The 242385-nt window shown below is 40.8% G+C and overlaps 1 protein-coding gene, 1 non-coding gene and 2 pseudogenes across 3 annotated transcripts; 3 read left to right on the top strand and 1 right to left on the bottom strand.

Moving 5' to 3' along the window:
• The first annotated feature begins 13421 nt into the window (after positions 1–13421).
• NEDD9 (neural precursor cell expressed, developmentally down-regulated 9) lies at positions 13422–193814 on the top strand. 2 transcript variants are annotated; one of them, XM_037152909.2, is made up of 8 exons: positions 13422–13594; positions 78007–78191; positions 167627–168073; positions 184609–184710; positions 185172–185273; positions 186694–187932; positions 189202–189291; positions 191497–193814. In XM_037152909.2, the coding sequence occupies exons 2-8, from the start codon at positions 78180–78182 to the stop codon at positions 192004–192006; spliced, it is 2502 nt and encodes an 833-aa protein (XP_037008804.2). In that variant the 5' UTR covers positions 13422–13594; positions 78007–78179; the 3' UTR covers positions 192007–193814. The 2 variants fall into 2 exon arrangements, with proteins under 2 accessions (XP_037008804.2, XP_037008803.2); XM_037152908.2 differs by lacking the exons at positions 13422–13594; positions 78007–78191 and adding an exon at positions 149202–149382.
• Positions 85592–93324, top strand: LOC119054864 (survival of motor neuron protein-like; annotated as a pseudogene).
• Positions 87945–88061, top strand: LOC119054879 (U5 spliceosomal RNA). Its single transcript, XR_005083590.2, has one exon. It is a non-coding gene; the product is annotated as a U5 spliceosomal RNA (small nuclear RNA).
• Positions 193815–226375: 32561 nt separating the features above from the next.
• On the bottom strand, positions 226376–227374 carry LOC119054848 (annexin A2-like; annotated as a pseudogene).
• Positions 227375–242385: the final 15011 nt, after the last annotated feature.

Raw genomic sequence — 242385 nt, 5'->3', positions numbered from 1 at the left:
GTGGAGGTGGAGAACACAGCTCTGGGGCTGGCCAAAAGGAGGGCCCTATATGGAAGCATAGAAAAAAGTAGCTAGAGAGGCAGGAGGGAAACCAAGAGAATGTAGTCATAGAACACAAGAGAAGATAAAGTTCCAAAAGAAAGGGAGTTGACAAGAGTAGAAGAAAGATAAAGAAAAAAAGGAAAGCACCAACTGTAGCAAAAGCATTTTGTAGACCTTCATGGTTCCTGGCAATATGATATTATCACCTGCCCCATGAAGTCTCTGCACATGCTCACCATGTGCCTATCAATCAGAATAAAAGCTGGTGACATGTCAGTTACACAGCTATTTAGACTGCAAGCAACCTGAGGGATTTGAGGAAGGGAGTGGGATTTATTCGGCAATTCTTATGGGCCAGACACAGTGGTAGGCATTGTGCATACACTAATATATTTGATGCTTATAACACCTCCAAGGAGATACAAATGATTTCCCATTTTACATATGCAGAAATTTGAAGAGTTAAATGACTAACCCAAGATCTTAAAACTACCACTAGCAAAGAGGATACTGGAATATTAGTCTTTCAGATGGTGTGAACAACATGTGTGAAGGAGTTTTCTCCTTCCCTCCTATGTTGTCTGCAAGTCCACACTGAGGCAGACCCGACTGATCTCTTACCCAAAAGCTAAAACCCCTTCTTCCTGACAAAAGAGCTGAATTTTGTTTGTGTATGGGGCAAGCTCGTTCTTTAGGAAAGACTGAGCCCTTTCCTAACCTCAGAAGGCAAAATTCGACTGGTTTATTATGACTATTTTATTTGTTTTGTATTGATTGGCTTAGGAACAAGCCTCTGATAGATTTCCTAAGACTTGAGGGCATTTCTGCTGGGAAGAGGGGAGGGGAGAATAGGGGATGGGAGAGTAAGGGAGGGAGACCATCCTTCTAAGAAATGAATCTTCTCTCAGAAGAAGGTACAGGGACCCCGAAAGGGGAGTGCCTTCCTTTCGGCTTTGTTTATTTATGTGTTCATTTTCACTTGCACGGGGTTGAGAATGCACTATATAGAGCTATAGCAGCCACTCTGCAATCATGAAAGAACTAACCACCTGAGAATAAAGCTGACATGAAGACATTTATTGATCCACTGAATAAACCAACCCCAGGATAACCTAACCTCAGACTTCTTGCTTGATTAGGCAACAAAAAATCTATCGTTCGAGCCACTATAAGTTCTATTTTTATATTCTTGTAGCTAAAATGCCTGATATACACAGTATACTGTGTATATTTTTACTCATTAGTTTATTCTGAGCTCCTAACAGAATGGTCATTGCTCCAAAAAATCTTTTGCTTGCCTATATGAAGTATGTCATGTATTTCCAAGTGAAAAATGAAGAAATCCCATAAATTATTATAGGGTATAAAAAGTTCAGGAGACAATATGCCATTGGCATTCTCTCTAAAAACACAACAAGAGAAAAAAAGCATACCACATAGAAAAAGTCCTGGTTGTGTGTGATATGGCAGCATCCCAACTCTCAGCCACCAGGGAGAAAACATTCATGCTAAGAGCACCCTGTCTCCCTGTCTACTGGACATCCATTTCTTCCCACATAATTAATTGAAATTTGAAATCAACTGTTGTCACTGGTTACTAAGGTCCAGACTAAAAACAGCCCGGACTGTGCTCTCTGTCGGGAGGTGGCTGTGCTTGAGATTTGTGTTGGCATCTTTGAGCTGTGACCACAGCACACATTTCTGTGGGAAATATCAGATGTAACATTTACTGCAGCATTTTTCCATTCAGAAGGGGAAGGGGGGGGTGGCAGGGTTCAGCATGCCCAAGAGAGTTTTTCTCCTGAAACTTGTTTAGATTCATTCTTTCCAAGTTAATGAGGCCACTTTCCCCTTTGCAGAGCAAATGTAGTTGGAGAAGCAAATGGGTGCACCATTTAGAGACATTTGAGTCCTCTTTCCAATGCCTATTTCACAAGGTCCTGAGAGGTTTGTGGGAGCAAATTGAGGTCCTGGTTACTGATAAAACTGATATAATTTTAGAATTTTCAGAAGTCTGTGTGGCCTCTTTTGTTAAAGACCCGCAATTAGCCCTCAAGTACTGAAAGCAATTACCTACCCTGTTTTCAAAATACCCATATTCAGTATTAGTTCTGGGCACCATTCCTTTTCTCTCATTCAGCCCCTGCTTGAACTCTTTTGTTCAGCTCCATTATTCTAGTTGTAGTTCCCAGATACAGTTTTACTGCAGTACATGCAGGGGCACTTTAGGAAGACATTCATTCTGCCCTAGGATTTAAAGATTCTTTCTGTGCTCACTTGCTTGTGGCTCTATTGTGAGGGAAATAACCCTAAGTGATTCCTCACATTCAGATGGTTACATTTGACCCTGTGACCCTGATGATGGAACCAAGCAGTGGCATTTGTTTTTGAAGACAGCCATCCTTAAACTGGTGGCAGCAGATGAGATAACCCAGGGGAACCCTCTCTCAGACAGGCATGTCCTGTGCCCTGTGGTGACCAGCAGACTTTACTAGAGCATTTTTCTTAGGGAGCCTGAAGTTGGCATACACAAAGAAATAAAAGTGACAGAAAAGTCCAGAAACCAAGAGACTCGTGGAGAGAAGACAGTGAGCAGAAGCCATGAGTCAATAGAAACTAAGAAGCTAAGCAGTAAAAGAAGGACATTGGAGGAAGCTAGAAAGGTTTGAGAAGAGTCAAGATTGCAGCAGAAATAGCCAGTGACCTCATATGGTGGCAGGGATGCCTGATGTTAAGACAGCAAAAAGTCATGGTATCTATAGGCTAAGAATAAAATGACAGTTCCTAGGAGGCTCAGTCCTCTGTGTATTCAAACTCTTTGCAGTTCTTCCTTATACCTATTTATCATAAATCTCCATTAGCAGAGAACTGGATTGTATCCGATTCTTGCTATCCAAAAGAGTTTAACTAATAGATCCAAATATCCACCAGCTCTGTAATATCTATATGCTATAGGCAGAATAATGGTCCCCCAAACATGTCCATGTCTTAATTCTGTGGATATGTCACTTTACATGGTAAAAGGGACTTTTCAGATGTTCAGTTAGGGACCTTAAGATGGGCTCTTGTATTATCTATGTGAGTCTGTTCCAATCACATGGGTCCGTAAAGCAGAGAGGAGAACTTTTCCCCAGCTGTGGTTGGGGGAAGATGTGATTCCAGATGAATGGTCATCGAGATTTAACACTGTTAACTCTGCAGACAGAGGAAGGGGCCAGGAGCCCAGGACTGGGGAAGCCTTTAGAAGCTGGCAAGGGCAAGGCACTGGGATCTCCCCTAGACCTCCCAGAAGAATGCTGCTAACTCTAGCCCAGTTAGACCTGTGTTGAATTCTAACCTACAGAACTGTAAAATAATAAATATGTTCTGTTTTAAGCCATATGTATAGAAAAACATTTTAAAAGTACACATTCCGCCCTGGCTGGTGTAGCTCAGTGGACTGAGCGCGGGCCTGTGAACCAAACTGCTGCAGTTCGATTCCCAGTCAGGGCACATGCCTGGGTTGCGGGCCAGTTCCCAACAGGGGATGCATGAGAGGCAACCATAGATTGATGTTTCTCTCCCTCTCTACTTCCCTTTCCCTCTAAAGATAAATAAATAAAATCTTTAAAAAAAAAAGTACACATTCCAATGTAACATTATGTGATCTTTTAAAATTACTTATTTTTCTCTTTCAACAATGAGTATATGCTACTTGTATAATTGAAGGAGAAGCCTCAGGAGACTTTGGCTCTCCTAGGACCCCAGGCGCAATAGGAGAGTGATGGGGCTGTCTGGAGAGCGGATAGTCAGTAGGACTGGAACTAGCACCCCCGCTGGGAAAGCAAATAGTCGGACAGTCAGTAGGACTGGAACTGGCACCCCCACTAATAGAACGATTATCACATTCTGTTTCTGTACCCCATGTTTGTCATGTACACAGGAAGACCCCTAATCTATATATTCCCCAAGAATCCTTCCTTTGTTCGGGGCTCAGAATTTGGAGACTGACTCCTCTGGGCCCGTGCACGTAAAGGAATAAACCTCGTACTCCAGAATCCCTCTGTGTCTGGTCGCTTCATTTCCCTGCAACATAATAAATATTGGAAATGCTAAAGAATAAGTAACATAAGCTAAAATAAATTAGACGACCTTCAAAGCTTGGCCTAGCTGTGACATTATAATGACAATCTAAGAGATGGCTTAATTGTCACCCCATATCTTGCCTCTTTTTGGAGCCATGCCCAATCTCAATTCTTCCACAAAGTACCACCAATCTCAAATCACTCTTGATGCCTTTGTTTTTTTCCCATCACTCAGGTATATATATTTGTATTTAACTACCCAATCATGTCAGTGTATTCCTACACTTTCATTCTATGTACTTTTGGAAAGATTTAGTCATTTACCAAATAATACATCCAAGAAATATTTGTTGAGGATACTTTGTATAGTCATGAGGTCATTTAGATGATGCATATTTTTGTAGTCTTCATTAAGCCTGGTGTGGTACAATGTGACAGATCTCAAGATTGTGTTAATGGAATACAAAATCAGAAGAAATTTTAAGAAGATATTTTAGAGACTTTGTGGCTTAAACAAGACATGCCTATCTTCACAAGCCCATTAGCCTCACCTAAAGTCTGAAACCCTTTAAGCCCATTCATAATCCACCCAATGTCAACAGGGGAGAGCTATTAACTGATACCAGAGTTACCAAGACTGGCAAGAAACACAGCAAATGAGACGGTCCAACTCCTTAGAAGGTACTTGTGGACTACTTCAGCTCAAGAATTTGGCTTTGGTGAATTATAAATGCATAACATGCCAGCAATACCAGTTCTCACTTGAGCAAGAATGTGTCAGTTTGTATCACAGCCAACCATCTTCAGGGCTCTGAATGACCCTAAACTTAATTTGGCATTTGGACAGGACAATAGGTACTTTTCATGACTTGATTAGAGAATAATGCAAAGCTGTTTTCCATTAGGCCCCTTTGATCCATGACTGAGCCAAATTCCCTAGGTCTGTCTCCAGCAAAAATATACCCCGAAGGAGTGAAGGGAATAGAACAGATTTTTAGGAGTAGGGATCTCAGTACTTTTCATCATGTTTTTATTCATCAAATATTTGTTGGCTACTGTAGCTGTGCTCTCAGATGTTCATGCACATAAGAATTACCTGGGAGGGTTTGACTCCCCAGAGAATCTGATTCAGCAGTTCAAGGGTGGGGCCTCAGAATCTATATTTAACCAGCCTTTTAGGTGATTCTGGAGCAAGACCTTTGCAGGCCATTTTGTAAAACGTTTCATTTGGCCCCCCAAATGAATAATGAGTAGTTAGTTCCCTGTCATCAGGAGCCTTGAAGTCCAGGGGAGGGAGACACACTATTGTGATGTTATGTGATTAATGAAGTAATTAAATTCCTTGTGACAGTAAAAGGAGGAAAGAATCCTTTGTCTAGGGGAGTACAGTATTGAAGGACATTGCTAAAAAGAGAAGAAGGAAGTGTAGTCTAGGAAATGGACTTTACAAGGCCGCAATTATGAAAAGATAGAAAATATTAGGGACCAAGTGAGCAGTTCAGCTTGATGGGTGGAGGGCACTTTAAAGATGGGCAAGCAGAAGAGAATCTAAGAAGATAGCACGGATCTCACCCATGAAGTCAGTTCAACTCTATTTTTTAGGCAAATGTTCTAGTGGAAAATTTTAAGTAGACAGTGACATGAAGAGATTTGAAATTTGACTTTGAGAATATCTAGTATTGTTCAGATGTTCATTCAACTCTTATTTCCCAAGAACCTGCTGTGTGCCCAGCAGTGTGTTAAGTATTAGAGGTAGAGGAGGGCTGTCACAGTTAGGAATTAAGATAACCTAAGCAAGGAAAGTCAAAATGAAGGTAGTGGCAATGGGTATGTATAGAGGAAATTGAATGGGTCAACAACAACATTTGAGATTTAGTTTAAAGAAAAAAAAACCACAGGATTTGGTGAAAGATTAAATTTAAGAAGCAAGAGAAAGTTTTGCAATGTTTGGGGGAGAGAGACTACTATGGACTGACTGTTTGTGTCCCTACCTCACTTTATATTGAAGACTAACCCCCGATTTGATGGTATTAGGAGATGGGACTTTGGGAAGTAATTAGGTTGTGAGAATGGAGCTTTCACGAATGGGATTAGAGCCTGAATAACAACATAGACTCTTTCTGTCTCCCCACGTAAGGACACAGCAATTCGGTGGCCATCTGCAAACCAGGAAGAGGGTTCTCACTGGAAGGTGGCCATGCCAACTTCCTGTTCTGAGTCCTGTTCTGAACTTCCTGTTCAGACTCCCAACCTCCAGAACTGTAAGAAATAAATGTTTGTTGTTTATGCTGCCAACTTCATGTTATTTTGTTAAAGCAGCCAGAACTGAACAGAGACTAGGAGTATGGTAATTATGTTAATGGAGAGTTCAAGAGGCAAAGGTTTAACCCAGACTTAAATGGAAGTAGATGATTCCAACCAGAGAGTTATAGAGTAAAAATGTTACCAGACAGGAACCTGGCCCTGAGCAGATCTGCCTAGAGCCAGCTGGTACATGTGGGTTTTTGTCTTTGTATGGAAAAGATTTCACAACATGAGTCCAGGTGACCATGAGGGCACATCTATTAAAGCTGGGGGCAGTAAGACAAGGAAGGGCTTAGCATAGAAGAAGCAAGAGAAGAGCCTAGGCAGGGCTTCCTTAGCCCACTGGGAAGTCAGTGAAAAGAGGGCTTTGGGACAGATTCAGAGGATTAGTCTGGGACAAGCTGCCAGCTGCCTGTTGTCTTGGAGTTTAGGAGACAACTGCCTGTGAAGAAAGAAGTGTGGGAAGAAGAAGGGAAAGGAAATGGCAGGGACTGTTCCCTAGAAAAAGAGTGCAGAAGCTGGGTCTCTTTTCTCTTTCTTGCAGGTGGGAATTTTATGGTAGGTCTCAGAGGAGGGATTCAGTAAAATATTCATCAGTTCTCCAGGTGTGCCCTTTCAGGGTCATGATCTCCACTGATTAATTGGTCAGTGGCAGGGCAGGGTTTTTTTAATTCATTGCAGTTGATTCTAGCATTGCCTACCTGGTTTTGCTGCTTTTTTAGTCCTGGAGCTGAAATACATCTGAGGCCTAGATATTATCTCCTAGATGTTACTTTCATGGAGGTAAAGCCAGTGAAGGAGAGGTTACCCTGGGGGCAAGGTCCTTGTTTTCCCAGTTTTGCCCCTTGACAGGCACTGGGGTCCTTCTGTGACCATCTGTACCTGGCTGTAAATTGCTTAGCAAGTTTGTTCTGCTGTCTGTTTCATTTTCCCTACTCCACATGCCAAGGAATTTTTCTAACCTCTTACTATCCTGTCCCAAATGTGTGAGGTCCAATGGGGAAACACGGGTAGCAGTAAGTGGAGAAGGTGTAGTGAACCATGAAGGAGGTGAACCAAGGCTGAGTAGGGTTCACCAAAGAAAGCCAGAAGGGGTCTGAGAGGAAGGAAGGGATCAGTCATTTTAAATGAACAGAGGGAGAGACTGTAATGTCTAATGGTTTCATCACCTAGGCTGCCATGGTGATATCCACAGGGACAACTTCAGTGCAGAGCAGGACCAGGAGCCAGACAGAAGAATGAAAGACCCACACGCAGTAAAGAAGGAGGGAATGGAAAGGGTGGGAGTGGAGTCATAGAACATGAACTACTCTTTCGGGAAAGCTGAGCATGAGACAAAGAAGAGAAAAGGAGGCAAAGTAAGACTGTAGATAGAGCCAAGGAACTGGAATTTAGGGCTTCTCTGAACATGTGGACACAAGGCTTTTGCTTATATAATGGGAAGAGATGTGGTAAAAACTGAGGAGGGTTAAGTTGTATTTCCTCTATTGTCTTAGAGTAAAATTATTACATATGGACTAAGGAAAAAAACAAACGGTTCTGAGGTTTAAAGTACTGGGAATCACTTAAAAACATTTATTTTTAAAGCAGTAATCTCTTAATATGGAATTGTAAAACAGAAGCTGTTCTGAGAATGGGAAGGAGGAAATGTTCAAGGAAAAGGAAAGATAAAGACTCAGCCATTGTTGAAAGAAAATGACTGTCAGTGATCCCAGGTCTTGGCTGTCCCCACCTGGAACTGGAGTCATTGTCAGGAGCAGCAGACACATCTAGAGAGAGGCATGATTTGACTTGGTTTTTGGTTAAGTAATTGTGTAGGCCAAAAGGAAAATCCATAAAATTGCTTTATCACATAATAATGGACCTTTGGTATCTGACTGGGAGTCTTGACTCAGAGGCAAATCAGTTGGGTGTAAGTCCACATTTCTGTATATTTAGAAAAGTCAGACAAAAACACGGAATCTAATTTCTTCAACCAACAAAAGCAGCCATGTAGTTTTATTTTCAATATTCTCACGAATAAGATGTTGTTTTCAAATTGCTATTTTGTGTGAAACCAGAACAGCAGTTTATATAGTTCCCTCAGAAACCGTTGTACTATGATGGTTTCAGTCTCATGTTCCATGAGCACAAACACGCTCATGGGTGAGACTGCACGTGTGCACAGTTGCAAATGGACAGTAGTTACATACATTTATAAAATTGCCTAGAAAATATCTTGGAAAAATACATTCCGAATTGATGGCAAGGTTTCACTGTGGAAAAAGCAGGGGCTAAAACTAACATTAGGGTTGATGGTCAAAATGCCCTTTAGTTTTACCTGCAATGTTACTTGTTTACAATATGAATTTATTCCTTGTAGATTTTTTTAATTAATTGAAAAATTACGAAAAACCACCAAGAAGATTTTTCCAATCAATTTTTTGGGAAGTCAAAGATGGTTTCCACCTAGTAGAAGGATAGGTAAACAGTATGTAAGTAACAGAGAAATCAGTGCTTGGTGATAGCCGAATGCCCATATTCATTCAATGAATGCTTTCAATAAATCAGAATCTTTCGAATTTTCCATTAGTTTTCTCTTAAAAATAATTCAGCCTTTTTTCTTTTTGCTCTTCTAGGTGCTCATGTTTCTTCAAACAGCTATTCCATGAGCTAAAAGAAAGGTTTCATCTTTGCAAATGCCATTTACCTTCTCATGATAAGCATAAAAAATGATAGCTATTACTATTGTTATTAATGAAGTGGTAATGCTTGAAGCTATCTATCATTCAAAGGATGAAAGATGAGCCAAGAATGAAGAACAGGATGGATGGAAGGGTGGAATTCTCAGAGACCATCAGAGATGCTAATAGAGCCCACATTAGTAGCTCTTACCCTTGGCATGGCATGAGGTGAGTGTTAGGCTCAGAGTTTCTGCAGAGTGAGAAATCTTTGGAAAGAAGACTTGACAGATAGTCGGTGGGAAGTGACAGATTCCTGAGCAGTAAAAGTGTCTCAGTTGAGGTTGTTTGGGGAGAATTTGCAAGGAAAGAGATTGGCTTTTGTTGACATTTCCCAGTGAATCTGAGCAGCTCTGGAGCATGAGGGAAAGTAGACTGAGCTTCCTCCTGGGGCTGTGAATGGGTGAGTACTCAGAAGAACAAGAAAATGGAAATCAATATTAACGCATTGCTAAAATAACTGGTCATGAGGTGTTGACAATGTAAGAGCACTAGATTCCAAGACTTGCCTGCTGGACTGGGAGAACAGAAGAAGCAGAAGACAAAAAATGTCCTGTATTAGAGAGAGAAAATGAGGGTTGTGAGTCACTAGAGAGCAGAAGAAAAAGATAGAGAGTTCGGTTTGCCATGTCTACTAGATTGTAATTTCTCTTAGGGAAGGAGCTGATTTTCATTCATTTCTTATTTATCATAGCACTTATTCAATAGCTGCTTTTATTATCATGAGTAAACCAATTCATCACAATAGTTATCTCACTAGATAATTTCTTCACTAAGTTATGAATTTATTGAGGGCAGGCCCTGTGTCTTGTGGACCAATCTATCAAAAATGCACAGGGAAGCTCAGGGGAGTTTTTAGGTACAGAGTAGTATTGAATGGACAAAAGGACTGGATCTTTTTGAACTCTGATTTCTTCAACTAAAAATGAAAACCACAAGACTAACTCCTATTCTTGAGTGGGAATAAGGCATATATTATAATACTAGACAATATTGCTCTTAAAACTTGCCAAACCAACTCTTGAGCATATTTATTTAAATTCCTCAGTGGGCAGCTGATTCTCTGTAGCTAATACTGTCTTCAATCATGGATGGAAATGAGTCAAGCAAATGGAATGAAACACACACACACAAATGCACACACAACTTGGCCATAGATTTCTAATTTTTTAGCTCCTCATTTCTCTCTTCCCTACCCTTCAACCTCCACTCCATACAACAGCTCACTTCCTGGACGAAATATTCATGGCAAATTCAAAACAGTTCCCTGAGGTTTGGCTATTGCTTAACAGGTAGTTATAAACCATTTTGCGGTGCTAACTGATATCCCATCTAACTGAGATGGCATGAAGAAGCTAATCAAAGCATTCAAAAAGACTGTTTGAATAAAGCTGAAAATGTAAACATGGCCTTTATTGGATAGAGTGATTAAAAATTACAGCTGCTTGGTTTTTGTCAGAACCATCTGTGGTTTATCAAAATTTTGACACATGGCATAACCTACTACTAATCAAAAAGAAGAAAACAAACCAGAAGAAGCGGAAGGAAAAGAAGAAGGAGAAGAAGAAGGAGAAAATAATCTAAGATGCAAGTAGGAAAACAGACATAGAAAACCTTCATCTTTCCAAGTAAGAAAAATATTTAACTTGTTTTTCTGATCTGTTTTTGGACAAAGATTGGTCTTCTTAGTTTGCTTTGACAAAAATGCCTTCTCCCCATTCTCAAAGTGGGAAAAGAAGCCATGAGGATGTAGATAAAAGAACAGAGCTAAGTATAATCAAGTTGCTAAACTCAAGTACTTTATTTAAATTATGGCCAAGCCAAGCTTTAGTTAGTATATCTAGAATGTCATTGACTTGTGGAGACAACTCAACGCCATTCATCTTCTCATTATACTCTATAAATTATTTTTTCTATAATTGACACATTTAAATTTATACTGCTTAAATATCTAATGAAGAACATAATATTTTAGCTGGGTAGTATAATAGAAAATGAATAGAGGGACATTTTGAAAAAATATATGTTTATATTGCTCCTCTACTTCTATCAATTTTTTATGAATATTCTGTACTATAAAATAAAACTTGGGCCCTGGCTTGGTGGCTCCATTGATTGGAGCATTGCCTTGTACACCAAAAGGTTGTGGGGGTTCACTTCCTGATCAGGGCACGCACCTAGGTTACAGGTTCAATCCTTAGCTGGGGCATGTACAGCAGGCAACTGATTGACTTTTCTTTCTCACATCAGTGTTTTTCTCTTTCTCTCTCTCCCTTCTCTCTAAAATCAATAAACACATCCTCAGGTGAGGATTTAAAAAATAATGATAAAATAAAACTTGGGAAAGTTTTTATTTATTAAAGTTTTAATTCTACCCCAAATCTGTAACAGTTTTTGATACATAACATGTATTTTAGAGTGTTTTTTTAAAGGGGGAGAGAGATATATAACAATAGAATAAGTTGATATTTTTATCATGGATTTTGCTAATTTCACTTAAGGATGCAATATATGTATAATGATTAATATGTGTTCTTATTATTAATTTATTTGCACAAGGTATTGGCCTGAGTGTGTGTTTCTTTGTTCAAATGTGGTATCTGCTTATGGGCAGAATATTCCCTAGCGTGATGTAAGCTAGCTCAACATTTTTTATAGAATGATGCAGAAATAATGAAGTATAACTTCTGAGGTTATGTCTTTAGAAATTTTCTTTTTTATCCTCACCTGAGAACATGCCTGTTAATTTTAGAGAGAGAATAAGGGAGAGGAAGAGAGGGAGAGGGAGAGAAACATCGACTGGTTGACTCTCATATGTGCTGTGACTGGAGACCAAATGCATAACCCAGACATGTACCCTGAAGCAAACCTATGAACTTTCAGTTTACAAAACAATGCTCCAACCAACAGAGCCACACCAGCCAGGGCTAGCTCAGCATTTTAAAATAAATGGCATGAATCTGAAATTAAAGCAAAACAAAAGAACAGAAGTCACAAGAGTGCAACATACAACATTTAGTATAAGGATGAGGGGAGGACCAAAAACAACCCTTTCCTTGTCTTGGTGTCAGAGGAGGAAGAAGCAAGAGCATCAGGTACCAATGAATCATTTTGGGAGCATCAATTGTTCCAGTCATCTCTCTCTTTTCTCAACCCTCTATGTCTCCAAATCATTTTCTAGGTACCAACAAGAGGTAGAAAGTAGGGGAGAGATGGAAAAAAGCAAAGGACTGAGCTTATAATAACATTACATGTCATTAATAATAATAGCAAATACTTATATACTTCTTATTTATTTATGTGTGCCAGGCACTCTTTGAGTGCTTTATATATGCTAAGTTACCTAATTCTTACAACAACCCTATGATTACACCCATTTTGCAGATGAGAAAGCTAAGGCACAGAAATGTCAGAAGTCTTTAAAGGGTAGAGATAGTTCAAACCTGAGCACTTAGCCTCAGGGTACATTTGCTTGATTGCTTCTTAAAAGGACAAGCCAGAAAACACAAAGGGTTTGGGACTAAGTGACTTTCCAATTCCCTTTCACATACTCAAATCTAGGCTTCCATACCACTTTTTTTTTTTAAGATTTTATTTATTTATATTTAGACGGGGGAAGGGAGTTAGGGAGAGAGAGAAACATCAATGTGAGGAAGAACATCAATAACAGTTGCCTCTCATATGTGCCCCAAATGGGACCAAAGCTGAAATCCAGGCATGTGCCTGGACTGGAAAAAGTGACCTTTTGCTTTGCAGGATGACACCCAGCGAACTGAGCCACACTGGTCAAGACCCCATAACACATCTTAAATAGAAGAGTCTCCATTTATGTACCTAGCCCCTAGTAGGGTGACTAACAGAGGGTACAGGCTCAGTGAATATTTGCTCAGTGGAAGGGTAGAAGGATGGCTTATGACAACTTATAGTGGAACTCTGGAGCATATTGAGGCCATAAAATCACAAAAATCTCAATTTCATTCGCCTTAAAAATAGATTAATTGTTGCCTCATTGCAGCCTAGAAAGGAGCTTAAGCCACTTTGAAAGTAGATTCCACAGAGCTCTGTTGCAATAATAATTTAAAGATCTCCTATCTTTCTCAAAATAGCAAATGGTACAGATTCTAACTAGACCTCTCACTTGTCACTAAACTACAAACCATCCACAGTGTATCAGAAGTTCTAACTGAGAAAAAAAGAGGCTCAGAGAGGAAATGAACTGAGACAACATCGCTTCACAGAAACCGGAAGGAAAAACATACACACGCTTACACCACTCACATTCTACGTGTGTGGTTGCTCAGTAGGGAAATGCTCACAGCTGCCTTTAGAAGCAAGTCTGGTGGGTGCAACGAGAGAGAAGCATGATCATGAGACAGGATTGAGCTGTCACCTCCCGCCTGCCTGCCCAGAGAAGGGCAAGAACAATCAGGAAGACCAGATGATCCACCAATGGTTCTGCCCTGGGTGAGTTCTCAAGCACTTGCTGTGACCTGAAGGGAGAAGTGGGGGAGACTTGCTCAGACTCTGACTTCCGGAGTTGGTGTCAGACTTCTAGCTGGTGGTGTTCCCCACTGTTAATGTGCCTTAAATAAATGGAGGTGGGAGGGACTCAGCATGCCCCAAAGGAGAAATAGTGGTTCCGAGTCTCCTTCAAGTTGACCTGGAGGCACTAGCTTTAATGCAACTTAAAATCTATATGCTTCTATTTGTTGAAATCATCCTGGGTAGGCGTGTCCTGGTGTGTAAAGCAGATGGTTTTTCCTTCCTACCGTCCTCAGAGCACTTACCTGTGTTAACCTTAATAACTTTTCCTAAATTATTTCAGTACTTCAGACTGTGAGCTGTCACTTCTACTTTATGATGGATTGGAGTCATCTATAATGCCATATTCAGCCTCTCTGGGAATGACTCCTGGGGAGCGAGAATCGTGATTGCGAATTGAACTCAATGTGTGTCTCAGCTCTGTAGAGAACTGATCGTCAGCATCCTCTCTAAGGGGCTGGAAACAAATAATACTTTTCTACCTGTCCAAACATGACCACAACAAATACATACTTTTGTCTATATTTATTAATTCATTTAACTCATTCATTCTTGCAATTGCCTTTCTTTCACAAAAGATTTGAGGTCACCTTTTTATCTTGCTGAAATTGCTTCAAAATGAAGAACACATATAACTTTAAATGGGGAAGCTATTCTAAAGGGGTTGTATAGCAGTTCCCTTTATCCGCGGTTTCAGTTACTTGCCATCAACCATGGTTGGCAAATATCAAATGAAAAATTCCAGAATTAAAAATTCCTAATTTTTTGATTAGGTAACCTTTCTGAGTCACATGAAGGCATCTTGCAATATACTGCTCTATCCTGCACGAGATGCAAATCATCTCTTTGTCTAGCATCTCCAGACTGTATATACTCCCCGCCTATTACCCACTTAGTACCTTCTCGGTTATCAGATCAACTGCCTTGGTCTCACAATGCTTGTGTTTATCTTACTTAATAGTGGTCCCAAAGCATCAAGTAATGATGTTGGCAATTCAGATATGCCAAAGAGATGCCATAAAGTGCTTCCTTTGAGTGAAAAAGTGAGTTCAGTACAATAAAGCTATTTTGAAAGACCACATTCACATTTCTCTTTTATTATCAGTTATTGTTAACCTTTTACTGTGCCTAACTTATAAATTAAACTTTATTGCGGGTGTGTACATATAGGAAAATAATAATTTATATAGGGTTCGGTACTGTCTGAGGTTTCATGGGGTTTAGGAACATTATCTCCCTCGGGTTAAGGGGCAACTGACTGTTGTATGTTGCTTAAGGCTGAGTGTGTGGAAGTAAGCGAGCAGTGTTTTCTCTGCACTGGTGAGGTAAAATGGGTACTCCATGTTTTTAACTCCTGCTTGAGTAGGCCCTTTCCTCCCCTATAAGCTGGTTTCCCACCAGCAGTGGGTGTGAAGAGCAATGTCCTTGACCGAATCCTGGAAACCAGCCAAGCAATTTTCCTCCTTGTTCCTGTTTCCTCCCAAGTGTGGATATTTTCAAGGACATTCCTCTTCTAAGGATGGCGTGGAATGGCATGGTGGAAGGGGAAGGATGTGAAATCAGTTCTGAGTGAGAGCTCCATCATTTCTCATTAATTAATTTAACAACCATCTAGTGTGTATCCACTCCGTGGAGGGCACTTTTAAGTCAAAACTTATATAAGTTGAAGCAAAACTGATGATGTTTCATCCTCCAAAAAAGACCAGTCTAGAGGAGGACTGGCCTTTATAAATGAATACATACACACCTGTGGTGAGGACCAGAACATACTGTGGGGAAAACGATTTCATCTGGGAGTTGGGGAGGTTTCCATAAGGAGGATGGGTATGAGGACTGAAAAACCGCGCGAGTGCACAAGGCAAAGGACTGTCTAATGCCCAGACCCTGGGAACAGTCTTACCATGCCCTGAGGTGGGAGAACACGAAATTGTCCAGAACAGTTAAGGCCCGTGTGACCAGAGGGACAAGGGCTGTAGCTTAAGGTGAGTCTAAAGGAGCAAAATTAAAAATGCTGCCATTTCTAAAAGGGTGAAGGAGCTAGAGGTGCTGAGCTGCATTTTTAAGGACTCCCTCTTGATACAGTATGATGAATGGATGGAGGGGCCATGCTCTGGACAGGGAGCCCAGTTAGATCAATCAAGTCAGCTAAGCCAGTGCTGACTATACTTAAGAGCATCAAATGAGGAAAAAGAAGGGTAGCTTAAGATTTTTTAAGAACTTCAAGAAATTCTAACATTTAAACAGAAGCACAGAAGAATGCATTCTCCAAGAAGACTACAATGGTTTCTTGAAAAGTTAAACACAAAATTACCAAATGACTGAGCAATTCCACTTCTAGTTATATACACAGACAAGACAAGAGTGGTGACAGTGGAAACAGAGTTATACAACTAGAACTAGTCATCTCAGAAAGGAAAATCCACAGGACTTGGGGTGATGGACAGGAAAGAAGAGCAAGGTGGAAGTGCCGGAAATGATCCTCAGTTTCGTGGTTTAGGTATTCAATTGATGCTGATGCTGCTTCCCAGTCACAGGACTGTAAAAGCTGGTGGAGACCCAGTCCTGGATTGGTTCAGATTTTGGTCATCCATGTAAATAATTTCACTGGCCATGTGGGCTCTGAATATCCAGGCAGTACTAGTATAGACTACTCATAATCAATACCACAAAGCTTCATTATATGGTAGCTCTAGCCACAAGGAAAAATACTGAGTATTTAGAAGTAACTCAGCAATGGTGAAATGAAGTGACAGGCTGAGGTGTCAATGCATCCACCCCTCTTTTCACATTCACTTCGAATAGATGCTTTGGTTAACAGAGGTCTATAACTCATTTAAATTTCTTTTTAATCTCTGTAACCACCTGTTCTCCAAGCCCCTCCCCCTTCCACTTTCCAATAAATGTGATAATGAGGGGTTAATAGTCCAGGTAAATTTCAATTCAGAAAAGGTGTAATTATTGTAAAACATTTCATACTACAAAGAGGTGTGTATAATGTACATGTGTATTCTAAATAATCATAGAAACAATAAAATTTGTACACATTCACTTACTGACCTTCTTACCAACAACCCTTGAAGTCAGCTATATGCCCCTAAACAATTATGTCTGACTCCACCCACACCCTCCACAAAGGGAGCTGCAGTCTTAAATTTTGTGTTAAATACATTCCCTTATTTCTTTTTTCAGATTGGCATTATATGTCTATATGCACATATAGATGCATATAAGTATGTGCAATTTTTATGTATTTACATATAAATTAACTTATATGTGATTGGTGTGTCTATGCAGTTTATTTTTGCCTGGTTGGAAAATTTTAACAAATGTAATCATAACATATTTACTTTTCTATAACTGTCTCTCAGGCTCAGGATGATTCTGGAATGTTATCCATGTCAGTGCAAGTAGGTACTGATGACTCATTTTCACAGCATTTTATTGTGTAGACACATGACCATCTATCATTTCTATTAATTGGCAGTGCTCAGTAATTGCTAAAGATCAAAGATGAAGGCTCAGAACATAATTTCAGGAAAGCCCAATGCCCCCTAAATTTCTCCTTGTCTGATGTACAAAATATTACCAGCACAGGCATGAGGCTTTGCCTTATGTTAGAAACAAGTTTTAAATGGGGATAAAAGATGAATGAATTAGGGACCTGAGGGTCAGGAAAAAAAATAAAAAATATCAAAGGAAAGAAGGGGCCTTAAATAGAGACAAGGAAGATATTTAACTGATGTTTAACTAGAGATAAAACATACTCTAGAATGAAAAACTGCTGATTGAGGGCACATTGAGGAAGGCTTTTGCCCTCACTGTCCACTTCTCCTACCTCACAAAGTGTTGGTAGAAGGATCTCTACAAAAACTCACTGCACAAAAGCATCCTCCCCCAGATGAGCAAATGGGTGCTGTCAGGGCTGATCACTTTCCTAGGCCCTGAACCAAATTTCATACCATGCTTCCCACAAAGCCTTCCCACTGATGTATTTTTAGATTCATTTTTCCTTACAGTATATGGGACTAATTAGCTCTCACACAGTCATTAAATGGGAAAGTGTTTGTGAACCTTTTATAACCTTTTGACTAGTTTCCATGACTAAAATTCCCCACCCACAGCTTCACTTGTAAAGAGTGGAAATATTTAGAGGAAGTGATACCATCAGCCACTCAGCTTCACCATGGGAAGTATTTTCCCCTAAGAGTCCAGTGGTAAGTCAGTGCCTCACCTAACACCATCACAGCATGGCTTCATTCTGCACCAGGTTCTTTTAGCACCTGCTTCTCTAAAGAGAAAACGTGCAGGTGCTTTGTGTCACTAGAGAAATGAAACAGTGAGGAGGTCATGTTCTCTGCCTCCCTCACTGGAGTGGAAAAGTTGAGGTTAGTAAGTGTCAGAGATTGTGTCCTTACTCTGGTGTTGGTGACTGTGGGACGTTGGTTCTTGAGTGTTGGTTGATTTTTAGAATAAGATGTATTGACTGATTCATTGAAAGAGTAAATGACTAAAGGATGCTGTAATTGTTTGAGGTTCTTTAGAGAAACTGAACCACTAGGACATGCGTATATACGGAAATGTATACGCAGAGATTTGTTTTAGGAAACTGGCTTGTGCATTTATGGACACTAGTATGTTAAAAATCTGCAGGGCAGGCTGGCAGGCTGGAGACCCAGGGGACAGCTGATTTTGCAGTTGAGTGCAAAGTCAGTCTGCTGGCAGAATTCTAGCTCAGGTAAAGTCACCCTTTTTTCTCCTGAGACCTTCTTCTGATCAGATGAGCCCTACTGACATTATGGAGGGTTATGTACTTTACACAGAATCTACTGATTTCAATGTTAATTTTACCTAAAATAGAGGGCCTGGCACAAACAATGACCCTTTTATTACAAAATCACAAGCATGTGAGGCACACCATATGACATTTTAGGTGAAAGGTTCACATTGCTGTCCATCTCATGAGGGACATTCACGTGCCCTGCCAACCACATTCATGCAGGCAATGCTTCTGCTGGAACCTGTGTAACTTCACAGCAACATCTAAAACCATGTTGGACCAAATATTCAGGTATCTTGGCCTAACCAAGTTGACACAAAATTAACAACTACAGGTACTATACCTCATTTCATAAAATAAGTTAGTAGTTATTTATTCAACATTTGTTAAGAGCCCACTACAGGCCAGACCACTGTGCTAGATGTTGAGGATGCAGTAGCAAAGCCAAGCAAAGTCCCCACCCTTGTATGGGGAGATAGCCAGGTAATTAAAAGCACTTATAGTAGGTTTCATAACTTCAAGAAGCACTAGAGCTAATCAAATCCAATTTTGCCTTAAAATATGGTATTACAATATAGTGAGGTTGTGTCTTCACAGATTTTATGGTCAATCGGGACCTCAGATATAAATTATAAAATGACCATAACCACATTCCAACAATTACACACATCATATTATCCATTACACAGCTTTCAGAAGCACATATAATTCAATTATAAATGACAGTGAGGATTAACAAATTGTATAAAATTATATTTAAAATAATATGAGCAGCGTATTTTATACATAGTTATTTTATTTTTTCATAATTTCTTAATTTTTTTGTCAAGATGAATAAAAGAACTACTTAAGCTATGGCCAGGTGCCTCAGCTGGTTGGAGCATTGTCCAATACACCAAAAGGTTGTGGTTTCAATCCTCACTCAGGGCACATAGCTAGGTTGTGGGTTCGATCCCTGGTTGGAGCATGTACAGGAGGTAACTCCTGTACATGCTTATTTGTCTCTCACATCAGGGTTTCTCTCTCTCTCTCTTTTTCTTTCCTCTTTCTCTAAAAATCAATAATCACATTGTTGGGTGAGGATTTTTTTAAAAAACCACTTAATTAAGGTGTTACGCTTTTGGAAGTATTGATTCGGTAGAATTTAGAACCATGAAACAGTGTCCATTCCTTTGGTTGTTTTAAATTATTTGTTTTATTGGTCTCTGTTTTTAATGTGTGTGTTTGCCTGAAGCAAGGCAAGCACTGGAAATAAAGGCATTAGTTCATGTTGTTTAGAACCTCAAATCCATTTTCTTAAAATGATGGGATTGTGTCACTTCTTGTTACCTGCAGTGCGTGGCCGTGGGCACAGAAGTGTCAAGAGCATAACTTACACTCTAAGAACTCAGCATTTTATTGGCATACTTGAGTGCCACAGCTTTGGGTAGTAATCCAATGAAAGTTTTAGGTTAAGAGCTAGAGAGGGCACAAGGCCGTATACTACAAGTATTGCTTGTAGTATGCTTCAAAGAAGGCATCATCACAGTTTATCACCTGTAATCTCTAATATACAGCCCCCACTCTTAAGAAGCTGACGTTCAAGGTGAAGAGAGAGCATACATTTAAAATCACATTTAAAGGTAGCTAAATGGCCTCCTTGATATATTCCCAAAAGGCCAAGCTTGTGTTCAATTCAGGAATTTAGCACTGGAAGGAACTTCCAACCTGCAAGTCTCCTCCCTTTCCTTATTCCTGTGACTCTTGGGTCACAGGACACCTTATCATGTAGCCTTCCCTTGCCATTCTATATAGAAGAGCCATGTTCCACCTCACACATGCACTTGGATCTCTATACTTATCACCACCCAACACAGTAAATACTTGTAATTTGGTTATCGTCTGTTTCTTTCTCTGGAATGCCAGTTCTGTGGGTGCAAGACTTTGTTTTGTTCACTGTTGTATCTCTGGCATTTGGTAAGTGCTTAAATAAATATCTTTTGAATTCTGAATGAATGAATGAATCACCTACTGAGTGGTAAGAGACAAGCGCTACTGTATTGGAGAAAAAGAGCAAGTTAAGCTAAGAAACTTATTCAGGAGAGTGAGGCTTGGGATGGTCTCTGTAGAGTAGAAAAGATATAAAAAGTATGAGATTGTGAAGGGAGGAAAACATGGCCTGAGCAGAGAGAAGCAGGGCAGCCTTGTACCTGCTATGCACTTCTGGGGACCTGTGAACTGACCCCTTTGCCTGGAGGGCAGAAATGGAAGCCATTTTTCTTGCACATTGGAAAAGTGGGGAGCAGGCCTGGCAACCCATTGTGAAAGTAAGAAGTCCGATTTATCGTGCTGCACAATCTACAGCAAAGACAGACTTTTCCTCAGGAAAGCAATTTTGGATCAGCTCCAGAATTTGAATAACAGCCTGATTGAAAACAGAGTTCAACTTAATATAGCAGAGCAAAGACTATTTTTGGCCTAAGCACTTTTTCAGAGAAAATGTTGCTGGCTGCTTGCTTCAGCCATAGGAAAACTCCAGTAATACTTCCATATTCTCTCTTACTCTAAGCAAGCCTGTGATTGGCTCTCCTGGGTTCCTGCCAGGATAATTTAACAGCAAAATGTGTCTACTCTGTAGTTAAACAAAGTGTTGCAGAGGGAATGGATTTTTCAAATATATCATTTAACATCCCAGTGACAATATCTCCAACAATACCCAGGTAGACAATTTTGGTCACTTCTTTGACATGTTTCTCTCTGTTATGTAATTTAGCTTTTTTTTTTTTTTAGGATTTTATTTATTTACTTTTAGAGAGAGAGGAAAGGAGGAAGAAAGAGAAGGAGAAAAATATCGATGTGTGAGATATACACTGATTGGTTGCCTCTCACATGCCCCCAACAGAGGACCTAGCCTGCAACCCAGGCCTGTGCCCTGACTAGCGACTGAACTGGCAACATTCTGGTTTGTAGGTCCGCACTCAGTCCACTGAGCCACACCAGCCAGGGCTAATTTAGCATGTCTTAATAGTATAGAAGAGCCCCTTGGCCCAACACTCTCTATTTGAGTTCAACCCAGCATGAGTTTCTTTCTTTTAAGGGAAGTTAAAATGCAGTTGTACATATCATTGCAAACATGAACACAATCCAAATGTCCATCAGTAGGGTCCTTATTACAATTTGGCAATTCACACTTTGGAAGACTGTGCTACTGTTAAAAAGGAAGAAGGCTGATTTATGCACAAAGACATGAAAAGATGTGAGCCAAAACTCAAAGCAACAAATGCAATAGAACATACTATATAAACTTATTTTCCAATAAAATAGCCATTATTATCTTTCTCCTTGTTAAAGAAAAAAAATGATCATTGGAGTTCAGGAAATGAGCAGATCCAAGAGTAACTGCTGGAGTGCTTCAGAGGATGGCTCTAGAGGCAGCTGTGCGGATTTTAATCCCACCTGCCCCACCCACCAGCTGTGTGCTCTTGAATAGGTTACTGTATATTTCTATTTCTCAGTCTCCCGTTAGCAGAAGGGTAGAGTCTCCCTACCTCATTGGGTGGTTTTGAAGGTTTTATGAGTCAATATATGGTTTTGAGTGTTCAATATATGCAAGGTATCTAAAGTAGTAGCTGACAGAATAAATGCTAGACACACATTAACTAGAAGGAGGAAGAGGAAAAGAGAGAATAAGTTTTAATAAAAGAGGACTGAAGAATAAGTAGGGTTTGACAAGAAAAGAGAATTTAAAAAATTAAGGAAAAATGAAAAAACAATCAAAGGGTATGAATCAAACAATCCAATTAAGTTCAGCTCAACATCTGTGAAGAAAGTAAAAGTGACATTTCATGACCGAGGTGCTAAGCAGGAGCACGTAGTACAAGTATTAAAATGAAATATATTGATATGAGGAGAATTTTTTAAAGTTTGCTTTTCTTTGCTATCATGTAGACCAACCTGAGTATTAGTCATCAGTCAACACATATTTATGGAGTGTGTACACTGTGCCGGGCCCTACTGGTGATAAGACCAACAGTCCCTGCCAGCACAGAATTTTTTTCAAGTTCTTTTAAAGTAGGAGAACTATTGGGATTATTTCTTTCATTGTATGTTGATTTGTAATGTACCCAAGTGTTACAGTAGTTAGCTCAGTGTGACTCATTAATAAATAGAAAAGAAAATTATAGCCAATTCTTGATTTTCTGTGCTAATGAGGAATCACAGAAATAAATATAATTGATAAATTACGTTTATTTTATTTGTAAGTGAAATAAATCATCATTGTTTTGCTTTTTAAGTTGGAAGCCTTTCTCCATCTGTTTGGATTTCTGGTCATCCTCCACACCCATCTCTCCTTTACAATTTGCAAATGGCCTTGGGGACCCAAGGGAGAGGGGTGTGGCAACTGTCAGGTTACCACAGGAAGTTCTAAGCTGCCCCTTGCAACTGATCTGGGTGACCTTGGCAAATACCTCATCACCTTCACCCAGTAAAATAAATGCAAGCGGATCCCTGAAACAATGAAGCTTTTGCTTACTACTCCTGACTACACTGACATGTCCTTGTGAGAACCCAGATGCAGTCTTGTAATCTCTTAGAGTTCAGACAGGCCAGGCATTTCATAGCTCAGCAGAATTTATTTATTTGCAATGGGCGCTATGTGGAAGATGCCAAGACAGCTAGTAGCTAAATTTAAGAAATTATAGTAATTAGTTGATCCAAAGGGGTATCGTTCGTTCTTAGAGTTCCATTGCCAAGGATTGAGCTGGGGAGTGTGGTCTCCAGGAAGAGTTGAAAATCAGACAGAAACCATTATGAAAATTCCCACTGAAAAATTAAGTTCCTTGTAAGAGAAGCTGAGAGACTTGCTAATTGAAACCTATGCTAAGCCTAATGACAGTCTGCAGCATTTGCAAAGTGAACACAGAAGGTTTGAATGATGACAAAGGGAGAAGGGACTCCAAGCAGAGAGATCAATCCAACAGGCACCATGAGTACTTTAGAGCAATGATCCATTTTACAGAGAGCCGCAGTGGGAGATGAGTTGAATTTGCCTTCTGCAAGATTCTTACGAAAAGTACAGATTGATAAAACACATTTGTGCTGCTGTGTTTTTCAAAAGTTCAACCACATAATACCTTTAGCAGGCACCTCATACTATGCTGCCGAAATTTCAAATATTTCCTTGATGTGGATGATCACAACAGAAAGGAATGTTATTCTTATCTAGCCATCAGTAAGATTTTTGTCTTCCTTAGTCCTAGAAACTAAATCACTGGCTACTTTGGAGGCTCTGAGTTGAATTTTAATTGATGCCCATTGCCTTTTGAGACCATTGTGTGTGATTTTAACCAGACTTACCCAGGAGGAGGGACTAAGGCTTCTGCAATGAAGAAAGGCTAATGTTTGACCAGTTTATTGCAACACCCTTTTCATTTGTAATTTAGCTCTATAAGGCCTGCCTCTGGAGGTGATCCTCCTTTCTTAGTGTTCAATATGGTGAAAACTAGCTTTTTATTTTATGTTTGAATTTTATTTCCAATCTCAGTGCTATTTAACATTATTGGATCAAAATATTAACTGCTAACATTTAGAGACCAATTTATAATTCAGTCGGCACATTGACTCGCATCATCTTATTTAATGTTCACAATGGTCCTGGGAAGTATTTATGTCCCCCTCGGTACAGAAATGAAATTGAGGACACTGAGGTGGAATGGATGAGGTGACTCATGTAAGACCAAACAACTGATCAAACGACACAGCTAGAACTATACTCAATGCTTTTGTCTAAGTCATTTGCTAAAAACATTCATGCAATGACTAGGCAACTGCAGTAGATCCTTACCAACATATATTCCTTTGGTATGAGGACATTGATTCTTCTTAGGTAAAAATGAATATTTTTAAACTTTTTATTTGTTGATTTTAGAGAGAGAGAAGAAGGGAGAGAAAGAGAGAGAAACATCAATTTGTCGTTCCACTTATTTGTGCATTCATTGGTTGATTCTTGTATGTGTCCTGACCGAGGTTCAAACCTGCAACCTTGACGTATCAAGACAATTCTAACCAACTGATCTATCCAGCCAGGGTCAATAAAAATGCATTTTATTTCAGATAGGAAATTGTTGTTGCTGTTTTTTATTTCTACCTCTCCCATTTTGCTCTTGAATTGCTGATTGTCAAGGGTCAAGTTTGCCCATAGAAAAATCTACTGTGTGCATAAAGTAACTCTTCAATACCATCAGTTTTTCTTCCTATAACACATTTCCTTTCCGTGGCATTTGTTATGACTAAGTCTTTTTTTTTAAGCACCTAATACCCATGGGTTCCTCCCAACTTTATTTTAACAAAATGTGTTTGTAGAGACACAAACACAAACCCTGTAGCCAGGGCAGGATTTGGTCTTGATTTCAAATGATACAATATCAAGGTACTACTCACCTGCTGGTTACATTTTAAGCCTTATTTATTACTATGAAATAAGAAGTTTGTTTCTCAAGTAAAATAGGGGAATTAGATGGAGAAGATAACATTTTAAATCAGACACATGATCCTTTACCGCCCAAATGCTTCCATGTAGATGTAATGTGCTTTAGCCAACTCGGTTCTAACTAGGTCATTTTGATCTACCAAGTAAGGCAACATAGCAACTTGCCGTACGTTTGCTATGAAGAACAGCAAACAGGCATTTAGCAGGAGAGTTGTTTTTCTTCAAAGGCAGTGAAAGAATGGATCTGTGGAATGCTGGGGTCATTTTGTTTCCTCATTGGAAAGAAACAGGATGTTTCTACATTAACCTGAAGGCTTGAAATGTAAGAAGGGGTGAAGGTGATTGAGAAACAACTTCAGCAGACAGAATGTTAAATATTCTATTGTAAAGTAATGTGTTTTCATCTGTAGGGTGGGTGGTAGGAGATACGAGTAATATAATGAAAGAGGCTCAGCCAGACTGCCCACCCTCTCCTCCTTTTGCCCAGTGCTTCTGAAACCCAGCCTGCTTTATGACTTCACCACTGGCACCACAGTTCCAGCTGTACACAAGGGGACCACAGAAGAGGTACAGAAATAGGAGAGGAAGTAGAGAGGTTCCATTTGTGAAGAAAAATTATTGTAATGCATTCTATTGTTAAAAATATATAATAGGATGAGTTTGTACAATTTCTCTCTGTCCTCACTCTTCATAGATGTTTCAGCTTCTTGGACACATTCTGCTTATTATTGGGACTATGGGAAATACATGGTAGATTTCCTGGTTAGCAGGTGGAAGAGATAATGATACAGTACTAATAAAGTTTTATTGAGCATTTAATACATCCTGAGAAAACACAACTCTTTTGACTCATCACCTGATGAGGTAGGTGTTACTACTAATATAATTTCAGAGCCTCCATAAGGATTAGAAGTAAGGGCTCTGGAGCCAGGATGCCTGGGTTCAAATCCTGGTTGTGTCATGGGCCTGCTGTGTGACTTAAAGATAGTTACTTAACCTCTTCATGAATCACCTTTTAAACTGAGATGATAATAAGATTACACACCTGAGTCAGAGGTACCCCCAGTTCACCCCCAAGTTCAGTGAGTCACTAAAAGGACTCACAGGATTCAACATATAGTCAGACTCTATTACAACGAATGGATATAAATTGAAATCAGCAAAAGGAAAAGTACATGGGGCAAAGTCCAGAGGAAACCAAACACAAGCTACCAAGAGTCGTTTTCCAACAGAGTCACACAAGATACACTTAATTCCTCCAGCAAAGAGTTATGACAGGTATGAAATGGTGTCTACCAGGAAAGCTCACTAGAAACTCAGTGCTAGAGTTTTGACTGAGAGCTGGTCACTTAGGCACCCTCTCTCAAGCACGTACCAAAATTCCAGATTCCCAGAAAGGGAGCAGGCGTTCAGCAAAAACCACATTGTTTGTACAAACAGTTGGGTGTAGTGAATGACTCTTATCAGGGAATGAAGGAAATCCCCCAAAATCCAGGTTTCCTGATGCCAGCCAAGAGCCAATCTTGCCAGCAAGGCTTTCAAAGGATAGCAGCCTTGGCCTTACTATGTTAAAGATTTTCTGTACATCACCTCATTGGATTGTTGTCAAATTAGATGAAGTAATACACATACACTGCTTATAGCAATGCCTTATACTTGAGAAGCCCCAGAGCTTTATTAGCCATTACTATCAAATGGAAAACAATGACTGAAGATTGGAATAAATACAGAGGCAAGATTGGCCTAACTGGAATCTGAATTCACATCTGACTAACTAAAAAGCATCCATGCATTCATTCACTTCAGTCTAGCATCAGCAAAATAGTATCCTTCTCCAAACCTCATCAGAAAACAGAGGTGGCGGATTCTTTCCTTCTCAGGCTCACAGTGGACGGAGCCTTTCAGGGTAGCTGACATTTTTCAGACATGGCTTCCTCAAGCTACAAGCAGTATCACACTTTGGTGCAGACCCCTTATTGATTAGACCTACACCTAAGTGTAGACATGGTCTAGTACTTTAATGCCCCAAAGGAGCATATTTTGAACTTACCACAGTCTTCCCCTTCTACTGAATTAGGCATGCTTTGTGAAATCCCTCACTCTTCAGGATACATATCCATAACACCCTAAGAATTTTCCTTTATAAGATTTAGATAGTGAGTCTTCACATAGTTGAAATCATCTAACTGTAAATAATTTTTGGCTTAAAAAATCTGACACTTTCTCTGCTCACCCTCTCCTAATACAAAGCAGTTGATCAAGCTCTTTAAATCACAGAATTCCCTCTACTTCACCTGTCATGAGGTTTGCACGTCTTCGGCTTTGTCAGTGGGAGGGGCAGCAGATGTATCCAACAGTTAGTTGTGAGTGCATGGTAGACAGTTGTAGAAATTAATTTGGCTGAACCACAGAAATCTCTGTGTTGAGATGGAGTGCTTGACTTTAGAGGTGAGAGGTGTCTTTTAGTTTAAAAGAAAAGAGATTTAGAAATGGGGCATGGCTAGCAGAATTTTGAATTTTGTCTCAATATTTAGATTTTATGAAAGAAACTTTGCAAGGAAAAATTTTAAGTTAAAAAATATGCATTATCAATGGAGACTTTCATATTGTCATAGAGTATGATGAAATAAAGTCTTAGGGCAATAGTTTGTTTCAACATTAGCACAGTCAGTTGTTATGCATTTGTCTCTTCCAATAAATGAAGATTTGTAAGTTCTTAGTCATTTCTGTCCCCCATAGTGCCTCACATGGAAGTTGCAAATGGTGAAAGGTGAATAAAAGTCTGTTCCTTTAATGTTCAATCCCTAATGTGTTGTCATTTAATCAAAGAGATTCACCTTTGGATTAGATGGTTTGTGACATCCCAAATGTATAGATGGATATTGGATGAGTATAGTCAATCTACACTTTTCCCTGCAGTGACAAAAGTGAGCAAGAAAAGAATAATATGAGGTTAATATTCATAATTTGAAGAATAAATAATGGGACCAAAAAGATAAGAAGTGAAGTTCATAGAATATGGAGGTCAAAATATTTACTGAAGCTCTGGTTGCCAGTAGCTGGGCCCAAGGGTGCTGCTGAAAGGCTTAAAAGATGCAGAAGAGAAGCAAGAGATAGAACACATAAAGCAGGGCAAGAGAGAGAGAGAGAGAGAGACTGAGAAAGAGAGAGAAAGACGAAAATGGAGTGACAGCATACCATGATTCGTTAAGACCATTTTTTCTATGCAATCTACCAAATATTTCTTGAATTTCTCTGCCATTGTCCAGACTAATTTCTTCTTCCTGCCTAGCTACCAGGCTTAGCTCACATATTCCATTCTTCTTGACATCTTTTCTTGAATACCCAGACCACCCCAGCCACCATGGTTTATCTCTCCTGCAAACTCATGTAGCTTCTGTTTTAATGTTACATAATGTTCCTTAGAATCACAGTGAGATGTGTACACACATACACACATACATATATACATGCATATGCATATATGTGTATGTATATTAGATATATAAAATATATACTGGTAATACACACTTAACTAAATATAAATGCATATACATATTTATATATTTATTATACTATACATATTTACCCCTGAGTGTTTAAACAAAAGTGACAGGGTTTTTTTTTCCCTCATCAGCAACAAGCACTTCTTAGCCATTTACTGTGACTCAGGAAAAAGATGGTGCCATCTAGGGTTTAGTCCAACTTTAACCAGGGCTACCTTTCCTTCAGTTCTGGCCTCATGGCATTGCTAAGTATTAAGCACAAACAATTCCTTTAGCAAAACCCAAAACCAGGTTTGCCAAAGGCTAAAATAAAGCTGATTTATTTTCAAATCAGCTTTTTAATTTTGGCGACAATTTCTTCACAACATCATTGTTTGAATCAAGCTGGAGGATTTCAAAAGTAAATGGCGATAAGAACAAGCACTACATGCACTTGCATACACACAAGCTTCCATACGTGCACTGCTCCTGTTCTTTCTGCTACACTGGGCTGCCTGGGAAGGTCTGCTAGCTTCCCTCACAAAGGTGCCTGGGGCGCTCCTCCCTGGCTGGGCAATGTGACCACACAATTCTTCCCTGTGAGTATTATTTACTTCTCTTCCCTAGAACTTCTTTTAAAGCATTAGCAGACTCTTGATCATGTTCTCCTCTGGATATTATTTTGCCAATATTGAATGTACAATATTTTGTATTTTAACCCTTCCTTCTAGGTCACAGATCTTCACCCTGAGGTGTGGGTTTCTTTTGCTTGGTCTCTCTTGAATCTATCCACATTTTCCCTTTTGGGTGGCACTAGAGACTGAGTCTTCTTCCAACAGCAGTTTCCTGATACCATAGAACTTGGAGTTGGAAAGGACTATTGTCTCTCCACCCTGTGACACACTGACAGCAGAAGGCTGTGGAATTCTACCACGCAGTGAATAGATTAGTTATAAATTCCACACTGACTTCTGCTGATAGAATAGCATCCTCCTTCTCTCATGATACAGGCAGAAATTTCAGAAAATTATTTGATAAGGCCTTGCTTTTCAAGACACAACTGTCAATTACACGGCTTAAAGACGTGGTCTGTCCCTCAATGGCATGAACCAAGACTTAAACCAAGTCTCAAGGGAATAGCCATTTGGCCATAAAATGATGCACCAACATGTTAAACTCTGCCAACTAGAGAATATCTTAATGACAAAGACTGTTTAATGGATTGAATGCCAACCTTAAATGGTGAATCTCCCTCAAGTCTCAAGTTAGAAACCTGTGGCAGTTTTTTGGGGGAAGTTATGAAAGGAAAATGTTTGGCTCTACCAGCCACTGAAGGAGCTCCGGAGAAACTGCCGTGATGACATCTAAACATCAGCATGAAGGAAGGTGTCCAGAAGGACATGGGGCGAAAGTTAACTGTGTACAGAGAGTGAGGAGAACTTACAGATAGCTAAACTAGGAAAACGTAGTTCTTTCTTTAATGTAAATATACCAAAAATTAACTAGCCACTGTAGACTATTGTGAAATATAGACAGGAGGGCTTCTCTAAAGCCAGATGGGCATGTCTTCCTGACGCCAGACCATTAGGCAGGAGCTTTCTCCATCTTCTTGGTCAGAGGGATCTGAACACAGAAGAGACCCCTGCAGACCCCCCCACAAAGGTCCATTTACTCTGGATTCCTTCAGGTGTTAACACAATGGTCTACAGAAAGTTTCAGTCTGCTTCTTCAACAATTTCCCTGCACAGAGATAAACATGGATGCTCCTCTCTGTGCCCCTTCCACCCCTGTCTCAAATGAAATCCTTGCTGGCTTTCCCTGTAAGTCCCCTGAGTTAGACTGTTGGGGACTTGCCCTCCACACAGCGAGAACTTTTCATTCTCTCTCAGTTACATACAAAAGCCTTTTCAAGTCTTTTTAAGCTTTTTAACTTAAGAAACCTCTTACAAAATATTAGTTCCTGACCCACCTTTACAAAGAAGAACTTTGAGGATTTCCTAGTTTCCCTTTCAGTAGTAGGAACATGCATAATTAAGCCATGATTGCCTCCAATGGTGTGAACTTGGCCTCGGTATGGGAATCTCCTCAGCCTCTATGCACAGTTAGAGTTGTTTTACATCTCTGCTTGCAGCACCCTTCCCTCGCCCTCCCACATTTTGTGAAGCAGAAAGAAAAATAAATGTCCTGATTCTAAATCAAGAGGCAATTATTAAGAGTGACATGCAGGCCATGGTTCTTCTCTCCTCCCACCTCCCCTGCCCACCACCACCCTCCACGCTTCTGAAAGTCCACAGGAAACCTACAAGAAAAACACCCAGTCTCCCTCTAGAGTGACTTGACTCTGGAGTGTCAAAACTTATTAAACCCTCATCTTTATTTATTACTTAACACAATATTTTTTCTGTCAGCCAGTCTTACAGGTATTTCCTGAAACATGGATGTTTGTAACACAACATGAAAAGGGTTCCAGAACTTTCCAGGGTACACATGGCCAAGCCTACCAGACCGGTTTGCACTAGAGAACACTTCTGCAGTAGCAGGCATTTCTGCCACTTACAGCATCAAGGAGAAAGACTTTGATTCTGTTCCACTGTTAATGTTAGAGAATAGCAGAGTGATTGCTCCCTTAGTTGTTGACTAGTCACCCCTGGAGGCAAGACTCACAGTGACTGCATCGGCTGCTTTTGCTCATTGCCACAAACTTGGCCATTCAGCAAGGCTGATGTAGAACTGATGTAGAAAATATTTTTTCTCCCTATGTGTAGGCTATGATGAGAACTAGATCTTTTTTCCAGGGAGAAGTTGGTAGGGCCTCTGTTTTCTGCCAGCTTCTACCCACATTCTTGTTTTCTCATGGGTAACAGGACCATATACCAACTAATCGTTTGAGGTATTATCGTAGTAGCAGGAATCTAAAATAAAGAGAAGGAATTTGTAAATTATTATTGCTATTGTTATTTGTGTTTTTCTGGGTGCTGTATCTTATTTCAAGTAGTTACATAAAAGTTGCAAAGCCACTTAAACACCATCTGAATGTTCCTGTAGAACTTGGACAAGGCACTCCCTGTTTAATGGCCAATAATGGTCAGTGGCTTTCTTGTCGTTTCTAACTCTGTTTGGGGTGTGTCTGGGTAGAGGTCTGGGTTGCAGCCATGTATAGGTCTCTGTAGTCCAAGACACATTGCTTGTACTAATGAAGATGGGTAGGAAGACGGTGCCAAGGTGCCCACAGCTGTTCCAGCACCAACAGAGATCAAACACGAGCCAAAGAACACAGGGTGATTAAGGGGCCCTGCACAGCCTGCTCAGAGATTGGATAGTCATGCTTGGGCCTCCAGAGGGATAATGACTAGTTTACCCACAGGAGTAGAGTTAATATGCTTGAGTAATCCTCCGGCAAATCAGTTTAAAACTTAAGTATGACGACAAACTGAAGAAAGCCAAAAAGGAATTGGTGGATGAAAAGTGACAAACACGCAGAATGGAGTCTTTGAGAGAGTCTGGTGGGCTTGGCTGGAGGCCCCAGGACAGAGCGCAGCAATTGCTTTATTGTATTCAACACAAAGCCCCTAAAGCTGAGAGCAGGAAATCCTGTTGTTCCCACCCTGTCCTCAGCTGAGGTCTCATGAGACAATACTCCTTAGATAACTAAAGGAAACCTTTTTCACATGCTAAGGGTGTGGGTCACAATATTCTTTAGAAAGTTGGTGTAAAGGTCACTGTCATTGAAGCCAATAAAACATTTATCCATCAATAATTTATTGAGTTCTATACTGGGGGTGGTGACAGGGAATGTTACAATGATTACAAAGATTAGAGAGACCAAACAGGACACTCAACTGAGCTTGTGGTCTACAATCATGATACTAAAGGCCCCTGGATGCCTCTTGGAAACTCTCCGGAAGGCAAATGCCGTGCACCGCAGCCCCACAGCCCTACTGAAACAGAAGCCCTGGGGGGGGTGGGGCCCAGCTGTTTTAACAAGTCCTCCTGGTTCACGGAAAGTTTAAGATGTTCTGGAACACAGTCTCTCAAACAATGGTGTCGTGGCCATTTGTGAGGTGTGTGGAAAGTGGTTTATTATTAATGACAGATAACATACCAACATTTATGAATAATTTATATGTGTGTCACCTACCAAGATTTTTCAAAAGACGGATCTCTGGCTCCACCCAATTCTGTCTGAGTCGTAATCTCCAGGTGTGGTAGCCAGAATGTATATCATTTTAAAGTCCCCTAGGTGACTCTTATGATCAGCCAGGTGTGAGAACAACTGGTCTAAAAGAGCCATTCGCCCTGTAACAACAGAAAAAAAAAAGACATGAAATTCCAGAGACAGGTTCCTCAGAGGGCAGGTTTCCCTACCCCCAACATGTCTTTGATAGACTCTGACATTTTAAACATCTAGAAGAGAAACTCCAATGACTGAAGTAGAAGAGGTAATACAGCACCCTCCCCGCTTCAGCAATGGCTGCTGCAGCCCTCTGTGAAAACCTGGAGCCCCCCCAGAATGTGGCATGGCTGATCATCCAGGCTTGCTCAGGACTAACTGGGCTCTGAAAACGTGGGACTTTCCATTTTATTTTTTTTAAGATTTCATTTATTTATCTTTAGAGGGGAAGGGAGGAGAGAGGGAGAGAAAAATCAATGTATGGTTGCCTCTCAGGGGACCCCCGCTGGGAACCAGCCCACAACCCAGGCATGGGCTTGGACTGGGACCCGAACTGCGATCCTCTGGTCCGCAGGCCTGAGCTCAATCCACCGAGCTACACCAGCCAGGGTGGGACTTTCCATTTTAAAACAGAGACAGACCACTGTACAAACCTGGTAGAGTTGGTAGCCCTAGGGTTGGCAGACCCTAGGTGGCTTCTTGCCTTTGGGACAGTTCTCTTTATTGTTATTGTTATTATTATTATGCCATATTATTGCAAATAGAATTCAGATTACTGTTTTTTACTTTGTTTTTATTCTTTAATTTGAGAAGAATTTAAAGGAGCAACACCATTATTTTATGTTTTAAAGCAATCTAAATATTCTAAAATGCCCTTGTAACCATGACTGTGTTTATGTCTCTTCCATTTTATAAGCCCCGAGGTCCAATATGCCATGTGCATACAGACTGGTTTTTCTCTCTGGCTTCTGTATATTTCTGTGGTGTTTGCTGTGGTCTTATTGTGCCTTGCTGAGGTCTGTGTATTAGTCAGAACTCTTTAGATTGCCAATAAAAGAAACCTAACCACTAATGGCTTAGGAAAACAAAAGCATGGGACATTCTGGCTTATGAAACAGAAAAAAGCTTTAGGCACAGCTGGACAGAGGGGCTCAGTCTCATCAGGACTTGCTGTCTCCATCCCTGAGCCCACTCAGGCTGGCTGTTCCAACGTGGTACAAGAAGGCCCCCAGCAGCCCCAGGTGCATGCCCTCTCCTTCCAGCAACCCAGCTGACTGCAGCTCGTTTCCAATAGTTTTGTGAAAGTCCCTACCTAGGATTGACTTTCTTTGGGCTGACATGGACCATGTGCCCATTCCTAAACCCATTACTGTGGCCAGGGCAATGGAGTGTCCTGATTAACAGGGCCATGGGCACACGCCACCCCTAGCACCAGGTGCTGAGAAAAGAAAGGTGGAGGCTTCAAAGAAACATCAGAATCTGGTTTCCAGAAAAGAGAAGAACAAATGCTGGACAACTGAAAGTCCATCTACCACAGTTTTAACTGAGGCATGAACTACCCCAACCCCATTAAACCTGATTATTCACTCCATCAACAGCTTGTACTCCAGTTTCTTCCTCTACCCCCACCTAACTGATTTTGCCCTGAAACACCATGCTGTGTGAGTCCAAGGCCATCACCAGCAGTCTTAATTTTTAAGACCCACAGAACATTTGGCTGAAGCTCACAGCAGCCCCAGAAACCAGGGGACTCCATTAGAATAATAGAGAGCCTTTTGCTGGGCTTCCAAATATGGAGCTCCTGCAAGTTGGGAGCTGGTGACTCATGCCTTTTGTGTCCTGTCTGGCCCCACATTTTACAGCTGGGTCTGTGACATATGACTCGGTCTTTTCTTCAACGTGTCCCATAGAAAAGGAATAAATAGTCTCAGAGCTCTTTCTTTTTCTTCCTTCCTTTCTTCCTGTAATTCATACTCTGGCCAACTCAGCTTTGTTCAAACCACAGCCTCTCACGCCACCCTGCAAGTTCTGACACAGCTACTTGCTTTCCTCTTTAGACTTCTGTTAAGCCAGGAGTAAATTTGTACCTTGTGGCTAATTTTTAGTCTATAAACCTTATCCCTGGCTAGGCTGAAATCTTAGATTGATCAGCGTGAAAATGCCAGCTCCCCTGAGATCTCTGAGTTGTGGCCTCATGTTATTATAATTCTCACCCTAACACTCATTTAAGGCCCTTCCGACTTTTACAACTTGCTTTCTCTTATCCATCAGTAAAGTGGTGTTTTGAGTTTTAAGCAGGTTTTTTCCCTTCTTCATCACCCTGCCCCTACTCCATTTGATTCATGTTACTTTGTACATAATTGCATAATATATCCCTAATTTGAGTAAACAATTTGTCAATTCTAAAGATGTGCTTTAAGAATGTTTATTTTACATATTAATTATCCTCTCAATCATGTGGGCTTTGTCTAGCAATGTGGCCAGTGTGTTAGTTTCCCAGTTATGATGTAACAAAGTACCAAAACCTGGGTGACTTGAAATGACATAAATGTATTTTCTCACTCACAGTTCCAGGGACCAGAGAGGGAACATCTCTCTCTCTCTCTCTCTCTCTCTCTCTCTCTCTCTCTCAAAGTTCTAGGGGAGGATCCTTGCTTGCCCCTCCCAGCTTCTGGAAGGTATTCCTTGGCTTGCGGGGGCACAACTCCAATCTCTCTTCATGTTCTCATTTCCATCTTCTCCCATGTGTCTCTGTCTTCACAGGACTTCTCTCCTCTTACCAGGACAAGTCATATTGGATCAGATCCCACCCTAATGTTCTCATCTTAAATTGATTAAATCTGCAAGACCCCTATTTTCAAATAAGGCCACATTTACAGGTACTTGGAGGTAAGACTACAATAGGTCTTTTTGAGGGGAAGTGCAGGGGACGTAATTCGACCCATAGCAGGCAGGAAAGAGAACAAAAAAACCCCAAGGGACAGAAAAAATGCCTCTTTGATCTTGGGCAACCAAAACCTCATCTCCAAGACTGTTTTCCTAGAAAGATTTTGAGACCCCCTACCATTAATACCTCGAGATAGGGGAAAGAGTCTAATGATGGAGGTGAGAGTTACAAGGGGAAGGGGCTTCCCTGGAGGGCAAAGGGGTAGAGACATATCCATGCTCCAAGGACCATGTGCTTTACACATTTTATCACACTGGATCCCCAAATAAAGGCTATCTGCCAAATAAAGGCTATTAGTCTCATTTAATAGATGGGAAAACTGAGGCTCCAGGTAAGTGAGTAGACCCAGGACATAAAGCTGTAAAAAAAAAAAGGGCCAAATCATTCTTATTATTACCATTTTCATTTTCAGTATTAATACCTATCAGTTCTCACATGCCTACTATGTACCCAGGAAATTACCTAAATCATCTCAGGTCTTCACAAGCTCTGAAGAATGGATGTTATTAGCAATATACAGAGGAAGAAACTGAAGCTGAACCAGGCGAAGTCATTTTGCCTAGGTCTTTCTGACTCTGAAGACTGTTTTTACCACTATGCCATGCAGCTGGGGGGACATTAAGGCATCCAAATTAAGACTGACTTAGCCTCAGAAAAGGGAGATACAAGGAGAAAGTGAATAGTTGAATTGGAGGCTTAACAATGTCAAGAAACACAAAAAGAGTATATTTCTGGGGGAATAGGCTAGAGTGAAGAGTAAATGGTTAGCCAGCTAATCAGTGGCAGGAAAGTTAGTTGATCAAAGAAACAAATGACAGATGCTGATTGTTAATATGGCCAAGCAATATGGGCTCAGTAGCTGTATAAGTATCTGTACTGCCCACTCAAAAAGGATTCATCGAATATTGACAACTCACTTCTCTAGAGCAGAGGTAAGAGGGGAAAAGGTAGGTTTCCAACATCCATGCTTCCCAGGAGAAACTCTCTTGTGTCTCATGAGAAGTGATGGAAGGAACGGGCTTATTAACCCTGAAGAAGAGGACACTTGGGATGCAGGTGGGATAAGAAAAAGTCTTTGAATATTGAGGATACTAGATGTGGAAGAGCAAGCCACTAGAGACAGCAGGGCCCAGCCCCTCTTCTTGTGATGGCAGCTTTGGACTCCATTTCAACCCACAGTTTGCTAACAAGTTCATTTGCTTCACCATGAAATGAACTATCTGCCAGGGGACCACTGAAGAAACCTTAGAATTCGTCCAGTATTCTCAAACTTCTGTGTTGTTTAAAACCTTCAGAGTCTCCTTTGGGATGAAGTTGTAACTCCTTAACAAGGCCCAGGAACCCCACCCCAATCTGGCCCAAGCTTATTACTCCATCCTTATCTTCTACCACTTCTCCCTTTGAAATTAACAGTCTAGTTGTGGGTCTCCTGGCAGCTCCCTAAATGTGTGAAAAGCTCAGTCACAGCCCCTTCCTGGTTTGCTTTAATGGCCATACCTTACCCTCTCAGTCTCTTCTTTCCTTCTTCCCACCTGTTTTCTGCTCTTTGTGCCCTGCACATGCTGTAAACTCTCCCTGGAACATCTTCTTCCATCCTTTGATCTTATTCAGGTTTAATCCTTTGACTCCTTCCAGATTCCACCTCTCCCAAAAAGCCTTTTCTGATTTCCCCGACCCCGCAGGACATTCCTTCCAGAGCTCTCCAAATGTACAATGTACAACTACACTATATTTAACCATGCACCTCAACTACCTATCTACTTGCCTGCCTCTTTCCCAGGGGTCTAACCATAGTGTCTTGCTCAGCATCTTGGTCATATCCCTTTAGTATCTGGCGCAAAGTAGGTGCTCAATAAGCATGTTGACTGACTGACAATATTGAAGGAGTCCAAGCGTGTTGACATCCAAGTTCCCATATTCTGCAAGAGTCTGTGAATCTCAATTTCTCTTCCCACAGTTAGTCACAGAGAACAGGAAGTTGCCAAAGCCAGATGATTAGACTTCTTTCTGCTTGGGGTTGCCCAGGTTTGCCCGATCTTTGCAATTTGTAATCAGGGTAGTTGAAAGGGAAACTGAACCAAGAGAAAAACATAGTTTTGCTGAGGCAAGAGTTGCAAAATAACTAATTGCATAACAGTGACTGTAGCCTCTTAGACCATCTTTGGTCCTGTTCAGATTATAGGAGATGCTATATAGGTCAGCTTTGTGGAAGGGCCAGAGGACATTTATCACAACTGACTTCAGTGTTTAAACAGCCTTCCCCCTCAAGGTATTTATTGCTTCTAGAGGTCAGCGTGATAACTGAAATCCCCACCCTAAATGATTCCTCCTTGAGGTGGAATATACATGAAAAGATTGAATATAAATGAAAATATGTTACCCAAGTCGTGTAACCCTTGAAATCACTTTCGGCCAGTAAGAGCCAATTGAAAATTAGTTTATTGTTTACTAGATAAAACTGTATTACCCAGACTAATCCCTAAAGAACCATGAACTGTGAATTTTTTAGTTTTGATGGTTTGAAAAGACTTTAAGTTTGTACTTCATCCATTATCTCTTCTGAACCCAGAGGTACTCTGAACTAGATAGATGGGGGAATTGTATTCACCCATCTGGTTTGCAAAGGAAGAAACTTGCAGGTCACAAAGATGAAAAGAAGTGGCTCAGGATCCCAGTCTTTGTCCTCACAGTGCCCCTCTTCACCCCACATCTGCTAGCTCTGCTCTTGTGGAGAGGTGGACATGCCAAATTGAGGCTAAGAGGTGGAAGAGGGACAAGTGGGGCAGGGCTGGGCAGAGCAGGCTGGATAAGCTGTGCCCCAGATACTCCTTAGTCCAAATGGGGACCCATAGGGGTGAGGGGAAGGAATTGGGGCACAGAAATGCAATTGCGAGGAGAGGAAACAGGGAAGTGGCTGACCCTTTACAACTCAGTGTTTAGCTGGCCCTGACTCTGTAGCTTTGGGCTATAGCTATCAAATATGGGCTCCCACAGAGAACAGAAGTTTTCACACCCTCTCTACGTGGAGTCAAGAGCTGGGACCTTACTAAGCACAACATCAAGGCTGCTGCCTGCAGCAGTTACTGGTTGAGTGATCAGAGTTAATAAGGAACCTTGAAAAGCTGAGGGAGAAGCTGCTCCATCACCAGCTAGCCCAGACTCTCTCTCTGTGCAACACCAGCGCTGCCCAGCCCCAACTTCTGCCCCCAAGGAGAGTCCAGTCTGGCCTCAAATAGAAACTGTGGAAATAAGCCAAAGAGAGCCAAGCCCTTTCTGCCTGCAAATTCTATTGTGTCCATCATAATGAGATTGATTCTACCCAGTAAACAAGAGGGACATTGAACTTACCTGGGGGCCTCTGAGCCTTCTGATGACCACACTACACAAATGAACTACAGACATTTACTTCCTTAATACAGAACAGTGCTCTTCTGAGTAGGCGTTTAACAGGTAATACTGGTTCCCCTCATTCTTTTGTCTTTTAAGGACTGTCCCCATCATAAGAAATAGTAGGACTGGGAGATTCTGCTGAATCGGTACCTAGTACAGAAAAATCTCTTCTATGTAATATAAAAGATTTGAATAGTACATTAATGATCATGCTTATTCATTCAATGAGCATTTATTGAGCACTTTACATGTGCCAGACACTGTCCCCAGTGCTAGAGAAGGTGGACAAGGTCCCTGTTCTCACAGAGATTGTATTCTAATAATGGAGACACAAATAAGCCAAATAAATAGGTACACTAGATCATGCCAGAAGAGGAAAGTGTCATATAGAAGCTAGAAGTGGGTGATGGGGTGTAGGAGGTGCTTTAGATAGAGAGGTCTCAGGAGTCATACTCTCAGGCAAAGAAAGTAGGGACACAAGTTGTATTTGAGGAAACAAGAAAAGGCTAGTGAGGTCGGAGGGCATGAGCCAGGGAAAGTGGTAAGAGATGAGCTTGGAAATTGTTCCCACCCTCATCTATCACCCTGACTCAGCCTTTTGATGTTAGCTGAAAATACTTCTCCCTAATGCTGCTTTGCTTAGTACTGTATTGCTATTTACAACCCGTGCATGATGTGTTGCATACTTTCTACTCGAAGATAAATCCTCTGCCAGAGTTTGTGAGGTTGAAAAGATAATCTCTCCTCCAGAAAATTCACTTGCAAACTTGGGGGCAGGGGACAGGGGGCTAAGAGAAGATTCAACATTGGACAAACTGATTGTGATAATTGTGACTTGCAAGATATTTGGTCTTCATACACAGTTCCTGGCTCACAGTTCCCCAAACACTTGGGATTTCCTATGTGTTGAGAGTGAGGAAGGTGTCCTTGTTATGTTCGTGGAGGTGAATTTGGATCCCACTGAAAAGTGGTGGCTGATTGCCAAGAAAATTTACCATGTGATTAGAGGTTTGGAACTTTCAGTCTCACCAACCCCCTCTCCGGGGAGGGGAGAGGGACTGGAGGTTGAATCAATTGCCAATGGCTAATAACTCAGTCAATCTTCATTGCATAGTGAAGTCTTCATGAAAATCCAGGAGGAGAACTTGTTGGTCTTTTTGGGGGGAGAGCCTCTGGACTACTGAACATGTGAGGGTGCAGGGAGAGGGGAGTGCCTGGTCAGGGCATAGAGCCCTTTCTCCATGTCTTGCTGTTCCATATTGCTGTTCCTGAGTTACATTTTTTTACAATGTTTCTCTGGGTCCTGTGACCCACTCTAGAAAATCAGTCAAATCCGAGGAGGGTCGTGGGAGCCTGATTTATAGCCAGGCAATCAGAAGTATAGGTGACACCTTAGGCTTACAATTTGCATTCTGAGGTGGAGGGGGTCGTTAGAATCTCCAATCTGTGGACATTTGATCAGAAGCCCAGCTAACAACCTGGGATTACAGCTAGCATCTGAAGTGTGTGTGGGTAGGAGAGTAGTCTTGTAGGACTGAACCCTTAATCTGTGGGATCTGATGCTATCTCTGGGTAGATAGTGTAAGAATTGAGTTAAATTTCTGGACACCTTGCTGGAATCTAAGAATTGCTCGTTGGTGTAACGGAACTCTCCACATCGGACTTGGGTCTAGAACCTCACTTTTACTGAGGTTCACCTGGCAACAAAGCCATAACTGATGGTGGCTGTGACAGCAGGGGAAGAGACACACAGAGCTAGAGCTGGCAGGAGGAAAGTCTTTTTCTAAGGTCTTCAAACACAGCACACACATTCAATCACATACTCACACGCACACAGGCTCACATTTGCAATTTTGGTTCTTGCTTCTTAGTCTTGTCCACTGCTGTCCTGAACTAAGATAACCAAGATAATATACACAGGTAACTTGAAACCCTGAAACTCCTTCACATTGTCCCAAAAGACCTACTGTTGAAACAATCATATCACTAATGTCATAGTCTCTTGTTACTCAGTTTTCTTGGCTTAGGGTCAAAGTACTAACCAGTTCATCTTTTTCTCTCACCTGTACCCCTCTCTGTTAAATCTTGAGTATTCCCACAGAATCTTTTATTTAAGGATTTGATTTATTTATTTCTAGAGAGAGGGGAAGGGAAGGAGAAAGAGAGAGAGAAACATTGATGTGTGAGAGATACATTGACCAGTTGCCTCTTATACTCCCCCAACTGGGGACCTGGCCCACAACCCAGGCATGTGCCCTGCCTGGGAATCAAACCAATGACCTTTTGGTTCACAGGCCAGCACTTAATCCACTGAGCCACAGCAGCCAGGGTTCTTCTCTCAGAATATTCAAGGCTATTTTTGCTCTCACCCCTTCCCATCCTGCCTCACTCTTGTCCCTTTTTCCAGGACCCCTCCTCGGTTACCGTATTCCAGACAAGATCTTTAACAAAATATCTTCTTTTTTGACATCTCTACTTTCACAAGAATGTCCCCACATTTATTTCCTTTCCATTAAGTGGGTGACTCCTAGCATTTATAATTCTAACATTCAGAAGGACATAGAGTGAGAAATAGGAGTACTTTTCTCTTCTTCCTTTCCCACTGAGTCCCAATGCCCAGGTCCTTTGAATACTGACTCTAATGAGAGTGGGGGGTCAGAGTACAGGGAAAGAGAGGGATGATAAAGAAAATTGTTGCTTTTTGAACAAAGTTGAAGATAAAGTACATGTTTTCTAAGTTTCAGAGATGGAGAGGCTGATATTCCTGATGGGCAGAGGGAGGGGTGCAATATTGGCTAACAACCAGGAACAATGCCCATCAGAGTGCAGTCATGCGTTGGAGTGTGTGCTATGCAGTGTAAGTGCAGGAGAAATCAGAGAGGCTGCACTTTGTCCTGGAGGAAGTGGCATTGACGTCACAAACTTCAGAGGCATCTAGACTGTACGTTTGAATCTTATTTTATCAAATAAACTATGACCCAGAATAAACATGCCCTTATCTGAAACTTGGAATCCTGATCCCTCTTTTTTTTTTTTTCTGGAAGGGTGTAAAACTTAGGAGAAGAGTGTGATGCTGTTGGTATTTCATGCACAGCCCCTTCCCTCTCTCTTCAAGGTAAATATCTTCACTAGAGTGGACCATCTAATAGGATAGAGCAGGTGGATTTTTTCAGGTGTCTTAAATTTGATGCTAAATGAGGCACCTCTTTAGAATCCAGGCCACGTTCATATTTGAATAATGATGTCCATTACAATCACTTCTTTATAACCAGAGATGTGACAGACCCAGGAGTGCTGAGATCACTGCACTTAATAGAGCTTACATTTGCTAATCCCTGAAAGAACCAAAAAGGTGGTAGATCTCAGGATGATAAACACCAGCCCACCCACCTCTGTCTCTTACAAACTGCAATCCCATTTCCCTTTTCCTTGTTATCTTCTTCCTAGTTACACCTCTATCTCTCATGGGAAAAGTACAGGAAAATATCTGAGGTTATATTTATTGCAAACATCCGTAATGCATCTGAGAGCCTAGCTAAAGTATCTCACATGGCATGTCAACTACACACACATGTATTTCGTCTATGTGTAACACCTTTTTACTCAGGTTTACTCACTTCTAACTTTAAGTTAGACTAAAATGTGGTGTCTTGAGTTTCACAACCATGTGGTATTATCTAAGGCTGTCTACTCAATTTTATATTTGATAACAATAAAGTTAAGTCCATTCATTCATAAAATGTTTATCGAGCACGTGTTATGTGCCAAGAACTGTTCTTGGTCCTATTTACAATGGTTAAAGAAATGGACAAAAGTGTCTACCCACACGGAAGTTATACTCTAGAAGGGAAGCTGAAACAAGATAGATAAAATGTACAGTGTGGTAGACAGTGATATGTACTACAGAGAAAACTAAAGGTATGCAGTATCAGGGTACAAATTTAAATGAGTAGAACCACAATAACAAGGTAACTTAAATTTTTTTAATCAACCATATTAAGATATAATTTATCATCTGTAAAATTCACACATTTGAAGTGTTTGAATTGATAACTTTTAACCAATGTACATACCCACTACACTGTACAAGTTAATAGAAATGTCCATCTCCTCAGAAAGTTTCCCCTTGCTCTTGTATAGTCAATCTCCTACCCCCAAGACACCATGGATATGATTTATATCATTATAGACTAGTTTTTCCTGTTTTAGAATGTCATATGTTTAAATGAAATCATAAAACATGACGTTTTTTGTATGTGGCTTATTTGGGTCAGTTTAATCCATGTCATTACATTTATCAGTAGTTTTTGCTTTTATTACTGAGTATTAATCCATTGCATGAATACATCATGATTTGTTTATTTGATTACTTATTACTTTTGGTACTTTTTGGGTTTTTTGTAGTTTCTGTTTGGTATTATTTACTCTGGACAGAAGGATACCCTTTATTCAAATCTCCTAGTGATGATTTTCTCATATTTTGTTTATCTGAGAATATCTTTATTTCATCTTCATTTTTAAAAAATATTTTTGCTCAATATAGAATTATGGGTAGACAGGATATTTCATCTAACACTCAAAAGATTATTTCATTATCTTCTAGCCTCTATTATTTCTAATGGAAAATTAGCATGACTCTGACCTTTGTTCCCATGTATGTGATGTGTCTTCATTCTGGATACTTTCAAGATTTTTTCTTTATGTTGAGTGTTCAGTAGTTCAACTATGACATAACTATGTAAGGTTTTCTTTACCTTTAGTTTTCTTGAGCTTTCAGGATTTGTAAGTCATTTTTCAAAACATTGAGGAATCTTTTTAAATATATTTAAAAATATATTTTCTTTATGTATTTTTAAATAGAGGGGAAGGGAGGGAGAAACAGAGAGAAACATCACTGTGTGGTTGCCTCTCACGCCCTCCCTACTGGGGGCTTGGCTCACAAACCAGGCATGTGCCCTGACCGGGAATTGAATCAATGACCCTTTGGTTCACAGGCTGGCACTCAATTCACTGAGCCACACCAGCCAGGGCACATTGAGAAAGTTCTTGGCCACTCTTTATATGTATTTTTTCTGCTCTCACGCTCTTCTTTTTCTGGGATATCAATCGAGCATGGGTTGGGCTATTTGACTCTCTGTTTCACAGGTCCCGGGTCCTGCCTTAGGTTCATTTATCTGTCTCCAATGGCAGTGCTTTTCTCCTCTCTCATCTTTACTCTGCAAGCCCCTCCAGGTACTGTGCAATTCCAGAATTTCCATGTAGTTCTTCTTATGGTTTCCATTTCTCTGCTAAGATTCCTGATCTATTCACTCCGTAACTCCCTTTTCAGTATTAGTGAATGTATTTTAACTTTTTAAGTATGTATTGTAAAACAACATTTTAAAGTTTTTATCTTCTAAATCCAATATTGATCCATCCTAGAATCAGTTTCTTTTGACAGCTTTTATTTTTTTTACTCTAGATTACATGAGTTTGTTTTGTTTTGTTTGTTTGTGTATTTCCACTTTTAGTGGCAGATGATTGATTCCTGGACATTGTGGATTTTGCAGTTTAGAGACTGTAGATTAGCATCGTTCACTAGAACTTCCTGCACTGAGGAAAATGCTCTATGTCTGCACCATGCAGCAACGGGGTAGTGGCTATTGGACATTTGAATATGAATGAGGAACAGAAGTTTACATTTCATTTAATTTTTGCTAATTAAAATACTCACCTATTTACCCCCATAACTGCTCAACCTCAATTATATTTGTTTCTTTCTCAGTCCCATAGCAGCTGATACTTGGTAAGCCTTGAACTGCTTATCCATGCACACGTACTGTCCAGGCCTGAGCCATGTACCCAGGGAGGAACTCCCCCAAACATGTACACGGACTTCTAGGGCTTTTTTTCTGGACAGATTTCAGTCATTTCAGTTGCTTTTAAGTCTGATCCCTGCCTCTTGAGCTGATCAGAACTACTATGCTCTATTCAAATTCTAATCTTCAGGTAGAGAGCTGGGTTACTACAGGGCTCACCTCATGCTCTCTTCCACCAGGTGCTGCATTCTTGTGCTGCTTATTTTCCATTGCCTGAACACTGTCTCAGCCTCACATGTCTTGCCCAGTTTCTTCATTGTTTACAGGGAATGAGCTAGTCTGAAACCAGCTATTCTGTCAAGCAGCCTGCGAAGGTTCCTTTTAAGTAACAATCTGAATCAGATGAGGAATATCTGGGGGAGGAGAGCTTTAGAGACAGGAAACATCAGTGGAAAGGCCTGTGAAGCGGAAGCCAGCCTGACGTAGTTCAACAGCAAGGAGGCAATGTGGCTGGAGTAAGGTGAGCGAAGGGGAATAGGAAATGACATCAGAGAAACTAACAAAAAGGGGTGGAAAAAAGGTATTGTTTAGCTTTATAGGCTATTATAAAAACTCTAGCTTTTATGCTAGTGAGATGGGGAGCCATTGGAAAGTTGTGAGCCAAGAACTGACTTGAGTTATAACAGGATCACCCAATCTATTGAGAACGGACCTCCAGGACAAACAGAAGGGAACTGGGACAAAAACAGGGAACAGAATTAGAAGGTCATTGAAGTCACTTATTGGCTAATTTGCAAATCAATTAAAATCCTATATTTTAAAAGTTCGACAGTTGGATTTTTTAAAGTTTCTTAGACTTTGGGGCTTGCTAAGAGACAGGCATCTTGTCTGAGGATACACCATCTAAAGCTGAATTAGCTGTATGGCCTTAGGCAAGTGGCTTAAAGTGTCTCTCTTTGTTTCTATAAAATGGAGATAATAATATTACATAAGAATATTGTGACAATTAAATGAGATTATTCATGTAAAATCCCTTAAATGGAACTTCATGTGTATGGAGTAAGTGCTCCATAAATGTTATCTATTGCCACCTGGTCATCTGATTGTGTGATAATCATCTCTTGACCCAATGGACTATTTCCTACTCTGTGTATGACGGGTAACAGACACCCAGTTCTTGTCCTCAAGACATATGTGCAGCTTAGTAAAGGAAGCTGACATGGAAACAATGTCTTAACACTAAAGTAAATAAGAGCTAAGTAAACGTACACATTTTCATCTCTTGAATAAGAGAGAAAGCCATCCATTCAGCCTAGAGAGATCTTTAGAGACTTCTGGGAGGCAATCAGTTAGATTTTGAAGGGTGAATGAGTCACAGATACTCCAAAAAAGAAGGGAATTTATATCGTGCATGTGGTTTCCTGGCCTATTTGAAAGTTACAGACCCACCACGAATGATGTTCCATATATGGCTTCTGAAGATCCCCTGAATCTGTGGCTATGGCTAATGTTTAAAGAGCCATAGACTAATGCTCCTTAGATTAATGTGAGACATAGTGAGTTGGACATCGACTTTATCTCCATAAGCTCACATTCAGAATCAACCGTATGAAATACAATGTAGTTATTTCACAGCTGAATGAGTTTGTTAATCTGTGTTTAGATACTAGATGATGAATGTGTGCACAGTCTTGTTGAACCAGAAGCATTTCCCAATTGCCTCTGAGAATTTAGGAAAGGCTCAAGAACTGCAAACAGAAGAGAAATCAGATGGGCCCTAAAATTCCAGGGCCAGTAGCATTTGGGAAATGAATGATGGTTCCCTGGCCACAGGAAGGAAACAGATACATTACTCAAAGGTTTTGATTGATGAATGCATGGGGTCTTGCATTTCATCTGGACCAACATGCATTAAATTGATCATTTCTAGCATAGCCCATGGGGGGAGAAAAATTTGACAAAATAGAAACTAGTGAGCCAGGAGGGTCAGTCCCACAGCAAACAGGCTGCTGCGCTTTGGAGACACCTGTATAAAGCCCGAGGAGAGCCAGATTTTTATAGTTTAAAACATATCTAACAACTCTGGTGGCAAACAGAGTAACCATCTCGTTAATGGGGTAAAAGAAGTAAGCAGGCTCATCACATTTTTAAAGCTTTGTTTTATGAAAAGTCAACTAAGAATTTATTAAGAGTGAGCAGTAAAGAGCACCCTCCTTAGAGTGCACCTGTGCCCTACTCTTGGGCATATACTTTTTAAAAAAGAACTCTGGGAGCCCCCATGATATTTGCAAACAGGAGAACAGCAGGCAGCAAAACCCCTGTACCTGTCTCCAAGGCCCCTTTTCTCTGACTTCTCTGTGAGCTAAGGCAGCCCAGCCCAGGCTCATTTCCCCACCTAGTCCCTCTCCTGTTCCTTCTTCTATTTTAGGCCCTCTCTTTTTTCACTGGACATTTAGTAAATGTATGTACTCTCAAAAAAATGGTCAGAAAATATTCATCAAAGAAATACTACACAGTCACCAAAAGAATGGGGCACGTTTATGTATTCTAACAGAGGATTACCTCTAACATCTGTAATTAAGTCATCAAATCCAGGTACAGAATGATATGCATAGCCTATAATCATTTATGTAAAAAATATGTGTATGCACACACATAAAAGAGGTTGCCTCTGGGGAGGAGAACTGGGTAGCAGGGACTGAACAAGCAGGGAACTTATTTTTTAGTCTATCATTTTGTCTTTTAAACTTAGTTCTACACGTACTTAAATTCAGATAGGTTGTATTTTTCTTTCAGTTGAGAAAATTTGAAAGTGTAGGAAAAAGAAAATAACAGCTATAATACAATTTTTAAAAGAGCTAGCAGTAGGTCCCTGCCTCTCCCATTGGTAAAATGACCCATAACCATGTCACATGGTTATTATAATTCAACAGGGGATGTTTAGGATATAGTCCTTTCTTCTGATGTTTCACTGAAGTGTTCCTGCCTGTGTTAGTTTGCTAGGATTGTAGTAAAAAAGTACCACAAACTGAGTAGCTTAACAAAAAAAAATATGATGTCACAGTTCTGGAGGCTTAAAGTGTGAGATTAAGGTGTTGGTGCCTTCCAAAATCTCTGAGGAAGAATCTATGCTTCTCCCCTAACTTCTGTGGTTTGCTGACAAGTCTTGGTATTTCTTGGCTTGTAGAAACAGCACCCTAATCTCTGCCTTCACCTTCACATGGCGTTGCCCCACCACCATGTGCGTGTGTGTGTTTCTGTGTCCAAAGTTCTTCCTTTTATAAGGATGTCATACTGGATTAAGTCATAATCAATTAAGAGGTCCACCCAATGACCTCATTTTAACTTAACAAAGTACCTTGGCAACAGCTCTCTTTCCAGATAAGATCACATTCCGAGGCACTGGGGGATAGGACTTCAACATGAAATTAGGGGGATGGGGTACAACTCAAGCCATACACTAAGTAACACCTCCCTTATCCAGAATTACACTGCTTTTTGAGGGGCAGTATTTTGCAATATCTACAAGGTACAATTAATGGGATATATCGCCACATTCCCCAAACATGTAAAGTGGATGAATGCTGGCATGATCAGCTACCTCAAAAGTTCCGAGTGTATTATACATCCTCTGAGGAAGAGCTGAAATTTGGTTAACTAAGAATGACAGTTTCTATAGTCAGAGCAATGCATCAAGGAAAGTTAGCTCAGATTTCATCTCCTCTCCTGCCCCATTTGTGCCAACCAAAAGTATATTCATTCAGTAATGTCTAAGAATACCTCTTACTCCCTGACACTGCACTGGGAGCTGAGCACAGAGCTGGAGGGAACATCCTCCTGCCCTCTAGATGGAGAAAAGACACGTGTGAAGTGACAATTTTGCTGATGTTGTGAATGCTAAGGTAGAGATATGACTGAGGCAGAAAAGAACACCCCTAACTGGACCCAGAGATGCTGAGAGAGGTTTCTTGTGTGAAGTGACACAAGAGTTGATGCCTGAAAATTGAGGCAGAGAGTGGAGGTAAGTGAGGGGGCAGCGGGAAGTGAGCAAAGGGAGAAGGGAGTCCCAGGGGTTGCCATGTGCAAAACAGGAAAGACCTAGGTAGCCTTCTGGTGACTCAGGATGGAGACAAGGGAGTTGGAGTTGAACATCAAGTGCAGATGAACTTCTGAAGCACTTTCATTTTCAGCCTGAGGATTTTGTACCTCTTTACCCTACATGAAACTCTGGAGGATTTAGGGAAGTCACTTGGTCAGATTTCCTTTTTAGGAAGATCTTTATGAGAGATAATGAATTAAGGGAGGTGGTATTAAAGAGAGGGTGCCATGCAAGGAAATTTGTGTAGGTGGGAAAAAAATGGAGCAACAAACTACAGTTGTGGTCACAGGAGTAGAAAGCACAGGGAATACTTATTTTCCCCTATTTGTACACATTCATTTTATTAAAATTTTGTATTTTTCAGATTATAAGTCAATGCATGCTCAATGTTAAAAAAATGGAAAAACATTCATGTGTATGGAATACAAAAAATGACCCTTAATTCCACTGTAGGAATAAGCATTCCTACATTCCTTTTGTATCTATTCTATTAGGTTCTTTTTTTAATTTAATTGTTGTTCAAGTACAGTTTTCTGTTTTTTACTCCCATCCCAGCCCACACCCCCCAGTGCTCCCCACCTCCCTCCCATTTCCAACACCCCTTAGTTTTTGTCCAAGTGTCCTTTATACTCATTCCTGCAAATCCTTCCCCTTTCCCCCTGGAATTCCCTCCCCTCTCTCCTCTGGTCACTGTCAACCTGTTCTCTATTTCCGTATCTTTGGTTATATTTTGCTTGCTTGTTTGTTTTGTTGATTAGGTTCCTGTTAAAGGTGAAATCATATGGTATTTGTCTTTCACTGCCTAGTCTATTAGGTTCTTTTAAAGTCCTGTATATATACATATGTAGTCATTTACTCAAACTATTTTGTATCCTGCCTTTTCCACTTTATGTATCATACTCTTCTATTCCATAAGTAAATTTGTACAAGTTAATTTTTAATTGATGTACCATATTTATATGGCCAACCAAGGGCATAGCTTTGAAAACTGTTTAATTATACATAGCAGCAGGAGGCGATTGATTAACTGATGGGGTTAGAGGGAAAGAAAGAAAGAAAACCAGGCAACCCCAACTTTTGAGCTGAAGTCTTTCTCTCTACAGTTGTCTCTTGTTTAGGCCTGAACTGGAAGACACATGACATGAAAAGTACTCGTGAATGTATGTTCTATTCAATTTCAACAGTGGTGAAAATAATCACAGATCAGGGCATGTAGACACATCTCCGGGTTCAGAAACTGCCAGAGCATTCATTAAAGCAGATAACGTAGCCTGCAATGAAATCCTCAAAGGATGTGGGGGATAAAGCAAATGCACTCCTAAACACAGCTGCTGGCCGCTCCAATCCCAGCTGCTCTTGATGAGCCATCTCAGGGAAAAGCAAGTAGAGACAGCCTTCTCTGCCAGGAGGTAAAACCTCTCCAGGCTGTGTGGCCCCAGCCCTGCCTCTGCACCTGTCACTCACCTGACATCTTTTCCACATCCTGGGAGGCTGTTTGTGTTAGCATGTCCTCCGTCTTTCCACAGGGAGGAGGAGGGGGCGGAGTGTCTCTGTTCAAGAGGGGCTACAATACCTGTGAAGTACAAGTCCAACTGAGATGATTAATAAAGTTTGTTCATTTCTCAAAAATGAAAAGAGGAGGTATTGGGAAATAAACAGACTAATTAATCAGGTACTTCATGTTTGGTTCAGTTTGGTTTCCATTGTCTGATGCAACTCGTACACACCTGAGCTTTTTCAGAAATACAACTCGTGTCTTTTGATGGATTGGGAACTGACAGATGTTCCTTCTTTAATCTCATGGATGGAATGTGATATATTTTAGTCACTTTCTTTTTTTTGTTCCTGGACCAACCATGAGAACAAAATATGAATAATCACTGGAACCTGAGGTGGACTTCAGAAGGAAAATCCTTCCTTCCCTTTTCTTTTTCTGAAGTGTATGAACTGTTTCTGTTCTTGCCCTTTTTAAAAATTTGTCTTAAGGAAAATCATAGTTTAGACTTATGTCTTTAATTACGTGGAACCAATATGAGGGGACTACTAACTGCTCTATTAGCATTTATTCTGCTAAAGAGAAAATATATGTAACTAGGTTGAAACAGTCTTTATCATTTATGGTTCATTGAAACTCATCCATTCCATACTAGGCACATACTGACCTGTTACTACCCATGTGCCTGAAATTATGCTAGGCACTGGGAAAGCAGAGAGGTCACCAACACCCTGGCCTCAAGGATCTCACAGCTGAGTTGGGAGCTAATGTCAATAGGACATTATGTGTGCTATAATGAAGTTAAACACAGAGTACAAAGGACAGTCTGATTCAAGGGGTGTCAAGGTTAGCTTCACAGAGAAGATCCACATGATTTTGAGGGAACAGCAAGGGGGTGGGGTTATAAGAGAACATAGAACACTTGGAGTACTGGGAGTATCTCCAAGTGATGGGAACAAAGATGAAAGGAGTGCATACTAATAAGAAACCCCCCACCATTCTGGAGGTAATGGAGAGCCACTGATAAATTTTAAGGATTTTAAGAAGGAGGGTAATGTCAAATTCAAACGCAGTAAAGTATTCCATGAACCAATGGTCACTGTACCACTACATATGAATGTTGTCTTATAAAGCTAAAAGCTGAAGGTCTATTTGGAAGCTCTACCCTGTAGTTCTTGTAATGGAAACATGAAGACATTTCACAGTTTACAACTCTGGGTTAAGAAAAATCAAGGACAGTTTATAATTCTTATTGCCTTACCTTTTCTCTTGGGGCAAAACATACATAACAACAACAACAACAAAAACCTCCAATAGCACTCACTGTTACCAATGCTGTTTTTAATCTTACATTTTTCATCATGAAAGACATGTTGCTTTTGGTTCAAACTTGGGCCAATTGACAAAGCTTTTCATGTCTGTTGACCCAATAAGCAGCCATTGCACTCTAGGATTTAGAGGGGATCAGTTCAAAAACAGCTATTAGAGCATTTGAATGAGAGCCCCCCCCCCCCCACCTCATATGTCTGGGCTTCCTTCTGCCACAGAGAAGCTACCATTTTGTACCCAGGGAGGTACTGTGTGTCTTAGCCTATTTCAGCACTAACATGTAAAATGCTGCTTGCATCAAATATGGGTACATTGTAAACTCAGTTATAAGGTTTAGCAAGAGGAGCCATATGAAAGAAATCTGAAGACTTGTGGCAAGACTGGTCTAGAGAAGAATTTTGGAGAAGGGCATGGGGGTCATTAAGCGAAAGAGACGGAGCACCAATGATTATGTGCCTATCACCAATGACTAGCTTTGAACATTCTAGTTTCCTCTAGTGGAGAATGAGTTTTAGAGCTGTTGTCTTACATTTAAACATCTTTGAAGCTCTTTATTTTGGCAGCTTTTGTCATTGGGATAAAAGGCTCTTAAATCACTTCCCTCCCCACCACCCCCACCACACTGTGTTAAGTAATTGAAGTAGAATGAATGTTTGTGCCCCTTCCCCTCCCATTTTTATTTTGAAGCTTAATCTCCAGTGTAATGGTGTTTGGAGGTGGGGCCTCTTTGAGGTGATTAGGTCATGAGGGTGGAGGCCTCATAAAGGGGATTAATGTTCCTATAAAAGACACCCCAGAGAGTTCCCTTGTCCCTTAAGCCATGTGCAGACACAATCAGAAAATGTCTATGAACCAGGAAGAGCACTCTTCCTAGACATCAAATCTGCTGATGCTTTTATCCTGGACTTCCCAGCCTATAGAACTGTGAGAAATAAATGGCTGTTGTTTTACAGGCCATGCAATCTATGGTGTTTTTTTGTTATATAGCAGCCTGACAGAAATTGCTACAAAAAATGAGATGGCACTATAACAAATTGGTAAAAATGTAAAAGCACTGGAACTGGATAATGGGTACAGGCTGGGAGAGTTTTGAGGTGTATGCTAGAAAAGGTCTAAATTGCCAGGAGTGAAGCCTTATGGGCAATTCTGATGAGAGCTCAGAAAATAAAAGAAAGAACTGTAAGAAAAAAAAAAAAGCCTGGAACTTCTCAGAGAATACATAAGTAATTCTAAAGAGAACGTTCCATTATGATGCCATTATGATGAGGTTCCAGGGGAAATGAGAAATAAGTCATTGGAAAGTGGAGGAAAAGCCATCCTTGTTAGGAATTGACAAAGAGCTTGGCTAAATTGTGTTTCAGTTCTAGTGTTTTGTGGAAGGTAGTGCTAGTGAGTGATAAACTTGGATATTTAGCTGAAGCTGTTTCTTTTTTTTTTAATTTTTCTCAATAGTTTATTTTTTATTATATTTTCCCATTACCATGTATCCCCCTTATACCTTCTTCCACCTCCACCCACTCTCCATGCCCCGCAATCACACCACCGTTATCCAGTTCCATGAGTTCTTTTTCTTTTTTGCTCCATCCCTCCTCTCCCAAACCCTCACCCCCCAAGCTGTCGGCTTACTCTCTGAGTCTGTCTCTATTTTGCCTACTAGTTGAGTTCATTTGTTACATTCTACATATGTGTGAAATTATATGGTATTTGTCTTTCTCTGACTGGCTTATTTCACTTAGCATAATGTTCTCCAGGTCCAATCATGCTGTCCCAAAGGGTAAAATTTTCTTCTTTTTTATGGCTGAGCATTACTCCATTGTGTAAATGTACCAAGCTTTTTACCCACTCGTCTACTGATGGACACTTGGATGGCTTCCAAATCTTGGCTACTGCAAATAATGCTGCAGTGAAAACAAGGGTGCATATATTGTTTCAAGTTAGTATTTCGGGTTTCTCTGGGTAAATTCCCAGAATTGGAATCACTAGGTCATAAGGCAGTTCCCTTTTTGATTTTTTTAGGTATCTCCATACTGTTTTCCACAGTGGCTACACCAGTCTGCATTCCCATCAACAGTACATGAAGTTTCTCTTTTCTCCATAACCTTTCCAACACTTGTTGTTTGTTGGTTTATAGATAATAGCCATTTCAACAGGTGTGAGGCGATATCTCGTTGTGGTTTTAAGTTGCATTTCTCTGATGATTAGTGATGTTCAGCATCTTTTCATATGTCTATTGCCCATTTGTGTGTTGTTCTTTTTGGAGAAGTGTCTGAACATATTAATCAATACATGTGATAAGGGGTTAATATCCAAAATTTATAAAGAACTTATAAAAATCAACACACACACACACCAAAAAAAAAACCACTCCAATTAAAAAATAGCTGAAGCTGTTTCTAAGCAAAGTGTTCAAGGTGTGACTTGGATCTTCCTGAATACTTATAGTAAAATTCAAGAAGAGAGATGGAATTAAAGAAGGAACTTTGAACAACAAAGAAGCAGAACTTCTTAGATTCACAACTGGAAAGAAATTTGCCTCAGGGTAAATCATACCTTGAGTCTTACTCATATTTAATTTAGTTAATATTTTAGTTAAACTTTTGAGTTTAAAACTTGAATTGCTGCTGGAACAAATTAAAGATTTTAGATGCTATTGGGATAAAATGAAGGTATTTTGTATGCAAAAAGGATATGAATTTCATGGAAATAGGGGCAGACTTCTATAGACGGAATGTCTTGTGTCCCTCAGGAATAGGATTAGGATTAGTTCCCTTATAAAATTGACTAAGACAAAAATACTTCCTTCCATGCTGCTAAATTTACCTGTGTTTCCCTCCACACCCCTCTCACTCCTTCCATGTTCACTCAGACAAACTAGCAATTTGTGAACTAGTCAATGCTCACAGCCACCTATTGTTTCAGTCGTGCAAGTCTAACCAATTGTGTTTTTCTGGGCAGGAGAATTTCCATCTCTTTAGCTCTTCTCCTACCACAGTTCCCCCATCTCTTTCATAACTTTGGTAGACTTACTCTCTTGGTTCAATTTCCATTTTTCCCCATGAGAATCACTGAAACTGATGCCACCAGGAGCTCCAGTTTGAACCCTACAGAACATTTAGGAAGAAAGGATTTGGGTTTAATATTATTCTTTTCCCATCTCTAGAAATATGGGTAGCTAACCAAGTGAGACTGGTGATTTCTTTCCCTAGAAATCTTTACGCTAAAGTACAAATATTTTATATGTAAAAATGTGTATAGTAAACTAGTTATTCAATGGGTTATGCAGACAATAGGTCCTAAAACAGTGCTAGATTAACTAGGAGGCATTTACAGTATTTTTCCCTGTATAATGCTCAACCATGAATAATGCACATCTATGTTTTTGGCCCAAACTTTCAGGAAAAAAATTTTTTATTTTAATTTTTAATATAATTTTGTATTTATTTATATTTAGAAATGAGACTGATTATCATATTCCAGGGTATTATTTTACATATGAATACCAATATTGCTTTCTAGAGTTAAATTTTTAATGCATAAGCATAAATACAAGAATTAAAACATTTATATAGATATGAATTAATACTACCCATGTATAAAGCACATCCTTATTTTTCCATCAAAAATCTGGGCAAAAAGTGCATTATACATGGCAAAGTACATTATTTGCTTAGGACACCATAGAAATCAGAACAATATGGCTTTGATGGACTTACTCAGAATTTTATAATCAGATTAAAGGGAAAACACATTTTATGTCTTGTGTTTTAGTGAATACCTTTTAGTATTCCATCAGAGGGGGCACCATAATATTTCACTGCTTAGAGATTTGGCCTAAGAGCTAAAGGCAAGTAGAGAAGGAATTGGGAACAGGCTCACCTTTGTTCTATACTTTGTCTTTTCTGCCTCCCTTTGGATCTAGTGTTCATAGAACATGTATTTGAATGGGAATTGTGATTATTTGGCTTCTGTTATCAGCAGGGTTTATATGACTAAAGTAAGCACAGGTTGCCTTTGTTACCTTCAGCCCATGTCTCTGCCTCCCCCAGTTATTCCAGATGCCTACCCCAAGTCTCCTGTTCAATCTCATGGTGTCCCGTCCTTCATTTCGGTGCCCTCCATACTCACTGCTCCTGTTGGAACCTCTTGTGGATCCATTAGTCATGTTAAGTTAGCATCAGTTCTTTATAAGTTAAAAATTATCTCACTGCCAAGGAAGTGTCATATCAATATGAGTCAAAGTTGTTGATAAGGAAGGAGTGTCTAACTGTGGAATTCTTATTTTAAACCAATGGAGATGACCAGCTAGGGCAGGCTATCTCAACACTCCTATGCTCCCATTATATGGACCTGAACTAATATCGTAGTCACTAGCTGCATGGGATGATTAAAATTTAATTAATTAAAGTAAAATAAAATTAAAAACTCACATCATCAGTCACAAGAGCCACATTTCAAGTGTGAAATAACCACATGTCTCTTGTGGCTAGTATATGGGACAACACGGAGTTGAACATTTTCATCATTGCAAAAAGTTCATTGGACAGGGCAAGTTTAGACAGTCACTTTTTCACCTACGCGAAGGCAATCTACTCCTTGCCCTAATGTTGGGTTTCTCAACCTTGGCACTACTGATGTTTGGGACTGGATCCTCTTTTATCATGGGGGCTGTTCTGTGCAATATAAAACATTTATACACATCTCTGGCATCTATCCCCTTCATGTTAGTAACACCCCCAAGTTGGTCCGAAGGCTGTGGGTTATTGCCAAGCTAGTACCACCCCCACCCACCAACCCACACAGCTAGTTGTGACCATCAAACATGTCTCCAGACTTTGCCAAATCTCTCCTAGGGAACAAACCTGCTCCCAGTTGAGAATCACTGCACTAAAGCTGGCTGGCACTTTGGGGGTCAGAGAGAACTTCTGTAAGTGTGCTAGAGAGCAAGATGGGTTCGGGGAGCTGTGAGCTCTCAGAGGGTGGAGATGCTGCAGGGGACAGGCCAATAATACTCCAGGTGTCCTTGAAACATTACAGATAAGAAAAGTTTTAGAATGACATTTTTATAGCCAAGAAAGATATTCTTTGCCCGGTCTTGGGAATTCCCTCAATACTAAATTGTCCTGTGTGTGGAAGACCAAAAGAACTGCAGGGCGGGGCTGTAAATCCACAGAAAGACAGAGAAAAGGCCCAAGGGACATATTATGGGGTGAATTAATTTATTCCAACAAAGGTGAAAGGGGTTGCCCTAGGCTTCACTCTAAGATTTCCAGCGTAGTGTGCTAAGCCGCCTGTTCCCAAAGTGGCCATTCATGTACTAAATGCCCATTGCTGCTTCAGGAGCAGCTTGTCAGCTATAAATTCTAACCCAGGCTGGGTCTCTCTTCCCAGGACCAAAGTCATAAAGATGTTTGCCCTTGCACAGGTCTTTGACATGTGCAAGGCCAAAGTTGTGTATTTGTTTTAGGGCCCTCTTAAGAGTTTAGCCCTTCCCTCTGAACTCGGCAAGGCTCTCTGTGATCTGCACTCCTCCTGACTGTGGTGCCATGCCTTTGCCTCGCCATGGGATTTTGAAGCAAGACATTGGAGCATGAATCCAAAGGACTTAAAAGTCTTAAACAAGCAAATGTTTTTCATTATTTAAGATTTTTCAAAAATTGAATACTGAAACATTTATAGCCACAGCCTCCTTTGTGAGCTGCCACTGACTGTGTTCCTGTTAGGAGACATCTTATGGAGAGGGAGCTCTTGGCCTGTTCCCGCTGGTCCACTAACTCACAGCAAAGCTGCGTCAGCCATCCCATGGGAAGACTGGTGAACAGTTTATTCACCACACACTTCTAGCTGAAGTGAATGGAACAAACTCAGAAGTTCAAGTTTACCATAGAAGGCAAAGCAGAGACAAAGGACTGCTTGTTGGCCACATACTTGCATTTTAGATTTAGCTCAGGTTGTTTTTCTGTTTTGAGGAACAATGTCAGTCATTTCAAAAGTAAATGAAGACAATGATTCAATGATTCTGCCAACATTAAGAGAAAAGAGAAACCACGACACAAAATACTTTATATACTTTAGCTCACAGTGGTGATGAATTGCCCAGTGTCTTCTGGGGTGACTTCTTGTCTTTCCTTTTATCCAGGGGCTATCAGAATGAACATGTTTCTGTCTCACAGCTCTGCCCAATGGGCTGGCACCACGGGAAGTCTTCAAGTGTGATTTGAACCTTCCTATAGGGCCTACGTAATTATTTACATGTAAGGAATAAAAGCCCATTATTTTACTCTGTGTTTCTGGGTGGAGATGCTTTTAACATTTTGGATGAGATGACTTTTCATTATGGAAGATTCTCAGGCTCATAACAGGGCATTCAGCATCCCCATCTTCTAGGCAACAAAAAATGTTAGTGGTGTCTACCTTCAGATACTGTCACAACCAGTCAACCCCTAACACATGCAATTTCTCAGCACCACTTAGTAGGTAGCACTGCCTGCACTGAGCACATGCAAGTTTATTGCTTTAGAAATCAGAATGTTAGCACTATGCATGGGAGTACTTAGGCAGCAGACTAGTTCTTTATTTATTTTGCTAGCTGATTCTGCAGACCTCAGATCTGAGACCCACTATTATAGATGTGTGAGTGGGTTTTGACTGCCCCATTTCTTCCCCTAGAGTGAAATAGTATGTGTGGAAGACAGGAGAAGAGAATGACCAGCTGCACAGCCATTTCATTCTGGAGCCCTATTGATCTCCTAATACTGTGAATATCCTCTAAGAATTTTCCTAGGTGAAGACCAAGTGGTCTTATAGTGGGAGGAAATTTGCCCCAAGGCAAAGCATTCCCTTTTCTCTCTGGAAAATTTGTCCTGGTACCTTCAGATTAGGGGACTTCCTCCCCTTCTAACATCCTCATACAGATCTTCACCCCAGACCCTTACTGATGGCCAGCAGCTTCAAAGTTCTAGCTGGCCATCTTTTGTTTTCCATCTTCTCTCTCTGCCTATATTTCACAGAGTGAAGTGGTAAACTTATCAGGTGATCAGAGAAATTTAGAACTGTGGATGAGCTAATAGGTCATTCTATCAAGAGGTTTTCAACCTACAGACATAGTTGTTTGTTGATCGTGAAGATACTGTAGGAGAGTCCTAAGCTCTTATTATTTTCAAAAATGATATCAGAACTCTTTGACTTACTTTAAGTTGAGACCCACAAGTGTATTAAAATATGAAGGATTTCATCTTATTGCCTAAAACTGCATTGACATGGTAAATGGTTCTCAAAACTTATTCTTCTACATGACTTCATTTTTCATGTTTTCACAGCTTAGTCATCCTCAAAGTTTAGGTGGCTTTGGTAAATGACAATTCTAAGTCCAGACAGCCTGAGCTAGGGGACCTTTGGTTCCTGAGCAGAGGAGGAAACAAGATACACCAGGAGCAGGATCAGCTGGGCCCCATTAAAACCCACCACCTTGACCAAGCTTTAGACAGCTATACATGTGCACCCACATTCTCAGTGCCAAAGACTGGAGGGGGACAGGGGCAAGAAGCTGATGGATTTTTGTGCTTTTTTTTTCTTTTAATGATTCTACTCTGGATTGAAAAGAAATACAGTGTGAAACACCACCCATTAGACTATGGAAGTCCATTGTGCCCACATGACTTAAGAATGGTGTTCATTTTCTTTGGTAATACTTCGAAATCCTTTGTGAACAATAAAAGTTAAGTAAAAGCATGGAAGTGTTTCTCATAACAAACTGATATCCCTTTTCCTTGTCAGCCCCATGGGACCAAAAATGCCAGTGTCTTTAATTGGTACATCAGTACCACCCTCCAGAATTTCTTATATACTGTAAACATAAAATGTAACCTTGGTAAAGTCCTGTAGCAAGCTGTACTCATGATCTGGGAAGAGCTGGGGTTCACAGCTGTGCAGGGGCTTTTTTTTATTGCTCTTAACTTGCACCAGAACTAAATACCTGTGTAAAAAGACCTTCTGATAACAAAGCTCAATGAACAAGGGAGAAACTGGTTAAAATGGAAATTGGTTCCACATTGAGCAAGAAAATAAAAATGGCTCCTTTTAAATATGAAGAACTTTGCTAAGCTATTTAATTAAGAGGTTGTTGTACAGACAAGTCTGTCTAATGAGCACTCTTCCTGACAGTTTTGGAAATACCTATTCACCGACTTCTCTTATTCCATGGTGAACAACAAAGGCTGTGGTGCTGGCAAATCTGGGCTTGATTCTGTTTTACTGTTTGGAAGCATGTGATCACAGGCAAGTTATTTAACCTTCCTTGGCCTCCATTTCCCCAGTTGAAAAATGAAGGTACCAGTAACTGCCTCATATTGTGCAGTGAAGACAATAATGCATGTAAAGTACTCAGCATAGTGCGTGGTTCATACTAGCTGCCATTACTGTTATTTAATCAACTGTTTTTGACATCAGTTATGTGCTAAGTGTTGTACAAGGCTGTGGGGCTTCAAAAATGAATAAGATATATATTCTGACTCAAAATCCTTATAATATAAGGGGTATGGTAAATATACATGTAAATACTAATGGGAGAATATTATATGGCACAGAAAAGACAGAATATTGGCATTTGCATTGAATTTTGAGGCATGAATAAAAATTCTCCAGCCACAGAAGATAAAAGATACTCCAAGATTGTTCAGGTTAAGTAACCATGTACCTAGATGAGTGGAAAAAGATGATATGAGTTTTGTTTTGGTTCCAGTCCAGTTCTTACAGAACAGATTATGATTAATTTAATAAGGTAAGACACAGCCTGGTGTTTGCAATTTTTATTTTTCTTTCTCCTACCAAAGCAAGAAGAGTTGGGGACGTTGTGACTTCAGGAGGCTTGGTAGATAACTAGAGCACATTTTCTTAAGGTCTGAGCCATCTAGTCTTCACTCATTGAAGACTTGGCCTAGATCTGCCCAGAACATTGCTTGGCCGTAAAGTGGTCTATGATGAGCCCTCTCTCCAGAGTGCTCTGTCCACATTGCCTTTGACCTGCATGGAAAGATATTTGTATCAAAAGTTTCAGCATAAACCTCAAAACCCAACATTTCTAGAAGACTCCCTTAGGAATGACTATAGTGTTGGGTTTCCTGCCCCACAACCTGATCGCTATCTGCATGGATGCCTCATAAAACCAATGACCTTGGCATAGACCACGGAACTGGGAAGGATGGGTGAGTTTAATTTTAGTGAAAGTGACTCTTTTGAAATATCCCCAGGAAAAACTGTAAGGAGTGAGGAAGTGGAACCACAAAGGTAAAGGAACAAGCAAAGGGAAGTTGTATAGAGGTTAACTTGGGTCAACCCCACAGGGGAAATTGGAGTTCATTTAGGCCACATTCCAAGGCTGTCCTGAGGGGCTAACCAATCTGCATTGGGTCAGCACTGGTCCTAGAGAACATCAGTTCCCAGGAAAAGCCTGCTGTCTATGCACACAGGCTAACATTACTACAGCTGGAGGACAGTCCGAGCACAAAGAGACACCAGTTCTGGGGTATAAGGTAAAAGTATACAAGCAGATCCCAGTGTAAAATAAGACTGTGGGCACCTTTTTTCTAAAAGCAGGAAAAAGGTATACCAGAATAAAAGCCTTTTCCTTTCATTCACAGTCACTCTTTTCACTTCTCATGGCTTTTTCTTTAATACTTTCTTTAATGCCGCTGTAAGAAAAATTTACATTTTAAATGTTATATGATGAGCATGAATTTTACCTTTCATCTCTATTGTGTGATGCCAGTTTTAAATGCAAATATGAGAGCAATTTAACTCATATGCTAATCACCAAAATTACACAATTTGCATATTTTGTTCTTACCAAAACAGTGGAAAATCTGCAAAAACTAACTCAAATGCTTTTATTTAATTTCTTGATATGCATATTTTACCCACAATCTCTACCTTTAGCTCACTAATGAGTAAGAAGGGATTGAAAGAAAAGGAACTTATGAGTTGTTTTATCTCTCTCCTTCTCTGTCATCATTTTAGCACAAGTAGTGAGATAATGCAGTGAAATAACAGGAGAAAAAAAGAACATGATAGCGTTCCTTGGTTCGTTCATGTTTCCTAGAATGTGACTGCCTCCCATGTTTGAAGCAAGTTTTGGTTCAAATGGCAAGTGTGGACTCTCATGACTGTTGGCATTCCTCCCCCATGCCCACTTCCTTAGTTCTAGACAAAACACACTTCCGCTTGTATTCACTTTGAATCTCTGTGAACTCCCATATGTTCTTGGGTCCACAAGAATTCTGTGTTCATGGTGAACACTCTGTGAGAATGGGGTAGAAGAAAGGGCAGACACTCATATTGTATGTATCTGTTCTGTTCTTGTGCATTCTCTGTTATCCCATCATAATGCACTTACAAAATAAAAATTCAAAGTTCCATTAATAAGCTCACTATGGTGACAGCATAGTAGTAAACCTAGCATGAGGCTTTTCTGAGCATGGGGTCCTGGGTAATCACACAGGTCACATGCCACAGTGCTGGTCCTGCATGCAAGAAGGCAGCACATGTGAAAATGGTGAAGAGATCCCAAGAGATCTGGGTGGGGCATGAAAAAGAACCTTAGGAGTCTGGACAGGAGTCCAGGGCAATCAAAGGTATAGCCCAAGAGCACATGCCATGCCAGAAAAGAGGAAACAAAAAGAAACAGGGGATCAAGTAGAGGGAGGATCAAATGGAGTGAAGGCTGGTTAACCAAGACACTAAATTGGAAGCATCAGAAGAGAACCACAAACTGAAGCTGAGAATCACGTAGGGAAGAAAGATACTAACAAAGGGTTATCACAAACCAATGACACGTGACTCTGACTGCAATCCTGAGTGCCCTCCATAGAATCCCTCTAAGCCTGTGCAGTCCATTTTACGTGTTTGTGCTTGGTTGCTTAAGCTAACAAACCCTGCTGGACCACATGGCCTCCCAGGTCCCTGTCACTGCTCTTCCCTCTTGGTAAAAAACAAGACAATTTTTAGGAGTGAGACAGCCTCCATCCTCACCTGTAGAGAACAGCACCTCTGCTTTTCCAAAGGTCACAGGGGGTGTCCAACCTGCGGTCCATGGGCCATATGTGGCTCAGCATGGCTATGAATGCAACCCAACACAAAATCATAAATTTACTTAAAACATTATGAGATTTTTTTTGGTGAGTATGTGTCACAATGTATTTAATGTGTGGCCCAAGACAACTCTTCTTCCAGTGTGTCCCAGAGACACCAAAAGCCTGGAAACCCCTGGTACAGAATGCTTTTCACGATTGTTTTCAAACAAGCAGGGAACCAGCAACACTGAACACACGACATTGGAAGTGGTGAATGGTGACCTGCTAGCTTGCAGCACTCTGGGTCCCATTGTTCATCTGGGAGACTTTGCAACACAGCAGCATGTCACTGTCACTCGGGCCTCCTTCCATCACTCACAACTCAGTCTTCTGTGTTAATTGACGATAGGGTTTCTTAACCTTGGCATGCTATTAACATGTTCAGCCAGATAATTCTCTGTTATGGGAAACTGTCCTCTGCACTTTAGGATGTTTAGCAGCATCTCTGACCTCTGCTCATTAGATGCCAGTAGCACTCCTCCCCCTGTTGTGACAATCAAAAGTGTCTCCAGGCATTCATTGCCCAATGTTCCTGGGGGACATAATTGCCCTCGATGAGAATTGGTGACTTAGAGCGTGTGGGCCCCTGCTGAGGAACATGCCTGCAGAAGACACCACTTTCACCATGTGCTCTTAGCTAGACTTACTATCCCCCTTTTATATTAGCCTGTGTCTGCTTTTCTGGATGTGTCTCTTTTCATCACCTTGCCTTCCCGACAGCACTATATCCCTCACTCCTGGGTATGTTAGTAAGGCCGTAGTGGGTAGTAAAGCCACAGGTGGCTAGGTCTCTTTGCTCTGTGTCCATCCAAAAGAGTTATATGAGCCTTTGAAAACTGCTGCAAAATATATACATCTTGAGGCCTACAAAAAATTTGTTAGCTCACCATCCCCTTTCTATATTATGGTTCTATGTCCTAATATCTCACAAGAGCTCATCGTTTGCCAGCCTTGTCACATGTCTTACCTCATTGGATTCTCAGAGAGAAAAGAAGGATAATTCCTATAAAATGACATATTCATTTTTTTCAGATGGAAAAATGAGTCTGGGAGTTAATAAATAACCTGCCCCAAAACCACCCAGGAAGTAAATGGTTTTGAACTCTAGTTTCTGGCTGCTTATCTAAGACTTTCATTTCTATCTATGCTTTTCAACTTGAGTGCATATAGGACTCACCTGGAGATATTGATGAACAATGCAGGTACCCAGGCTTCACCCACAGAGACTCGGTAGATAAGTCTAGAGCAGGCAATTGAATTGGGATTTTAAGCAAGTATTTCCAGTGATCCTGATGCAGGTCATCTGTGGACCTTACCTGAGAAACCCTAAACTCCATCTTGCTCCATTACGCTAGGAGGGAAGGAGAGAGAAAGAAGGGTTGAGTGAAGTTGAAAGCACTCTAGGCTCCCCTCCACATTCTGCACAGTCAGCCCAGTGTCTCACCGGCAATACTGAGTCCACAAACCCAGCCCCTATTGGATGCATCCAAGCAGCAGTTGCAAGGCTGGAGGGTTCCTCCAGCTCAGGCCTCAGATGCCAGGCCTCAGGCCACTGTCAGTCTACCTGCCAGTAAATCACAATACACTTTTATCAGTCCAGTATAGTTAGGGGAATTAGCCCAGTAACATTGTACTTGTTGTCCACAGATACTTTCAGAAATTCTCAGCCTTCCCTGGAGACTTTTCCTGGAAGCTTTCCTACCATGGCATGAAAAACCTGGATCAGCCCAAAACCTGGATGTCTGCTCAATTTAGCTTCCAAATAAGCTGGGAAAACAAAGGGTCCAAGACATCTTGGTATGATATGTTTTCAGTGAAAAATACTAGCAAAACATAATAAGAATAATATATGGAGGGCTCAGTTCCCACTAGAATTCGGTGAATACTCCAGAAGATCTACTGAGGTTAGATCTAGTTTAAGGGAAAATAATGCCTGAGGTAGGTTTGAGTTTCAGACTTGAGTTTCTCCCAGTCCCCTTGAGAGAACAAAGAGAAAACCTGGAAAGAAACATAAAACGTTGCTCATTGTGCCTGTGACTTGTGTACAAGCAATTGTATGTCTGCCCTACAAACCTCACTTGGGGTTCACAGCACTTTAAACTTGGTCTCTGTGATGTAACATCCCCATCCATTCACTCCTTGTGTGTGGAGAATTCAGCGTCTCCGAATCACAACTCCAGTGGTTGCTCTTCTGTGTTCAAACCGTAGCTGTCAGTAACTTTGGCTTTTATTTGGTAAGCTGCAGTTCCAGGAAAGAGCCAGTTTCATTGCTGTGGCCCTGATCTAGCATAGCTGTCATCTTAATTGTTCTTCCATGAGACCATCTTTTCCAAAAAACCAAACACTATTTATACTTGTGCCTCCCATCCTATGAACCTGTCCTGGGAGGACCAATGTTCAGAGAAGCCAAGCCTGTCATTTGTGGAGTTTATACATTTCTTCTGTCTCTGGGAGGTAGGGTGCTGAGAACCATGTTCACTGTCATTATGTCATGGTCATTGTGTGTATTGTAACCACAGAGCTGGCTGCTCATGTAGACTGTAAACCAAAGGCATATGTTGCAAGAGATCTTCCCACGTACAAGACAGTCCTCTGTGAAGGAGAAGGAAACCTGAGAGGTATTCCTGAGCATGATCTATACTTTGAATCAGTGAGGGCAGATCGAGAACAGACATCTCTAAGGACAGGCTGACTCCCTTTTTCTGATGGGGGTCATAGATAGCATATGAGCAGGCCACCTTAGAGCTAGAAAGATGGTGTCTGCTGTTGGGGTGGTGTACCATTAGAACCACCCTTCCCTACACACACTCAGAAGATGCACCTGTCACAGTTGTACAGCCCCCTTTTTCTCACTCCAGGCTCACTGAGTGACTGCCAAGTTCAAGGCTTGCCAGACACTTTTATACTTGGAAGGGGTATCTCGGACCACATTCTGATTATTAGAAGGGTCTTTCTCGACCTAATTTAAGATACTGTCATTCTGCCTTTCTTAGGTCAGATAGTGGGCAGGTCAGGTAAGAAAGTTTGGGAGAGAAGCACAAATCCATGTTTGCTGTTAGAATCACAAAGTCAAACAATTGTCCTTCTGATGGTATGGCAATAAAATTCTTCCGTCCATGTGAGGAGATACTCATGTTTTATCCATGGGACCTGGAGCAGCAGTAGGGGACTGGGTGGTCTTCACTGCTAAGTAGGACCAGAGGTGGAAGAAAAGTCAGTGGTGGTTGTCATGCTTGGAATCTGGTGTCAAGGTATCTGATTGGCTCTTGGAGGAGGCGGTGTTTGGTTGTTATTACCTTAAAATGACAGAGACAAATGGGCCTTCTGATTTGTGACTTGAACCTTGGCCACCAAAGCGTCCACTTCAACAAGCCATCCCCAGGGCCTGGTTGATGGATTCAACAACAACAACAAAAATAAAACAAGACACCCAGCGAAGTCTGAATTTCAGAAAAACAACAGCTAATTTTTAGTATGGTTTTTGGTGTGTATTTTTAGTATATAAATTACTTCATGTTGATCTGAAATTCAAATTTTACTTGGTGTCCTGTATTTTATCTGTCAGCATAACATGGGGCAGTCCCAAGAAAGCTTGTATTTTCTTCAGGCCCTATTGCTGATGCTAAGTATGAAGAAACTGCTCTAGAAAAAAATCTATGTCAAGACAAATAGCAATTTAAGTTTATGTACCTTAGTACGCATTTTGAGTCACTGTTTCCTCTCTTTCAGACACAGTAAAAACTTAAGCATGTTTTTCATTGTGGAACTGAGAAATAATATACTTTATACACAGGGAAGGAATTTTCAGTCTTATTCCTATAATGCTTCATCAAATTAGGGCTTACTCTCCTCCATTGAGGAAAAGGTTGTGTGCTTGAGGTGGACATAGCTGGAAATGGCAGAGATTCTACTTCTGCAGTGATTCCTGCCACTTGGCAACAATGAAGACACTATGCAGTGGCCACAACAGTGCCCTGTTCACCAGTGTCAGTGTTTCTCCTACTCAAGAGAAAGGGGTTTCAAATATGTTCTTTACAAGGAATAACCAAGAGATTCTGATTAAAGGTATCATTTTTGTTGATAGCCATTTCTCACTCTTTCTCCCTCCTCTCTCTCTCTTTTCTTTCCTTTCCTTTCCTCCCTCCCTCCCTTCTCCCCTCCTTCCTACCTTCCTTCCTTCTTTCCTTCCTCCCTTCCATCCTTCCTTCCTTCCTTCCTTCCATCCTTCCTTCCTTCCTACTTTCCCTCATTCTTTGTTCCCTCACTCCTCTTTCTTCTCCTTTTCCTAATTCTTCCCTCCCCTTTCCCACTCCTTCTTGCTCTCCCTTTCTCCTTTCTTTTGAATAGTTGACAACACACAGCATAACGTGTTTTAAGACCTTAGGAGATATAAAGGTAAAGTCTCTTTCCTACTCCTACTTTCTATCTAAGCTGCCCAGTTCCCACCCCCTGCCAAACACACATTTTTGCACACAAGTAAACTACTGGTATTGATTTATTTGTTTCTCTTTCCAGAGTATTTTTTCAATGTAAATAGAAGCAAATTTGAATAGATATTGTTATCCCCAAATGATAGTCTACAAAACCCAATGTTGTTATGCACCTTGCTCTTTTCACTTGCAACATATCTTAAACATCTTTCCATACACGAAGACCTTACTCATTCTTTTTTATAGCATCATAGTACTCCACTTGTATGGGTTCCCATAACTTATTTGACCAATTTTATATTAATAGAAATATAGTGTTCCTGATATTTTGTTGTTATCAACAATGTTTATCAAATAACCTTGTACTGTGTCTTTTTGCACTTGTTCAAGTACCTCTGTAGCATAAATTCCTGCAAATGCCCTTGAGGGATCAATGGGTGTATGCATGTGTAACCCTGGTAGGTTCGGACACATTCTCTGTCACAGGCATTGCACTGACCATGCTTCCACCAGAAGTGTGAGAGACTGCGGCAGTCCCTTTTGGGACTAGTTCTGAGGCTTTTGGGGGTTAAGAAAGGGGTTTGAGAGTATGGGCAGTTATTTCATTAGAACACTGGGTCTCCCAGTGCACTGTCCTTGGCTGTTACCATTAAAATTCTTAAGCCTCAGTTTTTATTATACGACCCAAGGAAAGACTACTTTTATTATTTTATTATACCTGAATCAATTAGTATACTTGGCTGAAAGTAATAAAATACAGTTCAGTTCAGCTTGGTGGAGGCAGAGTGGGGGTAGGGAGATAAGAAGAGATGTGAGGGAGGCAGTCACTGTAAGGACAGGGTCTATCCCACAGCACCAGAGGCCGAAATGCAGCCATGCTCCCAAGATCACTCTTGGAGAGGGACTGTGTGAGTGACTCAGTGGTGCGTGTACAACGGCCTTGGACTCTGAATTCGGCTCAGGCACCTACCCCAGGTCCAGGCAGCTGTTAAACAGTAAAGTATGATCATGCTGTCCAAACTGAAATCTGGAACCTACCCCTCTGCATGAGCAGAGCAACCAGGAGAATCTTTCTAAGCTGGGCAGATAATTCCAAATCATATCTTCTACATCCACAAATAAAATGGTTTCTCTCTGTCACTTTAAAATTGTAACAAAAAGAACTATAAAAATAGAGCAGAAACTAAATGAATTTTAAGTGCCCAATAAATCTTTCATTTAATTCACCCTAGTAGCTTCTGTGGTTATCATCTCCCTGTGGCAAAAATGAGTTACATAGGAGCTGGACAAATTTTCACCTCTGCTATTCTTCTGTCCAGCAGGTAGTTTTCCTAAAAACTGGGTTATCAAAGAAGCTTTTTAGAGTAAAAGAAAATTGTTTTAAATATTTTTTAAAAGCTTCTTTTTCATGAGCATCCCCTAAAAATGCATAGATTTGGGGGCTGGCCTATAGGACATATTTCAAAGTGACGTGTAATGTCACTTTAGAAAAGTGAGCTGTTTCTCTTTGTGACCTAAAGACAAAATGGCCAGAAGGAAAGCAGCCAAATCTCTGAGTAATCTCATTGAGAATTCAATTTTCTAAGTATGACCTTATGCTAGCAACAGGTCCTAAGTAACAAGAAAACAAGCCAAGCTAGGAAGTCCTGCTTTTAAAAGACAAGAAACTCCAAGACCTAAATGTCTAAAGGCTAACTTTAATTATGTGACATTAATGAGTCACCAATGTCATCAGAGATTACAGATCTAAACAGTCACCCTCCTTCTTTCTACATTTTCATAGCATGTAGGCTCTCAGGGACCTCTTTCATCCTACTTTTTTTCCATTCTCTCTTCCTTCCTTATTTCCTTTTATTTTTTCCAGTCTGTGCTATATTAGAGTTCTCCATAGAAACAGAAGCAATAGCATACATATGGTTTATTTATAAGTGCTGGCTTATGTAATTATGGAGATAGCAAATCCTAAGATCTACAGAGTGAGCTGGCAGGCTGGAGATCCAGAAGAGCCAATAATCTAGTTCTAGTCCAAGTCTGAGGGCCTGAGAACTGGGAGAACCAATGGTGTCGTCTGAAACACTTTTGAAAGCTGGCAGGTCCACAGAAAACCAATGTCTCACATGAGTCTAATGCAGAAAAAGACAATGTTTTTGGACATTTGGACAGGAGAAATTCTCTCTTACTCAGGGAGAGTCAGCCTTTTTGTTTTATTCAGTCCTTTGACTAATTGGATAGAGCCCACCAACAAGAAGGAGGACAATCTGCTTTACTTGTTCTACTCATTTAAATGTTAATCGAATCCAAAAACATTCTCAAAGGAACATCCAGAATAATGTTTGAACAAATATGTGGGCACTCCAAGGCCCAGTCAACTTGACACCTAAGTTGCCTCTCTATTCTCTGTGCACTGGCCACTACTAGGTGAGCCTAAGAACATGAACTCTCATGTTATCACTCCTGTTTTCCATTTCTTTTTTTTCCTTTACAGTAGAGTCTCTGGACAGAGAAGTCCACACTCACTGTTTGAAATTTTTCATTGACTGTTCAAACCAGTGGCATTTGGTGTCTGTCCCTATCAATCCAGTGAAATTTATTTCCTTAAGAATGTTCATAATCTGTTAAATTCTTTCCTCTCTTGTTCTCCGTAACAGCACAGCACCCTGAATTTCCTCCCACCCCTTCTCTTCTGTGTGCTCCTTAGGGGTGATATCACCCAGGGGCCTTCCCTCTCTCTTTATTATTTTATAAGCTCTGTTCATCCAACGTCATATATTACCTTGCTTTAAACTATAGTCTCAAGACTCCAAAATTTGTATCTTCAACATTCACTTTTCTTTAAATCCCAGACTTGTATGTATATATCAACTGTTTATGGATTCTCTCCCAACATGACATTCCTCACATGAAACTGGAGCTTACCATGTCACACTAAATTCATCATTTCCTCACAGACTTGATTTTTCATTTCCTCTCTCAGAATCATACTGTCATGCACCCAATCTCCTAACTGTCCAACTAGGAGACATTTATTACAAACTGTCCCTCTCTTTTACCTTCTGATTCCAGTTAGTTATTATGCTCTATCCATTCTACTTGCTCAATATAAACTTCGCCTCCTTTCACTGTCTTTTTGGGCTTAATCTGGGCCCTCCTCATTTCTCATCTGGATGCTAGCACAGTGTTGTTGTGGATCTCTTTCCACCTTCATTCAAGCAGTCTTTCCAATTCATTCACTAGATTTAGTGCGATTTTATGACAAGGAAATGTTAGCAAGTTTCATCCCAGTTAAAACTTGTCAGTGTTCATCACTGCCTTAAGAACACAGAATAAAGACAATTCAACAGTCCAGGAGAGAGACAATGGGCTAGGAGTGGCAACTGAGAGGCAGAGATGGAAAAGGAAGGAAGGCAGCTGGAGACTCCAGGAGCTAGAAATGTCAAGATCCCATTACTGCTTAGATGTGGAGAGGTCGAATAAAGGAAGCACTAAGGGAAACCTCTCCATTTCCGACTTGGATGAATGAGTGAATCATCCCATTCTCTGAGACTGGGCACCAAAGCCTTCCTTTCCTCAGAGACAACAGCAGGCAGAGTTACCTGGGTGGGGCACCACGTCTGGAGAAGCAGGGTCTTAAAGACACCCAAAGGTCTGGGCAGAGATCAGTCAGAGCCTAGTAGAAAAGAAGAAATACAAAGTAATACCAGATGGGTGAAGGAGGCAGCTGAAAGTCAATGTAAATAGTCAGCATCCAAAAACTGTATAGGAGTAGAAGGTGTGGCAAACAATGTCTTCTCTTTTGCCAAAACATTCCTAAAAATTTACTGGCAAAGAATCAGGGCTGTGCACTCAGCAAGGCATTACCTAAGTACAAAAGGGTGTAAAGGACTTCCACCCTCATTTATTTCATGATCCTTGCCACACTCTTTTTCTTGGTCAGGGTTTTGGCTGTACTTTGGAATATCTTGCTGTTTGTAGAAAATTTTAAAACATGAATTATTTTGTCTCTATGCCCCCAGGGTTCACATTGAGATGTGCACCTAGATGAAATAACAAATAGTCCTTTTCATCTCACTCTTTTCTGAGTCTTGCCCATTTAAAACAAAGGAAAGGCTTGTTTTGTAGATCTTTAAAACATACTTAAAAATTTCCAATTCACTCAAAGCCAATCCCCTCTAGGGATCATTCTGAAAAAAAACAAAGTCATTTGAAAAACAATATGCCAACAACATTTAAACTGGTCAAGTTGAGCCAAACTACCTAATTTGACTGTTTAGCCAAATTCAAGTGTGTCCAGTGCATTAGGGCACTAAATCCCGAACAAATTCTTCTTTGTCATGGCCCGAGGAGATCGCTAGTATTTATTTATTGTTTTTGCACAACTGGAAAAGATATATACCATAAGTAAGAGGAAGCTTTCACAAGTAGCCTGGTTAGAATCCTGAATGGGGCCTTAGAGAGGGCTGAAAACACAATATTTCTGCCAAAAAGCAGCAAAAATATCTGACTTTTTTGCTGTGCAAGCAGGTGGCTGATGGACTGTTTTATGAAAAGTTTAATTAACTCTGTCTCTTTGTCTTAGTTACCTACCAAAATAAACTGTGCAAATCCCAGTGTGGCAGAGGGCTCCATCAGCAGCTGGCAGGCAACATCTTAGTAAGGCTCCACAGCCTAGGGAAGTGAAATTACTAGGGAAAACAAGTTAGTAAGTGTTCCATTTCAAGAGGCCTCTATTTCCGGTACTGACAGTGGCCAGACAGTGAGCAGCCAGTGTGCTCTAGCCCCAGGTCCAGAACTGCCCTTAGACAGACCATGAAAGACACTCAGCTGGTTTCAGCCCAGGGCTCTGCTTTTTCTTCTCTTGGTATCTTCCTCTGGGGCAACACTACCTGGCCCCCTGAGGAGGGTCTTTCCAACATTTTTTCCCATAAGTCTCACCTAGGTCAGACTCCACAGCTTCAGGACACTATCCAGGTGGTTAAAAAAGTTACCAGACAGATGCATTCAATTTATTATAATGTTTATGACTGACAAATACTTAGCTTCTGTTCTTTTAATTAAATAGCATTTTTACCATGGCTTCCAAGGCAGAAAGAGGCCTTGCCATTTTCACTGGTGCCTAGGTCAGGAGCACAGTCCTTCTCTTCTCTTTCTGGATCCCACCCCTTCCTTGAGAAAGAAGTTCTTTTTCCTTTCCTCTCACCTAGAATTCTCACAGACCACCAGGTAAAGAGTCTACTTCAGACCTGGGCAGTATGGTTCAGTTGGTTGGAGCAACATCCCGTAAACTAGAAAGGTCGGAGGTTTGCTTCCAGCTCAAGGCACATACCTACGTGCAGGTTAGGTCACCAGTCAGGGCACATGTGAGAGGCAATCAATAGATATTTCCCTCTCCCACTGATGTTTCTCACTCTCCCTCTCTCTCTTCCCTTCTCTCTAAAATCAATAAGTATGCCCTTGGTTGAGGATAAAAAAAGGAGTTTAGTTTGTCATATATGATCATTCAGTAAGCATTTACTGAGCACCAACTGTAAATGCAGATACTAAGGTAGGTCATAGGGAAACAAAGAAGGACTGAGTGGGCCTCGGCACGTGAGTGCTCGTGTTATCACTCCTGCTTCCCATTTCTCTTTTGTTCTTTATAGTAGAGTCTCTGGACAGAGAAGTCTACACTCAGCGTTTGAAATTTTCATTGGCTGCTCAAACCAGTGGCATTTGGCATCTGTCCCCATCATCTCAGTGCTTGTCACCTAAAGCTCCTATTTGCACACAAGTGCTTGCTTGCCATGGGTCTCAGAGTCCCCTGTGGACAGTGAGCATGTTTTAAACCCCAAATTCCAACATATGGTCCAAAAACACATTGCTTTTCTAATTTGTGAGTATTTTATATAAGCGTCTTTAAAATGTTTAAAATTAAATTGTGCTAGTAAGTCCCTAACAAATTTCCTTTACAGGAAAGAAATAAATTTTATTACATCAGGCTTTTCTGAGGAAAATCTGTGCTATATGTTCATCAAATCCATATGCTTTAACTTGTAAAACCTTCTATAATCATAGTCTATGACAGTTGGAAAAGGTCTGAAATATCACCTAAGTCAGGAGATTTAAATTTTTTACTTTATTGTTTAAAAGATGAAACACTTTTTAAAGCTAGCTATTACCAAGAGTTGCAGAATATAAAACATTTCAGACTGGAGCTGCTTTGGTCGGAGGAGAGGTGAAGGGCTCAGACTGCTCTCTTCTGATCTTCCTCCCCCATCCTGCCACCTCTTCTTCCACAGATTTGGGACCTGCATGCCACAAAAATAATGACCCAGCTGCTCCTCCTGTCTCCAGTGAGGAAACTGAGACACAAAGAGAATGTGACCTCATTTTAACTGATCACACCTGTAACAACCCTGTTTCCAATAAGGTCACATTATGAGATATTGGGGGTTAGGACTTCAACATATGATTTTGAGGGGTGTGCAATTCAACCCAAAGCACTGCTTCCTGCCCTATTGGGAAGAAGGTCTTGATCAAGCCAAGGAAGCCCCTTAAACCAGGTTCTTAAGGGAAAGATATGAGTCTATTTGACTAGTGCTGGGAAAAAGTCAGGAGACAGGGTATGTAGAGAGACATCCCTGAAAAGGCACTGTAACCAGGTAGAGGTATTAGACTGAGCCCTAGAGGAGACACTTCCTTTACTGTCAAAAGAAAGCAGGGAAGAGAATGGGATGAGTTTGGGTGCAAAGTAAATCTGCAGATTTAGAGGAGGGAACCCAAGAGCATGCCTTTCAGATGGTGCCAGCTTTCTTCATGAAGCAGGGGGAGAAATCGCCTATTGAGCTGACAGTGGAGTTTGGGATTGGGGCTCATTAAAGGGTCAGGCAATAAAACCAGAGGCTTGAGGAGAGCAGAGGAAGTCTGAAATAGCCCTGTGCATAACGGACAACAGCCAGTTGTGTCTAGATTAGGCACCCAGTGCATCATTACAGAAGAGGACCTATTGCTATAATAGAAAATTGGGAGTATGGGAGGGTGAGCTGAGCAGGGGAACAGACAAGGGCTGCCTAACAGTAGTAAGGGCCCAGATAGCATTGGTGACCATAAGTTTATAGTGGCACCATCTGCAGGGTGTTTGGTTTTTCCAACAATGCTCAACAGCTGGGCAATTGAAGTAGAGAAAGTAAACAATTGAGTTCATTTAGAGCTGAGCTTTGCCCAGGAGAGTGCACTAAAAGGAGAAAGTGGTAAGGAGGTTGAGGATATAACAAGAGGAAGAAAGCTCAGGGGCCCAGGTGGGTGAAGAAGGAAGTGTGAGGTGAGGACGCTATGACTATTTCTGCTGAAGAGGCTGGGGCATGTCCTCTGTTTTCTGTTGACCAGAGCACATGGTTATTGCTGCCTCCTGGAAAAACAGATGTTACCAGATGTGGCATTTAAATGAGTTGCAAACTGATGGGCTCTCCTAGCTGATCTTGCTACTCTAAGGTGGTCCTGACACATCCCAGCTGGGTAATTCAGCAAATTGTACCCAGTGCTGCCCCAACTTTCAGAGCAAGCTCTGAGGACATTCGTATCCTTATGAAAGGAAGTCAATGTCAAATTCATATTTGGTATGTCAGTTTACCCTCTAGGGCAGTCTGCTAATCTATGAGTTTTTTTCAAATGCTGTAAGGACCAACCCTGTTTATTTGGATTTTATTACTGTGAATCTTTCAAGGCTACAAATTTTTCCTTAGCTACCAAATTTAAAATAAAGGTGTGGGTATGATTATATTATTGTTGTTATTATATTATATATGCCTCTACTGATGCTATTAACAGACAATTTAGAACTCCAAGTTAGTAGAATCACTTTGGTATCTTAAAATGCAAGTGACAAGAATTTTAAAAAAGAAAAAATTTAGAAGTATATTTAAAATGTTCCTACCACAGACTGAATAAAACTATGGAAAAATTTTTTTTTCAAGAGCAATGGGGACTCTCATATCCTTCTGGTGAGAATATAAATTAGTACAACCACTTTGGAAACAGTTTGGGATTTTCCATTAAAGTTGCAAATGTGCTTTTCTATCATCCAGCCACTCTGATCCTATTATATGCACAACAAAAATAGATAAAAGATCTACTTAGCAGAATTAGTCATATGGCCTAATAGTGGAGATAACTCAATTGTTCATCAGCATTAAAATGAACGAATATTCATATAATACAGTACTATACAACAGTGATAATTATAGGCTAAAGCTATAGGCAACCACATAGCTGAATTTCATAAACATAATTCTGAGTAGAAGAAGCTAAGTTAAAAGAATGTATACTATATGATCTGTTTATTCAGAGTTTAAAAACTGTAAATTGATTGTAGTGTACAGGAATGTAGAATTAAGTAGGTCAAATGTAAATAAAGGCACAAAGAGGACTTTCATAACAGGACAGTTACCTTTAGGCAAACTCACCCTTAACAGTTGTGGGACTTAAGTGGAGAAATTCATATCATAGGCCTAAATATTTGAAGTTGTAAATTTAACATACCGCCTGTTAAATAAAAGATATTCTACCCTTCTACCTTGACAAATATATCTTCATGGTAAACTAGAAGGCCAGATTGGACCTCAGAATTCTTGGACTGCTTAGAGCTTCTCACTGGAACATGTGACACAAGAAGAAATGGCCCCCAGACTGCTGGGCCATTCACCTTCGCCTCCTGCCCTCCACTCTATCCCATCAAGGGCCTTTGTGTTCATGTATGCACATTTCCTAGTCCTGAAGTCTAACCTTCATCCACAGCCTACTTCAAACATCTTCCCCTAAGTTATCCCTCAGGAAAGAAAACCCAAGGAAGAGGCCCAGGGGACCTGGAAGTGGGTGCAAACTCATTTGGATGAGGAATCCAAATGTCCCTGTACTTGGCCCATGGGTCCAAGATTGTCATGGACAAGGAGGCATGGGTCCCAGATTGTCATGGCCTCTTGGCTGTAAGACTTCTGTCCCCTTGGAAAGGGACATAATTGGGGGAGAGATAGAAGCTCAAAAACAGAAGGCACAACACAAGGTTCCCTGCATGGGGCGTGGGCAGTACTGCATACACAGAAAAGAAAGCATTTGTATTAGGAAGGGCACCCAGAAACCTCCTGTAGTCCTGGCAGTATTCAGGGGCTTGACCCGGGTGGCAGTTTACATTTATAACAATTTATCAAGCTCTACAATTGTTTTATGCAGTTTTCTGCAAGTGTGTTATATTTTACTATAAAGATTTAATGAAATCTCTCTTTCTATATATATGTATATATAGAGAGAGAGAGACTGTATATATATAATTATTCCTTGTCCTGTAGTACAGGACAAGGGATCCTCACAGACAAATCCACTCTTAGTGGCTATCTTTACATTCAGACATCTTGTACAGTTAAAATAGCTCAAGGTGTGAATTCCTAGGGAAAAGTGGACAGAATGTCAAAAACATAGTAACTGTCCCTGCTGATTCTGTTCAGTGTCTGGGGCCAATATTCTTGGGTGACCACGGGGGAATTCAGGCAGAGCAAATGAGTCACAGGCCCATGTCCTCTTGCCTAGCACTACAAGTGCCTCAGAAGAAAATTCTTTCCCCCCCTCTTAACTACAGTTATAAATACAGTGTTTATCAAACTGAAATTACAGGAGGCTGTTCCTGTTCTAGTAGAAGTGAAAGGAGACCAACTCTCAGTTTCTCAATGATCCTCTGTTTGGAGAGCAGTTCTAGGAAGACTTCTTTCCCCATCAGGGTAGCTGTATAGTCATCACCCAGTTTGCTGAGCTTCTACTCTGTGCCAGATGCAAGCCTTATTTTTCTCTTCCACATTTTAAAACATTATTTAGATGGGATTTTCATTCTTGATAGGAAAAATGTTTTCCTTTTACAAATGTCCAGCTTCCTGATCCTCCAAAAGACTTCCATGTGCCCCATATGGGTTAAGTGTCAGGGTTTTTCTAAGAATATGTATTTCAACAAAGGTTCATATAGACATACACAGAGGCACACACACATACCATCCCAAAACTGAACTTTACGGCTGTGAGATGATGAAAGGGAAGTGAAAAACTAGCCCATACTGATCAACCAAAAGCCCCATCAATTCTATTCTTCAAAAAAAAAAAATCAAAATCTGGCCTTTGCCTCTAAGCTGTGCAAAAGCCACATTGCCAAAACATTTCCAGGAAGTGAGAAAAGCACAGAGCTCCAGTGACCTCCACAAGCTGCTGCTGAGGGGTAGAATCAGACATGTTGGGAGGCTTCAGAATGGTACAAGTAGTAATTTGATTAGTTTAAAGGGAAATAATGGAGCAGCAGGGTGGACGAGTGAAAAAAGTTAAATCAATGACAGGATGGAAGTCGTGGGTTACAGACAGGATGGAAGTTGTGGGTTATAGACATCGGAGGGTCACTCACTTTTCCCGATCTGCCCAAATAACAAAGACCTGGCAAACATTATTTTAGACTCCTCCCAAAGTTTATCTTCTCCCTCATTTGTGCCTTCACCAGACCCACTTCATATTCCACCAGAGTGCCTGTGACATTTTATAGCATTGCATTTGTTGGTTCTCCCTACTAAACTGTGGGTTCCTTGAGAAAGGGCCCATATTTTATGTGTCCTTAAAGTTCCAGCTAATGCAGAGTAGAAGCTCCATAACTTCTTTCTTTGATTGCTTAGATGAATGAACGAATGAATGAATGATGGGTTCTTTTCATGAGAATATGGATTTGCCATCTCCAACTGCTATGATGGAATCCTTAAGTGATGAAAAGTGTCTCAGCCTTCCCTAGAGTTTACCCCTTTTCATGATTTTAACTTTTTTTTCCAGGTTCAGGAAGCTGTGAATTTTGTATTGTCATATGCAGGCATGAGGACATCGTGTAGTCCTTTGGAGTTATGAAAAGGAAGAAACTGGTCAGCAGACTAAAACACTGGACTTGTCCTTTTCAAGATCCAGAGCTCCAACATTCCTTGGCCTAAAAAAGAAAATCATCTGGGAAAATGTGGGCAAGGGTGAGTAGTAATGAAAAAAACATACTTCTGCTGTGATTGCCTTTTGTCCGATTCAATTCATATTAGTTCCATCAAAACAATAATACTAATGGCATTCCATTCTCATCCAGGTTTGCAACTAATATTTGAAATCAAAAGGTTGATTTTAGGCCACAAGTTTTTGCTCTGTTAAGTGAATCTTTTTTAAAAGATTTTACTTATTTAGTTTTAGAGAGAGGGGAACGGAGGGAAAAAGAGAGGGAGAGAAACATCAATTTGTTGCCTCTCACATGTGCCCAAACCAGGGACCAAATTTGCAACACAGGCATGTGCCCTGACCAGGAATCCAACCAGTGACCTTTCGTTTTGTGGGATGACATCCAACCAACTAAAGCACATGAATTAGGACAGGTGAATTTTTTTATATGGATACACTATGCCCACAAGAAATCCTCTTCCATTCAAAAATCTCTAGGGAAGCAGTCTTTTGGTAAACAGCTGGAACATTCTTCTTAGTGTAACTAGTGGCCAAGCCAGTCTGGACTTGTACCCACTGAACTGTTCAGAGGCTGATCCCCTCAGCGACGGATCAGCCAGTTCTCTGATGCCTCCAGTCCCTGTCAGCCAGTTACCTTCAAACCATCCCCCTTCCATTCAACCATTTCAAAAAAAAACCCATCTTGTCTCAGGCAGTGGTAAGGCTTAAACATGGTCAGTCCTCCTGTGTAACTAAGACTCTCCGACGCTTTTGTGAAAATTAAGTAGATGTGATGTGTAATTGCGCCTATTAATTGACTTCTAAGGGAGGCAGGCAGCGTGGCACAGCATAGTGGCCCAGGGTCAGGCAGACCTGGATTTCTGTCCTCACTCACCAGTAAAGTAACTGAGAGTCCTTCACTTGGCCCTTTTGAATCTGTTTCCAAATTTATGAAATGGTGATGGGGGATTATCTTGAGAATGGAGAGAAAAGGCACATAAAGTAACATGTGCTCAGAAGAAAAACAGTTAATTCCTTGTTGTGTCAGATCACTAATTAGTCGTCTGTGTCCTATGGAGAACTAACTACCAACACCAGAAAGGAAGTAAGGGACGGTCTCATCATTCCAAAGTCGGCCTGGTTTCACTTGGAGGGGACGGCTGTAAGTTAAATAAAATGACAAGTTTTTCCTTCAAATAATTTGATAAGTATCCAAGGAATTTCTGTGAAAATCTTTAAAAACCAAGTACATTGCCGTATTACCATGACGTTTTAAAGTAAAATGATGACCTCTTAAAAATTCCTCTTAGTCCTAGAATTCCATGACAAAATCTGGCACAGAAGCAGACACTTCAGAGGATTCAACCAAATAAGTCACAAATCTGAACTGGAACAAATTACACTTATTGTGATTTTTTAGCATGAATATTAATTTCTTAGTGAAGAGTAAAATGAAAGTCATCTATTTTAATTTTTAACTACCTACTCAACCACTTTTATCAAACAGAGACAAAAGCAGAGCAGAGTAGGGAAGGGGATGGGGAGAGAAAGAAGAGTAGTATTCTATTAAGCAAGCCAGTATTTCATTCCACATGAGTCCCTACAATGAACATAAACACTGTTATTTTTAGAAATACATGTTGGTTCTCAACTTTTGGTATTCTAGCCCTGAAAAACAGACAATTCTACCACCTAAAATCTTTCATTTGCTTTATAATTATCTATGTTCAGAGTCTCCAAGTGTTATTTGAGATTATTAATTTCATCACTTCTGGGGTTTTTTCATCATTAAACTTTATTTGAATGCACACACACTTGTAACTTCATGCTATACTAAGTACAATGTAAATATTTGGAGATTATTAGTTTCACCTAATAAAAAAGAGCATGTATTTCTTGTCATCAATGCTTTCCACGAATACATTCCTGCTCCTCCTTTGGGGGCAGTATGCTAGTAAAAATATGGACCTGAAGCCACACCTGATTTGAACTCCAGCCAGGACACTAATGAGTAGTGTGACCTTGAACAGGTTATTTAACATCTCTGTGTCTCAGTTCCTTCATCTATAAAGTAGGGCTGAATGGGCACATTGCTTAGAGTTGTGCTTTGGCACATTCATTGAGTATAAGCTCTCAAAAGAGGACTCAGTGAAGCCCAGAGTTCTACAGCACAGAAAAAGTAGTGTGTGCAATAAAGGAAATGACTAAAGGAGGAAGATGGGAGAAATAGAGTGTGAGCAAAGGCCTGGGGGGAGAATGGGGCTGCAAGAATCTGGCTCAGGGTAGACTTGGTTGCTCCCCTGAGCTCCCTGATGCTGAGATGTTTTGGTTCCAGCAGCAACAGTGAACATACCATGAGGGCATGGCTAGCAAAATCTTTTGAAGAAACCCGTGCTAACCTTATAAACACTCTTAAAAGTGAGCTCCTCACCAAAAAATAAAAAAATAAAAATAACCTCAGCAAATAATAGCCAGTTCTGAGGTCATTGTGCAAATACTGCTGAGAGCCTGTGCTCACACCTGGAGAGCCACCTGAGGGCTGCAGGGAGGCTGGCCCCCTGCAGCCTGCTTCTGCCTTTCTGCATGAATCAGTGGTGCCGAGGCAGCTAGTTCCAGTTCCCCAGACCAACTGTGCTCCTGCTTCTCAGGGAGTTCACCCAGGTAGTGTGAAAATGGCCATAATGGGGGTATTCACACCACAGAAATTTGCAAAGATTACACATCAGGGCAATTTGGTCTTGTTTCATTTTTTTATAAAGCCGGTAGTTTAACAATTCCCAGTGCACCACTGGGGATGATAAAGGAGCTGGCTCAGAAAAATGGAAAAACTGAAAGAAAAATCTTTGAAACTGTAAAACTTTTTTCCTTTTTTTGGCATTCCTTACTCTCTCCTTTTATACTAAGGCAGGAAGCTGGCAGTTGAACACAGTCTGTTGTGGTTAATCTAAATTAAAAAAGCTAGACCGAACTACTGCCTCACAGAGGGTTAGAAAGTATTAACTGACAGAACTTGGAAATTATGTCGTTTTCTCCCATTAAATACAAGTTCACCTCTTGTCCAAAATAGCTGTCAGACTATGTATTCGCACTTGCCATAGGTCTATGATAAATGTCCTAAAAAGAAGATGCAGTAATGTGGAGTAATTCATATATTCTTTTTTCACCTTTTAAAATATATGATTTTTCTGACATATTTAATGGAGTATGATGACTCTATCTACTGAGAATTATTACCTTAATTTCTCACACCTAAATGGCAATTTAACCTGTTTATATTTTTGGATTGTCCTGTGAGAGTAAAGATGAAAGAATAGGGACTGAAATGAAGAAGTAACTCTAACCTGTAATACGTTTAGGAGGTTGATCAGCCTGCCCTAACAAAGTGCCACAGAGTAGGTGATTTAAACAACAGAAATGAACTTTCTCACAGCTTTAGGGCTGGATTTTCAAGACCAAGGTGTCAGCAAGTTCAGTTTCTTCTGAGGCCTTGCTCTTTGGCTTGCCGATGGCCTCCTTCTCACTGTGTCCTCACATGGCCTTTGCTTTGAGTGTGCCTGTGTCCTACTCTCCTGTTAAGAACACCAGTCATACTGGGTTAAGGTATACACTAATAATCTTACTTAACCATAATCACCTCTTTAAAGACCTTATTTCTAAGTACAGTCACATTCTGAGATACTAGGAGTTAAGATTTCAACATATGAATGGCTGGAGGGGGAGGGGTACATGGGGACATAATTCAGCCCATAGCACTGCCTAAACATAAGCATAATTTATTCACAAGAAAAATTTGACAACATCACAGGTTAAGTTCCCAGAAGTGAACTCTGGAGGGATGGAGATTAGGATGCAGGAGATTTGTGGGGAGTGCTCTTGGAAACATCCATAGGCAGTAAAGAACACAGAATTAGGCAGAGGGAAAGGTGGGCCATAGCACAGTTATAATACAGGCCCTGACTGGCTACATGGGCCCTGTGATGCTGGGGTGGTTCATCAGCGTTGTCTAGAGTTGAAGCAAAGGGGCTGAACTCTTATACCCCTGCCCAAACCAGACATAGGATGTGGGCTGTCCCAGGGAGGAGACTGATGTGCAGTAAGAGGCTCTCTTCAGCTGAGGACCTTCTCAGATGAGGATCCAGTTGAGAGCTGCCAGCCACCGAGTTTTCAGGAGCTGACAGAATGATTGAGACACAGCAGGGCCTCTGGTCAGTGCACTGTAGTGTCCATAACAAGAGTTCCCCAAGCAAATGGAAGGACTTACCATTATCTTCCTCAGAAATTTCTCATAATGCCCCTCAGTAGATCAAAGGGTGACCTATTATAAACCCTTAAAAATTTGGTCCATGCTGGACACATAGAAAATGCCCAGCAAGATGGTCAGTGAGTATGGATTACTGGAAAAAGTATGCTCTTTGGAATCAAAAAAAGATATGGGTTCAAATCTCTGCCCTGCTATGTATTAACATTTCTTATTCTCTCTGAACCTACATTTTCTCCTCTAAGAAGTGAGGATAATAATACCAACTTTGCTGGACTATAGCAAGATTTAAATAAAAAATACATACTTAGAGTGTCTGGTATAATGCTGGACACACATAAAAAGTCATCCAAGAATTGGTTCCCTTCCGTTTATTCTAGCAAATGGTTAATTGGTGATAATCAATTACAACCCAGAAATAGAGGCTTGATCTCCTGACTTGAAGAATATTTCTCAAATTCTCATGTGACCAGAATTACCTGTAAAGATTATTAAAATATAGATTTCTTGACCTGCCTCACAGTGAACTAATTCAAAGGACCTAGGGTGAAACCCAAGAATACACAGTTTCAGCAAGCTCTACGAGGGTTTCTGATCCCCAGAAAATCTTAGGGCCCCAGCTCAAGGCTGTGAATGTATCTCAGTAAAAATGTCAGTGCAGTGCTCAGAAGATGCCAGGGGTCACTCCCACTCCCCTGCCTTGTCATTTGTTCTGTTGATGTGGATATATCAGTCACAGAACAAAGACCTCTCTCCCTTTCGTAAATACTCTGTATTCCAAAAACTAAAATGTACATGGATTATGGCAGGTAAAGAATCAAACTAATTCTCCTTTTTAAGATGTAATTTTATTGAGGTGTTAGTTATAACTACAAGGTAATTTAGGGCAGACAGGAATTTTTTGAGGGGAATGGATCCCCTGAGCTTGTCTGGTAAATGGAAAGCACACGCAAAGATGAGATGTCCTGCAGGTGTGAGACTCATTGGGCCTGCACAGAGACCTGTCTGGATGGAGATTTAACTTTCTCAGTTAAACCAAGTAAAATTGAGCTCCCTAGATAGGACTGCTGAAGGCTTTCTGCTTTTGATTATGGGTTCCAACGCCCAGCTGCATTGCAGAAATTATGCTGTCAGAAAGACACTGACCAAGGTCGAGAAAGTAAACAGGAGCTGGAACACAGAAAGTGAGCCCTGAGCATAGATGGGCTTTCACATCAGTACCAGACGTCTTCCCTGATTTAACATGGGCCATGTGGTTTCCCAGTGTCTTCTGTGGCTTCCTTCTTCCATGGAGAGGCCTCATTTATTCTAAAATATGAAGCTTTGGGGATTTCTTGAAAATGGTACTTTCATTCAGTAAAAATATGTCAAGGTGAAAATGTTATCTGTGTGAATCCATCTGGAAAAAGGATCAAATTAAGAACATGAAAATAACAGTCTATTTTCCCCAAATGATCAATATCTAGCCAACCTAATCACTTTTCCGTGTGACAAAATAAGATTTCTTCAAGAATCACAACAAAAATGTTATATTACAATCACCAAGAAGCCTAGGGAGGCTCTGTACTCACCATCTCCATATAAACATCACAAGTGCAGAAATCTGAGATTTTTGCTTTAGACCCATTCTGGGTTTTCGCATTGATAAAGGAGACTCATCTCATCATAGTTCCACAATTTCCTGTATTCTATTTTTTAAGATTTTAAAATATTATTAGAGAGGGCTAAGGGAGGGAGAAAGAGAGGGAGGAAAACTTCGACATGAGAGAGACATTGATTGGCTGCTTCTCACATATGCCCCCCTCCTGAAGGGGGACTGAACCTGCAACCCAGACATGTTGAACCAGCAACATTTAGGTTTGCAGGATGTCCAACCAACTGAGCCACACAGCAGTGAGGGAGATGGGGGCTTTATTCTATTTTTTAAAAAATATTTCTCCAATTTTGACCAGGGCCTTATAATATGCACAGAGTCACTGTTATACTACAAAAAAACCATGTACCTCTCTCCTTGAAGTACTATCCAGAGTCCCTTTGCTCTTTACACTGGCTCATTTAGAGAAGCATCTCTGAGTAAGAAATCCAATTTAACAGTAGGTTTACATCTCATGTGTCCTTCCTGTGTCCAGTTTTCTTTTCACCTCTTCACTATTCTCTGCCATTCCTTCAAAACACAGAATTTTAGAGCTGAAAGAACACATGAGTTAGTGTACAACTGAAGTAAGCTGCAATAACAAGTAAACCCTATTATCTCAGGGGCTTAGTATAGCACAGTTTATTTCTTACCCCCGTGATAGTCAATGTACAGCTATCCTCAGGGATCTAGTTTTCTTCCATCATGTGGCCCCACCATCTCAGGCTTCACTCCTAGCAGTGTAGATAAGAAGAGAGGGGATATGGGACATTGTATGGAGTAGGCCAGGAAAAGTGGAGTCAATCACTTCCATGAACATTCTATTGGCCAAAAGAAGGCTGAGAAATGTAGAAAAGTGCAAAGATGCTAATAGGGTTTACCTCAGAGAAACCTTAGGTGCCCCTTACTTTCAATCCCCTTTAAATTTTTTTAATTGAAGCAACCAAGACCCAGAAAACATAAGTTACATACAGCTAATCAGTGACAATTCAGTTCAATGCTAGCCAAGAGTCTTCTTGTCCATTTCTATCGATTCCAGAAATCTCAAGATACAGTTGGAGCATTGTTTCTAGATCTTTCCAATCAGGGTTCCAAGATGGGGAAGACTGTGGCCATCCTGCTCAGAAACACACAGTTCCAGTGCTGTCCTCTCAGTCTGAGAGCTGGACAGATGAATATTGCAAAAAGCAAGTGCCAGTAGCAAACCCTAATTACAGGAAATGCCTTTTGGATCCTAAGGGATATAAAATTACTTTGCGGAAAGTCAAGAAAAATAGAAACAGAATACTCTGTAATACTTTGTTCAGAGGACAGAAGTTACCTATTAAGGTTGCATTTTGTGCTTGATTCTCTGAAGATGCACGAAAAGGTGGAGACAGAATTTTATAGGGAGAACAATTGTGAGTGATCTCAGCCTGATGTGCAGCCATTACATTGCCTCATAGAAAATACATCTTGAAAGCTTGTGCTCTTCATAGTTGAGATCAAATGTGAGAAGAAACAGAGCTCCAAAACAATACCTGATAAAGATAAGAAAATGGGTGCCGACGAGGATGATCTTCTCTGTGGGCTCTGAAAGCCGTCTGAAGAGCCAGGCTCCACTAGTGGCCAACACCCGGTGTGCGGATCTGGGTAAAACTTTGCCTCACCTCTGACCATCTACAACAATGTCTACTGAACACTTAGTTACATCCTATTTCTCTTAAGTCCAACTTTATCATTACAAAGGTTATATATCTGGATTTTTTTCCTGAACTCTAAAATTTTAATCTGGAGATCTGACATTGAGTAATTAAAGGCTGCCTAGTAGTTCTCCTAGTTTTAAGTCTCTTTAGGTAAACTATTTAACATCCTGCAGTCTCCCTTCCCCCACCATAACAGCTAGGGAGGGAATAAGAAATAAAAATTAGATCTGCCACTGGAAAATTAAGGTGTTGATTTAATCTAACCATTTCTTATCACATAAAGTCAAATAACAATGATCATAGAAATTGGATTTACAGCTGTGCCAGATTACATTACTTTATTTAGCTGTCTTTTCCCAAAATATAATTGCATTTCATACATTTACAGGTCAGACATTAAAATGGCAAAGAGTTTAATTATATGTGCCTTCATTTTTAATCTTTCTAGCTCATTCTCTTCATTCTGTGTCCACTGTTTCCCCTCTTTAAAAGAAATTTTATCCTTATAAGTCGAGCGAATATTGTGCCCAGTTTATTGACAGTGATATTGCAGCCAGTTAAACTAATGAGTTTACTGAATCACAGGTTAGTTTACTGCCAAGCTTGGGCTCAAATCAATGGTCAGAATGGAGGACAGAAGGGATGGAGGCAGTCCAGGTAGATATCTCCAAAGCCTGGAAGTAAGTTAGCTTTCAGAATTAAAGTAGGAAAATTTAATATAAAATGTATGCAAACTAGTAAAACAAAAATGGATATAATTAGCCAGTTGCAGAAGTGAGCCAGGAAGTCATTCATCAATATATAAAATAGAAGTCTGGAGGAGCATCTCAAACTGCAGTCCCATTGATCTGGGGGTAAAATAATAAGGAAGATTTACATGTGGTTGTAAGTCAGTGAACAGAAAACCAAGTGGCTATGTCATGCCTGTCTGGATAAAAGCTATGTGAACAGAAGGAGTTGGTTAGCCAAGGAAGTAATAAAAAGAATCAGAGGGTCTTAGAGACTCTCTAGATGGCAGAGCCTATGAACCTTGAAGATTTAGGAAAGACCATCTTGGCAGTGTTCACCAAAGCATATGGGGAACTAAAGCACTTGGCAAGACTGTTCCTTTTGTGGGTAAGTGTGCCTCAAGCCATTGACAGTAATATTCTAATATCAAGTAAAAGCCTTTGTACTTATTCTGTAGACAACAAGCAACCTTGTGATAATTTGGCTCCTCATATAGTAAGCCTATTGACAGAGCTGCCTCAAAGCTTTCTTGTCTACTTGCCCGTTGTATTATTATTTTAAACTACTGTCATTAAATTGATGCTGTGAGCTGGTTCCACCTTAAACATGCCAACAAAATCACTTTTGTGAAACTAACAGACCTTAGACCATGGTATATTCTTCAACTTAAACACCGCCTTATGGGGTACATACACCTGGGCAGGCAGTAATGTTGCCTAGCAAGAGGTCTGCCTTTACTCTGTGCTCTTTCTGAACTACAGCTGAACCAGCCACATGTAATTTTGAACCATATAGAAAATCAAGATCAAGATGTTCTAATAACATGACTGCCTTTACTGACCTGACAAAACAATTGCCATATTGTAAGCCAGAAGCAGTCTGCAGAACAGAGGGATGGAAAGATACTAAACCATTTTAACAGGCCATGTGCTGATTTTCAATTGTATCTGGGACCCTGCCATAGACAAGTTTATCAAAGATACCAGTGTAGTTGACAGGCTAATGTTTTCCAGGTTTTTCACACTTTATCCAGTTGCAGTAATTGTTAGGTGATAAATACAGTGACAGCTCATTACAAAATTCAGCTTCCAGAGCTGAAAGGTTAAGTGACACCTCTCACTTGCTGGGTAATAGGTTAGCATCTTACCTCTGTTTCTTCTTTACTTTCTACATCACAACTCTGTCTGGAATCTTGTTCACTTGAAGCCTTAGATTTCACATAAAACCTGTTGTGGTGAAAGTCAGAAGGCCCTACTATAGAACTTCAGGAATATGTAAAACAGTACACAGAAAGCAAAGGTAATGGCAATGAAAAATACGGCATAAAAACTTGAGAGCATTAACCCTAGTCTCTACAAGATTTTTGACTAGGTACGTGTGTGTTTGTCTGTTTTCCCTGTATGTCTACGGAGAAAGGTTCATATACTCTTACTTCCTCATGCCAGCCTGTTATACACATATAAACCCATGTCCACGGAAGTTAACTACTTGGATATTCTGGTTTCTCTTCAGATGGTATAAATCTTTCACCTTTTACTAAATATTTCCATGGAGAGGAACAGTTCTGAGTTATTATCCAATTTTTTGAAGGCTTGCAGTTTCAGAGCTTAAAAAAAGGAGTTAACTACTTGGGTTTTTTAAATAGCTTTCTTGGGGTATAATTGACATATATAAACTACATGTATTTAAAATGTATCTCTTTATAATGTTGCCATATGTATACACCTATAAAACCATCACCATAATCAAGATAATGAACACAATCATCACCCCGAAAAGTTTCCTCATGACCTTGACAATCTCATCTTCTGCCACTTCCTACTCCATTTCCATCCCCAGGAAACCATCGATCTGATTTCTGTCATTACATATCAGTTTGTCATTTCTGGAGATTTACTGAAATGGATCACAGTTCATATTTGTGTTTTGTGGCTTCTTTTAGTCAGTATAATTATTTTGGTTTTCATCTGTGCTGTGGCATATATCAATAGTTAATTTCTTTTCATTTTTGATGAGTAGAATTCATTGAATAGATGGACTACGTGTATTTATCCATTTTTCTGTTGATAAATACTTGGCTTAATTCCAGTTTAGGACAATTAGTAATAAAGCTCCATGAAATTTTATGTAAAAGTCTTTCTATGGACATGCGCTTCCTTTTCTCTTGGGTAAACACTTAGGAATAGATGCCTAGGTCATGGTTTAGGTGTATGTCTAACTTTCTGAGAAGCTAACAAACAGGTTCCAAAGTGGTTGTACCACTTTACATTCCCATCAGCAACATATGAGAGTTCCAGTTTCTCCACATCCTGGCCAACACTTGGCATAATCAGATTTTTTCTTTTAATTCTAGCCATTCTAATAGGTGTATTGTGGTATTTTATCATGGTTTTACTTTGCATTCCCCTAATGATTAATGATGTTGAGCATCTTTCCATGTGCTTATTTGTCATTTGTATGCCTTGTAAAGTATATCTGTTCATATATTTTTTCCATTTTGTAAATTAGTTTTTTTCCTTATTATTGAGTTTTGAGATTTTTAAAAATTTATCCTGGATGCAATTATTTTGTCATATATACACATGTATTGTAAATATTTTCTTCTGGTCTCTGGCTTCTCTTTATTCTATTAACAGTGTCTTTAAAAAAGCAGACATTTTTAACTTTGATAAGTTCTACTTATTAATTTGTTCTTTTATGGACTTTGCTTTTGGAGTGGTATCTAAGAAATCATTGCCTAACCCAAGGTCAAAACATTTTCTCCTACGTTTTCTTCTAGATGTTTTATAGTTTTAGGTTTGGAATCATCGGTATTGGCATAAGGTTTTTGGGACTGCATGAGGTCACCCATGCAGTGACTGTTTCTAATAATGAGAAGAGTTGCAGGAAGAGGAGGATCCAAGAAAAGAAAGAGAAAGAATAGCCAATGGGGCAGAGGACCAATCTGGAGAGTATAGGAACAGGGAAGCCAAATTTAAAAAGTGTTTCAAGTGTTTTTTGCTCAAAAGAGCAAAAGCAGCTGAGATGTTAAGGTGCCATTTTTCATCTCTAAAATTTATTACTAGATTAAGTGAAATAAGTACCCAGAATGGTGTGTTAAGGTGCTTCAGGCTACAGGCCAGGTAACAGAAATCTCAATTAAAAGTAGCTTAAACAATGAGAATGTTTATCATGTCACATAGTATAACTCTGGAAGAAGAGTAGTTGTGAGTTTGGTTAATTCATTGGCTCAAAGATGTCATCAAGGACTTCATCTTTGGATTCTGCTATTTCCATAAAGGCAAGATGGCAGTTCCAGATGTTATATTCTCTCACAGTGTCCAGAGGTTGGGATAAAGGGGACAGACTTTCATTGTATATCTTTTCAAGGGTGAGGAAACTTCACCAGTAGCTCCCCTGCAGAACTTGCTTTCAAATGAACCAGAATGTGGCACAACCCATGCCTAAACTAATCCTGGCAGGGAGAATGTTATAAATCAACATTCACACTCTGGGTTTGAGGAACAGAGACCCTGAAGGGCATGGCCATTCTGAGAATGGAAAGATTCAGGATTCTGTGAGAGAGAAAGAATTAAAGGGTTGGTTCTTGGGTTAATAACCCATACTGTCCCCAGTACAAGTGCCTGGCATTCTAAACATGCCCTTTCCTCCATAGCAATGATTCAGATACAGCAGGTTATGAATAAATATGCATTATCTCTCAGACAAATGAGAAGTTTGCTTTGCTCAGGTTAGTGTTGGAGCAACTACTTGATTGCTCACCTGTGCCTCCCATAGCATCATAGAACCTGGGGTCAGAAGAGACCTTGAAAATCCGTGATTCTCAATACAAAATCCCCATGACTTTGTGTGTTAGACAAGGTCCCAGCAAAAATACATGGCATATTCCAATTATCCTAATTTAATAAGAACACAGAGGGATCGAAGCCAGGACCAGCTATGAGTGAGGGCAGAGCACAGTGAGACCACAGGGTAATGCAACAACCAGGCTAGTACCAGAGAGGCCTTCCTGTCACACCTGGGCCCAGGGTGACAGAGAACTCTGAAGAATGGCCACCCAACAGAAGCTCAGACCTATGTCAAGGGGCATAGTAAGCTTATAGCAACCTTGCAAGATGAGGGGACCTGGGGAATAAATGAACCCAGGACTTCACTTCCAACCTCTCTCCAACTAGACAACAGAAGGCAAGGGAACCCATCAGCAGAGTCCCTACAGATGAGACTCTGGGCACAAAGCAGGGCAGAAAAGGGTAAAGATGGTTTTGGAGGGGCAAGTAAAAGTTATCCAGCCCTGGCTGGTGTAGCTCAGTGGATTGAGAACAGGCCTGCGAACAAAAGGATCGCGGTTCGATTCCCAGTCAGGGCACATGCCTGGGTTGTAGGCCAGTTCCCAGCAGGGGACACACGAGAGGCAACCATACATTGATATTTCTCTTTCTCTCTCCTTCCCTTCCCCTCTAAAGAGAAACAAATAAAATAATTTAAAAAAAAAAGATATCCAGCCTGCCCCAAAAGGGGAGAGCAGCCACTCCCGAGGCCACTGATTTCACCTTGGGACAACTCTGACTGCAGGAAATCTCCCAGTCAAGCCAAGGGTTCCATACCGAATAGACCTATTACCTCATCCTCACAACAACACTACATACACATAGAGACAACAGTCCACACATCTCACAGCTGAGCGCTGGAGCGAAAGTCGCTGAGACTTTAGTTTACTTCTTAATCCCAGTGTCTGACAGAGATTGACGGTAAAGGTCTCCACTGTCTTTTCCTTAGTAGAGTGGTTCTTAAATAGGGGTGATTTTGCCCTCAGGAGACATTGGCTATGTCTGGAGACATTCACAGCTTTGGGTAGGGTCTGCCTGCTCCTGGCATTCAGTGGGTAGAGGTCAAGGATGCTGCTAAACATCCTACAATGCACAGAACAGCCCCACATTAAAGACTAATATGGTTCCAAATGTCAATAGTGCCAATGATGAAAAACTCCACAGGAGCTGAGTCTGCAAGGCTGTTGTGTAGGACCTTCCCTGGAATCCACACCCTGAAGATCCCCCTGTGTACCTGGGCTGAAATCTTTCTTTTCAAGGTGAGCGAATGAAAAAGAGCACTAGAACCCATTGAGAGAAGGAAGGGGAGGAGTTAGTGGGAGTAAGATGCAGGACTGAGGCAGGTAAGCATTGAGGGGCTCTTGGCTTATACTTGGAATGGCTGTTGTTGAATTTCCCCTTGGTCAACACCCCAACTCCTGAGCTGACAGTGAGGGTAGGAAGTATGGCTATGTTGCAGTGGACCAGTGCCAGCCACTCATCAGCCCACACACTATTATCGCATCCCAACATCAGCTCTTTGCAGGCACGCATATAAACAAAACCAGCCACAAGAACATAAGAAAAAAATCAAAGTTGTTTGGTTTTCTGTCCAGAAAAGACTGTTGGACTATTTCAGCCCCAAGTCCAAAGGAAATGACCCATCATGACCACAGGAAGCTGTGTCTGGCATTTAGATACTGAAGCTTGTGCTTTCCTTGTGCTGGAACCATTTCCTGGAAAAGCAGCTGCTGACACCACCCTGTTTGTCTGATCACCCATGTTATGGCTAAAAAATTGTTAAACATCAGCTATGACCAAGAATCAAGAGCAGGTGAACTTAGCTTCTGCTAAAGGTCAGCAGGTGGGAGCGTTTGATAAACATTTGCTTCATACAACAATTTCTTTTATTTGACCTATTATAGATAAATAAGAAGTAGCTTATTTTAAGTGAATCTTACAGACATCTAAAGTTTACCTATTTAGGAATAACCTTAATGTTGCCATCTTTGGGAGTGAGAATCTTTCCAAAATGTGTATATTTCTTTCCTTGAGTAACAAAGTATGTTAACAATAAATCTACCTTTTAAAGTGACTCAGTGAGGCAGGCAGCCCACTTTGCACACTCAGCATTAGCCTCACCACGACAATGGGAAAAGGAGGCAGTGGTGGCCTAAGCACTGCCTAAGCAGTCTTAAAGCAGGAGGACTCAGTGCTGTTCCACGTGGTACAGGACAGAGTGACAGTTTTGATGTTTGGGATGATACAGCACTGATAAAACTTATAGTAAAGCTGTGGCTTTGTTTAAGCATGCTCTAAAGAATGGTGATGTTTCTGAAGCTTATGATAAACCTAAAAGAACACCTGCTAGAGAGCATAAAAACCAGAAAGAGAATACCACAACTCCTTTGAAGCAGTGGAAAGTTGGTGACAAATGTTTTGCCATTTGCTCAGAAGACAGCTTCAACCGATTTTAAGAGAGAAAACTGTTGTGGTTTATACTGGCTATGGAAACAGGAGCAAAATCTGTCTGATCTACTTTCCCCAAAGTCTAAAATAGCTAATTGTATAGAACAGAATGCCCTTCGAAATGAAAATGAAAATCAAATTTCAACAGAAGGAAATGAGAATTTTTCCAGGTATCCTGGAAATAAACCAAATAACATCAAGTTGAAAGCTTCTCTGTAGAACTCTTTTCTCCCTCCACCGCCACGCCCCCCCCCACCCCCCGCCAAGATCAGGACAGGGACCGGGAAACCAAGTCTAAAATTCAATGGCTCACCACCACCACCACCACCCCACCACTAGTACCACCCTTCCTATCATGCTGGCTGCCTCCATTTCCTCCTGAACCACCACCTCCCATATGCCCGGGTTTTCTCAATGATCGTGACGCTTTGGAAAGTATGTTAGCCTCTTGGTACATGAGTGGCCTTCACACTTGTTAGCATATGAGTTTTAAGCAAATTTAAAAAAAAGGGAAAGTGCTCACATTTTAATTAAGGAGCAATTCCTACAATATTATTTGATAGGTGCCACTCTCTCCCAAGGAGAAGGGTATTTTGATATGGCCTGGTCAATGTGAACAGTTTTCATCCTTTTCTTCATGAACACTTGGCTGATCGGCAATCATTTGCATTTTTCCTTGGTGCATGTGACTCATGCTTAATAATCTGCCAGGTGTTTCTAGGGAATAATCAGTTTGAATAACTGAACATGGAAATGCAAGTGGTTAAAAGAAACTCAAGGTCACGTATAGTACAGAAAAGTCAATCTGTCAATATCACTATTGAGCACATTTGTATGTTGTAACTTTCTTAGTATTTTAAGCTTTTTAATTAATGCTTTTAAAAATAAATGACAAATTTTTATAAAGTGACCTAGGACAATGATTATAGTGTAAAAATAGAAAAGAGCAAGCTGTCCTCAGACACAGGAGCAATTTGTCCAGGCATTAAGGGAACCCAGATCATGACCTTTTTTCAAGGCTTTGGCAGAAGCTTGTTCTAGCAAAAATTCTCCATAGCTTCTCTTTGTCCTCCCTTTGTGTAGCTGTCAGCTGTTACTCTTTATTTATAGCACCAGGCCTGTCCACCTATAATCTTTGCCTTCTAGTAAAAACTACTATGTGCTAGCACAATTTTTCTCCATTTTTGACTGCATGCTAAAATCCCCTGGGAGTTTAAAAATTATCCATTGCTGTGTCCCATTTCCAGTGTTCTAATTTCATTATTCTGGGCATGACCTGGGCACTGGGATAGTTTAAAACACCCCAGGTGATTCTGTTGTGCAGCCAGGGTTGAGAACCACTCAGATAGGAAATCTGAAATTTATTAGAATAAAACATAAGTGTTAATTATGACCTGAGAGATTTTCCTACAATAAGTGTCAGTATATAAACCAGTAAGCTTTAGTATATGAACTAGTATTAGAACTCTTTGCATCCACTTTCTCATGCTTAGCTGTGCTCCAGGAAGTGATGAAAGCTAGAAGAGAGGTAGGATGGGTCAGTGGTGAAGTGGTCAGAATTAGAACTAACTGCCTAGGTTCAAACCTTGACTCAGCCATTTACTGTGTTACCTTGAGCAAGTGTCTGAACCTTCTTGTGCCTCAGCCTCATCAATAGAGTGTTGAGAGGATTATATAGGTCTATGCACACAGAGGACTGAGAATAGAGCCTGGCACAATATCAGTGATATCAGTTTTGGCAAAAGACAAAATTCACTTCAGATGGTCAAGGTGGAGAGACAGAAGTATGGGCAGAGCTAAAGGAATAAACCAGGGATGTTGTTGTAGTAACGATGAGAAGCTACTGCTAGCCTAAGCTGGAAGGGGAAAAAGTTGTGTTACAAGAACCCAGTGAAAGCTAAGTCTGTGGAGAAACACAGAAACTGCCCTGGATGAGGCAAAGAAGTAGGGAGGAAGTAGGGAAGAAATACCCTGACCTTTCTCTGCTTCCAGCTTCTAATCTCAAGATCAACTTCACTGAGCACACAAAAAAGGGGAAGAATGAATTTGAATGGGTGGGAAGGTAAATGGAGAGTACTCAGCACAGTTAGCTGTCATTATCTTGAGGGGGGGAAGTCATCAGAGAAAGGACTTTTTGCCCTAGAGCGGGCAGACTTTATGTAGTTTAGCTGTAGAATTGCCCCTCAAGCCACACTCATTCTGGAAGAAAGATGCCCTGATAACAGATTTTTTTGTACCAAACTGAAGTGTTTCAATATTGCTGTGAGCAAAAGTTTAATTTTAAAAATTGTCATACACTTGTTGGGTATTTCAGGGCTTAGCACAAAACACTTCATCCCTATGGAATTGTTCACGTCCCTCCCTGAACCTTTTCCTCACTTGTTCTTCTTCATCTCCTTTCCACCCCTGCCCATGTGCATCAGAAGACAGAACTCCCAGCTCACTCCCTTTGCTAATTGAAACACATTCCTAAGCCTGACTTGCAGCACACTTTGGAATGTTTCCTCCATCGCCTCCCCAACCCCAAACACCACCTCTTTCTTCTCAGACATGAATGTTGACCTTTCATCCGATAAAGTATTCAGTCTTCAACCTCCCACTTTCCAAAGTAGCAACTGTGGGCTGTGTTTACCTTTACCCAAAACTGTCATTGGAGCCTCATTACCTATCAAGTACAGAGTGACATAAGTAGAAGCAGAAGGCCTCATCTTCCAGGAGCTTCCGTCCCAAGTACAAGGGGTAAGAGACGGTGAGCAGATTGGCAGGTGATCATTCCCATAGACACCTCTTCAAGGTGATAGTTTCCATGTTTTTCCCCTGTGTCCATCATATTGCAAATGAAAATTATTAACTTTCAGATTCACGCCTGGATGCTTCTGTAACTTTTTATACTGTGCTGATGTACATGCTTGGTTGTACTGAAGACCCTGCTGTGACCCTATTTTCATTTATAGCATCAAGCTTTTTCCAGATTCTATGATTAGATATTCCTTTACTAGATTTAATTAAAATATTCTTCTTTATTACTCCATTCCAAATTCCTTTGGATTCATGCTTTCCATCACATACACATATAATAATAGCCACAGTTTGTCCCATTCCCCTTTGGAAGCTTGGCAAATGTTACTCTCAGGCTCTTCTAAGTAAAAAGAGAACTTGTATCCTCCTCCTCTTCCATTCTCAATACTTGGGAACCCCGAAGCAAAAGCACCATAATGTTGGTGCCAATGCTCCCAGAAAGAAATGAAAATTGAACTTTAAAAAGTCCTGGTAAGATTTGAGTTGGAAGGATTTTAAGCACTGATTTGGGTTCAGAGTAGGCTATAATCATCAGTAGCAGAAATAATAGCACTCATTGAACACACAGTTCCTATGAGTTCGATAAACCCTTGCCTTCAAGAAACTTGCATTTTAGATAAGGAGGGAGGACCTCCCCCCACCCTAAGAATGCAGGCTGGTATAGCACAAATGCCAGTTAAGCAGTACATAAATAAAAACAATTGAATTACATGTTAAAAGTCTATTTTGTGAGCATTTCCCTTAACCAAGGTAATTTTCTTTTTTAAAAAGAAATTATGTATTTATCTTTTTCTTAAGACTTTATTTATTTATTTATTTTTAGGCAGAGGGGAAGGGATGGAGAAAGAGAGGGAGAGAAACTTCAGTGTGTGATTGCTTCTTGTGCACCCCACACCGGGAACCTGGCCTGCAACCCAGGCATGTGCCCTGACTGGGAATCAAACCAGTGACCCTCTGCTTCTCAGTCTGGTGCTCATCCACTGAGCCACACCAGCCAGGGCTGTATTTATCTTTTTAGAGAAGGGGGAAGGGTGGGGGAAAGAGAAGGAGAGATATGTTGATGCTAGAGAGAAACATCAATCAGTTGCCTCTGGTACAACCCCAACAGGGGAATGAACCTAAACCCTGACTTGGAATTGAACCAGGGACCTTTTGCTTTGCAAGACAACACCCAACAAACTGATCCATGTTGGTCAGGGCAAGAGTAATTTTCTACCCGGGTGATTTCCATTTCAACTGGTACTGGTGGGATTTTGACTGTATTTCTCAATCCATCTCTGTTTCTACATGCGTAATTTTAGTGGCTGAGAAGTGTCTCCCACTCCCAAATCTAGTGTGTTGACATTTTTAACTTATGACACACCCACCAATTTACTGAGGATTTATTCATCAGTATCTGAAAACATGTCTTAAAATGATGTTTATAGATTAAAATATTTTAAAATAGAAATAATGTAAAATTACTAAATTCCTGTCTGGATAGGTTGAAGTGTATGACTTATATTTTCAGTTCTCATTTTTTTCAGAGTGGGCACTACTTTAGCAAAGCCGTACCTCCCAGAAACGCGCCCTCCACATTCGTCCACACGTGTCACCAGCAAAGAAATGACAGAGTCCAAATACTGAGCAGTATGAGTGTTTTTGAAGAATATCTTAGCCTTTAGCTCATGGTGATGAACATTCAGACAAATAAACCACTAATTTGTCATAGTGGCCCTGCTTCGTGTCTTTGATGCTGTGTCCGTGCTTCTCCCACAGCACCTCTCACATCATGCTGTGCTCACTGCCTGTGCACATGGTGGCCTTCGCAGCGGACTGTGCCCTCTTGCAGTGGGTCTTGTTCAGGTTGGCCTTTCCATTATGAAGCACAGTAATTTGTGCCCAGCAGGCCCAGGGAAGGCTGGACAAATGAATTGATCAAATAAGTGATTATTGGAAAGTGGGAAATAATAGACATTAACATTCCTAGAAAGCAGGAATAAGCCTAAGACTAACTGAGAAAGGGAGGACAGTCTACAATGTCAATAACCTTCCCTAGCAGAAGTGCCCAGAGTGTGGCACCAGCCATAGACACACTCGTACTGAGGGGTTGATCACTGAGCTGGTCAGTGGGGTATCTCTTCCTGGTGGGGGAAGGCTCTGAGGGCCAGGGCCTTCACTGCCCTTCGGAGCACATGGCACAGACCCTCCCTCAGGAGTGGGCAAGCTAGATAAGGACCAAACTATTAACCTTGTATCATTTCCCTTTTTAATAAATACCTCATTATTACTCCCATAAAACTCAAAGACCAGGTTATATGTAAACCAGGATATATTCCAAAAACTCCTAACAAACAGTAACTGAAACTGTAACCTACTTTGCTTCTCAGGCTTGAAGTAGAAAGAATTAAAAAATTTGGTCTCAAAGGACATTGGGATTTTGCTTGGAAAACATCATCATTAACGTGATTGGCCTCATTTCTTTGGCTCACCTTGGGAAGATGCTAATGAAGACAGAACAGATCCAACACAAGTGGACAGAGCACTTCAGCATCTCCATCGGCCACAGCAGTTTTCTCTCACATTGGAATCACACCCATGGAGGTCAGATTGTCCACACAGACAGAGTGATTTTCCAGGGAGCAATGCCATGTTGAAGAATCACTCACAGATATACATTCTTTTATTATTGATTTTTAATCCTCACCTGAGGATATATTTATTGATTTTTAGAGAGAGAAAAAAATACTGATGTGAGAGAACATCAGTTGGTTGCCTCCCATATGTGCCTTGACCAGGGATCAAACCCATAACCTTTTGGTGTTCAGAACAATGGATACCCACCCAGCCAGGGTTGTACACTCATTTTATGGAAACTAAATTAGAGAGGGATAATTCATTTACAAACTATTTTTTCACTTAACCAAAGTCTTAAATAATATCTCTGTATTAGTAGTTATAATAATTTTTAAATTTCAACTTATACATTTTCAAGAATGTATCTATTAAAAATACACTCATATAGAGAAAGGTAGGTAGATAATCATATGCCCATTTAATTCACAATATCATATCTTGGACACTCCTTTCCATAAACTTTTACCTCTCCTAACCCTAAGAAACCACTTTCTTGTTGAGTCAAATTAAGCAAAAATTAAGCAATAGGAATGTCTTTTCTTCATATCCCAGCACAAAGCCAGCAGTCCCTGTGATGATCTGTTAACAACAAAGCCCGGAGAACAAGCACTTCTGTGTGACAGATCTGTGTATTCTCCAGGCCCCGCTGCTGTGGGAGTCAGTGTTTTGGTATGGACAAGGCCAGTGGTTTCAGGGTCAAGAAAATTAATAAAACTGGGGAAAGAGAAATAAAAGTTAAGTAGATGTTCTGAACACAAAAGAGGATCAACAATCTAGTATCTGTATGGATAAACAATGCTCACCTTTGCACACGGCAGAATGTGCAATGGAGTGTGAATAGGATGAAGCCAGGGATAAAGGAGTGGTGCTTCCCAATGCACTTTCCAGGCAGTGCTTTTCTCTCCCTACTTGGAGACTCCTCCACTGCCTCATTACTTGGTCTTGCTCCTGGATCACACACCCCCAGGGTCTATGGAAGTCAAGGCCAGTGCAAGGCAGAGGCAAGGGCCCAAGCCACCTGGGTTTAGGGAGGGAGGAAGCACACCTTCTGCAATTAGTGGAAAATGAAATTTTCCCAGTTAGTGACCTTGAAGTTAATCCTTCGGATGGTGGTGCTCTCCTCCCCCTTCTTGTGCAGTGCTCATGCATGCACCCTTAATTTAAAACATTGTAATGAAAGGCAGAATAAGAAGCAAATCCAGATCAACCTGCATTCAATTGTGCTATAGCTAGAAACCTCAACAGTAGGAGGTGACTATTTTGTTTTAATTTAAAAAACAATCACAGCTTTTGTCGAGTGCTGAATGTTAATATGAAATTTTGCCACAGTCTCCACTTTCTTCCACTGGACTTTAGCAGCTAGGAGAAGCCACAATTTTTGACCAAGGGAGAAAGATTTGCAGTGGGGGGAATGATTAGATCTCATTTGTTTCAGGGACATAACGAGCAATCTCTGAGAAGTGGAAGAAAGAAGGAAGGGCCAGTGGAAGGAGACTCCCAGCAGGGGCGTCTCCTGATTTGACAAGCTAGGTCTTCACTGGGTTGAGCATTGATAGGACAGCTACCTTCTGTGGTCAGGCCACCTAAGAAGTGCTTGGAAAAATATCTCAATAGGAGAACCAGCCAAAGATATGCTTCAAAGGAAGGGATGCTTCTTGTTGCTCATTGTGGTTTTACAATACATGAGCCTGGTTTATATAGCAGCAGCACAAAGAAAGCTCTGTTTAATATTGTCATACTTAAGCTATGTGCATGTTTATCATTTCCTTACTGACAACAGCTGGAGAAAGTGGCTAAGTGAGAATGGGGAGGAGGGGGAAAAGGTGGAGAAGAATTCAAACGTTAGAATGAACGACCAACAACTTCGCTGATAAATGAAGCTCCAGATCTAGTTATGTCATTAGCATCAAAGTGAAATGAATCTGTGTTTTCCCTTCCAGCCACAGAAGTGAGGGCGAATGTAAAACAGGACCATGAAAATGAAGCATATGAAACCAAAGACTGTTTACCTTGATTTCTTAAAGTTCTAGGGTATAGTTACCGCCACTCCACACTGGGCCCTTTATTTTACTGGTGCAACTACCATTTAACTGTTCAGGATGCACTTCTATGGGTCCTTGTCTTGGGAGCTGTGGGGAAGCACCAATAAAGCTCAGATTGTACCTGCTAACAGTTAAGAGCCAGATCCAGCTACAAAAGTCTGCATCCTGGACTGGCCCACACTGCCAGGCAGGTCTCTCTGTCCTGCCAAAGTCTGCCGAAGCAGGGAAACCAAATCCGTAAAGAATTCTAAACTCTTAGGAATGAGTCAACCAAGAGGAGCTCTACATGACTGCTGTTTCTCAGTAGTTTGTTATTCCCTGTACCATTGCCTCAACTTATCCACCCACCTCCAATTCCTGTCAGATGTATTGCCTCCTCCAAGAAGTCTTCCCTGAAATCCTCAAGTAATTCTCTTCTATTCATTTCCCTCTTTGGATTCCAAAGCATCTGTTCAGGTTTCTCTGTCTAACTAGACGAAAAATTCTTTGGAGGCAGAAGTGATGTTCTTTCTATCTTTTTGGCTCTAAAACTAATCACCATGGTAGATACTCAGCTAATAATATGGACACACATCTACAGTCACTTCACTAAACTGATGGTGCCATAAAGGCAGTTTGTATTAATTGATTGGTCCACTAGTCCCCCAGCTGCCAACTGGACACTGGACCCAAGGCTGGTGCCTCGCAATATATATACAATACAGGGTGGGGCAAAGTAGGTTTATAGTTGAGCACAAAATAGTTTGTTCTTATCTTATTATTTGTTAAATTTTTAATATTTTCCATACTTTTGCTCCACCCTGTATTCAGAAGGGGAGACAGAGCATTGGAAGGTGAAAAGATCACTGTAACCTCAATTTTACCATTGGAAAGTGTAAGTGTTGGGTCCCACTCATAGTGCACCAGCCATACCCACTTCCAGTGAATGCTAAGTTACATGTTGATGTCATACTGTTACCAGAAAGGGGACCCGACCCAGAGCAGGCCTGCCTAGGGCCAGCTCGTAGTGTGTGGGTACTTAACTTTGTGCAGGAAAGATTTCACAATGCGAGTCTAGGTGACTTTTAGAAGATGTTTCTTAAAGCTGGGAACAGTGAATAAAGGAAGGATCTAGGATAGAAACAGCAACAGGAGAGGGACTAGGTGGGGAAATGAGCCCAGGCTGAGCTGCTTCTGCTCACTGAGAAGTCAGAGAAAAAAGGTCTTGGGGGCAGGTTTAGGAAAAGCCTAGGAGGAACTGCCAATTGCAAGTCTGATGGGGTCCCTTGAGGTCTAGGAGATGTGTGCCTGTGGGGGAAGAAGAGAGGGAGGGGGATGGGAAAGGCTGCAGGGCTGTGCTCCTGGGAGGGAGAGCATGCCCAGAGGGGGCCTTCCTTCTGAGGGATTTTAAAGGCTGGAAGTTTAGGCGAGGTCTTAGGGGAGGATCTCAATAGAACATTCATCAGCTTCTTGCTGATGCACCAAGATGTAATTTATTCCCTTAACTTCATCTGTGCTTCGGTGTGGTTGGCAAATGGCACTAATTGGATTTCTGCTATCTGTCTACCTGAGTAGGATGATTTAAGCAATTTACCCTCTGGCTGAGGAGAAGTGTTAACTATTTACTCTTAAGTGTCCTTGGTTTAAGAAAGATAGGGTTTACTAGATGGCTGCAAACTGCTTGTTTAAGTTTCTATCTCAGTTTCCCTATTCCACTTGTCTTGACTTACTAGTCTCCTAACCCGTGTCTGTCTGTCTCTCTCTCTATCCCTCTCTTAAATATATATACATATATACACAATATACATATATATAATATACTATTATAAACCTTTAGTTCTGCACTAGCCTCCACTGAAACCCCTAAAATTCTGAGAGCATCAAACAGCAAACAGGCTTCAGGTTAAACTCCTTTACTCCTAAGAGTCTGGCTGGCAGGTTGCTAAGTTGGCATCACACATGAGTACTTTGGGGATTCCTCCAAATCCATTTATTTCAGTACCTCCTGAATTTCACTGGGAAATTCCACAGAGAAACCCATTATTCCTTATCAGTTAAGAGTGACAACAAAATGCAAAGATGCAGGCATGGGCCTGATGGACTCTTCACATGCCCAGTGCACCACTATATGCAGACAACAGCTTTTCCTGTGTGCAAATGAATAATGAGGATAATCACATCAAGAGTGAATAAACCCTTCCCAATTGCCTTATTGGTCTGGTTATTTAACATCATCAAGTCCCCAGAATCCTTCCAGCTCATGAATGCAGATGTGATACTGCTAGAGATGCTATTAAGGATAAAATTAAATGCCCAAGAGTTTCCTGGCTTCACAGCTGCATCACTGGAGGCTGATTAGCTGTGGCCAAGACTGTTCAAGGTCTCCAACTGTCCTGAAAATCTCTGCTTGTTTATTTTAGGTAGATAAGTGTTGCTATTATTCCTGGGATGGTAGGAAATGCCGAGGGGCTAGAGATCACTGGATACTTTTAAATTAGAACAGTGTGAAGAGATGTTGGAATCCCTGCCATATTAAAAGGGAGGAGGGGGGAACCACACAGTCAGCATTTGGTGATACTGTAATTATAGCTCCCCTTAAGAGCAGTTAACAACCACTTACTATTTTGTAACCTAAGGGTAATAAACACTGAAGCTTTACTCGTTAATTGAAGTTGACAGAATGCTAGGAGTAGCCTCTTGGCACACCCCTTACATCAAGGGTGTATTTTCTTTTTGTTTATCAATAAGGGAGTGCTTATTTTTTATGTCTTAGTCTACAGTTTAAATCATAGGAAATGAAGAAATTATTCTTAGGAAAATCCTTTGGGGAAAACTTCAGCATTATCTCAGTGCTTAACCTTCCATAAATCAATTAATAAGCAATCCATTTTGCCATCAGGATTTAAATGTATCCCTGGAAATAACAACAGACTAAAACAAGTGGGATGGCTATGATCTCTCAATCTTCTTCCCAAAGTTCTCACTAGCTCTCTAAATAGCCTAAGGCTTCAGAGAAGGTTAAAAACAAATTGTTCAAGTTGTTTTCAGCAGCAAGAAGAAAGCCCTTGACTTAACCAAAGAGAGCACAAGACAGAACTATAGGAGCAGAGGTTCTATCAAAGGTTATGTAGAGACCAGAGGTCTATCCTACAATGGAATCTCGTATGGTACTTTCTTCCCCTGCACAAAACCTTCGACAGCTACCCAGTTTATAGTGAATGGACTAGATTCACTGAATTACAGTTAAATTCAGGTGCTTGGGCTTGCATTAAATATTTTAAAGCTAGAAGAGAACACTACTTTTGCAAGGTAGGAAATGCCAGGGGGCATTTCTTTAATTTGGGCTCTTTCTCTAAATTTGCAAATTCTAATTTCAATTTTCAACTTTACTAAAATTTTTATAAATAAGATACTAGAAAATATTATCATTAAAAACCAACTTTAGTTTTTAAATTCTATTTTTCAATTATAGTTTATATTCAGTATCATTTTATATTAGTTTCAGGTGTACAGCATAGAGGTTAAACAATCACATACTTTACAAACCAACTCCCCCAATATTTCAAGTGCTTGCCTGGCACCATACATAGTTATTATAATATTATTTACTATATTCCTTGTGCTGTAGCTTATAACCCAGGAACTATTTTGTGACTACCAATTCACATTTCTTTTTCCCTTCACCTTTTTTACTCAGCACCCCCAATCCCTCTTCTCTAGCAACTATCAGTCTGTTCCCTATATCTATGACTCTTCTATTTTGTTTGGTCATTTATTTTGCTCTTCAGATTCCACATGTAAACGAAATCATATGGTTTTTGTCTTTCTCTGTCTTATTTGTTTCACTTAACATAATACCCTCGAGGTCCATCCATGCTGTTGAGAATGGTAAAACTCCATTCTTTTCTATGACTGAGTAATATTCTGTTGTATATATGTACCACAACTTTTTTATCCACTTGTCTATTGATGAGCACTTGAGTTGCTTCAGTATCTTGGCTATTGTAAATAATGCTGCAATGTACATAGGAGTGCATATATATTCTTCTGAATTAGTGTTTTGAGTTTCTTTAGATATATACCTAGAAGTGGAATTGCTGGGTCATAAGGCAGTTAAATTTTTAATTCTTTTGAGAATTCTCATTAGTGTTTTCCATAGGCTGTACCAGTCTTCATTCCCACCAACAGTGCACAAAGGTTCTCTTTTCTTCATATTCTCACCAACATTTGTTGTCTGTGAATTTATCGATGGCCATTCTCACAAGTGTGAGATGATAGTTATCTCATTGTTGTTTTAACTTGCATTTCTGTAATGATTAGTGACATTGAGCATCTTTTCACACGTCTATTGACCATCTGTACTCAATCTTATTTTATATATCTGCTCTTTTACTTCTCTTGTGTTTGCAATAGAATGCTCTATTGTTTACTTTGATCAACAAACATGCAATATTAAAATTGCTGTAAGATAGTTTATAAATCAGAGAATAATTCAATTTAAATTAATTGAAGATCTATTTTTTTAAAGATTTTATTTGTTTATCTTTAGAGGGCAAGGGAAGGAGAGAGGGAGAGAAACATCAATGTATGGTTGCCTTCGTGGGTCCCCTGCTGGGAAGTGGCCTGCAGGGAACCGGCCTGCAACCCAGGCATGTGCCCTGACTGGGAATCGAACCTCGGTTGTCTGGTTCGCAGGCCCGTGCTCAATCCACTGAGCTACACCAGCCAGGGCTTGAAGATCTATTTTAATTATCTACTATGTTCCAGCAAACAAAATAGCAACTACTTCTATTTGTGTCCTAAAAATATGTTTAGGACTTTCACCCAAGATGGAGGCATAGGTAGACCACTGTGCCTCCTCACACAACAAAAATTTGGAAACTAAATAACAACCTGCACTGACAGAAAATTGAACTGTATGGAAGTCTGACAACCAAGGAATGAAAGTAGACACATTCATCCAGACCAGTAGGAGGGGTGCAGTCAGGCAACCAGGTAGAGAGGGGTCGTGGCAAAAAAAGGGGTGTCTGATGGACCCAAGCATGAAAGGTGGCAGTGGGCAGACCCAGGGAGGCCAAGCAGCGCACTGGTGGCTTGCAGAACCAGGCAGTCCCACATTCATGTGCAGATAAACCAGGTGAAACTGGGGAGCAAAACAGACCACACAACGCAGAGTCCCAGCTTGGAGAAATAAAGCCTCAAAACACCAATTGGCAACACCTGTAGGGGTCGAGCTCCACAAGGTGGAGGAAGTGGCAGAAGTAACCAAAATCCAGCAGAGAGTGGCACAAAAGCCATTTTTCCCTTTCTGACCCTGCCCCCACATACAGCATCACAACCCAGCCACTGGGTTGCCCCGCCCAGGTGAACACCCAAGGCTCCACCTCTCACTATGTAACAGGTGCAACAAGACAAAAAAAAAATGGCCCCACTGAAAGAACAAATCGAAGCTTCAGAAAAAATACAACTAAGTGACAAAGAGATAGCCATCCTATCAGATGCACAGTTCAAAGCACTGGTGATCAGAAAGCCCACAGAATTGGTTGAATTTGGTCACAAATTAGATGAAAAAATGAAAACTATGCTCAGTGAGATGAAGGAAAATGTACAGGGAACCAATAGTGATGGGAAAGAAACTGGGACTCAAATCAATAGAGTGGACCAGAAGGAAGAAAGAAACAACTGAACAGAAAAGAATGAAGAAACAAGAATTCAAAAAAATGAGGACAGGCTTAGGAACCTCCAGGACATCTTTAAATGTTCCAACATCTGAATTATAGAGGTACCAGAAGAAGAAGAGGAAGGGCAACAAGTGGAAAAGTTATTTGAACAAATAATAAAGGAGAACTTCCCTAATCTGGCAAAGGAAATAGACTTTCAGGAAGTCTAGGAAGCTCAGAGAGTCCCAAAGAAGTTGGACCCAAAGAGGAACACACCAAGGTACATCATAATCACATTACCCAAGATTAAAATGAGGGAGAGAATCCTAGAAGCTGCAAGAGATAAGGAGACAGTCACCTACAAAGGAGTCCCCATCAAACTGTCAGCTGATTTCTCAAAAGAGACCTTACAGGCAAGAAGGGGCTGGAAAGAAGTATTCCAAGTCATGAAAGGCAAGGACCTACAACCAAGATTACTCTATCCACTTCTATTTAGAATGGAAGGGCAGATAAAGTACTTCTCAGATAAGGTCAAGTTCAAGGAGTTCATCATCACCAAGCCCTTATTAAATGAAATGTTAAAGGAACTTATGTAAGAAAAAGAAGATAAAACACATATACAGTAAAATGACAGCAAACTTACAATTATTAACAACCACACCTTAAACAAAAGCAAACCAAGCAAACCACAGAAATGGAGATCACATGGAGGGTTATCAACAGGGGAGTGGGAGAGTGAGAGACGTGGAAAAGGTAAAGAGAATAAGTAGCATAGATGGTAGGTAGAAAATACACAAGGGGAGGGTAAGAATAGTATAGGAAATGTAGAAGCTAAGGAACTTATAAGTAGGACACATGGACATGAACTAAAGGGGGGAATGTGGGTGGGACGGGGTGTACAGAGTGGAGGGAATGGGTGGAAATGGGACAACTGTAATAGCTTATTCAATAAAATATATTTTAAAAATGTTTTCTCATCTTTTTCTAATTGTCACATTTTTTATTTAGAAGTTGAGGAATTTTTTTAAAGCCAAGGAAATAGAGCTGCTAATGATGGGAGAACAGCTAGGGGGACAGGAAACCACTCACCTCCTGTTCCCAGGTATAGTCACCATGTTGCAGGATAAAAGTCAAAGATAAATAAATTTACCCTTGTCCCAGGACTAATCAAACTTTCAGGAACTTACTCAGATTAATCAAATGGATAAGAGATTGTTGAACCACCTATAGAAACTATATGAAAAAGAATAGGTGGGAAAGTCAGGTAGAGACAGGATGGGCAATATCCCACAGGCTGGTACTTCTAGAAGGCAGTCATATCCTAGGAGGTGGTTCTCTACTCCAAAACTTCAGAAGCTCGCTCTTATCTGTGTCTAGGAGTGACATCAACCAAAATGCACATGGCCTTAGGGTATCCTCTAGACAGCCTGATTTATTAAAAATACAGTGGGCTAAAATAAGCAATCATATAGGTGTGATTCTCTCCTGTACTCAGATTATATGGGAAGCTCCATCATAAGACACATTTTACTGTTTCCCCTCGAGAGACTATTGTCATAAGAAACAGAATCCTGTGACCCCTACCTGAAAACTTATGGGGTGGGCCAAATAATAGCCAGAAGGGAGCTCCATGCTCCTGGAATCAGAACAAGAGATTTATAACAATATGATGTTAATAGTACTGAGTTAAAGCAGGCTGAGCTTTCCATCTAATAATAGGAATAATTTTGCCAACAGTAATGAAAATACAGTCTAATGACTATACTGCTCTCATTAGCTATTTTCACATTATGGATTTCTTAAAGTCATCAAGTCCACAGTGTGTCTCTCTTCTCTACAGACAGTGCTTCAGTGAGCACCATCCATGTGATCACTTTTCTGACTGTAGAAGGAATGAATGTTCTACTTCTCTAAGACCTTCTTCATAAGGCCTTCTCAACTGAAGTCTTCCTAGGGTTATTCATCAAATTTTTCAAAAGTGTACCTAAATATATCTCCAAGTCTGAGTTCGAGTCCATTTTCCCTAATATTATACATATTCCTGATACTTGATTTTTGCCACCCATGTACCCTCCTCTGAAAAGGGGGTGTCTCAAACAATAGACAAGTCACTAAGAAGAAATAAAAGTATCAAAATTAGTAAATTGATGCAGACACTGGCCCACAGTGTCCACAGCATTGTGGATGAGACAAGACAAATTCACACAGACCACCGAAGTCCTGTGGAGGAAAAGGGACAGCATGGCCACTCTCTCAAGGGGAGAGCACACTGACCCTTGCCTTCACTGGCTTTTATTGGATTTCTGATAGTGTACATCAAAGAAGGTTCTCATTCATTATGCTTAGGTTTGCTTTAGGTAATTACTTTTTATAGATAGTAACGGAAAGGATGTTACTGATTACTTCTTACAGATTAACAAGGAAAAAGCGTTGCAAATGCAAGGGAACAATAAGAGTAATTGGTCTGGTTACACTTCAGTCTCTGGGAGAATTAGCACAGATTTCAGGAATTTACTTTAAAGATACACAGTAAGGATTTTCTGCCTCAACTCAGGGTGAAGGAGTTTTAGCAAGAGCAAGTCACCAAGCAGCCTAGGTATAATGCAGGCCTGATTTCCCATGGGAGAACTGATCCATGGGTTTGGCATCCTGCATGCCACCACACACTTATGGGCTTTCACAAAGGGCTGAGCTACATTTGCCATTGACAGGCAGATTTGTTCCCTAGTAAAGTAGTGTATTGGCTCATATGGGAGCTCCCAGGAGGTGGAAAACTGGAAAAAACAAGATTTCCACTTGAGAGTTAAATTGTAAGATTAGTATATAGGATAGTTCGAAGTATGCTTATTTCTGTGTTCCCCAGAGACTCATAAAATAGTCCAAAGATGCTCTATAAGATTGCCTTTTCTCCCAGCTGCCAGAGAAAAGAGCTAGGATGGTGCAGAGGGTAGACTGCCTAATCTGAGGGCATTTACAAACACCAGGTTTGACATGGGGAATGAGAATACTCTTCTACCTCCTCCTCTGATTTATTTGAACCCTGATACAAAATCAGACAACAAAAAGGCCTGGCTGTGAAAATGATTCTCAAACAATATAGTGCTATTCAAATGTAATACAATTATCAATAACTAAAGTCTCTATTATTGATAACATAAAACACCTAATGTTCTGAATGTTATAAATGCTTTATGTCCTTAGTATTAAACTAACATTTTTTTTGAGGACCAGGAAAGCCATAGAAGATGAAGATAAATAAATCCAAATTAAGGATAAAATCAGGAAAGATGATCCTTTTAGAAAATGTAGTAAAGATCAACACAAAATGCATACATTTATCCATGATCAGGAATAACCATCACTGAGATGGTTTGTGGATGTGTACTAAAGGAGACTTAGGAAATACCTTAAGTCCTTTCAGGAAGTAGCATTTTGCAATTATTTGCAGTTACATTGCAGCTCGCATGAGGAAAGGCTAGTGTGCAAATGACTTGTAGGCTACCTGGAGCCAAACGGAACCAAAGACTGTGTCCATGTCCACTTACAGAGAGTAGAAATTATGATGTGCCAGGGGAAAGGTTGTCCTAAGAATTTGTCTTAAGGTGCTCTGAAACATGACTGAAGGATACTATCTCAGTGGTTTTCAAACTTTTCAAATATGGGGGAAATTTTCAGGGGAAGAGGACCTTTAATTTTGGATCTAAGAAAGCTCTAAGATTCTCCCACATGTCATATAACTCATCCCTAGAAATTGTATGCAAAAATTCCCTTTAGCACAGTAGTTGACAATATATTTTCATCATTTCAAACATGTTCTTTAATTTCACTTTTTTTGTTACAAGTGAACATAACCAACAAGCTTATGCACCATGAGTGTCTATTGGAAACCTAACATTTGCCACTGCCTGAAAATTCAGTTGCATTAGGTTAATGAGATCTGTTTTTAGTTACTAGTTTCAACATTTTATCTATCACTTTATTTTCTACTTCTTTCTATAAAAGAGTAAATTTAAACTGAAAAAAGTCAAGTAATGGCACAAATATTGGTGCACAAAGATGACAACACGGAAACTGAACTGGCTGATAGGCAACCTCATCATGAAGTAGCCTGAGATGTATGAGTCAGTTAATGTCTAAATCAAGTGCCCAAAAGGCAGGTTCCAAAATACAATAGTCATCCCTATCCCTGGGGATAAGTTACAAGACCCCCAGGAGGTGCCTAGAACCACAGATAGTACTGAACCCTATATGTACTGTTAAAGTTCAATTTATAAGTTAGGCATAGTAAGAGATTAATAGCAATAACTAATAATAAAATAGAAGAATCATAACAATATACTGTAGTAAAAAGAATGTGAATGTGGTTTCTCTCTTTCAACAAACTAGCATGAATTTTTTTCTCCTTCACAATTTCACAGATTGAAGATTCTTTCTTACCTTAGATCTTAGCAATCACACATATATTTTTTTCTTTCCTTAAGTCAAGAACTTTCACCTTTTCACTTAAAAAAAAAGTACTGTACAGCTTCTCTTTGGCAGATCCAAATAGCCAGCATCACTACTCTTGTGCTTTGGGGCCATTATTAAATAAAAGAAGGGTGACTTGAACACCAGCGCTGTGGGACCACAACAGTGGGTCTGATAACTGAGATGGTCAAAGGGACTAACAGGTGGAGATGCTGGACAAAGTGATGAGTCATATCCCTGGGAGAACAAAGCAGGACGATGCAAGAACTAATCGGTCTACTCAAAATGGTGCACAATTTAAAACTTATAAATTATTTATTTCAGGAATGTTTTACTTCATATTTTGGGGCCACAATTGACTGCCAGTAACTGAAATCAGTGGAAAGCAAAACCGTGGCCATGGGACAGGGGTGGAGGTGGGACTACTGTATGATGTGGGAAAGTGAAGGCTAATCAAAATATGCTTTTATGAACTTTTGATTGGAAAAAAGTATAATAAAAACACAAATACAGTAATATTTTCAAATCAATGCAGCTATGAACCAGTAGAGCACATATGCAAAGCATTATTTATTCAATCTATAGATTTGATGTTCTTGTATGGAATTTGTAATAACATCAGTGCTCTGACTTACTCAGCACTAACATTTCTCACTCTAAACTAATCCTCCTTCTGGCTGTCACTGCAGTATCTCTTTTGAGTTAGCTCAGAAGGGTCTGTCTGATGAGCCTCATAAATGCGGGATGAATGGATCAAGTTCAGTTAAAGGGCCCCCAAAGCTGAAGGCCATCTGCTGTGGTCTAAGGCACTGATGATGCAGAGTAAATCCTTGGGGTCAGCTGGTTCCTTTTTTACATTTCTCTACCTAAATTCAATCTATTTTTATGGTATATGCTTAGAAATAAACTCTATTATATGCCTTAGATATAATATTTAGAAATACCAGTAATTGGTTTATGGACAATTGAATAAAGCCACTTTTTCTCCCCCTAGACAAGACCCGTATTTCAATATATAATAGCTTCAAGTTTTTTTCTTTTTCTACTAACTCATTAGTGTTACAACTAGTGAATCACACATCCCCACACTCTTGCTCCCTAGGGTCTCTGTTGTAAATTGATAAAACATGCAGCAATCAACATATTTAGCTGAAAGCCACTGCTTCTGACAGCCCTGGGTGCCTAACTGGCTCTCCAACACCAAAGGATTCTATGTTACTATAAAGCCATGTCTACATTTTGTCAGCTCAAAACAGCAGAGTTAGGTCAAAGTACAAGTCTTCGGTATTAAGGAAAGATATTTGGAACTACATCACTGCAGCCAAGGAAGTGGGAGCTTTTTTATTTTTGCAAAGACTAATGATCTTATCAAAGCTTCAGACCAAGAATTCCCTTCATTTGACATCTAATAAGCACAAGAGCCATTTGTTCTTGGCATGATCAAGTCAGATGGTACATCACAAGCCATTTGTAGGTTGAGCTTTCTTGAAAAGACACATTGGCAGGAAGCACTGTCAGAGAGGAATGACTGTGGCTAAAGTAAAATAATCGACATCAAGGGATACTGACTTTAGAAAGAGCTGCTGAAAGCAGCAGCCAGTGATGCTGAGATATCACATGATGGCTGTTTGTAATCAAAAGCCAGACAGGTAGTTCCAGCATGCACAGACTTTCTCTGGCACGGGTGCTGTAAAAAACGTTGGGCTCAGAGCAAAATCTCCACTCAGCTGAAGTCATCCCCGCTCTCATCTAGTGACTTCTGATTCACAGCAATGGATAGTCTTTACGATGAATGAGGAGAGGATAGTTCGTTCCGTATGTGCTTATACACCAAGACGGATCCACTCTTCCTGAGTTAACTTCCTGCCAAATACAACTGATCCTAACCATCAACTGGTTTTGCAAAGACTTCAGATAGACTGGCTTGGCTTGCTCAACCAGTAAGGACAGAGGTCAGAGACCAACTCAGTAAAGGTCACTAACAGCACCACTAGAAACTACATCTGCCCTTGGTTAGACCACTGATTACAATTATAATTTCTCAACCTTCAGTGACAAATTGATACTATAGTTAAAGACTAATTAAAGGCCAATAAAAAAGCAGAAACACCGTTTTTAATAAATGTACTTGGCTAAAAACCCTGTAGCCAGAAAGAATAAACTCAGCTCCTTGGAGTTTTCATCTCCAATGACAGGAGCCTCTGCATCGAGCTTCACCCTTAGAAGTGAATTAATTGTCCGTGTAATGGTTTCTATTCCAAGACTTGAGTGTAGGATTTCTCAAAATTGGCACTGCTAACATTTTGGGTCAGATAGTTCTTTGTTGTGGGAGTTGTCCTGTATATTTAGTACCTTTAGCAACATCCTTGGTCTCCATCCACTAGGTACCAGTAGCACTCCCTGAGCCCAGTGGTGACGACCAAAACTGTCCCTAGACTTCGAAAAATGTTCCCTGGAGGGGACAAAAAAATCACTCCCAGTTGGGAACCAACTAGTTTAGGGCATCATTTAATAAATACGTTTCATCTGTACCAATGACCCCTCTCCCCCAACTCCTCACTCCCAAGTCCTCCAAAAGAATTGCTTCTTGTTCTACGGAAAGATGACTGCTTATTTAAACTGGTCATAAGGACAATACATTAATTGATTCTATTGTTATCCCAGGATAGGGTTCTTAGATAAAGGTGTTTCCATCCACTTTTCTATCTTAGAAAATGAAAATTAAAAACTCTAAGTATAGATTTGTTGAAAGAATAAAATAAGTTAAAGCCCAACAAATACTCTTGAAAAAAATCAATAGAGGATGCTGGGTGAAGAGGGGCAAAGAGGGAAAAACCAGGACAACTCTAATAGTGTAATCAATAAAATATAATTTAAAAAAGAAAAAGAAAAAATCAATAGAAGTAATAGAAAACATTTGGAAAAAAACATTAAAAAATCACCCCAAGTCTCATCACACACAAAGACCGATCACTGAGGCTTGGTGAGCATTCTCCCAGACATTGTCCATGTACATAAACAGGTATAAAACCTCAAAGATAATACGAAAGTTCTACTGAGTAACCCAGGAGTGATTATTCCATGACTCCATACTGGCCTTTTACAAAAAGAGATTATACTTGTATAGTTTTTAAATAAAAATGATTAAATTTAATTTTGAGATGAGAAAGAAACGGCAAACTGAAAATAAATTAATGAATTTCACATCAACATTTCTTCACCATTAAATGCATTGGTTCTTAACTCCTAAATTAAGAAAACGTGTATGCCAAATTTTAAGACCTGAAGCGATTGTTATTTTTAAACTACCCCTTTCAACATTAAATTGTATCTACTGACTCCCTAATGGGAAAGATGAGGAAGTAAGTTAACATTTTTTCCTACCCCTGTTCCTCCCATTTCCAATTTGATTAGTTATAATATTTACATGGGACCTTTAAGTTGTCTTCTTTAGCCTTGCTTCCTACAGTTGTTTGGTCTCAGTGCTATTTTAAATGAACCCACAGCCTTTCATTTCCTGAATTTTTTATTTTGACCTTTTTTTTATTTGGCCGGATTGGTTTTCAAGACAAAGTTTTTATTTGTAAAAAGGACCCAAGGATGCTATATTTCCTGTGCTTTTGAATCCTTAATAATATCTTCCTGCTGCTTTCATACTCAAAAGACAATGTGACTGGGGATTTAACTCTTGAGTGACCCTTTCTTGCCCTCAGGCTGTCTAGATGTCACTCCATGATCATTGCTGGAGCTGATGGCCAGTGCCCACTGGGAGGTTGTGGCTCCACACAGCTCCCTGGTTCCTCTTCTCAGAGGCATCACTTACTGAGGCCACCCCTTGGCCTGCTCAGATCTCCTAAAGCCCATTGCTGCCCTTTAGCCTACTCATTTTGGTGCAGGTCCCCTCTCACCTCTCTGCTCTGCGCCAGGCACAGAGTCCCTTCTTCTCTCAAAAAAAAAAAAAAAACACCGGAAGTGGATCCTTCTTCTCCCACTGCCCTTCTTCCACATCTAGGGAACTCTGGTGACTGTTCTCTCTTCTTTCCACTCACTTTCAATTGGGTCTAGAAGGCACAGAGTCATCGTGTCCTCCCCTTTCCCTGAATAAATCATTGTTTCTCTCTTCCAGTCTTCTTTCTGTTTAATGTCCCACTCAGGATCTACAACTGAGTAACTTAATTACTCTAGTGGGTATCAAAAAGGTCTTCTTGTATGCTCTTAATGTCCCCACTCATTCCTAAAATATACATAAGATATAGCCAACGATTCATTATCCCATGATTTCACACTGATGTTCTGGTATTAAGTACTTACCCTACAAAGCAAGTAAATCTCCAATTTCTTCAAGTGTCGCCCAGTTTACTCTTTCCTACTCTCACTGCCCTAAGTTTGGGTTGCATTTTTAGTCTGCCATACACATCTTAACATACGAAAAAGCCAGACTATTTAAATAGTTATTATTTTAGATTGTGTCAGAAAGCCTCTCACAATAGAATACCCTACACAGAGAGGTATTTAATAAATGTTTGTTGATAAAGGGGATATATTAAGAAGTCTATTAACATGTGTCAGGGCTGAAAAACAAAGAATGCATAAGGGAATACCAAAAGTAAGTGAAAGATCAGGATATAAAATTTAATAATAACAATAATAATAATAATAATAATAAACAACCGAGTACTTCCCATATATGTGGCACTACTTTTAGTTGTTTACATATGTGGTCTTGTTCAATATTTAGAATGCTTCTAGGTGGGAGTAGTATTATTGTCTCTCTATTAAAAATGAGGAAACTGAGGTCTAGAGGAGTTAAGAAATTTGTCCATGGTCACACAGGTAATAGGCAGTGGAGTCTAAACTTGAACCCAGGAAGATTAGGAGATGCCCTACATGGATTATTATGAGGGAAATGGGCCATCTTGTCTAAGGTTTGCAACAATACAGCCTTAAGGAACCATAAATTCAAATTTTGGTTAGGACTCATGAATTTCCTTTCTATGAACATGATAGGTCTCCATCTACCAAGAGAAGTTATAAGCTTCCTGTGTAAATGTCCCAGACAAAAATGACACCTACCCATGTATGACCTTAACATACACTCTTCCATTCCAACCAAACAATGACCTCACAATATCCAAGGCCAGGAATGTGAGTTGAGGAGGAGAAAATAACAACTTGCTTTCACTTTCCATGCAAAAGCACATCAGCCCAAGGCAGTTCTCTCTGCTGTGCACTCTCGGCAGCTCAAGAGGGCCTTCCATGTGCCAGACAGATTAAACACTCAGGGAATTTGATATGATCACTCCTGGGAGGGGATTTTTTCCACTACTCTCTAATCCAATGAAGCCTGGACTGGCAAAGGCAGTTGAATTGAGAGAGTGACTAAATAAGCAGAGTCCTCAGAGGTTAAAACGCAGTCTGTCTGTGAGGGGAAGGTATTTTGCCTTTAGTCTGTCTGGATTTCTAATATCTATTGCAGACTATTAATCACACAGACCAGACTCTTGAACTTCTTTGAATTATTTTACATTTAATCAGAATCTACCCCATCCCACCAAAAAAGGCTGCCAAATCCTGCCTGGTTGTCTGATTTAAATGATTTTTAACTTTTACACAATGATTTACCTGAAATACATACTCACCAATTGAGCATATCTTTAACAGGTTTGAAACGGATTTGAACAAAACCAAAAATGCAATTATTGTGCATACCATAAAACCATGAGAATTAAAAGTTAGCCAAGGACTTATTGTTTGTTTCTTTTCGATTTTCTGTTAAAACACTGGTTGTCCTAGGTTTTCACCATCAGAAATACTATGGGGAAAATGAAATAACTCATTTTCAGTAAGACTATTTCCATCTAATTTCATCAGGTGAGACTTTGGCCCAAAGTTTACACTTTAACATATGATTCTGTTTAAATGTCACCTGATTTTATTTGCGACCTTTACATAAAAAAGATGTCATGATTTCCAAACGTGAAGTTTCTATCTGAAGTCCAAAAACATCTTTCCTCTTGCTCCTCTACAAACCTATTTTCCATGTATTTGCTGGACTTTAACTTATTCTTTTAACACATTTATATTGTGTTTAACTCAGAGTTTTCTATTTTGGTTTTCTGAGCTATGTGGCTGGAAATATTTTTCTATAAGAACCCAATCCTGGAATAACCATTGAAGCCAAACTGGAAATGTGGAGTGGTATTCAGGCTCCAGAATAGTCATAATTCCCCATTCCAACCACACATAAATTCCTAAACTTGCTTCAAGCAGAGAATCTTGGACGTGAACAAAGTCTGTGTTTTCTTCCTACACTTAGAAGGATAGGTTGCGTGTTTCACCTTGGGGCAGGGAACGAATCAAGACCCATTTGCTCTCGATTGCACAATCTGGGAGGGGGAAAAAGGAGCAAACATTTACCTAGGCCAAAAGAAGTTGCCATATTATCTGTCACCAATATCACTGCCAGAATATTTCAAGGTACAGAAAAAGTAAACTTTTCAAGCAAATCCTCTTTGGTGCACTTTTTGGAAGTTGCTTGTTAATTTCTTCTTGTGCCCTGACTGGTGTTGCTCAGTGGTTTGGGAGTCATCCTGCAAAACAAAATGTTGCCAGTTCAATTCCCAGTCAGGGCACATGCCTGGGTTGTGGGCTAGGTCCCTAGTTGTGGCACTAGAAGCAACCTATTGATGCTTCTCTCACACATTGATGTTTCCTCCATGTTTTCCCCTTCCACCCCGTTCTCTAAAAGTAAATAAATAAAATCCTTAAAACTTTTTTCCTCTTGTACTTCTCTGGCCATCTGAGAGGCAGCTTATGTACCTTTAGCTCACAGTAAGTAGAACCTGAGCCAGAGAACTTTTCTACAGTGGGGAATATTCCAGAATATGTAATACTTTTAATTTGTTGATTTTTTTAAAAAGAAATGCTTCAAAGTCATAAAGTTGAGGAATTTTGGAGGTGGTTATGGTGGAGATGTCTTCCAAGATCAGTCTCAAATTTGACATCCTCAGGATAAAATAAGAACCTGACACAACATAACAATGAGGCTGGTGGTCTTCAAGCTTCACCGCTGGTCCCGTGTGATTTTCACTATCTGGGCTTTGCCTGTTTGGGGATTTTAGTGGAGCAAATATAAGGGGAAGCAGAGAAAATGAGGTAAGAACGATGTGTAAGTGATCAGCCACTATCATATACCATACATCCTCAATTTCCCAGGACCCGTGTTCATGAAATCTCTCTGGTTGTTTCCAAAAAGGTAGTTATACTTGTCAGGTAGTGTGTTTCAGTTTTTAATTAGGAAAATTTAAATTATAAATTAGGTATAATTTATAAAAGATGGTACAATTTTACTGCTGCTTGAGGGCAATGATTGTTACACATTTATCTTTATAGTTTTAATGACATACAGCAAATGAAAAGAGCTCAGTATATGTTGAATGAATGAATGAATGAATTGAAAAATAAATAAGCTAATAAAAATCAAAATAAATATGAGAGCATGACAATTATTTTATTAAGTTCTATGTTTTACCTCTATTACTAATGTTTAGCATAAATTAAGAACCCAAAGACCAAGGTTCTAATCCTGGCTCTGCAGAGTTTCATTGAGAAAGTTCTTAAATCTCCCAAGAACTGTTTCCCATCTATAAAATTAAAATACTAACTTTCTCTATTTATCTCATGTCCCAGAATTTTTATATAAACCAACTGCAACACTGAATATGAAAATGTTAGGTAAACTGGAAAGATCCACACGAAGGTAAATTTTTCTTCATTATCATCATCATCACTGTTCTAGTGTCACGCGTTACTCATCTTGCAAAGAAGAAATGCTAGTAGTCACAGCAAACCTCATACCACATCTGAGCTCACTTTTTAAATTGGCTTAGTTTTTATAGTAATTAAAAATAATATAACATTTCATGCTTTGTCTCCACAGTGAGCCAACCAAGGTACAATCAAATTTTGGAAATTATAGAGCACCAACCCCAGGAAAAATTTTTTTGCAACACACACACAAATACCACATATCCTTAGGCGCTGAGAATGTTTGATAGTAGCTGTAAGAAATACCCATCCTCAGAAAAATTGGAAAATAGCTTGTCTTCTCTGACTAGCAAAATCTTTGTATCTTCTTTCACTTTAATACTGTCCCTACCCCCCACCCCCAGGATCCTCAAGTCGCTTGACCCGTTATGCATGTTCTTAAACTGCTACTACTTCAAAGTCAGTTAAGATGAGTCTATGCCACTCCATGCCCACAACCAAGGTGACACTGAGTGGGATGAGAAATCATCATCACCTTTATTATCATCTTTCCAGCCTTTATTATTTATTGAACATGTACTATGTGGCTTTACATTCAACAACTCTTTTAATCTCACAGCGAATAACCTTATGAATAAAGATTATTGACCTTGTTTTACAGGTGGGCAAATTGAAACTTAGAATGGCCAGGGAACTCACCCAAAGGCACACACTTTTAAATGGCAGTATCTGGACTTGAAGCTAATTCCACCTAATTCTGAAGTCCATGTTTTTAACTACCTCACTTTACTGTCTTCCCAAGAGTTTCTCCCACAGGACATTTTTGATGTGCTAGAGCAGATATTTATGAGGAAGAGGAAGGTCTTTGGGGAGCTCCTTGTTGTACACCGTCTACTGTGTTTATTATTATTGATACACCAAAATATATTTTTAAACTCTTCTTTAAACATTGATGACTATGCTAGGCCTAGAAGAATATAAAGAACTAAAGATTACTATAATGCAAGTGATTAATGATGATTTAATTACCCTTTTTAGGGTTATCTGTACCTTAAAAGAGACACTATATGCCATAGGCAAAATAAATGATTTCCTAATGATACAATTTTTTTTATCTGTACCTGAGGATATGTTTATTGATTATGGAGAGAGAGAAAGGGAGAAAGAGAGAGAAACATTGACTGGCTGTCTCTCCCATGTCCCAACTGGGGATCGAGTCTGAAACTGAGGTTTGTACCCTGACTGGGAATTAAACCCACAGCCTTTTGGTGTATGGGTCGTTGCTCCAACCAACTGAGTCACCTGGCCAGGGCCCTAATAATACAATTTCTGACACCCTGGCAAGAAGATGGGAAGAACTTTTGTTCTGTGGGGTTTTTGTTGTTGCTTGTTTATTTGTTTTAAGGAGACAATCATTATAATCCCAAAACTGTATCATTAAGGCAGCCATCTGATCTGATCTCTCCTAAGGTTTGATCTTAGGGGTGTCACTCTCAATGTCTTTATCTTAGATGTAAAAGTGACTGTCAATATTACTATTGATCGGTCTATCTTCAAACAATATTTACCTCTGTTATTTGGAGAATCAGAGATTAGGCTGATTATTGCTAACGATATGACTTATTTGTCCAACTCCAGGAAAGGTGAGGGAATATGTTATAGACCACTCATGTCTGTGTGTTGTTTTATAGGGTGTGTTTTTTTGTTTTATTTTGTTTTGTTTTGTTTAGAATAAGAGCATATAAACAGAACTCCATTGTTATTAGTCATTTTATTAGTAATAATGCATGCCTAGGGCTCTAAGATTAAATTATTACACATACTCATAAAATTGTTCCTGGTGGCACTTTAACGCTACTTCGGGGGGACAGGACTAAAACTCATCTTCAAAGTCCACCCTATCCCATTAATCTCTTATAGGGGGGTCTGCTGTTTTCAAAGATTTTATGAGGCAGTTAATGTACAGGAATCTGAAAAATGATTTGCCTTTTTATTTTTATTTTTATTTTTTTATTGATGATGCTGTTACAGTTGTTCTATTCTCCCCCCTTCATTCCCCTCCACACCCTACCCCCGTCCCCACCATTATCCCCCCTTTAGTTTATGACCATGTGTCTCAAGTTCTTTAGATTCTATATTTCCCATACTATTCTTGCCCCCCATCTATTTTCTATCTACTGTCTATGCTACTTATTTTCTGTACCTTCTCCCCCCTTCTCCTCCTCCCACTCCCCTGTTGCTAACCGTCCTTGAGATCTTCATTTCTATGTTTCCACTCCTGATTTGCCTTTTTAAAAACTCGGGATTTGCATGTCTGCCATCTTCCAAGTTGGCACTTGGAGGTGAAAAGTCCTTAAACTTAAGTTTAACTGGGAAAAATGTTTCTGAGTAACCAAGTTCCAGGCAGAGAGTGCCTTCCAGTAACACCCTCACTTGCAGAAACCGCACTCCTATCAGGCTCTCAGAGCAGAGGGAGAGGGAGGAGCCCTCCTGTGGCCAGAGGGTCTTATTTTGTAAGTCTGCTTAGCTTGCTTGGGATCTCTAGGTAAGGAGAAGAAGGGACGCCACACCTGGTGCTGCACAAAGGCCAAGCATGTTTCCCTTCTGATCTAGAAGCCGCATCCAGCACCTTCACAGGAAATGCCCAGAGCTGGGTCTTGTTTCCAGATCCCCCTCAATTCTGTACAAAAACACTCCACTGGACCCCAAAGAAAAACACCAGCAGCCTGAAGTGCCAACAGAGAGAAATGAGGTGTGCATTTTCTGGTTTCATGTTGCAGCTTTTTCTAGCTTCTCTTACAACAGAAATAACATCTGCAATGCCAGAAACTTATGAAGTAATAAATAACCTTTCCCCGAGACGTTCACCAGTTTTACCTTGCTTTGAGGCACAGTCAGCCCTGAAAAATGTATGACTTTGTGTCCTCCAACCTGAGTCGACATTACCCCATCAGAGAATTTAATGACCTCTCTCAGCTTCACACTCACTTTGGGAGGAAAGTGTGGCACAGTCACCAGTGGAGTGTCACAACTTGCATGAGTCAGGTGGTGCAGAATCTACAACCCAGAGTCCATATTCCAGAGGAAGAATGGAAATGGCAACCTGGCTTTCAAAGCAGGTCAAAGAGCAAAAATGCTTCTTCAGACCATAACCAAGTGACCTGAAACTGAAATGTAAAAAAATGTATTAAAACCCACAAAACCACTTCCCTTCAAATTCTTGATAGCAAACATGTTAGATCATTAAGTGAGACTTGCTGTAAGCTGAGTTCGGAGAACAGCATTCACACCTTCTACAGCAGAGCCCATCTGAGGTGCTAGGGCCAGGCCCTCACACTGTTCTCCTGCTGTGCAAGCACCCGTGGCCTGGTTAAGCCTCAGAGCCTCCCTGGTAGGCACAGGCCAACCTCAGAGCCCTCATAAATTAATGCTCTGAGTCCTGTAATAACGTAGCTACACCAGGAAATGGATGGTTGTATATGCTGTGGAATTCTGTGATGAAACTTGAGTTTGTCTACAATCACTTTGGACTTTGGTTTTAGATGATCCATTTAGAAAAATGTCCAGAGTTACATAGCTGTCACATAGCTTCTTCCATCTGGCCTTTGCCTCTTTCAGGATATGCCCATTCTGCAGAAAATTATTACTTGAGGTTATCAGTTATTTATATCATGGTATGAATAAAGACTATGAGTGCCAGTTTTTAAAAGCAACAGATGGTCCTGGCTGGGTGGCTCAGTTGGTTGGAGCACCATCCCATGCACCAAAAAGGTTGAAGTTTTCATCCCCAGTCAGAGTGCATAGAGGAGGCAACTGATTGATGCTTCTCTCTCACATCCGTGCTTCTCTCTCTGTGTCTTTCTGTCTCTCTCTATCTCTGTCTTTCTTTCTCTCTCTCTAAAATCAATAAACAATATAACCTCAGGTGAGGATTTTTAAAAAATAAAAAAGCAACAGATGTACATAAGGACACTTGTCATGTGCAAGCAACTAATTACTAGAACAGGAGACAAGGAATAACCAAAATAACCTTGTATGTTACTCAGTAAAACACACACACACACACACACACACACACACACACACACACACACAGCATTTATGTTGTTCCCAGCACTCTGCTGGGCTGCTATGAAGGCAGAAATGAAAAGCTTCAGTTCTCACCCAGTTTACAATTTTGCCTGAGAGCAGCTCTTCTGTTGGACTGAAATCTGACTTTTCAAATCTCTGAGTACTTCCAGGCATAACTCTGGAGCTAAAGGACACAAGAAAGAATACAAATAGAACAAAAGGGAAGGGGTGAGTAGCAGTGTCTCGAGTGAGAGCACTGACAGAAAGAAGCAAAGTGCAGAAGAATGGTCTGTCTGGGGGACAGATCCAGTCTAGGACTCCGGTGACCTGAAGGCTACTTCCAGGGTTGTTTCCATGGGTCATGGGCTTTCAAGAGGCATTCTGTCTTTGCCAGGTCCTAATTTCCCCTTGACATAAATGAGGAGGGTAGAGTACACCAGGATTTCGAAACTGAGGTGACTGTCCCTGTCTGGTATTTGTCAAGGGCTACAGACATTTGTGGTTGCCACAACTGGGGAGAGGAGGGTCCTACTGGCATCTAGTGTGTGGAGGCCAGGGACGCTGGTAAACATCCTCCAATACACAGAAACAGTGCCCATGACAAAGAATTATCCAGACCAGAATTTCAATGGTGCCAAAATTGAAAAACCCTGGGCTATAGCATCCAACAGGACTATTGACCATTAATAACATCCATGTGGTTGATAGTCACCCAGAAAAGGATTGGTCTGGAACCATGAATTTATGACCATACTTTGCATTTTTCCAAGGGCCTCAGAACCAGCGTGACCCATTATACCTATAAAGTTTGCCTTGGTTTTTGGCATTCCTGAGCACTTGTTCAACATATTCAGAGGTTGACCAATGCTATCAAAGGGAGGTTTGGACTGCAGCAAAGTTGGAAGGTGCACAAAAGTAGATCAGTCACAAAATATGCCATTTACATCAGGACTGCTCTCAGTTTGCACAATATGCAATGTCACCTACATCAATTCATACTCTTAAAAGACTGATGAGTATATCATACAAGAATTATATTGTTATTGTTATATTGTTATATATTTAACAATTGGTATTGTTAAATATCAAACAATATGAAAGAGATGCCACCTAAACTTCTTAGTAATTGGTGAGTACAGCCAACAAGAGCAGAGGTGCCCTGTGGTTTTGGAGTGGGCTAAAGAGATTCCAAGACTTTCCCAAGAGTGTACAACTCTTCTGACCTCTTGCCACAGGTATACCTTGCAGGAAAGAAACAAATGGAAGAAGAAAAATGCCAATGCCCCAAAGGCCTCCACAGTAACACTCCAGCTTAAGCACTTGGGGCTCTCCCTTGTCAGGTGTTTGGCATAAGAAAGGTGGTTCTAAAGAGCCAAGGCCAGCTGGCTTGTGAGCCTGCATTCCCCTACTCCTCTGAGGCCTGAAATATCCCCCTGGCACTCTGTTAAATTACCACTATTCAGTTACGATACCTGGTGCCCTACTACCCTCTAGCAATAACGCATAGAGTGACTTATGAAATTCTCATTTTTCTGGGCCATCAAGCCCCAGATGCTCTGTGGGTGGGTGTACTCATTGGAGACTTAGTGGTGCTGTTACCAGATCCCTCTGAAAATGTTGCAAAATAAAGAAGGGTCATCAGGAGAGATGGATAATACTGGTTTCACCCAAGTCCTGACCAAATTAAAAAAGTACCCTCCTAAATGGCCTCCGCAAAGATACCTGGTTTCCCTTCAATCTCTTTTTACCAGGGCAGCCAGAGTGATTCTTTTGCACTCAAAGCTAATTATGTTACACTCCTACTTAAATACATAGAATGGCTCCATAGTCTCTGAAGATTAAGAAAAATTCTTTAACAGACTCCAAAAGGCCTTAAATGAATCCTACTGCTACCTGCCTCTCAAGTCTACTATCCCCATCTCTGTGCTTCAAACACACTGGCTTCCTTTAGTTCCTTAAAAGCCTCCTGTTTCCTTTTGCCATTTGCACATGTTTCAACTGGCTTATTCCTCCCAAACCTTCACCACTTCATCATCTGGTTAAATAAATTCTCCTTTCAGAACTCAGCTCAAGGCCCTGTCTACATAGCTCAGTTGGTTACAGTGTTATCTCAATATGCCAATGTTATAGGTTCAATCCTTGGTCAGGGGACATACAAAAATCAACCAATGAATGCATAAATAAGCAGAAAAACAAATTGATGTTTCTCTCTGTCTTTCTCTCTCTTCCTTCTTCTCTCTCTCTAAAATCAATAAATAAAATTAAATTTAAAAAAGAACTCAATCCAGTAACTTGCCTCCTTGACAAAGGCCTCATCCAACTTCCCTCACTAGGCCTTCCTTCTATATACTACCCTTCATGGTACCATGTGCTCTTCTTCATAGCTCTTTCCACAATTATAATTTTACATTAATAGATGCATTGATATTCAATAATTGCTTACTGAACAAACAATTAAACAAGTATTCTCTCCTAGGGTAGAAGAGAGACACTCTCTGAACACACATTCTTATTTCTGTTTGATGGTTCCATCCTCTCAGCACGGGAAATTGTTGGGTTTGTGTCTTTGCCCACTGAGAATCTTCATTCCCTGCCAAGCCCAGTTCACCGGCTCTTTCCTCCATGAATTCTTCTCTTGTCTCCCACCTTCACAGAATGTATTCATCTCACTCCATGATCCTATAGATCCTTATTTGTATCTTTTCACATGTTGCTTTGAATTAGCATCAGTTGTAGATATATCAGCCTTATTTTGGGGGCTATAAACTCCTTGAGAAAAGACACTCAAACTAGCATAGTATCCTACAAAGTAGTATGTGCTTAATAAATATTTGTAAAGCTGAAATGCCACTCACTAAAGCCTAGGTAATGAGAATAATCTCAAGTAGCAACGTTAAGACAGCACTAGTACCAGTGACATTCCACCTACTTGAGCTTCTAAGAAGTAATGTAGATGGAGATAGTAAGAGGTGCTCTCTCTGGGGAGAGAGAGAGAAGCTAGGTATATTGTGAACATCTCCCAATTAACAGGAAGTTACTGTCATTTTGGAGGCCTGGTGGGGTTTCTCCTCTTGTTCCAGAAGGCTGTTGTGGAAGTAAATATTTTTTCTCTGCATGTAAAGTTTTAGATTTAACAAATAAAAATATAAGACTCCCAGTTAAATTTGGATTTCAGATAGGCAACAAATATTTTCTTAAATATGTCAGGAATATACTTATTTAAAAAGTATTCATAGTTCATCTGAACTTGAAATGTATCTGGTCATTCTGCATTTTATCTAACAAGCTTAATTAACCAGATGCTTTTAACATATGGTTGAAGATGCCATGATATTAACTAGTGGCTTCAAATGACAACCCACAAAAAAAATGAATACCAGCACAAAGTCATTCTTTCTCAATGCTTACTTGTTTGTCTATATGGCTATCGTATCACTGACTGAATCATTATTGTCTGAAAGGGTGAATGCTGGACCAATTTTATTCCTTGTGTAGAATCCTTAGGATGATGTTGCATTACATCTGCACATTTGTATTGCGGCCTCTTATGTTCAGGAAGCAGGAAGGGACTTTGGTGTTAGTTTTTATAATGTTCCCACAGAAGATTTAGAGTTAAATTCCAAAATAATACCATTGTTTCCCACACATAAAATTTTACATTAAAAAATAGAGAAGTGAAAATCAGTTTGGAATATTTTAAATAAGTTAACATGAAAGTTCAGAAATTAACTCATAATCTAATGTGAGTGTGTCCCAGAGCATGGGTTGTGCAGGGAAAGGAAACTGCATATATTCTCCACTAATTTTTCTGGAGACCTATGATTTTTCAAAGAAGAGGAAATAAAAGTGAAAAATGGGGCATATACCCTGATCAAATTTTCTCGTTAGAAGTACCAACTGCTACATACATGTACCTTGGAACTTGACAGAGAAGGCTGGATTCCTATAACTGGGGAGGCTTTATTTGATTTTATTATATCTTTTTCCCCTAAAAATCCTACAAGGTGAGACTTTTAAATTTAGTATTAACCAAAATTAAAACTCAGTTTGACTTGCCAAGTTTTGGAGAGTTAAATGACTGTACACATACATGAGTATGCAAAACCAAAACAAAACATTGCCCCCATGAGAAACTCAATGGGAACCCCAATATTAGGATTCAAGTCTATGCATTTTCTTTTGACCATAACCTGATCTTGTCTGGAGGTACTTAAAAGAACATGTCCTGTTTGCTTGGGACTCAGCTGTTTTGCAAGACTCTTAGATCATTAAGACAAACTTAAACATTCTCGTGTCCCTACTATTTCCCTAGAAGATAATGTTTTGTTTCTATGCGACCATCAGTAAGCGTTAAAAACATCAAGTTCAAGCCCAGTTTTCCAAAAGAATAGTTTCTGTGTTGAAATTGGGGGTAGGGGGATGTATTCGTATCACCTCTATCTCTCTCATTTTTATTTATTTTTTTAAGGATATGTTGACCCTAGGGTACAAAATCAATCAACACACAAAACAAGCCAGATATTTTTGAGAGAGAGAACTTCTTCTGGGAAAAGGGAACTATGCTAAGCTAGGAATTAGTTTCTCTCCAACATTTGTCATTTCCAACTTTGCATATTAGGAAAGTAACGCTACGTTTGCACGAGCGGAAGGCTCTACCTACATAATGAAACAATGTGAGTGACGTGGAGCAAAGATGTCCATTTCCTAGCAGCTCCTTTCTGATCTCTATAATGTTTCTGTGACCATAGAAAGAGGTGCTTCCAGGAGGCCTGGGAAAAGGGCAGCCACAGTTTCCAGGGTCTTTAATGCCAATTTGCAGTGAATCATGTTTTAGTGTGTATCTGTGATTGTGTGTGTGTTGGGGTGGGTTAGGGAGTGACTGTGTACAAGAGTTAATTTGTTTTATTCTCTTTGAAGAAAGTGAGGGGCCCACTCAGACTGACAAAGAGTGCTGTCAGCACTGATTTTGTGCTGAGATATTTTGCTGAGGAATTCCAAATAAACAGAAATACATGAACTACCACGAGGTAAGGACACAAGAGATATTTTAGATGGTTTAGATATTTCAATAGACACCTACTGCTCCTTCACTTGACTGGCACCCTCTTGGAGCCTCCACAGCCCTTTTTTGATTTTTTATATTCATCTGTATTCTCAGCTGCCAGTGGGCCAGAAAGTTCATGACATGCTCAGGCTGGTAGAAAATGAGAATACCAGTTGTCTCTGGCGAGGCCTCCACTGTGCTACTAAGGGCTCCACCCAGGACTGACCTGACATGAAAATCTCCCAGAGGTAGTGCTTCAATGCCAGCATAGAAGGTTAGGCGCTGATTCATGTGAGGAGAGCAAAATACAATCTGTGATTGACGGGAATCAAATAACACAGCCTCAAACCACAGTGCAGAGCAAAAGCACACAGTATGGGACAGGCGTTTATGTGAAATAAAAGCAGGAGTTAATAGGGAAATTTGCACCTCACTCCCCAATACACACATATATGCACAAAGAAGTACATGCACATGGGTGCACACACATACACGGACACACACAGAGAGACACACAAAAGCTTGGGTTGAGACATTAAGCAACACAGGGCCCACAGCAAACATACCCCTGGGATTGATCCACAAAGAAATTAGTAAAACATTCTGGGGGCACCTAGAGTACAAAGGGTCATCTCTTTGTAGAAACACCTGAAAAAGGATCATATTCTTCAGTTAAGCCACACCCAGTCCCAGTTTTCCTTTGTTTTCCCCTGTAGCACTGTTTCTAAATGCCCGAAGTGGTTGAATACCTGTCTCTGAGGCTCAAATCTGTCATGGGTGACTAGAAACAAATCTCCTGAGTGGGAAGCAACCGGCTTGCAGAAACCTGGAGTTGGGCTGAACTGGCTCTGCTGGCTGGACAGATCCCTTTTGCAGAAAATGAGCAGGCCTCAGCTTCTTCACCTCCAAATATTGCCCTGGTATGGGTCCCACCCACTTTGGAGGGGAGAGTGAGAGCCGAGAGAGCCCAGGGCGCTTCTGGACATGAGTTCTCCACAAAAGGGTTGTTATTTTCATCTACAGTATGGACTTGAGCTTCTCACTTAACTACCCTGGGCCCTGACACTCCTACCTGTTTAATTCCTGTCTATGAAGTGTCCCCATCACAGAGATCTTATTCTCTGTTATATCTTGTTCTCTATTAAGAGAATGAGAGACCAAGAAAGGTAATTTAAATAAAATAACCACAACCAAAACAACAAAATACCTTTATGGGCCTCTGAACCTTTATCTTCCCTGAAATGTGAGAATGATGTTGACCATATTAACTAATATAGTTTCAGTTAAGTTTTCCATGTTGAGATTGACATTGAGAGAATGAAATAGCTGCCAACCAGGTTTGTTTTGTTTGTTTTTTTAATCCTCGCCTGAGAATATGTTTATTGATTGTTTAGAGAGAGGAAGGAGGGGAGAGAGAGAGAGACATCCATGTGAGAGAGAAATACGGATCAGTTGCCACCCATACATGCCCTGACTGGGGATTGAACCTGCAACCTTTTGGTGTATGGGACCATGCTTCAATCAACTGAGCCACCTGCCCAGGGTGACAACCAGTTTTTCTAGAGCTTTATTTTTGGGGGATTGTATTTATTCTTTCCGCTGCAGGTTATGTCCATTTAAAACCCAAAGTAAGCAGTCAATTATCACAAAACCCATGGTCTCCTTTAAGTTTCCTTATGGAAGCAAGATTCTGAGAACTTTCCACAGGTGGAAGATCCAGGCACAGTGACCAAAGAAATTAAAATATGGTGCACTGACTGGCAGTTAGAGATAAAAGTTAAAGGTAGTGAGAATTTGCAGGTGTGTGTTTTTTCCACAATCTAGTAAGAAGTACCATTTTAATGTTGCTCATCATAAGGGTGCTTCAGTGTTCAGAGGAATGTTGTGGGGGCTGTGCCCAATTCTGGAGTCTCAGAGCTGAAGTCCCAATGCACTTCCAACACACTCAACCCAAGGGAACAATCACCGTCAAATTCAAAAACTGTCTCTGGACTCAGCTAATAGGTCTCTCTCAGGGCCTGGGAAGGAGGGATCCCTACAGAATGAATGTCAGCATGCAGGACAGGGGGTGCCCTGAGCTCTCCATGGTTACAGGAACGGCAGCAGAAACCTCTTCAGTATATTCAGAATGTGATTCAGGGCACTTAGCAGCTTCTCTCTTCTTCAGTGCGGTAAGGATACCCAGGAATATTTCCCCCTAGCATTATGATGCTGGGAAGAAGGAGTGAGTTAGAAGCCACCCTGTGATGGAAACTAATGGAGAGTGACATGTGGGGATTCCAGCAAAGCTAGATACAATTATCTCATTTTCATGGTGTGTCAAATTAAATTTAGGCTTTGGCTCCCATACATACCGTGGCACCCCAGAGCCAACATTTCACAAAATTTTATGACTTTGCAACATCTTTGACCTCCAAAGACAATGATGGCCCGTTGGGAGAAAGATCAGCAGGAGCTCTTCCCTCTCCTAGTCCCCACTTTCCCCTCCCTCTCTCTCCCTGAATCACAAGCTAAATGGATGCTTGGTTATGCTCAGGCCATACCCATCCTTTTGCATGTCTCTTTGTGTGGAGTGTCAGGAACAGGGAGGGCTCATGATGCACTTCAGGACCAGTGGTCATGGCACAGGCATTCTGTGGGTTGGAGAAAGCTGAGAGTGACCTGGTCCTAGTGAGAGCCTCTGGGAGCTCCTTCACCATGACCCCTACACTCATGGCATTTTGTACAGAGGGCAGACCCAACGTCGGGAGCTGGGGAAAAGCCTATGCCAGCAGACAGAGTGTAACCTCTAGGCAGGGGAGGGAAATGTAATATATAACCCATTGGCCCAGTGTGACTATCTGCCATGCGCAGAGGGCTATCCTAACAGCCAGACAAAGCCTGACATGTACACATTCAGCAAATAGTTGTCAAGCACCTACTATACATATTTACACCATAGATACTTGTGGCTGACGCTAATACTCTTCCTCAAATACTTATTCTCCTCTTCCTTGGTCATGAAATGACCACCCAGAATAAAGACTACACTTCCCAACTACCTTGTAGCTAGTTGTAGCTATGTGACCAAGATCTGGCTAACAGAATGTGAGCAGAGAGGGTCTATGTGCACCTTCTAAAGAGGAGGCACATTTTTCTCCCTTTTCTTCTGTCCTGCTGACTGGAATGCAGATGTGATGGCTAGAGTGTGAGCAGCCTTGGAACTTTTGTTGAGGAAGGCAAAGCATGAGACAGGAAGAACATGGGTCTCTGCAGACTTCATGAAGCCCTCAATCAGCCCTACACTGCTTTCCTTCAGACTTCTGATAAGTGAAAAGAAAATTAATTTCTATCTTGGTTAAACCTGTTCTAGTTTTTTTTTCTGTCACTAACAGTCGAACCTAACCCTGTAGTACTCAATAAATGTTTGTGGAGTGAACCGACTGACATATTAGGTGACTGGATTAAAAATGAGTGAACGTAATTCTAGGTGTTCAGCACTTTGGCTAAGCCATACCCAGTAATGAAGCAGTAAATGAGATAGGCATGGCTCCTGCTCTCACATACCTGAACTTTGTAGAATACTTTGAACAAAAAATAACAAGTGTGATGAACTTTATGAGAAGCATAGTGTGCTATGGTGACATGTAACCTGGAACTCCAACACGATGAGCAGAGCGATGTTTGAGGCAGATCCTGAACACTCTGCAAGAGTCAGGAGGTGAAGTGCTGTCAGCCCTGAGATGAGAGGTCACATGTTGCACTTGAGGAACTAAAAGATCAATGGCTGCAACACTGCATTCAGGGAGAGTCTCAAGGCTGAAAACCAAAGAGGCAGGCAGAGGCTGGATCATCTGGATCTTCTAAGACATTGACACTCTAAGAGTGGCCTATGGACCAGCATTTCCATCGTTCCCCAGGAGCTTGTTGGACACGCAGACTCTCAGACTCCATCCAGACTGCAGAACCAGGGCAGCATTTTAACAAGAGCCCCAGGAGGTTGCTGTGCATAGAAGAATTGGAGATGCACTATTATAGGCCACATTAGGGATTTGTGTTTTGTTTCATTTTGTTACTTTTTATTGAGAAAATTTGGATGAAGCCCTTTAAGCATAGAAGGAACACAATCAATTTGCATTTATAAAGTTTTTCTGGCCCCAACGAAGAGAATGCATTGGATACCTAAGTGGATACACAAAGACTCAAATAATCTGTCAACAACAGTGGCCTGAGCTGTATGGCCAAGGACAGTGAGTACAGAAGAATGTGGAGAGTTTGAAAGATATGTGGGAAGAAAAACCAAGAGGTCTAGTAATTGATATGATCCGGGAAAGGGAGATGCCAGCTTGCTATGCTAGCTGGATGTGGAAATACTTCTTTGGGGGAGCTCTGGAGGGTGACTGAGGCCTGAGGGCTGGGGCAGGGTCATAATTCGAAGTGACTGTGAACAGGCCAGAGAAGATGTATAGTAACAAGATGTACACAGAAATTTAAATCCCAGGGATTGTACTAGTCAGGGTTCTCCAGAAAAACAGACCAATAGAATATATGTATATATTTTTTAAATTGGCTCATATTTGTGAAGTGTTTGCAAAGCCAAAATCTGGTGGAGGAGGCCAGCAGCCTGGAAACTTAGGGAAAAAATTGCAGTTCAAGTTCAAAGGTAGTCTACCTATGAACCAGGAAGAGCTGATGTTGCACATGAAGTCCAAAGGAAATCTTCAGAATTTCCTCTTGCTTAGAAAAGGTCAACCTTCTGGTCTACTCAGGCCTTCAACTGACTGGATGAGACTTATCCACAAATAGAAGACAGTCTGCTTTACTCAAAGTCCATAAATTTAAATGTAAATCTTATCTAAACTCCCTCACAGAAACACCTAGAATAATGCTTATCTAAATATCTGCACATTGGCCCAGCCAAGTTAATATATAAAATTAAGTATCACAAAAATGAAAACTAGGGAGTCATTGGCATGTAGATGGATGATTATGAAAACACTGCAAGTCGGTGCATTGCCCAGGGAAAAAACAAAGGGAGAGCCCTGAGGAGCACCACTATTTAATGATCAAGTGCAGGAGACAGCAGGCAGCTGTCAAGAACTGCAAAGACACTTGGCTGAGTATTCAGAGACCAGTCCTTCAAGGAGAGCCATGTGCAGATAACAGGGTCACCCATGAGCAAGATGGGGCCTCTGTCTCCCATCAAGTAAGTTACCAGAGCTGGAGAAAATCAGAGTAGCTCTGGTATTCAGGAGGCTTACTGCCAACCAAAGAGTTGGCTTCAAGAGCCTGGACAAGGTAACTTCTGGATGAGACTGTCCTTGGGGATGTGAGGATGTGATAGGCCAGAGGCTCCGGAGGCTTCCATGAAAGCCAGAGACCAGAAACCTGAGCAGCTTAACACAATAGCCAAGGCTCTTTTCTGTCCAGGCTGGAAAATATAATATCAGTCCCCATTTTCTGGCTGTTTGCCATAAAACAGTGATTTCCACACCAGGGTATTTTGGGGACCAGTCAAGGATCTATAGAGCCCAAGTGTTCAAAGGAAATACAAGGATATTAAGAGCATGAGATTTGGGACTTACAGCCAAGATAGAGGCATAGGTAAATATATTGTACCTCCTTGTACAACCAAAAGAAGGACAACAACAAGTTTAAAAACAAACAAAAAAACCACCCAGAACTGACAAAATCAAATTTTACAGAAGTCCAACAACCAAGAAGTTAAAGAAGAAACATTCATCCAGATCGGTAGGAAGAGCAGAGATGGGCAGCCAGGTAGAGAGGCAAGGCAGTGGCTGGCAGACCAGGCAGTCCCACATTTGCATGCAGATAAACCACCAGGAACAACTGGGAGTGAGACGGACCACACAACCCAGGGTTCCAGCACAGGGAAATAAATACTCAAAACCTCTGACTAAAAACACGTGTGGAGGTTGAGGCCGCAGTGGGAGAAACTCCCAGCCTCACAGGAGAGTTCATTGGAGAGACCCACAGGGTCCTAGGAAGCATACAAAACCACCCACCTGGGAATCAGCACCAGAAGGGCCCAATATGCTTGTGGGTAGTAGGGAAAGTGACTGAAAACCAGCAGAGAGCAGAGCAAGTGGCATTGTTCCCTCTCAGACCCCTCCCCAAAATATAGCATCACAACACAGTAATGTGGGTTGGGCCACCCTGGTGAACAGCTAAGGCTCCGCCCCTTACTATGTAACAGGCACGCCAAAATAACAACAACAACAAAAAAATTGGCTCAAATAAAAGAACAGATCAAAGCTCCAGGAAAAAAAAACCCAACTAAGCAACAAAGAGATAGCCAAGCTGTCGGATGCACAGTTCAAAACACTTGTAATCAGGTTGCTCACAGAATTGGTTGAGTATGGTCGCAAAATAGAGGAAAAAATGAAGGCTATGCTAAGTGAAATAACGGAAAATGTAAAGGGAACCAATAGTGATGGGAAGGAAACCAGGACTCAAATAAACAGTGCTGAACAGAAGGAAGGAAGGAAGAAACAGTCGCCCAGAACAGAATGAAGAAACAAGAATTCAAAAAAATGAGGAGAGGCTTAGGAACCTCTGGGACAACTTTAAATGTTCCAACATCCAAATCATATGGGTGCTGGAAGGAGAAGAGGAAGAGCAACAAATTGAAAACTTACTTGAAAAAATAGTGAAGGATAACTTCCCCAATTTGGCAAGGGAAATAGACTTCCAGGAAGTGCAAGAAGTTCAGAGAGTCCCAAAGTAGTTGGATCCAAGGAGGAACACACCAAGGCACGTCATAATTATATTATCCAAGATTAAAGGTAAGGAGACAATCTTAAAAGTAGCAAGAGAAAAGGAGACAGTTACCTACAAAGGAGTGCCCATAAAACTATCAGCTGATTTCTCAGAAGAAACCATGCAGGCAAGAAGGGGCTGGAAAGAAGTATTTGAAGTCATGAAAAGCAAGAACCTACATCCAAGATTACTCTATCCAGCAAAGCAATCATTTAGAATGGAAGGACAGATAAAGTGCTTCCCAGGTAAGGTCAAGTTAAAGGACTTCATCATCACCCAGCCCTTATTACAGGAAATGTTAAAGGGACTTATCTAAGAAAAAGAAGAATATCAAAAATATAAACAGTAAAATGACAACACGCTCATAGTTATTAACAACCAAACCTAAAACAAAAACAAACTAAGCAAACAACTAGAACAGGAACAGAACCAGAGAAATGGTTATCAGCAGGGGAGTGGAAGAGGGAGAGAAGGGGAAAAGGTACAGAGAATAAGTAGCATAAAGGGTAGGTGGAAAATAGACAGGAGGAGGTTAAGAATAGTATAGGAAATGCAGAAGCCAGAGAACTCATATGTATAATCCATGGACATGAACTAAGGGGGGCAATGTGGGTGGGAGGGGGCGTGCAGGGTGGAGGGTAATAAAGGGGGAAAATGTGACAACTTCAATAGCATAACCAATAAAATATATTTTTAAAAAAGAGTATGAGATTTGAAGCCAGACAAGCCCTAGTTAAACCCTAGTTTTAGGATTCTAGACAAGGCATTCACCTGTCTGGTCAACAGGTTCCCCATCTAGACTAGAATTCTTAGCTTCTACATGATTGGTTGTTACAGAGATTAGATAATCTGTTTAGCTGTATCTGGAACATAAAATTTTTACACAGTAAACACAAAGAAAATAATCTCTCTGTCTCTATGGCAAGACCTTAGCTCTCCTCTCTTTCTAGTCTTCACTCACCAACATTCCCCCCAACTTTTGCTTTCCCTTTCTATATTTAATTACCATTTTTTGGTTATCACTCCACATGCCCTAGCAACCATTAAAGGTATACATGTGTTCGTACAACTGAAGAAAACTTTTAAAATGTGTACAAAAATTGTAATGGTCAGGCTCATGTTTTTGTCTGCCTTTGGAATTGTGCTGGAAACAAAATGCATGAGGTCAGTTATAACTTTTCTATCGCCAGACAAATTATACTGGTTATTGAGGTTGCCAGGGTTTGGGGAGAGGAATGGAGGGAGGAGGAATGGAGAGTGACTGCTGATGGGCATGGATTTTGGGGAGGTGTGAAGAAAATGTTCTGGAATTAGATGGTGATAATGGTGATACAATGCTGTGAATATATTAAAAACCATTAAATAGTACACTTTAAAATGGTGAGATGTATATATGTGATTTGTATGCAATAAAAACAAATAGTTATTGCCTGGATAAAATAGGGGATTGCCTACTTTCAAGGTCAGCTGTTATGCAAACATGAGGCACTCACCATCAAACAAGGCGTAATTAGGGATTCACAAGGAATATGCAATGGTGCCACGATGCCAACATTAGACTAGGTGGAACGGACTGTGGACATAGCACAGATTCTGGAAAAGGGCTCATCAGTTGAGGCTGGAGTACATTTCATGGAGAAGGTGAGACTTGAGCTGAGCATCAGGGAGGAACACGTGAACTTGAGGAGGTAAAGTGGGAGACATTCCAAAGAAAAATTCAGGAGGAGGAGACCACAGCAATCTCTCTACTTTGTTGTTGTTTCCTTTTAATTTCATTGTTTTATTACAACATAAGATAGGAAGACTGGTCCTCAGGGTAGAAGAGTTAGGAGAACAAATCATGGTCAGACAGAGAAGAGCGGTATTAGACAGACAGTCATCATTCATTCTGATGCATTTGAATGCCTATATCCCACGTCATATAACCTGATGTAAAGATAGCCTCATTGGAAAGAAAACATTTTGACTGGATTGGCCTTTGCAATTTTTTACTACAAGAATTGTTTAAACTCTGTTAGAGGGAAATGAAATTTCTTTGCTTTAAAGAAATAAGTGCTGTAAGGTGAAGGGGAAATTCTTAGGCAGCTACCTTATTTTATGTGGGTGTGAAGTGAAAAACCTCTCATTTTTGTAAGCCCAGGAAAGATAGGGTAAAACAAGAACTAAATGAATATGCATGCGTGCTTTAAACACCACTTTGAAAATCTGGTGTGGCTTTGTTGTCTAAACCACAACCTGTCTGGGAGGCCTGAGCAACAAGGTTGTCAAGAGGTCTTGATGTTTCTGTAAAATGTCATGGGTGGTGGTCAAGCTGCCACGCCAAGGCAGCTGGTTAAGTCCAGAGCCCCAGGGCCAGTTAGAGGTAGTTCATTCCTGGAACCTGAGGTAGATCCACCTGTGCCTCTTCAGTGGAATCAGGACACCAATGGGCAAGCATGTCAGGAGGGCAAAGTAAGAGCAACCCAGCATCTCCCTCAACTTGAAGCAGATTATGCCACTGCCCTGCTGGTGGGCACCTGGGCCCTGAGCCGCCAACATGACACAGAGGGCACTTATATCCTGTTTTACTGGAACACTTTGTAAGCTCCCTCTGGGATGATGGAAGTCTGGGTCTATGACATTGTTTTGTCTTTTGGTATTAACATTATTATTTTGTTAGCAATATAGCATGGTATGGCTGCTATTTAAATATCCCCCCCCCCCAAGAACTGTCTGCTCTGAAAAGAAGTGGTTTGGCATAAAGTGAAAGTTTTTTAACATCCATTTTCCAGATGGAGCTCTCTGTTACATTTTCATATATATATATATATATGTATATATACACACACACACACATATACATATACATATACATATACACACACAAAGCTAATCCATGTGGAATGCTCCTAAGTGAATATGATTGTTTACTAGACTTCTTAGTCCATCTTATGGCATTTTATAATAAAATATCAGCAAGCTCATAAAGAGAACTTTTTTTAAGATCCATAATCTTTCTAACCATAACAAAAGGGCAGTAAATATATTGTACAAGAGCGTGATGGAAAAAATGTTCTAAAGTATTTCCATAAATCAAATGTAGCACTTTGGCATTGACTCTAAAGCATTAAATTTAGTAAATTAGAACCAGATGACTTTAAAATAGAAACTTACATAACTTTACAGTGTGATTTTTTTTTTCTTCAACATAAGTTTATCTTCATGAAGTACCCTTGGCTGCTACCGAATAGGTATTTAACAAGCGAGGGCAGCATCTGGGTATTATTCATCTCTGTAACTCCCATGGTGCATAGCATTCTATTGGGCAATTAGTAAGTATTGGTGGGTGGATGAATAAAATCTTAGCAGCGATTAACAAGTACAACTTAATTGGCAAGGAAATGTAATATAAATATTTATATGGATCTACAGGTAGACAAAACACTGCTACCCCACACTTAATAGTAAAAATATGTCTTGCTCTTTATTTCACTGTTAAATATGTGTACCTAAATCAATGGATTTGTACTAAGAGGGTGTATCTGCTTCTTATTCGGGTTATCATGTCCCCAACCACCATCACTCTGGAATTTTCATCATGTGTAAGTCTCCTTTCTAAAAGGAACCACAGAAAATGCTCCTTTTTGTCCTTTCTCTGTCACTTCTCACACAAATTTTACAATGTAACTGGTACCTTAGGACAATCTAGAAATTCAGTGCAACATGTCAACTGAGACAATCCTAAATGAGGAGCCACAGGGATGCAAATTAATAAGGTACGTTCTTTGCCCCAAGGAGCAAGTACTGTCTGGCCATGGTTAGTCAGGACACTGCTGTTGCAAGTAAAAGAAGCTCAACTCCAACTAGGTTGGTGAAAACAAGCATGTTTATTGCCTTGTGAAATCCGTTGTCTAAGGGCAGACTTCAAGAATGCTTAGATCCAGAGGCACAGACAATAGGGTCAAGGCTCTCCCCATTCCTTCATGACAAATGTCTTTGCTTCTTTTATCATGGGACTCATTCTCTCTTGCTATAGACACTCTCTACAATGAGGAAAAGTTGTTCACTGCCAAGCTTAGATTCACAGTTCATCATTAAAGCAAAAGAGGCCCTCTCCCTCCCAAGCTTTATTTATAAAATCTTAAAGTTCTCAAATTGACTTTTTCTGAGTCACATGTGAAAATTCTTAGAGCACAGATTGTGGACAAGATGATATTAATATAGCCTTGTCCTATCTGGTATGATAGATCAAGCCTGAGTGGTGGTTGGGGGATCTCCATTCGTAGATGAATAAAAAGGAGGTTATTTGTGCCAAAATATTGAGGGTATAAAATTGACATGGCTGATTGGAGGTGGGAAGTAGGAAGAATAAAGAAAAAAAAAGAAACAAAAACAACCTGAACTTTTGATGATAGGTACCTGGAACAATGATGGCACCATAAGTAGAAATAGAGTAGTTAGGAGTAGACTGTTTCATTTGGGGTTCATATGTGTCATTGCTGGGGTTCTCCAAAGAAGCAGAAACAATAGGCTAATAGGAGTGTGTGTGTGTGTGTGTGTGTGTGTGTGTGTGTGTGTGTGAGAGAGAGAGAGAGAGAGAGAGAGAGAGAGAGAGAGAGACTGATTTAAGGAATTGGCTCACATGGTTGTGCGTTCTGAGAAGTCCATAATCTGCAGAGCAGGCTGGCAGGCTAGACCCAGGAAAGAGCTGATGTGGCAGCTTCAGTCCAAAGGCTATCTGGAGTGGACTTTCTTCTTGCTAGAGGACATCAGTCTTTTTGCTCTTAAAGCTCTCAACTGATTAGATGAGTCCTGTGCACAGGATGGAGGGTAATCTGCTTTACTCAGAGTCTACTTATTAAATGTTATTCTCAGCTCAAAAAAAGTATCATCACAGTAATGTCAGACTAGGATTTAACCCAGTATTTGGGCATGTTGACCTAGCTGAATTGACACATATAATTAACTGTCACAACTTGTGAATTTGAGGAGTATATGAGAAGCCTCTACAGTATTTCAGTGCAGTAGAAACTGAAAGTTTGGAATTCAAAGCACAGGTCAGGAGATATGATTGTCATCAGCACAGCAATGAGAGTAGAAGTCAACTAAGAAAATAAGATATCTAGTAGATAAAAGAGGAAATCCAGAAGGAAAAGGGCTATGGATGGAAGCTTAGGGAAAGCCTACGTGAAAAGAAGACAGATATTGGTGAGAGAAGTAGGGAAAAGGGAAGAACCCACTGCTGTGGGAGCCAAGAGAGGAGACTGTTTCAAGACAGGTGGTGGTGGAAAGTGTCAGGATCCAGGGGATGCGAAGGAGGAAGGGTGGAGTAGAGCCCCCACTGCTCCTGGAGGGCCAGCGTCTGAAGCAGTGCTCCTTCAGCGGGACCTGCAGATCTGCACCAGGGTGCCCTGCACAGGCCGCCATGAGAGTGAAACTGAGAGTGAGCCCTTTGCAACTCTGACAGTAATGAAGACTCATTTTATATTGATTGAAATCCATAATAACAACAAACAAGGCTTATGTTCCCATCTTTTTATTTTTCTAGTTTTGAGTACGGGTATCCTTAGCTTTTTCAAAGTTCTCATTCTGCTGCTTCACTTTTACAAAAGACCTACCTTAATACCTACCTGAAAGCAGGAAATCTGGAGAGATTTCCACTTTTATGAATGAAGGGAAAAGGCAAAAAGAGCATTCAGTGTCTGTTTTGCATGAGCTGTTGCAGAGGCTGTGCACACTCCGAGCAGCGAGACTTGGTGATGCCAAGCTCTTTCCCTGGAACTACCCTCAGAGCCCTGAACTGTCTGGGCCCTGAACTGCCTGTCAGCTCCTGGGCTTTATCTCCATTTATTTTGTGCACCCATTAGCAATCACTTCTTCGCTTTATACTATTTCAGTTCATGAAAATTTTTATAGGAATGCTCTGCTTTCAGATAGTGAGGGAAACGTGTATTTTCAAATCTGCCAATTCATAATGGATTCAAAGTGAAGAACACTGTACTTCACGGCGGGAGCTTGCAAAGTGCTGGCCTCAATGGTGGTCGATGGAATGGGGGGCAGGAAGAGAAGAGAGGAGGTCTGAGTGGGGGGCCAGTACTGCTCACACTCTGGCTGTGGCAAGTGAAAGAGAGAGGCCACTTGGTTTGATGTTGGGAAAAGAGGTGGCAAAGGGAAGGTCCTAAAGGGCTAAAGAGTGTATCGATGGTCTGTATTCACTCACCCACAGTTGTAAAATATAAAAGTCTAGAGTTCTTTCATAATTCATTTGGTAGCAACACCTGACCTCGATTGGCCTGAGGTGATGCATAGTCTTTACTTATTCCACTTAGTATGTACCCCTACTGGTACATCCAACTGCCAAAATATGAATGAGTTCCCACATGGGATGCTGGCCTGGGGCGCACAGGGAGTTTTGTGGTATGTGATATGGATGCTAAATCTGTTTTTAAAATCTCCAATATTCTGAATTCCACAACTCGTCTGGCCTCCAGGTTTTTGAACAAGGAACTGTGGATGAGGGAGGCATGAAGGTACTTGTAGAGAGCAGGATGTGAAAGATTAGCAGTGAGGATGAGAGAAGGGAGAGTTGGGGAGCTGAGTCTCTGCACGGGCTGTCTGTGTAAGGAGAGAGAGGGTTTTTGTTCTTTTGGTTTGTTTTTTTTTTTTTACAGATCATCAGAACTGCATAGGAGATGGCTTTTGAAGACATAGAGTGATTTTGAGATGGGAAAATTGAAAGCTGGGGAACACATAGCCCATGTCTTCTTGGTGCAGGAGGCCTTGCTTCTTCTTCCAATTCTCTACCCTTTGAAAGACCGGAAACTCCAATCTAACTAGATTCATGCTCTAGTTAGAGCGTGAATCTTAAGAACCATAGACAATGAAGTTCAAGGAAACCCTTGCAATAACCTCTTGTCTACATCCTCTAGTCTGAAATCACAGGGTGCCAGGATGTAAGCAAATTAAAGGAACTTAAACTCAACATGGTATGAGTGAGTGAGCCTTCATTAGCAGGACTCCCCTTCGACTTTTCTTACGAAGAAGGGAACCACTCTTTACTTCTCAGCTTCAGTGGGCAGAAGGGAATGCGCTGTCCACACTCCACAAAGCAAGTGAAAGGTGGGCACTGGCAACTCCACTACCAACCCGTCCCTGGCCCACGCTGGAAAGGCATTCCTTTACCAGACAAAATAAAAGATTGCTGATAGATGGAGCATTTTCTTTGCTTTCTAAAATGAGTGAAACTCTTTACAAGCCTGGATTTAACAGTGTGGGGTATGCTGTGTCCCCACGCCATATTCCTTTCATCTTGCCGCCCCCCAGCCCCCACCCCAGGCGCTGCATTACTGGGATTCCTTTTACTCGCTCATCAGTGCCAGCTGGCAGCTGCCTGGGCTGGCCAGCCGGGCCAGATGCCCTGGAACAGAGTCTGCTGGACGCTCAATGGCCTCAGCTGATGAAAGCTGTCAGGGACAGGAGGCAGACTTGGAGAACTGGGTCAGAGAGGCTCTTTCAGGGCCCCAGGGTGGGAATATATTGCCAAAACCCAAAGGAATGATCTACCCAGTGCCTCCAGGAAACTGGTGTTTTGTTGTTTCTAACACCCACCCCCACGTTCCCTGGTTCTTTCCCATCCCATCTCCATCCTGGAGTTATGCACCATGCTGAACGTGGAGGGTGACTGTCAGGGTCAGTGTGTCTGCAGAACAGCAGAGCTCGGGAGTAGACTGGAAGCAGAGCATCCAGCCCCATCCAGGATTCAGGACACACAGTCCATAAGCCTCTCTCCTTATTCTACCTAACAGTAGCCAAAAGTGGAGAGTGGGAGGGGGGTTACCACGTTCTAGCACATTAAGTCATGTTATCCTGTCATAGCATGTATTTGATCATAATACCTGTGTGAAGAAGGGTCAGGAAGATGTTTCAAATTTAAGCATGTATAAAGGAAGAACAAAAATTCTCAAGAAGGAAATGTGTTGCCCTTGCCCCTTCTTACTTAATACATATTGTGTAGCAGTATTATTGTGTTGGGCAGTGACTTCAGAAAGAGTAGAAGGCCCATCTCCATCAAGTCACAGAATTCCTGTTTATTTGGTCTTGGCAGATCTTCTTGACCTTTGTAAAAATCCACAGTCTAAAGTTTCTACCCACGGAAGAGATTTCTATGACGGTTCATGTAACAAATTGTTTACTTGGACATACTAAAGCATGCGATAATAGAACACCTCATGGCTTGGGAAAGTAGGAGAGAGCCTTAGCCAGGCAAGCTGTACAGTTTTATTATCAAACTCCTTTTGTTCCACAGAACTTCATTCCTTGGCCCAGCTGGATACATATAAATAGTAGAAATGTAAACCTTTGCACATTTATGAAAATAAATAAACACTAACTATGTGTTTCTAATTTTTCACGTATTTTCACCCCTAAATCAATTCTCTCAAATCCTACATTTAAAGCAAATACTAAATTCTAACGAGGGGCCTCACAGTTGCTTGTCGTATAGCATATGATTTTATCTGTTATGTTGTTTAGTTCTTTGGGGGCAGGTAGTAAATGAAATGAAATATTCCAAAGTTCCAATAACGCTATTATATATGTACATGCGTAACATCAGAAAGTTCGCAGTTTTTCAAAAATCGAGTTAAGGTATTGCCCACAATCACATTTGTAGGGATCTACTAACTTCTTAGCAGCATATTAGTGACACATTAGTATTTTCATAGTTAATCAAGGACTGATAGGGGCCTGAGATATTCAGTTTTAGAACTTCACCCCAAAGAGCGTGGGAGGGAAGGCAGAAAGCAGTGGAAACTGGGGTGGGGGAGGGACGGTGGTGGGTTTTTTAAAGGTCTGTAACAATGACACACATAAACTTGGCTGAATGAAAAGAGCCGGCAAGACCTTGCAAAGTCTTCACAGTGAGGCAATTCATCCTGTCATGCAGGAAAGAGATATCCAGAGGAATCATTTCTAATCTCTGTTGTTTAGAGCCACTCCCAACCCCAGGTGGCTGGCTTCTCATTGAGTGAGAAGAAGAAATAAGTCAGGGAGGAACCAAATTTACCAGAAGTAAATTTGGGAATTATGAGTCAACAAGCCTTTTTAGTAAACACTGCCTCCATCTGCAGCAACAAACATTTTAAAGCAATGCCTTTAACAAGCCTTTCAGAAAACAAAGTTTACTCCTAAAACACTGTTGTACTGTTGCTAAAGGGGGGGGAATGGTGTTGGGTGGCCTTTATGAGGTCTCTTGTGCCAAAATTTTAGTGAAAGCAAAAAGCAATGAAAGCTCCATTCCATAGCAACTGAAGAAGCAAGCACTAGCGACTGTTCTTGGAGCTTATTTCTAATAATAGACTTTCATTCAGAACCAGATTGTGACTAGCTCAACAGATAAAAGAGAACTACTGCCTAGACTGAAAGGTGTTTTTCCCCCTGAAACTCACTTATGTTTTCCACGTGGACATCAGTGAAGGCTGGGTGCGTGGACAAGGCATGGGGCTTTGAGAAGATATAAGGAAAAATTCAGTTACCTACATGGGTGCACGAAAAAGTGCCCTTCTATAACTTGCTTAAAATTTCATTGTGGAGAAGGAAGCTCTCACAGGTGAAACTACCGAACCCAATGGACAGGGGATAAGTCTGAGCATTGAAGCTTGTTTTTTAAGGGAGGTCCGATTGATTGAAGGGAGGTCAGATTTCGGAAGCACCGTGGTCATAGGGGATGAGAGACATAGAGAGTGGTTGGGGGAATATCGACAATGGAGAGATTTTTAAGGAAATAGTTAATGAAGGAGATGGAGTTCAAACTAGGGGAAAGATGGCGTATAGGCAAGCAGATGATGAAAGGAGGGCAGTCTAGGCAAGAAAGATCACAGACAGGCTTTAAGCACTTGACCCACTGGGGTCAAGACACAACCTTACTGAACTAACAAACGGAACTCAGAAAACAAAGACACCCAGAGGAAGCATGGACAGTGTGGCACATCACATCTCAGAAGCCAGAAGCCGGCCTTCACATACCAGGGCTGCCGTTCACCTGCCTGTAACTGTGCCAGTTGTACAACCTCTCTGAGTCCCTGTTCTGTTACATGTAAAACTAGAATACTACAACCTACCCAAGAGGGTTGTTATAGTAAATGAACATTAATTGAAACAACATTTGTGAATATCTAACAAAAGGTCCTGGCGCCAGGAAGGGTTTCAGTCCAGGCTGAATGAGCCAGGGGCCAGTTGGCTTGAAGCAGAAAACTCTCAAGTTTTTGCTTTGGGAGGATTTGGGAGACTTGAAGAATTAAAAAGTTGCTGCCTCAAATTATTTTTTGAAATAACTTTCTAAAGTTATTTAAAAAAATATTGACTTTTTAAAAATTGGTATCAAACTAGAAATGGTAAAACATGGCCCCAGAATGGGTGTTTCTAGATTGTTTCTCTGTAGATATAGAAGGATCTATTCTTTAGTCTGAACTCAGGGATGGATATGTCTTGTACCATTCTAAAGTTGAGTCAGCAAACTTTCTTCTGTGGAGGGCCAGATAATATACTTTTTGGCTTTACAGTCTACCCTCTCTGGCACAATCCACACAAGTCTGCCATCATAGGTGGCAAAAGACAATGGGTAAATGAGTGGGTGCCTGTGTCATGATAAAACTTTATAAACACTGAAATTTAAATTTCACGTAATTTTCACATCTCAAAAATATTACTCTTCTTTTGATTTTTTCCAACCATTTAAAAACATAAGAGCTATTCTTAGCTCATATATTGTATAAAAAATGATGCCTGCAAGCACGGAAACTTTTTTAACTGAGCCCTGTGCAAGAGTTAAAACTGGTACCTGGCGTCTTTGAAGTTACATTTATCCTCTTACTCATTCAGCAAGCATTTAAGCACCTCTAAGGTATAAGCCTGCAGGGGATACTGTGTTGAGCAGCACCCCATCCCTTTGGGGCTCACCTTGAAGCTGAAAAAACAGACACCAACAACTCATTCTGATACAACATGGGAGAGCCTGATAGTAGGGCCATATATTTGTAGTAAAGGGAAGGAGGAATTAGCTCTGGAAGGGTGAGGTGGCCAGGGTGAGGGTTCTTTGACAAGGAAGCACGAACGAGTCAGTGTTGGGGCTCCATTCAGTAGCAGAGGAGTGAAGGGAGGACATCCTCGGCAGGAAGATCCATCTGTGCAAAGTCTGGACAGTACTCATGTGTCTTGAATTTAGTGAGTCGTTCCCCACCTCTTCTCCATGTGGCAAAAGTGTGAGATGTGGGGTTGGGAGAGGGTGGGAGATAAGGCCAGAGAAAGAGGGTGGGCTCAGATTATAGTCCACACTAAAGTGTGCAGATTTTGTTTTTTAAGGAACCAAAGTGTGCCCTAGAGGTTTTTTTAACATAGTGGTAATGTGATCAGCTCTGTACTCTAGAAGTTAATTAAACAGGTAGCAATGTGGGAGCTGGCAGAAATTTCAGGGAGGAAAATTATAAAGAATAACTGGACTCAAGCAAGCAAGAGGTACAGGGGACTGACTGAATAATTGTCCTGATCCCCCTGGAGGGCAGGGGGTGGTGCCTGTCCAGGGCACCCACACTCAGAGCAGTGGCTTCATCCTCTTTATGGGGGGCTAAACTGGATGACTTCTGAGGTCACTTCCTACCTTCACATGCTCTGACACTGCCCTTTACTTTTAAAGAACAGCCACATGGGTTCCCCCAGGCTGTGGACAGAAGAATCTCATCCCTCTAGCATCATCTTGATTTTTTGCAGTATCCATGCTAGTGCTCAGTGGCAGTTAGAAAATCATTTGGACAGCATTTGATGGCATTGTCCTTGCTTGCTCCTGCTTACATGAGCATCTTGGGAGATAGAGCCCTTGGCAGACAAGCAGGAAGGTGGCAAGGCTGATAGGCCAAGAGAGTGCTAGTGAGCACAGATAGGGGCTGAGCACATTTTAACCCATGGGAGTACTGGGGAGACTGTAAATCAATCAATAGCATTGATATTGCTCTGTTTAAACAGTATTTTTGCATCCAAAATTTCAGGTAATCAATGGGGAAAAAGTTGTTTCTCTACTCAGTGACAGAATTTGTGTTTCCCCAAAGGGTTTTAAAGGAAAAATTCCAGATGACACTAAAGTAAAAGCTACTAGCATTGTGTGAACTGAATGAAGACCAGAGCTCAATGTTTTAACCAACAGTTTGCTGTCCTTAAGTGTTTAATCGAAGGATAAAAACAGAACAGATCACCTCATTCCCTGCTCAAAGGCCCCAGTGACTTCCAGAGAAAATTCAAACTGCTACCGCCTATGTCTCTGAGCTTGTCCTGTCCATGAGGCCCCTCAGTTCCCCGCTCAGGGAACCCGGACTGCTTGCTGTTCTTAAACCCACCAAATTTTTCCTCCTCAAGCCTTATCCATGGGATACTTCTTCTGTCTAGAAAGCTCTTTTCCCAGATCGTTGAGTGGATCCATCATGTTATTCAGATTTCTGCTTCAATATTACCTCCTTAGAAGGACTCACCTGACCACTCTGTCTAAAATAAGACACCCTGAGTGGGTGGAGGTAGAAGAGGGTATAGGGTAGATAAATGGTAATGAGGAAAATACAATAAAAGATGAACTATTAAAATAAGAAACAAAATAAAATAAGTCACCTCTTCCCCTCAGTCCTGGTGTTGTTCTCCAGCAATTCTTCCTGCTTAACTTTTCTTCATTTATTACTCCAAAATCATATTATTTATTCATTTAATTATTGTCCTCCACTCCCAGTAGACTGTAAGCTCAAAGAGGCTAAGAACTTGTCTGGGCTGCTGTGTATTCTCCCGACCTAGAACAGTACCTGGCACGTGATAGGTGCTCAGTTGATATTTGTCAAATTAGAAGGCTGCCCTGTGAAAGAATGTCATACAACTGAAGGGATTCCTCCCCCGTTTTTTGAATGCTTACTATACATGCCAATAATAGTCTAATGATGATAATATTCTAATTTTAAAGTTATTAAATATTAATATCATTTATATAATATACTTAACAATATTATATAATATTTCAATAAAGTAATATAAAATAAATTTAACATTATAATAATTAATAATAGTAATAATAATAAACAACCACTTATTAAGGTCTTACTGTGTGTTAAGAACTATTAACTTCTACCCCCATTATCTCATTTAATCCTCATTATGACCCTGGCAGGTACATGCTATTAGTTTCTCAATTTTGTACTTCAAGACATCAAAACCAGGAAGTTAAAAAAATTATTGACATTCTAACACAGGTTTACCAGCCTCCAACACCATTGTGATTTTCTTTATATAAATAATAACATTAATGACTCAAACCACCTTGAGATGAACTTCAGGAAGCTTTTAAGTGTCTTACTGTACAGGATAGAAACAGGAAAGGGGGAGGGCCACTTGGCACGAATTAAGCTTTCTAACTAGAGAATGAAATGACAGAAAGTCCTGGCATATGCTTTGGGAAACTGTTCAAAAGCAATAAAATGGGGTGAAAGAGTGTTCACTACTCAATTGTACTCATCAAACAAAACAGAAGGAGGGTTCAACTTGACTGTTTAGGAAGCCAGTGGAATGTCATCTAGATCTCCTGGAAGCCGCAAGACTCATCTTACAGATGGAAAGGTCTTTGACTAATCCAGGCAGACACAGAAAACAATTTCCTGCAAAATAACGACTCTTCCATAGTCTGTGGGACTTTTCAGGAGACCCTTGCAGTGCAATGTGCTGCATGCCTACATTGTTTTCAGAAAGACCTTGAAAAATCACTCAGGCTCATTTTCACTCAAAGGCTAAATGAGGAAAAGCAAGGCCTAGTGGATGCCGGAACTGGTGTGTCAAGGTCATTGTGACTGCCTGGGGGTCATGTCCAGGGAATGGGTGCCACATTAAATTTTCAGTTAAACTGAGCCCTGGACCTGGAAACCACTTTTGTAGGGCAGCTGTTCTTTTTGCTTAGATCGTAAAAGTAGTTTTAATCCACTGAGAATTTCGGAGGGGTAAGGGGGAACAAATCAAACAGATTCTAGTCCAATTTGGCCAGGAAAAAAAATAAAGGCTGATTTTTCCATCCAAGTCGTGTAGTCTGGTTGGAGTCTATCCCACTCAGGGACAGCCTATTGTCTGCACTTACCAAGTCTGAACCCTGAGGCCCACTAAAAAGGAACTTTCCCTCTCCTTCCTATGCTTCAGAAAAGTTTCTGAAGATGACTATTTCTGTCCTCCCCTGGATGACCTCTTTCTCTACAGAAATCACGAATGTGAAGCAAATGTTCTCTGTCCTTCACTGAGACAGCCTGGTCTTTTTAACCAGGCTCATCAAACAGTAGGCACTTTCTTTGTTCCCTATATAATAAGCGTTATTGGGTTCATGGGTCATCTTCAGGAGAGAGGTCAGAAGGAAAAACTGCAGTGTTCAAAGCTGGAGCTAGAAATGCCAGCCATCAAAGAACACAGTACTCTGTAGACAGCAATGATGTATAGGGCGTGCACTGGCCAGCCCTATTGGCAGGGTCACATCTAACCTTTATCCTCAGCAAAGCCAGAGAAGGTCGCTGAATGTGGTTGACACTCAATGTGAGGCCCTGTGAGAAGCTGGCCAGAGAAATCCTGGTGCCTGGCCTAGGGAGTTCATTTTCACTGAGGGGGTATTGTATTCTGGCTCCTTGCAGACTGACATCGCAAGTACTTTGAACACTGAAAAGAACCAAAAAAAAAAAAAAGCAAACACACACACACACACACACACACACACACACACACACACACACAAAGAGAGAGGGAGTGAGGAGAGAAGGAGAGCCAGGGAGATATCAGCAGGGGTAGTTAGTAAAAAGAGGCCAGAGACAGAAAACCTTTTGTTCCCCCAGGGTTCATTTCATGTAGAGATTGTGAGGTGAATGGCTTTGAAATGAAATGGGTTTATGAAGGAGTTGCTAGGGTCACAGGAAGCGCGACTGTCAGACTGCTTTGTGAATTCAATTTCTTTAAAACTTAGGTTAATCTTTAAAAAGAATTTATCTCTTTTCCCGTTCCTTTGTGGGGGTGATGGGAAGGATGGAGTAAAATAGGGAACGGTTCCCACTTTGTTTTATTTTCTACCCTTTTTAATAATGCAAAAAGATATGATTACATTACGAGTTCTTTGTCAGAAATTTTCGTATGTTAAGAAGTGGGCGGGGCATCACATTACCTTGGCCCATTAGCCAATGATGCGAAGGTATGCAAATACAGCCTTTGATAGGCCCGCCTCAATCAAAACAGTGAGCTCAGAAGCTTTGGAGCTTTTTCTGAGTCAGAGCTCCCGGCTGCGAATGACAAACCTGCCCCAGCCCCGGACTGTTCTCACTTTCATTTAGTACTACACTCGATGGAGGGGCGGATACGCCTGCACTCAATGCAGTGTAACTAGTGTGTTAGGAAGACGGCTCAATTCACAGCTGCCGAGATGAAGTATAAGGTAAGAGAGTATCTTTTACATATGTCTCCGTTTGTGTGTGTGTGTGTTTGTGTGGTTCCCACTGTGACAACTCCTCTGGAGGGACACCTTGTGTGACCGAGTTTTGAGTTGAGTCTCAGTCGAGACTGGCACACAAGGAAGCAGGCAGAGACCCAGTCTCTAAGCCCACTCCCCGAGTTCACAGTACACCCGAGTCCGTCTCCTCTGAAAGTTTTGGAGAATTAGTCTTAGAGGCAGTCTGTAGCCGCTACTGTAGACCGCAGGGTGTCTGACTCCTAGCGGAGCACGTATTAGCTCAAGTCTGCTCGGCTCCCCCAGGCCTGGCCTCCGCTGTCTCCCGGAGCCCCGGAGCTGTAATGAGAGAGGAATTAGAACTGCAGAGTCCCCCAGACTGGCTTGTAAAGCAGTCATCAGCCTTTGCTTTAAGCGTGTAGTCTGGGATGCAGTTTGCCATGTGTACTTTTGGTGGGAGAAATTAAAAGCCCCAGGTACTATTCATTATACAGCTGGTGATGGAGAATTTTGATATCCTTAAATGACGTTGGTAGTAAGAATAAATGAATATTTGCCATTTCTTGAAAACACTTCTATTGGCATTTAAATAGACTGAGAGTCTGAAGCTTTCCTCAGGCCAGTTTATTGTCCCTAAAGTTTGCAGAATGCCATAATACTTTGGCAGCATTTTCTCCCACGCATTTTGCACCACTGTTTGCGTGTTTATTCTTGGCAAAAAGGGGTTATAACTGGCTCAGCATATTACATTTTAAGTCGCCCCCATGTAGGAGGCAAGCAGCTACCAGGCACACTGGACAGAAGCAGATTGCAATGAGTAGGATGTGACTTTTCCTCAGAGGATGAATTTTTCTATTCTGGAATAGTTACCACTCCTAGTGCTTTTATACAAAAGTGTATCATTAAATGAAATTCTGGCAAGGTGACTATACTTTTAGATTGACAATTTGTATTACCTGTCCGATCTTTGGGATTGTGCTGGCCAGGAGCTACTTTGCTTTCTCTCTGAATTATCTAGCTTCTGACTCATCCTTTTTTAACGTGATGTTGTAAATACTTTGTAGCCAGCGTATCACCACAGTGATAAATCTTTTATTCAAAAGTTATAAATCTTATTCAAAGCTCCAAATCTGAATGTTGAAAGCCTTTTATTTCTAAAGTATGAATTAGAGTTCTCCTTGAAAAGGTCACAATTATCTGAAAACACAGGCATCAGTTATCACTCTGCTATCAGCTTTCCATTACCTGCCTTAATAGGGAAGATCAGAGCAATGGGTAATCTTGAAGATTCTCAATATTTGACTTGAAGATGCAACTAAAAACAAATCCTTCTATAATAGCAGAAAAGTTCTCTTTTTTTCGGCCCATATAGCCACAGTTTCCTTATGCAGAGCAGTGATAGGACTAGATACTGCTCAGCCCACAGTGAGTCTTTGCCCCTCTTGACCCATTGCTGAATTCCTTTAGTTCATAAAAACCGATCAGCAGAAAGAAAATATGTTCATACATTTATTGTTGGAAAGTATAAATGACTGAAATTAACAATGAGTGCTCCAAACTAGACAAATGACAAAGTCCAAAGTCATTTATTCAGTGACCTCGTCATGTTTCGTTTTACTCTTATGGAAAGAAAACATCAGGGCAACAGATGATGTAAATTATGACTGGCATTCATGGGGAAAGCCTGCCTCTCTGCTGGGCCTTCCTGGTGTTGAATACCCTGCAAAGAGATGTGAGTGCATGATGTTTACTAGCTTGTGAACACCTTCGCCAGAAAAAAACTACTGACTTCTCTGACTGACCAAACAACAGATTGACACCTTGTGGTAACTATAAAATGAACGAATGGCTGAATCAGTCCACTCTCCCTTTCTTAAAAAGCCTTTTTTCTCTCTGGTAAACGATACACAACTTTAAGGAGAGGATTTTGTCAGTAGATGTCACAAGGTAGAGGTGTGATAAATAACATTTCTTAAGACTTATAATGACATACAGCATTGTCATTTTAATTCTCCCTATAACTCTATGAGGTGGGTATGATTATACTCATTTTCAAAGGTGGAAATCCAAAGCCACACAGCTAAAAAGTGGTGGAGCTGGGATTTGAACCAACACTATCTGGTCCTAGAACTTTTGACTTTAATTACAGAAAAAGAAAGGACCATCTGTGACCTCTCTAAAATATCCTGTGTGACTGGGGTTTTCTCCTCCCAGGAAATTTGAGACTATTTCATTGCACACAGTCCTGCAGGATAGAGTTGTTGTTGTCGTCGTTTTAGGCAGTAACTCTACAAAGCAAAGTGAAATGCATGTTTCACAGTTATTTGTTTCATTTGAGCTACTTAGGTAGTAGAGCCAGATAATTAATAGACTGTAAAATCTTGAAGTTAGGAATTATTTTTTAAACACTGTGTTGCACCATACACTATAAATTTAGCACAGTCAGACTTAAAAACGTTCACTGAAAGATTTGTAATCCAGCCACTATTAGATTTTTTTTAAACTAGATTATCTGGTTTGGCTACTTCAGGGATCATAACTGGAGAACTACCAATCCCACACTCATTTTGCAGCTCAGGGTCAGCCAGCTATGTCTTTACAATAATCTTGAGAATTGTGGAATGTAAGCTATTACTTTGGTAAACATTTTTGGGTAGCACCTACCTCGTCTATTTATATTTCATTGTATGTATATTTTTTATTTCTTCATAGGAAGGTTGCAGTCACTCCCATATGTGCTTAATATTCCATTTCTCTTAAAAGTATTCAGTCTGAGGTTATGTGATAGTAAATTGTGTGGGGGGGTATTATTTATTAAAAGTTTGGACAAGCTCCTCTGAATATACAGAGCAGTCCTGAAGTGGGGGGAAGAGGCTGAGGCTTGCTCAGGGAAGGCTTCCCTCCTGAGGTTGTGGAGGTGATTATGGCTGCTGTCTGCCAGGAGGGTGATTGAAGGGCCACTGCAAAGCTGTGTCTGAGCAGAGGCTGGAGACCCCGCCCATTTTGTGCTGTCCCTGGCCTGGTCAGTGGTTCTCAGCAGGCACTGCCTGTCTGATCTCTAATAGCTAAGTGGCTTTTGGGGCTTTGCCAAATTTCTGAACCCCATGGGTCCCCATTAAATTTTCAAATTATTTCTCTAATCAACCATTTAACAAATTCATTCTTAAATGCTTGGACTGAAGAAAAATTACAGATGGAACTTATAAGTAAGAAAGCTACATCCTGAAATTCAGCTTTCTATGTTCTGGCTGACTGTGAGCAAGGTTGGTTGGGGAAACAAGTAAGTCTGTACGATTGAGAGCTTTTGAGGGGGACTTTGAAAATATTTTAAGTTTCTCAAGCTGGCTTGAGAAAAAAATAATTGAGGGTCTTCAATTTAGTCTATGGTTGTTTACAACCTATATGATTCCCAATTCTTTCCTTGCTTTGAAATTTTGGTTTTAAATTCTTCATTTTCTTCTAGATGATTTGTTGCATCCAGTCCAAATGAGAAACTCCTGCCCCCATTTTTAAATCTTATGTGAGATCTATAAATTTAGAAGCACCAAAATATGCTTTGAAAAATCCTTGCTTAATTATTTGTGTTATATTATTTATTTATTGAGCAAACCCACTTTTGGAGCTAAATGACTTACCTACGCAGAGATGAAAGACTTTGTAGAGCTGAAGATGTTCTGATAACACCACATATATAGCAAGTTGCACCGTGTGGGACATACCAAAGATGCCTGTAGCATCCTTTCCTTGCTGGGATATAGATGCATTCTCTTATCAGAATTCATCAGTGGCTTCCTGTCTGTACCCCTTCCCCCAAGACTTCTAAAAACAACTTCCTCTCTACTTTTCAATCCCCTTTGCAAATTCTCTCCCCTTTTTTGTCCTCACCACCTGTCATTTTTTCATTCAAGCATTACTTATGCTTCTGTAATAGCTGACTTTTCTAGGGCTTGCCTCCCCAATCCACGTAGACATGACTCCCTCAAAGCAAACCCTATACCTTCATCTCCCTTCTCTCTTTTGTCTCTGCTGTGAGAAATCTTGGCCTTCTGCTGCTCCCTGATTCATTTGCCCCTGTCTCTTTACAACTCCCTAACTTGGTTAGTCTGTTACAAGGTACAGGCTCCTCATCCATTCTCTCTATGAAGCCCAAACCTTTGTCTCCTTGACTGTCTTGCTATAATCCCTGCAGTAGGCTTTCACCTCTGCCCTACCCTGTTTGCACTACATAATTTACTTTCAATCAAATTACTGTCTAAATGATACCTGTAACTCACATAAGTTACCCACTGAAGCTGTCCAGCTTTTTCCTTTTTTAACATTCAGTGTTATTTTGTATTAGTTTCAGGTATAAGGGGCTGTCCAGCTTTAAGTAAGCCCCAGTGAACACAAGAAATAAATAAAGGGGGCCCTTTCTTTGTATATAGAGGTAGAGTGATAAACAGGCCACTGAATGAAAAGTGTGATCTAGGATCCTTTGTCTCGAGGCAGCAGGCTCTTGGTCTAGTGTAGTCTTGTAGTAGAGACAAGGTAGAGTGTGGGCTTTGGGGAAAGATGTCACCACTTCCTGTGATTTAATGCTCTGTAACCTGGGGAGAGTTAAGCTCTCTGAGCCTCAGTTTTCTTATCTGAAAATAGGGATAACCATTGCCTAATGCTATTGTTCTAAGGTCTAAACAAGAAAATTTATGAATACAAAGTACTTAACATGCCTCCTGGTATGTAGTAAGTAGACAATGCCAGTCACTCCAGCTCTCCTTATACAGTAGATGCTTAGTAGATGTTAAAAGGATAGTGTGGATTTAAGACTTGGTGACTGGATTACGTGAAAATCCCAGTTACTAGGTTAAGATGGCTGGATATTGTTGAGTATTCCATGGTTCTGGATGTGTATTATAGAAATGCAAATACCACACATAGGGAATTGCCAGCACATTTCATGCACCCTCTTGCTACTATATTAATGACTTGCTATCCTCACTACTATTAATAAGACTCAATATTCCTGTGATAACAGGATCTTACTGATAGTACGTACTCAACAAATATTGAATTAAACATTGAGTAACATAAAATATTTATGTAAGTAACCATTAAAAGTGTCTTAATGCTGTGGCATAAAAGTGTCTTTCTATAGCATAATAGAAAGAACATGGGCTTAGTTTCAAATACCACTTTGGTTACTTTCTAATAGTATGTAGGCAGTCTACTTCAGGCCTCTTTCCTCACTGATAAAAGTGTGATTTATTAAATACCTGTCTTATTAGAGAGTTGAAAGGAAATAAGATATGAACATCTTTCTCAGCCTTTAGTATATAGTAAACATTTTAAATTGTAGCTATTAGGATGCATTATAAGATATATATGCATATAGTATATATACAGAAAATCATCAACTTAAAAAAAATTAAAGGTGAAATGCAAAGGTAGTGAGTTGCTGGATACAGAAGTTCAGGGTTAACTACAGGGTCCAGCAGAAGTAACGCCTGCTTGAGTGTTGTTGGTACGGTAATAATATAGGTGTAATAACTGATAGTTTTAATTTCAACATTTCACCTAAAATGACATGTGGTGTGTTTCAGTGTGATATTTTACATGCTACAGGATTACATGCTTATGGTGTTGTAGTAAAAAGATTTTGTAATAAATAGGGTCATTATTTGTGCTGGACCCTGTATACCCCTTATCCTATTACAGGAAGTGTGAGTAGATGGAAAGTAAGAGGTCTTGGTTATCTATTTTTATATTACTTTAGGGTAAGAGAGAAAACGAAACAAATTGGTTTCAAATGCCAGGCACTGGGACCATGAAATTATTCTGCAGTAACATATAGACTTAATTATCAGGCCTCTTTGCCAAGGTAAACAAAACAGGGCCACTGGGAAGAAATACTACATTTCCAACTGAAAATGCCAGAGAATGGCTGCTGGTTTCCTAGGTAATGGATGATTGCAAAGAGTATGAGCTTGGAAAGGGGACCCCTCCCCGCAAAAAACTATTTATCCTTTGTCAACAATCTTCCCCCACCCCATCTTATTTACCTTGAACATTCCAGTCATCTCCCTGCAGTGATTCTTACTGGTAAATGAGGGCTCTGAAGCCTGGGGAACCTTACAGCCCAGCTGCAAGACCATCTTCCTGAGGAATCTTCATTTCAAGATAAATGGCCTTGTTGGTGACCTTTCCCAGGCTCCACTGCAATGAGTGATTTTTTAGAATGTAGATTTGGTAGACAATGTGATCTAGGTGAACTGAGGCCTGCACTTTAAGGAAGATAAAATAGGTGCTCTAGAAAATGTGAGTAGTAATGGCATATGACAGTGATTTTTTGTGGTTAAGGTAGTGGGTGGGGCAGCTGCTTATGGAGATACTAAACTTGCCAGTGGAACGTTTTCAGTATATGCCTGGGCCCCACCATGGACTACTAATTACCAGTTTATTCTTTAAAAAGAGCTAGTCCCCCGCCACCACCTCCACCTCCCCAACCGTTAATGGTGCTAAATAGCATTTAACTAGGTGGTTCATGATCCTGGTTCAAAGGCTGGGTCCATTGCCTCAGAGGTGTCTTATTTCTTTGTAAACCCTGGTGTATATGCTGCAAATGAGAATTTCTTCTGATATTTTAATATGTCATGGTGATACTTGTAAGATGTTAGCAAAAAGTTTCCTTATGTGGAATGTCGATGTTTATGCTTACCAGAAATAAAGATTGAGCAACCATGAATATGTAAAAGTGCAAGCATTGTACAAAAATGTTTGATAACTCCCTTTGAATTTAATTCCTTTCTTTACTCTTCATGTATGTGGGGAGAGGACTCTTGGACAAACTTAACGGAAAGTTGCTGCAACCAAAAGGCATATATGGTTAAGATTTGAACCAGACCTTTTTATTTATTAGAGCAATATGCATTTAGACAGCATGTGTCATTAATTTTTCCTAATTTCTTTTAGTTATATGGAAATCCTATGCTATCTCTTATATGAATTAGCCCTAATTTCATGGATTTGTGGTAGTCAGACTGTTTGCTACTCTTAACTTAGCACTTTACCCACCCCCAGGAGATGTGGGTGACTCCCGTACGCTTTTCTGTCCGCAGGCTCTGCACTCTACGGAAAGAATGAGCTTGGATATCCAAGGTCCCCAGCCCTCAACCCCCAATCCCCATAACAAGCAAAGCCAACACACTGGGAAGGCAGCAATGTGGACTGCCATACACTCCAGTCTTCTTGGTGTTCAGTTTTTAGTATCTAACAGTACATGCTAGTAACCTGTCAATGAGGGTTTTTTCGGGGGAGGGTGTTACTAATCTTTTGGAGTATGACTTAAGAGTTTGGCAGGAAATGAGTCAATGGACCAGCAGGATTTCAGTATTATCACAGCAGTATTGGCATAGCAGCCAATACTACTTGAGTGATCCCCTCTTTCCCTTGAGTGATCCCCTGGGATGGAGCATTCATGTTGTTCTTTGATTCTCCAACCTTTTTCACTCAGAGCTAAGTGGGATGAGCATACCCTTATTTGGTGGTCAGGGAAGACAGCGTAGAAATACAGTTAGCCCAACAGCATTCTTTCTCTTAGTAACCCCATTCACTGTGAAGCTGGAATTCTAGACAGTCTCACAGAGGCCCAGATGCCTTTGGAATAGATCTCATTTCCTTGTAAAGACCATCTTATCAGAGAACATGAACACTGACTGAACCAAAAGACTCTTATCTGTACCTACCTTTTTTCTCTCAAATTCTAAATTCAATTAAGGTAGACCCATTAGCAAGACATATACTTCATGGCCTATCTTTTATTTTTGGTTTAATATATACGTGTATATAATTTCTGTGGATATGTATCCATGTTTAGAAAAACCCCAAGAAGAGACATATGGTCTGACAATGGGAAAGATATTTGAGACTGGGACTGTCTTGGGAAGTTCAGGAACACACGGTCACTCTAGACAGTCAACATGAACTGCTCCAGCGATCAGTCACCTGTCAAAGGTGTCATCCCTTTTCCCTCATGTCAGCCTATTGACAGGGAATTATCTAAGAAGCTTTTTTTAAGTGTATGCAGGCAAATTTTTCATTTAGAGTTATAAATAACATTTACTTGTAAGGAGTAAGATGGTCCTTTTCTTTTGTCTTGCAGAAATAGGCATCTGTAAAAATGACAGAAAGTCTATCATGCACTGTGTGCTTCTGCAGAGAACACCTGAGAGTGTTAAGCATCAGGAGATTGTGTTTCAGTTGTTCTTGTTTTAGACCGGCTCGGTAGCACTCTGCCTCATAGCCTGTAGCATCTGCCCAAGCCTCCTGCCTCCCTTATTAAGATCTTAATTACAGACACAGCTTACTTCATTGCTGGAGGGGAAGAATTTAGTTTCTCTGAACTGTGTCTGTTTTCTGGTGTGGCAGGTGTAATCATGATGAGATCATTTCTGGTTTATTTTCTTTTCCTGGAGGAATTTTTTTTGAGGGGGTGGAGTACAGTTCTTAAGACACAATTTCATGAGCTCATAATAGTGCAGTAATAACTGTGCTGGATTTTATAGAGAGCATTTCTTGTGAAGAAATCAGAGCATTTTGCATATATAATTTCATGACTCCTCATAATATTATTATGAAGAACATGTTCATTATCCCCATTTCTTAGATGGGGAACAAAGGCACAAAAGGTAGCATGATTTCATTGTCATTAATCTTCCAGTATGAAGATTGAGACTGGACTCTGTTAATTCAGTTTAGTGTCCGTTCCCCTATCCAGGGTGTCTCAACATCAGCACTGATGACATTTAGGGCTGGATAAGCCTTTGTTGTGGGGGACTGTCTTGCGTATCACAGAAAGTTTGCCATCATCCCTGGCCTCTACCCACTAGCTACTGGGAACACACATAACACACATTTATACCCAAAAATGTCTCCTAACATTGCCACATGTCACCTGAGGTGGGGGGGCAAATATCCCTTCTAGTAAGAATCACTGGCCTAATTGCCCCTACTTCCTTCTGCTTAAAAACAATTGCCTTACTGGTTTGTTGTGCTAGAAGCACAAAAATATAACTATAGAACTGTTTGCCATGATTGTATCACGAGCAAGGTTGAGCTTAGTGTAACAAGCCCTAACCATAAGGAAACTTCCCCTTTTATGCTTAGCACCAACTTGTTCAAGCAAGTACTGTAAAATACGAAGAAGCAGGCAGTCTTCTCCAGGGCGCGTGTAAAACCAACAGGACATAGGAAGACACTTAAAGAGAGTTAAGGTTGCCGTAAACAGTCTGATATAGTCTATAATGCATTTAGAAATGGGCCTTAAAGAAAGCTCTTTTATTCTCTGATGGATATTGTCTATATGTTAGAGCGTATCTATACACCTACCCATTGAACAATTTCACTTGAGGGTTTTCTTCTATTCCATTTGCTCCCGCCATCATTCTCTCTCTTCTGGCTGAGAAGCGGCAGCATCTAAAGTTTCTTTCTATGAAGTTCCTACAATGGTAACAACATGCAGCTGCGTATACCCTCTCAGCCAAGTGTCCAGATCCAGTTCTTAGAATTCTCTGGGGACCTCCAAGTTAAGTGGGACAATGGCAATCAGCACCAAACTAGGTCAAGGGAGTCTAAAAGAGTTCCACTGAGTGTCGGCATCCAAGTCACAGCAGTTGGGTTCTGGTGAGGAGACAGGCAAAGTCACCAGGATGGGCACATATTTGTATTGGTTTTGGCATTGTATTTAGATATTGGTACTGTATCATATTGTGTTTAGATATAACTTTAGACCTTGAGGGCTTCCCTTGGTGCAAATATTTTATTAAATGTTAATGACTTGTGTGTTTTGGCTTTTGAGAAATGATGTTGCTTTGGAAATATACTGTAATATAATGGAATGGAGTCTCCTATTCCTTTATAACAATTCTCATTTCTCTTCCCTAAGTACCTGGATGTTGGAGGGATTTGTCTAGACAGGCAGATAGATGTGAGCTGGTGCCAACACTGTAATGTTGGCTGAAATCCAGATGGTTGTTTTATTGTTAATAAAACCTATCTCGTGGGTGAGTGAGTGTCAGGCCTTCATCATTATATGGCGCCTGTCGGATTTATCTAGGGACGGAACCCTGAAAAGAGTTTGTGCCTGCCCCTTGTTTTTGATCCTTTGCCAATATACTATACTTAAATCTATCAAAACCAGGCAACGTGGGACAAATGCGTATAAATTCCAAGGCTTAATAGCAATAGTACTAAATTCTAAGATGGAGAAGGCTCTCAGGAAGTACATCCTGGTCTAATGGAAAAAATCCTAGATTAGGAGGGGAACCAGATGCTATTTCTGGCTCTGCTGCTAATCTAACAGGAGACTCTCTGGGTTGTAAAACAAGATGATTGGGTTAAAATGATCTCTCAGATCCCTTCTTAGTCTGAAATTCTACTCTAGTTGATTCTGGTCGAGCTGTGGGTGACCTGTGGTTCTGATACCCACTGAAACCTATGTGCCCTTCCACCTTCTGTATGTCCCTCAGGAGTTGCTTAGCTCTGTCTCAAAAACCACACAAGTGTGGAACATTGAGCTCTTAAAGACACAACTATCATTTATGATCAACAAACTTGTAAGGAAAAAGCTCATTTGTTTTTCTCAAATACTGTCAGCCATCAAATTCATCCCCTATGACTAGCTGGGAAATAAGAGAAGGGGACTGTGAAGTCACACACGTACACCCGTATGTGCGTGCCTACCTACCAAACCATTTGTAATTTTTTAATCTGAAACAGAATTTGCTCTAGGCTTCATGGTTAACAAATCCCAGCCTCTGAATGTTTCTGCCCTGTGTCAACCTTAAGGAACAACAGGCGACATTAGTCCTAGTGCAGGAAAAGCAAAGAACCCACCATTTGAGGAAATGCTTTTTTTAACTTAATCTCACATCTCTGCTGACCATATCATGTTACCAAACGTGGTCAGGTAGAAATTTCTTTCTGAGATCCAAATATCTAAATTAATAAACGGCGTCAGATGTTCTCACCAACTCTTAAGTAGCGTTACTTGGGCACATGAACCACCAAAGTAATGCTGGGCTCTGAATGATCCCTCATCAGGTAGAAATAGGTCAGTAAGGAGGAGATGTTAAGATTCCCAAGCCTGGGAACCTCACGCACCACCACACACAGAGCATACCCCGACAGTGCACGCAGGGGCTGCTGCATGCCAAAGACTACCTTTGGGACGCAACTATCTACTGTCACATGCTTTAAGCATCTCGCACTCTGAACTACACAAAGAGAATGCTATGGCCAAAATTTCACAAGGCTGGAAATTCTAAGAAAACTTAAAGACGTGTGGCAGAGTAAATGGCATAAAGAATCAGAGAGGGTCCAGGATCCTCATTTAAGCTTTGTGACTATCATAGGGGGTTAGAAGCACTTTCCGGAAATTGTTTTTAAAAAATTGGCAGAATTGTGGTCCAGGGGCCAGAGCAATCTTTGATGGCACATATTGGACACTCCTCATGTGGTCAGCAGCATAAGGTACTAGTGGGGCCTAGGAAGATCCTGCTGCCACCTTTCTCTGACTAGTTCAGATCAGATGATGGAAAGAACGTCAGACTGCAAATAATGAGTGTTGCTGGAAAAAAACTGCATGTGCTACATATCATATCTTCTAACTCCTGACCTTGAAAGCGTTGTGTCTACCAGTTAACAAGTTCAGGAATATTGTTAATTCAACATTGCAGATCATCCAATGGAAAAAACCCATGTGTAAACGAAAATATTCCAAGAAGTGAAATCCAGATGCTCATGGATATGCATGTTTTCTGACCATGGCTATTTCCTTCTTTTGGGAAATCCCATACCCCCCTATATCCTGAAGGTGATGGTGAGCGAAAGCCAAAGTGGTTTGACAACCCTCAGACAGCAGCTGATTTTTGTCAGTAGGCACAAAAGCACACAAGCCTTTGTCCTCCCCTGTGCCCCCAGACTGACCTTGATGTTCATCTTTTAGCCACTTCCTTTAGGACTGATTTCTTTGACAATGGCCATTTCCCTCTGTACCGTGTCTGTTTCTCATGATCTACCCTGCCCAGACCATGTGTCCGCTGCCTCTGTGTGTGTATTTGTGTCGCACAACCTGCCAGACCCCCAGGCTAGAGTCTGGGGGGTTGAGTACAGGAAAGTCATGGTGTTGAGCATGTGGCAGCCCTGAGGCCATGGTGGGAGCTCCTGCTCTATAAATATAGAATAAAGTAAAAATAATAAGAGGAAGTTGAGCCGTTGGTGATGCTATCAGTCGTAGTGGGGTAACACACCACCCACTGTGTCTAATTTTTCTTCAAAGAACAGCATAGATGGTCATGGAAATTATAAGTCACACTTCTCTGTCTTTGGAATAGCAGATAGTTTCCCTGGAAGTAGAAGTAATAAGCTTTCTTGACATTTTGATAGCAATGGTGGGGGAGGAAAGGCAGGGAAGAGTTGAGGTCATGTGGGAGTTACCATGTGACCTACCCACTGTTCTGGCTAGTTGTACAGTATTTTCTTCCCACTCCTCGGGCATAGTTTGAGAACCAGGAACAGCTGAAACCCTACGTTCTGGCAAAGTAGGAATGTGCGCAGTCACCTGCTTCCAGATGTGGGTTGCTGCATTGAAGGGAGAAAGGCTCTTACAGAAAACATTGTATTTAATCTGGCTGGGATGCTCAGTTCCTTTTGGGCTTCCTGTTTGCTCGGTGGTTGTGGACACTAGATTCAGGCTTCCCATCAACTTCATTATCCTGTTTTAATAGGGAGGGACAGGCAATTTCCTGCTCGCTGTCTCCCATGTTCTCTGGCTCTAAGGCTTGGTGACTTGGACACACCACTTATCTTTCTGGTTCCATCAAATAGAACCAGAATAGTTTAAAGATAAACCATTAGTTTATCTTCCCATGCCCATCTGAAATTTTTGACAAAATATCATGCTGATGTCTCCAGAAAAGAATTTTATCCTCTCTGTAGAGAACCAGGAAATCAGAATCCAGAATCCGCTCCAGTTAGCAAACACTTAGTGAGTATCTATTTTGTTTCAGATGCTGGGCTACACAGTTCTGAAAACGACAAAGGAATAAGGCAGCCTCCCTGAATTTAAGGAGTTCCCAGTCGTGAATGGGATAATACAAGTTACACTATAAGAAATACTATTTAACAGAAAATTGGGAAGAGACCCAATTAGATAGGTTTTAGAAAGATAACTCTTCTTTTATGTGGAAGAGAGTAAATGCAGGAAAACCAATTGGGAAGTAATTGCCACTTCTTCCCCCAAAAGTTGCTGAGAGCCTGAACTAGAAGTGACAGTGAGTAGGAAAGCAGGGTCCAAGCTGACGGGGTTTCAGGTTGTGAAAAGACTGAAAACCTCGGAAGCCACTCTCTCCGCAGCGGTGTGCACACTGTTAATGAAGAAAGATAGAGCAGGAGAAAGGGATTTTTGCACTTGTTAATTTTGAGGTAAAGAAACCCATTAGACAATTGGAAACATGGAATTGGAGTGCAGCAGTATCCAGGCTGGGATTATGGATTATGGATCAGAGTTATCTGTGTCTAATACCAACACCATGGACGAGATTTCCTATAGAGAGTCCTACAGATTTCCTAGGAGCATATAGGCAAGAAACAAGTGCAAAGGAGAGATCCCTTTGGAACATGATCATTTAAGGAATGAGCCCCCTCAATTTTTTTTTGTTCTGTGAACAAGAAGGAAGATGAGTAGTCCTAACTAAGAACAAGAGAAGAGAGAGAAACAGGAAGTGGTAACGTGGAAGCCAGAATAGTTTCGAGAAAGTGTGGGATGGGGATCCATATTGGAGGCTGCTACAACTAAGGTTCCTTCAATTAGGATTTTTAAAATTAAATTCATTGGGGTGACATTGGTTCATATGGTCATTTGGGTTTCAAGTGCACATTTCTACGATACATGAACTGCATATTGCACTGCGTGCCTACCATCCAAAGTCAAATCGTCTTCTGTCACCATGTATTTGGCTCAAATAGGACTCAGGTCCCTAAATGTCAATTTCCAATCCTGATTAGAACCACATCTTTTGTGGTATATTATTTGACTTAATAAATTCAAAAAATGCTATTCTGATTCGGGAAGCCTGAATTCTTATCCCTGCTCTACGACCTTGCCAAGTGACTTTGGCAAATCATTAACTTCTTGAGCCTTGTTTTTCTCATCTGTAAAGTAAAAGAGTTTGACTGTAATTGTTTAAAGTTCCTCTGGCTTTCAGGTTCCATGCCCAACTGTTTGGTACTTTGCCAATCTCAAGCTGCATTTCTAACTGCCAATCTCTGGAGGTTAACCATCCAACTGGATATAGAATTACATAGCGCTCTTATCTCTCCTTGATTTGTTTCTGTGTTGACCTTCCCTGCCATGGAGATAAATATGGGGGTGGGGGGTGAGAAAGAATATATCTGCCTTCCCCAGGTTTTTCTAAGATATTCAGATAATCACCTTCTGAGGCTGTGGCCCTCAGGAATCATACCTTTGCACTGAAGGAGAGTGTTCCTCCTCCTGGGCAGAGGAATTAACTCCTAACTTGCCGATTTATGAATTGCATATGTTCTTTTGAATGAGATGGTTTGTGTTCTGTCTAAAGTTAATTTTGCTGTTATCATCTGACTGAACTCCTGCCCCAACACACTAAGTATTTTCAACAGCCAAGGCCGTGTTTTCCCCCCACTTTTTCATGGATTGTACTTTGCTGGAATCTAATATTTTTTTTTAAAAATTTACCCAGTAATATCATTAGGATTAGTGTTGCTATTGTGCCTCAGAAGGTCTCTTGAATGTAACCAGTAGTTTTATTGCTGCTGTTTGTAGGCAAATACTTGACAAGAAGTTGCGATGCCTAGGACTCATTATTAATTCAAAGCAATGTTGTTTTGAGAGACAATTCTCCTAAATGTAATTGTAAGCAAGGGAAATATCAGATATGTATTAAATAAATATATGATAGCATCAGTAGTGTAGGGTGAACCCCTGACTGAGAACTGAGGGGAGGCAAACAGGGTAGGGAGCTTCAGGCCAAAGTGCCATCCAGCAAATTAAATAAAAAGTAACAATAACTTCCTAAGTCTCTGACAGTGTTAAAGTACTTGACTTTAATTTTCCCAGTAAACCTATGAAGTCGGTGTTATTATCCACATTCTCATTTTATAGTTGAGGAAGTTAAGGCACAGGGGGAGAGGTAATCTGCCCAAGTTGCAAAATTAGGACACCAAGCCCCAAGAATCTATTTATTTGATAGAAATGACAAGAAGAATTAGTCATCTTTTGAACTGCACTGAATGAAATATAATGGAATTGAGCCACGTTAGGACACTGTATACTAGAGCTAAGGTGGAAAGAGAATTGAACCAAGAGACCAGAGTTCTGTTCTCATCTCTGACTCCAACAGTGTGGCCTTAGTCCAATGATAAAATGGGACTCCCCCCTGCCCTAGTCAGTTTTCTTGTCTATAAAATGAGGAGGTTAGGTCCAAGTGTCTCTAAAGGTCTCTGGAGCTGGAATCTTTTGTTTGGGAGAGTGGCTAGGTATAGATGTTAGCTCCCTGTAGCTTACACAGATAGTAAATAACTCACTCCTCTTCAACCAAGACAAAAAATATCTGTCAGTGTAGGAGGTGTCAAGATAGCACTGGAGGGGGGGGGCCTGGCACTAACAGCCATGCCAAACCCTCTTTCTAAATCCTAATCTCTGTAGGCAATAGGGAGGACTGCTGGGAAATCATGCACAAATAGGAGAATTCACCCACAGTGGCTCCATTAGCAAGGACATCAGGCTCTGAAAGTATTCCCAAAGAAGCAGCTCCTGAAGCACTTCTAGACACATTAGCATGCTGCTTACCAGGTGGTGGGAAGGACACTGGGACAGCTGACAAAGAAAATCCAGAACAGCCCTCACACGGGGACTTCTCGCCACCTCTGATCAAGCATGGCCCAGTGCTCTGTGTCCGTGCCCCATGGAGTTCCATGGCAGTGGCCCAGCTCCAAAAGCCTCGACTTATTTATCCTGATTAAGTCTGTAGTCCTTTACCTTTCCAATGTTTTGTTTCCTTTCTTACTTTGCTTTGAAGTCAAGGTGCACAGCCACCTACCCTTAGTTCCTGTAGAACTGGTCTCTACTATTTATCACTTCTGATTTCATCTTGGGGCTTCCTTAGAAGCCGTTTCCAATTGTTAAATGGGCCCCGGAAAAAGGAACAGAGGCTGGGGGCAGGGTATGTGTGTGTATGGCGGAGGGGGGGGGGCGCGGCGGTCAGCTCTCTGTTCTATAATCTCAATACACTCTGGTGGAGTAATTCCCTCAAATCATTTTGGCACAAAGGACCAGAATCTTGTTTTCTGTAATCTATGACTTTTCTTTTAAATTACAGAGCATCCACAAGATGAAAAAAGAGAAACAGAGAAGCTTTTAGGATCATGACACATTCTTAAATGGTTCCTCAAGGCAGAATAGATGATACATGAGTTTATCTTTATATATGTGAACTTTTAATTGTTGAAAGGAACCCAAAGCTTCCTAGAATATAAATACTAAGTAAAATGTTCACCTGGAATGCAAATCCTCAGTTTCCCTTTGGCTTCCCTTACTGCTTACTTGGCTACTTTGCCTTCCTGGACCTCAAAACTTTCAAGAACAAGGACATTAACCTTATCCTTAAAGAGCATCACTAGGCTTCCTGGGTACTGACTTCTATGGCTTCATCTCCTTTCCTCAGCTTAAATAGTTGTATTGACTGAGAGGAGTTTAGTTAACAGAGTAAAAGTAGGGCCCCTTCCCAACCACTGACCAGAGGGGAGACCCCTTACAGAGTACAACCACTCCATAGCAGAGAACCAGCTCACAGAGCAATAGCGGCGGGTACAGGGCACAGTACAGGGGTAGATGATTAATGCATGTTAGTTACAAAAGAATGCAAAGCACCAAGCTCAAAGATGAAGTCCACATTTCTAGAGAAGAAAAAACAGGGCACAGAAGTCCAAATAACAACAACCCCAAGTTCCACTCTTACGTGAAGTCACAAACATGCTCCATGCAGTCAGCAGCCCCTCCTCCCCCAAATGATCATCATCACAATAACATCTATTAGTGTGCCCAGACATTTTAGGGAAGCTCTGGAGAGATCACTTCTAGTTTTCCAAGTGCTTGTGGTGAATTTACAACGTTTCCTGACTCCTCTGTGTCCCGGGAAGGAAAACGCATGTGGTGATGGCTGCCATCATGCTGCGAAACATTACTAACGCCAAGAAATGAAATCTTTGGAGCCTTTGAAAGGCTTCCAAGAATGTCAGCATGTACTGCCTGCCCACTCTCTGCTGAATGCCTACTTTGGCTGTCTGCTTAGTACTGAATGTACCAGACAGGCCTTCATACAAAGAGAGAAAGTGTTTTGGGTCCCTGAAAGGGGAAGGCACACCCTTTCTGATGTGAATGGCGAGACTCTAGTAGTAGGAAATAGTGGCAGGGTGAAGAGGGGCCTTCAGGAAAGGTATGAATAAAAGACCAACAGAGAGAGATGGCATCTACCTATGTGTGATACACTCTTTGTAGCTCCCCACCATCAAATCTGGAGATAGAGACTCCCATCACACTATGCTCCATGCTCCATAATCATGGAAAAAAAAAAAACAAAAAAACGCTTGCTTGGAGATTCTTCCTGTATCTAAGGACCTTGTGATCAACTGAGAATAAAAAATTTTAACCACTGCCAAAGCATATATATGTGTACTGTTGTTTCCATTTTAACACCAAATGTAAATGCCATTTGTACTGTTTGTTATCAGGGAAGTTCTTTAACTCTTCATGAAAAAAATGAGAAATGTAAGTTGTACTACATGTGAATATCTTGGACTATTTTATTCCTTAAGCTGGCTTTAAGAAAGGAAGAAAAATGTTTTGTATATTGAACTACTCTCTGACTCTTTAGCAGTGCTACTCATAACTCCTTGGCACAGCATCTACTGCTAGAGGAAAGCTCTCTTGTGGTGTTTTGAGCTTTTCCAAGGAGGCAGTCTGAGGTCATTGGTGGCAGACACAAAATGTATGTATCTGTCTTTTGTCTGCACCATCTGGTTTTCTCCTTACAGGCTATCGTTTAGATTCATTCTTCTCTTCTTTCAGGAGGTGCGCCTCTCCATAAGAGGAAGGGCTTTAGGTGTTAAAGGGACTAAGCTAATAGTCTAAGATGATTTCCCTCTGTTCTTTCCTTCCTAGAATCTTATGGCAAGAGCCTTATATGACAATGTTCCAGAGTGTGCTGAGGAACTGGCCTTTCGCAAAGGAGACATCCTCACTGTCATAGAGCAGAACACCGGAGGACTGGAAGGATGGTGGCTCTGTTCCTTACATGGTCGGCAAGGTATTGTCCCAGGCAACCGGGTAAAGCTCCTGATTGGTCCCATGCAAGAGGCCTCCTCCAGTCAGGACCAGCCTACTCCTGGACTGATTCACCAGACCTTTGGCCAACAGAAGCTCTATCAAGTGCCAAACCCACAGGGTGCTCCTCGGGAAACAATCTACCAAGTGCCACCTTCCTACCAAAATCAGGGAATTTATCAAGTACCCATTGGCCATGGTACCCAGGAAAAAGATGTGTATCAAGTACCACCATCTGTGCAAAGAGGCATTGGGGGTACTAATGGTCCCCACTTTAGTAAAAAGGTGAGTGGACAACTGACCTAAATTTTACTCCAATTTATTATTGTCCTTTGCACTCAGAGCAATAGAAATGTTCCCAAAATAAGAACTTGGCCCTTCTAAGTATGTCTTCCAAGAAGTAAGTATATCTAAATACCCTAGCTTGGCATTATTTTTTGCATCATTTTTCCGTTCATTGGTCAGCAGAACTTTCTGGAATTCCTACTAGGTGCCAATTACTGTTGATCAAAGGCCATAATAAGTTTCTGTGCCATTCCAGTTTATATGGGATCGTTAAGTTGTTCCTCTCCATGTCTCCAATAGATCTGCCTTCAGATCTAAGTTCTGCACTCAAATAGTTTCCAGTCTTTTCTATTTCTTCCTTAAGTGGTACAAGGCACCAAAATTTTTTAAACTTTTTATTATTGATTATGCCATTATATTTGTTCTATTTCCCCTCCTCCATTCCCCTCCACCCAAATTTTGTACAAGCACAGTGATGCAGCAAGGACCCTCCTTTCAACAAAAGCTGAGTCACAACCCCATTGGCCTGGCTGCACAAAGATCCCACGGGAAGCAGAGGAAGCGAGGAAGCTGGGAGTGTGGGTCATGCCAACCAACTTGTTTTTCAGAGTTGCTAGCTAACAGTTTGACTCATTTAAAACACATAGATACTTGTATTTAGAAAGGAGCCATCCTCTTATTCTTCAAGTAATTTCTACAATAATGCCTGAGCCAGTGTGTGAAAATAGTGGAGCTAAGATATTTGGAAAGGCATCATGTTAAAAAAAAGATGAAAGGTAAGGACCGACCTCTTCAGCACTCTATATGCTTCCAAATGCCTTAGCAGTTTGAGATAAATAGAAATTTGTTAATTGAATGAATTTTAAGCATCTAGTATATTTTGATGCTTGTGATACAGTGATGAGTTAAAGGGCGAATAGAGACTTCATGGTGCTTACATTGTAGTGGGGGAACAGAAGCAAACTGTTCTGTCTGGTGCTGGGAAGAAAATAATGTCATTGAGCTGGTGGGGGTAACAGCCACAACCTGAGATGATGCTTATGTGAGCCTTACAAGGGAGGGCTTTTCTCTTTTATTTACTGGCAAATTCCAAGGGTCGGTAGGTTTGGTGTTAAGAATGGGACAATTTAACAGACTAAGAAAACACTTCTGAATAACAAAAGATGCACCTTCATGCCAGAAAGAGCTTGTTGGCTCTTAAAACACTACATATACTGGTGCAGTGCCTCAAGAAAATCCAGTACAAAATCTAAATTTACAAATCCATGTAAATGAGGAAATATCTATTTGCCTGATAATGGAATCCTGTGTTGTAAAACAGTGAGGGGGATTTGCTGTTGGATTTCTTAAATAACAAAACCACAAATGAATCCAAATTACCTCTTATACCTAAAGTATGCTTTACCAGACAGTTCTCAGAGCACGTGTGCCTAACCTGAGTGTGTGCACATTAGGAAGAATCCCTCAAGAAGTGGTGAACAGCTTTCTGACTTGTGTTGCCCAAGCCAATGATTCCTGTCCATGACACAAAGATAGACTGGCCATGACCTTTCAAAGTCATTACCCCATAGATTTCAAGTTCAAAGAGAAAGCCAAACCAGGCCTCTGTCTCCAGAGAAGAAAAAGAACAGTTGAAAGGTGTAACTATAAATAAATAACGTCTCTAATTCTTGGTCCTGGTTGTTTGCACCTTAAAAATAGCTCTCCCTTCATCTGAGCTAGTATGAGGCAGACAGGGGAGACCAGAACAGGAAATGCTTGGCTGAAAGGTGGTGGGGTCTAAACTTTCATCACAGTTTATTTTGGCAGGAAGGTAACATGTTTTCTTTTTTTAGACTCAACCTTTTTATTTCCAAGTCTGAAAAACCTAAAACCTCAGACTTCTTCCCATTTTATTTGCTGTCACTACACTGCAGATTCACTCTATGACTCTCCATCCTGTTAGGGGGGAGAGAGTCTCACCACGCCTTCCCTTGGCTTGATGTTGGGGGCTAGGGTTACCCTTGGGCACTTGAACTCAATGTTATATTTGTTTGTTTTTTTTTTTTAATTCTAAAGTCAGTTAACAAAAGGTGGGTAGATGATTTCTGTAGGAGGAAGCCAATTTCTGAAAAGGACCCCTGCCAGACCTTTCAGGGAATGCCAGCAGACCTGGAGACTTGATCAGAGCTCAGGAGGAGAGAACCCCTGGAGCCCTGAGCTGCTTTGAGCAGTGGGGGCCTGGGGTGGTAACATGTGAGAATGGGAAGGGCAGGAGGCTCTTTCCTGCCAAACACTAAGTGTTCTGCAGGATATCCTGACCGCACCTGTAAGTCATCTTAGAGCCTTTGGTTCTCTAAGCTGCCTACCTCTGTCCTACTCACTAGACCTTTGGCTTACAAATCCCCCTGCCCATGGGAGTGAGTTTGTCCTCCTCCCTTTCCTCTCCCACTCTTCCTTCTTCCTCTTTTCTTTCTCCTTCTCTTCCCCCCCTCCTCCTCCTCTTTCTCCTTCTTTCCCCACTTGGTTCCCTTTCTTCCTTCCTAGTGGAGATGACTTGGCTGCTAAGAGGTAACTTTAACCTTCTAGGTAATAGCAGCTGTTTTAAAAACTTCTATCAACATCTCCCTCAGTGTAAGCTTCTAATTCAGACATTTTCAGATATCCTAATGATTCAGGCAAAAGCCCCAAGAGTTAATCCCAGTACATTAGGGGGATCAGCCCGAGGGTGAGGTGGGTGAGTTCTCATTGTAGCTTAATAGTCCCATGCCTACTTTCTTTTCAAATATCTCATCTATAAAAGGGTGGTGGACCCAGAACTAGATGTTCTTGGTAGTTTAAACTGTGATCCTTAAAATCTATTAAAGAAGAAAGAGGAGATAGTGGAATCTTGTTCTGAACCACTAAAGTATGGTTTTAAAATTTTAGAGATCATAAGGATCACCCAGAGATGGAAAGAACGTGAATTAAAATGCATATCCCCAGGCCTTTCTGGGATTCTAAACCCAGGCCTGGGGTTCTGCATTTTAGCAAACTCCTTAGATAGTTCTGGGGGAGGCAGTCCAGGACTCCACACTGAGAAACGCTGTGAAGGGACCATGTAGGGGTTGGATTTATTCCAATCTGATTGTGATTCGGGACTTTCCATGATTAAAGATTCCCTTCACAACAATAGTCTGCAAACAGACTATTGGCTTCAGAAATTTTATCCACCACAGTTTTTTCTACTAATGAATCACTGAGGGAAAGAAAAAAAAGTGAATTCTGCCTTCTATCACTACAACTTTGCTCTCTGGGAAATTCCAGCCTCTACCCACCTTCTTGCATCCCATCCATATCAAAAGGCATTTGTCATTCATTAAATCAGCGGTTAGGGAGAGATAATCATATAGTACAGTCCCCACCCTTTCGTGAAATGAGAGGACAACACGAGTATTGTGAAAAGAGAACGGGGAATAGAGAGAACTGGGGATAGGCTGACTCCTGGTTCTGTTTCTTCAGAGCTATTACTCCTCAGCAAGTTACTGAACTTCTGTAGGCTTTGCTTCCTTCACCTGTACATACAATGGGAATAATAATAGGGTTGTTGTGAGACTGAAGTGAAATAACACATAGAAAGGACCTGGCCCAGTGCTTAGCATAGCAGGGGCTTAACAGTATTAGTCCGCCTCCCCTTGTTCTTCTTTCGTCTTCAGAGTTCATTTTGAATTGCATCAGCCCTGTTTGTTTCTCACTATACACCAAATATGCAAATACCTCAATGCCAGCACCTAGGCTGTTCCCTTTGCGTGTGTGGCTCCCTGGTTCTACGAGATTTTTGCACAGAGTGGAAAAGAACTCCCAAAGTTATCTGGAAACCATATACACTGACACCTTTCCTTAATTTCATTGGTCTTTTTCACTCTGGGTTTGTGTGCAGGGCCGTTTTATCCATTAGGCATCGTGGGCAGAATGCCCGGGGCCTACAAGAATGTTTGAGAGCCGAATAAAAAAACTTTGGCTACAAACTATAAAACAGAAAAACTGCAAAATGGAAATTAATAAGCAGACAAATGTGTAGAAAACAATATCATGTCAATCTCGTTATTATATTTAGGCCTTAGGAATATTTTATTACATTTGAAAACAATTTGTAGGTTAGATTTTTCTTCCTTTGAAAAGATTTCTAAATATGTCCTATGATTGCCAAGAACTCATAGGCAATTCTAAATTAAATGAGTTACTCATAGTCCAACAATTTGAAAAGCTGAATTATATTTTTTAAATATTCTCGATTTTTTTAAAGCAGAAATTCTCCTTCATGTGGTAGTATGGTTTGGAGAGGAGCCCCTAACACCCAAAAGCCTGTGGTCTACAAAGGTCTGAAATAGTCTCATTCCTCTGCTTTAGAGATCAGTAAGACTGCCTCTTGGGTTCATCCACTTCATGCTTGATCTTCCTGGGGAGTTATGTGTATTTCTCTGATTATTGTTTGGACATGTTGCTTTTGTTCTAAGTGGTGGGATTAGATTTACTTTGAGTCCTTCTAAAGATGAGTATGGGCTAAATTGTAAACCCCATTAAAGCAGGCAGGGGCTGTGCCCACGTCCTTACTGCTATGGGCCAAGCTGATAGCAAAGTCTCAGTACACAGATAACACCCAGTGAGCAAATGAACAAGGCCAAAGCGAGAAATGAAGCATTTCATTTGAGTTGACCTTTAAATAAACTGAAAAGTGGTTCTGCTCTTATCACCCATTCACCGTCACATATGGTTCAAATCCCATCAGTCAGCTCATTATATTCTGTTATGACACATGTCACATTATACCCGGTAGTTTTCCCCCAGAAGGTCTTGGAGAATGGCACCATCTGTTTTCTGTAATCACGACTCTCTGTACACAAAACGTGAACATCCGAAGCATGACTGATGGAAAGTTCAGCTTGTCTGAAAACTTAACTTTTATGCATTTTGTCCAGTTTCGACAACAAGATCAGTTAATTCTTCTATAGTGACCTGAAAAGGAAAATGACTTTTTTTTCTACTGAGGAGCAGAGCTTCCTCTGTGCATACTATTATTTATCTTTCCTCCTCTATTCTACCTTGAACTCCCATTTATACTTTAAGACCCATTTTAAAGTTCATCTCCTCTGTGAAGCTTTCTGTCTGCACACCAGCATTGTCTCCCTCCTCTATGGTACCAAAATATGTAGTACACATCTCTTCATCTCAAGGGTGCTCGTAGGCTCGTTAAAACTGTAGTGGTCTGCCATTATAATGGGTATGATGGGCTAGTCTGGGCCAAGTAGTGCTTCAGGAATGGCACTGCTACAGGAATAATTCATAAAATTCAGGTAATATTAAGATTCACCTAGACCGGACCCCATTACAGTATCTTCAAAGACCATTCCCTACCTTCCAAAATGGGACACAGCATGTGTGGGCAGGAAATGATTCAGAGATTTTAGCCAGGTCTTCTAGGCCCATTCCTGAAAGGTAACATAAGAACCAGAAATAGATTAGCTACAATGTTTATACCTTCTTAGACACTGAGTCATCATGAATTACACAAACACAGTCACATATGCACACGCCCATAGCCAGTGTTTAAGAGCAGGACTTCCCCTTATTGGGATTTGACGCATTGTGAAATCTAGTTGCCCAGAGCAACACTCAGTTACTGGCCAACTAATTGCTATATATTAGCTGTATGATCTGTCTCCCAACAAGTAAAAATAGATTTAGAGGAAATGAAATTGCCCAGAGAAGATAAACTCTGACTTTACCTCACTTTCTTTTATTCCCTCCTTACACACACATGCACACACACATACATATATACACCCCCTGAAAAACAGCAGGATTTGACAGGACAGAAGGTACCTCTAGTTTCTTTACTTATGAACTCAGTAAAGTACGACCATGTTCTAGAGCTGTACATTTCTGTATAAAAATTGTCCTCATTTAAATAAATGTATTTCCTCAGCACATGACTTGTTGAGCTATGCAGAGAAGTGAACTTTCATCTAAAATCTCTACCCTCAAGATTCGAGGTAAATTTTAAATCTTACACAAAATTTGAAGTCCTTGAGCAGTTCAAGGGCAGGACTTGATGAGCTCACTTTGAAAATGAGATCTCTTCCCAGTAGATTCAACCCATGCCAGCAGAATGAGCAGACTGTAAGAGCTCCTTAAGAGTGAACAAAGGTCCTTTTAGTTTGGTTAGTGCCAAGGCCTACAGACTCAGTTGCAGTTTGTTACAAAGCTCAGAGATAATGAATACGTCTAAAAGTGCAGTTGTAACTTCTTACAAACCCACACGAAAGCAAACAGAGGTAATCTTCCTTTTTCAGTGATTTCGTGCCAAGTGACTGTGCTTATCAGAGTGAGTAGGTCAGATAATATGTGTATAGTATGATGTCACACTAAGTGGCTAATGCTGTATTTGTGAGGGAGAGGAGAAGAATACATTTATTTATTTGATTTGATGATGACATTCAAACTTAATATTGGTGGCACACATCTTTAAAAGTGGTTTTGTTATGAGAACCTTGTGCAAAATGCAGAGCTAGATGCCATCAGAAATGTACTGGTGTCTCAACAGTTGTGCCACAAACTTCGCTGTCAAGATATACTTCTAGAGGTGTGTCTTTCTTAGAAGTTGTAACTCCAGTAATATTTGAAGAGTACAAAGGAGTCCTCTCTTCCAAGGGACCCTAGAGGCGATCAGTTTTTGAAGCAAAGACTCCTTTAGCAACTCCATTATCACATCTGATTTATTTGAATAATTTTTGTAATATTTGGTCTTCTCAAAGCAGTGTGTACTTAAACCAGCTGTTTATCAGACAAGTTATTTGTCTTCAAATTCACCAACAATCGACTGTGTAGCCTTTAGCATGTTATTAAGTTACTCACTTATTTTTCAAGATCATTTTAGATCTAAAATGGGGTTGAGTCATCCTAGCCAGGTGGCTCGGTTAGTTGAAGCACTGTCCTGTACGCTAGAAGACTGTGGGCTTGATTCCAGATCAGGGCACATACCTAGGCTGCAGATATGATCCCCCATTGGAGTGTGTATGGGAGGCAACCAATCGATGTTTCTTTCTCTCTCAAATCAATAAATACATCCTCAGGTGAGGATTTAAAACGTAATAATTAATAAGTCATTGAAAAAATAAATAAATAAAGTGGCATTGACTCAAAGGTGCCTTTGAACTTTGGCTCCATGTTACAGACATTATGTCCAGAAGCTCATCTATTCCTCTCAACACCCTCATAAGGTGTTCCTCACAACCTTTACTTCACAGGGTAGGAGCTGAGGTCTGAGAAGTTAACTTGCTAAAGGACATAACTCTACTAAGAGGCAGGATTGATATTTCAGGCTACGTCTGTCTGACTCTGAAACTAATAATTTTTACATCCTGGCTTATGGTTGGTGTTGCCAAGCCCTAAAATAAAAGGGCACATTTAGACACTTCATTACCAAGTCCAGCTCACTAGAATCCTGGATGCTAAAAAGCATCCTGTTGGCCAGGAAGAATTAGAGTTGCTCCAAAAGACTCCTACCTCAGATCCTTAGAGTAGCCTCAATGCCGAGGGAAGCTGAGTAAAGAAATGTAGAAATGCCACCTCCCAGCTGCAGTGGTCAGGTTCATGCAGGGCCGACCCAGAAGTACTGAACGGGTCATTATCCTGATATAAAGTCCGTGGTATGCTGCTGAGACCATTGCTGGATTGGCTTTCTCTGCCTTTGGAAATACAGTCTTTTCAAATTGCTTCCAATGGATAACTTCATTTAACCAGATAAAGTTGAATCTCCCAGAATTACTTGCCAGTAAAAGGGGCACCCCCCAAAATAAGATACCCAGTTCTTAAGTTTTGCTTCTCAAGTAAAGAAGTAACTTTCTTTGGGAGCATTTATTGTGAAATTAGAAAAGTAGTAGAATTTTTTAACATGCCTTATGAATATAGGCAACAGGACATTCTGCTGGAGTGCTGGACCCAACTAACCAAGGTTCTTATTTCTTCTCTGTCATCAAGGAGCTGAATAACCTCTTTGAACCTTTGTTCCCTCAACTGTGAAATGGGGAATAGGGCTGGATTATCTTTAATGATCTTTACTAAAATTTTTATGACCCAAATGGCTTTATCTGATTTTTCCCCCCAGTGTTGCTTGAAAAATTTAATGAAATGACCTGACCTCAAGAGTGTTAAATAAAAGACACTCAGGTATTAATATAAATTTCATTTGACCTCTAAGTGTTGACAAATTCTTCATGCCCTTTCCTTAGGACCCAGTCCACCTTCCTACCTAGAACCATAGTTTCCTTTAGAGACAGAACCCTGTCAGTAGAAAGCAAGGAGCAGGCAGGAACACAGGGGGAGGCTTGGGATATGCTAAGCCAGGGAGAGTGAGAGTTTACAGATCTGCTCCTGTACGGGGTCTGGGTAATAAGGAGGACTCTCATCCCTTCTTTGTTACCGAGAGCTAAGAAAATACTTTGTCCTGGAATTCATTATTTTCTGCCCATTTTCCTCTGTTTAATCCTCTTGGCTTGGCAGAAGCCCTTGGTGTTTCTTGAAGCAACAGTTCTGGGTCAGCCCCCTTCAGAACTGGCACTGAGTTCTGCCACGTGATCAGTTTGCTCCATCAGCCATTGTGCCTTCTCCCAGTTAAGCTGTGGGAGGTCTCCTTTTAAAGGAACAAACGATGCCCATAGGCATTTGGGTCCAGAAATTTTCATTCCTTCTCTCATTTCCACAATTACATCCCCTTTAGAGCATCTGTGGGCATCTCTCTCAAATCCAATTAAAAATCTAGATTTAGTGCTTAGTGTCCTGTTGAATTGATTTGGACATCAAAAGAACAAAAATGCTTGTGCCTTTTCTAGTTTTTATTCAAAGAACATTTTGATCCATGGGATATTTTTTTTAAAAAAAGAAATGGCATTGCTATACCCAACTGTCACGGGCTGTATTCAGCTTTGTCCAGAGAAAGACTTTGAGCACTTAGGAACCCAGACATCATTTCCCATCGTGTTCTTTCACGTTAAATGCTTCTAGCTGCTCTTTGGCGCTTGGTCACCCCATAACTAAATATTGCTTTAGCGCTCGCTACACAAAGAGCTTCCTGAGAGCAGCAGGGGAGACATGCTAGGGCCTTAACAATCAGGGCACTGTTTCCAGTGAGTGGTTTGCCACCCAATGCTGTGTCAAATGAAAGTGACCCAAGAGCCCCATTCCACTTCTGAGCTTTCAGTTGTGACTTTTTCCTCATTTGGAAAAAGAGGCTGGCTGTATAGTTCTAGCATAAAATCAAACATCAAAAATGTCTTTAAAGGAGAGTATATTGCTTCCCAAAAATAGGAAGAAAAATCTTGATGAGCACAAGATAAACATGAGGAAGGGTTCACTGTGGCCATGGCCCGGGAAGGTGGCTTTTTATGGCCAGACCCAGTTTTCATTATATTGTTGCTATGCAAGTAAATAAATGAGCTCACTGCTACACCCAAGCTGGGCAGAGAGAATTTATAGAGAATTAATAAATCCAGTGTAGGCAACATGTGGCTTTTCCTCTGGTCATAGAAAAGCAACTAGTAATCTTGGATTTTAAACAGACAAACTTCTATAACTTTGCAGTTTCTGAAAAATTGGATCCAAGTTCTAGTGGGCAGGCAGTGATAATAGTAATGTTTCTTTTCCTAGGGTTTTCTTTAAAGGGAGAGGGTTACACAGTTCATAGGCTGGAAGACAAAGAGGTTATTATAAGATCTAATAAATACTGTGGTGGCTCTGTTAATGCTTTTTAAGGGCATTTAAGTGAAATAAGTCCTTTCCAAAAGGCAGTTTTAGAAGTCTAAATACTCTTGCTAATGCATGAAACCCAGAGATAAAAATAAATAAAGTATAAAATTATAAGGAAAACGGGGTTTGGGGGATTAGAGGTAGATAGGAAGCAATCTAATTTTACTTTCTACATATGCCAAGAAAAATGCAAATTAATGACTGCTAATCAGTGAAGCCTGCTTTTGAATTCTGACAAATTTAAGTACTGTTAATGGTGAGGTTATAAATCTGTACTGTAATTGTAATGGCGCAGTGGCACTTTTTAACTTGTCATCATTTACATATTATATTTCCTGAGCACCACCTGCGTTGCCCAGTTCTTGACTAGGCCTTGGGGCAGAACACCAGGAGCTGGTTACACACATTCATGCTCTGCTAGATTCATGGGTTAACTCCATTGGTTAATTATCAAGGCTTTATCTAGATATCCTTTTCACCGTCTTTGTTCTTCCTTGGAGTTTCTGGCAGCATGGAAAAGAGGAAAGGAATCAAAACAGGGATGAATGTTGGAAAAGAGAGGTGAGAAGTGGTGATAAGTCAGTGGGTGGTAAAGCTGGCATCAGAAAAAAGCGCAGCAGACTGTGGTGGGATCTGAGGCCCTATTAATCGGCGTTTGCAGGATTCTTGGTGGGAAAGGAGGATCTGCCTTCGTGAATGGTGCAGCCTGCTCCCTTCCCACTTCCCCAGGCACTCCACTGAACTGTCAGCATGCATTTGGGATGCTGAAGTTCTCCTAAACTCAGGGCCTCTGAGATGCCTTCATCCCGGGCTCTGCTTTAAGGATGAAAAATGGATGCCCAAGGAAAGAAGCCGTCAAGTAGACTTTGCTGAGACCTTGGTACAGGTGTTACCATGTGAACAGAAGTTGTCGTGAGAGGTTTTTTGCTTCTAGACATTCCAGATATGAATGTGCCCTACTTCTTGGTGAGAACTTCTTGACGAACCCAGCTTGTGATCTTCCACTGAAAAAGCCTTGTCTGAAGAGAAATTCAGTCAAGTGCCCTGGATTTTGGACCTTGTCATCTTTCTCTTAGATAAACATCTTTATCTCTAAGCCTTATAAAGTGCGTTTTCTCCTGGGGTTTTCCACTGAAGTGTGTTAGGCTGTTATAGTGATAATAGTGGCAATGGCAACACTGATGTGAGCAGAGTAAAACAGTAACCCAAATAAACCTACTGCTAGTTATCAAGGCCAAAGTCTCTTGCCATTTACTGCTTTGATTTCAAATTCCCATTGTCTCGTAGACCTCACTAGGAACAATGTGTGCATTTGTGTAGATTCATTTCTTTCCATCTGAGTTGAATCTAAGAGTGATCAAATTTTGTTTTTTCCCATGGTTTAATTTAATCACAAAACATTTTGAAGCAAACAGCCTTAAGAGCTGAGATCTGTGATAATGAAAACATAAACTATATCCTCATCATATTAAAAAAATCAAGAAGAGGCTGTTGTCCTTCTTCCCTGTCTTACCTTCTACTTTCCTGATTATCTTTGTGTTAGACATTGTATTTTTTTAATACTTGTAGAAATTGTTTAAAGAAATCCTACAAAGATATTCTCTACTTTCAGAGATGATTTTATTTCCTTCTGCCAGCCTCATGGGCACACAGGATTCTAATTTCAGACTTTGAGATGTCCTTGCCAACCCTGATGACTTAAAACCTAGCCTCAGCCTACGCAAGGGTGGGTTCATTTCCAGTGAATCCTACTTTTGCATGCAGCCCTTAAGATCCCAATCCAAAGCGGAGCGTGGTTATCAGGGTCCCTAGCCCAGTAAAGCCACTGCATACAGTTCAACATTCCCCCTCATCTGGGAAAGGATAAAAAAACATCTGTAGCATCTGTGTCGAAGGCAGACTTTGTTTAAGTCCAGAGTTAAAACTGGTCAACCTAGATAACAATTTTATTAAAATAGCTGAGGCTTAAGGGTTTACTCTGTGCTGAGTACTTTATGCACTCTGTCTCACTGAATGCTAATAAAACCCTATAAGCATTCTCACTGCCATTTTACTAATGAGGAAATAGGCTTACAATGGACAGATGCCATGGTCACGTTCTCCCAGCTAGTAAGCAAGAGAGCCAGGATTTAGATCCAGCTCTGTCTGAGTCTAGCTGAGGTTCTCAGTCACTGCCCTCATCAGACCTAACCCTCTCAGTGAGCTCCATGCCCAGTGCGGCCATGGTCGCTGCTACTCCACTTCCCACGACACAGGCGTCACATCTTCTCATAACTAGAGAAAGCTTGACTCTGTTCCTTTCTTCTGGTGTTAAGGTAAAAACATCAGAAGTGTTTTGATCTCGTTTTGAAAAACTCCCCCATATGTTTCTAGCTGTGGTGGAGAAGAACACAGTTGCTTGTGTCTCGTGCAGGTTCTAGGCTGGGGAGAGGGAAACCATCTGGTGGCTCTACTTGGTCTCCCGTGGTGGTTTGCACTAAGTCGTGGTGCAGGTGACAATTATTCCATGGTTCTGATTGCTCAGCTTTATACAACAGTCTCTCTGCTTTCTTGTCTCCCCAAACTACCACGCGTGGTTGATAAGACACAGTTATGCCCCTTTATCCCTTGGGTCCCACTCCACTGAAAGCTGACTTATACTATAGCCAACCTTATGCCATACAGGCAGACTTTGTTTAGTGTCCTCCCCAGTTCCACATCCTCTTGCTTAAGAGTAGCCTTGACCTTTCCTTTAGTTTGTTAATCTAGTCAATCAATACATTTACTTAAGACCTGCTCTATTCAAGGCATTGTGCTAGGTCCTGCTGCTTAAATACAAATGAAGAAAAAATGGTCTCTGTCTCCACAGTGCTGAGACAGGAGGCACTGAAACAGCCAAACCACAAGTGACAAGTACCTGTAGATATGTACGGGTGCACGCTCTGCTCGGGGAGTGCCAAGGAGGGAACTATTACGTCTGTCTAGGAAGGCATCATGGGAGAGAGGCACCCAGCTTGGCCTTGAAAACTGAATAAAATTTGATTCTGAGGAGAGGAAGAAGAGCACCTTGACAAAGACGCAGCAGGAATGAAGGCTCAGAGGTGTGAAGGCAGGGTGTGCATCAAAAAGCTGAGAAGCTCAGACTTGCCAAGGCGTGGAATTGGTAGGGAGCTCCTGGGCCCCGCCCTCAGAGGCTTTCAAGGTACTGAGGGAAGAGGACAGAAATACACAAATGAAGGTGAAGACTGGTATCCTGGGGGCCGGAGACATGTTTACTTTGGCCAAGATACTGTTTGAAATATGTGAGCTAATTTTGAAGATTTCACATAAAAATCCAGATTTCTGGTTTCTTCTAAAACTTGAAAGATCTGGGAACACAGGGTATATTTTTTCAGGATGGCAGCTGGCTGGAACTGAGGACTGAACTGCCTGTTTTCTGTAGGTGTGAGTTCTGTGTTACTACACAAGCCAGCTTGCTTCTCCCTTCGCCCTCCCTGCTCAGCCCCAATGGGCATGTGAATGGCAGGCCTTTGCTCTCTCTCCAGGTTCAAGCCGAGCCAAACCAAGTGCGGAGGTACAGCTGACGGATCCTGAAGTCCTCTCTTCCAGCTCACTGACTCCCACATGGATGGGTTTTCAGGGTTCCTTAGCCCTGGCCACTACTCTAAGGACAGACTCCTCTTCTTTAAAATTTCAGCATGCACGGCTCTCCTAATTATGAGATGTGGAAGTATTTAAAGCATCTCTAAAATCAGCTCATGCTGCCCAGGATCTGAGGCTCAAAACGGTGTAAATAAACACATCAGACTGTGGGGCGGGGCAGGTCATGTCTGTTTGCTTGTTTCTGTGCAAGCCGATTAATTAGAGAGCTAACAAAACCCTGGTCTCTGGGACTTTTAATCATACCCTGCCAGGGCTCGGCCTCAGAGATGTATTTAATGGACTCTCCCTGATCTAAATGTCTATAGTCAGCCCTTGTTCTCTGCTTCATAGCTCTTCTCAGTGTGCACCTTCAGACTCCTCCGTTCGTTGAGGAAGGGCAGATTCCTCATCAGGACAGAAAACCCACTTTCAGAAAATGCAGGTCCTCCTCCAGGGTGATAAGGAAAGCAGGTGCTGAAAGCCCTAGGAATCTCACAGTTTAGCCCCCTTTTGCGGCAACACTGATGTACTAAGAGGTCAGTTTGGTCAGTTCCTAATTCTAAGCTCTTGTAACTATAAATACATACATAGAATGAAAGGAATGCAGAGAAGAAAAACAAACAGAGAGAGAAAGGAAATGAGAAACATAACTTGATTTCATTGAGAAAATCAGTTTTAAAATGCTCTGTGTGTAGCAACTGCTATGCAATTGCCTGGGGGGGATTCTTCCAAAACGTACGCATCCCCTGAGCTAGACGTTGGTGTTCCTGGTAGGCTGAGGTTCAGTAACTCCGGACAGTGGAAAGGTTTTTTTGCACTCTGTCAAGCAGGAAGAAAAGGCCTGATGAACCACAGAACTGGATACTTTGTAAGGTACAGAACAGTCAGCACTTTCCTCTGAGGAGGGAACACGCAATTGGCATGAAAGTGACCCAAGTGATGAGCTGAGGAGGGCGTCCAAGAGTAGATTCCAGCTCCACGGTCTTTCAGGAGTCACACAGTGGATTGCTGTATGCCCTTGGATGTATCTGACCAGATGCAAAATGCTGGTCCCATTTAAATGCCATTCGTGGACCGATGCAAATTAGATGGTAACGCCGGGAATGCTGGAAATGGGGAGGTTGTATTTTGTTGGCTTTATTCCCCTGTGGTTTTCACCATCTGTTTTTTTTTAATGCATAAACAAGGAAAATGACTGGTTTGGAATACAAAGTTTTTTAAAAAACAGGTGACCACAGGCATCCTCTAAATGAGAAAGAGAGAGCAAGTTGGGGTTCTCTGACATTTGTCAGGAAGCAAGATGTTAAATGCCAGGTAGCAGTAATGCTCTGCCAGGGAAGATCCACAAAGCAAAGAAAAAGACTTGTCCGTGCCCCCACCTTCCTGAGGTCCTGCCATGTGTTTACATTTCACCAAGGGTTATTTTCAGATACCAACACAACCCCTCCCTTCTTAAACTAAAGATGAAGCTGTTTAGCTGGCCTGTAGCATAACCAGGCTTGGTTTTCAGTTAGCATTATTGCTAACTTGGCAACCTTGGATAGAATCTACTCTTAGAAACTTTTAGAATGAACAAAAGCTGCATTGTGAGTATGTTCTATTATAAAACAAAGATAAAGAGCTATAAATAGAGGAGCTGATGAGATAGACTAAGCAAAGATACTTCCATTTCTCTACTCAACAACAGTGAAAAAAATTATATAAGAGCATTAGGAACACAGTGTTTTTCTTGAGCAAAGGGCATCCTGCTTTAAAAAGAGGACGATTTGCTCTGCACAATACAGCAGCCACTCGATAAAATGGTTCTGTATGCTCTGTGCCAACAAACCTTAAAGCGATAGATTCCTTAATTAAACTGCAGGCAGTGGAGAGATTTGATGGGGGTGGTGATTGCAGGCTTGCATACTAATCTCTTTTACCTTCATCACAAGATGCAACCAGCCACAAGCACCAGAGATTTAAAACCAAATTGAACTTGAACATTTCAGAGCCCCTGGGGAGAAAAGCATTGGTGCATTTGGCTGAGTTCCACCCACTTCAGCATAAGAGGACAGACATGAACATTTTTCACATAGTTTTCTGGGCAGCCTGACGCCAGAGTTCTCATATTAGAGAAAGGATAAAAGGTGACGGTCTCCTAAGGAACAACCAACTCTTCCTTATTTGCAAGATCTGTTCTCAGAATCATTGTGGGCAATACCGAGGTGGGCTCTGTTAGTCATTCAGGGACAGGGGTTAGGCAGAAACAAGACCCTGGTAATTTAGAAGCCCTCGGAAGATTAAATATATTTCAAAATGAGTTTTAAATTCAAATGATTTCTCTGTCTGTGCTTAGGACACAGTGAAGTATGGAGACATGAAAACACGAGCCTGTTGGGTGCAGTTTGTTTCATTGCCATTGGCTCCAGATGCCAGAGTTGTGATGAGTGTACTTGACTCCTGACATCCCTTGGACTTGGGTACAGTCTGGGATGCTTGCTTCTCTGGTGGAAATGGGAAGATGATTAGAGGCCTGAACTCTGTTTCTGTGGACTCCCTGACTCAGTATTTCATTTGTTTTCTAAGTTAGATGGAAAGCTACCAGAGGCTTCTAAAGGCAGCAATGTATGAGCTTTAGCTCTACAAAGTACTCTAGTGACCTACGGAATTTTACTTGTAATCATAATAATGTCAGATGAAGAGGCATCCTGGGGAAGGTATGAGAGGAATTTTAAGTGGCTGAACTCTATTTGAGTTATTTGCTTTACAAACAGTTTCAGTACCTTAAGATTTTTTTTTCATTATGTTGGGCTTTTGATGCTCCAAAGCAATGATCTAGGACAATCATAATGTAAAAGTGATTCTCTCTTGAATCACCTTTTTGGGAATTGAGACTTCATCTGACCAACTTTGAGAGGATTTTGCTACCACCATAAGGAAGGGAGATAGAGATGTTCTGGATATTTGTCCTTCACTAGAATTCAAGAGGGATTTAAAAGTTTACTGACCTGGTATCCCTCGTCTCCTTCCTTTTCTCTCTTCCCTATTTATTTGGATTTTTCTCTTCCTTTTTTTTGATGAGGGAGATGAGAGAGAAGTGTCTGATGAAGAGGCTAGGAGATTCACTCAGGACTTGAACTCAGAATTTTACAACTTTGTCTTCTTGCCCACAGGTGATAACCCCACTGAGGACAGGCCACGGCTATGTGTATGAGTACCCATCCAGATACCAAAAGGATGTCTACGATATCCCTCCTTCTCATACCACTCAAGGGGTACGTACCAGGATCCTGATCCCCAGAGGACGAGAGCGCCTCAGGTGGCAGTCCTTCAGGGCTACGGCAGAAAGGAAATTTACAAACGGCATATATTTCATAGGAAGCTTGATTTGTCTATTCAGGAGCCATTGTAGCTAACGTTATTTAAATGATCTAAAAAAGCTTTTTGTTGCTTATCACTTTATCATTTTATTTCAGAAAGTATATAATTTCAACCACAGTTTAAAGTACAGACACTGTGGATATTTCACTAAAGATCATTTTTATGTTCAGAATAATTCAAAAAATAAGAAATTGAAAAAGAAAATTTTCACCAACCTTATTACATAGAATGCTGTCAAAGAATAAGGTCATAATACATAAGCTGGTAAATAAATCCATAACTAAAAGCTTCATAGCATAAAAAATGATAAGTATAAGAGATTTCTATTCCAGGTAACTCAGGTATTTCTTTTCAGGTATATGACATCCCTCCATCATCAGTGAAAGGCCCTGTGTTTTCAGTTCCAGTGGGAGAGATGAAACCTCAAGGGGTCTATGACATCCCTCCTACTAAAGGGGTAAGTGAGCTGCTACAGAGCAGCAGAAAAGTGTGTGTGTGTGTATTTACTGGGATAAAACAGGAAGGGCAGACCAAAGGGGAAAAAGTAGTCTATGAGAGAGTGAAAGGATGAGAGATAAGGAAAGAGGGAGGAAGAGAAGGCAATAATTAAAGATAACTCAGAGCCACATGATTTCACTGATAATATGGCACATAAAACTGAAACTCATGGACACAGACACCAGGGTGGTGGTTACTAGAGGAAAGGGGGTCAGGGGTTGTGGAGAGGGCCTTATATATGGTGGAGGTGGGTTTGGCTTCTGCAATATGCAAACCTTGTATCACAGAAATGTACACTTGAAACCTATATGATCCTATTATTCAATGTCACCACAATAAATTTAATTAAAAAAGGGAACATAAGCATTGTCCCTGCTCTCGTGGAGCTCACGAAGAAAGGAGGAGACAGGCAAATAAATGAGCAGAAACAATTTTTTAAAAAGGTAACTCTAGGCATTCCACATTTAGGGCCCTCCACTAAAAAAATGGGGTAGTCAATAAGGAAAGTCAATAAGGTAAAATCATTCATTCAGTTTGGCAAGCAACTAATATATCTCATATGTATACAGGGTATTACAGTTTACTCAGTCCATGTATATGTGTTAATGAATTTGATTCACTCTGTTACCCGCAGAAGGAGGCCTACACAAGTACAGTTATCCTTATTTCCTTATATCCTTCCCTTATTCTGCAGATAAGGGAAGTATGTCTCATACATTTAAGTGTCTCATTAAGTATCACACAGCTGGTAGATCTTGGGAGAGATGTTAGATCTTCTGACACCTAGTGCAGTGTGTTAATTCATACACTGCCTCTCAGCCTGAATCCTTTGAGGAAGGATACCCAGGAGGTAGTCAGAAATGTGGGACTGAATTTAGCACATGATCGTTCCAAATAACAACCCCCCAGGTGCCTTTAAACTGAGATTTAATTTGTCCCCCTCTAAAAATGCTGCCAGTTGTTTATTTTATGAAGGAACTGACTGCAAATGAAAGTTCTTTTGGGCTAAGAGTTCCCTGCCCTCTGAAAGCAATAATATAAAATATAATTATGGAAAAGCAAATAAATTAAAATATGGGAGAAAGCCTCAGGAAAAAAAAAGAAACGTGGGACTGGACCCCAGGGAGAGCAACTCAGTCAGGAGGGTCCACACAACAGTCAGCACTGGCGCCAGGGGAAGGATGTACTTATCAAAGTGTGGAGGAAGTGGAGTGGAGCAGAGCCTGGGAAATACCTCTGAACAGTGAGTGGAGGTGGAAGAAAAGGAGGCAGCAAACGAGACTGAGAATCCAGGCCTTTATTTTAATATACACTTGTTTCCACATGATAACATGAGCCAACTCAACAAATACTACCTTCAGTTTGTTCTTACTTTCCAGGTATATGCCATTCCACCGTCTGCTTGCCGAGATGAAACAGGGCTCAGGGAAAAAGAGTATGATTTTCCTTCTCCGATGAGACAAGCCGGAAGGCCAGATGTCAGACCTGAGGGTGTGTATGACATCCCCCCAACTAGTTCCAAGCTGGTGGGGAATGACCTTCACATGAAATATAACTGTGATGCTTCAGGAGCTGCTGAACAAAAACACCAAAGCATTTCCTTGAAACACTCGCCCCCACAGCTGGGACCATTGGTGAGTGCTCACAGTGATGCATATGATATCCCACGAGGGGCTCAGTTTCTGGAACCACCAGCAGAAACCAGTGAGAAAGCAAACCCTGAAGAAAGAAATGGTGTTTATGATGTCCCTCTGCACAACCCAGCAGATGCCAAAAGCTCTCAGGACGTGGTAGATGGAATCAACCGATTATCTTTCTCCAGTACAGGCAGCACCAGGAGTAACATGTCCACATCTTCCACCACCTCAAAGGAGTCTTCACTATCAACTTCCCCATCTCAGGACAAAAGGCTCTTGCTGGATCCAGACACAGCCATTGAGAGACTTCATCGGCTCCAGCAGACCCTGGAGATGGGCGTCTCCAACCTAATGGCACTAGTCACCACCACGGACTGGCGGTGTTATGGATACATGGAACGACACATCAATGAGATACACACCGCAGTGGACAAGGTGGAGCTGTTTCTGAGGGACTATCTCCATTTTGCCAAGGGTGCTGTAGCAAATGCTTCCTGCCTCCCAGAACTCATCCTCTACAACAAAATGAAGCGGGAGCTCCAGAGAGTGGAAGACTCTCACCAGATTCTGAGTCAAACCAGCCATGACTTAAATGAGTGTAGCTGGTCCCTCAATGTCCTGGTCATCAACAAGCCCCAAAACAAGTGTGATGATCTGGACCGGTTTGTCATGGTGGCAAAGACGGTGCCCGATGATGCCAAGCAGCTCACCACAACCATCAACACCAATGCAGAGGCCCTGTTCAGACCAGGCCCCGGCAGCTCGCATGTGAAGAATGGGCCTGAGAGCATCATGAACTCCACTGAGTACCCCCATGATGGATCCCAGATACAGCCGCTGCATTCTGGAGACCACAAGGCCCAGGCCCTCAACAAGATATTACCCTCAAGCCTGGGCAAGGACCAGCCTATAGCTGACTGTGGCAGCAGTGATGGCTCTGAAAGGAGCTGGATGGATGATTATGACTACGTCCACTTACAGGTAAAGAAACCTGATTCCTAAAGCACCTACATTCACATTCAGGGAGCCCAGAACTAAGGCCTGTGAAGCTGGTAGGTTGGACTACCAGAAGAGAGAACACGATTAGTGTTAATCCTAGTGGGTCACTAATTGGAGGCAGTGTACAGAAGGAAGAACATTGACCTGAATGTCCAGAGTCCTGGGTTTGAGACGTTTCTCTGACACTAATTACGTGACCAACTTATGTAACCTTTCTGGATGTTAATGTCCTCATTTGGAAAATGAATGAAGCCCAGGGTTGTATTAGATCCCATTGATGGAAGAGTTTTCCCAAGTAGGAGAGTGGGCCCTTAGGTAACTATACCAGCTCCACTTCTATTTACATTTTATGATATAGTTCCACATAATAAATAATTTATTTATTTTTAAGTGGGGGAGTTTAACCGTTAAGAAAAAAATAATTGAAAGCCTCTGCAGTAGAGAATTTCTAAGGTCCCATCATCTCAGACTTGAAAATCATGAGGCATTTTCCAATTGACCTAGAACTTAACCTGCATATGGGAAATTGAGCAGTCAAAGTCTGCCTCCTACAGGTGGAAATTCTACCAAGTTGACCTGGGATCCCGATAACTTGCCTTTTCACTGTGAGGGATTAAAGCATTCTACCAAGATCCATTATTTAGAGTTTGGCTTAATTTCTTATTCTGCCACTCTTTTCATTTGACTAAGAACCAAAGATTATCCTGAGAACTATTTAACTACCATTCCCTTGAGTACAAGAAACTAGGGAAAGCAGCAGTGAGCCACACCTAGTGCTGAGGAAAAGATTGGTTGCCCAACTCTGCCCATTGAGAACTATTATTATGGCGTGGAGTTGTAGATGATTCAAAGAAACTAGAAGTGCAATATGGTCCACATCTAGACTGGGGTTAGGAGGTTAATGGGTTCGCATATAATCTATTAGAAAAGAAACCTGAGAAATAGTACTGGGTAAGGAGGCTTGCAGAGAGTCATGGATAGCTCTCCGAAAGTGGTAAAATGGAACAGAAGAGGGCGGCACCCTACATAGAAATGGGTTTCAGTTTGCAGCCCTAACACACACAGTGACTCTGGAAGTCTAGCCGAGAAGCGCGTCATCCCTGACTGGGATTCACAGAGTCTAACTGGATATGTGGGAAATTACCAAGGCAGTGGAAAATGAAAGAGTATTTACACATTTGTCAATGAAATTGTTAGCATAAGTGAATCATAGTGGTGATGTAATGTTTTCTTTATGTTGAAAAATAATAGGGTAAAGAGGAATTTGAAAGGCAACAGAAAGAGCTGTTGGAAAAAGAAAATATCATCAAACAGAACAAGCTGCAGCTGGAACATCATCAGGTAAGTTCAATCAGAACAAAAACCACTTGGTATTGAAAAGATTTCCTGCTTAATAAGAAAGGTATAACTTCAAAAGATCATGATTTTTATCCTTCCAGCACACTTTGGTATAAATAAGCTCCGGGGTATATAATAGGGGGTAAGAACAAAGAGAAGGTTTATGATCTTAGTAATCCAGCTGGTGTACCTGGATTACATCCAAATAGCAATTTTAACAGGCTTAGCCTGTACATCTAACATCTTAGGACTCTTTTGGTTAAGGCTGTTAATTTCAATGAGCAAGACCTACTCAAGCTAGCCCAAGCAAACAGATTCTAGAGTGAGGCTATAGTAGGGAAATTCAGGAACAAAAAATGAAGATGTAGCCAAGTCCAATGAGAACTAGGATTGTATATTCATTCTCCTTCTTGTACTTCCTTGGCTTCTCTCTAAATCTGCTTCCTTCTTCTGTATTTGCTTGTAATTTCCTCTGTTTATCTACTCATTCGGCTCCCCTGTAACTTTACAGAACCCATAAATGGCCACTCAAAGCCCTTTCTATAGATGGCTTTGCATCTCAGCTTCCTCATCTGATAGTCAACTCCTTCAGTGGCTCATTAAATTCCTAAAAAACATTCTGATTTGGCCATCTCTGTCTATATATCCATCTACCCACCTATCTCTTCCCTATAACATAAGCCTGTGGCTTGGCTGTTCTTGGCCGAATCCAAGGGTGGAAAGGCAGGGTCCAATATTTTGAAAATATATCCAAGTCCATTTACTAAGGCCTTAGGGCAGGGCAGATTCATTCAGAAGTTGAGCTTCAGTGGGGCAGATATTAATGGGTATTACTAGGCAGGGGCATAAAAATAAGGAGAAATGAATTGAAGGTGTATAAGCCTCTTTTTTTAGTTGAAATAAAATAGCATGTAGAGACATGAAATGTCACATTGCACTCAGGAGACCACAGTTCTCATCCTTATTTTCTGATTACCCAATGATGTGCCCTTACATAAGCCATTTAACCTCCTTGGACTTAAGTTCCTTCTCTATAAAATGGAAAAACCTCTCACCCCTCTATCTAACAAAATGATATATTTATGAACATATTTGCAAAAGGATAAACTCAGTATCTTGAAGCATCACCTTGTCTCTATTTATGTTTACTTTAACATTTGGCGAGGTAAGACAGCAAAGTTTTAGGCAACTTATTGAAGCCATAGCAATTCCTAAGAAGAAAACAGATTCTGTAGAAAAGTAAAACTCACCGTGCATTTCTTGGGGAAGGAGCTGGGTGAGGTTATCTCTGCTCTGACTCAGCCCTACCCCAGGCTGAAACACTGACTGGGTTCTAAGCTGAGTTTACAGAGAGTCCTTATTGCAAAAGAGTCTCTCTCGAGGTTTGTTGGTAGACCTGTAAGTTGTCATCATTGGAATTTAAAGAATACACAATCTGGGTGAAGCAATGAGAGGAGAAGAAAGCTAACACTCATTGAGTCTGACTCTGTGTGATGTCCTTTGCTTTCAACTCTGTGGAGCCTGAGGCACAGTTAGCATTCAGATTTCCTTAGATGTATTCTTTTCCATAGTGCAAATATAATATGCATTAGTCTTCCCTGCAATGCTGAATAATAACATTTATAAATCTGGACAGAAAATGGAGATCATGATTGACATTTACACTAAGCACTGGGTCATGGATTGTCATTTATACCAAAATAGGACATGGATTGCCATTTATCTAAGCATCTTGAAGAACAGAGTCAAGACTTTCCTCCAGAAGAAGCAAACTGTCATTGATTTACTTGAAAAAGAGATCCCTGCATTTGATTTTTCCCTTATACCACTCAACATTTAGTAAACCTTTACATAGAGCCTGCAATATTCCAAACACCATTCTAAGCACTTTATAAAAATTTACTCATTTAACTTCCCTAAAGGTGTAGGTAATAGAGCTGAGTTTAAACCCTATGCTGCCTTCCAGGCTAAGGGCTGAGGCAGCCAATCATCCAATGATAGACAGTCAGCACTGGAGGATTTCTTAGGGATCACCTTTCTCAACTTCTAGGGTTTACAATTTAGGAAAGCAAGGCATGACCAAGCCCTCACATCTAATAAGCAACCTAGGGTTAAAATCTTGGTCTTTTAACTCTAAGCCCTGGTTAATTTTTATTACAGCACACTACCTTACCCTTAATGATATCTTCTGTGTTTTCTTCCTTGCAGCTAAGTCAGTTCCAGTTGTTGGAACAAGAAATTACAAAGCCAGTGGAAAATGACATTTCAAAGTGGAAGCCCTCTCAGAGCCTCCCGACAACAAACAGCAGTGTGGGTGCTCAGGACAGGCAGTTGCTTTGCTTCTACTATGACCAGTGTGAGACCCATTACATTTCCCTTCTCAATGCCATTGACGCTCTCTTCAGTTGTGTGAGCTCAGCCCAGCCCCCGCGGATCTTCGTGGCGCACAGCAAGTTTGTCATTCTAAGTGCACACAAACTGGTTTTCATTGGGGACACGCTGACAAGGCAGGTTGCTGCCCAGGACATTCGCAACAAAGTGATGAACTCCAGTAACCAGCTCTGTGAACAGCTCAAGACTATCGTTATGGCAACGAAGATGGCCGCCCTTCATTACCCCAGCACCACCGCCCTGCAAGAAATGGTGCACCAAGTGACGGACTTGTCCAGGAACGCGCAGCTCTTCAAGCGCTCTTTGCTGGAGATGGCCACGTTCTGAAAGGGAAGGGAGAAGGGGGTGCTGAGTGGGTTACTAAGGAAAACTGGAAATAGTGTCTGGTTTTTGTAAATGTTATCTATTTTTGTAGATATTTTATATGAAACTGAAATATTTTAACACTGTATGGTTTAGACAACATTCAGACATTCAGGGAGTTAGAAGGAGAACTTTTTTCTCTGCATTGTTATGTATACACATAAGCATCTAAGATATAAACTGTACAGAAACTTGGCCACTTGTGTATGTGTGCTTGTGTATTCGTGTTTGTTTATAGGTGTGTGATACATTCCATTAAAAACATGAATTAAGATGCACCTTAGTAAATACATTTTAATGCTGCATTTGTTTTTAAGAAAACATACCAGTTTCTTGTAATATTGCTCTACATATACTAGCAATTTATTCTGAGCCCGTCACTTCCACATCTGGGAAGGGAATTATTTCAAGTGTTCACCTTCCAAATAACAAGGCATGGTATATACCTCGTCCTTGTTTTGAAACTCTTTCTAAAATTGGCTGTCTTAGGTATATATTACAAAATGTCTCACTTCTGGTTGAAAAAGCCATCTTACAGAAAAAAAGTTTCAGAAAGTCTACATTGATCCAAGCTCCTATACTTTAGGTGCTGGAGAGAGAAGAGACACGTGTGTTAAGCAACCAAGTCCCCAATTAAGACTGAGTTGTTTGAACACCAAGAGGACGTCACAATGAAAAGAGAGCATGTGCTTCCGTGGGACTATTTAATGGTCTGTATTTTTTAATGATTTGGCATGAGATTTTCCAAATGATGTTTTCAGATGTGTGAAAACCATATTATGTGCATCAGGAATTTATAAAAGCAAATCAGACTATGATCAGCCACAAAAAGGATGATTTCATCTGCCAGGTGTAAGTACGGGACTTTCTGACTTTCAGTATTCACTTAGGTGCTACTATCCCCCCATTACTTGAGGGAAACTGGCCAGTTCCTTCATCATCTGAACTTTAGAGCCATGAGTCCACATCCTACTCAAAGAGAATTCATGGCTTGATCTTGCACCATCTGTAGAACATGCAGAGGCACACTTGACACTTAGAGTAGCTACCTGAGCCCATCTAGTCTTTACTACTGTGTCTGGCCAACAATCTTCTGTACACAGCCCACCACCATCTCACCACTCAGCGCAGTATCCATTCCATAGTCTATCCCCTTGCACCTGCTGGTGTTGCACAGCACAGACACATTATAAGCCAACTGCTTGATCATGCAGCAAATAAAATACTTTCTGCCTGGTGAGAAAATGTATTCTCATAACTACCAAGTCAAGAAGCACACTATCTATGGTCTTTCAGCCCACTTCTTACTTAATGGTTTTATTCCAGCTTGTTTGAAAATGTTTTTATTTGTAATATATACTTTGACTGAACTAAGCTTGCATTTTAAACATCCAAGTTATAGGAACATGGCAAGATTTAAAGAGCAGAATGCATGATCTCAGTATGGGGAAACTTACCATAGAAGATGCTTTTCAAAACAACTGCTATTACAGTTCTCAAAGTTCTGTTCTGCCAAAAGAAGATTAAAGGTTGTATTGTTGTATGACAAGTAAATGTGTGGGGAGGAAGGGGATTACTGAAAATTGACAACACTTGAAAAAGCTTAAAAGTATGTCCTTGTAGATTTCATTATAAGTGTGTATTTCTTAGGAGATGACGGACTTGTTCTAAGTGGTGACATTTCAGTTTTAAAGTCAAAATGTTCAATCTGTATTCTTTTTGTTATCTTGTATGTAGAGGCTATTTTAAATCATTAAATTTTTTAGATCTGTTTTTGTAGCCACTGGGTTTTTCTTTTCCACATGTCCTTTCTTATCACAGAATTAAATATAGGCTTATTTGGGCACTCCTAATACAGAAAGTCACCTTATCAATATTATAGATCTGGATTTTTTAGGAAAATCCAGTTGTGTATTTTTAGATTTTGTGTCACTTCAGAGTGCATTTGCATTTGAAGAAAATTCTAGAATCTGTGAACATTACCAAACCCAAATATCTGGAACAAGGCTTCTCTTCACCAGAAAGCCTGTAACTTTAAGTAATAAATAGGTAGGATAGTTCCACTATCACACAGATACTGCCATTTATGTGCTTTTAGAATAAAGGAAACTGCCCCATTCGTTCTAGAATAAACATAAAGAAAAAAATTAAAACTATATTTGATGAAAAAAGGGATTCATAACTACCTAAATTATTTTTAATGTTTAGACTGCTCTTTCACTCAGTTCTATCCTACTGGGATTTATAAAGTATTTGAATATACCTTATATCACTTGCCCACATCTATAAACATTAATTTATTTTTAACATAAGTATCAAGGCATTGCAATGGGGAATGGAAGGTCTTTTGAAAAAAATTGATGCTGGGATGACTAGATCTCTTCATTGGGAGAAAATGAATCATTACATTATACCCTGCACAGAAATTAACTCAAATAGATCATAGGTCTAAATGTAAAATTTATATTTTAATACTTCTAGAAGTAAACAGAGGAGAAAAATTTTATGTAGGTAGACAAAGTTTCTTTACAACACAAAGCACATAAAGCATAAAAGAAAAACTGATAATTTAAACTTCATCAAAATGAAAAGTTTTTAGTCTTTTAAGGAGACCATTAAGAAAGCAAAAAGGCACAGACAAGGAGAAAATATTCACACCACATCCATCAGCTAAAGGGTATGCATCAGAATAAGAAGACAACCACATTTTTTTTTAACTGAGCAAAAATTCTGAACAGAAACTTTACAAAAGAAGACATGTACGAACAATAAGTAAATGAAATATAAATATACCAAGTAGAATCACTAAAATTAAAAAGACAAGCCATACTAACTCTTGACAAGAAAGGGGAGCAAATGGAGCTCTTAATACACTGCTGGTGAGAATGTGTGGAGGTGACTTTCCTCACAAGTCCCCCTGTGTGCCACAGATGAGAGTAAACGTGACTGAGACATGATGTGATCAGCTTGGGGAGGAGAAGTGGCCAGTTTCCCAGAGGAAAAAGGCCTTGAGCAGTGGCCAGTTTCTCAGGGGAAAAAGGCTTTGAGCCCCCTCCTCTAGGGGCTTTTATTGGGTTGTAATACACAGGAATGCAGGGCAGCAAGGATCAAAGAAAATCTGAGGTCTTAGTCTGAGTCAGAGTCTGTCAGGAACAGAGTTTTAGGGTGTCCTGCTCGAACCCTTAACGTGAATGAAAGCACTCCTAACAGAGCAGATTTCACAGGTTTATCAGCAAGTCTTTGTGATGCCAGATTTTTCCCTAGGACACGCTCTAGCAAGGCAAGGAGCCGCACCCCTCCCCATCAAGTATTCAGGCTTAAGAGGATTAGAGCCAGGAAGGGCTTCTTCCAGAAGACAGGGGACTTGGGCTATCTCAAAGCTGGGGGGTGAGAGCCCATTGCTCTTGGTTGCAGCCCCCCGAGTCCTTCCATGAAGACCTCCCAAGTGATCAAGTCTGGCTTAGGTTGCCCCCCGCTGTGAGGGGTCTTACCTGTCATGGACTTCTGACCAAGTTTTGGGGGCAGGGGGAAAACTGAGGCAGCGTTTGCTACCAGAGACAAGCTTTGTCTCCTGCAGCTGGCATTTCAGAGGTCCTTAGCCACGAAGAGTAGTGTTACAATTCCCAGAACCAGGCAGAGCGGTCCACAACAAGAATGTAAAAGGGTACAAACACTTTGGAAAATTGATTGGTAGTTTCTTTAAAAATTAAATCAATGTCTACCATATGATATGACCTAGCAGTTCTTCTCTTAAGTATGTGTCCTGAAGACATCGAAGCATATGTCCATACGAAGACTTGTATAAGACTTTATAGTAACTCTATTTGTAAGAGCCAAAAGCTAGAGACAACCCAAATGTCCACCTTTGTGATATAGCCACATAATGGTATACTACACAGAAATAAAAGGGAACCAGAAAAATGAAACAAAAAACAACATAAGTGAATTTCAAAATTGTGATGGGTAAAAGGAGATAGACCAAAAGAGAGTACATATGGTACATCTTTATTCATGTAAAATTCTAGGAAATGCAAACCACAGTGGCAGAATGTAGATGAGTGATTGCCTGGGAAGAGCACTGGTGGGAGAAATGGACCACCAAGGAGCTCAGGGAAGCTTTGAGGAATGGTGTGTTCAGGCCTTAACAGGTATATGCATGTCAGAACTAACCAATTTTTTTAAAACATAGTTTCTTTTTTGTCAGTTATTATTTTTGCAGGAAATGGTCTAAAACACTCTAGTTAAAAATCAGAGATTCTTAGGCTGGATTTTTTTAAAGCAAGACTAAATTACATGCTTTTTAAAAGACACCCACTTTAAATAATAATACACAGGTAGGTTAAAAGCAAAGGGGTAGAAAGAGGTGCGCCATGCACATTCTAATCAAAGACACAAAAACCTGGACTGGCTATATTGGCAGACAAACTAGAATTCAGAACAGTGGCAAAGAAGAGCATTTCATGATAAAAATGATGAACTCATAAAGAAAACAAAACATTCCTACATGTGTATGCACATTATCACAAAATTTAAAGACATATGCAGCAAAAACTAATATAACTCAAAGGAGAAATAGAAAGTCTGTAATTGCAGGTGGCGGAGTTTTAGATATTTTTCTCTCACTAGTTAATAGAAAAGGAAACAGAAAATCAGTAATAACTGGAAAGGATGGAGCAACTGGAACTCCCTGCATTGCTGGTAGAGATGTAAAATGGCACAACCATTTTGGAAAATAGTTTGGCAATCTCTTATAAAGTTAAACATATACTTACCATATAAACAAGCCATTCCACTCATAGGTATTTACCCAAGAGAAATAAAAATATATGTCTAGAAAACTAACTGCTTCATTCATCAACTCAAATGAAAACAACTTGAATGGCATCAACAGATGGGTGGCTAAATAAATCGTGGTCTGTTTATACAATGGAATACTATCAAGCAATAAAAAGGAGTGGACTAATTTAACAGGTAAGGCACGAATGGATCAAGCTTAGAAATGCTATGCTGAGGGAAAGCGGGGCAAATAAAGAGTACATGTATATGAAGCTCTAGAAAACACAAATCTAATTTGTAGTATCAGAAACCAAATCATGGATTTCCTGAAGTCGGGCATGTAAGTTGGGACATATCTAGAAAAGAGCACAAAGGGAGTTTTTGGTGTGGTGGATATGTTTTATTTCGGTGCTAGGCATGTTTTATATCAGTGCTGTGTATGATGGAAATGTTTCATAATTTGCATTGTCTGAGACAGTAAACAACAGTCACATGCAGCAATTAAGCATTTGAAATGTGACTAGTACACTGAAGAAATGTTTTTAATTCTAGTTAATTTTAATTTAAATAGCCCCAATATGATTAGTGGCCACCGTTTTGGACAGTACTTTGTATCTTGATTCTTAGGGTAAATATGCAAATCCATATTTTTGTCAAGATTATCATAATATACACTTCAAATGCTGATTTTTTTTGAGAGAGGGGAATGAAAGAAGAAAGAGGGGGAGAAACAGTGTTGTGCAAGAGAAACATCGACAGGTTGCCTCTTGCATGCAGGAACTGGGGCCCCACCCAGTGCATGTGCCCTTACTGGGAATCAAACTGACAACCTTTGACTTTGTGGGATGATGCTTAATCAACTGGGCCACACTAGTCAGGGATCAATTAAGCTGATTTAAAAAAGAGATAAAGCATTTTCCCAATTACACCTGTTTAATTTTTTCCAAATCAATATTATCATCAATTCACAGAAATACTGGAAGGCAGGCCCACAGAAAAGGTCAAATCTGAAGTCCAGCTTTTTAAAAAGTCAATCCTGAGCTTGTTCAAGACCAACCAGGAAGACACATATTGTTTCCTACTCCCCTAGTCAGTAAATGTGCATCTGGGCTTTAGATGTTTCCCCATAAACCACATTTATCCTCTTCATAGTTTTTGAAGAATTGTGACAAAAGAAATGTTGCCATTCACCAGAGGGCATAAAAAAATGAAGATTCCATTACTCATTGAATATTTCCTGCCTGGCCAGCCAGGGCAGGCACATCTGCCCTTCCCATCAATAAGACAACCACTGTCCCAGCCTGAGGAGCTTCCCAGCAATGTCTCTGCTCACTCAGTGCCAGGCAGCAAAGGGACAGGAAAGGGAGAAAAACTGCTCTCTGCTTGTCTGTCTTTGAGACTAAAAGTAAATATGCCTTTCAAACCATTTAAGGAAGATCACAGAGAAATGCCCAACTGAAAGCTTCAAGCAAAGACTTCAGTTGTTCAGAGGGTACAAAAGCAAAGCAACCTAGGATGGCTAGAAAATTGAGGTTAAAGAGATTGATGGCAAAGGAAGGGCTAATGTTCCTGCCTCCTAGCAGAGGCAGGCAGTCAGGAACAAGCACAGGAACAAGGGGGAAGTGGGAATGATGGAGCGCTTGCTAGAATATATCGCATACCAAATATTTGTTGGCTTGATGAAACTGAGCATTAGACAAGACACCATATTCTTTCAAATGACAGAAAGGAGAAAAAGCAGGCCTATGGGGGGGAATGAGAAAAAAGAGATAAGAAAGACAATGAAAACCATGAAAGGATAAAAAGAGGAGAAGGAGAGTGGAAGGGAGAAAAGGGGCAACAAGAGGGAAGAATTTCAGTCAAGATAGTGGCATAGGCTGACATGGCTCATCTCTTGACACAACCACGTCAAAATTACAGCTAAAATGTAGAACAACCATCACTCACCAACATCAGAAATCCAGGTGAATGGAAGCCTGCCAACCATGCAACTGAGTTGAATGTAAGCCTAACAACTAGAGAACTAAAGAAACCACATCCACCCAGATGGAAGAACAGTTCCAGATGTGGAATAGGCTGGTCCCACACCCACATGGATAAAAATTCTGGAGGAATATCTCGGAAGCCAGGAGTCCCAGACCCACACCAGGCCTCCCAGCCCAGGATTCCAGTGCCAGGAAGATAAGTACCCACATCTTCTGGCTGCAAAACCCAGGAGAGATTGAGTTGGAGGAAGAAACTACTAGACCTCCAAGCAGTTCTTCTTAAAGAACCCACAAATGGACTCACCTACTCAGACACACTCCCTCTGAGTTCCAGCATTGGGATAGCAGCTTGAAAGGCACCAGTGGTATACAGGGAGAGACTGAAGTGTATGGCATCAAGGTGAGCACAGGGCATTGTCCCTTTGCTAAACCCTCCCCTGATGGAGCCAGCAAGCTGAGCAAGCTCAGCATATCTGAGACTCCATCAACACTGGCTGGCTGACACTGTTTGACCAGCCTTAGAGAGCCCCAGAGACTCTACCCCACCCAAATTAAGGGCCCATCTAAGATGCTTTTTTCATAAGAATGGCTGGTCTTGGCTCCAAAATCCTATCAAACAAGCAATAGCTGGCTTCTGTGAGTCCTAGCAGCAGCCAGATTAGATTCACAGCTTGACTTTGCCTGGAAATGTCCAAGCCTGGAACAAGTAGCAGCAATTTCAGATTGCTTTAAAACTAAGGCGTGATGGCCTGGGAAAAACACAGGTAGGGGCTGAATTTTGCCCACACCACCAGGTAAACCCCAGGGCCAGCTCACACAGCTACAGACTGTGTCAGAGCACTACCACCCTAGCACTGCACAGCTGATCTTCAGTGGAGGGCAGAGATTGGTAGTCAGTAGTCACAACCAGTCCTTCCAACTGATTGGCCTGGGTAAATCCCTCTCATTGACCTACCAACAGCAACTATGTCTCAACTACAAGATGAGAGTATACTCAGCCTGCACAAAGGGCACACCTTAAGGACCCAGCTTGGGTGGTAGGGGAGGCTATGCCACTGAACCGTATAGGACACCTCCTACTTTAGGCCACACTATGAAAACAGTCAAAGCAGCTCTACCTAATACATAGAAACAAACACAGGGAGGCTGCCAAAATGAAGACACAAAGAAACATCATCCAAATGAAAGAAAAGATCAAAACTCCAGAAAGAATTCAACAAAATGGAGATAAGTAATCTGTCAGAGGCAGAGTTCAAAACACTGGTTAGAAACATGCTCAAGGAACTTAGTGAGGACCTCAACAGCATTGAAAAGATCTAGTCAGAAACAAAAGATATATAATTGACATAAAGAACAATATATACAGAAAAACAGCAATAAAATGGATGAAGCCAAGAATCAAATCAATGATTTGAAACATAAGGAAGCAAAAAACAACCAATCAGAACAGCAAGAAGGAAAAAGAATTTAAAAAGTGAGGATGGTATAAACAGCCTCTAGGACAACTTCAAGAGGTCCAACATTTGCCCCATAGGGATGCCAGAAAGAGAAGGGAAAGAGCAAGAAATTGGAAATCTATCTTTTAAAAAGTGAAAGAAAACTTCTCTAATTTTTTTAAATAAATTTTATTTAGTTATTTTTCAAGTACATTTTTTAATCTATTTCTCCCATCCCACCCCCCACCCGCCCTGTCTCCCCCTTCCCTCCCATTCCCCCCCCCCAGTCCTCATCCCTGTGTCTTTCATACTTGTTCCTCAAAATCCCTCCCCATTTTTCCCCTTAAATTCCCTTCCCTCTCCCCTCTGGTCGCTGCCCTCTTGTTATCTATTTCAGTGTCTTTGTTTTTATTCTGTTTGCTTGTTTGAAAACTTCTCTAATTTGGTGAAGGAAATAGACATGCAAGTCCAGGAAGCACAGAGAGTCACAACTATGATGGATACAAAGAGGTTCACTCCAAGGCACATCATAATTAAAAGGCCGAAGGTTAAAGATAAAAAGAGACTCTTAAAAGCTGCAAGAGAAATAATGTTAGTTACCAGATGGTTGACACATAGGGGGCGGGTGGAGAATGGGTGAAGAAGTGAGGTAATTTAAGAAGTACAAATGTGTAGTTACAAAATAGCCACAAGGATGTAAAGTACAGTATAGGACAGGGAGCAGCCAAAGAGCTTATGAACATGAACAATGATGCAGCAATTGCCTGAGGGAGTGGGGGTGTAGCTAGGTGGAGGGTGGCAAAGAGAGAAAAATCAGGACAATTGTAATAGCATAATCAATAAAATATAATTTTTTAAAAGGGGAGGAGAAGGACAGGGAGAGAAGGTACAGCAGGAAGACACCTGACAGAGTAATCAGAAGCAAGTCAGTGAAACAAATAATGACATCATGAAATACAGATTCTTAAGCTATATTTTATCTTCTTTGACAATCTAGATTCTCAAACTATTCCTAGAAAAAAATTGATGGCAGATATGTTATTGTGTGTTCATTTTGGAAACTACCATCATGGTACCTGGCTCATTTGGAGCAACGTAGTACCTGTGAGCACAATGAAGGCTCTTAGGACTCTTGCAATAAAGAAACTTGTCCACTGTTTCCTAAAACTTTTTGATCCTAAGGTCTGTTTTCTCTCTTACCACTTATGAAAACGTGGTCTAAGATGCTCAGATAGTTTTTCTTTGTCTCCCTCCCCCCACAAAAGGATGAGATGTGCTAATGAGACTCTTCTCACAGAATCATGGCTAGTCTCACCCTATTCTCAAAATCAATTCCTCTTCTTTAACAGCTCTTTAGAACTAACAGACTAAGGAGTAGCACCTGTTTTGACCTTTGGCACTCATCCTTCTCCTGAATCTAAACAAGGCAGCTACACAAACACACTTTATTGTTTCCTTGATCCATTTCTCATCATCTGAACATCCTAAAATAAAAATAAAGAAAGCAAGCGGGGCGGGGGGGAAGGCAAGATGGAGGCATAAGCAGAAATGCTTCACTTCCTCACACAACCAAAAGAAGGAAAACAACTAGTTTAAAAACAAAGAACAACCAGAACTGCCAAAAAACATTTGCCTAGAAGTCCAACAACCCAGAAGTTGAAGAAACATTCAACCAGACAGAAAGAGGTGCAGAGAGGGACAGTGGGGTGAAGAGGACACTCAAGGCGGTGGCTGGAAGACTGCACGGGGGTAATACCACATTCATGCACAGACAAGCCTGGGGAAAAGCAGGGGAGGGACACAGACTGACCACAAAACCCTGGGTTTCAGCTCAAGAAACTAAAGACTCAAAACCACAGGATGTGGAAAAGATCTGTGGAGACTGTAGCAGCAGGAGAACCTCCCATCCTTATAGGAGACTACATTGGAGAGACTCACAGGGTCCCAAAACATGCAAAAACCTACCCACTTGCAAATCAGCACCTAAAGGGCACAAACTGCTTGTGGGAAGTGACAGAAAGTGGGAAGAGAGCAGAGCAAGGGGCATTGTTCCTTCTCTGACCCCTCTCCCACATGCCGTGCCACAGTGCAACAAATGGGGTTGCCCCGCCCTGGTGAACACCTAAGGCTCTGCCCCTTACACATAACAGGTGCACCAAGACAAAGAAATATGGCCCAAATGAAAGAATGGATAAAAAACTTCAGAAAAATAACTAAGCGACAAGGAGATAGCCATCCTCCCAGATGCCCAGTTCAAAACAGTAATAATCAGGATGCTCACAGAATTGAGCTTGGTCCAAAATGAAGAGAGAAATGAAGGCTACCCAAAGTGATATAAAGGAAAATATACAGGGAACCAACAGTGAAGGGAAGGAAACCAGAACTTAGATTAATAATTTGGAACAAAAGGGAAAAATAAGCATCCAACTGGAACAAAATGAAGAAACAAGAATGCAAAAAAAAAAGTGAGGAGAAGCTTAGGAACCTCTGGGACAACTTTAAATATCCCAACATCCAAATCATGGGAATGCCAGAAGGAGAAGAGCGTGATACTAAAACCTTATTTGAACAAATAATGAAAGAAAACTTCTCCAGTCTGGCAAAGGAAATAGACTCCCAGGAAGTTTAGGAAGTCCAGAGAGTCCCAAAGAAATTGGACCCAAGCAGGAGCACACCATAATAAGCAAGGCACAGCATAATAAGTTACCCAAGCAAGGCACAGCATAATAAGTTACCCAAGCTTAAAGATAAGCAGAGAATCTTAAAAGTAGCAAGAGAAAAGGAGACAGTTACCTACAAAGGAGTCTCCATAAGGCTATCAGCTGATTTCTCAAGCAAAACCTTACAGGCAAGAAGGGGCTGGAAAGAAGTATTCAAAGTCACAAAAGGCAAGGACCTGTATCCAAGATTATTACTCTATCCAGCAAAGCTATCATTTAGAATGGAAGGGCAGATAAAGCGCTCTCCAGATAAAGTCAAGTTAAAGAGTTCATCCCCACCAAGCCCTTATTATATGAAACGTTAAAGGGACTTACCTAAGAAAAAGAAGAAGATCAAAAATATGAACAGTAAAATGACAACAAACTCACAGCTATCAACAACAGAACCTAAAAAGAAAACAAAAAACTAAACTAAGAGAACAACTAGAATAAGAACAGAATCACAGAAATGGAGATAGAATGGAGGGTTATCAGTGGGGAGGGAGAGGGGGACAATGGGGTGAAAGGGTACAGGGAATAAGAAGCATAAATGGTAGGCAAAAATAGTCAGGGGGAGGTTAGGAATAGTACAGAAAATGGGGAAGCCAAAGAACTTATGTGTATGACCCATGGACATGAACTAAGGTAGGAGAATGCTGGAGGGTGGAGGAGGGGTGCAGGAAAGACAGGGATAAAGAGGAGGAAAACATAGGGACAACTCTGATAGCATAATCAATAAAATATACTTTAAAAAGAAACAAAAGCAAATTATGGAACAACATAAAAAAAGAAAGAAAGCAGATTGATGATTAATTTGGATGAACTTTCCTAAAGAATCAATTCCTTTGAATGAGGATTTTTTTTCTCTTAAGAAATGCTTTGGGAAGATTAATCTTGTATGATGAGCTTTAAAATAAAAGTACTTTTCACATAAAAATCAAGAAAATGAAAGAAAAATAAAATACATAGAGCTAGGAAGAGAAATATAGGCAAAGACAGACTGGCCTACCTGGGGATTTCATCTAAGAGGAGGTGGAAATGTTTCTTGAAAAGGTGGCAGTAATGCTACAAATACAAACATTGTTCTGAAAACAGCTCTCTGTGGTGTGGAAGGTGCTAAGGAGGGGTCCGAGTGAATCCTGAAAGCTCAGTTTGGAAACTCTTGTATGAGTTCTAGGATAAAAGTCAGAGGTAGCCTGGATCAGAAAGGAGAAGTGGACAGAGTCCAGGAATGTGGGAAGGGAAATCAACAGAACGGTGAGGAATTGGACATGGTACCTGATGAAGAGGGAGCTAGGCTGAGGCATCTGGATGCCTGTGGATCCCTTCTGCACTAGGAAGCACCAGAGGTCTCGACGTCTCCTTGAAACCGGCCTGTGAAGTCCACATTTTTGTCCTCCCTGGCACTGGCCATCAGGCCAGGCCAAGAACTAGCAGCACTGTATGAGGAAACTTCTGTGTGAGGCCCACCTGACCACCCCCCAGGTTCTGAACATGCAGGCACATGCTTATTCTGTGTTGAAAAAAAGAAAAAAGAGAAGAGAAAAGAAAAACAACCTCGAAAGGATTTTAATGAATAAAGGCCAATATACAGGGGAGAAACCTCAAAAAGGGCAACAAAAAATATTAACATACTGATTTTTATCTCAGCATTTACTATTATGAGTGGGTAAAACAAATTCCTCTGTAGCCTGGAGGGGTGGGGGTGGGGGGGAAAGAGAAAACCCATACCCCACAACATAATTTAAGCCATCTCCCAACAACTATAATTAAGAAAACTGAGTTAACAGAAAGAGCATCTTATTTTGTCTCCTCATGGATAATTTTCCAGGGAGACAAGAGTCAGCAAGGAATGATGTTAAATCAAAACATACCCCTAATTTTCTCCGGTCTGCCTGGCAGTTAGGATACCATCAGATACCAGACCCTGTTGATCCCTCCTCCAGCACTTACAAACTGAAAGTGGTTTCAGAGTCTCCATCACCGAGGGAGCACGAGGGCTTTTCAGAACTGCCAGAGCCCTTCAGGACTTAAGTTCCTAGCAAAGTTGAAGTCTCTAAGAACAACGGCTGTGAATGAGGCATCTAAACATTGGTAAGAGTAGCAACAAAGACTCCAGAGTCTTGCACAAAGTTGAAATACTAAGAAACAGGACTGGTGTGGGTGTATTTTCATGAGGATGTACAATTGTAAATGGAAATTTTACTTAATATTGTCCTTGCCCTTGAGCAATTATTTCCACCTATCTGTCTAGACATCCACTCAGCACTAGAAAGGGCCTAAGATTTGACAAAAGAAGGTTTCAGTTGAATAATGGGTCCCTCAATCCTGTTTGCATTAGGAAAATCAACAAGCAAGAAAACAAAAGGTCTCCAAGAAACACGAGAAAGAGGGCTTGTAGGGGCCCGTCTGTGGAGAAAGGCTTCCTGGAAAAAAGTAATCCTGTCCTGTTGCTCACAAAGGAAAGTGGACTTGTGTGCGTGTACACTGCCCAGGTGGCTGTCCTTGCTGGAGGGGGAGCCCCAAGGGCCCTTTGTTTCCCTGCCGGTGCAAATGGCCAGCACACATTTGCTCCAGGTGACAATGTCTTTATCTAGATAGCACCTAGAGTGATTTCAAAGCTTTTTTTTCTAGTGCCAAGAATTTTGCTGATTTAAAGAGTTCACTTGAGTCCTCAAGGTAGCCACTCACAGCACCCCCTTGTGGTCTGCTAGGGAAACAAATGGCCCATGATGACAATTTGGTTTTTGTAAGGGATTCTGCCACCAACCTGACTGAAATGAAGACATTAATGCAACCTTTGTTCAACACTGTGACCACGAGCTTTTAAAATAAGTCTCAAGTGCTCTACAAACATGTAGCAGTATTATTATTTCTTTGCACATCTCCTCATTTTGTTGTGTGTTCAGATCTAGACCATATTGAGTCTGCCTTCTCCGTCTCCCAAGCCCAGCTCACTCAAGGAGCACAGTTTGTTGGCTGGCTAACTGATCAATCAACAAATGAACGAAACCACCCCCAACTGATCCTCAACCATCCCTCATTGCAAGAGCTCTTTAAAACTAAAGCACTTTGCACTATCCATAAAGGTAACAAATAAAACCTGAAAACCCTTTGAAGGGCAGGATTAGACTGTCCATGAGTTTCTGTTGTATTTTTCACATCTATAAGTAATTTTCCATCCTTTACTTTATAGTGCCCTTTTTTGCTGTTGTTGGATGACTGTGATTTCCCCGTCTGCAAGTTCCTGAGGTTGGACTCCATGTTTCATAGCTCCCTACAGACTCAGCTCCAGCACATTCTCTTGTGACGCTGGTGTAACTGGACCAGACACTCATCTCTGGATTAAGACTCCATGGTTTTGGATAATGTTACATCATCCCCTGTGCTCTCTCCACACGACTCAACCTTTGTGTTACTTCCCTGTCTTGACACTCAAATTGTTAGTACGCTACAGCATTTGCAAACTTTCAACCACGGTGCCTACAAGTAAAACAACAATTACCAAGAAAATTGACAAACAACTTAATGGAAGAGAAATCTTAACCAGCAAGCATATAATAGGCAAACGTATTCATATTCAAGCATCAAAATACATTCTTTTGAGTATTTAAAAAGCTTTTTGTCATGGAAGTGAGATTTTTGTAACTAACTGATCATGTTTTCCCTTTTGCCTTTTACTACCAAGAAGACCAGGGACAAATTTTATATCCAGTGTCAGTAACTAGTTAATACCAATTAGCTTAAATATCTAGCTTCTAACTTTCCTCTTTATTGAATCTTTTCTACCTAAGTTATTCCCTGTTCTTCCTTTTACAGCTAGGCTCTTTAATATTACATGTTCACATGAAAGATTTGGAGCTCACAATAGATCTTCATGGGCTGTGTGAAGAAGTGTAACAGAGAGCAGCCAAGGAGGGGGGCGCAAATGGGGATTTGTAATGGGGTCCAAAACTCAGGGTGTTCAGGAAATATTAGAGAAAAAATATATATGATGTTCTCACCCCCACCAGTCTGAGCTGGAGGATGGTACACCAGGAGCAGGGCCACTGAGAGCTGTTTTGCATAGCAATAGCTTTGCAGCTAACTTTGGCATGGTCATTTAAGATATCTATAGCCTTTACAGCAACTGGTTTCATAGATATGTTAAGTAGCTGTATGTGGGGGAGCTTTGCCCACAGAGCCCCCCATCCACTGCAGATGAGAATAGGTTTACCAACACTCGATCTGCTTGGAGAGGAAAGGTGGCCAATCTCTCAAAGGAGAAGGACTAGGAACCTTTTCCTCAGTGGACTTTCATTGGGTTCAATTGCACAGGAATACAGGTAAAGCTCATCAATCATTGTCAGGTAGTAAGGATTAAATAATAGATAACATACAAAGAACTATATGAGGGCTTTTATTCTGAGTCAGGGTCAGTTAGCTAAAGGCCTATAAAACTTTGGGAAACAAACTCATTTCCTGCTTGGACCCTTCTCAAAAAATTGAGAGCATTCTTAGCAAAGCAGATTTTACAGGATTTTATACATTCTTTCTTAGTCCTGATTGCTCCAGGGAACCCGCCCTTTCCAGCACAGGGCTGCACCACCCTCTGTCATTGTTTCAGGCTTAAGTCAGCCAAGGGAAGTAAGGCAGCCAAGAGATCAGAAGACTTCTTGCAGAAAGAATGAGAACTCAGGCTATGTCAAAGCCAAGGGGTGAGGGTCCATCACCCCCTTTTGCTATAGCCCCCCAAGTCCTTCTCTAGGTGCCCTTTGATGACCACACCTGTCTTAGGTCATCCCTCCCTTAAAAATCTTACCCATCATTGGCTAATCAGCCATCTGCTTGGGTCCAAGCAGGGTGAAGTAAAAGTGCCCCTGCCAGGGAGATAAGCTTTGACTTCTTAGTGGCTTATGGTCCCAAGGTCTCTCACTCAGCCTTAGCCATGGGGCGTTACAGATTCTGAAACCAGGCAGGGCAGTTTCCAATAGCTGTGACCATGCTTTGAGCCAGGGGGATGGGAGTGACTTCAACCCAGGATGTAATTGGGAAACAACTCCCCTTGGTTACAGTGCCTACGTGAGAGCTTGAAGATGATTGGCTCCATACCATGGGGCCATGCCTGCTCAGACTTATGGAAGCCCAGTAAAGCTGGAAGAGTACAAAAATGCTGGCAGGTATAACTGATTATGGGAAGAGTCAGAAATGGGGCTGCATTGGAAGATCCTCAAGGGGATTTAAACCCAGGCATGGCAGCCATACCAGGAGAAGACCATGCAGCTTTGGTGGAGTAGGTTGGGACCATTCAGCTTTGGCAGAGGTTGATACCATGCGGTGAGAATTAGGACCATGCAGCTCTAGGTAGCTCCCTTTTGCCATGTGGCTTAGGCAGCAGGAGAGACTTCACCTGGAAGAGGAGGGGTGAAAGGACTCTTGCTGGTGGGCCATGAGAAGGTGCCACATGGCTTTGGATCAACTGGAGATTGTAGCAGTGACACAGCTGATGGTGCTGGGAGTCTGAATCATGGACTTCTATTTCCTTTCCTGAGACATACTACCCCAGACTGGGCAAAGGGGAGAAGGAAGGACTGTGTGCATTTGTGGGTATTCTAAAGAATTTTAGTATTTTAATGAAGACATTAAGTCACTACTCTAAGTATGTATAACCTTTAAATAAATTATTCCTTTTCTTTTCACCAATCTCTGGCATTGAGAGACATCTTTCCTCTGACAAAGTGAACCTAGTATGTTGGAGGAACCCCCGGAGGAAAAAAGTGGGGGGGTGGGGGTAATAATATATCGTTCACCACCACCACCGCAGGTCTGTTCTGTAACAGAAGCTTGGGCTCTGTCTGTCCCCCTGCACAGTCAAATGTCCCTGGTAACATGGTCTGGGCCCATCCAGTGGGGCCCATTGCTATTCTCTTCCATGGCATAGGCCCATGGCCAGGGTGCTGGGGCAAGAGACATTCATCTTCTGCTGGCTACTTCTCACATCCCAAATCAATCTTTCCTTGCAACTTTTCCCAGACTTGAGTGTGGAACAGTCCAGATTTCCATCGCTGCTACTACTGTCGGTCTCCCTTCAGAGAACTAACATCCCTTCCTGAAATCCAGCCTTGGACAAGCTTTAACATATGTGACCCTCGAAGATAGCATTAAGGGTTAGTAGTCCATTCCTTTTTCTTTCACAAGGCATTGCAGACACTTTATAATTTCCTAGATGCAAGTTTGACTCACCAGTGCCCGGAAACAGCCAAGACCCAAATGCTCTGTGTGAGAACAAAGTCTAAGCCCTAACAAATGTCTTTTGACGCATATAAACTTTGTAACTAAAAGATGTGCAGACTTTCCAGTTGCAGGTGGAGGGAGAGTACATGGTCTGTCCAGAAAGAATCCATCCATGCAATATGAAAAATACAGACATTTATCGAAGAATATACAAATATAGAAAACATTGTACATAGAGATGTACAATGATCATGAATATAACAGTTCTTGTTATATTAACAATGCTTGAACTTTTTCTAGACAGACCTCATGTACCACACTCTCCTCCCATTTCCATGGCAGGAAAGAACTTCCTTGCACCCTCATACACACACACTTCCTGTGACTGGTGCTTTAAGTGGCAGACAAACATCCTTCAGTCTCCATGTAGACTGCCCATTAGTTGCAAGGGAAAAACAGGAATCATATGGTGGTGAAATCCGATAACCCCTTGCTGGAGTGGAGTGATCAAAATCAACACCATCAGTGAGGGGCAGAAGGGCATCGTGTGCCTCTAGAGGTGACACGATCACAGCATCACCCATAGAACATTGAGTTTCCTTATGTAATCATGATGGAAATCAAATAAACGCAAAATAGAGACTGCTTGTTCTGTTTTTTAAAGGTGGGGGAAATCACATTCTGTCAGTGTGATACAAGACAAAGGAAAACTATGCAATCTTTTCAGGTTAAAGGAGGCAAGAGAAATCTGACAACCAGACAGACGACCTGGCTTTACCCCGGGCCCCATCCTGGAGGGAATAATGAAGGACATTATTACTAGGTCAATTGTCAACATCGAAATACACACAGCAAATTAAATAAAAGTATCTAATCAAAGCTAAATTTATGAGTACTCAGGTTCTGTAAGAGAATATTCCAATTTCTGGGAAATATGCACTGAAGTATTCCAGGGTGAAAGCCACTGTGTACGCATGTATGTTTTGGGAAAAGAATTTGTGCATGTTAACAAGGGAATCTCAGCAAAATGTGCTACTCTTGTTGTCACAATTTTTCTATTAACTTGAAATTTCTTAGAAATGAAAAAATTTTCAAACAACAACCCTTCAATCTTACCTATAAGAGATTAGCGTCAGTAGTAGAACCTAGGTTTCAATCTCTCTGCCTCTTACTTGTGTGATCTTGAGCTATTTTACTCTGACAGACTGGATTTCCTCATCAGTCAAATGAATATCTTAACAATAGCTGTGTCATGGGCTGGTTACATAGTTTAAAGTTACAAATTAGAACATGTGAAATATTTAGAACAGGCCGTGGTACACAGCCTGCATCATACACTTGTTTGATAAATAGTTACTACAGAAATTAAAAACAAAATGAACACACAAAACAAATCTAAAACTCCCTTTTTGGAACCGACTGACTGACTAAATTAGTGTGTAAATGTTTTCATAGAGAAGCATGTGTGGTGTGCTCATGGTTGGGTGAATGATCAGACAAGCATGGGTCATGGAGCTGGGACAAAAGTGTGGGGCAACTCAAGCTCCCTGTGTAATGTTGCTTTTGTAAAAGCAGAGAAATGGACTTCCAGCCAAGATGGAAGCAGTAGGTGGACACACTGTGCCTCCTCGCATGACCAAAAGTAAGGACAACAAAATTTAGAAACAAAAAAACAACCAACAGACAGAAAATTGAACTGCATGGAAATCCAACAATCATTCATACAGACTGGTAAGAGGGATGGAGTCAGCGGCCTGCAGAGAAAGGTCGCAGCAGGAAAAAGCGACAGTTCACAGACCCGGGGCTCGCAGGCAGCAGCTAGCAGACCCAGGGCGTGGGGATGCAACAAGCAGATTCAGTGAGGCATGCGAGGTGGCTGGCTGACCAAGGTCCCACATTCTCATGCAAATAAACCAGGCAAAAACAGGCAGCGAGACAGACTGTGCAACCCAGAGCCCCAGCACAGGGAAATAAAGCCTTAAAAGCACTGATTGAAAACTCTTGTGGGGGTTGAGGCACAGGGAGAGGCTCCCAGCCTCACAGGAGAGTTTTTTGAAGAGACCCACAGGGTCCTAGAAAGTACACAAGCCCACCCACCCAGAAACCATCACTAGAAGGGCCCAATTTGCTTGGGGGAAATGCAGAAGGGACTGAAATCTGACAGAGAGCAGAGCAAGTGCCATTCTTCCTTCTCTGACCCTGCCCCCACATGCAGCATCACAACCCAGCCACTGGGTCACCCCACCCTGGTGAACATCTAAGGCTCCACCCCTCACCACAGAACAGGTGCAACCAGACCAAAAAAGGTGGGGGTGCTCAAACGCAAGAACAAATCAAAGCCCCAGAGCCAATACTTTTAAGCAACCAACCTATCAGATGCACAGTTCAAAGCACTGGTAATCAGGATGCTCACACAACTGGTTGATTTGGGTCACAAATTAGATGCAAAAATGAAGGCTACACTAAGTGAAATGAAGAAAAATGCACAAGGAACCAATAGTCATGGAAAAAAAACTGGGACACAAATCAATGGAGTGGACCAGAAGGAAGAAAGAAACAACCAAACAGAAAAGAATGAAGGAACAAGAATTTTAAAAAATGAGGAGAGGCTTAGGAACCTTCAGGACATCTTTCAGTGTTCCAACATCCGAATTATAGGGGTACCAGAAGGGGAAAAGGAAGAGCAAGAAATTGAAAACTTATTTGAAAAAATAGTGAAGGAGAACTTTTCCAATCTGGCAAAGGAAATGGATTTCCAGGAAGTCCAGGAAGCTCAGAGAGTCTCAAAGAAGTTAGACCCAAGGAGGAATACACCAAGGAATATCATAATTACATTACCCAAGATTAAAACGAAGGTGAGAATTATAGAAGCAGCAAGAGATAAGGAGACAGTCATCTACAAAGAGTTCCCATCAGATTGTCAGCTTATTTCTCAAAAGAGACCTTGCAGGCAAGAAGGGGCTGGAAAGAAGTACTCCAAGTCATGAAAGGCAAGGACCTACATCCAAGATCACTGTATCCAGCAAAACTTTCATTTAGAATGGAAGGGCAGATAAAGTGCTTCTCAAATAAAGTCAAGATAAAGTCAAGTTAAAGGAGTTCATCATCACCAAGTCCTTATTATATGAAATGTTAAAGGGACTTATGTAAGAAAAGCAAGATAAAAAATATGAACAATATGAACAGTAAAAAGATAGCAAACTCAAAGTTATTAACAACCACACCTAAAACAAAAGTAAACCAAGCAAACAACTAGAACAGGAACAGAACCACAGAAATGGAGATCACATGGAGGGTTAGCAACAGGGGAGTGGAAAGAGGAGAGAGGGGGAAAAGGCACAGAGAATAAGTAGCATAGATGATAGGTAGAAAATAGACAGGGGGAGGGCAAGCATAGTATGGGAAATGCAAAAGTTTAAGAACTTATGACACATGGACATGAACTAAAGGGAAGGATATGGGTGGGAGGGGGTGTGCAGGGTGGAGGGGAATGAAGGGGGGAAATGAGGCAACTGTAATAGCATAATTAATAAAATATATTTTTAAAAATAAATAAATAAAGCTGCTATAAAAAGTAGTGAAATGCATTACAAATCAAATACTGAGTTCAAATAAACACAGAAAAAATAAGTACTCATGCTCTTCTAAACACATCTCTGAATATTATATTGAGATTCCAAGAAATAAAGGACAAAAATAATAAGATCCTAGATGGCCAACCTTGTTTTAAGATACAAAATAATTTAAAAATCAGAAAGACTACTTATAGCCATCACTTCTTTCAAACTGTATAGATGAGAGTGTTTTATTTTACTTTATTTTATCTTATTTTATTTTATTTTATTTTTTATTTTAGAGAAAGGGGAAGGAGGGAGAAAGAGAGGAAGAGAAACATCAATGTGAATGACGTACATTGACTGGTTGCCTTCCCTACACTCTCCAATCAGGGACCAAACCTACAACTCAGGTATGTGCCCTGACAGGGAATTGAACAGGTGACTTAGGTTTGCTGGATGACAACCAACTGAGCCACATCAGCCAGAGCCAAAGGAGAAAGTGTTTTACCAAAAACCCAATGAAGGGAACATAAAATTCTCCATTTTTGGCTTCTATTATAATTTTTCCTGGAAGAGAACAGAGTTGTGGCACCTAAGAAACTTTTTTGCAAATGTGCTGAAGACTCTCACCAGAAAAGCCCTCATATTGGCAGGGCCTGAGCCAGCCCTGTTTTCAACTGTCACAGGCTGCAGGGTTCCCTGGGAAGCCCCTGGTTGGCGTGGCTGTTCCAGGAAAATAACCACCTCCAGCATCCCTAGGCTATATAGATGGGTGGCAATGCTTCCAACCCAGCAAGTCAAGGTGACTGCAGCATGGAGGTGGCGATGGAGAGTCAGCTCTGGAGTAACCCCAAACATTGCACCTCATCGACCTGTGCTAACGTTTGTCCTGATCAAAACAGCCAGCCAACGAGCTGTGCATCTAGAACACACTGTGTTGGCCTCTCATATCTCACAGAATTGTGAGATTACTCTTTGAGTTGATACTGTAGCCTAGCCCAGAGCAACGTGTTATAAGGAGTTCGTTTAGATAATAGGGCACTTGACAGGTACTTAGGATTCATTTCCTTTAGAAAAATTTATCCCAACTTAAAAACAGATTGCCTACATGTAATGGTTATGTACAAAAATTAAAATTATAAAACTGCCCTTGGTTTTACAATAATAAATAAAATACATTGAAATTCTCCAGTCAAATAAAATATGCAATGGATTTTGTTGTTGTTGTTCATCTCACAATGAGGACAAAATAATTTAATGACATGTAAAATAAAAGTCAAATAGTTCACCACTAATGGGTCTTTTTACAGAAACAATCTTTTCTCCATTTCCTTTTGATGGCAGTTGCATATGTCAATGACCATTTAGTAAAAAATAATGCTAGTACAATAGACCTGGTGACATATGCCAGTTCCTTCATGTACGACAAAGGGGAGGGAGGGGAGGAAGTGACAGAGTGGAGAAAACCATATACAAGGCCAGATGTTGTATAATCAAATTGTACTTTCCTGATGGAGAATGGGTTTTGTCTGTGAGTTGTGGAGTGAAGTAGCACATTTGTATTCTTGTCCCTCATTTCCAACTGTGCAGGTGCATTTATTTGGTTGATTATCTGACTATCAAACTGGAATTTGATCTGCCTCAGTGACAAACCCTGTCATTCATGTGAGATTTTTATTCATTCAGGAGTGTTGGACTTCTTTTAATCTTCAATAGAACAACCTGCCCAGCCTCCTTCAAATAAATCTGCTAATTGTCCCTTGGGTTTTGTGTCAGCCATGGCGAGTGCTGGAGACCCTCTCAGGTGCTGAGTCACAAAGCAGGTGCCAGGTCTGCACCTAGCACACAAGCTGGAAAGAAGGGCAGAAGAGGCAGCAGTGGAAGGGAAGGGAGACTGCAGTGAAGCTTTGGAGAAGTATTCTGGGGTACACGACTGTCCCTTTATAAAAACCCCTGAGAAATTTTTCTTGGGTCTCAGACCTAGAAAAGCTATGCTTTCCTAACAGCTACTTTGGTTGTTGAAGGGCTTCCACACCCTCTCTTCTTCTCCCTAAGGGACCTTACACAGTACTACCAACCTAATCCAAGCTGCAGTCATCCCTCTCCTAGGCAAATGCCCCCAAACTGGCCTCCCTGCTTCCATACGGGCCCATTTACAATGCAATTACCACACAGCAGCCAGGACAACCTTTTAGAAACATAAATCACATCCTGATACCCGCCTGCTCAGTGCCCTCTGGTCCCCTTTGCCCTTTCACTGGAACCTCTGTTTTTAAAGCCCTTCATATTCAATGCTGACCCCTGATCTCAGCCCAGACCATGCTCACCCTCCCCTCCCACGTTCCAACTGCAGGAGCCTCCTTCTCTTCTCAAATCAGCCATTCATTCCTCTGCAGCAGCTGCCCCCTTCCCCAAGGCTCCCCCAGGGATGGTCAAGATCAGGCTTTTTATTGTTACCCAGAGCTCAGCAGCCTGAACCTCCCAACCCAGTGTCACTCTCACCTTCCAGCACATTCACTTCTCTTAATCTTCTCAGAACCCTTATTGCTAGCTGATACACTTCTTGCCTTTTTCTCTCTGTCTACTTCCACCTAAAATGTGATCCCTTGGGAGAAGCCCTTCTTGCCTTGCCCAGTGTTTTGTTCTCAAAGTCAAATAGTGCCTCGAACATAATATATGCCAAGTATTTATTGAATGAGTCTTACAAGCATGGTAGACTTGGGAACCATGAGAGTTTTCTCATAGCTACGATCCTCAGTACTTTCAGAGTCAAAGGCAAGTCACTTCTACTTGCAACAGATCTTGTAAAATGCATTCCAGGGAAACAAACTTTATGTTTTTCTCTTTATTTTCCTCTTGCACTGATTTGCTCAACTTAAAAAGTAGTTTTAAAGGGCTAAATGCTCTGCTAAACTTTTCTCAATGCTTAATAAAATGTGGTGATAAATAAATTATATAGGTGGACTTTGCTAAATATTACACAATAGAGCTCTATAAATAACCAGAGGAATCGGTGCCCTGTATTATTCACCAACCACGAAGAGCAAAACCTGATGCTTTCCTTGAGTCCATGCTGGGGAGGCAAGAGGAAAAAGCAAATCCACTGCCAGAGGCCAGTGTAAATCCTCACATCATGGCCAAAGTCAGTTCCCAGGTGTCAGAAGAGCAGGCCCCAGGCTAAGCCAGCCCCAGGACCAGCCAAGGTGAACAAGGCAAGAAGAAAGTATGGGAGGACCTGCTCAGCTACATCAAATGGAACATTTTTTGCTAAATTATAAATCAGGTTAAGCATCTCTATGGCTTATAGTATATCTTTTTTCTTAAATTGTGGTTCAAAAAAACACATGACACAAAATTTACTATCTGAACTACTTTTAATGTTCTGATCAGTACCATTACATATATTCACATTGTTGTGTAATAGATCTCCAGAAGTTTTTCATCTTCCCATACTGAAATTAAGGGACTTCCATTTACCCTCCTCCCCGCCCCTGGCAACTGCCATTCAACTTGCTGTTTCTAGTCATTTGACCCCTTTAGATATCTCATATGAGTAGAATCATGCCATATTTATCTTTCTGTACCTGACTTATTTCACTTTGTATAATGTCCTCATGGATCATCCATATTGTAGCATGTGACAGTATGTCCTTCCTTAATAAGGTTGGACGATAATCCACGGCAAATAACTTTTTGTTTATCCATTCATCTGGTGACGGACAGCTGGGTTACTTCCTCCTCTTGGCTATTGTTGGATGGGACACTTCTGCATCTGTGCGCACTGTGCTCTGGTTTAAGGGACATTTGACCAGGCCCAGGCCTCTCCCACAAGCTCGGGGGAAAAAAATCATGCAATCATGCAGACTGTGACATTCATGGTCCCCACCATAACTGAACCCAAACACTGCTTAACACGCTTTTGGTCAGTTCTCTCACTCATTTTCCACAAGGCTGTCTCAGTCCTTCTCCACATTTCTTGCTCCTTCCAGTGTGCATGACCGCTCTGCTCAGATTTATCATATAATCTCTACACATGTGCTGTATCTCAGTGAGTGGCATCCACCCACTTGGTGAAGTCAGATATCAACAAGCATTCTGTTCTTATAGGCACCATATCCTACCAGTGACAAAGAGTAACAAAATTTTGGCTCTAACATGACAGAATCTATTCACTTTATATTCACTTTATATTTTCCCACTTTATGGGAAACCATGACTATCCCCTTAATGCCAGTTACCAACTACCACCATTTGCTAGAAAACTGCAAGGGCCTCCTAACTGATATCCTCTATGCACCCTGCCTTTTCCCACCCATTCACCATCCTGAATTTCGGTGCCTTTCCTCTAATTCCATTGTGATTATGCTGCCTTTCAGGGGTACCCTACTGCTTTCCTCATGGTAGCATACAAGGTCCTCCGTGACCAGAGCCTCATCACCTGCCTCACATTCTACCCACACTTGTTTCAGCCATGCATGAAGCCCCTCTTCACACATCAGCCATTTCACACCTAACTTTGCTTAGTGTTTTTCCCACCTGGTATACAATCTCCATGTTTCTTCACTAACCTAATTCTTCATCATTCAGGAATCACCTCATACTTCTGTCCAATCCTAAGCCTGGGCTCTTTCCTCCTGTTCATCTTCCACAATACTGGAGCATCTCTTTCAAACTCTTTTTTCAGCTTTTCAAAGAATCATTTCTTTCCCCAGACTCCCACAGTACATCTTGTGTTCTTTGAACATGTCCTTGGTGCATAAGGTCATATTCTCCATCCACTCACTGCCTTCTTTTCTATGCTAAGTAGACATTTCATAGTGTAATAACACATAGGAACTTGTCAAAAGTCCTAGTGTTAAGCTTGTGTAACATACAGACAAATGCACTTAGAGGAATGTTTAAATTGTGAACTATAGCTACAAAAGAAACTGTAAACAATTTAAACTCATGAAGAATTGCCCGACTGTGAGCCTCTCTTTTACATAAGTATTCATATATGAGGGTTAAGTCACAGAACAATAAAGAATGGCAGTTCAGTTCTGTGGCAGCAACCAAAGACGCTAAGGTCACAGACAGACATCCATTCTGCATCCTGTTTTCAGCAGTTTATGAAAAATTAGCCTTTCTGTCTGAGGCTTTCTTTGTGTAAGCAAAAATTTCATTTTGGAAATTTGGAACAAGCTCTCTTCGATTAAAGTACATCACTTTTCTCCACTATAAAAAAATTTAAAATATTTCTGAATAAAGTTCGTTGAACTGCAGAACTGGTTGGTCCAAAATGAATGAGAGTTGTCAAATAATATTAATAATAAAAATTTTGGTTAAGTGGGTTGGAGTTTCTAAAGAAAAAATGGTCCTTGGGGAAACATACCTTTATTGAATTTGCAGCTTTAGGAAATGGGAACTTGAGTAATACTAGGCTTAAGCAGGAATAACAAAATAGAAACATGGTCATTCACATTTCTTAATGTTTTCCTAGAAAGACATCTTTTCAATTTATGCAACTAACTGCAAACTTCTCTTCTTTCTTACAAATCTAACTTCATATTTTCATGTGAACTCTCTCATACTGATTCCTCAAATAAGATAACATAATTAATACAGCATCATAGTTGAAATTTGGAAATGTTTTTAGTGCTTTTGAGAAAGCCTCTATCTTCATATTCATATTTAAATTTAAAGAAACATCCAAACAAAGCAATTGGAAACCAAGGAACTAAACTAAAAAAACTAATTTTCACTCAAAAATAAGGAAAAATAAAAATAAACTAAAAAGAACAGATAAAAAGGATTAGTAGTGATAACAGCAAAAAGTAGTGAATTAGAAAACAAACAAAAGTAGAATCAAGATTTCTGTTTTTAAAAGTCCAGCAAGAATGACAAATCTCTGGCAACAGTGTCCAGTGGGAAAACAGCATGAATCTGTAACATCACAAATGAAAGGAGACATCATGATGGTGTAGAGAAAAAACTACTATGCACAATTCTCCACTAATGTGTTTAAAACTGGTGAATAGGACAGTTCTTGGAAATGTTAAGTCACCAGAGCAAAATTAGGAAGTGACAAAAACCTGAGTGGGAAATGATCCCTATGGGAAAAATATTGAAAATCTTTCAGAGAACTAACCCCCAAATAAGACACTAGATTCCTATTATTTTAAAGAATGCTCTATCAAAGTCTTGAAAAAGGTATAAATAATTCTTACATGAACTAAACTAATAAGAATATAGAAAAAGATTGCATAATTTTGATATGAAAATAGGAAAAACACAAATATAGAATTAGCCCAAAATATATGCAAAGATTCTAAACAGAATATTAAATTAAACATGTAAGTGTAAATTAGATAAACTGTAAATTAAATATGTAGACATGTAAATTAAAAGAATAATATGCCTCAGTGCATTCAAAGAATAATGAGTAAGTTTAGTCCAAGTAGGTAAGGCCAGTATAATAGTAGTGAATCTGTTAGCATAAATCATCACAAAAATAAATTGAAGTAAATAAATCCATATGGCCATTTATATAAATATCAAAAAGATATTTAATAAAATTTCACATCCACTCCTAATGTAGAAAAGCTCTTTGTAGATTGAAATAGAGAGATGTTTCCATAATCTGAAAACAAATGCAAACAGCACAATAATGCTATTTCCAAAAAGGTCTAAACCAAGAGAAGAATGACTAGTCCAACCAGTGTAATACAACAAAGAGAAAAATTGCTTTTTAAATCACTTGAAACAAAAAAAAGCTTAAATAAAGGGGAATTTATTCTAAAATTTAGGAAAACCAAAATGTGGAAAACATAGGAGGACATGGCAATAGACTAGAAGTAAAACCTAAAAAAACATTCAGAACACAGGGCACCTAGCTGGTGTCTTGAAGTCTCTGCTTATGTCTCTCTGAGAGCAGCATGACCCCGAATTCATTCATTCAGCCTTCTCCGGAAATCTGCAAAGTCATTTTTTCCAACAAGCTTCTGAATGTCATCCTCAGACCCTAGGGCTATATGACCTGCCAGCCATTATCTTGTAAAATATTGCTGTGACCCATTTTCTCTCTTCCCTCTCTTGGGAACCAATTCAATGGATGTCAGATCTTTTCACTTGTTCATATTTGCCTCTTACACTCTGGAGGGATGTTTAAATTTTGAATTATAATCATCTTTTTCTCTCATCGTGCTTCATTTTTCATTCTTCTATTGTCCAGTTTGCTAATTTTCTTTTCAGCTGTATCTTACCTGCTATATTAAAATCTTAATTTTAGTTATTTTATTTTTCAATTCTATAATTTCAAGGTGGTTTATTGTGAATCTAAAATATAGTTATTTTTTAGAGATGGAGACCAAGATGGAGGCATAGGTAGAAACCCTTTGCTTCTTCACACAACCAAAAGGAGGATAACAACCAATCTAAAAATCAATAAACAACCAGAAGTGCCAGAAACTCAAACTGTATGGAACTCTGACAACAAAGGAATTAAAGAAAAAATCAATCAGAACAACCAGACCAGTGAGGTGACAGACCGAGGGCTGTGCGGGGCCAGCTGGCTGAGAAAAACCACGGAGAGGAGGCAGGCGGGGCAGGAGGGGCTGGCTGTGGCGAGGCAGCAGGCTCTGTGGGCACGGCTGACTTAAGGAGAGCGTGGACTATGGCAGTTGCCACAATGGGAGAAACTCCCAGTCTCACAGGAGGGTCTGTTGGAAAGTGCTCTAGGGACGAGCCCATGAGCCCCACTGTTCCCTCTCTGGCCTCCTCCCAACAGGCAGTGCAGCAGCACAGCAAAGAGGGTGCCTGTCTAGGTGAATACCTAAGGCCAGCCTCCCGCAACTTATCAGGGGCACCAAGACAAAGAAATAGGGCTCAAATGAAAGAACAGAGCAAAACTTCAGAAAGAGAACTAAGTGATGAGGAGATAGCCAACCTATACAAGAGAGATTTTAAAGCCCTGGTAATCAAAATGCTCACAGACCTGATTGAGCTTGGTCAAAAAATGAAAAAACAAATGAAAGATACCCCAAATGAAATAAAGCAAAATATTCAGGGAACCAACAGTGACGGGAAGGGAACCAGGGCTCAAAGCAACAATTTGGAACAAAAGGAAAAAAAACACATCCAACTGGAACAGAATAAAGGAATAAGAATACAAAAAAATGAAGAGAGGCTGAGGAATCTCTGGGACAACCTGAAACATTCCAGTTTCTGAATTATAGGGATGCCAGAAGGAGAACAACAACAAGAAATTGAAAACTTATTTGAACAAATAATGAAGGAAAACTTCCCCAATCTGGCAAAGGAAATAGACTTCCAGGAAGTCTAGGAAGCCCAGAGAGTCCCAAAGAAGTTAGACCCAAAGACGAACACACCAAGGCATGTCATCAATTTGATACGGGAAACTTTGAAGAACCTCTGCTTAACCTTTATTTGCCCAGGCCCCAGGCACCCTAGGGAGAATGATGGGGCTGTCTGGGATAACTAAACAACAGTGCATTAGCTAGGACTGAGATTAACACCCCTGCTGTTAAAAACTGACCTTCGAATTTAGCCTTTGTACTCTGCTTCTGCCCCATAGCTAGAACTAACTTCTGCATTCCGCTTCTGTGTCCCGCTTTGCTACATAGACAGGAAGACCCCGTAGACTATATAAACCCCAAGAATCCTTTGTTCAGGGCTCAGAATTTGGATACTTACTCCTTTGGGCCCGTGCACGTTAATAAAACCTCATACTCCAGAAACCCTTGGTGTCTGGTCGCTTCATTTTCCTGCAACAAATTAAGTTACCCAAGATTAAAGATGAAGAGAAAATCCTAAAAGAAGCAAAAGGGAAGGAGAGAGTAACCTGTAAAGGACTTCCAATTAGGCTATCAGCCGATTCCTCAAAAGAAACCTTACAGGAAAGAAGGGGCTGGAAAGAAGTACTGGAGTTCATGAAAGGCAAGGACCTACATCCAAGAATACACTATTCAGCAAAGCTCTCATTTAGAATGAAAGGGCAGATAAAGTGCTTCCCAGATAAGGTCAAGTTAAAGGAGTGTGGAGGCAACTTTCCTCTCAAGTCCCCCCAGCCACCACAGATGAGAGTAATCATTTCTGAGACATGATGTGATCTGCTTGGGGAGGAGAGGTGGCCATCTTCCCCAGAGGTAAAAGGCCATGACCAGTGGCCAGTTTCTCAGGGGAAAAAGGCCAGCAGCTGCCAGTTTCTCCGAGGAGAAAAAGGCCTCAAGACCCCTCCCTCCAGGGCCTTTTGTTGGGTTCTAATACACAGGAATACAGGGTGGCAAGGATCAAACAGTAGATAACAATTCAGAGAAATCTGAGGGTTTAGTATGAGTCAGAGTCTGTCAGGAACAGAGTTTTAGGGTTTCCTGCTCGAACCCTTAACATATGAATGAAAGCACTCTTACCAGAGCAGATTTCACAGATTTATCAGGAAGTCTTTGTGATGCCAGATTTTTCCCTGGGACACGCTCTAGCAAGGCAAGCAGCTGCATCTCTCCCCATCAGGTATTCAGGCTTAGAGGGATTAGAGCCAGGAAGCACTTCTCCCTGAGAACATGGGGACTTGGGCTATGTCAAAGCCAGGGGACAAGAGTCCATTGCTCCCTCTTTGTTGCAGCCCCCAGAATCCTTCCATGAAGGCCTCCCAAGTGATTGAGTCTGGCTTAAGTTGCCCCCCACCCTGAGGGGCTCTTACCCATCATTGACTTTGGGGTCAGGGAGAGAAACTGAGGCAGTGTTTGCTACCAGAGACAGGCTTTGTCTCCTGAGGCTTGCATTCCAAAGGTTGTCTCTTGCCCTTAGCCACAAGGGGTCGAGATACCATTCCTAGAACCAGGCAGAGCAGTCTACTACAAAGGAGTTCATCAGTACCAAGACATTATTATATGAAATGTTAAAGGGACTTATCTAAGAAAAAGAAGATTAAAAATTATGAACAATAAAATAATAACAAACTCACAACTATCAACAAATGAACCTAAAAGAAAAGACAAATAATGAAAACAAAAACTGAGCAAACAACTAGAACTGGAACAGAATCAGAGAAATGGACATCATGTGGAGGGATTTCAGTGGAGAGTGGGCGGGGAAGAATAGGAGGTCAAGATACAGGGAAGAAGAAGCATAATTGGTAGGCATAAAATAGACAGGGAGAGATAAAAAATGGCATAGGAAACAGAGGACTCAAAGAACTTATATGTACAACCCATGGACATGAACTAAGGCAAGAGAATGCTGGAGGTTTTTTGGGAGGGACTATAAGGGGGGAAACTTGGAAAACTGTAATAGCATAATCAATAAAAATACTTCAAAAAATTAAATATGGTTATTTTTTAGTTCCTTATTGAAACTATTTTATGAGGGCTGCAATTATGGTTATCTAATTCAAACTTTTTTCTGTTTATTAGTTGTAATTTTTCCATAATGAATACTTTTTCCACATCAACTACTTTATTACCCTGAAATGCCATTTGAAAGGAAAAAATGGGAACAATGTTTGATTATTTTCAGAGTAACAGTCCATGCCCTAGCAATCTCCAATAATAATCAGTCAATATTCATTTACATTCACCCCTATGTTTATCTATTCTATTGCTCTTTATCCCTTCCTGCATTTCTAGATTTCAACCTGGAACTATTTTCCTTATGCGTAACAAACTCTTTTTTAAAAAAATATAATGTTGACTTGGGTATATAGTTTCATAAACCTTAATGCATGTATGAGTTTGCATAACCCCCACCACAATTGTGATACAGATGTTAAAAACTCCACTTAATGTTTCTTCTAATATAAGTCTACGGGTGACTTATGTGATATATATTCTCAATTTTCATTTTTCTGCAAATACCTTTATTTAGCCTTCATTTTGGAAGAATATTTTCATCAGGCGTAGAATTCTAGACTGGCTGTTATTTCCTTTCAGTCTTTTAAAAGGTGTTATTCCATCATTTGGTTTCCATAATTTCTACTGAGAACTGAGCTTTTGGTCTTATTGCTGCCTCTTTGAAGGTGATGTATCTTCTTTCTCTACTTGCTTTTATAAATTTCTCTTTGACTTTGATTTTTAGCAATTTCATTATGATGTGCCTATGCATAGTTTTTATTGCATTTATCCTATTTAGCAGTCTTTGTAATTTTTGATTGTGACTCAAATCTTTTTTATCCCTTTTGGAAAATTCTCTCTTATTATCTCTTCAAATATTGCTTCTGTCACATTTTTTCTTCCCTTCTTGAACTCCAATTACGTTAGAATATTTCATTGATAGACCATGTGTCACATATCTCTTACACTGTTTTCTTTATTTTTCATTCTTTTTCTTTTTGTATTCCAGCCAAGACGTCTTCTACTGCCCTATCTCCAGCTCACTAGCTGGAGACTCTCACTAGCTGGAGCTCCAGCCAAGCACTCTCCTCAGCTGCGTTCAATCTGCCATTAAATCCAATTTACTGATTTCTAATTTTGATTAATATATTTTTCAAATCTAGGATTTCTATTTGATTTTTATAAAAAATATAGATTCCAGTTCTCTAGTAAACATATTCTTTTTTATTATCTTAATTACATTAATTACTATTATTTAAGTCTCTGTGTGACATCTGCAATGCTCTGGGAAATCACGAGTATCTTTCTGTTGTGCTTTTTCCTATTGGTCCTCTTTCCTGGATACTAAGAATCTGGGCTGAAAGGGTGCAGAGACTCTGGCTGAGGATTCACGCTGTGGGCTGGCAGACAGCTAGAGGAGGGACAGTTTATCACAACCCAGTCAGTGACTGAGATGACTCAAGACTGAGTTATAGTAAGGCATGATCTACTCTAACGCACCCCTTCTTACGGGTCCCAACTAAAAGCCTAGGACATTTAAGTGCTGCCGTCTAGTCAGTTCCTGATTTCCACAATGTAAGACTGCCAAAAATTCCACTGTGCTTTCCAGATGGTTTTCTTAGCTTCTTAGTCTTTCATGTTACATGACTAAGAATTACCAAGGACTTCAAAGAGAAAACATCGAATGTCAGCCTAGCTTCTCTGAACCTCCCTTTTTTTCTGGAACCTTGGCTTCTTGAATTCTGGCTGATTTGGAAACCCCACACTCCAAGTTTTACAGCCTCAGACCTATGAAACTGCTGACAGCTGTGCTGCTTCTCTGCCTCCTAGTGACTATCCTCTCCCAAGTTTCCCAGCATCTTTCTCAATGCCAGGAATTACCAAGTTCCAAAAGGAGAAAAGCAGCTTTTGGAATGTTGGGCTCACTTCAGTGAGATTCCCTTCTCTCTGGTATCTTGACCCTTCAACTCTAGGCTGTGTCAACAGCTCTCTGAAAGCTTCAAATATACCCATTTTAATTATATCCATCTTTTTCAACTCTTTCAGCGGAAGCAGCAGTTTTCTGCTAACTACTTTATCATAACTGGAAATGGGAGTTGCCTCTTTGTTTCTTTGTACAACTGCATAGTACTTCACTTGGCAAATATGCTATAGTTTAACCAATTATCTACTAAGAAACATTTGTATTGTTTCTAGCCTTTGTTACAAAAAAACAAGGCCACAGTAAATAGCCTTCTGCATTTGTCTTTATATATTTGCTGTTAAATATTTGAGATAGGATTCTAGAAATATGAATGCTGGATTAAAGAATGAGTGCACATGTAATTTTGCTAGACATTGCCAATTTCACTTCACAGAAGTTGTGCCATGTGGTGTCCCGCCTGAAGGATATAGAAGTGCCTGGTTCCACACAATGTCTTGCCAAAATTTACACTGTCAAATTTTGGAGATTTTTTTTTCAATCTGTTATGTAGAGAGCCAGTATTTCAGTAGTTCTAACATGTATTTCTCTTATTGTGACTGAAAGCTAATAGCATAGCTTTTCTGTGAACTGTGTATTCATAACTTTGCTTATTTTTAAAATCAGGTTGTGGGTCTTTTTCTTCTCAATTTTTAGGAAATCTTTATTGCAGTAAGTACATTAATATCTTCTGATATACTCGTAAGTTGCAAAATTTTTCCCAATTTATAATTATCTTCTGATTTTTCTTAGGAAATGTCCATGCTTGGGTTATAAAAACAAGATTCACCCATGTTTTCTTCTATTAGTTGTATGTTTTTCTGTTTTTGTTTTATCTTCATTTAGCTCTCTAATGCATTATGAAAAAAAAGTTTTGTTTTTTCTTTTCTCTATAGCTATCCTTTTTGCCCAACATCATTCAAAGTTAATGTTCAATGCCTCTGTTGTCATATGCTAAACTTTCCTTAGTTATATTTCTGGGGACCTATTCTGATCTGTGAGTTTATAAGCCTTTTCCTAAGCCAGTAAGTTGTGCTTTAATTTAGAGGATTTTAAATATTTTACCATATTCTTTATGTTTTCTAAAGTAAAAATTCAGCTAATTCATCTATTTACAACACAATACACAAGAGACAAAGTGTTTCATATCAGAGATTTCACTTCCAACTACTTGGAATGTTCATTTGTTTGGCCGAAAGGAGAAGCTAGAGAGGAAATCCAGGCAATGCTTAGGCAACTGAAATAAGGTCAGGCCAGGAGCAATGCTAACATCTTCCTTACATGGGTGGGCACGGAGGGCTAATGGTCACAAGCTGATTTTCTGGAATCCTTTGCTGGAAGCACAGAAGCACCGCTCCTGGACGCTCGAGCTACCTCGGGCCTCACCCATCCACACCACACAGGTATAGCAACGCTTTCTGCTAGTTATCCTTGGTGTTTTGCTGGATGTAGTAATACAGGGACTTGCAACACTTCTTGAATTCAGATCTGATTTTCAGCGTTTCCACTTCACTGCAGGAAATCATGATTCTGATTAACACCTTGTTGCATGTCCCCTTGCCCTTCATGGAGTCATACAGTTGGTCAGCAAAATACAGGGGCTTGTTCTGGATGCACTGGACCAGGTTCAGGAAAGCATTTTCCAGGTCTCTATTGACTTCCTTCTTGATGCTCTCCAACATGTCATAAGGGCTATGACATGTTTGCTCTTGTACCTTCCAAATACTTTCTGGCCATTACACACACTCCACTCAGCCATCAGGCTGATTGATCTACTTGGGAACATCAGTTCCTTTCCTCTTCACTCCAGCACCATAATGGGCATCTTGGCCAATCATTTCACAATCAATGACAAAGCCATCTTCTGCTCTTCTACCCTTTGCAAGGGCGACTACCAGCTTGCAGAAGTCACCGGATGTGTTGAAAAATAGTCCTTCTCCAGATCAGTCTTGTACATTGTCTTGTAGACTCTATCAATTTCTCCACACTCTTGTTTGATACTTTAGCAGATGATCTCAGTGAGAGAGTCCTCATCAGCCCCCAGCTCCTTCATGAAGTCCTTCAGCTCAGAAGCATCCTACTGAGTGTGTATTTTCAATAGATTCAAATCACCCTCTCCAGGTGGCTAGAGAAGGCTGACTTCAGTGCTGATGCACTTCCCTTTTGGTCCTTTTCTGGTAGGCAAGGACAACATCCTGCCTCTGTTCATTGTTGTGGTTGTTCGAAATGTTGACATTTTGCCTGATGGCATTTTGAGTGTTCAGAGCATCCCAGTTGGCATCAAAGATGGTGTAGGCTTTGACTGACATGTTCTCATTTGGGGGTATAGATTGATCACCCTCCAAGCTGCATTTGCACAGAATTTCATCAACAGCAGACATCTTGAAAGAAGGTGGGCTGGGTGCTGAAATCTATGAGTGTCCCCAGATGCCAAGCTTTACTATATCCTAATAGGATTAACCAAGCATTAAATATTCTTTCCAATTATTTCCTGGCTAGTCTCAGTTTTTCTATTCTTTCATATAAACTTTATAATTCATTTGTCTAATTTGGGGAAAAGTTTTGAGAAAAATTTTATTAAGGTTGTATTAAATTTATGTTCATTTGGGGAGAAATAGCATTTTTATAATGATGAGTTTTCCTACTCAAGAATATGTTACATTTTTTCAACCTGTTCAAAGCCATTTTTATATCTTTCAGGAGTGTTTTACAGTTTTTCTTTTATTTTTTCGTATTTCTTATTAGTTCTTTGTCTAGGTAGTTCAATTTGTCATTGTATACAGTCTTTTCTTCTATTATACCTTCAAACTGCTTATAGTTTATGTATATGAAGACTAACAATTTTAGTATGATAATTTTATGTTCTGCAACTTTATTATCTTATGGCTTGTAGTACTTTTGCATTGATTCTTTTGTTTTTTCCAGATAGACAATTACATTATCAACAAAGTTTGCCTCTTCCTTTCCAGTTTTTACAAGCCTAATAGTTTTCTCTTGTTTATTTGCCTCAGCAAACATTCCAATGCAATGAAAGATAATTGCAGAGGTAACAGGCATCCTTGTCTTGTTCCTGAATTGAGGGGAATGACTCCCTCAAGTATCTGACATTTGGTGATCAAATGAGAGGTAGGCTTTTGGACTGATAAACACACACACATTTTTTTAGGTTAAAAATATCTCCATGCTAATTTTTTATTGTACACCACATATTTGTACTTGACAAACTATTTATAGAAATAGAGGACTAGGATGACATATCTTGCTCCAGAGAGGACTTGTGTTGCTTATACCATAGTTGTGGGGACACTATTAAGAATACAGACTAACCCTACTCTGATGTTAAGGCTTTAGATTTCCTAGGCCTTTCACACACCCCGAAGAGAAGCTGCGGTTCACATAAGGGCTCGTTTAGTTCTAGTCCAATTTTGCTTTTAGGGGGCATTTCTTCAGGGTTTCAATCGCAAACTGCAGTGCGTCCCAGGCCCCTGACCTTGGCAGACTCTGGACCATAGCTTTTTCTCCCTAGCCTCAAGAGGTTTTTTAAAGCACAACTCAGTATTTCAGTTCTCCTTTCAAGATCTGCCACTGTTCCCCAGGACAAGAGTAGCTCCAAATATTAAGTTCATTCTCTTGATTTTTGTCTTCTCCCAGACCTTGATCAGCAATTTCTCACAGCTTTATTAATTCTTTGATGATTTTAAAACCAAATTTTATATTTTATCCAGCATCGCTTTACCTTTATTTTTAGCAAAAGGGTTGGTCTGAATCACCTGGCCCTCTGTTACCAAAAACAGCATTCCTATTTGATTAAGCATGTTAAAAAAACAAATTTAAAAATCAATAAAGAGAAAAAAAAAAAACAGAGACCAGACTTTTTGAAGTCACATTTTTTATTGTGTGAAAGATTTCCAGATGTCTGAACTATCATTTAGAAATAGATACTTCTTCATGAATAGCTAACAGCATAAACTTCTTATGACTAAAAAGAAATAAAAAATAATATAAAAATATATATTATTTATAATTAAAATAATAATATATGTTATAAAAATAATAATGTGTGACTATGGAAAGCCTCTTTCCATAGCATGCCCCCAAAGTAGCATAATTTTATAGTCACACCATGACATTTTACCCCATTTATATATTACCTAAGCTTTCCTAGGATTATCTTTATGGCACAGAAACTATTTTTCCCTCCTAGGAAAATTCTAAGCTATTCCTTAGTTCTTATTTGTTGCCTAAGCAATTTCTTCCAGAGATGTCACTCTCTTCACATACACAAGCAAAAACATACAGAAATAACAACAAGCAAAAGAACTAACAACAACAAAAAGCAATTACAAAAGAAATTTTAAAGGCATAAGGCACCGTATACTTTTATGGGACTCTTTCACCAAGCTTTGCAATCTAATTTTTTCCACACACATTAAGGCCACTCAAAGCATGCCTCATAGGTTTAATAATGGCACTTAGGAATTTCAACCAATGACTTTTGTTACAGTTTAAAAAGTAACTACCCAGAAGATTGTGATTCCCATGGGCAGACAACTGGCTAGTATATTTGGAACAAAATCTGAGATTTAATGGGAATTGGCAGTGCTGAAACAGCACCTGAAGGTGGCAACTATACAGAACTTCAGGAGTTATGCAGAGGTGGGCCCATTTCATGTGGGGCCCAGAAGTGCTCTATTTGGTTGTTAATGTTCAAACACAATACCCATTATTAGGGATCTGTTTCAGCAACATAACATACTACTAAGGTGATACAGACAGGCCTTCCTTTTTACTGCAAACACATAGAAAAGTTTGATGTAACAGTTTTTTTTAATTTAGTATTTCATAAACCAGCTGAAAAAGAAAGAATGGGAGATGACCGAGGTCCAGGGAAAAAAAGAGAAATTGAAACTAGAGTAGTAAGAGGGAGCTGAGGAAGCACTGGGGTTTGGTGGCCCACTAAAGATGGGACCCCAGACTTCCAGTCAAGATGGAGGAGGTATAGGTTAACATGCCTTGCCTCCTCACACAACTACAGAAAAAATTACCACTAGACTACAAGACTAGTATTACCCAGAAATGTCAGAAAACTGAGCTGTATGGAAGTCTGACAACCAAGGATTTAAAGGGGCCACGTTAATGCAGATGGGTAGGAGGAATGGAGAGGTATGGAGGGGTGCAGAGACATGGAACAGGTAGTCCCACATCCACATGTGGTGCATAAAAATCAGGAGGGATAACTTGGCGGTGAGGAATCCCAGCCCCACACCAGACCATCCAACCCAGCGTTCCAGCACCAGGAAGTTAAGTCCCCATAACTTCTGGCTGTAAAAAACAGTGGGGGGTGGGGTGGTGGAAAAATTTGTAGGACTCATGTGAGACTCCCCTTAAAGGGTCCACAAGAGACTTAAGACTTATGCAGACCCACCCCTTGTGGGATTCAACACCAGGGCAACAACTGGAAGGACACCAGTGGCAGATGGGAAGAAAGTGAAGTGACTGGCATTAGGATGTTGCTGGGAGACAGCTTTCTCCTAAGCAAAACTTCAGAGGCCAGGTAATGGCATTGTCCTCTCTCTGAGCCATCCCCCACAGAGCCACAGAGCAGTGTGGGCACAGTTTGCCCTGCCTCCATGATTACCTACCATACAACTTACAGGTGCAGTTTTCTACAATAGGCCATGCTACTAAGACAGGGAGTCAAAGCAGCTCTACCTAGTACTCATAAATGAACACAGGGAAGCTAGCAAAATGAGGAGACCAAGAAACATGGCCCAAATGAAAGAAACAGAAAAAACTCCAGAAAAAGAACTGAATGAAATGGAGATAAGCCACCTATCAGATGCAGAGTTCAAAACACTGGTTCTCAGGATGCTCCAGGAACTCAATGGGTACTTCACGGGCATAAAAAGGACCCAGGCAGAAATGAAGTTAGTAAAAAAAAACTAAAGTGAAATAAAGAAAAATCTGCAAGGAACCAACGGTGGAGGAGATGAAAACAAAAATCAAGTCAACGATTTGGAACGTAAGGAAGAAAAAAAACCATTCAATCAGAACAGCAAGAAGGAAAAAGAGTTGTAAAAAAAAAAGCAAGGATAGGCTAAGGAGCCTCTGGGACATCTTCAAATGTACCAACATCTGAATATAGGGGTGCCAGAAGGAGAAAAGAAACAGCAAGAAGTTGAAAACTTATTTGAAAAAATAATTAAAGAAAACTTCCCTAATTTGATGAAAGAAATAGACATACAAGTCCGGGAAACACAGAGAACCCCAAACAAGGTGGACCCAAAGAGGACCACATCAAGACACTTCATAATTAAAATGCCAAAGGTTAAAGATAAAGGGATAATCTTCAAAGTGGCAAGAGAAAAGCAGAGAGTTACCTACAAATGAGTTCCCATAAGACCATCAGTTGATTTCTCAAAAGAAATTTTGCAAGCTAGCAGAGACTGGCAAAATTATTCAAAATGATGAAAAGCAAGGACCTACAACCTAAGTACTCTAACCAGCAAACTATCACTAACTATCATTTAGAATCTAAGGGCGGATTTAGAGTTTGCAGAGAAAGTAAAGCTAAAGCAGTTTATCATCACCAAGCCATTACCATATAAAATGTTATAGGGATTTATTTAAGAAAAAGAAGATGAAAATTTTGAACAGTAGAATAGCAATAATTTTACAGCTATCCACAGTGGAATCTAAACGAAGAAGGCAAATAAGCAGAACAAACACAGAATCATAAATATGGAGAGTTTATCATTTGAAGGGTAATCATTTGGGAGGGGAATGGGGAGAATGGGGGAAATGGTGCAGTAATTAAGAAGTAAAAGTCAGTAGGTACAAAATAGACAGGGGGATGTTAAAGAATAGTATAGGAAATGGAGTAACCAAAGGACTTACATGCATGACCCATGGACATAAACTAAGAGGTGACTGCTGGAGGAAATGGGGGTACTGGATGAAGGGGGAGGAACTGTGGAAATATTGGGACAACTGTAATAGCATAATCAATAAAAAAATATATATATTGTTTAAAGAGGCTACAGGAATCAAGACAGTGTTGTAATGATAGAGAGATTACTAAGGACACAAAGATCAACTGAACAGAGTGGAAGACCCAACTTGATTTTATATCCTGGCACACACATGTGCACTATATATATTATGGATACATATGTAATATATATTATGTTATTACATATATACACATAATGCATATTATAGTCTGTATTATATTATAGTGTATATTGTCAAATACAGACTATAAAATAAAATAATAGAATAAAATTATATTATATAAGATTGTTTGTGTGTGTGTGTATATATATATAGTGTGTGTGTGTGTGTGTGTGTGTGCCAGGATTATTGTACTCTGGATTATTTTTAAAGTATGAATGTAGCTGTGGCTGGTGTAGCTCAGTGGATTGAGTGCCAGCCTGCAAACCAAAGGGTCGCTGGTTCAATTCTCAGTCAGGCATATGCCAGGGTTGCGGGCCAGGTCCCCAGTGGAGGCCACATGAGAGGCAACCACACATTGATGTTTCTCTCCCTCTCCCTCTTCCTACCTTCCCTTTTCTCTAAAAATAAATAAATAAAATATTTTAAAAAGTAAAGTATGGACATATACCCAGAGGTTAAGAACACAAGCTTTGAATTTGCTCAGACTTGGTTTTTGTCTGTTTTAAACTTGTATTGAAATATGTTGTATTTTACATATGTATGCAGGAAAGTAAAAAAATAAAATTTAAATATACCAATGTATAAGTTGTAATAAAATGAAGACACTTGTCACCAGCCCCAAAATCAAGAAAAAAAATTAGAACCACAGAAGTTTCCATTGTGATTACTACCCTCTTCCAAGAGAAACTATTATTTTCTTGGAGGAGAGTAGTAGATCAATTTTATACGAATGAAATGATTCCATAAATTTATTTTGCTTTCTTTTGAACTTTATATGAGTGAAATCATAATATATATAACTTTCTCTTCCAGGCTTCTTTTTTTCTGTATTACTTTGTGAGTTTTTCTATATTGTTAAACTTAGTTGTAATTAGTTCATTTTCATGCTGTATTCTATTATTCCATTGTATAATTACAACAAATTTTACCCATTCTACTGTCGATGCCATGTGAATAGCTCAAATTCAGTATTATTACAAATAGTGCAATTAACACTGTATAAATCTTGTATTGAACATATACCTGCCTTTCATTTGTGTCTGTATACCCTGGGATGGGTGTAATGCTTATGTTTATCTTTAGTAGATAAATATATAGCTGCTTTTTTTGGGGGGGGGGGCTGTGTCTAAATGTATACCTTGGAATGGCATTACTTGTATACCTCTTTTCAACCCTAGTAAATACTATCAGTTAAATAATGAAAACAAAAAAAATAAATAAAATTCTATATCCAGATCATCTAACAAGGGCAGGCAAGGAAAGAACATGTCCTAAGACTGAAAGTGCACACCATGAAAACCTTCACCAAAAGAACTTCTGAAGGAGGTACTCGGTGAAAAGGAAACCGAAACCAGAAGAACTGAATCTCAAGAAACAATGGAGCCCTGACTGGTGTGGCTCAGTGGATTGAGCACCGGCCTGTAAGCATATGGGTTGCAGGTTCAAATCTCATTCAGGGCACATGCCTGGATTTTGGGTCAGGTCCCCAGTAGGGGGCATGTGAGAGGTAACCACACATTAATGTTTCTCTCCCCCTCTTCCACTCTCTAAAAAATAAACAAATAAAATCATTTAAAAAATGAAGAAACACTAGACAGCCAAGAAATCAGTAAATCTGTTGATATAAACTAAAGAAGCATAAACTCCAAATGCTGTCATAATTATGATAATGAATAATTAATGACTTAGTTAAAATTACGGTGCAAAAAATCCTCAACTCTAATAAGACAAAAAATGGATAGGATGGAACAGTTACTACCTCATAAGGTCCTGGCATTGAGAACAGGACACTATTGTCTGTCTTTGGATTTTGTTGAACAAGCATCTTTATTTAAAAAGAAAAAAGAAAAAGATGTCCACTCATGACAGTCAGGCCTTCTAGTTGCTGGCAACAGAAACTGTGGTGATTTAAGCAGGAAAGAGTTTTATTAAAATATCCGTAGATTGGGCAGCCCCAGGAAAGACTAGCCCTGAGCTTCAGGGCCGTGCAGGCAGGCAGGCCCGCACCACAGCCAGGCTGCTGAGCTGGCTTGGTGGCCACTGCTGCCTTCACAGCCTGTTCCACTTGCATGAGCCATGGCATCTGACACACCACCCTGGAGCCCGCCCCAGAACTGCCTGGGCCATCGGGCCGCTGCAGCCACCACTGCTGCGTACAACCAGCGCTCCCTGCGGCCTCCTCCTAGGGGCCAGGAGCCATCACCCACGTAACTTGCTAGCACAGGACAGCTGCACAGCAAGCAGCGAGATTTTTCACTTTTACAGAAAGAGGCAGGCTCAGCTTCCCAAAGATACAAGAGGTAGGAAACAACCGGAAGAGATCATCCACTCGACCACTAAAAAAAATGTACATATGTGCACTATAACACTAAAATACTTGGAATAGGAAGTATAACTTCCCGTAGAGGGAAAGGGGAAATAAAGATAACCTAAGACAATGGAAGGCAGGAAAAGAGCAGCGGGGGTGGGGGGTGGGGGGGGGGAGGGAGGATGTTGCTAGTTTCCTAGGGCTGCAGTAAAATGTATCGCACACTGGGAAGTTTAAAAGAACAGAGATGTATTCTCTCACAGCTCTGGAGGCTACAAGTCCAAGATCAAGGTTTGGGGAGCTTGATTCCTTTCGGGAGGCCGAGGGAGAATTTGTTCCAGCCACGCCCCCACCGCTCGGGCTGCCTGCAGTCCGTGGCGGCATTCTTCCTCCTGCGGAGGTATCCTTCCATGTTCTGCCTTCGCCGTCACATGGTGTTGCCTCTGTGTCTGGGTGTGTCTGAACTTTCCTCTTCTTACGACACCAGTCACTAGATCAGGGCCCAAAGTAATCCAGCATGACCTCATTCTAACGTGATTACATCTGCAAAGATCCTATTTCCAAATATCTCATTTACAGGTTCAGGGTGAGCATGAATTTTGGAGGGTCATTATTCGGCCCAGCACAATAGGTTTAAAAAAATAGCAATCACCTGGGAGAAAACATATTAAAAATAGAGATATATATTTTGACCCCCTTAAATTCTGATTCGGTGGACTGAAATAAGGAGAAAAATCTGCATTTAGCCAGCATCCAGGTGATTCTGCATGCCGAGAACACTATTAACAAGCAGATAAATGGGCAGTGCTCTGTTAGAGGTGCCAGCACAAGGCTGCAGGAGCTCAGGGCACAGGAGGGGTACAGGGAAGGGGAGGGGAAATTAACAGTGAGACCTGGCCAAGGTGATGGGCATTTGCAGCAGCAGAGCACCTCGCTCAACTCTAGTGGACCCAAGGTGTGAGATGGGGAAGAAGGTGACAAAGGCCAAGACCTTCAGTTTCTTTCTGTTTTTCTCTTTGGTCCAGGAAGAGCACTGACAGCTTGTTTTTACATGTAATCATTAATGAGTACAAATTAACAACACTGGGTGAGAGATTTGGGTATTTTGTTTTGTGTCTACATCAAATTAACTGTGACACTGAGTCTATTTACTGAGGTTGGTGAGACATTCAATATCATAGTCATAAAACACCTCCCTTCCTAAGAGTCCAGAAGGCCATACACAATCCGGAGAACTTAGCAAAAGTCCACCAGGGCTGCCTTTGAGATGCCTGTCATTCAAATCCCCTGAGGTCCACTCAGAGCATCACACCCTGAGCCCAATGTGGTCACAGAAAACCCAGCCCCAGTCTCCAAAGCTGGACTTTGGGGTTCACATCCCAGTATCAGCAAGTACCCCATCAGTGACCTGCCATCTTTATGTGTGAGCAGGGTCCAAGTTTCTGCTTTTGATCCTTAGGAATCCAACAGCATTCTCCACAAGCCACTGAGTCACTGTCCATAAATGTCCCTTTCCTCCCAAGCCTTTGCAAGCCCTTTTCCCTGTTGGAAAATCAGACTTAGAACCCCAGTGAGCCCAACCCAGCAGAGCCCGTCCCGAAGGGAGGAAGAAACAGTGCTATGGAACACACCTGCCAGCTGCTCTATTAGCGGAGTGAGGAAGAAACCAAAGAAAATAAACACTATGACTTTCTCAATTAGTTTATCCTGACATGTATGCTCATATACGTTCGGGCTTCGTCCCGTGTGTGTATTTGAACATGTACTTATTTTCCCTTGTGCTGAATGACATAAGGGGACTTGGATGCTTTGAGTAAAAAAGAAATGCATTTTCCATCTCTAAGCAACATACAGAGTCCCAGGGTTTGGCACTTAACCATATCCTCTGCCAAGTACTTGACCTCTTTGAACTTCAATGTCTCTACCTATAAAGTAGGGATAACATTTTCCCTGCCTTCCTACACCTCACAAAGCTGTGGGGTCCGAGGAACACAATATATGAAAAAGGATTTTGCAAATTGCAGGCATTATTATTATTTCCATGATGTCCCACCAGAGGCAGAGATTCCCAACTCCCACAAGTAAATGTATGGATCTTTGGAGCAGTCATCCTTTCATCACTCATTTTCTAAAATTACCTGTTTTCTGGAGTCAGACTCTGGGAGGTGAAGTTCAAATGCTGTTTGTGAGCACTCCTTGTTCTGACTTTAAGGCCTCCCCAGCAGAAATCGGAGGGACGACATATATTCTCACCTGGCTCCTCTCAGGGAAGCAACAGCCCAGTGTGACCAGAACAGCTTGGTCCGTATCTGTCCTCCAGGCCCAGTGATGAATGGTCTGGCCCCTCCCCTTCCCTCTCCAAGTGTTCCAGTTTGATCAGCAATTCATATGCTCACCCTAGCCGCTTTCAGTAAAGAGGATTAGGTAAAACACCTATCATGCAACATAGGGTGCTATTTAATTACCAAACCCTACAACACTCTTTCAAAGGAACCCACTCTTGACCAGAATAGAAACTATGACCTGCTAACTCTAGAAATCTGTCGCCATCTAGTGGTCAAGAGCTGTTGTTCTGCCGGGATCTGCCAGAAGGTGTCTGACACTCTTTTCACCTTTCCAGACCGGAGGAAGGGTTAATGGACACAGAATACACAGGACTTAGGGGCTTGCAGAGTATTTCATTAACATACACTTTTGCGTTTGTTGATAAATGATAAATGATAACCATGTTCAAGAAATGCTGATAAGGCAAGAATTAGGCCTCTGATTCTAGACTCAGATTCTAACTGAAACACAAATAATGTAGCTTGTGGGTAAGAATATTATTTGACACAAGTTCTACCTTACAGTGAAATATTAATTCACTATAATGGGTATGATAGTGTTGAATCAAATAAATCCATCCAGAAATGATTAATTCTTGTCTGGGATCTCACCACTAAACGAAGACTGTCCTATGCCTGGAAAAGGGAGTGGTGGGAGGTTCAGGAAAGCTCCCCTGAGACTGTGACTTGTGAGCTGAAATCTGATGAATGACTAGGAGATAAGGGCAGGGGAGGAGAGTTCAGGTCGGGGAAGAGGTGGGGATGGGAGTGTGGGTGGCACTGCACATCTGTGTGACTGGGTGGCTTGCGGTGCTGGCTGAGGCAGGTGCTGTGCTGCCAGTGATGCCGAGAGGCTGGGATGTGCAATCTTGTGGCATGTCCCTGGGTGTGTTAAGGATTTTATTTACTTTTTTTCTAGTAGCAATGGTAAACCATTCATATGTTATAAGCAAACACATGATAGGGTCCTATTTGAGTTTCAAAAAGATCATTCTGGTCCTGGCCGGGCAGCTCATTTGGTGAGCGTATCATCCAGATATACCCAGGTTGCTGGTCCGAACCTTGGTCAGGGCACATACAAAAATCAACCAATGAATGCATACATAAGTGGAACAACAAACCAATGTCTGTCTGTCTTTCTCTTTCTCTCTCTCAAATAAAAAAAAACTCTGGCAACAATAAGGAGAAAAGACTGGAGAGGGGCTGTAACAGATGTGAGATAGTCACTACTAGAATAGTCCAGGTGAATGGAATGTAAAGAATGCTCAGTATCCTGGCACTATTTTGAATGTTGCATGTGTGTTTATCCATTCAATTCTTACAAATACCCTGTGAGATAGATTCTGTTTCTACACCCATTTTACAAATGAAAATTGAAGCACCCCAAAGGCTAATTCCAGAGGGCACCCTCCTGACCACTATACGACATTGCCTGCAGGTGGTGATAAAAAAATTGAGAAAAGTAGGTGGGTTCAAAAGCTTTTTGGAAGTAAAATCAACAAGATAAAGTGTTCCAGCAACCATACAAGGTCATTGGAAGAACATCAGGTTCAGAATTTGGGGTTATAAATTTGCCTTTGTAGATGTTGAGTTTGATGGGTGTGTAAGAAAATCAAGAGGAGGTACTGAGAAAATCACTATCTTAAGAGACAGCAATGGGGCCCCACTGGTGAGTGAAGAGAGGGTATTGAAATCACAGATAGGATTGCCTCCCAGGAAATTCTGATATTTAATTGCAGGATTGGCCTGCAAGTGAGATGAAGGTGTGGCCTGACAAACGGGATTAAAACTAGTAAAGCCGGAAGTCAGTATCATTACCTCCAAAGGAAAAGAATGTTTAGAGAAGGAATGGGCAACCACGAGGGCAGGTAAAGTTGAGGACTGGAAAATGTCCTTCAAATTTTATGTCAGAGGTCATAGAGATAACTACTTAGAGAAGTCTGGTGGGAAGTGAGGAGAGAAGAGTCGCTGGCAGCTGAGAGGGTAGAGAAGGAAGTCTTTTCTTTCTTTTCCTTTTTCTTTCAAGACAGAATATATTTAATGAAATTTTAAAATGTTTTTAAAAATTATCCAATTGATAGTGATCAAATATATAAAAGAAATAATTGAGACTTCCGGCCAAGATGGAGGTGTAGGTGGAAACACTGTGCCTCCTCGCACAACCAAGTTTAAAGACAACAAAGTTTTAGTAAGAAAAACACAACCAAAACAGAAAATTGAACTATATGGAAGTCGTAAGTCTGACAACAATGAACCGTTCAGCCAGACCAGTAAGAGGGGCGGAGCCAGTGGTGGAGAGGGGTCGGGCAGGAAAGATCTGCTGGACTGGAAAGACCCAGGTCTCACAGGCAGCTGTGGGCAGATCCCAGGTGTGGGGTAGCAACAGCAGACCCAGTGAGGGTGCAAGGCAGCAGACTGACTGCGGTCACACATTTGCACGCAGATAAACCAGGCGAAGGAGTGAGAAGTGAGACAGACCTCTCAGGCCCTAGCAGTGGGAAGCAGCAGAGGGGACCACTATTGCCCCTCTTTGACCCCGCCCTCACATACAGTGTCACAACCCAGTGACTGAGTTGCCCGGCCCTGGTGAACACCTAGGGCTCTGCTCCTCATACGTAACAGGCACGAAGAGACCAAAACATGGCTTAGGAAGAACTCAAAGCCCCAGAGCCAATAATTCTAAGCAACCAAGAAATAGCCAACCTATCAGATGCACAGTTCAAAACACTGGTGATCAGGATGCTCACAGAACTGGTTGATTTTAGTCACAAATTAGAGGAACAAATGAAGGCTAAACTAATTGAAATGAAAGGAAATGCACAGGAAACCAATAGTGATGGAAAGGAAACTGGGACTCAAATCAATAGAGTGGACCAGAAGGAAGAAAAAATTGACCAAACAGAAAAATATGAAGAAACAAGATTTCAGAAAAATGAGGAGAGGCTTAGGAACCTTCGGGACATTTTTAAATGTTCCAAAATCCAAATTATAGGGGTACCAGAAGGGAAAGAGGAACAGTCACGAGTGGAAACCTTATTTGAACAAATAATAAAGGAGAACTTCCCTAATCTGGCAAAGGAAATAGACTTCCAGGAAGTCCAGGAAGCTCAGAGAGTCCCAAAGAAGTTGGACCCAAGAAGGAACACACCAATGCACATCATCATTACATTAGCCAAGATTAAAATGAAGGAGAGAATCCTAGAAGCAGCAAGAGATAAGGGGACAGTCACCTACAAAGGAGTTCCCATCAGACTGTCAGCGGATTTCTCAAAAGAGACCTTACAGGCAAGAAGGGGATGGAAAGAAGTACTCCAAGTCATGAAATCCAAAGACCTACATCCAAGATTGCTCTATCCAGCAAAGCTATCATTTAGAATGGAAAGTGCTTCTCAGATAAGATCAAATTCAAGGAGTTCATCCTCACCAAGCCCTTATTATATGAAATGTTAAAGGGACTTATCTGAGAAAACGAAGATAGAAAAGATGAACAGTGAAAGGACATCAAACTCACAGTTATTAAGAACCACACCTAAAAGAAAAGCAAACTAAGAGGACAGCTAGATCAGGAGCGGAACCATAGACATGAAGATCACATGGAGGGTTAGCAACAGGGGAGTGGGAGGAGGAGAAGAGGGGAGAAGGTACAGAAAATAAGTAGCATAGACAGTAGGTAGAAAATAGGGGGAGGGCAAGAATAGTAGGGGAAATATAGAATCTAAAGAACCTGAGACACGTGGACATAAACTAAAGGGGGTGTGTAGGGTGGAGGGGAATGAAGGGGGGAAATAGGACAACTGTAATGGCATAATCAATAAATTTAAAAAAAAGAAATAATGGACAGTGTTAATTCACTGAAAAGATAGGAAAATAGGACCCAATGCACAGGAAGGGTTCTGTCCTCTAATGTATTGGCTGGTCAAGTTCTGTACAAGGGTGAGTGGATTCCAGGCTGAGGCTTCTACTTGCTCTAGGAAGATGCACAGTACCTGCCTGGATGGGGAGCATAACCAAGGTACAGGGCTACTACCTCGATGCTCACATATTTTCTGTCCCCATCAAGTGACTTGTTTAATCAAAATGGTCCCCAAATTCGCTTATTTCAGTTGTGTTTGATATTGTAAGTACACAATTAAATATTACAATGACGTATGAGTGAAAAAAAGATTGCTGCTTCTATGAAAACTTAGTTGAAGGTTTTGGGAAAATTTAATAAAGGCAAGATGCTAAAAATTCTTGCACATCTAGGAATGAGTGAGGCAACTGTAAAAGATGAAAAAATACCAAAAAAAAATTATTTGCTCTGCAAGATTCTTGTTCCAATTTTAAAATAGGAAATCACACAATTATGTCTGACTTTTACAAAGAAAGTAAAATAGAACTCTAATGGATCTATATTCAGCTTTTTAAATAAAAGCCTTGACCTCACCTCAGTGCAGGATGAATATATACCTTTCTATGACTTCCCTGTTCAACTGACCTTTTCAATGGACTGAGCAACTTCTGGACTAAGCTGTCAATAAGAAGGGTTCTATGGTGACAAAGGTGAATAAGAAGTAAGGAAAGAAGAGGGGGAGATTAAATTATGGACTGCCTACTACATAGTAAGAAATTTGCTGTTTGACAGGTATATTAAAAAATTTATTCCTTACAGCAAACCTAGATATTATCATTCCCATTTAGCAGACCAAGAAACAGTGAAGTTAAATAAACTGCCAACTACCAAGTGACAGAACACGGGTAGAAATTCAGTTTTCCTGACCTTTATCCTCAGATCTACATTGGCACTTCCACAAGTCTTACATGCACCTGGACTTATTCTCAAATATGTCCCACCCTCATGTCCATCAGCCATCCATCAATGATTCATCCTTGTCCTTCACCTCCCATATCTAATCAACCACCAAACCCTGACAAATTGACTTCCACCAATATCTATTCAATTGGCCCTCACTGCCACATTTCTTAAAGTCAGATCTGAGCAACATCATCCTTCAACACATGAAGTCTGTCCAGAAGGTATCCAGCTACATAATATGAAAAACAGAGACATTTACTGAAGAAAATATAAGAAACATTGTACACAGGACAATGATGCCTCAGTCCCCTTCAAAGTAGGCACCTTGGGACCTCATACAGTTCTCCCAGTCACCATCAGCTACTCTGTTGTGTATTCCTGAATCTCATCAATGGTCTGAAATCTCTTCACTGTTAATGGTGATTTAGTTTTGTGAAAGTCAGAAGTCACAGGGTGTGAAATCTGGGATGTAGTGGGACTGAGTCACCTGGGTGATTTGATGTTTGGCAAAAACACTCTGCAGGAGCATGAGCAGGCGTGTTGTCATGATGAAGCTGCCAATCACCAGTTGCCCATAGCTGTGGCCTTCTGAATCACCCAAGTAGTTTCTGTGGAGGAGCGTTCAAGCTTACCGCAGATTTGTTGCTTTATTTGCTCAGTTATTTTCAATATGATGTCCACACAGTATAACACATGCTCACTCAACAGCATCTATTGCCCCCAACGACTAGTACAGTCGAGTCATCATTGTTCATGCAGGTGAATTGCAGTTCACTCTCCTGGGCTGCC

Source organism: Artibeus jamaicensis, unplaced genomic scaffold (genome assembly GCF_021234435.1).
Source record: "Artibeus jamaicensis isolate MK-2021 breed Jamaican fruit bat unplaced genomic scaffold, CSHL_Jam_final contig_482, whole genome shotgun sequence".
Lineage (NCBI taxonomy): Eukaryota > Metazoa > Chordata > Mammalia > Chiroptera > Phyllostomidae > Artibeus > Artibeus jamaicensis.
The sequence above is the reverse complement of the archived record's forward strand: the minus strand, read 5'-3'. Positions and strand labels throughout refer to the sequence as shown.

Coding starts and splice junctions, on each gene's coding strand:
- NEDD9 (XM_037152909.2), top strand. Junction 184,711..185,171: donor CTTCTCATACCACTCAAGGG/GTACGTACCAGG, acceptor ATTTCTTTTCAG/GTATATGACATCCCTCCATC. Junction 185,274..186,693: donor ACATCCCTCCTACTAAAGGG/GTAAGTGAGCTG, acceptor CTTACTTTCCAG/GTATATGCCATTCCACCGTC.